A 288358-nucleotide genomic window follows, 5' to 3' on the forward strand; every position below is an offset into this window, starting at 1 on the left:
ATAAAATTCTGTGATAATTCAATCCTTTACGAGATACTTCCGTCATTTATAAGGCTACACTGCTAAAATTTTATATGATCAATTTCGCAAGATTGACTTAAAAACTGTATTTGAGAATCTTGAAAAAAGCGCGTGGTGATGCCTACTAAGGCCCCTCGAATCTTTTAAAAATCTTTACATCGACTTCAAAAACAATTGAAGATAGAATTGCCCTAGAGAAGAATTACAAAATCGGTTGATTACTATGCCCACTTTCTATAAAAATGAAAAATAAACATATAGTACACACATACAAGACACACATGTACACTCTACAGCTTCTTTCCATGTATTTTGCGATGAAAACATGTATATTGTTCATAAATATATATTTACACAGCAATTTCAGATAATAATAAATGGAGTGAGGACGATCGAATTCGCTATTTCCCGAAATATTATCATATCCAGCTCAAAGTTCAAATATTTAAGTATCCATAAAGCTACATGGCTATCATCGCATCGAAAAATACGGCACAAAGTATGAAAAAAATTTAAAATATTTCCGAAAATTCGGCGAAAGACAGACGGTTTCAAACCCAAGTCAAATTTCTGCCAGAACGAAAAAGGTGATCTGGTAACCAATGTTCAGGGAGTGCTCAGACTCTAGTGGGTAGTCGTCTACGTCTTCTTAAACGGAGGCAGCCTTGAAGAACCCAGCGATATTGATAATGTTAAACCCGATCTTCACAATAATTGGTACTGGAGCATTCCACGGTAGGTACGGGACAAATCGAACACATTTTTTTTCATTTTTAGACCTTAACTTAAGGAAAACCATAACTTTTTCAGACAAAGTTTTTAGTGCATTACGATTGTAAATAAAAAGAGAAACCTGCTCTTGAAAAATCTGTAAACATATGTGTGTGAAAAATCGCAAAAAAACATACGTTTGTACGGGACACAAGTCAGTCAGGTGAAACTTCAGCAAAACTATTAATGTTAAAAACAAAAAAAAAACAAAAAATACATTTGGTGGTAGTTGCATCAAGGTTTGTTAAAATAACAAAGACAATTTAAATGCGTTTATTTGAAAAAAAAACAAATTGAAATATATATTGTAACGAATTTACTGCAAATCCTCTTATTTGCAACCTTCTGCTAAGTTCGAATCACTAAACTGTTGAATAAATAACTCCAATATTTAATAATGCAAAATGGCCTTTATTCAAGTGCTTTCAAAATAACACTACTATTTCTCGACAGATAGCGTGCTTAATCGAAACTGATTTTCAAAATAATACTGCTATTGCTCGCTAGATAGCGTCTTAAATCCAACTGATTGTAGCGCCTCTACTGTTGCTGCCTTTTATACTCTCTGATTTCCTCGTTGCATTTTCTAGGCGCCTCCAGAATTTACTTAGTTACTGCTATATAATTATACCCTGCAAAAATCGTTGGATCATGTAGTCCACTGGAGTACTTACCATTATCATGGACCAACTCATGTTTCTACACGAACACATTGTAAGCCGATCATTGCTCGTTTTTAACGATTGTAATCACTACACGATGTTTATTGGACTGTGGGTACTCCATGGATTACTCTGATGTAATGCGAAGCTGGAGTATATGGTCCAGTCCTAGGACATCGCAATGTTAATTGGACCATATTTTTTGCATGAATTGTGGTTAATTTTGGAGTACTCGGTTGGTCCATATGCATGGAGTACTCGCGATTTTTGCGAGTACGTGTAATAGCTCTCATATGCGCGTGTATTTGTGAGCGACACTTTCATAATTATAATTGTATATCTCAGATAAGATATCTGCATGTGTTTGTGCGTTGCTTCTCCGCTGCGTGTACGTACATATGTGTACAAATAATGATTGAATTATTGATGTGCATACAGTCACTGCTTAGCATCGGCTTAGAGGTGACAGTATCCCTTGGTGTTGCTAATATTCGTAACAATATATTGTGTTTACGGGACACGTTGCTGTTTACTTTTCGATTTCCCCTATACTACGATATAAGCGTGCTCCGCCTCCTCCAAAAATCCTGAGTTCAAGCCACGAGCAAAGCAACTTCAAAGTTTGGAAACAAGTTTTCTCAATTAGAAAACTTTTTCTAAGCAGTGTCGCCCCTCTGTAGTGATTTCGAATATATTTCTGCCATGAAAAATTTCGCAGTGAAAATTCATCTCTCTTGCAATTATCGTTCGGAGTCGGCGTAAAACATGTAGGATCAGTCCCACAAATTTGTAGGAAAAATCAAATGGAGCACGACGTAAATTGGAAGAGAAATAGGCTTAAAATCTCTTCTGGAAATTTACTCGAGTTTACACATACATATTCCAGCTTCACCCAGTAGCCCCCCGTGGATCAGCCACTGATTTCATAATAGGGTACAGTTTTAAAGTACTGGCTAAAATTAAACTGTATTTAACATTAGTACTTTCGCCGTTTAAACTACGAAACCTACTTAATTTAAGTTTGCTTATTAATTAATTCGTGGGAAATAAGTCTTTGACTTGCTCTTATTACAGTTTTTGTACATAACAACAAAAAAGAGATTTTCACAAAATCATTAATTACAGCCAAGCTATAATACCTTTCAGCTGAGAGAGAAGTGGGAACATGAGAAAATTTCAATATGAATTCGAAATGCAATTAAAATATTAAAAAAAAAAGAATTGAAAATAAACAATTAAAAGCTGCAATATGCTCCAAAATATTTTCTTATAACAATGCAATTCTTCTTCCGCTCATTTGTTTATTCTAATATTTTTTCAACATAGCTCGGCATATTCTCATAGCGTCGGTTTGACGCGTGGAGTAGATGACGCCGCTGGGTATACAAAGCAATAACAACGCTCAGTGTGTAGTCGTAACTTGAAGCGTTTAACTAGGCAAAAACAACAATTAATATTGTTTTAATTTTGCTTTAATTAATGCTTCAATGGTAAAATTTATATATGGAACATCCACATAAACGCTTTTTTAGTTAGTCAAAATTTGATTTCTCACGTCCTTCTGATCTTTGGATATGTACATAGTTTGACGCAATCGCAAGCGAGGTCAAGTTTTCCCACACCACCCTCGATCGCATCGCAGTTGAACAGCATCCCATCCGGTCTGTCCTTAATCGTGGGAAATTTCGTTTGAAAGATGCGCAAACTTAAACTTGCGGCTTATATGGAGCTACTGAAAAAAAAACGCGCCTTCATCCTTTCCGTCCAACGTCGACCCATCCTTTAACCAGTCCACCGCTCCCAGATAAGTGCCTTTCCCTATAGTCCTTTCTCGAGGGGATCACTGTTCTGCAGCTTTCACCTTCGACAGTTTTTGGCAAGCAATAGCCTGCCTTTTCTGGGATAAAATAAAATTTTGATTATAATTCTGGAATGCCCGAACTGAAAAAGCCTATAGCCCATGTCGCAAATGGGGATGAGCGAACGAACCGCAGGCGCTTTGCCGCAATATCAATAGGATGTATATTCAGCATGACATTCAATGCCATGGTATGTGTTGTTATAAGGGCGCTGGTGATATCAGCGTTGTCCGTTGTCCGTTGTACTAACATTAACATTTTCGAACTACTCTTCGTATTACGTGCGTTCCACCAGATCATTACCTAATAGACAAGAATTGGTTTGACTATCATCTCATAAAGCGAGTTTACTACCCTTGACAAGAGTTCCCAGTTTTTACCGATGGCCCAATCCTGCTAATTTAACCCTAGTAGAAAAAGTCAGCGGTACTCCCCCAATCGAGAGTATACTGAAAGCCGGGAATATCATAAAAAGTTCCGTTTTGCCAGGGTCGATTGCCAATCCTAGTCACCATGAGACAGTCACAGATAGCTCTGCAAAATATAGCGCAGGGTGTCCAGAAATTTACCCTGGCAAGTGCTGTCAGGTTTCCCGTGTTCGCCACCAGTCGCATCCACTGCCTTCAAGCTCTACCAGAAGTTCGTTTAGTGTCACAGCCCAGAGTTGTGAGGATAGAACCATCCCTTCGACGTTTATTCTGCATACCTTTCTCTCAATTTTGGCCACTCTGTTATGACATATTTATGGAGAGAAATTTTTTAATGAATTTAATCAGAGTACCCTCGACTCTTAGGTCAACCAAAGTATTTTGGATGCCAGGGTATTGTTAAATGCTCTTACGATGTGAGGAAAGTAGCTCAGAGCAAATTATATGTGCCCTAGGAGCCCCTAGCTGTACAATCGAGTATACAGCCGTTTACAACGACCAGCCCTTACAATGGGCATTCTCTGATGCCGACAATAACTTTCGAGGAATCCTGTCTCGTATGTACAGATAAGTAACCCACTCCAACCTTTTTGGGAGAAACGACGCAAGAATGATTGCTCTGAAATCGTTAGGTGATACGTGAGAGCTGCTATTGGCTTTTGGAACGAAGATTATATTGACCTTGGTCCAAGACCAAGGGAGGGACTTTTTCATTCTCATATTGACTTATACTGTTAGCGAATAATCAATTTTGTGAATCACGTTATTTCTAATCAATTCTGTGGCTGGCCTTTTTGAGGGCATATGTATAAAGGAAATTTCGTTATGTCCCCTATTTGTAATCGATTTTATATTCAAGTTTTATCGGTATCTGCTTCACAACAAGCCAACGAGTCGTCGATAACAAATCGATAAAACGCCAATGACGAATTGGTAACATGGATAGAAAATCGATAGCAAATTGATAACTTTTTGATAAAAAATCTATAATTTTCGATGAAAAATCTATAACTTTTAGAAATCAGTAACTTTTTGATAAGAGAAAAAATCGTTCTAAAACGAACGAAACAAGTTCAAAATTAAGAACATTCGTTGACAAAAGTCTGTTAAGTACGTTTTTTCTTAACTTGTGACCGATGGGCTTGTTTTAAGAACAGTTTTTCCAAGCACACCGTTCGTATTTTATGACCACTTTGGTATTGATGTGTGAACCTTCTGTGCTCATTTCAAGCACTACTTGGGCTTCATTTAGGATTTTTCGTTCTCACGCTTCGAGAACGATTTGGGGCCGATTTAACATTTTTCGGTCTCAATTTAAGAACGGTTCGTGCTTGATCTTTGGTGGGAGGGAGAGTATTTTTTAAATATATTTATTTAATTTTTATTAATAATAATATTTTTGTCATAAATAAAGAATATTTACAACAAAAAAATTTTTATTAAAATTCAAAAGTTTAAGAAAAAATGCATAATAGTGATGACCCGATATTTCGCTATTGGTGATTGCATCGCCGCTATTGACAAATCGCTAATAGCTATGGCTATTGCAATCCAAATATATCAGTGATTGGCTATTTTCCTTCATTCGATTCTTTTGAATGACAATCACCTCTGGCAGAATATCGCCAATAGCGATTATAGCGATTACAGCGATTGGCGATTTTCCTTCAGCATGAAATTCTAATACTAATAGCAGCGATGCAATCATCGATAGTGAGATATCGTTCATCATTGCTCATCTGTGTGCTTTACTTTCCGAAACAGCGAACGGAACAAAGCAAACTTGTGCAACAACTAGAACGACGACATTGTGAAGTCGGCTAGAAAAGCAGCCACGTGGTTTGGGTAATTTTTACAAACAAGCGAAAGATCGAACTCAAAAATAATCAATGCAAAGATCAAAGAGACCGCAAGGCACAACTCATTCAAGAGCAATTATCGAAGCGCAGAGGTATATAGAAGAAACTGTAATTGCACGAAAAGCTGATCCTTTTTTATGGTGGCAGAAAAACAATTACAAGTATCCCAATCTATCTCCTATAGCTCGCGAAAAGTTGGGGTGTTTAGGAACATCGGTTCCCTGTGAAAGACTTTTTTCTCAAGCCGGCCTTATTTTAAGCGAGAGAAGAATGCGCTTAGATGATGAAAAGGCTAAAATGCTTATCTTTTTAAACGCCAATCATAAAATATAAAATTCGTTATATTTTGATTTTATATTTAAGTATTTATAATAAAATAATTAATATTTGTCAAAATATTAAACAAGCAATATAAGTTAATTTTAAACCTTTAATTTCATGAAATGTATAAAAGAAATGGAATGACTGAATTTTTTTGTTTTTAATTACACTATGTGACGCCAAATAGACACGGGTCTTTAGACTTGGCCTAAGATTGATTGCCTGTGTTATTCATAAGTTCATACTTCTAGGCAGTAGCCGTTAACAGTTTTATAAAATTTGTGTTTTTGATGGTAAAATAAAAAAATTATAGAAACATATATCACTCGTCTTATTGTAAACAGATTAACTCAAAATTTAACGTTTTTGGGAGAATGCAATTCTAGATTTGTCATATGGTTTGTATATGGTTGAATTCTCCGGCTAATTTCTAGGGCACTGCAGTGGGTGGCTAATTTTCTGCTAAAGAATATTTTTGTAATAGTTTGAAGAATTTGCTATATTTTTCCTCTGTATTTTTCATTAAAAATTGATTCACTTTACTGTACAAATTTATGCAGCCAAATACAACTTTCAGAATAAATTCATACGGAGTATTTCTGAATACATCGGTGTAGTATAATATAGTAAATAAATCATGTTTTTATGGTGTTATATATACAGATTTATTTCGGGTTGATTCATCTTACATTTAAAAATCAAAGCATTTTCAATTAACAAAATTTATAAAACAAAGATGCATATACATTTATTTCAGCTAGTTTCATCTCATTGAGTGTAATACGAGTCTGAACATATTGTCGTCAGCCAGTTAATAATATATATCATAACATCTCAGAAAATTAGAATTTCACATTACATTAGTTTACAATTAAAGGTACATACTTTTTTCTTTTTATTCCAATTTTGGTTCATATATTCTAATAAAATTTAATTTAGTATAAATTAATGTATAACATTCAATCTACTCTGGTAAAAAGACTTAAACATTCATTTTTTATATACAAGTATACAAATAATTGCAGATTCGCTTATTAAAGATAAATTAAAGCGATCGCCATAGCTTTAAAAAATAGCCATAGCTGTAAAAAATAGCCATACCTATATTCACTGATAGCTCAAAATCGCTCTTCTGTATGGAATCGCTTGTTGAAATAAAGCGATCGCTATAGCTATAAAAAATAGCCGATATTCAAAAATAGCCATATCTATTTTCACTGATAGTTCAAAATCGCCATATCGTCCATCACTAATGCATAATAAGCATTTTCTCATACATTTCTCTTATTGAGAAATTATTCTTATTTAAAGATGTAATCTGCATATATACTTAAAACATTTCATAACAAGTTTGAGAATTACTTGTGGATATGTGAATGGAACTGAACGAAAAATAAGAGTTAAAAAAATAGAACAAAAAAAAATTGTTTTAAAAAATTCAGAGCTTGGCAGCGATCGAACTTGCGCCACACGATTGCAACCGCAGCATCGTAGCCGCTGGGCCACTACAACTGCTTGATAGCCTGTGTCAAATGTTGTATTTAACATTTTGGTGCACACGAATTATACCGTTTCTTTTTTCTTGAACTTAATTTAAGAAAATTTTTCTTATTAATAGAACATTTGTTCATATTTTAAGACCAGTCGTTCTATTTTCAAGAACATGGTTGTCAGTTCAAGAACAAGGTTGTTGTTTTAAGAACAGGTCGTTCGTTTTTCAAGAACAAAAAAGTAAGAACATGAAAAGCTTGAGTTGAGTCCGGTGGTGCTGGATTTTAGAACGGCGTTTTTCTTTGAGTGTAGGTACTAGTCATCTCACTCCTCATCAATCTAGGGCGCTGAGGCGAACCTGATTAAGGTTCAGTTGGTCTTACTTATAACTATCAATAGAAATTTTACGCGTCCAACGCTTTTATTTAATTGTCTGATCAACGCCCTAGATTGATGAGGAGTGTGATGACTAGTACCTAGGACCTACCTAATTATTTTCTAGCTTTTCGTATTATTATTACTTCATGTAAGTATTGTTTTCAATAAAACCGTTTAACTTAACATTTTTATACTCAGTTGAGCAGAGCTCACAGAGTATATTAACTTTGATTGGATAACGGTTGGTTGTACAGGTATAAAGGAATCGAGATAGATATAGACTTCCATATATCAAAATCATCAGTATCGAAAAAAAATTTGATTGAGCCATGTCCGTCCGTCCGTCTGTCCGTTAACACGATAATTTGAGTAAATTTTGAGGTATCTTGATGAAATTTGGTACGTAGGTTCCTGGGCACTCATCTCAGATCACTATTTTAAATTAACGATATCGGACTATAACCACGCCCCCTTTTTCGATATCGAAAATTTCTAAAAACCGAAAAATGCGTTAATTCATTGCCAAACATGGATTAAGCGATGAAACTTGGTAAGTTAGTTGAACTTATGACGCAGAATAGAAAAATGGTAAAATTTTGGACAATGGGCGTGGCACCGCCCACTTTTAAAAACAGGTAATTTCAAAGTTTTGCAAGCTGTAATTTGGCAGTCATTGAAGATATCATGATGAAATTTGGCAGAAACGTTACTACTATTACTATATATGTGCTAAATAAAAATTAGAAAAATCGGATGAAGAACACGCCCACTTTTAAAAAAAAATTTTTTTAAAGTCAAATTTTAACAAAAAATTTAATATCTTTACAGTATATAAGTAAATTATGTCAACATACAACTCCAGTAATGATATGGTGCAACAAAATGCAAAAATAAAAGAAAATTTCAAAATGGGCGTGGCTCCGCCCTTTTTCATTTAGTTTGTCTAGAATACTTTTAATGCCACAAGTCGAACAAAAATTTACCAATCCTTCTGAAATTTGCTAGGGGCATAGATTCTATGACAGTAACTGTTTTCTGTGAAAATGGGCGAAATCGGTAGAAGCCATGCCCAGTTTTTATACACAGTCGACAGTCTGTCCTTCCCCTCGGCCGTTAACACGATAACTTGAGCAAAACCCGATATATCTTTACTAAACTTAGTTCACGTACTTATCTGAACTCACTTTATCTTGGTACAAAAAATGGCCGAAATCCGACTATAATCGCGTCCACTTTTTCGAAATCCAAAATTACGAAAAATGAAGAAAATGCCATAATTCTATACCAAATACGAAAAAAGGGATGAAACATGGTATTTGGATTGGTTTATTGACGCAAACTATAACTTTAGAAAAAAACTTTGTAAAATGAGTGTGACACCTACCATATTAAGCAGGCATGCTTAACGAACGAAACGATATCATTTCGTTACGATAATCAACGCTAATAAACGAAACGAAGTCACTTCGTTTCGTTTATTAACGTTAAGATCGTCAAATTAACGTTAATTTGACGTTCTTAACGTTAATAAACGAAACGAAATGACTTCGTTTCGTTTATTAACGTTGATTATCGTAACGAAATGATATCGTTTCGTTCGTTAAGCATGCCTGATATTAAGTAGAAGAAAATGAAAAAGTTCTGCAGGGCGAAATAAAAAACCCTTGGAATCTTGGCAGGAATACTGTTCGTGGTATTACATATACAAATAAATTAGTGGTATCCGGCAAATGATGTTCTGGGTCAGCCTGGTCCACATTTTCGTCGATATCTCGAAAACGCCTTCACATATACAACTAAGGCCACTCCCTTTTAAAACCCTCATTAATACTTTTATTTTGATACCCATATCATACACACGCATTCTAGAGTCACCCCTGGTCCACCTGTAGAACTATGGCCCACCCCCTTTTAAAATACTTTTTAATACCTTCCATTTGATGCACATGTCATACAAACACATTCCAGGGTTACCCTAGGTTCATTTTCCTACATGGTGATTTTCCCTTATTTTGTCTCCAAAGCTCTCAGCTGAGTATATAATGTTCGGTTACACCCGAAATTAGCCTTCCTTACTTGTTTTTTATTATTTTATTTTTTTTTTTAATATTTCATTATCATTTTCGCTTTGCTTTAAACAACTAGATGCATACATATGTATGGGTGTATCCATAAGCACGATCACTTCGTTTATATGAACAACAATGAAAAATGGTACTAACCTTAACGAAATCATACATATAGTACTTTTGTGCTATTTTCTCTTCAATTTACGACAATTATTATATGAAAAAAAAAAAAAGAAACTAAAAAGTACAACGAAATTGTCATCACTATTGACTTAACTCTACAAATTTCCTGTCAAATAGTGTCTCATTTATTGTATTAGTGCCAAATTGTATGTTGGTTTGTTCGCACGTTCGTTACTGGGAATTAATATCCAAATAACTAATTGGTTTGCATGAGCTGTACAAAACCTTCATCCTTCATATGAGTTCGTATATATGGAAATAGATATGACAGTGAGTAGGTACCTTAAAGAAAAAAACTATGAAAAGTCAAAAGCAATCTCACTTATATGTATTAAACTTTTTTGAAAGAATTCCGAAAATTAACTCACTTGTCTCTAAAAAAATTTATTTATAAAGAATTATTGCAGAAGTTTTGTATTTCTTCTTAATTTTTTTTGTGTTCAAATAATAAAGGCTTTCCAATTTTACTCAACTGACTTGCGCCGGACTGCTCTAGTCGAACATCGAAGAAGTCTTCTTTTTTTTTTTTTGCGGGGAGGCTGAAAAATGCCTAAAGCACCATAATTGCTGCCGTCGCAGCAACCGTGTGTCCGTAGACTAAAAAAGCCCCGTCCTGGAACCGTCGCCCACCCCGGCACCACTTTCGCATTACTTCAGGGTGGCGTTCCATATTTCTCATTTTTTAAGAGCCTACTGTTGTCCCTGCGTCCAGGTTCCCGCTATTGCTCTGAGTGTCCATTTAAGCGCCACTGCTTCGCATGCGCATTTCTCTGCGCTCCCTCTCAGCATCCATTAGACGTGTCATTACTATAAATGCTCACTACAGTCCAGCACTCTTTCCTGTTGCACATATGTGATACTAAATTTCTCGTGGTAGGTTCCTCCCCAAAGACTCCATGCAAGGTGAGTCTTTCTTCGTGAAAGCGGGTGCAGTGGAACATGACGTTTTCTGCGTTTTCTAACTCCGTGGTACACATTGGGCAATGAGGATCTTCCTCTATCCTACGCTTCCATAAATACTCTTTGAAACCGCCATGTCCACTCATTATCTGCGTGAGATGGTAGTTCAGTTCGCCGTGCTTCTTCTCATTCCATTGAGCTACGTTTCAAGCTAGTGTGAAAATCCAACGCCCTTTACTCGAGGCCTCCCACCGTTCTTGCCACTTAGCTATTGTTTGTGTCCTTGCTCTTTTCTTGTCTTCTTCCGATGGTCGCTCGATATTAGTGTTATACAGATCGGCCATTTCGCTTGCCAGTAATTCCACTGGGATTTTCCGGGTTAGAACTAGGATCGCGTCGTCGGACACCGTCCGATAAGCACTTGCTATTCTTAAAGAAACAAGTCGGTACGCTGCTAATATATATTTTTGATGGGTCTGTTTAGATCCATACCACACTGGTGCTGCGTATAGTATTATTGAGCTGGTTACTGTGGACAATAGCTGACGTATAGCTTCGCTCGGACCACCAATGTTAGGCATTATTCGCATAAGTGATCCATTAACTTTGGTCATTTTCTCCCCCACCGCTCTGAAGTGCTATTTGAAAGTTAACTTAGAGTCAATGTGCACTCCTAAGTATTTTAAGGTATCCTTTGAGGTGATTTGGTGATCCCCGACAGTTAAGACTAACTCGTTCGCCGACCGTTTGGGGCTTACTAATACCACTTCCGTCTTTTGGCTAGCCAACTCCAGTCCTGTATTGGTCAGCCATTCTTTTATTCTTGCTACGGCGTCATTACATAATGCTTGAAGCAGGTCCAGTTTCTTGGCCACTACTACCACTGCAATATCATCAGCATATCCCACAATTTGCGTGTTTTCTGGTAGATCATCGAAGAAGTCTATAACTTCTCTTAAAGGGGATTGAAAGGGTTGATTAGCGCAATACAAAGTTTTATAGCTTCAGAGTTTATGCAACCCAATTGTCAACCTCACCTACGCGAGGCGAATCCTAATATAAATATTGTATTGTATCATACACATATTTAGCAGGCGAGGTCTGGCGACCCCAAGCTCCTCAAAGAACTATGGCGTGGGGGTGATGTTAATGGTTCCCGAGATAGTCGGGCTAGTACCTTAATGGTGCTTTGATAACGGAGCATACCGGATCCTTTGCCGGATCATCAACATCGATAACTCCCCCCAAAACCTTTGGGGAGTGTCTTTATCGTTAGCATAACACAAAAAAAACTTTTCACAAAAGAACGAAAAAAGGGATATAAATTTTGGTACTTTTTCGGTAAATCTTATAAAAGGACTCGAGTTAAAAAAAAGGACCTGAGTACCAAATACTCGTGAAGCTCGATGTGTAAACACTAAAGTGTACGTTGAAAATATAATATTTTTAAATTACTTAATAGGTTTCTATAATAAATGCATAATTTTTCTATAAAAACGATAACTCGTCTATAAAGAACCGATACATTATCGATAGCCTTGTTGTTGATAGCAAATTTATGACATTTCTATAACAAATCGATAACTCGTCTATACCTCGTCGAGCACACACCTAGACAAATATACCTAAAAAAATATAATCATAAATTTTAGAAGGCATATTCACTATTTCTTACTGGGTACCTATATGTATACATATGTATATGTATGTATGTATTTAAATATATCTTAGAACTTACAAATCGATATTTGTAATACAAATGCTCATTTGTACCTTCATAAATTAACAATAAAATCGAAAATAACAAATAGACGTACAATATTTTAGTTTGTGTCGTTTTTTCCGGCCTATTTAGATACAACCAAAGTGGTAATCGCAAGAAAAAACAACAAAAACCTTTATTGTTCACATCCGCTTTATTGTTTCTATATGAAGTTGAGGAACTTTTCGCTTTGTTGAAAAAAAAGCACAAAAAATGTACATAAGTATTTATGTATATAAATAACTAATTTAACTAATTTTATTTGGCTATTGAGAACGCCTTCAGAATGTATAAGTGAAAAATTTGCTTCAATATAGACGCCCGCATCCAGCCGCACCTTAAGATGGTCAGCCACTGCCGATGAAATCTTGCCTTTGAACCGATTATTTCGGAGTGGCCTAGGCAGTTGGTGTCCTTCTCGCATTAGCTCACCACTAAACGGTTGTTCAGTGACTATCCAGAGGATACTTGGCCGCAATCGACCGATAGTAGTGAGCTGCTTCAACTGCATGAAAATAATCGCTTTGGCCATTCCTTGGCTGGCCCTACCTCGAGGGGTCATTTAAGCTCGAGCATTTCAAAAATTCAACTTTATTTCCAAAAACACAACTATGTTTCGATTTTTAATCGTTTTTCGCAAATTAGTCCATGAGATGCGATTAGGGTTGCCAGGAAAAAATTATGCTCGATAAATTTTCGGTAGTAAATCTATTACTTTTTGTTAACTTATTGTTTTTTTCGAAAGAAAATCAATAACTCTTCGATACAAAATCGATAATGTTTGATAGCATTTCGATAAGTTATCGAAAACTTTTCGATAGTGAATCCATAACTTTTCGATAACAAATCGATAACTCGTCCATACCTCGCCGATCAGACACCTAAGCAAAGATTCTTGTTCATAAAAAAAGCAGTAGCATTTCCTAATTATTTCTACTCCGGTGCCTCCATCCTAGAGGTTTACGCCAATCACTTTATCGGCGGCGGCGGCGTATGCGTTGTAGGCGCGCCGACAAAGTGATCGGCGTAAAGCTGTAAATTGAATTGATGGACTTTAGAGTATCACATTGTCCACAACTAATAAATATGAAAACATTATAAAGTTGCGGATGAGTATCTGGGCGGCTTGTAAAGCGAAAATCTGAAAAAATAATATTTGTAAAGGTTGTGTTTATATGTATTTAGGGAAATAGATGTTTTGGCCATTTCGGAGAGATTTGGTGTTTTTACCTCAAAATCTCGCGGAACGTTCAAAAAATGTCAGGAGTAGCTCCTTGCGGAAGGAAGGAAGGGAGGGAGAAATATTTAAAATGCGTAGCGTAGTTTCACCGAAGCAGATGTTCTGAACTAACTCTAATACTCGTCATCGGCACGATTTCTTTAAATCATTTGTGGCTCCATGCTGGTCACGCACAAAGGCGACTTATGGTTGCTATCAATTATCTACTAATAGTCATGACTCTCGTGGCACAGTTTTGACGATTAGCATCAATGCTGGCTTATTATTGATCGCGCCAATGGGCGCCTTCAGTTTTTTGTTTGCTGTTTCTAAGAGCTACAATTCCCGACGTGCGAACAGTAGCAATACCGACCATCAGTCTCCTACCACGCATCCTGAACCTTATATCATATGCCAGCACAGAAGCTATAGGACTGCGACTTCGTACTCATACCTTCGTCGACGTCACTTTCCTAGAAGCTGTAGCTCCGAAGACTTTCTGACGTATGTTTTTGTTGCGCTATGCTGCCGAGTTACACCAAAGAAACACTTTGAAACGTTAGGCAGTAACTATTCGGCCAAGGATGCCGCCCTCGAAATCATAAGCAGTCCAAGTGGATATCATTGCGTAACTCATGGGTGATGATGGACGTCTACATAATTTAAACTTTACAAGGACCGTGGATAAAAGTTTTAAAATGTACATCAAAATTTGCAGACGTTTGTGTTCGAAACATTGAATTCAATAGTCTTTGTTTCCGGCCTTATGATATAAGAGCTCATTACGGATGACCGCCTTCAGTTTTCAGACTAGTTCAACTATCCCCTACTGTTGAAGCCAAACGCCTTCAATAGTTGGCAACCACTGGTGTATCTTCATTTACAGCTGTTCGCCGCAAAGCTACACTGTTGTTGTAAATCCACCGGTGTTTCTCTTTCGAAGTTAGGGTTCGTGAACACTGCGCTCAAATGAAAAGGGGTAGTCTACTTTCACGACGACAGCAGTTGGGACGGCGTTCGAAGGCAGCAATCCAGCTACGGTTAATATTGAACTTTTTTATCTATTATATCTATATAGATTTTTGATCCGCATATATCTTTTATTTTTATATTATCTATATTTTATTAATTCCTGCTGTTTCATTTTCTTCTTTCCGTTTCTTCGAGTTGCCGTGCGTTCGAACCGGCATTCAATTTTGTTTGTGCACACAAACACCTACGTTAGGGTAGTAGAACATCCGCTCGTTTGTTCAACTGTATTGGGAAAGCTTTTGCTTCACCACTTTGAGTGTTCTTGCGAAGGACAAAGCCTAACCTGGTTAAATTATGTGCCTACGTATTCACATTTGGAACAGGATCCGTAACGTGTAGCTGATATTTAAACACGGTTGATTGGTTATGTTCAATGTGATTCACTCCAAGAGACTAGGTGGGGATAGGTCCCCTAAAGTTGGCGGGTTGTTGTCTTGGGTGTTGAATGATGAACTTGGGTGTTGAATGATGAAGTGTGAAAATCAAAATTAACATTTCAGACGCTATTTTGTAGTTTCACAAATAAACATCAGATGTTTGGATATAATGGCCAGGGGCGTAGCCAGAAAATTGCCTTGGGGGTTCAAAAAAAAAAATTTTTTTTTTCAGTTAAATAAATTAAAAAAATTTTTTCTTTAGCTTTAACATTAAATTACGTGTATTTAGAATATGTTATGAAAAAGGTTACATTAAAAACTCAAGCACATGCGTCGGCTTTGCTTTGCCATTTCATCCAAAACTTCATCAACGGTAACAATTTGATCACGGTGGATGCTTAGTGATGTACAGCCATTCAATCGATTTTTACTTATCGCGTTTCTCAAATAGTTTTTAATCAGCCTGAGAGTTGAAAAAGATCTCTCGTTCGTTGCCGTTGTTACTAGAAGCGTACACAATATTTTCAACAACATGTGAACATAAGGAAAAGCCACAGAATTGCATTCCTGTAATATTAATCATAGATAAATTGATAAAAAAAAAGAACCGAAGTACCTCCTTCAGGAATAAGTAGAATTCATGCTTTTTGAGCCTATGCATACGTATATAAAATTCAAAAGAAACTGATCGAATAGAAAAACATTTAATTTAGAAAAGTCATATCTACACGGAAAAAACACTAATGTGTTTTTTACATTTTAAAATGTGAAAAACACATTATTTTTTCATTTATCAAATAACTTGAATTTTACATTTTTGAAATGTGTTTTTGATATGAAAAAAATGTAGATATTACATTATAATAATGTGTTTTCCACATGGAAAATAATGTCAAATTTGCTTTATATTTTGAAAATAGGAAATCTACACTTCGAAAAAATGCTGTAAATTTAACATTATTTAAATGTGGAGAATAAAATCAAAGCACGAGAATTAGTATCGTTTAGTTCGGCAAACAAACAGAACCGTAAGCAATGTTTATATGTATGTTTATATGTAGCTTGTCGCCGTTACGTAAGGGCAGAAGAATCTGCAAATATTCAGACGCATGGAGTTTTCATATTTGCCTTTTCATTGCGATGAATGTAATCGCGGTTGAGGCAAACGAGCAAACGCCTGAATTGATTTTATTCACTCATGCAATAAGTTGGTTGATTTTAAATCAATGTCGATTATGTTCGTTTATGAACACGATCATGTTGCCGAATGTAATCGAACGTTGTTCTTTATGAAATTATAGCAAAAGTTAACATATACATTTGTATATTTAATAAATTACAGAATTATTATGAAACAGAATATGATTAAAATATAAGTGTTCACTTCGTATAAAAATATAATATCACGCAAAGTAAATACGTAGCAGAATTATAAACAAATTTATTAACATAAACATAAAAACATCAAATATTTGAATTGTAACGACGGGGGTTTAAACCCCCAAAACACCCCCGTCGCTACGCCCCTGCTTTCAGCCAATCGGGATATAGAATTTCTGAAAAAAATCGGCACCTTTTTCGGGTAACTTGCTTTTTAACAACTTGAGGACAATTTGAAAACATCTTCGACTTGGTCATTTTATTTAAATTCATTGAATTAAATTATGTGAAGTGAGCATTTAAATTTAATATATAACTTTTCTTTTAGTGTTTTGTTTTAATAGCTTAGTGAATTTGGTGATGCAAAATCCGTGTTAAACTAGCATTGGAAGCGCCTGGTTTCTCAAATAACTTTTGAACGGTTAGAAAGTATTAAATTTCGCAATTGGAGTTTTATAACGGGCAGTGATGCGTATCCGTTGATACCCCTTTTGACCATATCGGACCAATTTTCGAAATGAACAATAAATGGCCTAAACAGTCTTAAAAGGTATTTTTGATATTCGGCGGCGGCGTTTTTCGGCGGCGTATACCACTCCGCGGCCACCGTGGTGTGATGGTAGCGTGCTCCGCCTATCACACCGTATGCCCTGGGTTCAACTCCCGGGCAAAGCAACATCAAAATTTTAGAAATAAGATTTTTCAATTAGAAGAAAATTTTTCTAAGCGGGGTCGCCCCTCGGCAGTGTCTGGCAAGCGCTCCGATTGTATTTCTGCCATGAAAAGCTCTCAGTGAAAACTCATCTGCCTTGCAGATGCCGTTCGGAGTCGGCATAAAACATGTAGGTCCCGTCCGGCCAATTTGTAGGGAAAAATCAAGAGGAGCACGACGCAAATTGGAAGAGAAGCTCGGCCTTAGATCTCTTCGGAGGTTATCGCGCCTTACATTTATTTTTATACCATTCCATGCAAGATTTTTCCTCCTTTAATTTCATCGCTCAGCGGTGTGAACTATGTTTATGTTTGTAGCTGCAAGTTTATAGCCCCCTAAGGAATTTCCTTCAAATGTATTGCAAAATTTCCCCCATTTGTGGGAAAAGGGGCTCGGCCCCAGCTAATAACTATAACAGAGCGATGGCGCCAAAATGGACTCAGTTGTGGGGGCTAGAAGGTTTCGGGAGTGTTATCGATGTTGATGGTCCTTTGACAGATATAGATCCGGTACGTTCCGGTAACAAGCACCATAGAGGTTATCAGCGAAATTGGTAATGCGAAATTCATTGGTAGGTTGAGCTGGCATAGAAAGCGCTATCTATATGTTTCTTATAAGTATGTATCTACAACAGAAATCTTTTTAAACAGCCATTGCGATTTGATTCACTATAATTATATGATGCACATATGTACATACATTCACATATTTAGGTAATAATACAGAAATGGCTAAATACGATAAACTAAAGGCGTGCCAAACTTAATTAGTTACTCTCTACATATTTAAAATACAAATGCAATCACATTACATAAAAGCGAAACAAAATTATTAGTGAATTAAAGCACGAAAAACGAATCATGTCGCGCCCATCGTTAATTGCCAAAAGAAACATATCCCCATCCATACATATGTATGTATATACAGCACAGTCACACACAGCAATATTACATAGGATACATGCGTTGCGAACAAATATGGAGTACATTCAATCAAATTTCCCGATCATATAAAAAAGTAATACAGAAATATGTATCTAACTACCACAATAACACAACGATTCAAAACATTGAACACGCCCCTTTGATGAAGACGACGTTGAATACGAACACTAACAAAAACATTAAAGGGCGTATTTCAATATAAAAATACGAATAAGGTAAATGAGAAATAAATCAAAAACAGCATATGAACGAACACTCAACCACACTTCTATATGTATGCATGGAGATATGTATGTATGTACGTCACACGTTTAATTTGATTGAAACGGCGCTAATGCCGGCCATATAACGACGACTTGGACTCAGACGATAGCACAGACGACGATGCCTAACGCAGCCACATTAAGTTAGAGCAAGATAACGCTAAGCGAATTGTGTTGAGAGTAAATGAAATCGCGCTAACGATATAAATACTGCAATAAATACACCAACACAAATATGTAGTGTATTTGTTTATCGAGTATCGTATGCAGAATAAGTTCGTATCAAGAGAGAAGCAATTTTTATATCGATACGATTGTAATTCCACCACCTGCCAGACGGCACAGTAGCAGAAACAAAACAACCAACCAGCACGTTACCAACTATACTTACGGGCAAACATACATACATACAATTACGAACGATTGCGCGGTACTTTCGGATACACAACAAACAAGTTCAACAACGTTGTGAGAAGTAGGCTGCAGCAGAGCACTCCAATAGCCAAGAAATAAATAATAAGAGAAGGGTCAGCATTAGAGCAACAATAATACAACAAATTTGTGTACTCTATGTATGTGGCGTACAGTTTGTTGTTGTTTAATGGTGGTGGCATAGCGTAACATAGTAGAGTTGATAGTAGAGCAGCAGACAGACGGTGCGCACTGCATGCGGATTGGCTGCGATTCTAAACTATCTGCAACAACAATACAGCAATAAAAAGTCTCATTATGATTGAGCTACATACAGCACGTACATAAATTCATATGGTTTCCATATTTCGATAATATGTGAAAGTGTGTTAGTGTTATAATACTAGTTTATTACTGGCGTTGTTTTTGCTCCGATGTTACACTCTAAGAAATAATTTTAAGACCATCATATCGTAATGCGCATTTGGTGAAGCAATCGAAGTGATACTCTTTAAACGTTGAATGAAAACTATATTCACTTTCATCCTAAAAGCTGTTGGTATGTATCCCTCATCATTATAACCTTTAAGCCGGAGTCATTGGTGCCGTATGTCGTATCGCTGTATCCGTATCCCTAACGTAATCAGCTGTTTATCGTTACGACGGTAAACCAAAACCCAATTGGTTGGCTACGATACGGTTACGACTTTAGCGACACCAATAATCGATTGCATTGATTCTCATAAGGTTGGTCGAATCAGTTGTTAAAAGTTTACCGATACGGTTACCGATAAAGCACCAATGTCTCCAGCTTTAATTGGCGCTTACCACCTAGGAGATTTTGGCCGTTACGAGAAAGTTACGCCACCCTGCAAAAATCGTTGGATCGTTTGGTCCACTGGAGTACTTACCATTATAGTCCACTGTAATGGAGCAATGTACCAACTCATGTTTCTACACGAACATATTGTAAGCCGATCATTGCTCGTTTTTAACGATTGTAATCATAACACGATGTTTATTGGATTTTGGGTACTCCATGGATTACTATGATGTAATGCGAAGCTGGAGTATATGGTCTAGTATTGTAGTTAATTTTGGAGCAGTCGGTTGGTCCATAGCAAGTACTCCATACATGCATGCATGGAGTACTTGCGATTTTTGCAGGGCAGTCATCCCTGCTTCGTGATAATCGACGGGAATAGTTAGAACCAAAACAGATCAAGTCTTCCTTTACATACATTCATATGTACATATCTCTCCCAACTAAGTACACTTAAAAATTTTCAAAAAATTCTTGAAAACGAGGAAAAAATAGGAACGTTTTTTTTAACAAGTAATTTTCTCAAAAACTAATATATATTTTCCTTGGTTGTAAGTAGGAATAATTTTCTTAAAAATTGCGAAAAGTGTATAAACAATTTAAACCTATAATGTAACGTGTAACTGTCACGGCCGTGGATTCCTAGTCGAGGTACGCAACTTTACAGTCGAGTATGTAATATTAGCCGTGTTTTTTTACACGCGTATACGTTTCGTTTGCGCGTGAAAAAAGCGCCTATCCTCGCTTAGATAATGCTTAGGAGACCCATCTAGCGGCAATGGTTAAATAACTAACATAACAGCACAGGGTGTACAGAAAAGCGGAGACACAACCCTCTGATGGCCATAGGGTATAACCTATAGCTGAATCAGTTGCGATGAATTGTGGACACACATAGAATACATAGAATTAGTGTAGAGGGTGAAACATAACCACATATTTCAGTTACATCTGAGTATAATGCGTATTGAAATTTAGTAGGACAAATTTTATGCGCAGCAATTTCAGAGGTATATTTAAAGTTTGTCGCTTAGCAGTTCATATAAAGTTTAAGCGTAAACGTATGTATATAGAAGTAAAAAAAACACGGTAATTCACTGCACTAACTCGTACATGTAAATATTGTGAGAAATACTCAATCAAGTATTCTTGATTGAAAAAATTTAAGAAAAACGTATCCTCAAATGAATGAAAGGTCAATACAAAAATAAAAAATTTCGTAGTTGTTAAAATAAAATCAAAAAGTTTAATTGTATAACTATTACGGCTGTAGATTTCTAGTTGAGGTCGTTAACTTTGCGTCGAGTAATTTTATTTACTGAACTAACTCGTATATGTAAATATTGTGAGAAATATCCAATCAATTATTCCTGATTCAAAATAATAATAATAAAGAAAAACTTTTCCTCAAATTAAATAAAGTTTTATACAAAAATGAGAAATTTTTACTCATTACATTGAAGTTTTCTCAATTTAGTGAAAATTTGTTTAGGAAATATTTTTCTCATTTTAGGTGAGTAGTTTTTTGAGTGATGCAATCAAACACATACAGGTTATCATTGACCACGCGTAAAACTTCGGGAGAAATTATCTCGCGAATTCACTAGAGAACACCTCATCTTCAGATGATTCTGAATCGTACTGAGCTATCCTGAGAGACTTCTAGAACGTGAATTTTTTTCTTTGACGGAAGTCTTGACTTTTCAACTGCATGCTCAGTCCAAAGAGTTTTCAATGCCAGTAGATATTTTTAAGTATATCACAGAGGAAGAGAGTTTAAAATTAATGGTAACTTGAATAAACTGAAAAAAAAAACTGAATATTGTAACGAATTTACTGCAAAAACTCTTATTTGCCTTTTTGCTAAGTTCGAATCACTAAACTGTTGAATAAATAACTCCAATATTGAATAATGGAAAAATGGCCTTTATTAAAGTACTTCACGATAACACTTATACTTTGCTACTCGCTGGCTTAATAACCAAACTGATTGATAACTCAAATGAAACTCTACTATTGGCCGCCAGATCGCGTGCTTAATCAATAACTCATTGATTGCTCAACTCAAACTGAATTACTTTTAACTCGCCTGTGCCGATTTTATAGTTTACGCTGCATACATCTAGGCTCTTCTATTTCCAGAACTTACCAACTATTTCGAGTGTTTATAGTTCTCATATAGTTTCTACTTATTTACAATTTTCTACTTTTCAGCGTCTCTCAGATGTATGTGAGTTTGCAGTTTACAGTCTCTCGCACACACATAGGCGTATAAGTAAATGCATCTGTGTGTGACATCTCTCTGGGCTGCCTTATATATGTGTATACTTGATTTGATTATTGACGTAAATACTGCTTAGCATGGCCTTAGTGATGGTATAGCTTAGTGATGCTAATATCCGTGACAATATTAAACAGATAAAAGCAAAAATTTGTTGTTTATTTCAATAGTATTATTTTCGCTGATGTTTCACACAACTCATTGTAACCAAGAGTTTGGGAGAGTTTTAGCTGTCCCGTACAAAAGCGTTCTTATTTTGAATTTTCCATAATCATAGACGTAAGCCATGGCGGAACTATACTAAGTGGCAGCATGGTGACATACTTACAAACATAAATAAAAGTTCCATGTACTTTGTTTTTGTAAATTCGATGGACTAATGTCAAAACCGTACTGCGCCGGATTTTGATATATCAAATCAAATAAAAAAAAGTACACAATAAGCTGCCCCGTGCTGCGACCTTCCGCCATGCGTAAGCCAAACATCTGTTTTTGTTTGCACATGTACCACACGTCCATAAAACCGTAAACTGAGTATTATTTCTACGGTGTAGGGCGATGGAATGCAAAGTTTTAAATTTATTCCCAGTTCATGTTTCCAATATATTTGTTAGTTAATTTTTAATTCATCGTGTACCCATTGCTACCCCCAGAATCTTTCATATTTTGGATTATTTTATCACCACAAAAATTGCCCAAATGATCGATATGACCAAACCAAATGTGGTTTAAAACTTATATTAGGTACCTACATTAAACTGAAAAAGTCTAAATTTGTATTTAGAAAGAAAAGAAAACTGTGTGGTCGGCTGGCAGGTTATGAACCGACATAAACTATCATGATCAGAGTAAAGTTCCTTAAACACCGAGCTTTGACATCTGTATAACAATATATCTATATCATAGATTGATTTGTATGGGACGGGCAGAGCGCACATCGTGAAAAGTAATTTAATAAATAATTTCGGAAAACTTGCAAGGAATAATGCAATTCGGGAACGTTCCCGAAAAGTTGATTTTGCCACTTTTATGGAAAATGTTATCCTCGGTAGACGTCTAGAAAATATTTAGGTAGGTCCTAGGTCCTAGGTACTATTCATCTAACTCCTCATCAATCTAGGGCGTTGATCAGATAATTAAATAAAAGCGTTGAAAAATCCCAGAAATTTCCTGATGACGTCACGGAGGGGGAATAGGAATTATTTACATACATATGTATGTATATTTATATTTATTTATTGTATATTTATATTTATTCAATACTGTCTATGAAAGAACATTTCTTACAGACTAATAACAATGGTGTAGGTTACAAAATAAAACATACATACTTAAAATAAGAGAGTAAAATATTCAAAAAAGCTTGTTTTCCCATGGAAAAATCAAGGGAAATACTCTGAGATAGAATATTAAATTCGCGCATAGATCTTGCAAGAGGAGCATTACCGGCAAATTTAGTTTCGACTTTTTTCCAGTAAAAAGGATAGGTGACGCGAAGATTTCGCCTTGGAATGTTAAAAGTATTTATATCCAAAGCAGAAAGTTGAAACTGTTTGGTTTTATAGTGAAACCATAAGTATCAGCAAGTCCCTATTTTAAATTTTTCTAGCCCTTTTGCTTTTGTTTTAAAGCTATTTTAGTGATTTTAGACATAATGTACAGCTAGGCTAAACATTTAAAGCGAACAAAACTAATGATGGCAATAGTAGAGCCATGTTTTTCTTACGCGCGTATACGTAAAAAAACGCTTATCCTCGCTTAGATAATGCTTAGGAGACCCATCTAGCGGCAGTGGTTAAATAACTAGCTACAGAACAGGGTGTACCTAAAATCGGAGACACAAGCCTCTGGTGGCCATAATGTATAACATAAAGCTGAATCAGTTGCGATGAATAGTGGGCACGCACCATTTTAAGGGGTGATACAAAGAATTAGTGCAGAGTTGAAACATAGACACATATTTCTTTACATCTGAGTATAATGCGTATTGAAATTTAGTAGTACTAATTTTATGTGCAGCAATTTCAGACCTGTATTTAAAGTTTGACGCTTAGCAGTCCATATAAAGTTTAAGCGTAAACGTCTAAAGATGTAAAAAAAAACACAGCTAATAAGTAGGCCCACAATACAAAGCACCTTACAGACTAACGAACTCTTAAAAATAACAGAATATATGTAACATCAACACAAATGTAGATATGAAAAAAAAATCAACTTAGAGGAAAATAGATGCAAAATTCACAAATTTAGTTGTGAAGCTATCAACGAAAATGAGTTAAAGCTGAAGACATTGGTGCTTTATCGGTAACCGTATCGGTAACCTTTTAACAGCTGATTCGACCAACCGTATGAGAATCAATGCAATCGATTATTGGTGCCGCTAAGGTCGTAACCGTATCGTAGCCAACCAATTGGGTTTTGGTTTACCGTCGTAACGATAAACAGCTGATTACGTTAGGGGTACGGATACAGCGATACGACATACGGCACCAATGACTCCGGCTTAAAAGATAGGGGGGCTTTATAATTATTTCTTGCAGTGTATGACATGTACATACATATGTACATATTTTTACTCTACGTACCTAATAAAATGCTTTGGTGGTGGCGGCACGAGGCACAAATCACAAGACGAGAAAACTAGCTGGGAAATGAGTATTCAAACGGTCAAAGGTTTTGAGAAAAAAATTCAAATAAAATAAAGAGGGTGTCACAACGGCAAAAAAAAAGCGGAAAATCCGAAACGGTAACGAAACACAAGTTCACGTTTGCTTAAGAGCTAGAGAGAGCCGATTAAAATAAAATCTATAGGAATAAGTAGTGTTCCACAGAATAGCACACTAAACCAGTTGGAATTGGCACGTTAAATAGGGTGAAAAATGAAACCTTTTATTTAACATGATTAGAAATGAGCTGCTGCTTATTTCGATTTGTTTTTGGGCCAGTACCTAGCATGTTATTTGTTGCTATAAGTTGTGGCGCTTAAAATGTGTCTATCATACCTCATACCTCTTTATTGCGAGTAAATACGTGAATGCTCTTCATCTTTCTCACTCGCTCTCGTTCCAATTACTTGCGGCAATCAACATTATATATATTTTATTAATTAAATACAGCTGCTGAGCCAAGCCTACAGCAGCCCTCCGCATGCCTCTACCTCTACCCTTGGACAAAAAGGATTTTTACGAATGTTTGCTACATTGTCAAAATTCGGGGTTGTAGTTGTTGTTGACGTTTTTTTGGGTGAAAATGGGTATCATATTTAACATGCATATATCACCCCTCACTTGTTATTTTAGTATTTTTCTTCATATATATGTACGTTTGTATATGAGTCGGATCGCTTTTACGCTCTCAATTCTAATATGAATGCGTGTGTGCGTCGCTGCGCGGTCTCAGCTATTGTCGCTGTTGCCGCCGCGCCGCATCACCGTTGTCGAATCAAATCAAATTGAATCGTATCAACTTCGTTCCTGCATTGCTCGCCATCAACATAGTTGTTTGTCTACTCTGTTCAGTTCGATGCTCTGTAAGTTGTATATATGTATGTACATACCTCGCTCTGTCGTTGTTCCTCAGCTTCGTTATATTGCTGTCCATTCTCATTCGTGTTCGGATCGTTGCTGCTCAAGCAACGGTGTGTATAATTGGTTTTTTCGTTGGCGGGTAATTTACAGTGTTTTGGATGACGAATTCACTTCATGCGTTGATACCAGCGCCGAGTGCTTGTTTTGCGAGGTTTTCAATAACAAAAAATAAAAACAAATGTGCAAATAAATTTTTAAACGAATAATGTGAAATAAGAGTGCGAAGTGAGAAGCATAATAAAATAATATATTGAGTGAAAGAAATATTCAGTAAAACAGCTACATTGCTGAGCACATTTGCTTGAATATAGCGCACAGCCAAGGATTAAAAGGCGAATCTTCGTAGAAAGTGATGTTAATTTACTCTCGAAGAACTAACAGTAATTCATAAAAAAATAATGATAAATTGTTGAAATGATATTAACGGGAAAATTGAAAACAAACAGGTGATCAAACAAACAAAAAACAACAATAATGCAAGTAGCTCCAACAAAATAAACTGATAACAGTGGATTAAGTAACTCAATATATGAAATATATGTATGTATATACATATGTATGTATATGTACATGAATAGGATGATGATGGTCTAATTTCATACTTGTAAGTTGATTTGTTAGAGGGGCTCAGTAAATATACCTATGTACATACATATGTACATTGCTTAAATGTAAACAAGTACCTATAATAAAAAATCATCTCGATTTAAAAAATAGAAAACAAACCACTCTTGTATTACCGTCGCCGCGCCAGACAATTCTAACGCACGCCGCCCCTGTACACGCACCAGCACTGCACTCGATCAACGACGCTGAGCCTGATGTTTACGTCGCCGCGCAGTTTAATAATCATGATCCGTATAATGGATATGTAACGGTTATCATATTGTGCAGTCGTTTAATATTGCATTGTTATTGTAACAAGTGAAGTACATGGCATGTGGCCTATTCGCAAGCGCCTGAACGAACATTTCTTTTTAACTTCATAAAATAAAAGAAATTGACATCAGGTGTTGATAATCTGATATCGTGATATCACCTAGAGGTTTTATTAAATAACCGCAAAAGAAATAGTGGAAAAAATCGCATGAACAAAAAAAAAAATATTTTTAAATTAAAAAGTTGAAATTCCTTAATCAACTTCATACTGGCAATAACTATCGTAATGTGCGTCTATGTTTGTATAACGGCATATTTTGAATGTGTCTTATTATTGTGCAAAAACTAATCGTAGAAAAGTGAAATTTGTTATAATATTCGACAAATAATTTAACGAGAAAAGCAATTCATTTACTAAATGCAATTGTATAATATGGATTGTACTGGCCGTCGTTCAAATCAAACTGAACATGACTCGGATTTAGGTGACGATTTGGTAAGTTGGGTTTTATCTAACCTGTCAGATCGATTTCTGTCGAATAAAAAATTAAATATCTAGTATTTTACTGATGTACTACTTTTATCGAGAAAGTGAAAACCACCCATTTTCGAATTACCAAAGCTAAACGGCCAGCAATTAACCCTATCAAGTAGTACCAAATATTTGGGACTAACAATCGATTTTAAACTCAACTAAAAAGCTTGCATCGAGGAGCGGCCACGGAAGGCCTGTTTCCGCTGTCTACGCTTGTAAGGCGATGTTAGGTAAGAAATTGGGCCTTAGGCCAAAGATGGTGGTACCAGTGCTGACGTATGGCTCTATAGTATGGTGGGCAGCTCTTAATAAGAACTACAATTTCACCAATTTACAGAAATTTTAGCGCACTTCGTGCGTTGATGCCACGGAAGCCTGTCGCACCTGCCCCACGCTTTAGACCTCATCTTAAATCTGATTTCGATAGACATGCTTATTAAGCTGGGTTGATTTGCATGGACAAAAGTTAATCCATATCGCGCCATCGATTTTTCGATAGGTTTTGGGTGGGCGCAGGAAAAAAAGTTCCACTAAGCATACCCAAAAAAATAATTTTCGAGCCAGCAAAATTTGAGTTTTTTGACTTTTTTTTCTTTGATTTTTAAGGTTTTTGAAAATTTTCATGTATACCCTGTCCGACTCAAAATTGTCCGCTAAAAACTTTGGCGATAACAGTTTTTTGAAAAAAAAAAAAATATTTTTTGGGTTTTTAGGAGTGTTTTGGTGAAAAAAATTTATTTTTAGTTATTTAACCACTGCCGCTAGAAGGGTCTCCCGGCCTTAACAGCTGCGAAATTATCCATGATAGTATCAAAATCCAACTGTCTCGCTGTTGTTGCTTCAATACAGAGCATGCCAAGTCCTGTTCTTGACAAGATCGATGGAAGTTCTTTATCCTTGCAAGAACACTGAAGGAACGTTTAGCAGTTACCGTTACAGTAGCTACATGTATGGTGCAAAAAATACGTAGAGCAACACAAATGTTAGGAAAAATTGTAGCTGGATTTAGAGCACAGATAACATTCAACAATTCAAATGGTGACAGATTTTCGTAAAAATTTGCTGAGTAAATGTGCTTCAGGTGGATCATTTCATCTCCTAAACTCTCGGAAACGTCTGAATTGTATTTGCTGACAAATTGAACGACATTTTCTCGTATTGAAACCTCATCCATGTATCCAAATTGCCACAAAAAAGAAAAGGTGTTCTTAAAATTTTTCATGACAGTAAATCGTTCGGTAATACCTGCAATAACCGAATCAACTATCACCAAAAAGGTGTTGTTTTCGAAATCAGCCTTGTCGTTGATCGTCTCGTCCTCTCCACATTCATAAAAATGTCTTTTGCGATTCCTTTTTCGAACGTCAGGAAACTTTGGTTAGATTCCCAATCCAGTGGCGACTGTTTTGTATTCGCATAAAATGTTTTCCCATTGATTTCTGATCAGATTTAAATCAGATATCAAAGTTGCTAAGTTTATAACTTCGATATCGATGGTAGTATCCCTGGCTTGCAAAATAATGTTTTTTTCATTAATAACTGTCAAAATTTTGAGCCAAATGGAGGAAAACAAAATACATCCAAACTTGCTGATGTATTACGCCATTAACATCACAATATCGCACACTAACTACAAAAGAGTCATAACTTAAAATTTTTCAAAATCGGTTTCTTTTCATAAACCAATTCACAGTACACATCTCTAACTGCCCCTTAAATTTCGTTGTCGTTATTTTCTTCTTTAACTGGAAAATTACCGTTATGCCAGTTTTGGTGTTGATTGCATCGCTTGCGCTGTATCAACTAATGAGTACTATTTTTAGTTGTGTCAATGTGCTTAAGAACAAGTGAACAGTTTTTTTACGCATAAAGTGTATTATTTTAAATTGTGACTATCTTGTTGCAAAAAAGTTTTAACTTTGTTGTGTATTAATTAAAATTGTGTCTTTTTATACGTAAAGAGTAAGTAAATTTGCTTGTATTATTGTGAAATGTGCCTTTTTTGGTGAAATAATTGTCATATATAATTGTCATAAATAGTCATAATTCAAAATTGCTATATATTTTTTCCGTAAACAAATAATTACAACAAAATTTCGCCAATTCATTCTATAATGAAGGTGTCCTTGTTTGTAAAACTGGATTTCAGTATAACATTACAGACGTTTTCACGTAAACCGTTTTTCTTCTCTTCTGAACATTTACATTTTTCAAGTTGTGACTCTTTTGTAGTTAGTGCGCGATATGTTTCCGCTGTCAAATTTAGCCGAAGTAACTCGTTTAGTGCCTGTTTAAAACGTTGGTTATGATTTGCAAAAGGCTTAACTGGCTCAACTTATAAAATTTGTTGAAATTTAAAATGATTGCTATCTACGAAAGGTGATTAAAGGTGTGGTTTGTTTATTGTCTGTAGGCAAAAAGCTTGGATAGCATTTTGAGATTCCCGGGTCCCTCCAAAGTTGGTTGAATTGTTCTGTATTCGACTGATTTTACCATTTTTTTCTTTCAATGTATGCCAAACCATTAAACTTTATCCAAGCTCCAATACTATTAGCTTACCAGGAAAAATATAGTTTTTCTAGATCTGTACTTTTTCCGCACTTGTACCACTGTGCGACCCTGTATGTACGTACAGTCAGTGTCAAAAGAAAGTATACATACGTCTAATGTAACAACATTAGCTCTACTTAAGGGTTTTCCGGGCGACACAATGGACAATTTTATATTTTTTGCAAATGATACGTAATTCTATTCAATTTAATGGAAAAGTAAAAACAAAGCTCTAACAACAAAAAGTCTATGGACGAAAAACCGGAAATACTTCATATGTTGTGTCAAAAGAAAGTGTACAAATTGGGGTTCATGTGTTTGCAAGGAAAGAAGCCGTTACAGCCGTAACACAGACGCCGGCTCTACATGGCAGGCGACTTAAATGAACTATTTGAAGTGTTTGGGTAGTCGCGATCTTTAGTTATATTGGAAATGAAAAAAGCCACTATCGAGATTGGCGAACCTGTGATAATATATCGTTAGGAAGGAAAAACCTTGCACCGAATTGGAGAAATTAATATAGAATTCACAACACTGCAAGAAATATGATTGACAATGAAAAAATAAGTAAAATTTGAATATAGTTCCAAATTAGGCAGACCACACCGACTAAGTTTTGCTAAAATATGGTCAGTTGTGCGAGATGTTGTGAAAGATCCTTCGCGTCGGGTATTATATGCAAACGGTCTACATGGGCAAGTTCCATGGAGGTCAGGCCTTTCAAGTCGATAGGCCTCGACGGAAACGCCATGCCAATGCTTAAACACCTTGGTGATGAGGGAATAAAACACCTAACACATGTTTTCAACCTGTCACTGGAATCCTTCGTCATTTCCGATAAATGGAAAATGGCGAGGATAATCCCGCTACTAAAGCCTGGCAAACCAGCTAACGAAGGTGAGTCTTATCGACCGATATCACTCCTTTCGGCAGTAGTTAAGAAATTGGAAACCGTTTTGCTCGCTCATTTCATGGCAAATCTTCGCCTAGCCACGCACCAACATGGCTTCCGTAAAATGCACAGCACCATCACCGCGCTCAATGCCATTAAAAGTCAGATTAATTATGGATTAAATCAGCAAAACACCCATCATAGGACGGTGATCGTTGCACTTGACCTGTCAAAAGCTTTTAACACTGTCAATGATGGCACGCTACTCCAAGACATAGAAGGCTCACACCTTCCTGCTTGTCTAAAAAGATGGACCGCTAATTATTTAAGTGGTCGGCAGGCGTCGTTTGAATTTAGGAACGAAATTTCTAAACCTAGAAAAATTAAACAGGGGGTTCCACAGGGTGTTGTCCTTTCCCGGTTCTGTTTAATTTTTACATATCCAAACTCCCTTCCCCACCAGAAGGATTCACAATCATTTCCTATGCTGACGACTGCACGATTATGGTCACAGGACCTGGCCCTTCAGTTGATGTATTTGTTTCTAAAATAAACAGCTATATCTTCGTTCCTTCCAGTTTCTTCACCTGGCGCAACTTGGCATTATCACCGACAAAATCCACGGCCACCCTGTTTACGACGTGGAAGGAACAGATGTCGCAAATATTGGGCGTACGCGTCGATGGTGTCACACAACCGACTGTCAGTTACCCAAAGATCTTAGGGGTAACGTTCGATAATACTCTAACCTTCAAGGCTCATTCCACCGAAATTGTTTCTAAAGTACAAGTTCGCAACAAAATCCTCAAGTCGCTTGCCGGCAGCACATGGGAAAAAGATAAAGAAACATTGCTAACCACGTACAAAGCAATTCGCCGGCCGCTCATGAGCTATCAGTCTGATCGCCTGGTCTTAAAAATACACACTGGAAAAGGCTGGACAGGCCTGTCAAAATGCTGCGATCAGAACTGCCACCGGATGTCTCCTTATGACTCCCCAATACCATCTACATAGTGAGGCCAAAGAGCTCAATATTAAAGAACACACTGAAATGCTAAACAAACAGTTCTTGCTACGATACGGGCAATCCCCGGTTAACTCATATAAGTTCTTGCTTAATTGTCACAAACCAGGACATCCTAGCAAACAAGGGAACATCTACTAAAGCACTATGACGAGATGTGGCACCTGCCAACACAGCCGTTTGATCCAGGCAAGCATAAGCAGGCCCTTAGCCAAATCTACGCGGAATCGGTAAACGCCTTTGTTAGAACGCGCCCGGTGAACCCCGTTATCAATATGCAATATCCCACCCTTGCAGAAGAAGAAAGCACACTACCAAGGGAAACACGAGTAACCCTGGCCCAACTTCGTTCTGGATACTCTAACAGGTTAAACTCTTACTTGTCCAGAATCAACCCCGGCATACCTAATGTATGTCCTACATGTGATGTGTCCCCACATGACACCAACCATCTTTTCAATTGTAATGTTGAATCCACGCCTCCAACACCCATGTCCCTATGGTCTGCCCTTGTTGAAACAGCCAGTTAGAGGATTTTGATGAGAATTTGATAGTGGTAGTGCCCATTGAAGAGGGCGAAGCACTGTTAAACCAACAACAACAACATGGGCAAGTTCCACTCAAAAACCTCCTTATATCCAAAACGGTTAAACTTTCCTAAAAAATAAGACAAACACACATTCTTTTGTACATTTAGCCTTGGCAGGCAAGAAAAAAAAAAAGCAAGAACAAGTAAGGACGTAACTGTCTTCGGTTGTACCGAAGACTTCATACCTTTCATGAATGGGGTTGAACAGTAATCTTATCCCGTTCGTAATCTCCAAATAATCGTATGTATAAGATAAGAAATATATAGTGAACAGATGTACATACCTAAACGATTTTTAAGATAAATATAAAATAAAAAATGGCAAAAAACCCCCTTATCTGAACGATCGGTTGTATGGGATATATATTATATATAGCTCCAATCAAAGTGATTTTTTCATGAAATCTTCTATGACATATTAGAATAAATATCACCAAGTTCACCGTTTTTATATTGGAAATTAAGGGAGAAATTGCCAAAAATCTTTCCATCTGAACGATCGGTTGTATGGGATATATACTATATATAGCTCCGCTCAAAGTGATTTTTTCAGGATATCTTCTATGATATATCAGAATATATATCACCGAGTTTCACGTTTATACTTTCTAAATTACGGCAGGAATGACCAAAATTGTCTTATCTGAATGATCGGTTGTATGGGAGATATATGTTATAATGGTGCGATCCTACCGTATCCGACAAATGCCTAATATAATACAAAAATACATCCTTGTGGCAAATTTCATTGAGATATCTCAAAATTTGAGGGACTAGTTTGCGTTCAAACAGACAGACGGACGGACGGACAGACGGACATGGCTATATCAACTCAGTTCGTCGCCCTGATCAATTCGGTATACTTAATGGTGAGTCTATCTTCTATATTTCTCAACGTTACAAACATCGAACCAAAATTAATATACCATTTCATGTTCAGGAAAGGTATAATAAATAATATGTTGTTTGAAAAAACTAAAAAACTAGGTAAGCTTTTATGGCGAACCACACTTAAAATTAGAAAATAATTTTTAATCACAAATATCGAATAATTTACTCAAAATGAAATTACCTTTCATAAAATTTAAGTTATTAACGTAATAATCAAATTCAAAGTAAAAAGCGTGGGGTGCTTGATTTATTAAATATTACTATTATTATATTTGCAACTATTATGAAAATATAGTAAATTGACCCCACGCCTTTTACTCGAATTTAATTATTGTGTTAATAACTTAAATTTTTTTATGGGTAATTTCATTTTGAGTAAATTCCACCGTCTATTAATGTAACCTAAAATCTTTGTGATTTAAAATTATTTTCTAATTTTCAGTTCGGTTAGCCATAACAACATTTTTTGTAATATTTGTAAGCATTGTTTGAAATTTGAAGCTACTATCTGTTAAAATGGGGCAGAAATTACGAAAAGTACTAAAAAGTACCATTATACACCCTAACCTAGGAAGTTCAGAATTTTGTGTATTTGGTGTTGGTAACGTTGCTATAGCAAATGATCGTGAACAACTTTTGTTAGGTTTTTAATTTTTTCTTTTCATATTTTGTCTTGTTTTGACAATTGGGAGCTTCCATGAGAAAGAGAACCTCAGACCAAAAATTTGTTTTGTATTAAAACTAGCAAACCCTTGCAATAATGACTTTTTTCACTTTTTAAAGTAAAGTATTTGGCCCGCATGTTTTGTAAGGATGAATAAGGTAGTTTTGAAATAGCTGTCAAATTGTTTGTGGTTCTCAATTCAAGTGAATGATAATTGTAGTGAATACAGGAGCTCGTCTTTATTTAATAAAATTTAGTTTTATCTCATATTGGGTAAGTTATTACTATTTTTTGTACAATAAATAAAACAGTATCGGGGTTGTCCCACCCGTGACAAAAAAAACAAAATTTCTTTTTTTCCTTAATTAGTGATGAACCGTTTTTTTTTTTCGTGTTTATTGCCTAAAACTATAATTATATTGCGAATGTATACCACAATTGGAATTTCGCTTTTACAAAGTTATTTAAGAGATATGCAGTAGTGAAATAAGTCCCACCCGTGACAGGTATGGGTGGGACAGATTTTGCTGAAAACTATAGCGTAATAATGCAAGATGAGATTCAGTCTGCATATTGGGCCATATACAGATTACAGTATTTACTACGTATGTATGACTGGCTGAAGGCAAAAGATATTCTTACGTCATTGTTAGTAACGTTTTATGCCACGACATGTATACTGTGTATGCATGCCTAAACAAGATTATCGTGTCACTAAAAAATGAAATTCCCGGACTAAAAACAATTAAAGTATTCTCTGATGGTGCAGCATCACAATTTAAAAACAAGTATACCGTATCGAATCTTTTTGTATGCCTACAGATTTTAATGTGCAGCTAGATGGACTTGGCGCCGTCGTGAAGAGGTCGGTATGGAGTCAAGTACGGCGACGTAAGGCTGCTATAAATAATGCTGTAGATTTCATGTTGACTGCTAGAAAGGTTGTAAAGAATATTGAGACTATGCATTTATCTGAAGAAGAGGTTGAAGCTAACAGAATCATGCTTGACGGAAGATGGAACGATGTACTCGCTACTAACAAGGTTCATTCACAGCATTTCTTCAAAAGATGGATCTTTCTATGGGACTTACATTCAAGTCAAAACTTACTAATCTTAAAGTATTTAAACTTAACGTAAATAATATTTATTCCAACGATGAGGAAAGTTCATGGAACGCGTCCGACTCTGAACCTTTTGCATCTATAATTATAATTTATGGTAAATCATCGACCGAGTCCGATTCTAAACTTTCAGTTCGAACGTGTCCCACCCGTGACACTACAATTTTTAATTATTATTATAAAAGTAGAAACTGAAAATAAGCTATTTTTATGTTATTATATTCCACATATGTCACTGCAAATGGTGATATTTAAATAAAATGAATTACTTTTATAAATTCGCAGAGTTTAACTAATACTTTATGTGACTAAAGAATAGCTTCTTTTTTCTGTCCCACCCGTGACAATTTTTAAAATTACATTTTTTCTAAATGCGTTTTAATTTTACGGTTCTTTTTTTAATTGGTGCATTAACAATTGACTATATATTTCCAAAATCTATATTTAAACTAGGAATAATTTGTAAAATTTATTAAAATCCTTTAACAAACATGCAATTACGCGTAAAAGTGTGCCACCCGTGACGATGGAATACCCCAATTGTTAATTTGCTATTCAAAATTGAAAAAATAAACTACGGTTTTTGTTGTTGCGTATATGCTATGACGTAGCAAATTCATAGCCGTATAGTTTTTTGACGTTTTGTGAATACTACACCAGTTTGCAAATACAATGATGCTAGACCATTTCTTTTATGCTTCTCCTGTAAAATTTTCAATTTGTTGGTTAGCGGCTTTGTGAATTATGCTAAAGATATGTATGTTTGTATTCTATTAGTTAAAGTATAACACTCAGCTGATGATATCGCTTCTGTAGCTAAGCAGCTTTAAATCTCGACGCTTGACAAGCCGCTACCTATCAGCAACTTGGCAAAAAAAATTAACAGGTTTAGCCCAGTTTCATTGGCCCACTTGAGGGCAGTACGCTGCTCCAACGCCCAAGAAAAGAAACAAATACTTTAAACCCTGTTGAAATTTCATACGATTTTTTTATACCTTTCATGAAAATGAAATGGTATATTAATTTCGTCACGAAACCCAAAATTGAAAGTCCTTAAAGGAAAATAGATAGACCCACCATTAAGTATACCGAAATAATCAGAATGAAGAGCTGAGTTGATTTAGCCATGTCCGTCTGTCTGTCTGTCCGTCTGTCTGTTTGTATGCAAACTAGTCCCTCAATTTTCTAGATATCTTGATAAAATTTGGTGAACAGGTGTATTTGGGTGTCCGATTAGACATTTGTCGGAACCGGCCGGATCGGACCACTATAGCATATATCCTCCATACAACCGATTTTTCAGAAAAAGAGGATTTTTGTAATATCTTACTCAATTTAACAGATTGAAGCTTCAAACTTCACCATATACTTTCGTATATTGCACATATTGTTGCCTGAAAAAATTGATGAGATCGGTCGCATATATAGTATATATCCCCACAACCGATTGTTCAGAAAAGAAACTTTTCGTAATTACTGCCCTATTTTAAGAGCTAGAGGCTTCAAATTTCAACGACTGCTTCGTATATAGCATATATTGCTGTCTGAAAAATCATACAGATCGGTGGTATATATAGTATATATAGTATATATATATATATTTTCGCAATTTTAGCCCCATTTTAACAGCTAGAAGCTTCAAATTTCACCGAACGCTTACGTATATGGCATATATTGTTGTCTGAAAAAATCATTGACATCGGTGGTACATATATTATATACCCCATATAAACTGTATTTTTTTGCCCCTTTTTACGGCTAGAAGCTTCAAAATTCAAAACATTTCATCAAATAGTTACGTTTACGTCATATATTGTTGAAATACGTGATTCGTAGTCATAGTTTTTACACGCAGACCACAAAAAACCTGAAACTTTGCATCCTCACACAAAGTACCTACCTATTTTTTTATTTTATATTTATCTTAAAAATCGTTTAGGTGTGTAGATCTGTTCACTAGATATTTCTTATCTTATACATCCGATTATTCGGAGATTACGAACGGGATAAGATTATTGTTCAGCCCCATTCATGAAAGGTATGAAGTCTTCGGCATAGCCGAAGACAGTCACGTCCTTACTTGTTTTTATTTAAGATGTGGGAAATTAGGGATTTTCTTTTAATTTCTGTAGGTAATGATCTTTGATTTAATCGTCTAATTCATTTATTACATTCGTAAATTTAATGAATTTGAGAAATATTCAATAAATTATTTAATTGTGAATAATTTTACATAGTTTATCTGGTATTTACTTGTATTACATATGATTTAAAAAAAAATTTCGTTGGGCCACCCAGAACGCCCTTATTACCTCTACATATTGTTACTTCCGCGTGTGCACACTTTCTTTTGACAGTGACTGTATATGTATGTATGTATGTTTAACAAAATTTCATAATATGTATTGCATAAGCATTCGATCTACTAAAAAATAATTGCTTAATATACAATAAATTTATTCTCGACAGTTATGTGGTAATTTCATTTAAATATAAATTGAAAGTGTACTGAAATAATAATTGAATTATACATACAGACATACCTACATACATTAATAATAATAATATCAATAAACTATAACGACCTTTTTCAGCAAAAGCGTGAATTATAACGATAAATAAATTCAATTAACTTTTCTCATTAATTTCGCGATTTGTTTGTTGGGCAAGTGTTGCCAATAAAAATAAAAAATAAATAATACAGTAGTCGCTCACAAATTGGAACCTTAAGTATATAGAATTTCTAGAAATTAGTATCAACTCTTGCAATATGTACATTGCACGTTTTGAAATTAGAATCAAATTTCTGAGCATATTTTCTTTTTGTGCCACAAAATAGATATAAATAGCGGAACTCCCAATTTAATCATATTACATTCGGTACTTGTTCATATTTCATGGAATTTTTTGTACAGATTTTGTGAGTTGTCGTGTGAAATATGTTTTGTTTTGTTGGGTCTTTTGCAAAATTTCAGCCGAATTGTATAACTCTTCGAACTGGCAAGTTGTATTTGAAAATTTTTAAAACCATATGCATTCAGGTTACAATAGTTTACATTAAGTAACTGATAACCGTTAATTTATTAAACTCTGAGAATAAGATTAAGAAGGTAAAAATCTGTAAAAGTGTAATGGGTCTGAGATTTTACGAAGATATAGACTTTCGAAAGACAAGAAAGCGCCACTTTCATACAATTTAAAAAGCCTCGAGTTTTTTATGGAACTGCGAAAACGATTTTCACCCCAATAAAGATCTCCTTTCGCCTTAACATTCCACCAAATAATCTTTGACAATCAGGCAAATACCTGAGATGATATTCGTGCATATATGCGGGGAATAGAGCAGAATTAAGATTCGTATAGTGGTATCTTACAAAATATCTCAATAAGTATCAAGAAATTTGCCTTAATTTTGATGTAATATTGAAGTTTAATCAATTCCAGTTCATATTTGCTCAAAAAATCATTGAATCGGTTCAAAAATGGCAAAGTTATTATAGCGTATTTGGTAAAATGTCATAGCTACTTTGAGCATATCGATACTTCTAACTAAGAGTTATCTAATTCGAGTCAAATTTTTCACGGCCTACTTGTATACCATTACTTATTATATTGCGCCCGGTAAACTTAATATTCGCAAAAAAAGCATGTATAAAGAACGGCAATATGTATATTTAATAACATGTGATATGTATTCAGAGTTTGGCAAAATTTATTCTAATTACTAAATAAAAATTAAATAATTGTTTTGTCGGTTATTTACGAACATACATAGCTGCTACAACCGCCACTACATCCTTTTCTTTATAATTTGCGTCAGCATTTCCGTCAGATTTTGTTTTAGATTTTACGCCTTTAGCTTCTTCAGGTTTATCTTCGTTAAATTCAATAATTTCCACCGATTTATTTGCACAATTTTTAGCAGTTTCAACATATGCTCCCTTGTCAATCTCTTCGCCAGCCCCTTTGTCAGTCTCTCTAACAGCTTTGTCGTCTACCGAGTGCTTGGATTTTTCGTCATTGCCATTTGCATTATCTTTTTCTTGGTCAGTCTCTTGGCCAACAGCCTCTTTAATGTGATCGAAATCCATTTTTTTAAATCCCAATAGCTCTGGAATGGTGAATCCTTTCAATGACATTTATTTACAAGTGACGTACTCATTAGATCCCTGTTTTATTAAATTTTTTATAAATGGTTTGGCGGATTCAAATTTATCAGTTGAGGGAAATTTGTTTTTCATCCGTGATCGTATAAGAAGAAGTTGTTTTTGTTCGTTATTATAATAGATAATAATCAAACAAGAAAATAAACACTTTTTTCTTTCAGTTAACATAAATTATATTTTTTTGCTTCATACAAACTATGAGTTTTTGAGACTAATTTTCAATCGGAAAATTATTCAAAAATAGATTATCTATAAAAAATTTATTCAATGATAATTTATTCCAAGATAAATAGTTTTTGAATAACTTTCTTAAGATACATTTTTATTTGAATAAATATCTAAATAGAAATTTATTCGAATAATGCCCAACTCTGTATGTATTGCACTAGATTGTTACCTTGTGTTTGCTAGTTTTTATTAATAAAATCGGATAAGACAAAATTTCATTGTAGTATTTTGATGTGAATATACTTAATTTTTACAGTTTTAGGTGGTTCATTTTTGTGAGCGTTTACTGTAATATGTAATGCGCTATGAAACAAAAAAAAAAAAACACGTCAATCAATTTAAAATACAAAATCATATTTAGAGGTTTTAATATACACCCATATTTATGTATGCTGGTACACTCAGAGAAAAACGCCGTTCTAAAATCCAGCACCACCGGACTCAATTTAAGCTTTTCATGTTCTTACTTTTTGTTCTTGAAAAACGAACGACCTGTTCTTAAAACAATAACCTTGTTCTTGAACTGAGAACCATGTTCTTGAAAAGAGAACGGCTGGTCATAAAATATGAACGAATGTTCTATTAATGAGAACGATGTTCTTAAATTAAGTTCAAGAAGTTGTAGTGGCCCAGCGGCTATAATGTTACGGTTGCGATAGTGTGGTGCGAGTTCGATCACCGTCAAACTCTAAAGTTTTTTAAAACATTTTTTTGTATTCTATTTTTTTAACTCTTATTTTTCGTTTAGTTCCATTCGCATATGTACAGGTAATTCTCAAACTTGTTATGAAATGTTTTAAATATATATTCAGATTAAATAAATAAATGTAAGGCGCGATAACCTCCGAAGAGATCTAAGGCCGAGCTTCTCTTCCAATTTGCGTCGTGCTCCTCTTGATTTTCCCTACAAATTGGCCGGACGGGACCTACATGATTTTATGCCGACTCCGAACGGCATCTGCAAGGCATATGAGTTTTCACTGAGAGCTTTTCATGGCGGAAATACAGCCGGAGCGCTTGCCAAACACTGCCGAGGGGCGACCCCGCTTAGAAAAATTTTCTTCTAATTTAAAAACCTTATTTCTAAAATTTTGATGTTGCTTTGCATCATCAAATAATAAAAATTTCTCGATAAGAGAAATATATGAAAAAATGCATATTATGCGTTTTTTCGAACCTTTTGGCTTTTAATAATAGTTTTTTTGTTATTAATATTTTTTTATTAATAACAAAAAAATTATTTATTAATAAAAAATAAATAAATAATGGGGTAACATATAAAAAATTACCTTCCTCCCACCAATGATCAAGCACAAACCGTTCTTGAATTGAGACCAAAAACTATTAAAACGACCACAAAACGTTCTCGAAGCGTGAGAACGAAAAATCTTAAATCAAGCCCAAGTAGTGCTTGAAATGAGCACAGAAGATTCACACATCGATACCAAACTGGTCATAAAATACGAACGGTGTGCTTGGAAAAACTGTTCTTAAAACAAGCCCATCGGTCACGAGTTAAGAAAAAACGTACTTAACAGACTTTTGTCAACGAATGTTCTTAATTTTGAACTTTTTTCGTTCGTTTTAGAACGATTTTTTCTCTGAGTGTATATGTATGTATATTGTAAACATGTGCAATTTTTTTAAATTTATTTGTATTCAATTAAAGTTTTTCAATGAATAAAAGTGGTCTCGAAGCTCATAAAAAAGCCACACAGGTAACAAAAGGTATATGGCGCGAAATCAAAAACACGTCATATTATTAAGTAAATATCGGCTAACTTGCAAACATATCAACACAATATAACATAGCTATAATGTGTGTATGTATGTACACGTTTCCTGGCCATGTAAATAAACCGTTCAATACAATGAATGCTTTCAATACGATGCCCGCTACAATGAACATGATATTTTTTTCTTTTGCTCATGAGATGATATCAATATATCACATCACGCTGTTAGACTTGAGGGAAGTAAAAAGGGTTAAGAGATGTTGTGTGACAGGTAACTTCTCACAGCTTCGGTTGCTGTGGGATATACTATATACATATATTCATATATATTTAGAGACAATTTGAGTAAACGTTCTTGTCAAAGTAATGCCTTTCCTACAACAATGTATGAGTATGTATAAATTTATTGTATTTGTATTCCTCACCTTGTTTGCATTTCGTCATCGGTCTGTCCAATTTCCAAGATTTCTTTTGATTTAAAATCATACTTGTTCTTTGATCGCATGTGTGAATTAATTGTTTAAATATTTACATTATTTGTTAGTGAGCTAAATGAATATTAAATGGTATATCTTTCTTTATTCATTGCTCAGTGATATGAGTAATGTCTCCAAGAGGATTGGAGATTTAACCGACTTTTGTGTACAAGGTGCGTTAGGTTGTTTTTATTGTAGTTGCCGTTTATTTGCTTTTATATTTGTATGCCTGTACATTTGCATTTGTTTTCAGTGCTGTTATTATTATTATGTTTGCTTTGTTTAGTCTCTTTCATACAGCATCAACGTAGAGTTCTAAACTCACTCATTGCTCAATGATCATTACATGAGCCAAAGTTTAAAAGAGTTAAATTCTTTTCATTCTAGTTTTATCAATCAATGACGCTCTTCTCAGTTGGATACAATTTGTTATCGTACCGCTTGGAAGGATACCGACGAGGAAAGAAAACGGGTACGAGTAACTGGGTACATGTCGCCTCTAGTCTTAAAATCGACAAAAAAGCAATTTGTTGCCGGGATCGAGTTTCCATGTGTGAACAGCGTCAATGGCACCTAATTTAAGATGTACCCCTTGAATTCAGTTCCAGCTTTGTTTAGAGGTTGTCATTATATACTAATTTGACTCGTTTGCTTTTGTTCGATATTGAACAAGCAGTTTTGGTTCATACAAGATTACGTGTTAAAGTGTCAAGTCTGACCGCATAAGCAAGAGACTTTGCCTAACGATGAATTGATTATTTTGAGGTGCCACCATATCTTATTCACGAGCCAACCCGACAGCAATTAGCAACAGATAATTGCATTAGCAAAGCGGTTTCTAAGCCCCTAGTTGTTTGACGAACTTAGAAGAAATTTTACCCGTACAAGAACTTGTCAAAAACTTTGAAAATCAGCTGGGTTAACTGGAAAAGCAAGATTCTGTTGATCGCTACCGTTTTCGCAGTTTCGACTCCAGTCGAAACTTTTTCGATTGGCCCTTTTCTCTATTTTTTTCTCTATCTATTGATCTCAGTTTCGGTTTGATGAATTTTCAAAAGTTGCCCTGCTCTTATGGACTCATTCAGTTTGAGTTAGGTCCTCGCGGACCATCCAGTTCGACCTAGGGTTACCAGAAAATTTTCTAAGTTCATGTACTTTGGTTTTTCTGAAGTACTGAATAGTTTTTATGTTGATTTCTTTTATAATTTTTATTTTGTTCTTCCAAATATACGTACTAACTTCACTATGAGAACAAATAAATAAAAAGATTCAACAAAACGAAATGTTTCGTCGGCTTATAGTAAATACCCTCTATCAGCAAAAACCCAGTTTTTCAGGAGAGCAAAAAACCCTTTTTGGCAGCTATATTGTAATTTGCGTACTTCGTATTATAAGCCAATGGTTGATAAAAAGTCCCATTGTGTATTCAAATCATTTGATTGTTCTAAACTCAGCTCAATTTAGTTTAAAAGTCAGATAGAGATTTTAGAGAGATTTAGAGATTAGAATAAAAATTATTTTCACAAAAAATATTGTTTTTTTTTTTTTATAATATCAATCAAAAATATTGTAAGTTTACAAACGGCGATGGTTACTAGGACATGTTCCTGAATTTCACTTCTTCATCAGCTAGCTTTTCCGGAGCTGAGCGTTGAACTCGAATCTCCAACATTCATATCAGTGCAAAGGTAGATGCCTTTAGCTGCTAAGCCATATGAATGTCCCTTTGTTCGCTGTACAATTGGTCTCTAAGAGTTGCCTTTTTTGTTTATATTCCCTTTTATTCACCATTTAGGCACATACACTCTGTATGTAGTTTATTCCTAATGGTGTGGATATGATTTTTAGGCACGCTTTTGAAAGCTTAGTAACATTTGTTCGGATTTTTACAGTATTTGTTTTTAATACTTCCGCTGTTACTATTATATCAATGTGATCATATGTATTTAATTAGCGAGCTTTGCTCATATTGCTTTATACCATTGATCAAAATGAATATAAACAATAAAATTAAAGAAAAAAAAACTTTTTTAAAAATAAGCTTTTATTATTTTGGTTAATAAAATTAACTAAAAAGTAAACAATAAATTGACTCTAAAGAAATATAACACTTTATAAGTTCATTGTAAGCTTAAACGATAATTAGGCTTTTTCGTCTGCGACAAAAAAATTCTATATTGTACATAATTATATATTTTTAACATTAAAACTTTACACCTAAATTATTAAATCTTACAGTTTATATCACAGTCCTAATTGTTCTAATAAAAGCGTGTTACATTGCGATAGCAAGAAAAGGAGATCCTAAATGTTCTTAATTATACCATCAAAATTTAACACGTTTTTTATTAGAACAATTAGGGCTGTGATATAAACTGTAAGATTTAATAATTTAGGTGTAAAGTTTTAATGTTAAAAATATATAATTATGTACAATATAGAATTTTTTTGTCGCAGACGAAAAAGCCTAATTATCATTTAAGCTTACAATGAACTTATAAAGTGTTATATTTCTTTAGAGTCAATTTATTGTTTACTTTTTAGTTAATTTTATTAACCAAAATAATAAAAGCTTATTTTTAAAAAAGTTTTTTTTTCTTTAATTTTATTTTTTACTTTTTAGTTCGTTTTATTAACAAGTAATAGAAGCTTGTTCTTATAAAAGCTTTAAATATAAGTATAGGGGGTGAAACAAAAACACATATATCAGTTACATCTGCGTATAATGCGTATTGGAATTTATTAGTACACATTTTATGCGCAGCAACTTCAGAGGTGTATTTAAAGTTTAAAGCATTGTAAATATAAGTATTGAAGTCATGAGCCTGGGCATTCGCGAAATTTTAGTGATGTAAATTGCATGGCGCCAGCGCAAATGCGGTGCCAGCTCAATGGTAGCTCATTGACGAAATTACTCCAAGCGAATTTTTGACGCTTCTTAGTAGTGAGTGCGTAGTACATTTTACTTGCGCTATTGAGTGAAACGACTTTTGTGTGTCAGGCACGAGTTTGGTGTTATTGGCGCTACTGGCAGTGATGCCACTGAGCTGTTGACGGTAGCGCCGGTAGTTCAGATTTTGAATCAGAGAAAGAATTGATGACCCGTGTGAATTATTATGGCTTTGGCCGTGTAAATTATTATGGTGTATTTGTATATTTTAGATTTAATGCACAATTAATATTTGTGTGTTTGAGCGGCCAAATAATAACAGTAGTATTGCTAAAGTGCTGCTTAGTTGATGGAATGTCGCTAATTTCTTAGCGATGATCAGCAGATTATCAATATTTCGTTCAACGGACGCGCGAAATTGCCACATCTGCTCAAATTTTCCAAAGATTTTCCATTCTTGATTTAACTTAAGCTGTTATGCCAATATTTTTCAGCCAGCTTTTTTCAAATAGGTAATTTTTCCAAAAGCAAAATAAATTACAGAAAAGATTACAGGGTTAAACAGCCTTAAAAATTCAGCTATGTTGCTTATACACAGAAATACAACAGAGGGTTGTGTCTCCGCTTTTCGCAAGCGATGAGATTCACCACGCGTGACACGTGATTCACCACGTCCAAATATCACAATCCACGGATAGGTACCGGCGTGTTTGTATGGGACTTAGGCTGTTATGCCAAAGTAAATACAAATCTTTACCGATAACTGTGTTATCGATTAATTTATCGAATTCTAACAAAGTAATATTGCATTGTCATCGGAGTTATACATGTGTGCAAAATTTCAGCTCAATCGGACACCGGGAAGTGTATCAAATTTAACTTGCAAGATTCCATTACAGACAACAAAAGTGAAAGTAAATAAAAGCTTATAAAAAAAGGCAACTCTTAGAGACCAATTGTACAGCAAACAACGGGACATTCATATGGCTTAGCAGCTAAAGGCATCTACCTTTGCACTGATATGAATGTTGGAGATTCGAGTTCAACGCTCAGCTCCGGAAAAGCTAGCTGATGAAGAAGTGAAATTCAGAAACATGTCCTAGTAACCATCGCCGTTTGTAAACTTACAATTTTTCTCTAATATCAATTACAAAAACCATTGTATAAAGCAATATGAGCAAAGCTTGCTAATTAAATACATATGATAAAAAATATTGTTGATAGAGGTTTTTGCAGGATAAAGAAAAATTTGGTTTTTTGATGTAAAGTTTATGTTGACCCATGTTTTGAGAACTACGCCTTGTAATAGTGGATAAAGCTAGGCTTCATATCGAAAGCCGTGATGTTGGTTCTTAAGGCAGATATTATCAAAAAAGTTAAACACGGACGGATGAAAGGACGGACCAAACTCAATCAAAATATTTTTCAATGCTTATATTATTGATACATGGAAGTTTATGAATATCCCAACCGTTTTCACCATTGCACACTAACGGTTTCCGATTAAAGCTGTAATACCTACGAATAGGTTTAATTGTGTATAAAATTGTATGCTGATATAGTGTTTTGCTTTTGAAAAAAGAATTTCATTGTTGATAGAGAAATTTTCAAAATGAGAATTAATACCATTTGAGCTAAGTTTTAAAGCTGACATTAATGTCATACATAAAAGGTGATTCAAAGATCATTTTACCATCTAAAACTAATTTTCGTCAAATATTGCACATAAGCCGACTAGCTTTCGAACTGGCAGCTGCCAAATAGTGATGCCCTACTCAGTCATCGAAATGTTGCCAATATTTTTTCCACTCATTTAAAAAATTCTAACTTCTTTTTTCTTTTCTATGATCAAAGAAAAATAATAATAATTGACATTCAAAATCTAGATAGTCCTCCTGACTTTGTTATAATTGTAATATTTGAAGTAACTAGAAGAATACACTAATGCTTGGTTTTCATTAGGCCATCCCATTAGGCAATTGTGGTTTTCGCTTATTGGCTAATTGAATTTAACTAATTGTCATTTTTAGTCAAAACGGTCGACAAACGCATTTGACGTTGTATGACAAGCCGTTTTCATGATGTGGCCAAGTCTGTGGTCAAATTTGACATGGTGAAACCCAAGCATAACAATTTAAGGCCACATCACTGGTCCTAGATATATCATATCACATGTTAAGGCAGGCATGCTTAACGAACGAAACGATATCATTTCGTTACGATAAGCAACGTTAATAAACGAAACGAAGTCATTTCGTTTCGTTTATTAACGTTAAGAACGCCAAATTAACGTTAATTTGACGATCTTAACGTTAATAAACGAAACGAAGTGACTTCGTTTCGTTTATTAACGTTGCTTATCGTAACGAAATGATATCGTTTCGTTCGTTAAGCATGCCTGTGTTAAGGTATATCGCGTCGCGATAACGTTGGTAATTTCTTAAAGTGATCTATAGATCACGCGATAAAATTCTTGAAAACCAGATAGAAAATGTTAATGATTATCAGATCGAAAAACTAAATTCATTTTCAACCGCAGTACCTGTGTCTGAACAACAATTTTTGGCATACAACAAATCACAAAAATAAAGCCGATATTGATACCTATAAACAATTAAACCTATAGTTATTTCCATTAAGGTAAAATGTGATTTTTTCAAAAACGATCCAATGAAATAACCAGATTATTTTTGAAAGCTCTTCAGAAAATCGCCCATATTGTGTTTATTAATATCAATAGACAAACTATACGGCCGTCCTAAAAAAGGGTATCTACATTCTTACTGAAAATTACATTTTGAACCTAACTTATTTGTAACTTTCCAACATTTGTTGTTTTGTAATTGAAAACTAGTGTTTTGAACCAATTTGGATATGATCTTTCTGTCTAAGAAAAAAAGTTCAGCTTTTAAAATCTTATAAGCGCATTTGACGCTTTTGTAAATGACTAATCTTCGAAAGAAAATGCAGATACCCACATTCCTTATTAGAACGGCAGTATACATATATCTGCAATACAGTAGTCGCTCACAAATTAGAACCTTTAGAAATTAGAATGTCCAGAAATTATTTTTCAATACATTAGACGATTTGAAATTAGAATCGAAAATTCTAATGCGTATTTTATTTCTTTGTTGCACAATATACATGAAAAGCGGAATCCCCAATTTATTCATGTTACGCTTGGTAGGCGTTGGATTTTCGTCGCGGTTCTGTACAGTTGTTGTTAGTTTTTGTGTGAAATTCGATACGCGTGCACGTGTTGCCAAATAAACGTAAGAAAAATACTTTTGTCCTTCGAAACCAAAGTTCAGATCTTGAAAAAGCTTGACCTAGGTGTTCAAGGGAAGCGGTTAGCGTAGAATTTGATGTGGCGCCATCTGCAATCAGCTATATAAAATCGAATTAATCGTAAATTTTAAACGCTGTTTGTAATACCAATCATGAGGCTAACAAAAAATCATTGCACATCGCTGAATATTAGTTATGAAGTTTTTGATTAATTTTTGGCTTTTTTAATGTATCTCTATCAATCTTTTACGTATTTTTAATGAAAAAATATATTTATTGTAATTGGAGTTTTTGTTTTTTTGATCTTTTTTTTGATTTAGCGTATATATATATATACATATATGTATAACAAAAAAATGTAAGGCGCGATAACCTCCGAAGAAATTTTAGGGCGAGATTCTCCTGCAATTTGCGTCGTGCTCCTTTTTAATTTTTCCTACAAATTAGCGGAACGTGACGTAATTGTTTTATGCCGACTCCGAACGGCATCTGCAAGGCAGATGAGTTTTCACTGAGAGCTTTTCATGGCAGAAATACACTCGGAGTGCTTGCCAAACACTGCCGAGGGGCGACCCCGCTTTGAAAAACTAATTGAAAAACCTTATTTCTAAAATTTTGATGTTGCTTTGCCCGGGGTGTGAACCCAGGGCATTCGGTGTGGTAGGCGGAGCACGCTACCATCACACCACGGTATATGTATATTTAATAAAAAAACATGTGATATGTATTGTACTGGATTGTTACCTTATGTTTTCTCGTTTTTATGAACAAGATGAATAAAACACAAATTCATTGTAGTTTTTTTAATGCAAATTGACTTAATTTTTAAAGGGTTTTATTTAGCTTGACTTGACAGGCAGGCCGCACTGCCGCATGCACGGCCGTTGTGAACGAATTTTGTAATTGAAGTTTAAGTAACTTCCCGATCAGCTACAAGCTTGAAACCTGGAATATAGTTCAGAACCCGATGACAATGCAATAATAAGAAAATTGCCGCTAGCTGGCGCAAGGATCCAGATATTCACAAAAATCGTATTTGTGGTCCGATTTGGCTCATATTTGGAACACATAATACATACAAGCATGGAAAGCGACCTATGAAAAAAAAAATCGCCGCTAGGTGGCGCAAGGATCGAGATATTCACAAAAATCGTATTTGTGATCCGATTTGGCTCATATTTGAAACCCATAATACATGCAAGAATAGAAAGCGACCTAAGAAAAAAATCGCCGCTAGGTGGCACAAAGATCGAGATATTCAAAAAAATCATATTTGTGGCCCGATTTGGAACAAATATTACATACAGCCGGCAGAAATGACATCAAAATATTTTGGAGTTGGAGGAGGGACAAGCATACGTGGCGCAGAGTCGAGTAAAGTCTTTGGAAGGATTATGTATTAAAAACTTAGATCGTAAATATTGTCAGGAAAGAGTCCTTGTAATAATGGGTCACTAAATGAACTAAATAAAATGAGAAATAATAGGCAATTAAATAAAGACTGAAAACTTGAAACTAAAATAATTAAAAAAAAATTTTAAGTTAAGCGGTTTTATTGAAAACAATACTCACATGAAGTAATAATAATACTAAAAGCTAGCAAATAATCAGGTAGGTCCTAGGTACTAGTCATCACACTCCTCATCAATCTAGGGCGTTGATCAGACAATTAAATAAAAGCGTTGGAAGCTTCAAATATCTATTGATCATATATAAGACCAACTGAACCTTAATCAGGTTATGCTACGCCTCACATTTTTAGAAATTTCACGCGCCCAACGCTTTTATTTAATTATATGATCAACGCCCTAGATTGATGAGGAGTGTGATGACTAGTACCTAGGACCTACCTAATTATTTTATAGCTTTTAGTATTATTATTACTTCATGTAAATATTGTTTTCAATAAAATCGTTTAACTTAAAATTTTTTTTAATCATTTTATTAACTTTTAATTTTTACAAATAAAAAAACGTGCAGCAATTAGAATTTTTCAGAAATTAGAATCACCCTAAAAACAAAGTTGTTCTAATTTGTGCGCGTCTACTGTATTTTGAAAACAAAAATAAAGAACAGTTTTTTAAAACAAATAACTGATTTATTCCAAAACGACAATATAAGAGATTTTTTTGTAAAATGCTGTTAAAATAGCATTGATTCAGGATATGTAAAAAAACTTAAAGTGAGAGAAACTTTCATATAAAAATAGTTCTGGAACACCATGTATTGTATATATACCGGAACATGGCTTTTTATATAGTAAACAGTACAGTTGGAGACGAAATAATATATACACTTATTTACAAATTATTAATGACAACAACAACTGTAAACGCTGCAAAATGTTGTTTAAGGTAAATAACGTCAATTTATTGCTATTGTTAATTGATTTTACTTACATACACACATACATACATATTGCATTATATTATGCACATTAAATAGCAGGGTGTACTTCCCATGTTATGAGTGTTTTCTTTTCTCAATCTTAATCAAACAGTTATCTGCTTTTTAAGTTTTGTTGAAGCTGAGGCTCTTTTGGGATTTTTTTTTGATTCAGGCGTAAAGTAAACAACATAACGATATTGAAATTTGTTTGAAAATCATTGCTGTTATTTGTTAACAAGTTGAGCAGGTGCTAATTTAATCTCTTTGATACTGGTCTGGGAACCAAACAGATTATTTGTGCGTTGGGAATGCTGTAAAAAGTTTAATAAAGAAATATGTATTTAACAAACAAGGAAAACAAACACACAAATAACAAAAAATTTTAGTTATAAAATTAAACTGTTAATTTAACTGTTAAAATTGTTTGTTTTTAACTGTACAGTGGTAATTCCTTCTTTTTTTTTGGTTAATAGGTACGTACAAATGCACATGGGTGCAGCTAGCCTGCGATCAAATGAGGGGACAGGCTGCTAAAATTGGAATTTATTTTACTAATCCACACAACCATAATATCTTATTGGAATTTCGATAACCTTATTTAAATAAAACCTTTTGTGATTGGAAATAGCATACATTTTTTTTTGTGTGCAGAAATGGCAAACTTGGCAGAAGCCCCTTTTCTCCTGTTTTAAAAAGAATGCGAAGGGCGAGTTGGTTTTGTATGTCGTTTTATAAATCGGATAATTTTATCTTAGCAAAGTACAAATTTCAAGTTGTTTTAATTTTTAATATATAGTTAGGTAGTGGTAGGCCTTCAGCGAACAAAAAATTATTAAGAATCAAGGGTTTTATTAGAAACTTGCCCTTTGTTAAAAAAAATTCTCTGATATATAAAACAACATGTTGTAACATAAAGCTATAAAAAAAGTTGGAAAAAAAGTTTTATTATGAAAATTTGTTTTTTTTTTTTTCAAAAATTCATAACATTTTCGTCGAGGGAAATTTCACGATATCAATCTTCAAACAGACCACTTCATCCGAATTCGATTTGAAAAAAAAAAAAAAATTATTGTTGAATACAAAAATTTTTCTAAAGTTTAGTTTTGATACACCAGTTGGAAAGTTACAATAGTTTCGAACATTATTTATGTTTAATCGTTAAAACCAATAAATATTTTTTGATTAAAAATTTTTGTTCAGTAATACCTATATGACACTACTTTATTTTCGTGTATTTTTTCTTATATTTTATCTTCAATTTTTTGTCGCACTACCTCCTAATACGGCTTCAGTACTGGTGTAAGTGTGTAAGCTATATTTGAAAAAACTAACAAAATACAAGGAAAATACAATCTAGTTCATTAAAAACAAACGAGCCAGTCTGTATTTCGATAAGTTTTTTTGACATTCGGCAGTTTTGTCTTTATTTTTTTTCTGACAAATTTTGTTTTTAGTTTGAAAATTTGGTGCATAGAAACACAATTAAAATCAAATTTTTTGTGAAAAAAGTGAACCATTAGAGACCGAAATAATTTTCGCGTGTTATTTGCATTGTTTTTATTGTTAAAAGTGTTAATGTAAAAATAAAATGTAAAACGTAAACAAAAACAAGTCAAACTCACTAATTTTGGGGGAATAATGGTCTCACTTTTTCATGATAGAAATTGTTTTTGCGTTTTGAGGTTCCAATAAGGTTTTGTCAGTTTATTTAGCTTGAAATCCAAGCAAAAATAAAGTACAAAAGAAATGCTAAAAGATTATCATTTTTGTTGCTATTTATGTGCACACTGATTTTTCAATTTTCAATATTTTCTTTAAAGTAGTTTGTAGAACTTAGAATTAATTCGCATTTCCAGCAAATTTGGTGAATTTAAGACTCTTCTTTATTGTTTTAAAATTTTACGACTTAATAAAGAGAATACTTAAAATTAAAAAATAGAAGCAACTTCTTTAGAAATTTTGTTATTTCGCGGAACTTGTTGTTTTTTGTTGTAATTTTTCTTTATTTTAAACGAATCTTAAAGTTATGCTTGTTGTTGTTGTTGTTGCAGTGAAAAGTCACTTCCTCCTGCAGCCGGCTCTATGTACCGGAGCGGCTCCGAAATTTTTCTAACCAAGGGTTGTGTGTAGTACCATTTAAAAAAATTCTTAACTAGCATCTGTTATGCCAAATTTGTATGAAAAAACGAGGAAAACTTCGGCCTAACACTCCGGGGAAATAGTAACGTCAGACAGCACCCTGCTGCAATTGGGAAGGATCACTAACGTATAACCAACGGACGGACCAAAAGTAATCCTTAAAACGATATCTGCTTGACAAAAGGACCACGAGAATGTGGATTTTGAAACTTGAGTTGTCGTGAGAAATCGGTAGCGCCTACTATTAGAACCTAGGATTGTAAAACTTGATTTGGAGATAAACCGATTTCGGCATAGTGCCATCTTCAGTGCTATTATTCTCCACTTTCTCTGTTGGCTTATTTCAAAAGGATGTCATGCTACGAGGAAGACAATACTTTGAGCTTAGATAGTATACTCCGATGGACCTGCTGAATCTCTTTTGTAACCCCACGAAAATTAGAAAATTTTTATCGTTTACTTCATATAAATTTAAAAACCCACAGAACCATAGTTTATTGCGCTTACGTAAGTTCGTGCCCTGATAGACATTATAGTTAAAGTGAACCAGCATAAACCATGTGGGATTTTGACCAACGAAAAGTGATCATGTCATTAGGAGCAACTTTGATCGCACAGAAATGTGCCACCAGAAGGTGTTCAAGCCAGCTCTCGGAGTGGTACTTTTCTGCAGTACCAGAGAGTTAGCTCAAATTATCGTTCCATTAAGATTTCTAGTCTTTTCTTGTTTCATCCTCATAAAATTGTGTAGAATGCAGACTTAGTTGGTTTCGCTGCCCAAATAGTTCTATTTTACACAAACAACAAAGTTAACTAATCTCTTTTCTATTATTTCGCACCAAAACAAAAAAATCTTAAAAAAGAAAGACAACGAGTAGAAACAGCAAGAAGTCAAAAACTTATTTAGAAAAAACTATTTGTATGAGATTTTTGTGGGAACACTTCAAATTTTTAAAAACTCACACACGTATACATACATGCACAGCTCCAAGAATTTATTTTAGTGGACGGACAGACGAACATTTGCTCAATTGTTAGACGACGCACGAAGTTGCTTTCAGACACGCAGCACGTGTTGTTGTTTCCGTTTTACCAAATTGGCCTGGAATCGCTAAAGCGGCGAAGGCAAGCGGCTAACAAAAATCTGGAAATGTTGAAATAATGAATGGAATAGAGAATGTACTACATGCATATGGGGTATTCCATCCCATTTCGACCAATTTTGAACCCGACCCCTTTAGAATTGGCTGAAAGTTTTTCTTCTTTTTCTAGCTTACGAAAGACGTTTTTCAGAAGTTTTTCAAATTTTTTCATCCAACTCAAAAAAGTTTATGAATTTTTAAAAAACACCGTTTTTGTTTTCAAAATGCTATAACTTTTTCAAAAATTGACCGTTTGGGATCTGTTTTTTTCTTTAATTTGTTTTTAAATGTACTTTTCGGAAAAAATTAAAAAAAATTTTTAAAGTTTTTTTTTGTGTAATTTTTCAGTTTTTCGTGATTTTTCAATTTCGCCCTTTTTTTCTCATAAAAAACTTCCATCAATTCTGCAATCATCCCCACTAATCCCGGAGTGGGCCGAGAATTTTCTTTTTTTTTTATTTAATTGAAAAAAAAAAATTTTAAATTTTTTTTGTATTTTTTCCGAAAAGTACATGTAAAAACATATTTAAAAAAAAATTATCCCAAACGGTCAATTTTTGAAAAAGTTATAGCATTTTGAAAACAAAAACGGTGTTTTTTTTAAATTCATAACTTTTTTTGAGTTGGATGAAAAAATTTGAAAAACTTCTGAAAAACGTCTTTCGTAAGCTAGAAAAAGAAGAAAAACTTTCAGCCAATTCTAAAGGGGTCGGGTTCAAAATTGGTCGAAATGGGATGGAATACCCCATATGTATCTAGATGTTTATTAAAAAAAAGAAGCACATTAGAAATACGGGAAGTTGGAGAAATGAACGGGAGCAAGTGACAGTGTAGCAATAATCAAACTAACCAAAAACCAAACAAAAAATATTCATATCATTGCTGAAATTGTAAAACGGCATGTCAAGCATGCGGAATGCCGCATAAGTGCTATTACAAAACTTTCGAAGGGGAGTTGAGTGAACTAAACAACTTATAAAATCGATTTTGAGCAAATTCTCGTGGAGCTCGAATCCTGAAACTTTGAACATACTTCAGAACCAACCCGATTACAATGCAACATGAGGAAGAAACTGTCACTAGGTGTCGCCGCAGCAGCATTGGGACAAAGGTAAAGAAACGCGCCTAGCTACTTATAAAACAATTTGCCAGCCGCTTGCATGATACGCGTGTCTTCCTAGGTTAGGTTAGATAAGATTGGGCTGCAGCTGTCTAGGTCAGGAGCAGCTCAGTTGGCCGATTTTATTTTGGTTCTTTGTTATGCCAGGTATCTATCTACTTTAACACTGAAACTGGCTTCCAATTATTTAGCTACGTGGCAACAAAAAAACTTTAAATTGAGTGCACATTGATCGTGGAAATTTTTTCCATTCCGACAGAGATATTTACTCCTCGTACTCGCAAAGGCAGGACAGTTGAGCATAAAACACTAGATAAGTGACTGTCCAGTATGTTAAGGCGTACCACATGGACTCTCATAACGATGCATTGATTGGCCTTTGTAAGTCCCAAAAACACCCCAAGCGTTCGGAATCAACAACAGGCCTGAATGGCCTCAACACACGGAAAGAGCTGTCTCGAGGCACACCTGTCCAGAAGCGGAGAGCATGTGACCAGCAGAATCCCAAAGTCTCCACTGGGAGACACGTTCAGTTTACCATTGCCTGCCCGCGTCATGAGATCAGCCTTACAATTGCTGGCCTTACTTGTTCCCTGGCACCCTGATAATTTTTATCACTCAGTAGTAAGATGCCACCGCAAGTGAAGTGAAAGCTCCTAATATAACTGTGATAGAGATTTAGAGCTTTGATTGCCGCGTAATTATCTGAGTAGATGTTTAATTTCCAGTTACTGCGGCCTATGACAACCCATCTGCCGCATACTTTATAGCGAAGACCTCCGCCTGAAAGATGCTGCAGAGATCGGGAATCAGGAAGGCCAACACCACATCCAACACTTCGTCCAGCGTGGATCCATCCGTTAACAGGTTAACCAGACTCCTACTTATATATTTAATGGCGCTTAATCGTTCAAACAGTTATGGCGCCCACTAAGGCGCGCCAGTCGGTTTTTCGCTGTGCTTATTACTGTGAATTAGTAACACCAAAGGCATTTAAATAATTTTTCATCTGATCTTTTCAGCGGAGTGAGCGCCGCCCTCTTCCTTCGCTTCCGTAGGCGGGTTCCGATAAGAATACTTCCTTAGCCAGGGTATAATCTTTCATTCGCATAATATTGAATCTGTTTTATTTTTTTTTTAAATGACACACATCACTTCCTCGTCGATTTTAAAACTGCTTTTGGGAGCACGAAAAGGAACTGCCTGTATGCCGCGATGTCTGAATTTGGTTTGGATATGCAAAATGATGTTGAGAAATACAATTCGCTCAGTCAGGGACAGACTTTCTCGAGTCGTTCAAAACTAAACGAGGTTTCATGCAGTGTTTATGGATTTATGACAAAATGAGATTTATACTTCCTGGGGTCGTGGCCCGCCACACTTTTCCGAACCGTTATGTAACCCTAAAAATACTGATGAGTGATCATATTGTGGAAAATGAATGGTCTGTTCATATCTTTGTGTACAATAGAATATACAATAAAGCCAATCTATTGATATTAGAAGTTGTGCACAATCTATAGCTTTCATTTGCTATAGCAAAGCTTCCAACATCAAATACACAAAATTCTGAAGTTCTACTAAAAGTATGAAGAAAATGAAATACGAATAATTAAAATATTTTTTTATTTATTTATGTATAAATATGAATTTAAAACTGCCACAGGCCTGCAGCAGCCACTTATCGAAAACCATAACAACACACACTATTCATTAACGCCAATTTTCCAATATTCACCACGACGACCGCAATGACCTGCCATTCTAGAAACACGCCTCCTAAACTCACTTACCAGCTCATTGTTATTTCTTTTACTGCTGCATTTCAATTCTTTGGGCTCCTTCCCCGCATTTTACACAAATGACTTTCTTAATTGAATTAGCAGCATTCACTGCGCTCATTAATTGACCATGATCGTCCATTATCGCCTCGATCATCTCGATCGTCGATCAGCATTTTAAGTTTGTTCAACATGTAAATCGAATGCGATTAAATCTAAATTATAGAGCACTGCTTAATGTATGTAGGGAGATCTATTTAGTTTACTTTCTATCGAGTCGACAATGTCCCGCATTTCAATTCATACGAACAATCTTTTACGATCGCTTTTGTGTAAAATGCCCCAAAAACTTTTATAATTATTAAAATGGTTTTTTGTAATCATCATCGTGATTTTAATATTTCATATTTTCAAATTTTGGCTGTGATTTGGGGTGATTTGAATATCATTCGTTTAACTGTTTAGCTATGATTAATGAAATCTGTATACAAGGCATTTCCTTACTAAACGAAAATATCATAAATTTAAAGTTGTTTAATAATAACAGCTATCCCTTACAGCACTGTGTAGTAGTATGTGTAAGACCACCAATTTAATTTTAATTATTTTTTTTTGCAAAATATTTAGTCTCGTAGAGTTAAAATTTAATTTATTTAATTCATGATTTCTATCAAACGATTTAAATTTCCGTTTGAGTGAATAATTTAGCTGTGACGTGCAGTCTTTTTGTATGCAGGCCTAGGGGTGACAATATAGAGCCAATCTATATCTATAAATCTTATTAAATAAAGTCGCTAAATGTCATTGAACGCCCATCACTTCAAATAGGGTGCTCCGATTTTTAAACGGTTTTTTGCATTTGAAAACTAAGCTACGTGAGATGGACATTTCTAATATAATCTATAGGTATATATTATAGGGGCGTGGCAAATTTGACAAAATATAGAAAAAATCATACAATATTTGTTTGGCGGCCACCGTGGTGTGATGGTAGTGTGCTCCGCCTACCACACCGTATCCCCTGGGTTCACACCTCGGGCAAAGTAACATCAAAATTTTAGAAATAAGGTTTTTCAATTAGAAGAAAATTTTTCTAAGTGGGGTCGCCCCTCGGCAGTGTTTGGCAAGCGCTCCGGGTGTATTTCTGCCATGAAAAGCTCTGAGTGAAAACTCATCTGCTTTGCAGATGCCGTTCGGAGTCGGCATAAAACATGTAGGTCCCGTCCGACCAATTTGTAGGGAAAATCAAGACGAGCACGACGCAAATTGGAAGAGAAGCTCGGCCTTAGATCTCTTCGGAGGTTAGCGCGCCTTACATTTATTTTTTTTTTATTTGTTTGCAAAGCTATAAATTGAAAACGGATGGATCGATTGGAATATTTCTTCTATGCAGTAAAACTTTGAAATATTTACCTTCGTTCTGCATCAAAAATAACTTGATTCCTTTCTAGTATGAGCAAAATTGTTTAACAAAAGTAACATATTTACCAAAAAATGCAGTGTGTGTGTTTGTTCGCTGTGAACTGTACGAGCAAACTTGCATTGCGTGGGACATAATGCAACACATATGTACATACATAGAATTCGCTATGTTATTTAACTACGGGAGTACATTTCTAAGTGTTGCCAAGTAAATGCAACATAAGTGGTTAAGAATTCATTCATATTTTGAAAAATATGCTTTCGTTAAAAATTTTAAACATTTCGTTGAAATTCTTAAATCAAAAGTTCTATTTTTTGGTATTTTTGTATGTATATTCTAATGTTTGTGCACTAACGAGATTTAATCTATCTATCTATATACATATAAAGAAGGATGCATGTTTGTATGCAGCTTGTGGACTCCGAAACCACTCCCCGATTTTATTCAAATTTGCAGGGTCGATTCATGGCAAACTGAAGAGTTTTCTTTTGAAGTTGCTTCCGAAAAGTGGATCAAGGTCCGATCTATTCAAAAAAAAGTTCTATTCACGTTTCGATTTGCCTGAAATTTGGTGTATAGGTAGTCGTTTGCCTAAGTTAGTATTTACGAGACTTCTTGCGGAAAATGGACTAGGGACTGATGGGACTAGGAGATTAGCTGGGGCTTTGACTGGGACTGGGACTAGGAATACGGGATGGAGAAGAATACGAAACTAGAGAAAAGAGGGGCAGAGGAAGAGTTAGACGAAGATAGAGGGAAAAAGAAGTGACGGAAAAGACGGAGAGGGAGAAAGAAATGTATAGAGGGAGAAAGGTAAAGGCAAAAGTGAATAAAGTGACAAGAAAAGAGGGAGACTAAGAAACTTCTTAACACCTATGCAGATAGACCAAAAATAGGGCAGAACAACGTCTGCCGGGTCTGCAAGTAAAATTTATAAAAATTATAAATTAATATCGTATATTTTTCCATATGTTTATCTGCTGGCATTCTGTCTTGATTGCGACTGTAACACGTGGGTACAAAAGTCTTTGCACTGTTAATACAACGTCAACAACAAAAGTCTTTGCACTGACACCTAGATGGCGTCACTCTGATGAAAGTCATATAATTTGTAGAAAGTATGAACCCATGAACCAATAAGCAGATCACGCATAAATGTTATATTTGGGTGGGGCTGAAAACTAAATAATATCATTTACTACCTAAAGAAGGAGTAAAATATGTGTATCGACGCGACCTGCAACCTGCAAAATCAAAATCACAACCGTGTTTAAGGACACACTTTCTGCTTCGTTTTGATACTTTTTTAAAAAAGAAATGTCAAAAACCTCACCTGCTCCTTTGCCACCCATTCTGGATTCAATCTAGATTAAACGCTTTTTTGTAGGGATGGGACCCTTTTGTCATCACCTTAGACCAGTTTCTAATTTTGATTCTCATTTTGTAGACGTGTCGAGAACTTTGAGTGGTTTAAGCGACCACGAAATACTTCTTGGTTAAAAAATAGCACTGACCAAAAATTCCTTGATCAACTAAGTGGCACGTACATACTTATTTCGCACATTCGCAACAAAGGGCATGTATTTTTTATACTCAGCTGAGCAGATCTCACAGAGTATATTAATTTTGTTCGCATAACGGTACCCAATAACGGCATAAACTAATCGGCATGGATATAGACTTCTACATATCAAAATGATCTAGGCGAAAAAAGAAATTCATTTAGCCATGTCTGTCCGTCCGTCCCTCCGTCTGTCCGTAGACACGATAACTTGGCAGCTGAGTGTGTAATGTTCGGTTATATCCAAACTTAGCCTTCCTTACTTGTTATAAGTATATCTATCTAAAAACAAGTAAGGAAGGCTAAGTTCGGGTGTAACCGAACATTACATACTCAGCTGAGAGCTTTGGAGACAAAATAAGGGAAAATCGCCATTTAGGAAAATGAACCTAGGGTAACCCCGGAATGTATTTATATGACATGTGTGTCAAATGGAAGGTACTAAAGAGTATTTTAAAAGGAAATGGGCCATAGTCCTACAGGTGGACGCCATTTCGGAATATCACCATAAAGGTGGAGCAGGGGTGACTCTAAAATGAGTTTGTACGATATGGGTATGAAATGAAAGGTGTTAATGAGTATTTTAAAAGGGAGTGGGCCTTAGTTCTGTAGGTGGAGGCCTTTTCGAGATATCACCATAAAGGTGGACCAGGGGTGGCTAGAATGCGTTTGTACGATATGGGTATCATATTAAAGGCATTAAAGAGGGTTTTAAAAGCCAGTTGCCTTTAGTTGTATATGTGAAGGCGAATTATGGCATTTTTCATTTTTCGTAATTTTCGATATCGAAAAAGTGGGCATGATCATAGTCCGATTTCGGCCATTTTTATACCAAGATAAAGTGAGATGAGATAAGTACGTGAACTAAGTTTAGTAAAGATATATCGATTTTTGCTCAAGTTATCGTGTTAACGGCCGAGCGGAAGGACAGACGGTCGACTGTGTATAAAAACTGGGCGTGGTTTCAAACGATTTCTCCCATTTTTCCAGAAAACAATTACCGTCATAGAATCTATGCCCCTACCAAATTTCACAAGGATTGGTAAATTTTTGTTCGACTTATGGCATTAAAAGTGTTCTAGACGAATTAAATTAAAAAGGGCGGAGCCACGCCCATTTTGAAATTTTCTTTTATCTTTATATTTTGTTGCACCATATCATTACTGGAGTCGAATGTTGACATAATTTACTTATATACTGTAAATATATAAAATTTTTTGTTAAAATTTGACTTGAAAAAACGAGTGCCAAATTATAGCTTGCAAAACTTTTAAATTACCTTATTTTAAAAGTGGGCGGTGCCACGCCCATTGTCCAAAATTTTACTAATTTTCTATTGTGCGATTTCGTTCATTTTAAAAAGCGATCTGAGATGAGTGCTCAGGAACCTACATACCAAATTTCATCAAGATACCTCAAAATTTACTCAAGTTATCGTGTTTACGGACGGAGTGACGGACGGACGGACATGGCTAAATGAATTTCTTTTTTCGCCCAGATCACTTTGATATATAGAAGTCTATATCTATCTCGATTAGTTTATACCGTTACGGATTGCCCTTATGCGAACAAAGTTAATATACTCTATGAGCTCTGCTCAGCTGAGTATAAAAATTCGCTAACCTATCGATACTCATAAAATACGCATATATATGCATACATACAAATACAAATATAAATATGTATATTACTTTTAGGAAAATTCATGACTAATCCAATGCACATTAAACAAAAAGCAAAAAATAAAATTCATAAAACAACATAAAGAACTCAATCTGTTGTCAATACATCTCACAACACAATACTGCCGGACAAAGGCAATGTGTCGGGCCCAGTTTATGCTATTTTAAATATTTGCCGTCTTTAGTTACTTCACATATGTATGTATGTATGCACAAATATACATGTATGTTTGTCGTATGAATATATGCATATATGTACGATTGAAGTTGTTCCTTGTGGCGGAATACGGAAAACACATTTTTAATACGCTAGTTTTATTATTGTTGCATTTCTTGGAAATGTGCCAGATCCTTAGCAGCGCAATAGTATGCATATCCTTGTAAACACATACACTGACATGTGTTTGTATGTGTTATGCAGACGAAAAGATGTTTTGGGAATATTGGAAAATGTGCATAATCTATATCCTTCAACCATAATGCGATGATCCTGTTTGTCAGTTGCGCCTGCGTGAAGCATCAAAATCGTTTCTTTTCTTTCAGTAATGCAAATATATAAATATATTTAAGGGTACAAAGATATGTATGTATATATGTACATATGCATATGTATGATATGTAGCTGTGAATTTGCATATTTGAATATGTGGCATATATTTTTAATTGCCTTTTATCAAGGGTAGGCAAAACAGCGTTCTGAATAATCAATATGGTAGATTTATTTCAAAATTCAACAATTTTTAGCGCCAGGTAACTTTATAGCACAACAGGGTAACATTTTTTTTCAGAAAAGATGCGTTAATATTTTGGACATAAACATATATATGTACATATCGCAAACCTAGATCAATACGAAGATAAGTCAAACATCTGGAATTTTGAAATTATGCATAGTACCGGGTTCTCCGATTAGAAACCTACCTATTTGTATTAAATATAAGTTCCACTACTCACCCAGACCGGGCTCGATAAAAACTAAAAATTGCATTGGCGGATAATGGAGACTCAATCAGTGCTTGCCTTTCCTGGACATTGTGACTTTTTGAGCTGATCGCTTTTTTGATCTAGGTGTGTGATATATAAAATGCAAAATATAAATGTATGTACATATGTAGGTTAGGGCGGGTCGATTTAAAAATCGCTCATTGCTCTGTGAAAATCGTATTCTAGGGATCAAAATAAGAAACTTTGCCGAAGGAACCATACCCCCAAAACGAATTCTGATGTCCCCCAATTTGGGTGGAACTTTTGGGTAGGGGCAAATTTTGAAAAATCCCACTTTGACCCATTTAGAGTGTTCCAATCGAGTCCAAATGTATGACCGACCCCCACTAACTTTGGAGGCCCAACCCACCGATGCCAGTGGCACACCCCCTGGAACACCCCTGGGGGTTCACCATACAAACATTTCAAAAAATCGCCGGTTTTGCTCTTTACATGAAAAAATCAGCTAAATGGCTATGTTTTTTCTTTATTTATTTATAATAATATCTATTTTTTCTCTTAAGAAATTTATTTAGTCAGAACATATGTAAATGAAAAAATTAATTTAAATGAGTTATAGAAAAGAAACTAAAAAAAATTATTAGAAATTAGCGTTTTTACAACCCGCTTTTAAAACCAAGGCATCACTGTGATGCATTTGCATGTCGTAAAATTGCTTGTGTTGTTTTTTTTTAAGCCACCACAAGATACAGCAGGTAGAATTGAAATTACCATTTCATTCTTATTACCTCGTCTCGTAGACCATATATGTATAACGCATCAGTTTTTGTGAATGCATTAAGTCGTTGTGAAGAACTCAAAGTGTGAAGTGCTAATTTCAGATAAAAAAATATTTCAAAAAAATAATAAGTGACTATTCCAAATCAAAAATTTCTAAAGAAAAAAATAAACTCCAAAAAGAAAAACATAGGCATTTCGCTGATTTTTTCATGTAAAGTGCAAAGCCGGCGATTTTTTAAAATGTTTGTATGGTGAACCCCCAGGGGGGTTCCAGGGGGTGTGCCACTGGCATCGGTGGGTCAGGCCTCCAAAGTTAGTGGGGGTCGGTCATACATTTGGACTCGATTGGAACACTCTAAATGGGTTAAAGTGGGATTTTTCAAAATTTACCCCTACCCAAAAGTTCGACCCAAATTGGGGGACATCATTCGTTTTAGAGGTATGGTTCCTTCGGCAAAGTTTCTTATTTTGATTCCTAGAATATGATTTTCACAGAGCAATGGGCGATTTTTTGCCTCCCAAAAATCGACCCGGCCTAATGTAGGTATATATCGGGTTGCATCCTAAACGGATAGACTGATCACAACCAAATTTAAAACACTCATTATAAACCTTGCAAAGAATGGTCATATGCTAAAAATAATTTCGATGCGTGGCATCTCCCATACAAATGAAATATTTCATACTGCATATCTCTGAATGTAGTAATGGTAGAATAATGAAAGATTGTAGGGAGCTATAGAACTTTAAGTCCTAACACCTCCATTAAAATGTGGAATTGGGAAAAGGAGGCGTGGCACATTGCATATAAATGGCGCTTTTAAGAACTATTGCTGCCGTACTTGCTTAGATTGATTTAACAGCTAAAGCTTCACTGCACTGTTATTACTTTTGGACGTTTAGTAATCTGCCCCCGGTGAAAATCTTTGTTAACTTCTGTCTATCTACATTTTCTGTCTATATACATATGTATATAAAACTCTAACAAATAAACTTAAAGAGCTCGTTCAGCATGCGGAAAAGCTGGCCCGTGACAAAGTGAAATTGTTTACTACCTGTTATGGAATCGTAGTATTGAATCTAAGTATACAAACTATAAACGGCTTCGAGAAAGTGCAGTTTGGGCTTATGAGGATATTAATATCATTAATGCCAAAATCCAAGAAAAGCTACTGGGGACCGAGGCAACTTATCAATCCATTGACACAGTCGTGGAAGAATCCCAAGCTGTGCATTATTCGGTTGAGTTTCTTAGCTCTTTGGAGCCATCAAAATGAGGAGGAGTCATCGATTGCTAATTAGAAAAGGGTCTATAATAATTATGCTTCGTATCTTGGCTCCTCCTCGCTTATATAATTGGACAAAGCTTATCATCACTAAACTTCATTGAAGCGATGATTTTGTCTGGAAATTTCGAAAACAATAAAGTTTTCATACCAAGGATTCCATTGATACTGACAAATATGCCTTTCCGTATTAAACGCCTCCAATTTGCTATTAGGTTGGCTTTCGTAATGTCCATCAATAACGCTCAAGGACAGTCGTTAGCTGCAGCAGGAGTCAATCTTACCAACTCATGCTTCAGCCATGACAAATGTAGCCTGCTCCAGATTTGGATCATCGAAGAATCTTTTTATTTATACTCAAAGTGAAGAACTCCAAAATCAGAGCACAAAAACTACAATCGAACGGGATCGAGAAAATTTAGATAATTTAATCAAAAATTGTAATATCTTAGCACAAATACAATTTTTAATGTGAATTTTGAGGTAGGTTAGACGAATTATCCTTATATTTTTCAGTTGCTATCTTGAAGATATTGGAAAGGAGAATACGAATTTATCAAAATCCTAAAAAATTGTATGTGCACTTATTGAATTTTGATGCTGAACTCCTCGAAAAAATAACATTACAAAAAATATCAACTGTCCTCAAGTGGTTTCGGAATGGCCTTGAAATGATACTGAAGTTGTCCTGAAATTATCCCAAAATAATCCGGTAGCGAACCTGAAATTTTTCCAAATGTTTGAAATGTTCACGAAACGGCGCCGAAGTAGTCCAGAAATGGTCAAAGAATATATGATACAGTTCCATTCCCATCAAAATTTTATCGAAGTCTGCCAATTTATTACGCATGGGCAAAGAAGACACCTCCATATTAGTTGATAGGAACGCACATGTGTGGGAGTAGGAGTGGAAGTGGAAGTGAGAGCAGGGATGGTAGTGACAGTTGGATTGGGTGTGGGAATTGTAATGGGGATGAGAATAAGAGTTGGGATGGGAGTGAGAGTGGAAGTGAGAGCAGGGATGGTAGTGACAATTGGATTGGGTGTGAGAGTTGTAATAGGGATGAGAATAAGAGTTGGAATGGGAGTGAGAGTGGAGGTGAGAATGCTTGTTGAAGTCAGAGAGAGTGAAGTGGAAGTGTGAGAGGAAGTGGAAGCTAGAAACTGAGTGGTAGTGGGAGTGAAAGTGTGAGTGGTAATGGGAGGGAGGAGATAAATGGAATAAGGAATGGACAAGAATAAGAAAAAAATGGAGCATAAGGTAGGCGGCAATGGTAAATAGAGCGAAGAGGTTCCCATCAAGGCACACTCGATTTTTTTTTAAATAAAAAAAAACAGAAGTAATTAAGCTCAAATAAGTTATGCTTTTAATTTTATATTTAATTATTGTTTTGTCTTGAAATTGTTTTGTGTAAAATTTATTAAATCAAAAATTATTCGTCCTTTTTTTTAATTCAAAGATGCAAAAATTTAAGTATCAAGATTGTTTTTGTCTGTAATTGTTTAATAAAAACTCCCAAAAATACTATTTTAGGCCCAATGTGAGGGCATAGTGATGATAAAATGAACCCGACCCTGTTTTTAGTAAAAAAAAATAAATAAAATTTGTGTTCGGGAAAAGTACTTTTAACAATAAAAATAATCAAAGAATATAAAACCTCTAAAAATCCAAGTATTATTTAATTTTTAAATTTAACATAAAACAAAAAAGAGATATCCATATTTTTTCAGAAAATTCATCAAAAAATAGTTAGTTTAAAAAAAAGCATGCAAGTGGGAGAAATTTTCACCAAATTTAAATAAAAATTTTTATTAAAAATAAATTTCCAAATGGCTAAAAGAAAAAATCTTAAAAAATCATAGTGACTGTTTGCAAGTGTAGTAGTAGTAGTAGTAGTAGTAGTAGTAGTAGTAGTAGTAGTAGTAGTAGTAGTAGTAGTAGTAGTAGTAGTAGTAGTAGTAGTAGTAGTAGTAGTAGTAGTAGTAGTAGTAGTAGTAGTAGTAGTAGTAGTAGTAGTAGTAGTAGTGGTAGTAGTAGTAGTAGTAGTAGTAGTAGTAGTAGTAGTAGTAGTAGTAGTAGTAGTGATTTATTTATTTTCGTTCAACTAGTAATTACAACAGTAAAGCCAAATGAATTAAACTATAAATATATAAAAATTAATAAAATTCCAGACAATAACAATAAATGTTGTGTGTCTTAATATCACTTATAACTAAACAATTCATTTATGAAAATTCGTTGACAATAATTTCTCTATACTTAAGGCAATTCCTTATATAAACAAAGAGTGAATTATAGTTGTAATCATTAAGGATATTTACCACCTTCTGCAGATCTAAAACTTTCACACCAAAACAATTAAACCGTATGTCTTTATATATAGCGCATATTCCAATGAAGTGATAGGTGTCTTCAGCTACACATAAATTGCACATAGAACAGTTTTTGGAAAAAAACATTTTTAAAACATCGATCATTAAGATTTAGCAAGCCACCCGTTGCTCGGAAAATCCGACTTATGGCGTATGCAGAATACTCATCGTTAAAATAGGTAGAATACATAGGGAGCAAGTCGGAGTAAAGATCATGTGACGACTGAAAAGAACTATCGGCATTGTCTGCAAACTCTTTTTGAATCAATTGCTCTAGTAAAATTGGTATGCTCATATTAAGAAATGCGGAAGAAAAGTCAGATAGAGGCACCATGTCGACACTTGAATCCGTAGTGTTACCAGAAGTTTGTTTTAACGACCAAACTGAAAAATCCTATCAAAAACGAGGACCTATGTTATAAAATAACTCCGTTCTCTTGGCAAATACTAGAAGCTTCCTAGGACTTAAGCCACTTGCTGCTTCTAGATCTGACAGCTGTATCACTCCTAATAGCTGGAGTCTTAGCTTGGCCAGTGCATGGCAAGAGCACAGAACGTGCTCGATCGTTTCCTCCTCCAACCCGCACTTCCTACATCTGCTATCACTGACCAAACCTAATTTAAAGGCATGTGACGCCAGAAGGCAGTGTCCAGTCAGAATACCCGTCATGAGTCTACAGTCCTCTCTTTTTAATGATAGAAGCAACTTTGTTAGTCTAAGGTTGTAAGACCTACACATAATCTTCGACACTTTGCAGCCCCGCGCTTGAACCCACGCCTTTCCCACTTGGTCGATCATGTGCACCCCTCGCCTTCGCTTAATCTCGCCCAATCTAATTGGGTCGTCTACGGAGCAAGCTTCAAGGGATGCGCTCTTTTTAGCTAGTTCGTCCGCTTTTTCATTCCCATCTATTCCCATATGCCTTGGGACCCAATATAGATGTATGCTTCTGCCTGTCCCGATTCTCTGCAGAGACTGCTTATACTCTAAAACGTATTTAGATGCTATGCTATGCGAGATTATTGCCTTAATTGCTGCTTGACTGTCAATATAAAAGTTAACACGGTTGCAGCTTAAGCTATTCTCTTCCAGGGTTTCTACTGTTTTGGTTACGGCTAATATTTCCGCTTGGAAAACGCTACAGTAATCCCGCAGCCTGTAGGATCTGCTTATTTCCGGATCAGCGCAGTATACCGCAGACCCTACTCCTTCCACTACTTTGGAACCATCGGTGTACACATGTATCGCCTCGTTCGCAATTTGCGCACCCTTGCGCCAACCGTCCACCTCTATTGTGGCCTTAAGATCTCCCTCGAAGCGCAGATAAGGAATCAGGTAGTCTGTTCGTCTTGTGATTGATGACGCTATACTAATATGACCATATGGTCGGCGCTCAAGCTGCCCCGAAGCACCGAGCCTGGTTGCGGTCGTTAATGCTTTGTTCTTTGCTACCAGGTCTACAGGTGGAATGTGCAGAATGGCATACAGTGCAGCCGTCGGGGTTGTTTTCAGGGCTCCCGTAATGCTAAGCATCGATAGTCTGCATACCCCCTCTAATTTTTTGAGGTATGTTGTTTTTTGTGTGGCTTTCCACCAAACAAGAACTCCATAGTATAGAATAGGGCTTACAATCGCTGTAAAAACCCAATGAGAAAGAGAGGGCGATAGGCCCCACGTACATCCCAGCATTCTTTTACATGCATAGAGTGCCGTTGGAAGTGTGTAAAATGAAACAAAAATTTTAACGAAATCGGCGATCCTAAATCTGTCAGCGAGAAAATTTGTCATGGAATGCCCCATATGTATCTACTCGCCGTTGATAACATAAAGAAATGAATTTACAAGAAATTTTAATTTTCATACGTGCCAAAAGCAATTTGATAAAGCGGATATGTTTGTATGTGTGCATGTAGTATTTATGTATATTCATATTTCCCGCCACCTCAATGTGCACGTTAGTAGAATTGCATAAATTCACATGCAAAATGAATAACTTTACAGGTTGGGCCCATTCAACGACATTGCTCGTCATCGCGTGCTTAGTGACTATTAATATTAATGAAAATGTATCTTAAGTTTATCGAGCACTGTGCATTGTCGGTCACATGGAAGACTAAAAGCCCCGGCCAAGTTTACGTATCCATATCCATATAAAACATCTGATCCAACCAACCTTATGGAAATCAATGTAATTGGTCAGTAGTGCCATACCATAACGCCGTAGCCATAACCATACCATAGCCTACCAATTGGTTTTTGGTTTCTCGCCAATATACATAGCCTACAAATATTTGGGTTCGTGAATATATTAATTTTTTGCATATTGTTACGAATATTAGCAAAACTAAGGGGTGCTGCTATTTCTAAGCAGATGCTAAGCAGTGACGCGAATTCATATCAATAATTCAATCATTATGTATCTACATAAATGAAACAATAATTGCGTCTACACCTCTGTACCATGTATGTATACGAGCAGTGGAGAGTCAATGCACAAACACATGCATATATCTGAGATACTCCTATAAGTATGCAATGAGAAAAATTATAAAATTGTGCAATTGTAGTTACAGCTGAGAAGTTTGAGAGCTGCTGGACTAGTAGATTCTGGAAGCGCGTAGAAGATGCGAAGGTTGAAATCAAAGAGTATAAAAGGCGGCAATTGTAGAGGCACTGGAATTCAGTTTGATTTGAGATTTCGATTAAGACGCTATCTAGCGAGCAAGAGCAGTATTATTTTGAATAGTAGAGTTGCATTTGAGCTATCAATCAGTTTGGTTATTAAGCAAGCTATTCGTTGCAAAGGTTGAGTGTTATTGTGAAGTACTTTAATAAAGGCCATTTTGCATTATTAAATATTGGAGTTATTTATTCAACAGTTTAGTGATTCGAACTCAGCAGAAGATTGCAAATAAAGGGAATTGCAAGTAAATTCGTTACAATATTTTATTTATTGTTTTGGATACGTTTTGAGTAAGAGACTTATTATTTGAGGAATCTATTTGAAATTTTTTGCGCTTCCTTCTTTTTTAGGAAAATTTTACAATTTTTAGGTTATGGTACCAATAACTGATGTTAATAGTTACGATTAAGTAAATATATGGTTAGGAATATAGCGTTATGACTATGTCAACTTTGCCAGGCCCTTAACACTTTTCTGTTCTTCGCGTCGAAGACTAGCGCAGCTCGTTGTACGGGCACATCAACGCAAATAACTAACGGTGCGACTTTACCACGCCAACATGACCCGTTTAAGTCTTCTATTGGACTGACAATATGTAGATATGTACATTAAAGCGTATCACGATGTATGGAGAAAAAAATTATTAATAGTAGTAGTAGATAACCACCTTCCCTGAAGAAAAATTGATGATAGTCCAGCAAAGCAACAGTTTCTAACCCCAGGTTTAATGACTACTTTCTACAAGATGCTAATCGGTTTTAAAACGGGACTATTGGTAGCCACACTTATACCACGACGATTTAAGAACCAACTACGACTGAACCAGTTAACAATGTGTTAGAAAGGTTTGTAGAGGGTAGAAATAGACATTTCGTAGGACAGCACAATGTAAAAAGTGCCAGTTGAAAGCACTGCGAGGAAACAGGATTTCTGCGCTAGTTCGGAACTACTGAGATTTTGTTTCAGCGTAGTTGCGGACTTCCATATAATCTAGTAACTCGAAGACAGTAAATAAATCCATCATGGACGTATGTAACTTCCCGCCAAAAAATTCATATCAACGATTGCTAAATGAATGTATTAGATGGCAACGGTGATTGCTCCGATGACAGATTAACCGCATAATAAGGTTCATATATTGACTTTACTTGGCGGCCACCGTAGTGTGATGGTAGCGTGCTCCGCCTACCACACCGTATGCCCTGGGTTCACACCGCGGGCAAGCAACATCAAAATTTTAGAAGACAATTTTTTTAAGCGGGGTCGCCATAAAACATGTAGGTCCCGTTCGGCCAATTTGTAGGGAAAATCGAGAGGAGCACGACGCAAATTGGAAGAGAAGCTCGACCTAAACTCTCTTCGGAGGTTATCACGTCTTACATGTCTGAACTTCGGGTATGTACCCTGTACCAGTTTAAACTTCTAATTACATAAGAATTTCGTTTATATTTGCGGACTCTAGCTCCGCAGCGCACACAAAGAAATGTTTGTGGAGACATAGGTACCTGGTATTCGACAGGGCGGAACAATGGCATAGATAATGCTCTACGCCTTCTTCGTCTTCCTCGTTCCTGCAACTGCGACAGAAGTCATTTGTTTGCAGGCCCACGTGAGCACCATGGGCGCCCGTAAGACAGTGATTTGTTACAATATCCACTAATGGGCTAGTAGAGAGGCGGTTGGGACAGATTTGCCTGGCCACCCTTTATAATGGTTCCATGGCCCATCTTGCTTTAGATTCTTCCGTAAACGGAGATCGCAACCCGTGGATTCACCCAGCCAGCAGAGGTGATTGTTTGCTAGCAGTTTCGCAGTTTCCCGAGATAGCACAAACGATTTTTTCGGCTGCGGAATGAACGCCTCTAGTAACAATTTCTTGAGTGCTCTTTCCTGCGGAAGTTGCTGGTTTTCTCGCTTTTCTATTAAACGATTTTGATGATAATGGCTAGCCATATCTATTGGATGGAGGAAGCACTACTAGAACAACAAAAACTGCACGTAATGTATATCTACAAAATGAGTTCTCATGGAATGTCTCCTATGCATTTATGTATGTATATACGAACCTACATGATGAGTGGGTAAAAATAGTATTTTTTATTTTTTAAAAGAATATTTTTTAAATAAATTAAAATAAAATAATAAACGTTCTCATGCCGTTGAAAATAAATTACTTAAATGAGTATTTTCACTATATGCTTAGATGGCAATGGCGACGTTGACATATTAGTTGTAACTCTAACTCTGGATAGGTGCACATGAAATAAAACGAAATTAATGTAGATATGTATGTGGGGTATTCCATCCCATTTCGACCAATTTTGAACCCGACCCCTTTAGAATTGGCTGAAAGTTTTTCTTCTTTTTCTAGCTTACGTTTGGGATCTTTTTTTTTTTTTATTTAATTTGTTTTTAAATGTACTTTTCGGAAAAAATACAAACAAATTTTTAAAGTTTTTTTTTAATTTTTCAGTTTTTCGAGATTTTTCGAATTTCGCCATTTTTTTTTTTTTTCTCATAAAAAACTTCAATCAATTCTGCAATCATCCCCACTAATCCCGGAATGGCCCGATTAATGACCAGGATTAATGACTGACACAGTAAACATGTAAGTTTTAATCGTAGATTACCAAAATCTATTAAGAAAAGGATACTTAAAAATCATTTTCTTAGATTTTTTTGTTATATAAATAAAATTGATAAAAAAAATTTTATTTTTGAAATTTTTTTTTTTTTCAATTAAATAAAAAAAATATAAAAAAAAAAATCGGCCCACTCCGGGATTAGTGGGGATGATTGCAGAATTGATTGAAGTTTTTTATGAGAAAAAAAAAAATAAAAATGGCGAAATTCGAAAAATCTCGAAAAACTGAAAAATTAAAAAAAAAAACTTTAAAAATTTTTTGTATTTTTTCCGAAAAGTACATTTAAAACCCAAATTTTAAAAAAAAAAGATCCCAAACGGTCAATTTTTGAAAAAGTTATAGCATTTTGAAACAAAAACGGTGTTTTTTTTTAAATTCATAACTTTTTTTGAGTTGGATGAAAAAATTTGAAAAAATTTTGAAAAACGTCTTTCGTAAGCTAGAAAAAGAAGAAAAACTTTCAGCCAATTCTAAAGGGGTCGGGTTCAAAATTGGTCGAAATGGGATGGAATACCCCATATATATATGCATTTAAGTATCTATGTTAAATAAATGTCCATATTTCAGAAGCACGAAGTAAATTGCATAGCATAGCGATAACAAAAAAATACCCACAAATTTCCAATTTTGTGTGTAAGTACAACTCAATGCAATTTTCCGGTTCCAATCATTAAAATTGCCTGATAACTCAACAATTTATTCGTAATACAATTAGGTGCGATAAAAATGTTCGTAATGAACTTTTTCAATTTGATTGCTTGTTTTTATGGAATTTTGTTTAACCGTAAAGATATTTATCAATTTGTAGGACCAATTACACTTGGAAAAGGAAGAAGAAGCATCAAGGTAATGGGGCTTTATTCCATATCAGGTTTGCTTTAGTCAACTTTAATTTATTTGCCATTTCAAGAATACATTCATCTACAACCCGATTCAAAATGGTTTCGATTAATAACACTGGATCACAAATTCAAATTTTTTTTGCACCAGAGACGCCATTATGAAATTCCTATGTAAAATCACCCCCTGATTTCGAAAATCAAAGTTATTTTTAATTCTATGGTAACGTTTTTGAGATATTTACGAATAACGGTTTTTTCCAAAAAAAAAAAAAAAATTATTACGGATCATTTTCATTTTTTTGTAAAAATATAAAAAACCACCTATTTAACTATTTAGATAAAAAAATTTGTACTTTGCGAGGAAGGATGAAGGATCTCGAAAACTTTAAATTTTTTTGCAGATTTGTTTTTTTTTTCTCTAAGCTTTGTTTTATTACAAAAAAAAACAAAAAAAAATAATCTATCAGTCAACAAAATCGATGGACTAATACAAAAGTCATAAGCATTCAAGTAAATATATCCATTTAATACTTAAGTGTTAATAGCAAATTTTATTACCTTTTAAAAGCTTCAGACCGTTTTGGAATTGCTCAATTCGGACTTGAGATATATATGATTAAGTGGACCCAATTTTTTTTTTTTTTTAACCGTTATTCGTAAATATCTCAAAACGTTACCATAGAATTAAAAATAACTTTGATTTTCGAAATCAGGGGGTGATTTTACATAGGAATTTCATAATGGCGTCTCTGGTGTATTTTGGCTGTAAACCAGTGTAATTAATATGCGAGAATGTACCTCATATGCCACGGTGCACTAGGCTGTAGTGCATTAAGATTTCGAGATCAAAATTATTTTCTTTTTTGTTTTGAGAAACATGATTTGCTTATCTGTCTCCTTATGTGTCTCGAGTGGGGGTCTTACGAATCGCAGGTCTCTGTTGGTTTGTGTAATATTATGACTTCCAAAAAGAGAACTCTTACTACCCTGTAACTGTAGGCACTTACTCCTCGCTCTAAGAATCGTGGTCGGTTGATGCAAAGGATAATGTCGCACAACTCAATTAACAGTTCAGAATCACTCCTGCATACGTGATGTTTGTCCTGTATTCTAAGTGTCACATAGAGAAAATGCTATGGTCCAATCCTGTCGAAACGGCCAGTTTCTTTCGACGTGCTTTGCACACAGAGTATATTAACTTTGTTTGGATAACGGTTGGTTGTACAGGTATAAAGGAATCGAGATAGATATAGACTTCCATATATCAAAATCATCAGTATCGAAAAAAAATTTGATTGAGCCATGTCCGTCCGTCCGTCCTTTTTTTTATATATAACATTTTGGAAAACACAAAAACCTGATTATTTAGTAAATAATACACCTAGAATGTTGAAATTTGACATATGGACTGATATTGAGACTCTTGAAAAACATTTTAAAAAATTTTTTAAAATGGGCGTGGCACCCCCCCTTGTGATAATATCAATTTTACAAATATTATTTATCATAAATCAAAAATTGTTAAACCTATCGTAACAAAATACGGCAGAGAGGCTGCCTTTGCTATAAGGAATGCTTTGAAGAAAAATTAACGAAATCGGTTAAGGACCACGCCCACTTTTATATAAAAGATTTTTAAAAGGTTCGTGGACGAATAAAATAAGCTATATGTTTGCAAAAAAGAGCTTTATATCAATGGTATTTCACTCCCCAAGTGGATTTATAACAATAAATAGGAAAAACTTCAAATTAAAAAAAATGGGCGTGGCACCGCCCTTTTATGACTAAGCAATTTTCTATGTTTTGGGAGCCATAACTCGAAAAAAAATTAACGGATCGTAATAAAATTTGGTACACGAATTTTTCCTATAGCACAAAATATTTCTTGTAAAAATGGACGGGATCGTTTAAAGACCACGGCAACTTATATATAAAACAAGTTTAAAGGGTCGTAGACTAGAATAATAAGCTATAACTTAGCAGAAAATAGTTTTGAATCAATGATATTTCACTTATCAAGTGTTACTGTAAAAGGACATGGGGAGACATTTTTCTTTTAAACGGGCGGTGCCACGTGCTATGTAGAAAAGTAATTTATCTGAAATGAAATGTACAATTGAAGCTCACGCTGAGTATATAATGCTCGGTTACACCCGAACTTAGACACCTTTACTTGTGTTTTGCTTTTTTTTTTGTTTTAACGGCAAAGACAACCCCGAAAGCTTTGGAGAGTGTTATCGATGTTGATGGTCCTTTGCCGCATATAAATCCGGTACGTTCCGGTAACAAAGCACCATCAAGGTACTAGCCCGACCATCTCGGGAACGATTAATATGACCACATTAAACGTTCTAGGCCATCTCGCCCTCCCTACCTCCTAGTTCCATGAGTAACTTGGGTCGCCAGAGCCTCGCCTGCGAAATATGTGTATGATACACTCATATTTGTAACGGGATTCCACGCTAGCGTAGGTGAGGTTGACAATTGGGTTGCGGAAGCTTTGTATTGCACTTATCAACCCCTTGAATCCCTAACATGATATAGATACAATTCGTAAGAAGTCGCGTCTATTTTCGATGGGGCGAAGCAATGTGAATGCAATAACAATAACACGACATTCAATAACTGTTCTACGAATACGACAACTATTACACCTCGGTATAAATATCCTGCATTTCGCTCACGTTGGATCACATGGCAAGCAATCAACATCTGTTAGAATAACATATGAAAAGTGACTTCGCGTCGGGGAAAAAAAAATAAAAATTATGCGAAAAACTCTCTCCAGGAAAAAAATATCTCCTAAAAATCTAAAATTGATAGCTGGTCATAGATTTTTAGAGCTACGTTGGCCTTGGGAGGGGACAGTTCTCGAAATTTTCGATTTTATATCGCAGTAATTTGTTATTGGTGTATTTTTATCGAAAAACGATCGACTTAGCATCGAAAAAATGTAAATTAAATATTGAAAAGTTATCAATATGTTGGCATTAATTGTTGAGTTGTTATCGAAAATATATCGATTTGTTATTGAAGTATTGTAGGTTTGTTGTCGGAGTGTTACCAATTTGTATGCGGTGTGTTATCGATTTTTCTTCGAAAAGCTATCGAGTTACTATCGGAAAATTGCTATCGGCATCTTATCGATTTGTTTTTGACGATTCATCGGTTTATTATGCAACATATATAATACCACAACAAAAATTGTTGACACATCTATCGATGATTTCGCTTTCGATAATAAGCCGATAACATAACAATAACTAGGCGAGCCCTAACGACTTTAAAATAATTAAGATTTGACGTGCACGTTTACACTTCGAACTTCGCGAGAACTTGGTACTCATGCGTTCATTCTTCGTTTATTGAACAAAAAAAAAAATGTTATTGTGCTGCTCTGCAAGTGTTGCAGTGATCACATCGTAATCGTTTAGCATCTCTACCTTCCCGTTCGGCTGCATGTAAATCGTTTATATTTACTTTTATATTTATGTAGGAATTCATGTAAAACGTACATAAACTTGTCTGCATTTATGTAACCATATAGAAGTGAGTTAATATGAAAATATATAAAATTGCAAACGAGTTCGGAGATATGTACATTAGGGTGGGTCGATTTGTATGGACGAAAGTTAGCCAAAATCACGCCATCGATTTTTTGATAGGATTTGGCCTAAGGAAATATAAGCTCCACTACGCATACCAAAAAAAATTATTTTGGAGCCTGAGAAATTTCATTTCTTTGATTTTTTTTTCGATTTTGATTTTTAAGGTTTTTTTCTTGACCTACTAAAAAAATTTTCATATGTATACCCTGTCCTACCCAAAAATGTCCGCTAAAAATGTTGGCGATAACATTTTTTTTTCTGTTATTGACAATTTTACAATCAAATGAAATTTTTTTTAGTAGGTCATGAAAAAAACCTTAAAAATCAAAGTCGGAAAAAAGACAAAAAAATGAAATTTCGCACGCTAGAAAATTATTTTTTTGGGTATGCGTAGTGAAACTTTTTTTCCTGAGCCCAAATCCTATCGAAAAATCGATGGCGCGATATGGGTTAATAAATCGATCCAGTCTAATGTACATAGAAACTTTGCGAGCCCAGCAAGCCACTTTCGAATAGGCCAACCACTGATCAGCTGGCCGGAAGGAAAAGTTTCCCAAATATAAACCTAGGCAAAGAGGTATGTTAAGTTAAAGTGGCCGCCTACGCTGCCCAAGCGCAGACTCACGTAGGCCATTTTGGCCCGTTGTGATACCACAAAGGAGCCCTTGTTTTGCTCCTATACAAAGTGCTTCATACACCCATGAAGCTAAATCAGCGCTTTGCCTAATGTAGCGCAGAATTTCATTTATATTTGCAGACTCTAGCTCCGTAAGTCACCCAAAGCAGAGTTTGTGGAGACATCGGTAACTGGCCTTTGACAGGGCGGGTCAATGGCATAGATAATACTCAACGCCTTTTATTTCCTCCTCCTCCCTGCAGTTGCGGTAGAAGTCATTTGTTTGCAGGTCCATATGAGCACCATGTGCGCTCAAAAGACAGTGACCCTTTAATAGGCTAATAGAGGGGCAATTCAGAAGTATGAGCGTTTGCGATCTCTTTTCGACCTGCTTGGGTCCGATTTAGTTGGACACCCTACGTGTTGGTTCCATGGACAATTTCGCGATAGCTTGTTCCGTGAACTGAAATCGCAGCCAGTACTTGCAAGTATTGTAAAACAAAATCGTCCCACTATTACGATTAAGTACAATCGAATTTTCTGAAATAGGTCAGTCCCTGCTCCACTTCCCGGAAAGAAAAGTTTCTCAAATATTATCATGGCAAAGATTGGTCTGTATTGAATTTCAAGCGAGTCGCACCATAAATTTGATTTTTTGGAATAGGTGGGTCCCTGTCCACTTTTCGGACATAATTGTGAACCTTAAGGAAGGCGGCCACCGTGGTGTGATGGTAGCGTGCTCCGCCTGCCACACCGTATGCCCTGGGTTCGCACCCCTAGCAAAAGCAACATCAAAATTTTAGAAATAAGGTTTTTCAATTAGAAGAACATTTTTCTAAGCGGGGTCGCCCCTCGGCAGTGTTTGGCAAGCGCTCCGGGTGTATTTCTGCCATGAAAAGCTCTCAGTGAAAACTCATCTGCCTTGCAGATGCCGTTCGGAGTCGGCATAAAACATGTAGGTCCCGTCCGGCCAATTTGTAGGGAAAATCGAGAGGAGCACGACGCAAATTGGAAGAGAAGCTCGGCCTTAGATCTCTTCGGAGGTTATCGCGCCTTACATTTATTTATTTTTTTAAGGATCCCTAAATCCCCTTGAGCACACACAAAAAATTTCATCAAAATCGGTCTAATCGATAAGGAGGAGTTTAGCCACAAACACACGTATATATTAAGATTGTTACTCCATGTTTTCTTTACATCAACCGCTTTTTCCTCTGTTCTGATACTCCCTTATTTTGAAAGGATCTCAAATGATATTATCGATTAGCTTATTTGATAAAGGTGCCAATGGCTCTCGACTGTTTTGCTTAGTATCGTGCTGATATTTACTATTTTCTCTTCATTTAGGTCCACTTCTTCCTCCACGTTCTTTAGCTTTTTCCTCGAAACAAATTCTTTCCCTTTTTTTTGAAAAACCTTACGTTTACAAGACTTTCGGACTGTAATTGTTATTTATTTTATTTATAATTTTTTATAAAAAAAAATCCTTTTAAAATGTTTATTTAATTATTATTTTATTTAATTTCTATATATTATTTTATATTTATATTCCACAATTCGCCATTATATACTTAATTTTAATTTATTGTTTGCAAGTATTTTTTCTTCATGGTTTACTTGGGTTTTGTTGTTGCACATTGCGAGCTATATATATTTTACGACGTTTGCTCCTTGTTGATCGACAGGTTGGTTGACCAGAGTTGACCAGCCGACATGGTTGCCACTGCTATTGTGCATATTTTTGTTGTCTTTATATTGCTATGTTGCTATTGTTTTTGCTATTTATGCATGAAGTGCAGAGAGGTGCAAATTAAGCGCAACTGTGACTATTGCAAATTGGGAATTTTCAATTTAAATACTAAAAAAATTCAAAAGGAAAAATGAATTTACATAGGCTTATGACAACAACAACAACAAAAAAACCATATTCGCAAGTTAACGTATTAATGGTATTTGGCATTTAGAGCCTACCTGGTCAGATCGACACCGCCTTTTGCACTTGGTCAATATGACAGTTGCCAGCAGTTTACCTTTGTATGCCCAATGTTTCAACTCCATAAGCACCATTATCATTGTCGTCATCATCATCATAGTCATATGCTTATTCAACGTATATTGCTTTTGCATATATGTATGTAGCAAATGAGTTCATATGAAGTAATACAGTCAAATCAATATCTGCATCAACACCTGAGGTGTAAGCATGCATGTATGTACATAAGGGTGGTCCTTATCAATACTGGTTGACATCAAATATAAATTTTCGTTGTTGTTGTTGTTGTAGCGATAAGGACATTCCTTATCGCCTTCTAGGCCATAGGCCATTACCGCCCTCCCACCCCCAGGATCCATGAGGTACTTGAGGTCGCCAGAGTGTCGGCGGTTAAGGAAACAGAATTCGCCGCGGATAGGTTGACAAATGTGTTGGAGAAGATATATATTGTGCTGGTAACCCCTTAAAAGGTTAGCACTACATAACCCCTTCAACCAATTTGGTATTTTAGTCGCCTCTTACGATAGGCATGCTTGCCGAGGGACCTGCTGAAACGGTTTCGGGCTGTCGAGCTGTAGTACAGTCGTTAAAGTTCAGATTTTAGTATATTGATACTTTATAGGGTTATCTTACCTTGAACACTTGTAAGATCCACTTGACAAGGGCCAATCCGAACCAAAAATTCCATATTTGGACTGCTAAATGGAATACAACCCTTCTCGTCTACCTCTTCAAAGACGCCCTATCTCAAAAAGCACTTAGAAAGACCCCTTTCTCAGATTTTTTCATAAACGAATAGTCTGAGCAGAAGTTCTATACATTTTGACGTAAGATAGGACGGCTTAGATAAAAATTCTGAGATAGTCGCTCCTCAGCCGAATTCTGTGTAAGTCTCTTAAAACAAATGCTGAATTAAGGTGTTTTTGAAAAATATTTTGTGATAAGGCGTTTTCGATCTAGTAGTTGAGAGGGGATCATATTCCAGTCAGCAGTCGATGTACGCTCGTCTACAATAGTATAATCCATTTTGCGTATTAGAAACAAAAAAAATAATAATTTCAATTTCTTGATTATCCATAGAAAAATCTTGACTTTTACCCTTGAGCCTTACCCATTAACCGTCTCGTCTCAACAGGGCCTGAAATGTATGTATATGTATGTGATATTTGTAATCTTGCTATTATCATTAAAACGGGTGGTATTGGTAAAAGTTGTTGGTTTTATTCATAAGAACCACCCTAATATGTATATACCTATCTGTGCTTTACCGGCTGTTGCAAGCGCACCTTTGCAGCATTTCAAATAGTTTTTGAATATTCTTGTAAATTCTTTGAAGTTGAGCGCTCAATTGTTGGTAAAACGATTGTTTTCTGTCCGCTCTTGCAGACAATGTATTGGACCGAATCAGAACAGAACCCAGAGCAGTTACGGAACATCATCACCAATACGACTACCAATAACTGCGATCGCATTGAAATAAACGTGAAGGACAAGTGCAACCAAGTGACGAAAGTTGTGATGCTTGAATAGCAGTTTGACTGAGCGGTTGACTGGTTGTACAATTGTACTTGTTGTAATAGTTTGGTCGAACATAGGCCGGCCGCGATATTAGCCTCTTGTTGGTTGTTGACTGTTACATTCTTAGCTCTGCAAGTGTTATTAACAAAACGCGAGCACGAAGAGTCAGTCATGACGTGACGGCAATGGCGAATCGCCCTTAAAAAATTGCAATAAAAGCAACAAAAACGGCAATGAAAGAAAACAGACAAAAAAGTACGCGAATCAAAGCGCTAAAGAGCTAAAGATTGGCAGCGGTGGTTGGATGTCTAACTGATTGGCTGGTTAAAAGCTGATGAGCTGTTGGTAAAAGTGTTTTGCCTTATGTGCGGTCGAGTTGAGATAAAAATGATTGCAACAAAAGCTGAAATATGAAAAGCATGACAAAAATAAAAGAGGGCGCATGCGCGGCGGTCAACCAAGCATGAACGATGTTGCTGTTATGTATAACCGCGATTGTTGTAATATTTAGCACATGTAATCTAATATTTGCGCCCATAGTTCAGTCATTAATAAATGATTTTATCGTATGGGCGTGATTTTTTTTCGGATGAAGTCAAAACGTACTGGACCAAACGAAATAATAATTATGTAGATAATTTTGAAATGAAGTATTTGGTAAAATTCAATGGAATAAATTTTAAGGAAAATCGCAAAGGTAGAAATTATAGCTATAGGTACATATGGGGTATTCCATCCCATTTCGACCAATTTTGAACCCGACCCCTTTAAAATTGGCTGAAAGTTTTTCTTCTTTTTCTAACTTACGAAAGACGATTTTCCAGAAGTTTTTCAAATTTTTTCATCCAACTCAAAAAAGTTATGAATTTAAAAAAAACACCGTTTTTGTTTTCAAAATGCTATAAATTTTTCAAAAACTGACCGTTTGGGATCTTTTTTTTTTTGAAAAATATGTTTTTAAATGTACTTTTCGGAAAAAATTCAAAAAAATTTTTAAAGCTTTTTTTTGTAATTTTTCAGTTTTTCCAGAGTTTTCGAATTTCGCCCTTTTTTTTCTCATAAAAAACTTCAATCAATTCTGCAATCATCCCCACTAATCCCGGAGTGGGCCGAGAAGTTTTTTTTTTTTATTGAATTGAAAAAAAAAAAATTAATTTTAAAATTTATTTTGTATTTTATTCCGAAAAGTACATTTAAAAACATATTTAAAAAAAATAAAATGATCCCAAACGGTCAATTTTTGAAAAAGTTATAGCATTTTAAAACTTTTTTTGAGTTTTCATTTTTTTTTTTAAATATGTTTTTAAATGTATTTTTCGGAAAAAATACAAAAAAAATTTTTAAGTTTTTTTTTTCAGTTAAATAAAAAAAAAAAAAAAATCTCGGCCCACTTCGGGATTGGTGGGGATGATTGCAGAATTGATTGAAGTTTTTTATGAGAAAAAAAGGGCGAAATTCGAAAAATCTCGAAAAACTGATAAATTACAAAAAAAAAAACTTTAAAAATTTTTTTGAATTTTTTCCGAAAAGTACATTTAAAAACAAATTTAAAAAAAAAAGATCCCAAACGGTCAATTTTTGAAAAAGTTATAGCATTTTGAAAACAAAAACGGTGTTTTTTTAAAACTTCATAACTTTTTTTGAGTTGGATGAAAAAATTTGAAAAACTTCTGAAAAACGTCTTTCGTAAGCTAGAAAAAGAAGAAAAACTTTCAGCCAATTCTAAAGGGGTCGGGTTCAAAATTGGTCGAAATGGGATGGAATACCCCATATATATTCGGCATTCGCAATCATCTGTGCTGGTCATAAACAAACTGCTGAGTTTGACATTGGGACCAGTCAAATTCACGGCGTATACCGATGACATGTCAAAAATTATCGCTCAAACGAATCAGGAGCTTCGGGAGGCACAATCCTCGGTATCGTTATGTAGATGAAAGCGAATAAAGGTTGCATGGTACGGTATGCACGCGAGAGAGTGCTAAGTGCGCGTGGGGATTTCGCTCTCACTCTCTCAATGAGTATTTGCGGCGAGCTCATACTTTATTATAGGGTTCGTGTTTGAAACATATCCTCACAAATAAGAACTTACGTCAAATGAAAGGGTTTGCAGATTATCAATCGCAGTAGCCTTAGAACTACCTCGACAGTGATATTGCGCGCCATTCTGCATATCCCGTGTAAGGATTTAGTTGCCAAGAACTTTAGTCGAAGGAGGGTGCAGCAGTCGATACATATACGATAGACGTGTCAATATGCTTGAGAGAGAAATATTAAGAAGATACGAGTTTCCAAAAAAGAAGTGCAATACAGAGAGTGATTCAAAATCTTCAAGATCATTTAAAAATTTTAAGATAGCAAGAGAGGTTTGTGATGAACGTACTTACAAGGCGCTGCCTTCTAGCGTTATGCCTCGCTAGAGAAAACACACTAATCAAATGCAGGGGTGGCTTTCCGTAATTCGATAGTCGACACTCGTTGATTCGATACTTCAAGTCGATATCGAACGCTCGATGATGCCATTTTAGTTCACGTATCTTGGTCTGATCTCTTTCGTTTGCAGGGGTGGCTTTCCGTAATTCGATAGTCGACACTCGTTGATTCGATACTTCAAGTCGATCTTGGTATGATCTCTTTCGTTTGTAGATTTCAAAGGGTGTTTAGAAAGTTTTTGGAGCTATCAGAATATTTTATTTTATAAATAGCGTTTGTTTCTTAACCTCTGAAGAAAAAATCATTCCCTAAATAATCACCAAATCATAAAATTATAACTTTCAAAAAGGCAATTCGACACCTAATTTGGTATCGAACAGTTTGTATCGAACGTTCAATACGACGCGTCGACAATTTGTGTTACGGAAAGCGAAAACGATTATTTTATAGTCGTTCTTAATCGATATCGAATTACGCCACCCCAGTTTGGCGCGCACAACAAAACTAAGACTGCGCCACTTATTTGATTGCAACAAATTTGTATAAACTAAATTTACAATCTTACTTACTTACTTAATTGGCGCTTAACCGTCTAAACGGTTATGGCCGTCCAACAAGGCGCGCCAGTCGCTCCTTCGCTCCGCCAACCGGCGCCAATTGGTCACACCAAGGGAGTTTAAATCGTTTTCCACCTGGTCCTTCCAACGGAGTGGGGGACGCCCTCTACCTCTGCTTCCATAGGCGGGTTCCGATAGAAACACTTTCTTGGCCGGAGCATCATCTTTCATTCGCATAACATGGCCTAGCCAGCGCAGCCGCTGCGTTTTAATTCGCTGGACTATGCCTGATGCCTGCGTATAGCTCGTACAGCTCATCATTAAATCTTCTTCGGTACTCGCCATCGCCAACGCGTAGAGGTCCATAAATCTTTCGAAGAACTTTTCTCTCGAACACTCCCAAAGCCGCTTCATCTGCTGTTGTCATGGTCCATGCTTCTGCCCCATATAGCAGGACGGGTACGATAAGTGACTTGTAGAGTATGATTTTCGTTCGCCGAGAGAGGACTTTACTTTTCAATTGCCTACCTAGTCCAAAGTAGCATTTATTGGCAAGATTGATTCTTCGCTGGATTTCAGTGCTGATGTTGTTGCTAGTGTTGATGCTGGTTCCCAAATAAACGAAGTCTTTTACTATTTCGAAATTATGGCTGCCAACAGTAGCGTGGTTGCCAAGGCGCATATGCGCTGACTCTTTGCTCGATGACAGCAGGTACTTCGTTTTGTCCTCATTCACCATCAAATCCATCTTTACCGCTTCTTTTTTCAGTTTAGAGTAAGCAGAACTAACGGCGCGGGTGTTTAGGCCGATGATATCAATGTCATCAACATATGCCAGTAATTGCACACTTTTATATTATATTGTTCCAGTGCGGTTAAGTTCTGCAGCTAGTATAATTTTCTCCAGCATCAAATTAAAGAAATCGCACGATAGGGGGTCACCCTGTCTGAAACCTCGTTTAGTTTCGAACGGCTCGGACAGGTCCTTCCCAATTCTGACTGAGCTGATGGTGTTGCTCAACGTCATTTTGCACAGCCGTATAAGTTTTGCGGGGAAACCAAATTCAGACATAGCGGCATATAGGCAGCTCCTTTTCGTGCTGTCGAAGGCAGCTGAAGCAAAAACTGGCGGAAATCAATAACTCTGAAGTGTTTGTAGACTTAGAACAACGCGAAATGTTCGTATACCAAATGGGGATTTTCGATAGCACCGCGTCTAGCGCAAAGTATCTCGTGGATCATGCTGGCCTAAGGAAAAGCTAGTGCTTGCTTGTGAATACAGTTATATTTGTGTGACGCTTTAGTAAAGAGCTTTAATTGTAGTATTCTAATCTGTCAGTTTTATAAATATTGATTACTTTGTTAATAAGGCAGAGATCGGCAAATATTAACCCCACTTCTAACACAAATTAGGTTAATGCATCTTTGAACCAAAATTCATAAATAAATTACATAGGGAAGGAGAATTGATGAATGCATCACATAAAACACTATTACAAACTTACATATAACTTCCCAACAAAGAAGCATTTAGTATAAACTAATATTTAGAAAATTAATTTGTAGGTCCAATGAACGACAAATGAATTTGGCACAAGCTCCTTAGCACAAAAACAGCTAGGTGTATACATACATACATACGAACATGAAAGAAATGTGCGGTTTCGAACATTTAAAGATCCAGCTTGGCCGATCCGGGTGTCAAGCTGATCATGCACAAGTCTTTTAAAATTAGACTAAAACACTTAGGCCGGGGTTTTCAGTGCGAGTTTAAACTCCAGTTAATGTTGGCTAGAGTTTAACCCTGCCACTTCGGCCACTTAAGCTGAGATGAGCAGCAAAATTTTATGTTATCGAACAAAGTGAAAGGATTAAACTCTAGTCAACTCTAACTAGAGTGTAAACTCGCACTGAAAAACCAGGCATAAGTCGTACCACTTACAAGATAAGAATGTAGGCGTAGGTTGAGCCTGTAAGTTCTAAATTGGTGACTTTTCGAGCTATTTTTAGCAAAAGAGTTGATGCTTGCTTTCACCAACTCTTAAGTTCTGAATTTGAACAGCTCGGTAGGTAATCCGTCTTTTACCCGGGCTATATTATTGTTTAAACGCCATATTGATATGTTCACTTTGCCATAGTCGACTGGTGTGACGTCTCGAAATTTTCACAAAACTATTCTGAAGTGATCCCAAAGTAGTCCAAAAATTACTTCAATATACGCGCGAAATGTTCACGAAATATACTCAAATGAGCCCGAAATAGTCCCACCATTGCAGAAATGGCCCCGAAGTAGTATTTGATTTGATCCTGAAATTGAGCCGTAACAGTTCCGATTTGAACATGAAATTACACTGAAAGTAATCTCCCTGAAAGTAAGCCCCGCTTCCCTTAACTTATCATATAAACCGTCGCAGGATTTTGGCGCTTTTCCTGATCTGAGTGCACAGGTTTCGGAAGCTGCTTTACATTCATTTTTCAATTCTTCTGAGACCCTGAACAAATTTCTAAAGTACCCGCTCCTGTGAAACCGGTTCTTTGCTTTGCGGAACACTCAAAACAAAATAGATGAGAAACAATGCCTGCAATGACCACCGATAATAAAAATACTGAAGAAAAAGAACCAAAAAAGTGCAAACTCATTAAGCGCCGTTGCCAGCGACAAGAACTTAGCCGTTTCAAAGCAAGCATATCGCACCGATATCGCAAACAAAGTAATAAACACAAATTGCAGACTCAATGCTCGCTGCAAGAAAAAGTCTCTGCTAAAGAGTAGAGAAAAATCGACTAAATATCGATCATAATTCATTAATAGTGTTCGCATAGGCGCATTAATCCCTAAAGCAAGACCAAAGCTACACCAACTCCAACTGAAATCAACGCCAACGTAAAGCAATTCTTACGAGCATTTTATGCGCCCGCTGTTGATGTTGATGAGGCTGTGCGACAATCTCAAATTGTTGGCAATTTATGCAAAAATCACGTTTGAATTCGATTATAGCAGCGTAAATGAATGTGGTTATAAAATAAAAATTTGTTGCAAAAAGCAAAAAAAAAAAGAAAAAAAATATGAAAAAGTTATGAATTTGTTGAGCAAAAATAGAGAGAAATGTTACTTGGTTCTTGTACACTTCATTAATGTACAATAGACCGATTCAAGAAATGAAATTTCTTTCGTCCTCGAAATAATTTCGGACCATTGGAGAAGAAATTCATCTGCTTCTTATCAGCACCAATAGATAGTATTGTTTTATTATAGGCTTACTATCGAAAGCGAAGTAAGCGCCGAGTTATCGGTTTGTTATGGACTTGTTACGTCTGCATCAGTGGATTCTTGTTGGTTTTTTATCGGTTTGTTATAAACCATTAGATGTGTCATCTATATTATATTTTATTTTTTTCGGCATCTGTTTTATATCAAACCGTTGAGCCGTCGTTAACAAATCGGTAGCACGCCGATAACTTTGCGATAGTAAACCGACAACTTTTGATTGCAAATCGAGAACTTTAGATAACATACCGATAACTTTTCGAAAACAAATCGTCAACACGCTGATAACAAACCGATAACTTTTTGATAAAATCGATAACTTTTCGATAATTAATCGAAACATTTTCGATAATAAATCGCTTTCCATAAAAAATCAAGAACTGATCAATAGCCTCTCTTATAGAAAGCAAGTTTATTACACTTCGACATCAAGTCGATAACTCGTCGATAGGAAATACATAGATATAACGCTCATATCTCGCGATAACCAACCTACAATCCATCGATAACCAACCATTGGCACTTCGATAACAAATTGGTAACACGCCTTCGGGATTTTGTTGCAGCATCGTTTTTAACTTCTAAGCTTCGTTTATGCTCCTCTCATATTTTCCCCTTTCATCTCCTCTCCTATCATTTCATTTGCTTTCCTTTCCTTTATATGACGACGAATGATGCGAATAATTTGATCCCCTTACCGACATGTATTTCGACGTGGTGTATCCGAATCTGAGAATTTTTTAGATTAAAATATCGAATTTTGTATCGGTTTTTGTAGCAATTACTTCGAAGTTTTTGGAGTGTAGGAACGTGTCTTAGATTGAGATGCAGCATTTGGAAATACAGGCCGATAGAAGGATTTACTAAAATCTATCCATCAAATGTAAATTTTTGTGTTGTATTGCAATTAGCCATATGCATTTGAACAACGAAACCGAAGCAAAGCAATCCATTTTTAATACCAAAGAAAAATTTTCGGCACTGTTTTGAAGAAAAAGTTTTAATTTTTACTAAATCAGTCTATTGTACATACACATATGTACATACATACCTCATACCATGTCTGTCATTTGTTGCATGTTAAATTTTAGTTAAATTAGTTAAAATTCGCTCTTTATTCTTTTATATTATTACTTATTTGGAATTTGATTAAAGTAGTCGACAAAATTGGAAAAAAGATAGGGCAGAGCTCAGAACCAAAACCGGTCCCATGCAATTTAAAAACGGTCCCGCGAGCAATTCCGAGATTATACGAAGTGGACGTGGACATGTCAAATTTCAACATGATATCTGCAACGGCTTTTGATTTACGGCTTGAAAAAATTTTCTTCTCAATTTGAGCGGTGTCACGCCCATTTTCCAAAAATTTCGAATTCACTATTTTGAGTCATAATGTGGTAGACCTTCATAAGGTGGTAGACCTCATCAAAAGCTTCATCACTTTATCGGTATTTGGTAATGAATTATCGCATTTTTCCAATTTTCGAAATATTCGATGCCGAAAAACCGTGCGTGGTGATCATGCGAGTTTGCCCATTTTCAATGCCAATCTATTCTGGAAAGAGCTCCGCCAGTGTAAAAAATTTAGTAAAGGTATCTCCATTATTTCTCAAGTTTTCTTGTTAACCGAAGGACTGACATGGCTCAATCCAAATATTTGTCGACCCTAAAGCATTGTTAAACGGAAGTCCATATCAATCTCGATTTTTGCCATTACGTACTACCGTTATCCAATTAAAGTTATAATACCATTGTGCGGCCGGCGTCATGTGTGGGTAGCGTGCTCAGCCTACCACACCGAAGATCTTGGGTTCACGCCCCGGGCAATATAAAACTTTTAGAAACAAGTTTTTTCAATTAGAAGAAAATTTTGCGAAGCGATGTCGCCCCTCGAAAGTGTTTGGCAAGCACTCCAAGTGTATTTCTGTCATGAGAAACCATGAGTGATAACTCAAAATGCCGTTCGGAGTTGGCATAAAACAAGTAGGTCCCGTCCCGTTGTAGGAAAAATAAATAGGAGCACGACGCAAATTGGAAGAGAAGCTCGGCCCAAAATCTCTTCGGAGTCTATCGCGCCTTACATTTGTTTTTATTTATGTATTGTTTTAAAGTTTATGATGCTGTTGTTGCTCAGCTACGTCGGTAAAAGTTTTTGAGGGTACAAATTTCGAATGCGTAAGTTTGTACAAATGTGCTAATGATTTGTTGTTCTTGAGTAGCAAAGTACTTCTGGGTGAAGAAAATTTGATCTTGTACTTCCGAAGGAGATATTTGTTGTAATTTTTCTCGGCATCGTTGAGATATGCAACTATTGGTGAGCTCCAGGGTTGCCGGCCCCTCCTTTGCTTATGTGATAACATGCTGAACTAAGTAATCAGTCATGTTTTTTCCCCCTATGTAACGATGGTCAGGCGCCCAATTTAAAGAAAACACTGTCAATACGCCAGATTTATGGCACACTCTCGCTTTGAAAACTCATATGCCTTGCAGATGCCGTTCGGAGTCGGCATAAAACAAGTAGGTCCCGTCCCGCCAATTTGTAGGAAAAATTTAAAAGAGCACGACGCAAATTGGAAGCAAAGATCGGCCTTAATTCTCTTCGGAGGTTATCGTGCCTTACATTTATTTTTTTTTTATATTTATTTTCTCGCTTTGATATTATCGTCGTTGAACTGGGACCCCGAATAGCAGCTTGCCAATTGTGGAAGCTATCTATCCTGTTACCGGTACTACATATTTGTAGCCAGTAATACTTTGCATACCTCCTGGATACCGAAAGTTTCTGAATGAAACACATTTGCGGGCGGTGAAACTTGCAAAGACTCCCATCTCGCAAGCCGTTTTAGAGCCGTCCGTGAACTGATATTTCAAATCTTTGACCGAGCTCCAGCTCACTTCAATCCTTAGATGTACTTATGTGTTAGCAGATGCCATTCGCATATAGCTCCTCCAATTGCGTAAGATCAAATTTCTTTAGCACGCTTGTCCTAAAACAGTGAAAGTATGCTCTCAGTATGGGGGAATCCTATATGTTTTAATCAGAAATATTGAGTGTAAGTGTAGGTGTAGTAAGTGATGTTGGTATGCTATATGAAAGAATACATAATGTAAGCGTAAGCGCAGCAACTACACTGTAGCGGAATCAAAGGGAAAGAATTAAACGGAAAGAAGATAAATGATGTAGAGGAGGAGGAACGAAAAGAGCAGTATAATACAACTCAATAATGATGGGTATGCTTATGGTTATCGGTAAGAAGCAAAGGAAAAAAACGGAAAAATATAGGGGACCGAAGGAGAAAGATTGGAATATGGATTTGTAAAGGGAGTGTTATAAACTTGCTATACATAACAAAGACTATCGAAAAGTTATCGAATTTTTATGGACGAGTTTTCGGTTGGATATCGAAAATTTATCGATTAACTTTCGATTCGTTACCGTTATGTTATAAAAGCACTATCCGTACATTTGCCATGAAAAAGTAGATAAACGATTTATTATATTTTAGATTTAAGTACGCTTTAAAGCTAAACTAATTATACCTTTCATGAACATGAAATGGTATATTAACTTTGCCCCGATGTTTGTAACGTTGAGAAATATAGAAGATAGACTCACCAGTAAGTATACCGAATTGATCAGGGCGACGAACTGAGTTGATATAGCTATGTCCGTCTGTCCGTCCGTCTGTCTGTTTGAACGCAAACTAGTCCCTCAAATTTTGAGATATCTCAATGAAATTTGGCGCAAGGATGTATTTTTGTATTGTATTAGACATTTATTATTATTTCGTATGTGGCCACCGTGGTGTGATGGTAGCATGCTCCGCCTACCACACCGTATGCCCTGGGTTCACACCTCGGGCAAAGCAACATCAAAATTTTAGAAATAAGGTTTTTCAATTAGAAGAAAATTTTTCTAAGCGGGGTCGCCCCTCGGCAGTGTTTGGCAAGCGCTCCGGGTGTATTTCTGCCATGAAAAGCTCTCAGTGAAAACTCATCTGCCTTGCAGATGCCGTTCGGAGTCGGCATAAAACATGTAGGTCCCGTCCGGCCGATTTGTAGGGAAAATCAATAGGAGCACGACGCAAATTGGAAGAGAAGCTCGGCCTTAGATCTCTTCGGAGGTTATCGCGCCTTACATTGATTTATTTATTTATTTATTAGACATTTATCGGATCCAGTAGGATTGGACCACTATAACATATATCTCCCATACAACCGATCGTTCAGATAAGACGATTTTGGCCATTCCTGCCGCAATTTAGAAAGTGTAAACGTGAAACTCGGTGATATATATTCTAATATATCATAGAAGATATCCTGAAAAAATCACTTCGATCGGAGCTATATATAGTATATATCCCATACAACCGATCGTTCAGATAGAATGATTTTTAGCAATTTCTCCCTTAATTTCCAATATAAAAACGTTAAACTTGGTGATATTTATTCTAATATATCATAGAAGATTTCCTGTAAAAATTATTTCTATCTGAGCTATATATAATATATATCCCATACAACCTATCGTTCAGATAAGAGGGTTTTTTTGCCATTTTTTATTTTGTATTTATCTTAAAAATCGTTTAGGTATGTACATCTGTTCACTATATATTTCTTAACTTATACATCCGATTATTTGGAGATTACGAACGGGATAAGATTATTGTTCAGCCCCATTCATGAAAGGTATGAAGTCTTCGGCACAGCCGAAGACAGTCCCGTCCTTACTTGTTATACTCAGTTGAGCAGAGCTCACAGAGTATATTAAGTTCGATTGGATAACGGTTGGTTGTACATATATAAAGGAATCGAGATAGATATAGACTTCCATATATCAAAATAATCAGGATCGAAAAAAAATTTGATTGAGCCATATCCGTCCGTCCGTTAACACGATAACTTGAGTAAATTTTGAGCTATCTTGATGAAATTTGGTATGTAGGTTCCTCAGCACTCATCTCAGATCGCTATTTAAAATGAACGATATCGGACTATAACCACGCCCACTTTTTCGATATCGAAAATTTCGAAAAACAGAAAAATTACGATAATTCATTACAAAACAGAGATAAAGCGACGAAACTTGGTAGATGAGTTGAACTTATGATGCAGAATAGAAAACTAGTAAAATTTTGGACAATGGGCGTGGCACCGCCCACTTTTAAAAGAAGGTAATTTAAAATTTTGCAAGCTGTAATTTAGCAGTCGTTGAAGATATCATGATGAAATTTGGCAGGAACGTTACTCGTATTACGTTATGTACGTTTAATAAAAATTAGCAAAATCGGAGAAGGACCACGCCCACTTAAAAAAAAATTTTTTTTAAAGTAAAATTTTAACAAAAAATTTAATATCTTTACAGTATATAAGTACATTATGTCAACATTTAACTCCAGTAATGATATAGTGCAAAAAAATACAAAAATGAAAGAAAATTTCAAAATAGGTGTGGCTCCGCCCTTTTTCATTTAATTTGTCTAGGATACTTTTAACGCCATAAGTCGAACAAAAATTAACCAATCCTTTTGAAATTTGGTAGTGGCGTAGATTTTATGACGTTAACTCTTTTCTGTGAAAATGGGCGAAATCGGTTGATGCCACGCCCAGTTTTTATACACGGTCGTCCGTCTGTCCTTCCGCATGGCCGTTAACACGATAACTTGAGCAAAAATCGACATATCTTTAACGAACTTAGTTCACGTGCTTACTTGAACTCACTTTATCTTGGTATGAAAAATGAATGAAATCCGACTATGACCACGCCCACTTTTTCGATATCGAAAATTACGAAAAATGAAAAAAATGCCATAATTCTATACCAAATACGAAAAAAGGGATGAAACATGGTAAGGTAATTGGATTGTTTTATTGAAGCGAAATATAACTTTCGAAAAAACTTTATAAAATGGTTGTGACACCTACCATATTAAGTAGAAGGAAATGAAAAAGTTCTGCAAGGCGAAATAAAAAACCCTTAAAATCTTGGCAGATATTACACATATAAATAAATTAGCGGTATACAACAGATGATGTTCTGGGTCACCCTGGTCCACATGTTGGTCGATATCTGGAAAACGCCTTCACATATACAACTACCACCACTCCCTTTTAAAACTCTCATTAATAACTTTAATTTGATACCCATATCGTACAAACATATTCTAAAGTCACCCCTGGTACACCTTTATGGCGATATCTCGAAAAGGCGAACACCTATAGAACGCAGGCCCACTCCCTTTTAAAAATACTCATTAACACCTTTCATTTGATACCCATATCGTACAAACTCATTCTAGAGTCACCCCTGGTCCACCTTTCTGGCGATATCTCGAAAAGGCGTCCACCTATAGAACTAAGGCCCACTCCCTTTTAAAATACTCATTAACACCTTTCGTTTGATACCCATATTGCACAAACAAATTCTAGAGTCACCCCTGGCCCACCTTTATGGCGATATCTCGAAACGGCGTCCACCTATGGAACTATGGATTACTCCCTTTTAAAATGCTCACTATCACCTTTCTTTTGATACCCATATTGCACAAACAAATTCTAGAGTCATCCCTGGTCCACCTTTATGGCGATATTTCGTAAATGCGACCACCTATACAACAACCACCACTCCCTTTTAAAACCCTCATTAATACCTTTAATTTGATACCCATATCGTACAAACATATTCTAAAGTCACCCCTGGTACACCTTTATGGCGATATCTCTAAAAGGCGAACACCTATAGAACGCAGGCCCACTCCCTTTTAAAAATACTCATTAACACCTTTCATTTGATACCCATATCGTACAAACTCATTCTAGAGTCACCCCTGGTCCACCTTTCTGGCGATATCTCGAAAAGGCGTCCACCTATAGAACTAAGGCCCACTCCCTTTTAAAATACTCATTAACACCTTTCGTTTGATACCCATATTGCACAAACAAATTCTAGAGTCACCCCTGGCCCACCTTTATGGCGATATCTCGAAACGGCGTCCACCTATGGAACTATGGATTACTCCCTTTTAAAATGCTCACTATCACCTTTCTTTTGATACCCATATTGCACAAACAAATTCTAGAGTCATCCCTGGTCCACCTTTATGGCGATATTTCGTAAATGCGACCACCTATACAACAACCACCACTCCCTTTTAAAACCCTCATTAATACCTTTAATTTGATACCCATATCGTACAAACATATTCTAAAGTCACCCCTGGTACACCTTTATGGCGATATCTCGAAAAGGCGAACACCTATAGAACGCAGGCCCACTCCCTTTTAAAAATACTCATTAACACCTTTCATTTGATACCCATATCGTACAAACTCATTCTAGAGTCACCCCTGGTCCACCTTTCTGGCGATATCTCGAAAAGGCGTCCACCTATAGAACTAAGGCCCACTCCCTTTTAAAATACTCATTAACACCTTTCGTTTGATACCCATATTGCACAAACAAATTCTAGAGTCACCCCTGGCCCACCTTTATGGCGATATCTCGAAACGGCGTCCACCTATGGAACTATGGATTACTCCCTTTTAAAATGCTCACTATCACCTTTCTTTTGATACCCATATCGTACAAACATATTCTAAAGTCACCCCTGGTACACCTTTATGGCGATATCTCGAAAAGGCGAACACCTATAGAACGCAGGCCCACTCCCTTTTAAAAATACTCATTAACACCTTTCATTTGATACCCATATCGTACAAACTCATTCTAGAGTCACCCCTGGTCCACCTTTCTGGCGATATCTCGAAAAGGCGTCCACCTATAGAACTAAGGCCCACTCCCTTTTAAAATACTCATTAACACCTTTCGTTTGATACCCATATTGCACAAACAAATTCTAGAGTCACCCCTGGCCCACCTTTATGGCGATATCTCGAAACGGCGTCCACCTATGGAACTATGGATTACTCCCTTTTAAAATGCTCACTATCACCTTTCTTTTGATACCCATATTGCACAAACAAATTCTAGAGTCATCCCTGGTCCACCTTTATGGCGATATTTCGTAAATGCGACCACCTATACAACAACCACCACTCCCTTTTAAAACCCTCATTAATACCTTTAATTTGATACCCATATCGTACAAACATATTCTAAAGTCACCCCTGGTACACCTTTATGGCGATATCTCGAAAAGGCGAACACCTATAGAACGCAGGCCCACTCCCTTTTAAAAATACTCATTAACACCTTTCATTTGATACCCATATCGTACAAACTCATTCTAGAGTCACCCCTGGTACACCTTTATGGCGATATCTCGAAAAGGCGAACACCTATAGAACGCAGGCCCACTCCCTTTTAAAATACTCATTATCTCCTTTCGTTTGATACCCATATTGCACAAACGAATTCTAGAGTCACCCCTGGCCTTTATGGCGATATTTCGAAACGGCGTCCACCTATGGAACTATGGATTACTCCCTTTTAAAATACTCACTATCACCTTTCTTTTGATACCCATATTGTACAAACGCATTCTAGAGTCAACCTTGATCCACCTTTATGGCTATATCCCTAAATGGCGTCCACCTATAGAACTATAGCCCACTCCCTTCAAAAATACTCTTTAATACCTTCCATTTGATACCCATGTCATACAAACACATTCCAGGGTTTCCCTCTGTTCATTTTCCTACATGGTTATTTTCCCTTATGTTGTCACCATAGCTCTCAACTGAGTATGTAATGTTCGGTTACACCCGAACTTAACCTTCCTTACTTGTTTTTAATTGGTTTACTCACAACATATTATGATAGTCATGTCCCACTGTGCGATCGCAGTATGCCTTATTTTTCCCCATCGCCATTAATCGATGTATTGCACTTTGGACGTCGTCGTCATCGTCATTTCGCTAGTGTCATTCGATTTGTTTCCTATTCTAAGCAGTCTATTTTTTTTGTCCGAGTTCTTAGCGTACTTTATGAACATTGTTATTTGGCCTTTAATGTGTTTTCATGTTACACCAAATCGTTGCAATAAATTTAATAATAACTTTATGCCATTTGTTCTTTAGCATAATTTTTTATTAGTATACACATTCTATTAGAGTAAGTTTATTAATTTCCTATTTTTTTGTCGTATTTTCCAGTCCGGCGACGCTGCGTCCGATGATGAAATGCGTGATTGCGATTCAATCGATGGTGATCATCATGTAATTCGTGCAACACGCTTAAATGTAGGATCGTTAAAACACAACAACAACAATAATAACAATAACAATAAAAATATAAATAATAACAATACACTTGGTGGTGATATGAGTTTTGGTGGCAATACCGGCACAACTGGTATTGGTGTTGGCGGTGCAATGAGCGTACATAGTCCTGATCATCATAGTGATCTTCAAATGAGGTAAATTTTTTGTTAAGCGCAAAATGCTTATGCTGAAATGAAAACTTTCATAAATATGCTTTTGTATAACAAAATTTTTGTTTTCCTTCGTTTTTCTTCATTTACAGTCATCATCATCAATTTCCTTCAAATCATCCGCTAAATGCGCTCGGCAATTTCATGGGCATTAGCGGTATACATGGCATTCCAAATCTTCAGCACAATGATGTTTTAGAGAAGTTAAAGATGCAAGTTCGTGATATGAAAGTGGGTTTAATGGTAAGCTTAAAATATTTTATGCTTAATTAAATTTTTTAGGGATGAGAGTACTTTTAGATTAGGTTGAGATCAGATTACAATGTTTCATTAAAGGCTAAGTGGTTGTTGAAACGGCAAAAACTGTTTGCGAAAGTTATGACAATTGTTCTCAAGAGGTAGCTGAGTGGATTACTCTATCTCGGCTTTCAGTCACTCATGCCCTACATCAGAAAACTATTGATGAATGATCCGCTGGATATAATAACCGCTATTAAATCCTACCACAGCCGGTTGTCATGAGTTTAATTAAAGACCAGACATTTATACATTCATGGTGAAGTTAATACCTTCATTGAATCTTTTAGCGGATGAGATCGAAATGTTCCAAATGAACCCCAAACCTTATACCTGTTCTAAATTGGCTTAACGTCTTAATAGTATTCTGGTTTGCTCATGAGAAAGGGGTCTTCCAAAAAACATTACAGGCTCACGTTATTGTGCTCCAATTCCATCCATCCTGCCCTAACTCAAGTTAACCAGTGCCAGCTGAATATGGCAACTTGTCTCAGGAATCCTTAGAGATTGTATTTGGTCAGATGGTCATTGGTACTCTATAGCACTGTAATCGCTTACAATTTTATTGATGTTTATATATGTTTGTTCACGGTATGGGAAAATCCAAAATGTAAGCGTAAGATTAGTGTACGCATAGTCTTTGGAAGTGGGATGCTCTATGGGGGAATACAGAATGTAAGCGTAAGATTAGAGACTATACTGCAGCATAATATGGGAAACCGGACGTTGTGTTTTCAATTTGCTGTCGACGGGTAATAGCCGTATTATAGATATATTTGATTTGTTATCGACGAGTTATCGGTTTGTTATCGAAGTGTTATAAATTTGATATCGAGAGCAAAAGTTATCAATGAGTTACCGATGTTTTACTGACGAGTTAGCGTATTTTTATCGAAAAGTTATCGGTTATTTATCGAAGAGTTAATGATATATTATCAAAAAGTTATTAATTTTTAGTCGAAAAGCTTTCTGTTATGTATCGATTTACTACCGAAAAGTTATCGATATTTATAAAAAAGTTATTGAATAGTTATCGAAAATTTATCGATATTATAAAAAAGATATTGATTAGTTCTCGATTTTTATCGGATGAAGACATAGTGACATAGAATTTTACAGATTTCTTAACGGAGTGTTACCAATTCGTTATCGGCGTGTTATCGACGACTAATTTGTTATGAAACTTTAATATAAAAACGATGATAAATGTAAGCCGTCGATAACAAGCCGATTAGAAACCAATAAGAACCCGATGACTCAGCGATAACAAGCAGATAACAAAGTGATAATTCGACGATACTATCTGATATCTGTAATAAGCCTGTAATAATATTATTATAAGCTCACACCTATATTTCTTTCGCTCAACATATGGTGGGAGATGCGATCCTTGATGTTATCTGCAAGGACTGCTTTTGTTGCTGCTAAATCGAAGCTGATCAGCATTGTGATAACTCATCAGCCGTCTCATTTTCCTGTATGTTAAGATGCTCCGGCCCCGAAATCAGACGAATGCTTTGTTCGATTCACAGGATTAGTAGTGTTTTCCATACACTGACCCACCAGAAATGATGTTGTCGTCGCTGACCGGGTAGCCCGAAAGGCCGCTTCGCCATCATAGAAGATTTCTATCCTGTTGCCGGTACTGTTTGGAGCCAGCAATGTATAACACGCATCCTGAATAGCGGAATTTTTATATTGAAGTACACTCCAAGAGTTCGGGAGGCTCATAGACGTGGAATTGGATGAGGGCGTTGCAAAAACAGCCGTCCCCGAAAACTGAGATGTGGAATATCTGATCAAGCTGCCAACTTTACAATCCTTTCTTAGAGGAAAGGGATTCGTACAGTTTACATCGAAGCTTGTCGTGGGATATATGTTGTTGTTGTTGTAGCAGTGTTGTCTTGTTTTGTTGTGATATTGTGTTTTTTTTTTGTCACTTATCTTGGAAAGGTAACATTTTTGTCCGAATTTACGCTCTTTGCAAATACCAACCTTCCGAAGCCTAATGACCCCCAGAATGCCCTTTTCTTGATAAAGTGATCGATAAGCCATGTACATCCACGACTGAGTTTTGGCTGTAGTCCTAACTTTTTCTACCAGATTTTCAACCCCAATGTATCTGTTCAGCCTCCAGTTTAGGTGTCTGAAACACTCCTTTGTTGGTTTAGGTGTTTGCAGCACTTCACATAAATAAGGCCTTAGCTTTTAAGAAAATATAAATCAAAACTAATGCTTTCCTCCTAATGACGAAGAGCTTTTCACTTAAATTTAGGAAATTCTTCGACGTCCTTCATATCAATCCTTTGGAATAAGTACTTCGTACCTAAATAACCAAATTACCAACATCCATTTTTCTTTATTTTACAGGAACAAGATTACGCTGCGGCTCATGCAGCTGCTTTTCCGCCTAATCTTCTACCCACAACCTTAAACCCAGCATTTTCACTACCTCCCACATCAATTGGACAATTCGAGCATCGTGCACAGAGTTTATCTGCGCAGTCTGGTGGTGGTGGCGGCAGCGGTAATGGCAGCGCAGGCGTTGCCAATGGCAATACGCAAAATTCACAACATACTGGCGGTAATAATGTGGCCGTGAGTGGTGCATCGTGTTTGACGAATGGTGGTTCTGGTCTACTTGGTGGTGGTAGCGGTAATGGTGGCGTCGGAATGGGTGGTGGTATCGGTGGCGTTGGTGTTGGCGGCGTTAGTGGAAACGGAGGATTCGCTTTCACTTCACCAACGGCGCCGAATTCAAAGGACGGTGAGTATTTGAGTAGTAAATGTAAATGTTTTGAAATGTTTTTTTATTTGGTTTATCTTGAGGTGATTTTATCTTTATCATATGTTTTATTTTGAAACTTGATAGCGTTTTGCTTATATCTTATTTAGTAAAAAACTTGTTTCTCTCATCTAATTTGTTATTTGTAGTAAATCCCGCATCGAATTCCTCCACATCTAGTGAAGCTTCCAACTCATCTCAACAGAATAACGGTTGGAGTTTCGAGGAGCAATATAAGCAAGTTCGACAGGTGAGTATCCACATAATTTAAGTATATATTAGAACTAAAAAAAATTTTACTTATTAGACTGAGTCGGTACAAAGTAGCAAAAGTTTGCACCAAAATTTTAAGGTTATGTTGAGAAGGACTATTTCTTCTGAGTGGGTTATCTATAAATAGGCAAATGGAAAATTTACGGCCATACTATAACGCTTAGGTCTTACAACTTTAGACTAACAAAGTTGCTTCTATCATTAAAAAGAAAGGACTGTAGATTCATGGCGGCTATTCTGACTGGACACGGTCTTTTGGTGGTGATGGCACATGTAGGAAGTGCGGGTTGGGCGAGGAAACGATCGACCACGATTTGTGCTCGTACCCTGCGCTTACCAGGCTAAGACTGCAGCTATAAGGAGTGATACAGCTATCAGACCTAGAAGCAGCAAGTGGCATAGGTCCTAGAAACTTCTAGCATTTGCCAAAAGGACGGATTTATTTCATAACCGTTTGCAGTTTGGTCGTTAAGTAAACTTCTGGTAACACTACGGACTCATTCAGTCTATGTGAGGTCCTCATGGACCGGCCAGTTTAACCTAACATAACCTAAAGGAAAGAAAGGAGATAAAATGAGAGGAGAGGAGAGGACAGGAGAGGGAGGAGAGGAGAGGAGAGGAGAGGAGAGGAGAGGAGAGGAGAGGAGAGGGGAGGAGAGGGTAGGGGAGGAGAGGAGAGGAGAGGAAAGGAGAGGAGAGGGGAGGGGAGGAGAGGAGGAGAAAGGGGAGGAGAGGTGAGAAGAGGAGAGGAGAGGAGAGGAGAGGAGAGGAGAGGAGAGGAGAGGAGAGGAGAGGAGAGGAGAGGAGAGGAGAGGAGAGGAGAGGAGAGGAGAGGAGAGGAGAGGAGAGGAGGGAAGAGGAGAGGAGAGGAGAGGATAGGAGAGGAGAGGAGAGGAGAGGAGAGGAGAGGAGAGGAGAGGAGAGGAGAGGAGAGGAGAGGAGAGGAGAGGAGAGGAGAGGAGAGGAGAGGAGAGGAGAGGAGAGGAGAGGAGAGGAGAGGAGAGGATAGGAGAGGAGAGGAGATGAAAGGAAAGCAAAGGTATAGTGCCGTCTGTAGTGGCTGAATTTCCACCACTTGGCGAAATTTTAGTATATGAATGTATATGAAATGCGCTATAAATGATGACGCCTTTTACCTAGCGTACTATGACCACCACCAAAATTAGTTAAGGGAAAGAAGTAAATAATAAAATCGCTCCATTTTGAAAACTCTAGCAAATCAAGTAAATGCATACAAACACATTTACGTCGCCTACCTTTGAACAAATTTTCCGGTAGCCTATATTAACCTTTTCAATACAATATGAACGGATTATGTGAAAGGATAATGTCAAGCTGAAACTGATAGCACATACCTAAACGTATATTGTATTCACATTTCGTCTATTGTAACTAGTTAATACCAACCACAGCAATAACAATAGCGCTGGCCAACCGATGTGTGACTGATAATCCATTTAATCCACCTACGAGAACATGACCAACTTATTATCATTGAACAATGCTAAAACCAAAATACAAAAAAAAAAAATTACTCAAATTCTTACACAGGTTGCACACACAGGTTGCACATGCATATGTACATTAGGCTGCCTTCTGAAACAATATGCATTTAAAAATGCTTTGACACAACGAGTTTTTTTTTTTTTTGAATACTCAATCCTATTCTTCTTCAATAGACGGAAAGACGAAATTGACACAATAAGGGTATTCAAGTGACATTTTATATTTTCATTTATATTTTTTATACAATCTACACCCTTGAGCTGAGAAGCAACTAGTAATGCAAGGGGGCCGCTCAGAATCTCACGGAATTTTGAGGTGTCTATTGTGGATCGTACTCTTTGGGAAACAAGAACCCTGACTCAGAGGTCTGGCTGACGGATGGATCAAAATTCGAAATCGATACTAATGGGATGCTACCTCTCTATTTTTCAGTCGGAAATCCATGGAAAAAATATGGTGGGAACTGTCTACGAAGAGGCTTATCCTCATTATATCAGACAGCCAGCCCAGGCCTTACGTGCCTTGTAGTCTTACACAATCATTTTTAAGCTGGTGAAAGAATACATTGAAGTCGTAAATGATCTGGGAGTCAATAACAATGATTTGTTCGAATGGGTTCAGGGCATCAGGGGCATGAAGGTAATGAACAGGCAGTCTACCTAGACAAGCAGGGTGCTATTCTATGAGTCTTTCTATGGACTCACAAAGGCGCGCACTAGAGAAACCTTGAATAACTGGGAAACAAAGCAATTGAGAAAACGCTGGATTGAATGCCCATGGCAAAGACAGGCGAAATTGTTTATTCGGCCTGCAATTAGAGAATCAGCCAAACTTATTAATCTAAGCGGAGAGGATCCACGAACTATCACTGGGTACTATACCATCCGATTCACAAATCTCTTGCTATTGTGAGCTGAAAGCAAAGACTTCACCATCTATCGGTTGTTTAACAATTTGAGGTCGAGATTCCAAACACCATCTTCAGTGAATTAGTCTGAGTCCACATTAACAATGTTGAGAAAATATGAAGTCTACAATATTAACATGGCTGATACTGAAAATTGTCTGGAAAGATTTCTTTTAAACTACACAAATTTTTTTTGGGAAGCAAGAATAAAAAGGAAAAGTCCTACGTGAAGCATATTGAACTGAATGTGGTCACACTTCTAGTAACTTGGTACAAAAGATCATCGAAGTACACTTCCTCCACAGTCATTCGCACCCTCTACTTTAATATCTTGCTGGTTTGACCAATGTTGTCAAACTTAAGTTTGCAATACTTTTATAGTGAGTATCGATTTATCCATAGTTCTTTTAGGTCACCAGGTTGCAGTACTTAAAGAAAGTTCATTAGGACAAAAAAAAAATACATTCTATTGGCTGGTGTTGAACTAGGCAATGATTTAATGGTTGCCGATGGCAAGTTAAACCGACGAGACGAAGTTAATAACTTGTCATAAAGTAGCTCACAAAAATTCGAAGAATGGTTCTATTAGGCAGCGAGGCTGCAGGCGGTGGTTTAAATCCCCAGGAATCCAGAAAGCAGTTGTCAACTTACATAAGAAAATATTTCCATTGAGACCACGAAAGCTGATATATGACGTCAAATAGTTGCTAGTTGACCATACTGCTACTTTGTTTTCTCAAACACAAATCAATATGACTGCCAGCCACTGAGAAATATCTTACAAAGCGGAAGAAAGCAATAACAGAAAAAGTATAAAATTTAACAAAATAAAATCTAACCCAAAAATTTTCTTTTACATAAATAGAGTGCAAAAAACTATCTATAGTTCCTCAAATTATCGACTTCAAACCTTTTATGTGAACCCCGATAAAAAATTCTTAATGGATATTATAATATTTCATGGAACAAAATTGTTCCTTTGTGTAATCATTGTTTATTCCCTTAATACATATATTTTGATTTTCCGAATAGTCGCTTAAGTTGCGGCTGTGTTTTTAAAGTATTGTCACGGATATTAGCATCACTAAGGTATACCATCACTAAGGCGATGCTAAGCGATATTTACGTCAATAATCAAATCATGTATACACATATATAAGGCAGCCGAGAGATGTCACACACAGATGCATTTACTTATACGCCTATGTTTACTCGAGAGACTGTAAACTACAAACATTCACATCAATAATTCAATCTTTATGTATCTACATAAACGAATAAATAATTGCGTCTACACATATGTACCATGTACGAATACGAGCAGCGGAGAGTTAATGCGCAAACACATGTATATAGCTGAGAAGTTCGAGAGCTCATGGACAATGCTAGTAGATTCTGGAAAAATGCGAACGAGGAAACCAAAGGGTATAAAAGGCAACAGATGTAGAGGGGCTGTAATTCAGTTTGAGTTGAGCTATCAATCAGTTTGATTAAGCACGCGATCTGGCGGCCAATAGTAGAGTTTCATTTGAGTTATCAATCAGTTTGGTTATTAAGCCAGCGAGTAGCAAAGTATAAGTGTTATTGTGAAGTACTTTAATAAAGGCCATTTTTCCATTGTTCAATATTGGAGTTATTTATTCAACAGTTTAGTGATTCGAACTTATCGGAGGATTGCAAATAAGAGGATTTGCAAGTAAATTCGTTACAGTATGATTGAGTTGATTATCACTTCTAAAAAATATTTGTATTTGCGTTGGATAGACGCCCACGAATGCCGTCCGAAACCAATGCCAAGTTTTCTGATTTATTTAGTTTCTCCTGGAAACACCGAACTTCTTAAAATGGTGTACAAATACAAAAAGATAATTATAGGGAAACGCACTCTAATGTACCTACATAGTTTCAAACATATCTACGTACAATATTTAAAGATAGACAAACTACCAACTGAGAAAGAGGAGGTGGCGAGGAAAACCCATCAACCCGAGTAAACCAAAACTGGTTAGATCTTTTGCGAAACTCTAATTCTTCGCAGTTTAGTAATAAATGTAGGAAGCTACTGCTTATACAAACCGACGTACATACACGTGTGTAGATATATATGTATAGATATGTACATATAAAGATACCTACTTACTTATATACAAATGCATATAAAATAAATAGTGGGCGCTTCCACTATGGCGACTACGAAAGTGCATCTTCTATAGATCATACAAATTCGACGATGAAAGCGCAAACCCGTACATCAAGTGTTAGCAAAACCGATATATCACCATTCGTGAAGCTAAATTCAAAACGCTGAAGCTCTTCTTAAAGCAAAGCCTGCTAATTGAGGAGGTTTGGGATACTAAGTGGCGATTCCCGACCATATTGTCCTACACCTGTTGTTAATGATTTAATGACTTGAAACATACCGGGTTGTTGAAGCATTTCTGCACATAGACTAAAAAAATACAACAGTTTTTAAGTGAGTATTTAGTTTTAAGGAATGTCTTCGATTTTGAATCCGACATATACTAAAGGAGCTTACAAAAATGCAAAAAGCGCAGGACTGTGAAGTGTCGAAGATCATGTGTAGGTCTTACAACCTTAAACTAACAAAGGAATCCCTATTCTTAAAAAGAGACGACTGTAAACTCATGACGGATATTCTGATTGGACACTGCCTTCTGGCATAACACGCCTTTAAATTGGGCTTGTTCAGTGATATCAGATGTAGGAAGTGCGGATTGGAGAAGGAAACGATTGAGCCCGTGCCCTCCGCTTGCCAGGCTATATCTCCAGATACTAGGAGCGATACAGTTGTGAGATCTAGAAGCAGCAAGTGCCATAAGCACTAGAAAGCTTCTAGTATTTGCCAAGAGAACGGAGTTATTTTATAACATAGTTCCTGGTTTTTGATAGGGGTTTTCAGTTTAGTCGTTAAACAAACTTCTGGTTACACTATGGACTTATTCAGTTTATGTGAATTTCTCGTGAACCGGCCAGTTCAACCTAACTTATCCTACAAAAACGTTTCTTTAAGGTTTTGCAAAGTAAGCTTCTAAAATTTAACCTATTTCTGCAATAAGGCACTTTTGATTCTAACGTCGAAATGTTTTTTTTAAATTTACTTAAGCTCTTTTGCATTTCCATATGACTATAACGTGGTGTTTTTAGTATGTTTTGTATATTTACGGCATGTACAAGATACTGTGTGTTTATTGTTATTTTTGCTGAACGAATCCTAGTTTATGGCAAATAAAATATACTATTCGGGCGCAACGGTAATCAAATGAACTAACAGCAGATGAACTGCAAGCAAGGCAATGCCAAAGAGCTACAAATTAACCTCTTGTAACAACATTAAAATAATGTTATGTTACTAAGAGTGTATCACTAGACTGTGTCGAAAAAAAAAAAAAAATTGAAAATCACATCCCCAAAATTTGAAATTTATGTTGTATAATAGATGGAACAATTGCGCATGTTCTCTCGGATCTATTCATAATATACACATGAGAAAATAACCTAAAATTTTTTCATATTACTTTGATATTTTCACAATAATGAGAAAAAGGAAAAATTGATTTTATTTTTTTCTTTATCTTTCCAAAAACAGCCGAAAGGGTGTTGTTTCATTGCTACTTGGTTATTTGATCTAATTTTTGAGATTAATATTCCGTTATTTTGGCTTTGAAAAGCTCTATAACTCCTTACGAATGTCCTTTACCTATTACTTTTGGCTACTAGACGATTTAAAGTCTGATACTCGTTTAAGCAAACTAAGAAAAGACCGGGAACCCATTTTAAAAGTTATTTTTATTTAATTTTTTTTTTTCAGTGGAAAAAGTCCGGGTCAAGAAATTGTGCTAGGTGGAAATGTATGGAATCTCGGGGATCCCCATAGCACTTTCATGACGAAACATGCATAATTTTTTTCGAATTTAAGAAAAAGTGAGAGATGAAATTAAAATCCGGACTTTTACTTCATAAGTCCGAAAATAAATGTTAAATCCGGACTTTATTTTTTAAGGACGGAGTAAAAGTGCGCCCCATAACTAGGGATCAGCTCATCCATATGAAATGAATTTTTTACCAATCGATTCTCCTTATTCTTTGGATTTGAAACTCATAGCCATACTTTAAAACCTTTGTTATTAATACTAGAATTTTCTCATAAAAAAACCATAGCCTTTATTAACATATATTTTCGGACTTATAAAATAAAAGCACGGATTCAATCATTTCTTTCGGATTAAAAAAATTTAAGAACCCGAAAACACTGTTTTCAATGACTTTTATTATAGAAGGAATAACAGTGTGGGTCCTTGGAAAAAAACGAACTAGTTAACAGGACTGCAAAGTTCGAGAGGACATTGGACGGGATTATAGAGCTTTGCAAGACAAAAAGAATGACAAATCAATATTAAAAATTTGTCAAATTTTCAAGTTACACAAAACATTTCGGTTGTATTTGCAAAGCAAAGAAAAAAATAAAATAAATTTTTTCTTTTTCCCATTATTGTGGAAATTTCAAAGTAATATGAAACAAGTAAGGACGGGACTGTCTTCGGCTGTGCCGAAGGCTTCATACCTTTCATGAATGGGGCTGAACAATAATCTTATCCCGCTCGTAATCTCCAAATAATCGGATGTATAAGATAAGAAATATATAATGAACAGATCTACATACCTAAACGATTTTTAAGATAAATATAAAATAAACTAGATTGCATACAAATAGACAAACGGACATGGCTTAATAACTCAGCTCTTCATCCTGATCATTTCGGTATACTTATTGCTGACGCTATCTATTTTCCTTTACGGACTTACAATTTTGGGATTCGTGACGAAATTAATATACCATTTCATTTTCATGAAAGGTATAAAAATAGGTAGGTACTTTGTAAGAGGATGCAAAGCTTCACGTTTTTTGTGACCTGCATGTAAAAACTATGACTACGAATCACGTATTTCAAAAATATATGACGTAAACGTAACCATTTGATGAAATTTGATGAATTTTGAAGCTTTTAGCCGTAAAAAAGGGGCAAAAATGACAGTTTATATGGGGTATATAATATATATACCACCGATCTCTATGATTTTTTCAGACAACAATATATGCTATACACGTAAGCATTTGGTGAAATTTGAAGCTTCTAGCTGTTAAAATGGGGTAGAAATTGCGAAAAGTTTCTTATCTGAACAATAGGTTGTATGAGATATATACTATATACAACCGATCTCAATGATTTTTTCAGACATCAATATATGCTATACACGTAAGCATTTGGTGAAATTTGAAGCTTATAGCTGTTAAAATGGGGTAGAAATTGCGAAAAGTTTCTTATCTGATCAATCGGTTGTATGAGATATATACTATATATACAACCGATCTCTATGATTTTTTCAGACAACAATATATGCTATATACGTAAGCAATCGGTGAAATTTGAAGCTTATAGCTGTTAAAATGGGATAGAAATTGCGAAAAGTTTCTTATCTGAACAATCGGTTGTATGAGATATATACTATATATACAACCGATCTCTATGATTTTTTCAGACAACAATATACGCTATATACGTAAGCAATCGGTGAAATTTGAAGCTTATAGCTGTGAAAAAGGGGCTAAAATTTGCGAAAATATATATATATATATACTATATATATATACTATATATACCACCATATATATACTATATATACCACCGATCTTTATGATTTTTTCAGACAACAATATATGCTATATACGTAAGCATTAGTTGAAATTTGAAGCCTCTAGCTCTTAAAATAGGGCAGTAATTACGAAAAGTTCCTTATCTGAACAATCGGTTGTGGGGGATATACACTATATATGCGACCGATCTCATCAATTTTTTCAGGCAACAATATGTGTAATATACGAAAGCATATGGTGAAGTTTGAAGCTTCAATCTGTTAAATTGGGTAAGATATTACAAAAATCCTCTTTTTCTGAAAAATCGGTTGTATGGAGGATATATGCTATAGTGGTCCGATCCGGTCGGTTCCGACAAATGTCTAATCGGACACCCAAATACACCCGCTCACCAAATTTTATCAAGATATCTCAAAAATTGAGGGAATAGTTTGCATACAAACAGACAGACGGACAGGCGGACAGACGGACAGACGGACATGGCTAAATCAACTCAGCTCTTCAACCTGATTATTTCGGTATACTTAATGGTGGGTCTATCTATTTTCCTTTAAGGACTTACAATTTTCGGTTTCGTGACGAAATTAATATACCATTTCATTTTCATGAAAGGTATAAAAATGTTAGGTTATTTTCGCATATGTATATTATGAATAGATCCGAGAGACCAATGAGCTTAAGGTTTCGTGGATTTTCACATATCCAAAAAGGGCCAAATGATCCTTGTCATACTTCAGAGACAGGATAAATATCAAAACAGAACATGCGAAATTGTTCCATCTGTTATAAAAGTTTCTAATCATTTGTTTAAATGATTTTAATGTTGAAAATCTGCTTAGCTTCCCACACGTGAATAATTGCGGTTCAATTAAAATCACCCCATAGGCTTTTGTACTCCTCCTCCCACTATTCGATGCACTGTAAAGGTCTCGAAATAAAATTGTGTGCGATAATTGTAACGTAGCTGCTGCTGCTACAAAGACTCTTACATATACTAGTACATATATGTGGTCACAGGAGATAATCTCATAAGTCGACTTATTAAAAGTGCGACATATATTTTTTCTGTTATCTTCAGTATGCAATTTTTCTTTAGTTCTTTGAAATGCTTTAGATGGGTAATAGAGGCTTCACAAAAATTGAAGTTTTATTATTAAAATCGCCAGCAAATGAAGTTGTGTATGCGACTTGTTTTTAAGTCGACTTATATAGTTATCGCTTGTGACGAAGAGTATAATTTATTTAGAATGTGTGGGCGTTTGGCGGTTATGAAACTTAGTGAATTTTCCTAGCATTTCTCTGTAGGAAAAAATAAAACAGTCTCAAAAACTTACAGAATAAATAGCATTTACAGTGGTATCGTGGAACAACTTTGATTTTTTTCTTGAATACAATTCACTTTAGGTGTTTTTGTTATTTTTCAATTTAAAATAAAACCCAATGAACCACAAATACATATCGCACATCATCATGAGTACCTCCGAGATTCCTAATTCATTACCTATCGAACTGTATACTCGACTTACTAATATCTCCACTCTATTTCCACCTCTTTCTGACACATAAATTCTACTTTCAACATCGGGTTTCTTGTGTCAAAAAAACTATAATAAATATGTGTACTCTTCATATATCTCAACACGCTTCTATAATTTCCACACGATCGATACAGAGCTGTCTAAAAAGTGTATAACACAACTTTACACCTTCAATTTATATACTTATAAATAAACTAAATTCTCGTTCCTTGGATTTCGTTCTTGAAGCATTTTGTAACAAAATTAAGGGTCATCAGTGGCGGATGAAGGATTTCACTATACGGCGTGTTTTACTCGGGTTTTCGGTGAGGTATTTATATAGAAAATCAATCCAGTGATGTCAGATAAACTTTGTGAAAATTACCGACAAAAATTAAAAAAAATTCCATAATTCCCCACATCTGAAATAAAAAAAAAAATCCCATGATTTTCCCACAGGGTTTAAAGTGTTTATTTCTTTACTTGGACGTTGAGGCAGCGCACTGCCCTCAAGTGGCCCAATGAAACCAGTCTAATCCTGTTTTTCCCCCGAAATGTTGATGGGCAGCGGTGTGTCAAGTGTCGAGATCTAGAGCTGCTCATCTACAGAATCGATATCGTCAGCTAAGTGTAGTACTTAAATTAATAGAAAATATACATAAATATACTACATATATTGACTATAAAAAGGGGTGAGAACTGTCTTTTTATACTCAGTTGAGCAGAGCTCCCATTTTCATGAAAATTCTAGACCTTAGGAGAAATATGCGAACGAGGCAACAGAGGGTATAAAAGCAGCGCAAGTTGAGGAATAACGAATCAGTTTGATTTAAACACGCTTTTGTGAAGTACGTAATATTGCAGTATAATTGTACTACCCCCAAAGTAGTATAAATAAAGACCATTGTGCAATACTGAGTATTGCAGAAATTTGTTCGACAGTTCAGCGATTCGAACATGCATAATTATCAGAATTCTCCAGAATTAGTTACAACATGTACATTTTAACATGTTTTGCAAATTAAAACTATATTTGACTATTCCCTAAGTATGACAAAAAATTTTGGAGTATTGAAAAATACAAATCCTATCCCCATCAAAAACATTGATATGCTTCAAGCAAAATGCGTATATTTAAAAGTAGTTTACAGCAAAGACTAAGCTAGGCAATTGAAATTATAAGTTTAAGGCAGCAGACATGATTTTTCCGGAAACCGGAAAAAAGCCCTTGTTTTGGAAAAAATACAGTTACTTTTAGTATTTCTGAAACTTATTAAAGACTTTGATACATGAAAGATAATGGGCTATTGAAATCTTGAAATTAGCAATGTTAATTAATTAAACTCAGCCTTTACAAACTTAAAAGCTTATAAAATAATTTCAGTCACTTGTACTTTGTACTTAACGCCATTTCCTACAGGGTTATGTGCACATACATACGAGTACATACATACACAAGCAATTTTGAACTTAAGCACACGTTACATTGATTACTTAATTAAGCTTGGTGCTAATATAAAATACAATTGTGATTAATAGCAACTCATCAATAGACAATTTAATTTAACTCTCTGCTTGCGGGTGTTGGGGTGGGTGGCTATAGACATTAAAATAAGTGTATATGGGGTATTCCATCCCATTTCGACCAATTTTGAACCCGACCCCTTTAGAATTGTTTTTCAAATCTTTTCATCCAACTCAAAAAAAGTTATGAATTTAAAAAAAAAAACACCGTTTTTGTTTTCAAAATGCTATAACTTTTTCAAAAATTGACCGTTTGGGATCTTTTTTTTTTTAAATTTGTTTTTAAATGTACTTTTCGGAAAAAATTCAAAAAAATTTTTAAAGTTTTTCTTTTGTAATTTTTCAGTTTTTCGAGATTTTTCGAATTTCGCCCTTTTTTGAAAAAGATATAGAATTTTGAAAAAAACACCGTTTTTTTTTAAATATTTAAAACTTATTTTGAGTTGGAGAACGGTGTTTTTTCAAAATGCTATAACTTTTTCAAAAATTTACCGTTTGGGATAATTTTTTTTTTAAATGTACTTTTCGGAAAAAATACAAAAAAAATTTTAAAGTTTTTTTTTCAATTAAATAAAAAAAAAACAAAATTCTCGGCCCACTCCGGGATTAGTGGGGATGATTGCAGAATTGATTGAAGTTTTTTATGAGAAAAAAAAATGGCGAAATTCGAAAAATCTCGAAAAACTGAAAAATTGAAAAAGTTATAGCATTTTGAAAACAAAAAAAGTGTTTTTTTTAAAAATTCATAACTTTTTTTGAGTGGGATAAAAAAATTTGAAAAACTTCTGAAAAACGTCTTTCGTAAGCTAGAAAAAGAAGAAAAACTTTCAGCCAATTCTAAAGGGGTCGGGTTCAAAATTGGTCGAAATGGGATGGAATACCCCATATGTATGTATATAGAAGCGGCAATCCCCAAACACTTAATAAGTAAATTGTTGTGAATGTTGAAATCTAACCTCATACGATTTTTCGCATTACATTTATTCACATTGTGGAAAAAACGTCAGCTTGTGAATTTAATTCGACTTTTTTTCGTGTAATTCTACAGCAAAACCTGATTGATTTCCCATCATTAAGAAGCACCAAATATGCACCAATTTTATTGCCAACCAAATGACACCTAAACTAAGATGATCTCTCTAAATAGTCTGTGAAAGGCAATTAACAATGATTTTTGTGTCTTGCGTATATATGTACGTATGAACCCTTCATCCCCCACCCTCCTTTGCTTCATATATAAATGACATGTCCATGACCACTTGAGATTTGCCCTTTGGCGGCGTGAAAGATGTTGACACCACCCGGCGCGCGTATCCGGTCCCACAACAGGGATGCTGTTGGTTTACATTTACGGATTTACATATGTGCGTATGAGCACATTCTACATACCGTTATACATATATATGAAAGTTTGTACTAATGAATGGACATACCAGTGCATTATGTAAGTTTAAGTCTCATTTGAACCGGTTAACTATATTTTCGTGAGATTTTTATAAGATTTTAAGCTATGAAACATTGCAGAGTATTTTGGGTGGAAAATTAAAGTAGTTTTGTAAGAATCTGTGAGAAATGCAAATGAGTTCTGTTTGTTACAACATCAAAATTAACCTGTTTTTAATATCTTTGTTTTTCTCAATGTTTATACACACAATACGATTATTGATGTGTAAAAATCTTTGCTCACGATATGGGAGAATCTAGAATATAAGCGTAAGTTACGAGTAAGTGTAGCCTAATTCTTTGAAGTGGTATACCATACATGCAGTATGGGTTAATACAGAATGTCAGTGTAGGGTAAACGTAGATGTAATGTATGGAAGCTGGTGTGGGAAAATAAAGGAACTAGGCGAAACCAAAACCAGAACCGGAACCGAAAATCGTGTTATCGGTTCGTTATGGAAGTGTTAACAGTTTTTTGTCGATAACAACTGTTATCGACGTGTTACAGGTTTGTTATCCACTTATTATCGCTTTGTGCCAGCTATTAGTAAAACCAGTTATCGATTTATTTTCGTTTTTTCGGCGTTTTATCGATTTGTTAGCGACAAGTTATCGGTTTGTATCCGGCATATTATCTATTTGTTATCGGTTATCGGTACATAGACGTAGTTGGAATTTCTCAAACTGCACTGATATGGTCGGAAAGTTCAGTGACTCTGACACGAACCATGTGGTAGATTGAATACGTTTAGCTGATATCGTTTAGTACCTGTTTCCTATCCAGAGAATAGATGCTAGTTTAATTACCGATATTTGGATTACTGGGGGAGTACTTGTTTTGTAAACAACAATGAAGTGATAAAATTGCAAACAAACATTTTTTTAATGCGAGAAATTTTTATTTCAATTCAGAAATTATTGTTCCCCACCTGATATTTCCTCATAAGGTCAACCCACCTACCAAGTTTCATCGCTTTAATCGTCTTTGGTTATGAATTATCGCACTTTTTCGGTTTTTCAAAATTTTCCATATCGAAAAAGTGGGCGTGGTTATAGTCCGTTTTCATTCATTTTAAATGGCAATCTGAGATGAGTGCCCAGGAACTTACATAACAAATTTCATTAAGATACCTCAAAATTTACTCAAGTTATCGTGTTTACGGACAGACGGACGGACGGACGGACATGGCTAAATGAATTTCTTTTTTCGCTCAGATAATTTTGATATATAGAAGTCCATATCTATATCGATTAGTTTATGCCGTTACGGGGTACCGTTATGCGAACAAAATTAATATACTCTGTGGGATCTGCTCAGCTGAGTATAAAAATCGTAAACGGGCCGAGGGACAAACACTCCGAGGGTGTTTCGAAGCTTCTAAGGGAAATTTGCAGAAACCTTTCGAAGTCGGCATAAAACATGTAGTTCCCGTTCCTGCACCTAAAGCTAAGAAGGAGTACGATACAAATTGGAAGCTCGGCTTACATTTAGTCGAAGTTATAACGTCCTTGTAACTATTTGTTTTAGTTCACTTCCCAGCAAGAAAAAGTATTTTATCCGTTAAACTATGAAAAAAGCTTAATCGTTCCAAAAACAAAGATCTTTTTAATGAATTTTGCACTGGAAAAAACTTTATATCTCCCCGTGGGCTACATTGGAAATTTGAAGAAAATTGGCAGAGTACTAACGTTCGTATCGCTAAATTGTTGAATAAATAACTCTAATATTGAATAATGGCCTTTATTAAAGTACTTCACAATAACACTGATACTTCACAACCAATAGCTTGCTTAAATCAAACTGATTACTCTGCTGTAACTCATTTTATACTCTGTGATGTCTCGTTCGCATACTTCTAGGCGTTTCTATCTTCTAAAATTTACTACTCGTTTACTAGCTAGAAACTCATCAGCTATACCTACAGATGCACGATTGTAGCTTCTCGCATAGCCATATGCGCGTGTATATGTGAGTGATACTTCCACCGATGATTGCTTACTTTTGGGAGTATCTCAGATATATACATGTGTTTGTGCGTTTCTCTCCGCTGCTTGTATGGACATATGTGTAGATATTATGATTTATTTGTTTACGTACATACAAGTGTGGCAGCTTGCTTTATTGTTGTTGTGGCTTTATTTGCTTAGTATCAGATTAGTGATGTGAGAATCACTTATTGTCACTAATATTCATCACAATATGTTGAAGAAGAAAAGATGATACGACATCACAAAGTTTCCGCATTTCCATTTCACATCTGCATAATCCTGCTCGAAGCTATAAGGCCTGCGTCCGCTTTTCCAGCGCTCATCTCTAGTATGACCAGTATTTTAAATACGCTTTAAAATGTAAGTGACCGCAACTAATTCTATGAATTTTTGTTACAAAGCATCTTTGGTATGCAAGTACATTATGAATAAAATTTATATAATGAATTACATATTTTTTCACACCCACGAAATGTTATACAATGTCGTATTAAGGAACCTACATAAAATGCGCCTTATGTTGCACACATGCCAACAATTTCTTTGTTACGTAGGTACACACATACATACATACGTAAGTGGATAGTTGACTTTCTTATTCCGTAGGTGGTCTGGTAAAAAAAGAGCATGACAAATTCGCGTAACACAAATCTTTGATAGACTGTTTGTATACTTAGGGAGTAGTCAGTGTGGCGACAGGGGGGTTTGGGGGTTAACGTAGGTTGGGCCTCCTCTGAGTAAGGATGACGTGATATACTGTCATGCTCCCAATTGGCTTCAGGTACTGCTAAGTGGGGCTGACCGGCGTGTTTTGCTACTCGGCTTATACTGTTAGATAGTTAATTATGACGATGATCATCATGTTAACGCCAAGAATACCAAAAAAATATTGTAAAATATATTAGAGCATTGAGTTTGTTGCTTCTATTTTGCACAATACTGTAAGAAGCGTAATTTTATTGCGCATTGTTTCTTAAATATACATACTTATATATTACTCATCTTCAGAAAGTCATTCGATTTATGCAGCCATAAACGATCACACAAACTTTTACGCGACTCAAATATGATTTGCGCACAAAAATAAAAACATTTTCGCAAAATTTCCGCGCTTCGCAAACATAATTGAGATACCTAATTGCAGTCGTCTACAAGAATTTAATTTTCGTATTGTATGTATTTGTCAGGCATGCTTAACCAACGAACCGATATCATTTCGTTACGATAATTAACGTTAATAAACGAAACAAAGTCATTTCGTTTCGTTTATTAACGTTAAAAACGTCAAATTAGCGAAATGATTTCGTTTCGTTTTCTGCCATATCAAAACGAAATCAAATCGTTTATGTTGATTATTAATTTAAAACTATGCTGGCAAAGCTGATTGATGGCGGAGTCATTAAAGGTGAAAGCATTCGCCAAGCTGATTGCAACTTTTCTCATGAATTTTGACAGTACGAACATTTCTCAGAGTAATTTTGACATTACCACCAACGAATTACACAAACAAATTACATGGAGTTTGTGTGTGTATGTGCCCTCGTTGTTACCACCTTACGGCTTCACCATGGCTATAGCATTGCCAGCACAATTCAAACATAAAGTATCACGTTTTTGTTAACGTTTTTAACGTAAACGAAAGCTTTTCGTTTCGGTTAAAAACGAGATACAATTTATCTTGATAATTTCTTTATCGATAATATTTCGAAGTGTTTCAACGGAAACGGTGGAAATTTTTTGATAAACGATTAGCTTAACGTTAAGGTGCATCCCTGGTATTTGTGTGGATGTGTTTACACATTTGAATAGTTTATGCATTCTGCAAATGCATTCAAAACAATAACAATAATAACTTAGTGTATTAATAACAAATTACTTATCAATCAAACTATTTTTAAGCAAATTAATGTAGGCACTTCCTGTCTTTACCCCAAAAATGTACAACGACTGCCACTCGAATATGCAAATGTGCCGCTTACCAACACATAAAATATTTACATACATACATACATACATATGCAGTTACATGGTTACTTTCATATCTGTCCGATATTGTGTATTCCTTTCGCTTCCAAATATCTATAACGAAATTACCGTTGTCTGCCACATTGTCTGTCTGTTATGTTGTATGCACATAGGCTGTGTGCGTTCGCGGTTCTAATTATGTATGTATGCGAATTTGTGTGGTTGCTTGCACGTACTTATGGCTGTGCTCGATGTTGCTGAACGGCGCTTCAAATTCACTTCATGTTGCCCGCCATATTTGCCACCATTTTTATATTTTTCGTAATTGTTTTTATTTTTCATTTATTTGCAATAGTTTCGTTTGCACTTCCTTTGACGTCTTTTCCGCTTCAGCACACTGGTATACATTTTCTGTAGGTACATACATACATATGTATTAGAGATATACGCCGCCAATAAACGCCGCCGCCAATAAACGCCGCCGCCGATTAGGGTCGTTTTTCGTACGCCGCCGCCGAATGTCAAAAATATCGGCGCGGCGGCGGCGGCGGCGTCCGGCGCGTTAATATATTTTCTACTCGTTTAAGACTGTTTATGCCATTTCGAAAATTGGTCGGATATGGTCGAAAGTGGTATCAACGGATGCGCATCACTGCCAGTTATAAGAAACTAATTGCGAAATTTAACTCTTTCTAACTGTTCAAAAGTTATTTAAAAAAAAAAAACAGACGTTTTCGATGTCACGGACTTTGCATCACCCAATTCACCAAGTTATTAAAACAAAACACTAAAAGAAAAGTTATATAATAAATTTATATGCTCACTTTGCATATTTTTTCCAAAAAATAATGAACAATGAGCTCAAATAAAATTACCCAAGGCATTTCAAATTGTTTTCAAATTGTCCTAACTACCGATTGGCTGAAAGAATAAGCCAAATCAGTGATGCAAAATCCTTTAGTAGGTTCTAGGGGCATAAACACTCCTTTGAAATGATTCTTACCTAACACTTAAGTTGAGGATATATGCACGTTTGAGAAGGATTTGAAAAATTACTCGGGCTTTCATTTAAACACCTGTTGTTTATTTGCGAAACTATACAATAGCGTCTGAATTGTTAATTTTAATTTTCACACTTCATCCTTCAACACCCAAGACTCCCGGTTTGACATAAAGATGGCGGCCCTATCCAAAACTATCAACCAAGTTTAAATATCACCTACACGTTACGGCTCATTTTACAAATGTGAATACGTAGGCACATATATGTATTTACCAGGTGAGGCTTTGACCTTCGCAAGAACACTCAAAGTGGTGAAGCAAAAGCTTTCCCAAGACAGTCGAAATAATGACCGTGTGTGCTACTACCCTAACGTAGTGGACAGTCCAACCAGTCTGAAAACTGAAGCTACGCGGTCATCCATCATGGTCACTCTCTGACGTTTCAAGGTGTTTCTCTGGTGTAGCTCGGCAGCATAGCGCGACAAAAGCATCCGTTGGAAAGTCTTCGGAGCTACACCTAGAGCTTCTAGGAAAATGACGTCGACGAAGGTATGAGTTCGAAGTCGCAGTCCTATAGATTCTATGCTGGCATATCGTGTGAGGGTCAGGAGGCGTGGTAGCGACTGGTTGTCGGGATTGCTACTGTTCGCACATCGGGAATTGTAGCTCTTAAAAACAGCCGAATAAACTGGAGTCGCCCTGTGCCACGAGCGTCATGAGTATTAATAGACTATTAATAGCAACCGTAAGTCGCCGAAGCCTCTCTGGAGTAAGTGAACGAGGGACAATCCCTCCGCAAGGAGCTACTCCTGAAAATTTTTGAACGGTCTGCGAGATCTTGAGGCAAAAACCCCGGATCTTTCCAAAATGGCCAACACGTTGATTTCCCTAAATACATACAAACAAAACCTTTCCTAAATACTATTTTTTTAAATAGAATCGAGCTTTTTAAAGTACGAAAACCGGCGTACGCCGGCGCGCCGCCCACGCCGCCGCCGCCGCCGCCGATAAAGTGATCGGCGTAAACCTCTAATATGTATGCTTGTATGCAGAAAAAAGTGCTGCTGAAGAAGTGCCAGTGCGGAGTTATTTTTGGTTGCCGCCTCTTAATTTTACCGCCAATGCCGGCATAACTTTTTTTTTCATATGGGTGTGCATTTTTTATTTGGTGTGCGGTAAGATAGAGGCGCATGTAATGTTACGGAGTATAAAGGCCCGGTTTTTCAGTACAAGTTCAAATCAGTTAAACTATGCTTAAACTTATTCCGCAGTTTTGTAGTCTACCTTAACTGAAGTTTAAGCTTAACTTAAGCGGTCTATCTGGCAGGTGTTAAACTCTAGTTAACCTATCAGTTATTTGCGTTACTTCGAAATGGCGTCGAATAAACCCAACAAGCATTTTGACTTGAATATCATTAGAACTCATGTGATAACTAGGCATACGTCTAACATCTCAAGAGTTGTTTCGATACAGTGGCTCAACTTGGGAATCATAGCGTACTCAGCAAAATGGGGAATTTTTTATAAAGCAAAAAATTCTATTATGTACTTAAGTTGAAAAAATTTAATTCCTAACTTGTGGTTCTCTAACTGGACTCAAATGTAAGATTCCATACTACAGTATTTTCACGAAAATAAAATAAAATATATATAACTAGAAGACCCGGCATACGTTGTCCTGCCCTAAATTTGGCCTAACTGCATACATTTTAATAAGCTTTTTCCTTCTGAATCTGCCCTCCCCCTCTCTTCACTTTTTCCTAATCCTTTTATTAACTTTTCTTTTTCGCTTCATCTATCCCATCTTCGACTCATTCTATCTCTTTCTCAATCCCCTTCTCCTTCTCTCTTTTCTCTTCTCTCAATTTCTTCTCATTCTTCTGCATCCCTTATTGCCTGTCCCAGAGGATGGTATGTATTTTATTCCAGTCCCAGCCCTAGTCCCACTCCGAGTTTCAGTCCCAGTCCCACTCCGAGTCTCAGTCCCAGTCCTAGTCCTAATTCCAGTCCCAGTCCGTCTCTGGATAATATATTACTCTGTACTAAAGCACTCATCAACAGCTTTCATTTGATATCCATATTGTATAAACACTGTCTAGGCATTCAGTGGCCTACGTTTTGGCCTATATTTCGAGACCCTTGTCACCCAGGGGTATGAAAATTACCCTATACACAACTAAAGGCTCTCCTGAATTAAAAAAAAATGTCATAGTACCTCTAAATCGCGGGCCCCCTCAGAAACCCCCCACCCTCTCGGCGGGCCTGATGATGTGCTATACTTCATATCATTCGCTACAATATTTTTTATTAATAAGCAGGTTGTTTAATTAAACACCAAGCAATTACACGGAAGTATATCCGCACCACCTGAAAATATGAGTGCCACTGCGTATACGTAACATTTTATTATTACGTATAAACAAATAAAAAAAATTGCAATAAAATAATATTGCAACCATAAACTGAGATATAACCTATCCTATCTCTCAAGTTAGATCAAACTACACACCGCGTGCGAAACAAATTCAAAATCGGTTCGGTAGTTTAGGAGTCCATCGCGCCCAAGATTTATTTTTGATTTATTACGCTTTATTACTGCTTTCAACCAGGTGTTTATTTCTCACAATAAATGGCTGTTGGTTTTGGTGGTACCACCTTGGAGTTTTTTTCCAACTTCACCTGAGCTCGATATCCAATATATTGTAACGAATTTTGGGAAATTCCGCTTATTTGAAACCTTCTGCTAACGTTCGAATCGCTAAACTGTTGAATAAATCACTCCAATATTCTGTATTGCAAAAAGGTCTTTATTAGATTACTTTGGGAGTAGTAGAATTATACTTCACTTCGCAACTGATAGCGTGTCTAAATCAAACTGAGTAGTCATCGCTCAGCTTGCGCTGCTTTTGTACTCTCTGTTGCCTCGTCTGCATGTTTATAGTTAGGTCTAAACGTTTCGCCTTCTAGAATAGTTGTATCTCCTACTTGGTAATGTCTATATATATGTATATTTGTAGTTTATGTTTATCTTATAGCCATATGCGGGTGTATGTGTGAGTAAGGCTGATGATTAAATGTGTTTGTTAGTATCTCTTCGTTACCTCGTATGTATGTGTGTAAATAATGATTGATTTGTTTATGTACACAAGAGTGGCAGCTTGCTTTATTGTTATTGTGCCTTTATTTACTAACAGCTTAGTGATGCTAAAATTCGCCACAATATGTAGGATATCAACTTGTGAAACGTGTTGAATATTCATTTGAGAACTGTACATTTCTAAAAATCTCTCAATGGTTGGTTAGTGATTGGAAAATGTAGTTGGATATCAACTTGAGAACTGTCTGATTTAAGAATAACTAGATACCCTAAAGGCGGCCTAAAACAGTGACTGAAAAACTGCTCCGTGGTTTAACTGGACTTTAAATTTGACTAGAGTTTAAGCAAACTTAGTTTAGGCTTAGCTTAATCAACTGCTGAAAACCGGGTCAAAAAACTAAAACTAAACTTATAATAGACATGCACTGCAATAATATAAAAATATTAATTTATGCATTTGTATTTACATTTTTATACATATATACATACTTATTTACAACCCAGGTTTTATAGAAACATAGCACGGTTTATACGGGACCAATCGTACGCAGCTTTGCAGATAAAATATATTTCTTTCCAGAAACTAATGGATAGACATATATATTAGAATGTATATACCGACGTAGATAGTGGTATGGGAATTATGTATGGGAGAGTAGAGAATGTAAGCGTAAATGTACTAACTTCTTACTAACTGTAACGAATATGAGGAAATTCTTGATTATTTTGCGCCTTCTGTCATCGTTCGAATCGCTGAAGTGTCGAATAAATAGCTCAAATATCCAGTAAAGCAAACTATTCTTTATATACAACACGACTACCGCGCTGCTTTTATACTCTCTATTTGCGTCGTTCACCTCTTTCTCTCAGGGTCAAGACTTTTCGTGAACAGCCGTTTCGAATAATTGCTTATTTATTTCTCGTTTCTGTATCTCATATTGCTTTGGCTACATACATGTATACCTGAAGTTAAAGACAGGTCATATGCGGTCTTAGCTGCTGTTTACATACATATATATCTGTGTAATATTGCCTGGGATATTAGCTGCTGTACACAGTGTGTCAAATATTCTTTGCTTGCTTTGTTGTTGTCGTGCAGCATTTATTTACTAGCGGCATAAAACTGTTAATATTTGTCACATTATTTAATTGACTCTTAACCATTGAACCGATTATGGCCGTCCAACAAGGCGCCAGTCGATTTTTCGCTGGGTTAACTGCCGCCAATTGGTCACACCAACGGAATTTAAATCGTTTTTCACCTGTCCCTTCAAACGGATTGGGGCCGCCCTCTTTCTCTGCTTCCATCTGCGGGTTCCGATAAAAATACTTGCTCAGCCGGACCATCATCTTTCATTCGCATAACATGGCCTTCAGAGCTGAAGTTGTTATTTGTGTTAATTCCGGCTCCCAAATAAACAAAATCTTTTCCTATTTCGAAATTATAGCTGTCAACAGTGGTGTGGTTGCCAAGGCACAAACGCGGTGACCTTTTGCTCGATGACAGCAGGTATTTCGTTTTGTCCTCATCAGACCCATCTATTCCAAAATTTTATCCAGTTTTGTGTAAGCAGAACTTACGGCGCGGGTTTTCAGGCCGATGATATCAATGTCGGCAGCATACGCCAGTAATTGAATGCTTTTATAGAATATTGTTCCACAGGGGTTAAGTTCGGCAGTTAGTATAATTTTCTCCAGCATAAAATTAAAGCTGTCGCACGATAGGCGGTCACCCTGTCTAAGACCTCGTTTAGTTTACACACTACACTGTAGCGAAATGTGGGCATAATGTGCGTGGTAGAGTTGATTTGTACGAAATCGACGGGTTACGAACGAACGAAATCAAACAGCAAATTAAGGCAAGAAATATCACGACAAGGCGAGGTAAAGGAAATGAAAGGAAAATAAAGAAAAGGAAATGATGGCAAAGGAAAGGAAAAACGGGCGTGCTATCCATTTCTTAACGACGAGTTATCGGTTTCTTATTGATGTGTTATCGACTTGGTATAGACGAGTCTGAAGTGTTATCAACTTTCCATATTGAAGTGTTGTCAGCTTTCTATTGTCGAAAACAATATACAGGTTTTTTATAGTTTTACTATCAAAAATGTATCGATTATTTGCAGAAAATTTATCGATTTTTTATCAAAAACTTTTTTAATTTTTGGCGAAAACTTATCGATTGTTTATCGAAGGGTTTGTTTTCGGAGTGTTATCGGTTTGTTATGGATGACTTTTTGGTTTGTTAAAACTTCACTAAAATCGATGAGTCATCTGTAACCCGTCGATTGTAAGTCGATAAGAAATCAATAAGCAACCGATAACTCGACGATAATAATTCACTATCGATAATGAAACAATAATTGGGGGTTGGCGAGCTCTATTTAACATAAAAATATTGTTTTCCTGACGTACATCTGTATGTTTACACATCGAACTTCACGAGTACTTGGTACTTACTCACTCCTGACTTAAAGTTTTCAACACATTTACGTGCGGCGAAGTTTGTTTGGATGCCACAATTGTGTTCTTGTTCCGATCTCGTATATCTTTGCCATTGAAAACGCAAACGAGCCAGTGTTTGCCTGCAACAGGACGACGAGCTGTGTTATTTAACTGGTTCTATTCGGTTTGTACAGTGTACCGAAGTAATCCTACCCTAAAGTGTAAATATACATGACAAGATGCCAATGAATCTGAGTCTAGAACAGAGATAGCCACAATGCTTTTGAGGTTGTTGACCTACATTTTCAGGAATTGTTTCTCTTGTCGCTCCAAGCGAGAAATACATTCAGTCTAATACATGTATATCGGGAGACTCTTGCGACAACTTCCAAGAGTTTTGTGGGAGAGAAGTGCCCCTGATATACATAAGAAAGATCGCCGCACTCCGCCTATATTGAAGACTGGGCTACTTCTTTTGATGAATAAGATGGGTTCTAAAACCAAAGTGCTTTCGAGTAGCAAATTTTACCCACAATTGCATTAAAACTAAGACAGCCATTTGTATGCCTGGACAACGACCGATGTTCGGTCTCTTCCACGTACAAATTTGGTTTTTTATACGTATAAACCCCTACTTCAGTTTGAAGATGTTATCAGATTGCTTCCAAAGTTAAGCCCTCGAAGTAAGAGAAGTGTATTATGGAGGGGTCCGTCATAGCGTAACTATTTCGGGAACATGACCATGTCGAACTTTCTTCAATCTATAACACATGGGAATGGTCGACTAAAGATACATTTTACTTAATTAATTTTTTGAGAGATTTCAAAGATATTTATTTCAGCTTAGTCCATGGGATCTAATCTTATGCTTTTGTTGTTACAGCATCAGATAAACTCCCCGAATGTCCTTCTGATACTGGGCCGACTGCCCTCGAAGCTTCAGGTCTATGGACTTTAGTCGCATTATGCGGCAGGCATTTCTACCGCGGGTATATTCTAAGCCCCATAATCCGCTGGAGACATCTATCTAGATATACTACCGTATGTTCTGAGGTAGCATATCTAACACTGGATTAGTGAAGCCTGACGAATCAAATATTAAAAGGGACTATAAAATTTCCAAAAACAATAACAAAGATCTAAAAAATATTCTTGGAATGAAAACAAAAAGGAGAAAATCAATTTAAAAACTAAATTTATACCAGGACACATTGTGATCGTTTGTCCTTTTGTTACTTCGTGCAGCGCGCGTGAATACACATTTGGATAGCATATTTACTACAACAACTAATAGAAGTGATTATTTTTACAGACAAAAATTTGGCGTCAAAGTTATAATACTAAGGTTGCAAAAACAACAACATAGAAATTAAGAAACTATACATGCCACTGAATTGAATTTACAGTAGAATTGCAACAAAAACAAAAAAAAAAACAACAACTGTGAAATCAGAGATTAGTAGTGTCGAAGAAGCGATCCAGGACTTGGTTATGTGCCAAACATAAATACGAACATATGCATCAACAAATGCAACAACAAAAGCCAACAACAACGAATTAAAAGAACCAAAAGCCATATATCGAGGCCTTCAAACCAATCTTTCTAAATCAATACTTGCATAAATACTTACTATATAAATATGTAGGTACATACCCACCAAAAAATTTTACAACTTTCAAATGGCATATTTGATTTGATTAAACGGCGCATGAAATTTTTAGGGAGCGTCTTCGTTCATTCGCATAACATGACCTAGCCAGTGAAGCCTTTGGGTTTTTACTCGCTACACTATTGTCATATCTGCGTGAAGCTCATACAGCTGATCATTATACCTTCTTCGATATAAACAAGTAAGGAAGGCTAAGTTCGGGTGTAACCGAACATTAAATACTCAGCTGAGAGCTTTGGAGACAAAATAAGGGAAAATCACCATTTAGCAAAATGAACCTAGGGTAACCCTGGAATGTGTTTGTATGACATGTGTATCAAATGAAAGGTGTTAATGATTATTTAGAACGTAGTGGGCCTTAGTTCTATAGGTGGACGCCTTTTCGAGATATCGCAATAAGGGTGGACCAGGGGTGACTCTGGAATGTGTTTGTACGATATGGGATCAAATTAAAAGTATTAATGATGGTTTTAAAAGGAAGTAGCCCCTTAGTTGTATATGTGAAGGCGTTTTCGAAATATCAACCAAAATGTGGACTAGGGTGACCCAGAACATCTTCTGTCGGGTACCGTTAATTTATTTATATATGTCATACCATGAACAGTATACCTGCCAAGATTCCAAAGGCTTTTGATTTCGCCCTGCAGAACCTTTTCATTTTCTTCTACTTCATATGGTAGGCGTCACACCCATTTTACAAAGTTTTTTCTAAAGTTATATTTAGCGTCAATAAACCAATCCAATTACCATGTTTCATCTCTTTTTTCATATTTGGTACAGAATTATGGAATTTTTTTCATAGTTCGTAATTTTGAATATCGGAAAAGTGGGCGTGGTCATAGTCGGATTTCGGTCATATTTTATACCAAGATAAAGAGACTTCAGATAAGTACGTGAACTAAGTTTAGTTAAGATATATCGTTTTTTGCGCAAGTTATCGTGTTAACGGCCGAGCGGAAGGACAGACGGTCGACTGTGTATAAAAACTGGGCGTGGCTTCAACCGATTTCGCCCATTTTCACAAAAAACAGTTATCGTCATAGAATCTATGTCCCTACCAAATTTCACAGGGATTGGTAACTTTTTGTTCGACTTATGGCATTAAAAGTATTCTAGACGAATTAAATGAAAAAGGGCGGATTTACGCCCATTTTGAAATTTTCTTTTACCTTTGTATTTTGTTGCACCGTATCATTACTGGAGTCGAATATTTACATAATTTACTTTTATACTGTAAAGATATTAAATTTTTTGTTAAAATTTGACTAAAAAAAAAAATTTTTTAAAAGTGGTCGTGTTCGTCATCCGATTTCGCTAATTTTTATTTAGCACACATATAGTAATAGGAGTAACGTGCCTACCAAATTTCATCATGATATCTTCAACGACTGCCAAATTATAGCTTGCAAAACTTTTAAATTACCTTCTTTTAAAAGTAGGCGGTGCCACGCCCATTGTCCAAAATTTTTATAATTTTATATTTTGCGTCATAAGGTCAACGCAGCTACCAAGTTTCATCGCTTTATCGTCTTTGGTAATTAATTATCGCACTTTTTCGGTTTTTCGAAATTTTCGATATCGAAAAAGTGGGCGTGATTGTATTCCGATTTCGTTCATTTTAAATAGCGCTCTGAGATGAGCGCCCAGGAACCTACATGCCAAATTTCATCAAGATACCTCAAAATTTACTCAAGTTATCGTGTTTAAAGACGGACGGACGGACGGATATGGCTAAATGAATTTCTTTTTTCACCCAGATCATTTTGATATATAGAAGTCTATATCTATCTCCATTAGTTTATGCCGTTACGGATTACCGTTATGCGAACAAAGTTATTATACTCTGTGAGCTCTGCTCAGCTGAGTATAATAAGGTTTATTATTTGGTACAATATTGGCCCGTGTAAAACTTCTGTAAAATTTCTGATATTTTTAAAAAGAAAACTATGGCAGACAAAACAAAACTGTAGTTTTCTTTTTCATCTGCCCAATCTATCGGTAAATATATAAACTTGTCTAACCCGAATTAATGGTGCGTTTAGCTCGAATATCCTAAAAAAGTCGAGTAAATTAGTAAAAACCATTCCCAATTACTAAGAATAAAATGTTTTTAAAATTTATTTGATGTTCGAGCTTAATAGACCTTAGGATTCAGCGCATCTTTAGCATATCACACTTAAATTAAGAATCTCAAAAAATACTAAATGCTAACTTTGTAGAAAAGTTTAATTAATAATTAGCTGTCGCTAATCACTACATCATCCGCATATAAATCTAAGAGTTGTTTTGCGAATATTAATGTTTGGACTCTCCCAATAGGCTATTCAATCATGAGCGGTGATAACTAGAAAATGAGCAATGTGTATCACGGTCGGTAAAAACTGTTCCGCGGGGAGCGGGAAAACCCAATTGTGACCTGTATATAATGTATCACATGATGCTTGTATAGAGGTCTCATCTCTTGCCCTCGGAATCGGCCTCCTAGTGGAAGATTCGATTGCTTTAAAATACAAAAAACCGTTTTCAAATCGGAGCTTTCTGTGCGGCATAATTATATCAAATGAGCATATTAAAAAAATGTCTTCGATATCTCAATGTCCATTCTTTAAATAAAACATATAGGCTGTTTCGGTAACGATGTCTGAAGAACTATAAAGAATTGTTAATGGCCAGGCATTATGAATGGTCGGAAATTGGTCGTGTTTGGATTTTGTTTTTCGAGATTGTGTTACACACTTTCATATTGCTTACATAATTTTTTGTTGGGTATGTACTTACGTGCTTAGTTTCTACATAAATTGATCGTACAACTACATTTAGTTATTGAATGGTATTTTTATTTAGGTGGTGCTGTAGTTGTTGTTGTACAAAAAAGTGATGAAATTGATATTTTTGGTGCACATTGTTTGCACTGTCCGGCTAGCCTTGTAGCCATTGTACTAGAGCCATTGCGCCTTAGGTCAGTAATAAATTAAACTCAAGTTGAATTGTGCAGAGCTCAGCTCGACCTCCGGTTTTCATGCTAAAACCCGAGTAGGTATCTATGTTGTCTATATTTAAGTATAAACGTATAAGTACGAGTATAAGTAGTAAATTGCATACATAAAATTTTAATTTTTGTGCATCTGCATTCAATTATTTTGCGTGTGTATAGGTGGGTGTGTGCGTGTGTGTGTGTATAGAAGTAGTTGAGTTTCCGCCTTGATACAAAATGTGCAGACAATGATTGCCACTTCCAAGAATTAAAATAATTAAATTGCTTACTATTTTCGAAATACATAAAATAAATATGACTGTATAGTAAAGAAAGTGCTTTGCATATGGATGAATTTAGCCGATCTATTGACACAGTTGCCTTCTCACTCACTCTTTCTTTGTTTCTCTATCTTTGTTGGTTATGCAGTTGTAGATATTTAATTTTATTGTTTGCTTCTTGTTTAGGTAGAATGACGAAAGATATAAAATGCATCTTATGATATTCTGGTTTTACGAGGGCTCTTGTCACGAATAAAAATATGGTAATTTTTATTGATTATTTATTTTGGTTGATTATCCCCTATCAAGCTAGTTTTTGTGATCAAAACAGAGTTGTGGAGTTTTAAACGGATTTAAAAAACAAGTAAGGAAGGCTAAGTTCGGGTGTAACCGAACATTACATACTCTTTTTAAATTACTTTCTTTTAAAAGTGGGCGGTGCATTGTCTAAAATTTTACTATTTTATATTTTGCGTCATAAGGTCAACCCACCTACCAAGTTTCATCGCTTTACCCGTCTTTGGTAATGAATTATCACACTTTTTCGGTTTTTAGAAGATTTCGATATCGAAAAAGTGGGCGTGGTTATAGTCCGATTTTGTTAATTTAAACAGCGATCTGAGATGAGTGCCCATGAACTTACATACCAAATTTCATTAAGATACCTCAAAATTTACTCAATTTATCGTGCTTACGCACAGACGGACGGACGGACATGGCTGAATGAATTTCTTTTTTCGATCAGATCATTTTGATATATAGAAGTCTATATCTATCTCGATTAGTTTATGCCGTTACGGGAACAAAATTAATATACTCTGTGAGCTCTGCTCAGCTGAGTATAATAATGCAAATTTCGAGAGAGCTATAACTTGTATTTGTTAGACTAAGAATGACTGAGCTAAAAAACTGCATAGTCAAGAGAATTCAGAGAACTTCAAATGAAAAGTTCGAAGCTATCGTAAAATTTTCTCAAATTTTCGAATTAATGTGAAAACGTTTTAGAGATTGGTTCATATAGATTCGGTTACGAAGTTGAAAGAATCTTTTTTCTTAAAATATCAAAAGTAAAAAGAAGAAGTTAACTGACGAAATTTGATAAAAATTTTCCACTGCTATTTATATGTTCGCTGCTGTATCTGAGTAAGCTCTTACCATCCTTAAAAGCAATAGCGGCTGGATAAGGATGGGCTTACGCACCTACATCAAGGGTTACCACGAGATCGCTTGACAGCTTTTTGGTGTGTTGAAAGCTTACTTGTAGGGCTATCAGCATTATTGAGCTGCATGTAAAAACCCCTGTCTTTAAGTCTTCGTCTTCCTGCTGCCCCTTACAACTGCACTGGTGTCAGCTTGTGTGCAGGCCGCATGGTCATAGCAGTATAGTATCAATTTATGCGAACAGACTACATGGCCCGGCCTTGAGCTTCAAAAGATAATATCGCAGAGTCGGAGGGTTGGCACAAAGATGCGGAAATGACAGTACTAGCTATACACGTGAATGCGGACAATTCTAAATTAACAGAAGGGGTCGGATCAGCTGTGTACTGCGTCGATCCATGAAATAAATAGATCGTACAGGCTGCCAGAAATCTTGGGGGAAGCGTGTTTTAGCTGTGGTCGCGTCAATATATATAGTGATAGTCAGGCGGCCATAAAGGCAATATTACTATATCAAGAAGAGTCCTGGAATGCAAATAAGCATTGGAGAGACTTCACTCAGCCGACCCATACATCAAAGAAGGGTGAACCACTCGACAAATCGACATCCTAATTCGTTTGGAAGCTAGAAGCACGAGGCTATACACTTTCTAAGATTATATGCTAAGCAACGCAAGGCGCGATAGCCTCCGAAGGAATTTTAGGCTGAGCTTCTCTTCCCATTTGCGTCGCGCTGATTCTTTTCCTACAAATTAGCTGGATGGGACCTACATGTTTTACGACAACTCCGTACGGCATATGCAAGGCAGATGATTTTTCACTGAGAAGCTTTTCATGGCAGAAATACATTCGGAGTGCTATCCAAATCACTGCTGAGGCGCGACCCGCGTAGAAAAACTTGTTCCTACATTTTTGATGTTTCTTTGCCCCGGGGCTTTAACCCAGGATCTGCGGTGTGGTAGGTGGAGCCAGCTACCACCACACCACGGCAGTGGCAAGTCATAATATTAAACACACATAGATCCTCATACCTAAAGAGACTCTTATGACTTATGATGGACATACATACTATTTACCATCTGGCGTCACATGCTTATACATTAGGTCTCGTCAGTAATAGCAGATGTCGGAAGTGCGAGTTGCAGGAAGAAACGGTTGAACACATTCCGTGTTCATGTCCGGCGCTGGCGAGGTCAAGTCTTGCCAGATCTCGCGGCAGCAATTAAGCTAGCTCCTATAGTACTCCTAGTATTTGCCAAGAGGATGGAGGTATTCTATAACATATGTACATACGTACGTAAGTATTGGTAGCTAATTGGGGTTTTCCGTTTCATCGCCAAGCGTACTTTGGGAGCACTACGGACATATTCAGTCTATTTACCGGCTAGTTCAACCTAACCAAACCTTCCTACTTCGCCGGCTTCTAGCGTATTCTGATATTCCATCATCACCCCGTTTTATATGCATACATTTGACTTTAGTATCGTGGTGATGGGTTCTCTATCCACCACCTCAAACCTGCCCTCTCGCCTGGGCATTAAGCTCCCAATCTACTGACATCCAGCTTTGGGTATATATCTGCCCACAGACACATCAGTCATCCTTTAAAGGACGGCTGGAGTCTCAGCATTACCTCTATCCACTTCGCTTCCGTGCTTTCTGTTTTTGGCATATAACCACTACCCTTTTGCTGATTGGGAGCTTTCGAGATACATAGTTACTTCCTATCGAACTTATCGCCTTCCGCTCATATCTGCTTCTTTTTTTCGCCCGAAGCTTTTTCCTTTTATACCCTTTGCAGTACTTCTTTTTAATTTCTCAAATATAATGTATTTAAAACTATGGCGCTAAAACCTCCTTTTCGAGCAGGTTTTCCAACCAAGATTAATCACTCAGAATCTTATAATATAGATGAGGAGAATAGAAGTTCGAAGACGTTACTCAGTCGCAAGCTAGGGAAGAAGAAACTCTACAGCTGATGAGTCGTACGTGCGGAGCGAAGTCACAGTCCGCGAAGGAGCGTAAAACGTGTCCAAACGGAAAAGAAGAGAAGAAAAGGGAACGACAAAAAGTGCCCTCTCACAGTACCGGGCGTCATTATGAATTGTCCGGCGCCTAGAAGCCTTGGTTTTGATCCAATCGATCGGGAGAGTGTGTGCTTAACGTGTGCCCGCGAGGCCGTAGAAGTATGTAGAAGGCAGTTCGCTGAAAAGAGATTTGCCATAGAAACTCCCGGTTTAAGCAAATCTAATGGTTTTCCTTAGTAACGTAGATCCAGCTAAGAACGTAAGGATGAATTGATCTAGTACCCCAGCGGGTAAGGGGGTCAGAATATACCCGCGGTAGGTATGCCTGTCGTAAGAGGCGACTAAAATACCAGATTCAAGGGGTGTAGCGCAACCCTTCAGGTTGCCAGCGCAATATATAGCTTCTCCAAACCCAATTGTCAACCTCACCTATTCGCGGCGAATCCTGTTTCACTAACAGACGAGACTCTGGCGTCCCCAAGCTCCTCATGGAACTTGAGGGTGGGGGGGAGGGGATGGCCTGAAGGTTTAATGTGGCCACATAAATCGTTCCCGAGATGGTCGGGCTAGCACCTTAATGGTGCTGTGGTACCGGAGCGTACCGGATCTGTATCCGGCAAAGGACCATCACATCGATAACACTCCCCAAAGCCTTCGGTGAGCAACCTTATAGCTACAACAACAACAACATGAATTGATCTAGCACACGCCAAATTTTCGTAATCTGAAAACTCACTCAGCTGCCCTCGTATATAAAACGAATTTTTGATTGGTCTATTTGCTCAATTTTATTACCCTCAATTTTTGGTATAAGATCGCATGCATCACAACGTGTCTACCGAAAAGTGCATACATGCAAACAAGTCACATAAATGTAATCTTATGCATTTATTTTGAATTGAAGATGAACTCTTCCCCAAATAGCGAGTGAGCCTTCGCATCTCTCATAATCACATGCATATGTATATACATACATATGTATACATGTTGGTGATGCAAACAGGTTTCACGCTATTTACGAGTATATGAATTTTTGATTTCTTTTGTTGTCGCATATCATTTGTCGCTGTGGCTGTTGCTCTGTTCTCAACAAAGCGAACCTTGATCGACAACAATATTGTACCTTTGTCGCCTCAGCTCTCTATATGATCGTACTTTATGTACCCATTTTTATTGCCTGCGCATTATATTATCAGGGGTCATTTTCTCGAAGTGTCTCTCTATATCGCCACTGTTTGCGTTAATTCTTCCATTGAATATTTTTGGTGTTGTCCTCCGTTCGATGAAAAGGTTGGCCGCTTGCTGCCTGCATTCGATCAATCTCGTGCGGCCTACCTTTGCTTTTTAATGTGTGTGTGTGTGTATGGGCTGTATAAACATGCGTGTATTTGTGCATGATTGGTATTTTATTATGTGCATCTTGCAGTGCATTTAGTTGATTGGCGACCTTTGATATCGAAGCATCGTTTGCTACAGACGTGCGTGTTTTGTTGTTTAATATCAAAGAGATCTCATTTATGGATCTTTAATTCGATTTCGTCTTTTTTTCGGTAGCTGAGAGGACTGCAGGTGTAATTAATACGGTTATAAAGAGACCGATTTTTACTTTGTGCGATTAACTCTGTATTATTACTTTAAAGCTGTGATGTTATAATTTTCCACGTGTGAAAAGATTTATAAAGTGGGAACAATAAAAAATAGAAATAAATTCGGCATACATTTTTTTAAGAAAAAAATAAAACAAAATATACATAATTTTGTTTATACTTTTTTTTCGTTCGTTGATTTTGGAAGAGCGCTGATGCAATCATGTTAATCTCAGACGATCAAATACAAGAGGTAAAGTGGAAAATGCAGTGAGAGAATTTTTTTTATTGTAAAGACCAACAACATAAATTAAGAAATATAGAATTATTTACCTCTCGAATTTTTAGGAAGTGGATATTCGTCCGGAAAAAAATGTTTGCCGTCCAGAAAGCACACAACAAAAGAAAAAAAAAGAGAAAAATGTGTATGCTGAATGTTTTATCGAATTTATAGTTAGTGCCGATATTGCCAAATTTTTAAATACCAGATAAGCAAGTTAAAGGTCTAACCTGTGTTAAAGAAATAGCACATAAAATAAATGGAGAATTTATAGTATCCTTTTGAGCTTTGCTGTCCCCTTCACATAGTCGTTTAGTAGGCATACTTTTAGGGGGGGGGGGGGGGCAACAGCTCCTCTAGCAAACAAAGCTACATTTAAGCGAAATTTCATGACTTTTGGATGCCTATCACAATAGTTTTTTTACTAAGATAGATACAATTTAAATAATTAAGCATACTGGCTGTTATAGCGAGTTTGATCCTGCCAATGATTTCTTCAGATAACTTTGTATTGAAAAAAAAAAAAAAGTTTCCAAAGAGGTCTTTGGCATGATCGAAATGGCTATATATAGCCAATATCGGAAAAATCGAGTTACAGGAATATCGGCACTTTCACAGCTCTAGCCTAAACTGTGTCTCGTTATCAGTATTTACTCATTAAAATACTCACCTTTGTGTAATAAAATTTTGTAGCAAAACTCTCTAAACAGTAAGGAAAAAAAACGAAAAAAAAATTATAATTTAGTGAAAACTGTTTTAAAGTGAATAGTGCTTGTGTTTGCTGCAGGATGGTAAGCCACTTTTGAATCGAATCGGCGTCTGAGCAAAGCCGCCGGTTTATCAAAAAATTTGTTTAAATATCCAATGCGAAACCGGTCAAAATGTCAACCCAGGATTGGTTCAAAATAAAAATTTGCTAAAGCTTGATGTGTACATTATCCGTGGTCCGAATCTTGAGGTCTCCCAGTAGCGGCCAATTATCGATTATAATTTCTAAGTCGTTTCGCTGTCGCAGAAAACCCACTTTTAGAGTTTTTTCGATTTTGGAAAAGCTATTTTGTTTACTTGTAGAAGCTGCTAACTTCACTTTTCATTCAAAACGACAGAATCGCTTAAAATTACTAAAAACTAAAAAAAAAACAGCTAATTCCAAAATTTTATGAAAAGCTGCTAGCTCCATATATTTTCAATACATTGTGAAATTTCAACCATTCATTCAATTGTTTTTTCGTTCTACTGTAAAATTTTGCAGCACGTAGTTAGAAGCTTTTATCGCGGCGTCGACGTTAGGTAAATACATACATTTCTGACTTCTACTCTCCTCTTGCCGTTTCTTTTATCCAACACCCTTTATTCTTCTAAATCTATTCTTAAACCGCTCTCCTTTCTTTAACTCTCTATTTTGCTCTCCCTCGTCTCTCGTCGCCTCCCCCTCTCCCCACCGTTCACTCTTTCTTCTCCATTCAATCTGGTTCGCCCGACCATGTCGGAAACGATTTGGTATGACCACATGAAATCTTCTAGGCCATCCCGCCCACATACTTCCTATGAAAATGAGGAACTTGGGGTCGCCAGAGCCTCCACTAGGTGCAGTTCAGTTGGATTGGATAAGCTGTATATTGCGCTGGCAACCCCTTGAAAGGGTTGCGCTATACAACCCCTTGAATCGATTTGGTATTTAAGTCGCCTCTTACGACAGGCATACCTGCCGCGTCTATATTCTTATATAATATATTAAAATAACTATTGAAGAAAAAATAATATACTTGGTATTATGTGACGCTTGTTAATGATGTTCTCTTGCGGTACTCGCTCTGCCAATGTAGAAGTACATATTAAGTACATACATTCATTTGTACGTATGTATATGTAACTGTACTTAAAAATAAATCATAAATTGTCAACACAATTTTGTAATTTAGTAGGTGAATGTACATACATACATAAAACATACAAACATATAATGTACATATGTATATACTCAGCAATAGAAAAATACAAAAACTCGGCGCACAGTTTTGTGATATTACCTGCATGTTTATGTACACCTGTGTGCACAAAAATAGCAGCAAAAAATATTAAAATTTTTAACAATAGCTCATCCTTCCTAAATCCATTTTGAAACCACTTTCAAGCAAAGTTTTTGAAGGTCGTCATGAATATTCCCAATTTATGAAACTTTTTGGGTATGTGGTCCAATGAATTTTAAAACAGCTGTTTGGCACCTTTTACACGCAAAATTCAAAACATTCATTTTTTATAAAAAAAATAGTACTCTTTAAAAACTACGTGCTCAAAACCTTTCTAAAAACTCTAAGTATACATTTTGAAAATTTGCCGAAAATTTTCAAGAACTTCTCTAATTTTTCGCAAAATTTCTGAAAGTAACGACAAAAAAATTAATAAAATAGAAAAATTTACTCAAAATATGTGTTAATAGTCTTGCTGTTATTTTTTTTCACACAAGTGTAGTTGCTTACTTATTTGCAAAATATAATGCTCAGAAATATTTGTTATCGATTTTGCATATTACTATTAATTTCTCAAAGGGTCGTGAAACTTTTTTCCGATGTTTGTTGGCAATTCCGTACCTGCGCTGCGAAGTGGCTCATAGAGACACAATAGAGGTGGATGGTTGGCGCAAGGGTGCTCAAATGTGTACACCGATGGTTCCGTAGTAATGAGAGGAGTTGGGTCTGCGGTAAACTGGGCCGATCCGGCACAAGTTGCCAGATGACTATAGCGTTTTTCCGGGTGGAACTAGTAGCCGAAATAATCCAAGGCGGTAGAAACATAAAATGAAAATAGCTTTAACCGTAGCAGCGTCAACTTTTATATTAATAGCCAAGCAGCAATTAAAGGAAAGAATCGAGATCGGATTTTATAAAATATGTCCTGATTTTTAATAGGGCTTTTCATTTTGATCGTTAAACAAACTTCTGCCAACACTACGGACTCATTCAGTCTATGTAAGGTCCTTACGGACCGGCCAGCTCAACCTAATATATTTGAGAAATGGAAAATTTTTTGTGAAATATTTTTAACCGTTTTTTCAAATACATTTGCCCTTTTCTCAAATTCAAGTGGAAAAAGCTGTAGTTTATGAATAATATTTTTATAGTGAAACCATCATCCCTGTCAAAATTTCACTGCACTGAACTGCACGTACGCATGGATTCATGAGCCAAAAACATTTTTATTTTATTAAATATTTTAATTAAAAATTTAGGGCTTCATTCGCCTCCAAACAATTTCGTCTATCAATGGTACTCTATCATTTTCATTCGGCCCATACGCGTTTCTTACTTTATGCCAATCAGAAAGGCGAAAGCAATTGTCAAATGATATGTTGCCATCGTTTAACATAGTGCAAATACACTAGCGATTCGTCTCTGAGGCGAAACGAACGTTCGTTTCGTAATAGAGAATGAGGCCCTTAAACAACATCAGGACTGAAAAGGCAACAGATTTTTTGAATTTGTATATCTTGCAAATTACTTCAAAGCCCTTTCTCCCGCACTCCTGCTATGATCAATTCAATGCTGATACTATTTTGATCAGAATTTTACTGGACTTATTTAACAAATTTTTCACACATACATATATCATACAATTTTCAATATTCATGTGCCGTCGGCTTCTCAAATGAAAACTAAATCTGAAACTTCTATACATAGCTTTTCTATTTTTGACTTCAATATGATCTAAATTAATTTTTTTTTAATTAACAATTTTTTTTTTTTAGTTTATTGTACATTCAAACTTGGTTTAGTTAATTTTTAAATATTTATATATTTTTTATACTCAGCGTGCTTTGCACACAGAGTATATTAACTTTGATTGGATAACGGTTGGTTGTACAGGTATAAAGGAATCGAGATAGATATAGACTTCCATATATCAAAATCATCAGTAAAAAAACTTGATTGAGCCATGTCCGTCTGTCCGTCCGTCCGTCCATCCATCCGTCTGTACGTCTGTCCGTTAACGCGATAAATTGAGTCAATATTGAGATATCTTCACCAAATTTGGTACACGAGCTTATCTGGACCCAGAATAGATTGGTTTTGAAAATGAGCGAAATCGGATGATAACCACGCCCACTTTTTTATATATATTACATTTGGAAAACACAAAAAACCTGATTATTTAGGAAGTAATACACCTAGAATGTTGAAATTTGGCGTGTGGAATGATATTGAGACTCTTGATAAAAATTAAAAAAAATTTTTTAAAATGGGCGTGGCACCGTTCACTTGTGATAAAATCAATTTTACAAATATTATTAATCATAAATCAAAAATCGTTAAACCTATGGAAACAAACTTGGGCAGAGAGGTTGCCTTTACTATGAGGAATACTTTGAAGAAAAAGTAACGAAATCGGTAAGGGCCACGCCCACTTTTATATAAAAGATTTTTAAAAGGGTCGTAAACGAAAATAAAAAGCTATAACTCTGCGAAAAAAAGCTTTGTATCAATAGAATTTTACTTTTTAAATTGAATTATAACATTAAATTGGAAAACACTAAAATTTTTGAAAATGGGTGTGACACCGCCCCTTTTATGACTAAGCTATTTTCTATGTTTCGGGAGCCATAACTCGAAGGAAAGTTAACGGATCGCAATGAAATTGTGTACATTTATTTTCCTTAAAGCAGAAAATATTTCTAGTAAAACTGGACGGGATCGGTTAAAGACCACGGCAAGTTAGATGTAAAACAAGTTTAAAAGGGTCGTAGACTAGAAAAATAAGCTATAAGTTAGCAAAAAATAGTTTTTAATCAATGATATTTCACTTAACAAGTTTTACTGTAAGAGGAAATGAGGAGACATTTTTCTTTTAAACGTGCGGTGCCATGTGTTATGTAGAAAAGTAATTTATCTGAAACGAAATGTACAATTGAAGCTCACGCTGAGTATATAATGTTCGGTTACACCCGAACTTAAACACCTGTACTTGTTTTGGCATCAATATGAGCTAAATAAACTTTTTTTTTTTAAACAATTTTTGTTGTTATATCGGCCTACTGATTTGTAAGATGGCGGTTTTGAATCGAGCTCAAGGCCTAACAATAATTATTTTATCATTATTATTGTTATGATAGATTTTTTCTTAATTGAAAAAATAATTAAATTAGAATAGAAGAAAGAAAAAATTTAGACAACTGCCAAAGCTCGTTGTATAGATCCATTTCGGGAACTGCTAACTTCCTTCATCGGCAACGTTTAGGCGCCGCTGCTACAACCACCATTCAGCCATCACAGCGGTTTTTTGTTTGTCTTCATTATTCCTACTTCAATTCTGGTTCTTGCCAATTGGTATTCACAGCACTGCGACATCTGTTGCACTCTGGACTTGTTTGATGGCAATGATGGCATAGTATCATAGTTTATTGACACTTTTTCGCGTGCTCTGGGATGCCTAAACGTTGCCGATGAAGGAATTTAAATTAGGCTTGGTCAGTGATAGCAGATGTAGGAAGTGCGGGTTGGAGGAGGAAACGATCGAGCACGTTCTGTGCTCGTACCCTGCACTTGCCAGGCTAAGACTCCAGCTATTAGGAGTGATATAGCTGTCAGATCTAGAAGCAGCAAGTGGCTTAAGTCCTAGGAAGCTTCTACTATTTACCAAGAGGACGGAGTTATTTTATAACATAGGTCCTGGTTTTTGATAGTGTTTTCAGTTTGGTCGTTAAAACAAACTTCTGGTAACACTGCGGACTCAATCAGTCTATGTGAGGTCCTCATGGACCGGCCAGTTCAACCTGACCTAATCTTTACAATTGCTTCCTTTACAAGTCGCTAATAATCGACATAATTTATTGTATGTACATCTCTCTTGTCCCACAAAAATGTCAAGCTAATTGTGATTACAAGATTATCAATGCGTTTGAGTACATAATTATCTAAATGTCTACACGTTCTAATAAAGATAAGCTACTCAAAATATTTACCCTCGAAGAAGTAAGCAATTCAATATGGTACCTTTGGTTAGGAGCGAGAAAATATAAAGCATCAACCACTTCCATCGTTAGATTCATTGAAAGCAATCAACACGCTCTTGTTCATTCACACATTTTTTCATTCCAAACTTCAGCATTGGCATCATCCAGTAAAATTTGTAAATAACACATACTGCAAAACAAACATACATACATAGATACAAAGGTTATTATGAGAGTTGAATATAAGAGCGTTAAGCGCCTATCAACCCCAAAGGACAATGAAACATACACACAATAAAATGAATGAAAAGGTGAGGGGCGCTTGCGTAGACAAAAAACAAGAAAAGCAAAAAATGTGTTCAATCAATTGTAAAGCCTCTCGTATTTGAAGGGATGTTAAGGGCACAGAAGGTTAAAGGCGCATATACAACCAAAATATATATCTCGTTTTGGAATCGTGTCAGCCTGTGTGTGTGTGTGTTTGTGGCAGGCGGGCGGTCTCATTTGATTTCGATGCCATTGCTTACTGCAATATTTTGATGCTGATGTGAACAATTTTTTGTTTACAAATAATTCAGACCTTTTTATTAGTTTTTATTTTTCTTGCTACTGGGGTTGGCTGATTGGTTGTATCTATCGCACATTTTGTTGCATGCTTCTTATACATACATACATACATACAAGTAAATGCTTGCAACACCACAGGTGTGACGACCAAAAAAAAGGTTAGCGTACAATAAAAAAAACCTTTTCTCTTTGTGAATGAAAATGCAATTGTTAGATGTTTGGATTTTCGAGTTGTATAGAGTAGCGTAGTATTTAATAGCGATATCAATAGCGCGCGCCAAAAAAGGCGTGAATTGCAAAGTTGTTGTTAATGTTGTTATGCCGGTTGCTATAAGCGTTTTGAAATAGGGGTTGTATACATACTCATACATAAGCATACCCCCTCTGTTGGAGATCACTACTTACGTATGTATGTATGTATGTATAAGCAACACCATATTTTTTCTTCTAGCTAGTTAGAAATAACTGCTCTCCCTGCCTGTTGTCTAATGAGCGTTATATTGGGTATTGGCTGTGGTTGCATTAACGGCAGCATTAAAATTGAGTTGAGGTGCGAAATTAGGGGTTATAGCTCGTGATGTGCTAATTTTGATCTTTGAGGTCAAGATGCTCTTAACGCTTGTTTCGTTTCGTATGTATTTTCGTTTGTTGATTTGATCATTGTGGTTTTAGGGAAATGATGTTTGCATGTGTTGTTGTTTATGTTGTTGTATGTATTTCATGAAATTTTTTATTTAACACTGCAGCTAATGTGCATTTATCATTATTATTTTTTTACTTTATTTTGCAGCTTTACGAGATCAATGATGATCCCAAAAGGAAGGAATTTCTAGATGAGCTGTTTTCGTTTATGCAAAAAAGAGGTAAGTACAAAATAAAAATCTAGCCATGACTATTATAAATTAAAACATGTGAGAATAGCACACAGTTTTTTTTGAAAATCTTATCAAATAATAAGGTAGACTAGCAAATCTAGCAAATCGCAATACATATACGAATTTAAAAAATAGGTCGGCTCCTGGTCCACTTTCCGAATAAAATGTTTCTGAGATATCAAATCAAGATGTATCCTTGTACCGGATTTAGGACGAATCGCACTTTAAATTCGATTTTTTGGAATAGATCGATCCTTGGTCCAGTTCCTGGAAAGGAAATTAGGAAAACGAACCAAATTGAGGATGTATAGCATTATCAAATCCCCTTGAATATAACACACAATTTTTCTTCAAACTCGGTTCGGTCGTTTAGGTCCAATCACATGCACAGTAGAAATGTATATAATAGGCCGGGTCGATTTGTGGGGAGGCAAAAAAATCGCCCAGTGCTCTGTGAAAATCATATTCTAGGGATCAAAATAAGAAACTTTGCCGAAGGAACTATACCTCTAAAACGAATTCTGATGCCCCCCCCCCCCCCCCTCCCCCTTTGGGTCGTAGAAGCAAATTTTGAAAAATCCCACTTTGAAATGCCTATGTTTTTTCTTTTTGGAGTTTATTTTTCTCTTTAGAAATTTATTTAGTCAGAACATATGTAAATGAAAAAATGAATTTAACTTAGTAGTAGAAAAGAAATTAAAAAAAATTATTAGAAATTAGCGTTTTTACAACCCCCTTTTAAAACCAAGGCATCACTGTGATGCATTTGCATGTCGTAAACATAGTTGTGTGGGTTTTTTATTCAACCGTTTTAAAAAATGAAGGTATCACTATGACACAATTGCGGATCGTAAAATTGCTTATGTTGTTTTTTTTAAGCCACCACAAGACACAGCAGGTAGAATTGAAATTGCCCCTACCCAAAAGTTCGACCCAAAGGGGGGGACATCAGAATTCGTTTTAGATGTATGGTTCCTTCGGCAAAGTTTCTTATTTTGATCCCTACACTCAGAGAAAAACGCCGTTCTAAAATCCAGCACCACCGGACTCAATTCAAGCGTTTCATGTTCTTACTTTTTTGTTCTTGAAAAACGAACGACCTGTTCTTAAAACAGCAACCTTGTTCTTGAACTGACACCATTTTCTTGAAAAGAGAACGGCTGGTCTTAAAATATGAACAAATGTTCTATTAATGAGAACGATGTTCTTAAATTAAGCCCAAGAAAAAAAACCGGTACAATTCGTGTGCACTACAATGTTAAATACAACATTTGGCACCATCTATCGAGCAGTTGTAGTGGCCCAGCGGCTATGATGTTGCGCTTGCGAATTTGTGGCGCGAGTTCAATCGCCGTCAAACTGTGAATTTTTTTTTAAAAAAATTTTGTTCTATTTTTTTTCACTCTTATTTTTCGTTCAGTTCCATTCACATATGCACAGGTAGTTCTCAAACTTGTTATGAAATGTTTTAAGTATATATGCAGATTACATCTTCAAATAAGAATAATTTCTCAATAAGAGAAATGTATGAGAAAATGCTTATTATGCATTTTTTCTTAAAATTTTGACTTTTAATAACAATTTTTTTTTGTTATAAATATTTTTTATTTATGACAAAAAAATTATTTTTAATAAAAAATAAATAAATATATTTTAAAAAATACTTTCCCCTCCCACCAAAGATCAAGCACGAACCGTTCTTAAATTGAGACCGAAAAATGTTAAATCGACCCCAAAGCGTTCTCGAAGCGTGAGAACGAAAAATCCTAAATCAAGCCCAAGTAGTGCTTGAAATGAGCACAGAAGGTTCACATATCAATACCAAAGTGGTCATAAAATACGAACGGTGTGCTTGGAAAAACCGTTCTTAAAACAAGCCCATCGGTCACGAGTTAAGAAAAAACATACTTAACAGACTTTTGTCAACGAATGTTCTTAATTTTGAACTTGTTTCGTTCGTTTTAGAACGATTTTTTCTCTGAGTGTAGAATACGATTTTCACAGAGCAATGAGCGATTTTTAAATCGACCCGCCCTAGTATATAACTATAAAGGTTATATTAAAAAGGGATGGGGGCCACGCCTATTTACAAAAATCTTTGAATCTTGAAATCTTTGGTCGTACTCTGCACACCATTTCACTACTGAGGTGGTATAACAGTATAATTTATTTATATACCGTAAAGATGTTAATTTTTTTTGTTAATATTACACTTACACACATTTTTTTTGAGTGGTGTGGTCGCCCATTTTCCATATTTCTATTTTGCTCCATAAACCCACTGAATGTTTAAATATCCGTGTGTAAAAGTAAACACAGCGTACTAAAATTAAGCTAAAATGTAAGGTAAGACTATATTACAGAAACGGGCTCGAAAATTATCTCTTAATAGTAAAAAAAAAAAATCCTAAGCAGATCAAAATAATCTTAAAATTATCCTGAAAACAATTCCGAAACAGTAAAAAAATGGGCCCCGAAAATTTATTCCGAAATTACATTGGCATTGTGCCGAATTGCTCCCTAAAGATACCCTATGATCCCGAAATGATCACGAAATAATCCTGAATTTATCCTGAACATAATATTGAAATTAATCCCAATTGATCATAAAAAAATCATGAAATGAACCCAATAAGACCCGAAGCAATCCCGAAGCTGTGTCGAAATAATCCGGGAACAATTGAGATGATCCTTAAAATAGATTCTTATCGTTCTGAAAACCATTCGCGAATGGTTCCAAAATGATGTCGAAATAGGATTGATTTATCCAAAGAATATTTCATAGTTTTTTTTTTATAAATTATTATTGGCCTTTAATCTTTAAATTTATTAAACTATTTTATGGGCTCCAGGCCTTATCCACATAAAAACACAGTGTATATATTTTATATTTGTATTTTCATTTTGTATTCCATTCGATATTTCGACTTCAGTCTGAAGTATGTTATATACTCAATTGTTCCTGATGATGACTTCAGACTGAAGTCGAAATATCGAATAGAATACAAAATGAAAATACAAATATAAAATATATACACTGTGTTTTTATTTGGAGAAGACCTCGAGCTCATAAAATAGTGTAATACATTCCATAGTTATTCACATTTTAAAAACAAAATTAAAAAGACCCATAGACCAAAAATAGCAGGTCTCGCTAGGAATAGGAAAATTAATGTGGAAATCGGTTTGTTCACATGTAGATGTTTAGTTTCCACTGAAGGCTATCTAGAAATCGTCTGCTTTAAAATAAATACAAATTTTAATTTATGGGGGAATATTAAATGTAAGCGTAAGTGTATGTAGATACTACGCTGTATCTAATGTGGTATCAATATATAACGGTTTTTATGGCTGTGTTATCGACGAGGCATAAACCAGTTATCGATTTGTTACGAAGTGTAATAGATTTTTATCGATAGCAAGGATTATACATGAGCTAGCGGTTTTTTAGTGACGAGCTATCTATTTGTGTTCGTAAAGTTATTAATTATTTATCGGAGAGTTATCGATATGTTATAAAAACGTCATCGATATGCTACTGATTTCTTAAAGAAAAGCTATCGACCTACTACCAAAACAGTTTTCGTTTTGCTACCAAAAATGTATCGAAAAATTGTCGATTATTTACCGAAAAGTTATCTATATATTATCACAAGCTTATCGAAAAGTTATTGATTTGATATAAAAAATCATACAATTTTTTTTGAAGTGATCGATTCCATACCGAAAAAGTATTACCGATTTGCTATCGGCGCCTCATTGACTTGACAGATAACGGTAAAACTTTAATATAAAATCGATGACAAATCTCTAACCCGTTCTTTAACAAGCTGATAAGAAACCAACAAGCAGCCGATAACACGGTGATAACAAGCCTATAACAAACCGATAATTTGACGTTAATTATTCGCTCTCGTTAATAAGCCGATAATAGAACAATAACTTGGCAGTATCGGTTATAACCGATAACAATCCGACGAAACTCTTCTCAAAAATCCCAAAATTATTTGTTTCTGGTACTCGATCTTTACGAGTACGTAGTACTCACGCATTTTTTCTACCACCGGTTCGGGTGCTGAGGTAATATTTTAGCAGCCATTGTATTGAAAAAATCGATAAATTCATGACTGTTCCCTATTATAATTTATTGATTGACATATTTCAATTAAAAAGCCTCGTTCGTCGCCTCGTTCGTCGCCTCGTTGATATTTCTGAATTTATTATTTCTATTTTTTTTGAATATCAAATTAATTTACTTTTCAACATTTACCAAAGCTAAAGCATAGGCATCAAACATACTTAGTACAAAAGTAGATAGTATCTATGTTCACCACATATGTATGTAATACGCTTGTTTGTTATTTTAGTAAAAATTTTTCTGTGAATTCTTGCGCTCATAATCAATCAACGCAAAATGTGCGACTATGCCAACGCCATATTAGAATGGTCTTTCCGTTGCGGTATTCCGACTGACTGTCTAGCACTCCTTTACTACTTCATATATGTACATATGTACACCTCAAGCCAATTCCTTTAGTTTATTCCCGCATTTGCACACATCTCTCCCTACATAGAAATTTGAATGCAATGCATTTGGGGTGTTCGCGTGTGTGTGCCGGTTTCGAATGGTAGATAATCGGTGGAGTAAAATTTCCACGCCACAAAATTTCAATAACTGAAAAGTATGTCCGATTGTGCGCTAGGCTGGCATGAAGCTTCAAATATTGGTGTAGGCATTTTTTTCTTTTGATTTTCTATTTATTTACATACTACTTTGTTACGGTACCACACATTGTGTGTACTTAGTCACTAAGTTAACGTTTTATTCCTTGATTTTTCATGTGTAGTACGCGCCAGACGTTTGCTGCCATCTCACAATCGTCAAAATAACGTCAAGTTGCCGTCAGTGAACTTTGTGACAGATTAAAATCCATTAAGTTGTCATGTCAAATATGAAAAATTCAATTTCAAATATTAATGTGTAATGAGGAAGGGCCCGTCTGGTGGGTGTAAATATGACTATGTAGAATATGGAGAAAAGGATGTGTGCAGACATTTGGAGGTTGTACGTTTTCTTTGGGGGGAAAACAGGCAAACTGTATCTGGTTGGTTGTGTACGTAGACATAAAAAAATACCGCTAGCTTTTAAAAGGGTGACGATATTGAATGGAAATTACCGATTCGTCAGCCATTTTAAGATTGCTCTAAAAATATCGTGATCGGCTATTCAAGTTTATATTTATTTTAATTTTATGTATTTTAAGAATATATTTTTTAGGTTTATATACCTATTACGCCATGCTATGCTATGTACGTCTTATGTTCTCGTGTTTTTTAATTATTAAATTTAATATTTCGTTTAGGCTCACACGAATATTTAGTAGAAATAAAAAGAAAAATTAATGTTGTAACTGAACCACATGAATTCATGTCGTGTTAATAGCTACATGTGTACTGCGGGTACCTTATTTCATAAGACCTATACTCACTCACACGTGTAGTATGTAAGGTAATACACGCATACAAAAATTTAGTTTAAATAATAAACTTTATTGCTTTTGTTCTCACTTTGCGCAAAAACCTTTAAACAATCATGATATATGCATATCAACGTATGCACATATATTTAGATATAAATATATTTAGGCCTCTGTTAGCGTGTCGAGTTACGCTGTAACCCTACCAAATACCGGTACATGCTAGAGATGTTACGAATGTCAGATTTTTGCTATTGCTTTGAAATAATGTTGAGAAAGATAAAGCAGCATCAGAGGCTAACGCTAATATAACTGGACTAAGTAGTCAAGCTTATTTAACTATAAAACTTTAGTAACAGTTGTTGGCCCCTGCGCGGGCGCCAAATATCATCTTGAAGGTTAAGTTGTCAATAAAAATTTCTTTACGTGGTAAAAAGACTCGTATTCTTCTACTGTAACTTAAAAAGCTAAATTTACCTTCACTCAAGAAAAAAAACAAAACCCATCAGAATATAAACAAGTAAGGACGGGACTGTCTTCGGCTGTGCCGAAGACCTTATACCTTTCATGAATGGGGATGAACAATAATCTTATCCCATTCGTAATCTCCAAATAATGCGCTGTATTAGATAAGAAATATATAGTGAACATATGTACATACCTAAACGATTTCAAGGTAAACATAAAAAATGGCAAATATGGGATATATATTATATATAGTTCCAATCGAAATGATTTTTACAGGAAATCGTCTATGATATATTAGAATATATATCACCAAGTTTCACGTTTTTATATTGGAAACTAAGAGAGAAATGGCCAAACATCTTTCTATCTGAACGATATATACTATATACATATAGCTCCGATCAATGTGATTTACCAGGAAATCTTCTATGATATATTAGAATAAATATCACCAAGTTTAACGTTTTTATATTGGAAATTAAGGGAGAAATTGCGATCGGTTGTATGGGATATATGCTATATATAGCTCCGATCAAAGTGATTTTTTCAGAAAATCTTCTATGATATATTAGAATATATATCACCGAGTTTCCCGTTTATACTTTCTAAATTGCGGCAGGAATGACCAAAATCGTCTTATCTGAACGATCAGTTGTATGGGAGATATATGTTATAGTGGTCCGATCCTACCGGATCCGACAAATGTCTAATATAATACAAGAATACGTCCTTGTGCCCAATTTCATTGCGATATCTCAAAATTTGAGGGACTATTTTGCGTTCAAACAGACAGACGGACGGACGGACGGACATGGTTATATCAACTCAGTTCGTCGCCCTGATCAATTCGGTATACTTAATAGTGAGTCTATCTTCTATATTTCTCAACGTTACAAACATCAGACCAAAGTTAATATACAATTTCACGTTCATGAAAGGTATAAAAACGGCGTTCATAGAAATTCGTTTCTAAATTCAGTATACGACTTTTTTTTATAACAAAGAAAGTGTCCATCCATGTAAATCAGGTTTCTCGTTTTAAGAAAAATTTCAATGTTTTGAAGAAAAAATATCTTTGGTGAAAAATTATTCCCATTTTGGAAAAGTTAATGGTTTGTTATATTTTGTTTTCGGCGTGTTATCGAAGAAGTATATACGAGCTATTTCCGAAGGTTATGGGTTCAAGGGCTGGGCCAGGCAAGTTTGAATATTTTAAAACATTTTTTTTAATGAGAAACAAGTTTTTCCAAACGGGGTCGCCCTTCGCCAGTGGTTTGGTACTCCGAGTGTATTCCTGCCATGAAAAGCTGAAAAGTGAAAATTACCGTCAAGCAAATTTGTAGGGCCCTAACTAACTACCTCGGAGGTAAATCGCGCTAAGTATTTTTTTCAAATAAGAGTTCTCGATTATCAATTTGTTAGCGAAAAACTTAATTGACAGAATTTGATAAAAAACTGCCATTGCTATTTTCATGCTCATCGCTGTTAATTCGTCTGGAATTATATGAGTTTACTGAACTTAAACCAAAAATGCAAGAATTCAAATCACGGCTTCTAGCTTTATTTTGAGTTACATTTATATACGAAAAATATCAACAAATTTTGATGGTGACGGAAATGTCAAATATATATGCGAATGCGAATATTCGCAACATCCCTTATACATACATCTGCTACTTATATTAAAATATAAAAGTTTATGTTTTTTGCATTATTTTTGTGGTTAAGACCGTTTAATATCCGTACGAAAAACATTAAAGTTTTCGATTAATGCCTTTGTACGAGCATATTTTTGCATGATGCAGTTGGGCATGCTTATCTACATTAAAGTACTTATGTACATATGTATGTATGCCACAAGTGATGTAATGATGAAAACTCACTCAATCCATCTACCATATATTCATTCATCCATCCATCCTTCCATCAAGTTACTTAGTTGGTGAAACAACCGGCCGGCCAACTAGCCAACCAGCCGAACTATTCGCCGTCCAGCACGTCACCATAATGTCGAATGCAATTTTTTATCGACTGTGACGGTGTGCAAACACATAAAATTTCGCATTTAAATTCACGACAGACAAACAAACAAACATATTTTTGCAATGTACACTTTTATGTACGTATGTACATTTGTAAAAACATATATGGGCACATAACAGTGGCGTACTATCCTTGAGGGGGTCAAGTGCGGTCGTTATAAGGAATTTGGTTTTATAGTACAACGGGTATATTGTCTTATACGAGAGGCCTGAGCTATATAGAAACGTGAAAAAAATCCAGACCAGAAGTCCCGTTACTATAAACAGGTTAAATTCTTACTTATTCAGATTGGACCGGAACATCGTTCAACAATGTATAGCATGTAGAGAACCGCCCTATCATATAGGTCATAACTTGACATGTCCACACATTAGCTGTGTTCTTTTACATGTATATACATATGGGGCATTCCATCCCATTTCGACCAATTTTGAACCGGACCCCTTTAGAATTGGCTGAAAGTTTTTATTCTTTTTCTAGCTTACGAAAGACGTTTTTCAGAAGTTTTTCAAATTTTTTCATCCAACTCAAAAAAAGTTATGAATTTAAAAAAAACACCGTTTTTGTTTTCAAAATGCTATAACTTTTTCAAAAATTGACCGTTTGGGATTTTTTTTAAATACAAAAAAAAATTTTAATGTTTTTTTTTCAATTAAATAAAAAAAAAAATTCTCGTCCCACTCCGGGATAAGTGGGGATGATTGCATAATTGATTGAAGTTTTTTATGAGAAAAAAAGGGCGAAATTCGAAAAATCTCGAAAAACCGAAAAATTACAAAAAAAAAACTTTAAAAATTTTTTTGATTTTTTTCCGAAAAGTACATTTAAAAGCAAATTTTTAAAAACAAAAAGATCCCAAACGGTCAATTTTTGAAAAAGTTATAGCATTTTGAAAACAAAAACGGTGTTTTTTTTTTTAAATTCATAACTTTTTTTGAGTTGGATGAAAAAATTTGAAAAACTTCTGAAAAACGTCTTTCGTAAGCTAGAAAAAGAAGAAAAGTTTTCAGCCAATTCTAAAGGCGTCGGGTTGAAAATTGGTCGAAATGGGATGGAATACCCCATATGCAGTTATTCGTTATACTCAGTTACAACTGAAATGTGTCTCTTCATTTTATCTCTACACTATTCTCGCAACCGATTCAGCTATAGATTATACACTATGACCAACAGAGATGCGTGTCTCCGCTATTAGGCCCAACCCGTTTTGTAGCGCGTTATTTGACCACTGCCGCGAGTATTCAATAATTGCCGTTAGATGGCTCTCCTAGACATTATCTAAGTCATAAGCGTTTTTTTACCAGCAAATTTTGATTTATATACAATTAGGAATTTTTTTTGTGATATTTTTGGATTTTTTTCTGACTGGGGTTTACGCGTATTTTTAAATGGAAAAAATCCGAAAAAAAATTTTCAAAATTCGAAATTTTGAGAGACCTTTAACTTATTTAGCTATAAAACTGCATATTCCAAAAAAATGCAAAAAACTTCAAGTAGTATTTTTCGAATTTTGGAATTTTCCAGATTCCGTTTTTGAACTATGTTGCCATAGCTTCAGTTTCAAAACTGCATATTCAAAAAATTCAGCGAACTGCAAAGAAAATTCGAAGTTTTCGAATTTTTTTTCCAAATTTTTAAATAATTTCGAAACCGTTTTTGTGAATGGATTCCACAGTTTCAGTTACAAAATTTATGGAAATTTTTTTTAAGTGATTGAATTGAGGAAAATGTATAGAAATTGCCAGTGCTATTTTCCTATTCGCTGCTGTATGTATGGGGTAAACGGCGCCACACAGTGGGAAAAATTAGGAAACTACGTTTAAAAATTCTTTGCATTTTTTTTGTAATATCAGTCTGATTTGTTTAGTTTTTTATTCTTTCAATTAAAACTTTTGAGATTTGTGTAAAAGTGAATTATTGACTCCTATTTTCAAATTTCCTTTTGTATATACAGCATTTTAAGCTTTTTTTGTGTTTAATTTGGAATAACAAAGAAAAAAATAAAATCTAGTTGAAAATAATTCCAAGTCAACACAAAATCTAAAAAATTAAGAAAGAAAAATTTTGAATATACCTAAAAAAAATTTTTTTTATAGTCCAATGAATTTATAATTAATATACAAAATAAGAGATTGTATATTCAAAATTTGCCAAAAATTACAGACAATAAAATTTCAAATGCCTGCGGATTTTTTTGTGTAAAATTTTTCTTACATTTCTGCAATTATTTCCAAGTCAACCCAAAACAAAAATAAAAGTAAAAAAAAAAATTTTGAGATGTTGAACAAATATTAGAAAAAATAAAATAAATAAAGACTCAAATAAAAAATAAAAAAAAAAAATACTAAAAAAATAAAAAATAAATATTGATATTAGAGAAAAATTGTTAAGTTTACAAACGGCGATTTTTACTAGGACATGTTTCTTAATTTCACTTCTTCATCAGCTAGCTTTTCGGAAGTTGAGCATTGAACTCGAGTCTCCAACATTCATATCAGTGCAAAGGCAGATGCCTTTAGCTACTCAGCCATATGAATGTCCCGTTGCTCGCTTTACAGTTGGTCTCTAAGAATTGCCTTTTAGTTTCTATTCCTTTTTATTCACCATTTAGGCACATACACTCTGTATGTAGTTTATTACTAATGGTGTGGATACGATTTAAGGCGCGCTTATGAAAGCTTAGTAAGATTTGTTCGCATTTTTACAGTATTTGGTTTTAATACTTCCGCTGTTACTATTATATCGATATGATCATATGTATTTAATTAGCGAAGTTTGCTAATATTGCTTTATACAATGGTTTTTGTTATTGATATTAGAGAAGCAATATGAGGAAAGCTCGCTAATTAAATACATATAAAAAATAAATAAATAAAAACCATAAAAAAAATAAAGAAAAGTTATCAAAAATACTAAAAACAAAATAAAAAATACAGTTTTTTTAAATATTTAAAATGTATTCCTTGACATTGATTTTAGTTTTGAGTTGGCCCTACAATCATTCTTTTTTCGTAAAATTTATTAAAATAAACGGGATTATATGCTACCTGCCAAATATTCCCGTTCCGTGCACATGTAATTATGTGTGTATGTAAACAAATGAAATTTAAAAAATAATTGTTTTTCCAATCCAAAATTAGTTATCTCTATTGCAAATCTCGAAAGCCTTCATTTAAAAGAAAAATTATTCAAATCGTATGGCAAATGCAGATCTTAGCGCATTTTTAACCCCAACACTAATATTTAACCACCGTCAAACCAATAAAGGTCGCTTCCCATTTCGCTCTTATATAATCCGAGTGCAAATACAAAAACTGACTTAAAATTCCTTTCCAAACATCGAAAACGAAATTATGAATCTATTATTATAACCACAATTTTTGCTTTTAGAACTTTTTTGTAGTTATCACAAGAATTTGGGAGTATATGGTGTAGTTAAGTAGAAATTTGGCACCAGCCTTCTGAAGTACATAAAAGTATATGTGGTTAGGTAAAGTAATGCGGGCTTCCTGAAGAAGGTATTAAAAATGCAGCAAAACGTTTAATTTTTATACCTTTCATGAACATGAAATGGTATATTAACTTTGGTCCGATGTTTGTAACGTTGAGAAATATAGAAGATAGACTCACCATTAAGTATACCGAATTGATCAGGGCGACGAACGGAGTTGATATAGCCATGTCCGTCTGTCCGTCCGTCCGTCTGTCTGTTTGAACGCAAACTAGTCCCTCAAATTTTGAGATACCTCAATGAAATTTGGCACAAGGATGTATTTTTGCATTATATTAGACATTTGTCGGATCCGGTAGGATCGGCCAACTATAACATATATCTCCCATACAACCGATCGTTCAGATAGAAATATTTTTGCCCATTTCTCCCTTAATTTAGGAAGTATAAAGGTAAAACTCGGTGATATATATTCTAATATATCATAGAAGATATCCTGAAAAAATCACTTTGATCGGAGCTATATATTGTTATATCCCATACAACCGATCGTTCAGATAGAAAGATTTTTAGCCATTTCTCCCTTAATTTCTAATATAAAAACGTTAAACTTGGTGATATTTATTCTAATATATCATAGAAGATTTCATAAAAAAAATCCTTTCGATCGGAGCTATATATAATATATATTCCATACAACCGATCGTTCAGATAGAAATATTTTTGCCCATTTCTCCCTTAATTTAGGAAGTATAAAGGTAAAACTCGGTGATATATATTCTAATATATCATAGAAGATATCCTGAAAAAATCACTTTGATCGGAGCTATATATTGTTATATCCCATACAACCGATCGTTCAGATAGAAAGATTTTTAGCCATTTCTCCCTTAATTTCCAATATAAAAACGTTAAACTTGGTGATATATATTCTAATGTATCATAGAAGATTTCATAAAAAAATCGTTTCGATCGGAGCTATATATAATATATATCCCATATAACCGATCGTTCTGATAGAAAGATTTTTGGCCATTTCTCCCTTAATTTAGGAAGTATAAACGTGAAACTCGGTGATATATATTTTAATATATCATAGGAGATTTTCTGAAAAAATCACTTAGATCGGAGCTATATATAGTATATATCCCATATAACCGATCGTTCAGATAAGGGGTTTTTTGCCATTTTTTATTTTATATTTATTTTAAAAATCGTTTAGGTATGTACATCTGTTCACTATATATTTCTTATCTTATACATCCGATTATTTGGAGATTACGAACGGGATAAGATTATTGTTCAGCTCCATTCAGACAGTCCCGTCCTTACTTGTTTTTAATTGCAAAAGAAATCACCATATAGCCACCTTTTTGCCATATTTATGCAATGTTGCAGCAGCAAAATCTTAAATCATTTTATCAGCTAACCGACTCACTATAAGTTGGGTTGTGGAAAAAATATAAATTTTAAAAATAAAGCAAAAAGAATCAAAAAAAAATCTAAAACAACGCGACGACAGCTACAACATTAAATAGCAAACATTAAAATGTTAAACACCGTTGAGTGAAGTTGAACAGTCAAAAGCAAGCCACACGCTCCACCATGACGTACTCACTTACACCTGCACATGTGTACATACATACACATTTGCCCACTATGACCGGAATCTTGAAAATCCTTTAGGGCAGATGGTTTACTGTTGGCCAGCAGGCAGATGGTTAAAAGGTGGGCCAATATATAACTACATCATACATATGTACGTATGGTTGTTATTGTCATCTGGGTTGGCTGCTGCAAGTTCATGTTCGGTGGGCCAATTCGCTGCAACTAACTGATGCCAATGGGCTAGAAGCAAATGACGTAGTCGCTTAAAATGCGGATTACATATAAATACATATGTTTGTATGTATTGTGTATGCATGTGCGTGTAACTAATATGTAAGCATGAAACGTAACCAAATGCCTTTTTACGATATTAATGAAATAGAAGACGGTAATGCCTTGCCGCCCTTTTAGTCCCCCATTCAACATTGGGACAGGCTCAACGCTTTCCGCTATATGTACATATTCACATACTGTTATATTCATATGTATATGTACTCTATAGCTTTATTCGCGTGTTTACATTTATTTGTCGTCACAGCAGGTAAATTCATTTGCAATATATTAAGACCGGATTTATTTTTCGTTTCCATGTTGTACTTGTAGTCTTTTTATTTTTTGTAATTCCCTCTTCGTTCTTCAAGTTGATGAGACACTTGACGTTTTTTCTGTAGAGAATTTGCTAAAATTTTTGTTCTTTTTCTTAGGCAAAAACACAGTAGCACGAATTGCAACTTTTTCGCTGCAATGAAACGAAATTCTTCCAGCGCTGTCTCGCACAGTGTTTCTTAATTTAAATTTAATTTTCGTAATCGTGTATATGTAGTTGAACTATTGGATTTTCAATCCCACGTCACAATATTGTGGAAAAAACCTTAAAATAATGCTCTGATAATTTGAGACCTTAATATTTCAATGCGAGCAAAAGTTAAAGTAAACTTTCAGGTAGGTGGAAATAGCCATAAGGTCAACTGAGTCTATGAGCACTTTAAGAAGTCATAATCATCTTTATGATCTTTTTTTGTTGGTTTTTTGGCCTTTAGTTTGTAAAAATGTTTGTAAATTGTCGAGCTCGAGGCCCTAAAATATTAGATAAATAACACACAAAAAAACTATTCATTTATTTGTATATGTTATACATTGTCGTTTTTCAATTAGAAGTCATCTTCAGGAATCGTTGGAGGTACCAGATCGACAATATATAACATATACAAATAAATAAAAAGTTGTTTGTGTGTTATTTGAAACCATGCTGATCTACAGAGATTAGACGATTTATTGAAAAAATAATTTTTTCTTTTACTATACATTCGAAAAGTTTTGAGACAGTAGATAATTTAGAGATCGGTCTGTAATTAACAATATTGTTTTTATTGCCAGTTTTGAAAATGGGAGTGATAAACGTAATTTTCCATGCATCAATGAACTCCCCTTGCGCGAGGGATTTATTAAAAAGCAGCCATAGAGGGTAGGCGATAGCAGAACTGTTTTTGAAAAGGAGAGACGACAAGCCATCAACATCAGTCTGTGATGTCAATTTTACTTGTTGAATCCCCCTTTCAACATCGTCTAAAGTGAGCTCGAGACCACCAAAATTTAACATAGTGTCACATACTTAAAAATGCAACCCTACTTGACATGAATTATTATTTATTAAATTATTCTTAAATATATCAAAACAACCTGAGACTTCAACAACAACAAAGCATACTCTTAAAATTTGCAACTTTTGTGCTGCAATTTTTTCGCACAACTTTTCCCTGCAATGACTTTTCCTTTTCCAGATGGATTTTCGAGAGGGTACATTTGATTTTAGAATTGTCAATTGGAATTTGGAAAAAAATCGTCATTTGGCTCTTAGAAACTATCAATTGGATAATAGAAAACATTGAAAAGATCAAATTTATTATTTCTGAAATCCAATTCGTGCTTTTTATGACCAATTTGAAAAAGTGAAGAACAGGCACTTGGATTTTAGACAGCGTAGATATAATTTTTTTTTGTACATTTTCTAAAATCTAATCAATATTTTCTAAAATCTAGTAGGATTTAACTAAAATCCAATTTTTGTTTTTAAAATAAAATTCTAAGTTCGAAAATCCAACCGACTATTCCAATTAACTCTTCTAAAATAAAGTAGACACTTTTTAATATCCAACTTGGAATGGTGTCGTTGAACTTACGGCTTTTTGAAACAATTTTAATTGACCTTATGGCCATTTTAGAAAAACTGAATAGCGGTAGTGCCGATATAGTTGAAATTGTAATCATTTGAATTTTGGCGTTGTGACCATTTTATATAGTCATTGCTTTAATTGAACTTGTTCTTCAAATGAAGTGTTCATGAATTGAATTGATTTTGAGGCCGATGACCTTATATTATCCCTCTAAGCTTTGATTATGTTCTTCAAATATTAGTAGTAAGATTTCTTTACAATTTAATGCTCTACAAAAATATCCATAACGGCGTAGTTGTTTCTTAAATCAACTGATGGTAGAGAAAAATTATAATTTGGCCATATCTTAAAGCTTTACTTTGAATAAGGTTGAAGCTGCCACGTGAAAGGCAGCCATTGCTTTGAGCGAAATTCGTCAGTCGTTGGTATAAACAATACGTATATGTAGGCATTGTTATTGAGTTGACTTCCTGACCATTTCAGAAAATCAGAATAGCCGTAGTGCCGATATAGTTGAAATTGTAATCATTTGGATTTTGGTGTTGTGACCATTTTATATAGTCATTGCTTTAATTGAACTTGTTCTTCAAATGAAGTGTTCATGAAGCGAATTGATGTTGGTAGGATTTCTTTATAATTTAATGCTCTACAAAAGTATCCTTAACTGCGTAGTTGTTTCTTAAATCAACTGATGGTAGAGAAAAATTATAATTTGGCCATATCTTAAAACTTAAATTTGAATACGCTTGAACATTGTGAATGATAACTAAGTGTGATATTTTCTGCATAGACGTCAAAATTCCAAAGTGGTTGGATCACCTGATTTGTATTTGATTACCGCTACCTCATTCTGTATCTCTTTCTATCATCCGCTGAAGATAGGCGCCGCCATATAGAACACCCTGTCAAAACGCTAAAAAGTAGCCATATTGAACATCCTGTCAGGCATTTGACAGATAAGATATCACACTTAGTTATCATTCACAATGCGCTTGAAGCTGCCACGCGAAAGGCAGCCATATGCAGCCGTTGCTTTGAGCGAAATTCGTCAGTCGTTGGTATTGTATTTCGGTCCTTATTCACTTAAGTAAGTATTGTTATTGTTGTTTTGTTATTGTCACATTTGTTGTCAACGTTTTTGAGGTTGCAATGTAAACACAAATAAATTAAAAGCATTCTTTAAAATAGCCAACACTTGTACATACACGCAACGCACGTATGCATGTGCATTTGAGATATAACGGCAGTAGGTATACCACAAACCGGAATCGGATTTTACAAATTTGCTCTACTAGAATTGGAACCTATATCGCTATATCTCGGTATTTTTTTCGAAAACACCCTATTTCATAATTCGGTTAAAGAAAGTTGAAGTAGGCCTTCAATTTTCTTGCTCTAAATTCTTCTTTGTTCACTCATTTTCGCCAATATTGTTCCCGAAAAAGTGTTGTACTTTTTCACATAAACTATTTGATGAATATCGATGGACCTTCACTGGATTTAATTACAAAAATTCATCATTTGGATATCGTTGGGGTTGGCTTGCATAAGTAAGGCCGTGCTTAACTATTGCGTCCATATTTTCGATGCTTCCATTTAATGTATATTTAGTTTGTTCTCAAAAATTGAAGCAGGTCTTTGTTAACACAAACTATTTTTATGCACGTAACATCCAACCAAGAATTTTCCCTTATGCGGCGATACTGAAGACTCTTGTGGAATGTTTTTTTCATTCCCACAGCTTATTAAAGTAAAAAATTCTCTTAAACTATGGCGTTCTAAATATATAAAAAAAATTTACTCGCTGCTGCTGTTTTGCCCTAAAAATTACACCACTAAGATGAGAGGAATGTTACAGTTATGAATTCCAATTTAGAATATATGAATCCGGCTCGCTTCGGATACGCATCTTCTTGTTCTAGTCCGACTGCCGCGAGTCTAGTCTATCCCCTGACAAAATTTGGTAAATAATGACTTGGTAAAATTAATAATACATCATGCATTCTGGTCTAAGAATAACACCCTATGAGCTAAAGAATTATCAATGTTTACCACAAGAAATAAAAAGTGTAGTTATGTAGCTGTAGTGACCGTAGAAACGTCGTAACAGGTAAAACACTTGCGTCGGCTTGTTTTTGCCCATAAGTGTAGGTATAGACATCTGTGCTGCAATCTTGATGATCTACTATAGCTATCGCTTTTACTCGTAAATATCCCATAAACTAATCTTTTGGAAAGTATTGTTCCAAAGTGCTCAGAAACAAAGGAATAGAGCACTCTGAGCTGGAGCTCGTCATCCTACCCTACGACAACGCAATAAAAATCGCAGTACTCCATGGTGTTGCCAATCCTTAGTAGGAAGTCTAAGGAACTAGTGAGTTAAGCATGGAGTTGTGGCTTCTTAAAATTAGTTAATAAAGGGAAGTAGTAAAAATTAGACAATACGTGTAAGAAATTCGCAAACATTCATGTCTTATATTATACATTTGCACCATCTCTAAATAGCCATATACCTAGTCATTATCTAAAATATTGAGTCGATTGCATTCAATGACATTTTCAAGCTTTATTTACAACAAACAATATAACATATTTCTCAAAATATTTTGTAATTGTATGCCTTTTTGTTGTTTGACCGCCCCCTTGTACTTTAGTGTGTAAAATAAAGGCACTGTTCGGTCAGGAAATTTTCTAAATAATAAAGGAAAGGAGAGGTACGGAAAGGAAAGCAAAGGAATATAAGGTAAAAGAAAGGAAAGGAACGGGAACGATAGGAAAGGAAAGCAAAAGAGAGGACGGGAAAATAGTGGAAAGGAAGGGTAAGAAAAGAAAGAAACCAGACGATAAAGGAAAGAAAAAAGGTGGGGAGAGGAAAGGAAAGATTAGAAGCAAAACCGAAGCCAAAACGTAGCCGGAACCTAAATCAGACGACGTGTTACCAACTTGCTATCGAAGTGTTAATAGTTTTTAATCGACGGGTTATGGGCGTGTTATCCACTTTTTATCGACGAACTATCGGTGTGTTGTCGACGAAGTAAAGTCGAGTTAACGATTATTTATCGTAGTGGCATAGACTTTCTACCACAAAAAAGCTTATCTATTTTTTTGTCGACGAGCTATCTGGTTGTTATCAAAAAGTTATCGAATGTTATTAATTGTATTTACTGGTCTGTAAATAATTAATTATCAATTCATTTGTTGTCTTCCAGACCGAGTTTGTCTTGAATACAACAAATTAATATGACAAGTTATGGATTAATTATTTTAAATGTGAGTATTTATCGAAAAGTGATCGACATATTATAGAAAAGTTATCTATTTGCTACCGGAGTGCTACCAACTTGTTATCGTTGTGTCATACTTTTATTATCGGAAAGTTATAGGTTTATTAACAAAAAGTAAGTGCCATTGGAGAGGATGGTATCAGTCTTAGATTTTTGAAACTAATCATCCACAACATAGCTTCGTCTCTCACGCACATAATTTCAATTTTTCTATCACAACTTCAACCTTTCCCGATTCTTGGAAAATAGCTAAAGTTATTCCAGTTGCTAAGAAACCGTCGGCAATTTTATCAACTGATTTTCGTCCAATAAGCATTCTGCCGGTTTTATCAAAAGTATGGGAGAAAATGATGGTCGCGCAAATTACGGATTACCTTAATACCTAAAAGCTTATGAACGAAAATCAGTCTGGATACAGAGCCTTCCATAGCTGTAATACTGCCTTGCTTAAAATTATTGAAGACATCCGGCCAGCTGTGACAGAGGTGATCTAACCGTTCCAACGCTTTTGGATTTCTCCAAAGCTTTCGATACGGTGGATCATTCTATCGTTTTGTTGAAGATGGGTAAATATTTTGGATTCTCTAATAATGCTGTGAAATTGCTAGAAAGTTATCTACGAAATCAGTGGCAGAAAGCAGTGGTTGATAATAGCTGTTCTGAGATGAAGCGCCTGGATGCGGTGGTATGCACACGATGCACAGGTATATTTGTCTCGTCCGATTGGCCTGTCAGAGGACCTAGTTTTCAGAATGAATGAAGATCTTGAAAGTATACTTTATGGGCAAATAATAACAAACTTAATTTAAACGCAACAAAGACTAAGGCCATCTGCTTTACCTATTCATGGCAGCTAGTACGATCATTGCCATCTTTATCATTGTATGGCACTACCATTATTTATGAGTCTGTGGTTACTAGCCTTGGGTTACTAAACTCATACCTGGGGTGTAAAGACCATATTAGCTATATTTTATGCAAAATCTATTTCGTATTGAGGAAGTTGTGGTACACAGCCGGTTTCATTCCAATTAATGTGAAATTGAAACTGGTGCGAATTCTCATAGTTCCATTGATATCGTTTGGAGCAGCTGTTCTCGGTAATCTGGTTTGCGAATCACACAATATGCTACAACTTGCTTTAAACAATTACGCAAGATATATATTTTCCAAACGTAAATTTGATCACATATCGGAATTTTCCGCCAAAATACTTAACTGCAGTATTGTGAGCTTTCTAAATTACCGAAACATGGTCTTTCTAAACCAATTAATTCAGAACAGGCAGCCAGAATACCTCTATGCAAAGTTATGCTTTTCAAAAGCAGATAGGACCTGTAATCTTATTGTGCCTCGCTTTAAATATCTTACATCTTCCAGAGCAGTCTTTGTCAGCGCCATCAAACTATGGAACTCTACCTAATCAAATTAAAAATGAACGCAATACTAAGCGCTTTAAATAGGCTTTATTTGAATTTTTCCAATAAAATACAAACATACATTTTAATTGGTTCTTACAACTTCAGTAATACTGTCATTACCTTCTTTTTCTATTCTCTTATTACATCTATTTACATCTATATTGGTTGTTTCCACTTACACTGGCAATTTATTTTGTGGTCAAAATACCAATCAAACCAAACATACATATATATTTATTTATTTACTTATCATTAATATTGTCACGGATATTAGCATCACTAAGCTATAACATCACTAAGGCGATGCTAAGGCCATGCTAAGCGGTATTTACGTCAGTAATCAAATCATGTATACACATATATAAGGCAGCCGAGAGATGTCACACACAGATGCATTTACTTATACGCCTATGTGTGTGCGAGAGACTGTAAACTACAAACTCACATACATCTGGGAGACGCTGAAAAGTAGACAATTGTAAACAAGTAGAAACTATATGAGAACTATAAACACACGAAATAGTTTGTAAGTTCTGGAAATAGAAGAGCCTAGATGTATGCAGCGTAAATTATAAAAGCGGCGCAAGCGAGTAAGAAGTAATTCAGTTTGATTTGAGTTTCGATTAAGACGATATCTAGCGAGCAATAGCAGTACTATTTTGAAAGTTTAGTTCCATTTAAGCTATCAGTCAGTTTGGTTATTAAGCCAACTAGTTGCAAAGTATGTTATTGTGAAGTACTTTAATAAAGCCCATTTTTCCATTATTCAATATTGGAGTTATTTATTCAACAGTTTAGCGATACGAACGTTAGCAGAAGATTGCAAATAAGGGGAATTGCAGTAAATTCGTTACAATATGTATTTATTTCTTAAATTTAAGGCGATAATTAATATTCATCTTAGATGTTAGATTTCCATAAGTTGATGTACTTTAAGAGACAATAGTCTCACATGTGCAAAATTAATGAAATAAACTTAAACCTTGAAACTTATTTATCGAAAACTTTTCGATATATAATTTTTTTGTCACCGGGTTATTATCAGATTGTTATCGAAAGGTTATCGATTACCGGTATTTTATCGGCATATTATAGGTTTGTTATCGACTCATCGGGTTTTTAGGAAACAGGTACCTCAATAAAACATTGATGAGTAATCTGTATTTTCACGATACCTAGAATTATTGCTGTTATACTGCACAATACTGTAATAATACAGGCACACGATTTCCTCCCATTTTGGGTGCATGAAAGAAATTTAAGCCTGCTGCAGTAGCCCTATGCAATTCATACAGCACTTGTATGTATTCATTTAAATAAGCGATTTTATATAGAAACTGTGAATGTCGCAAACTTGTGAAAAATAATATTTTAATATTATTTGCAAGGCTTTGTGATTATAAATACTTACATTTGAGTGCATATGTTGGGGGTGGTGCCGGGGGGGTGCAATAAAAGCAAGCAGGGGTATTCGTAGGCATTATTAAATTAGTTTTCTTGTTGTTCAGATACTACGTGATGACAAGCATTTTTTTTATTGAAAATATATATTTTTGCACTAATTTAATTATATATGGAAATGTAAAGAAATGGCATTGTATAAATGTTATTAAAAAGATATATACATTTATATAAGATATATACATACATATGAACTTAGAAACATAAACTTTTGCACAATATTGATTTGAATTTACTGTATTTAAAAAATGACACTACTCAATATAGCACGATACCATAACAGCTTTGTTTTGATAAGCAATCAATCTTAAGTAGCACTTGAACTATGAATCAAAATGAAATAATGAATTAATTAATTTCTAATTAACATATCTATTTTTAATATCAAATTCGCCTATAACCAAGTGCGTCTCTGACGAAGTGGTTCAATTGGCATAGCAGAAAGGTTACACAGCAAATTGTTTTGCTGCTTGACAGTTGAAGTGATTTTCTAGACTCCTACACTCAGAGAAAAACGCCGTTCTAAAATCCAGCACCACCGGACTCAATTCAAGCTTTTCATGTTCTTACTTTTTTGTTCTTGAAAAACGAACGACCTGTTCTTAAAACAATAACCTTGTTCTTGGACTGAGAACCATGTTCTTGAAAAGAGAACGGCTGGTCATAAAATATGAACGAATGTTCTATTAATGAGAACGATGTTCTTAAATTAAGAACAATGTTCTTAAATTAAGTTCAAGAAAAAAGAAGCGGTACAATTCGTGTGCACTACAATGTTAAGTACAACATTTGGCACGAGCTACCAAGCAGTTGTAGTGGCCCAGCGGCTACGATGTTACGGTTGCGATCGTGTGGCGCGAGTTCGATCACCGTCAAACTCTAAAGTTTTTTAAAACATTTTTTTATATTCTATTTTTTTAACTCTTATTTTTCGTTTAGTTCCATTCACATATGTACAGGTAATTCTCAAACTTGTTATGAAATGTTTTAAATATATATTCAGATTGCATCATCAAATAATAGAAATTTCTCGATAAGATAAATATATGAAAAAATGCATATTATGCGTTTTTTCGAACCTTTTGGCTTTTAATAATAGTTTTTTTGTTATCAATATTTTTTTATTAATATTTTTTATTAATAACAAAAAAATTATTTATTAATAAAAAATAAATAAATAATGGGTAACATATAAAAAATTACTTTCCTCCCACCAATGATCAAGCACAAACCGTTCTTAAATTGAGACCGAAAACTGTTAAAACGACCACAAAACGTTCTCGAAGCATGAGAACGAAAAATCTTAAATCAAGCCCAAGTAGTGCTTGAAATAAGCACAGAAGGTTCACACATCGATACCAAACTGGTCATAAAATACGAACGGTGTGCTTGGAAAAACTGTTCTTAAAACAAGTCCATCGGTCACGAGTTAAGAAAAAACGTACTTAACAGACTTTTGTCAACGAATGTTCTTAATTTTGAACTTGTTTCGTTCGTTTTAGAACGATTTTTTCCTTGAGTACCTTTTGTCGCACTGTAACTGTAGATAGTGTTGTTCCGATACGAGTAGCTACGGGTACATACTTTGCTCGTGTACCGAGTATTTTTCGCAGTCGATTATCTCGTACAAGTACCTTCTTAGGTATCGAGTACGTGGGTATAGTGGAGTATCGATTACTCAATTCAAATAACACCTCCTGTACTCTTGCCAGTTTTGCTCTAACAATTTCGGAAAATTTGTATTTTAAGATTTTCTACCACTTATTAGTTTCCATACAAATTGGCTTCCGGAAAAAGTGGCATATGCGAATTTTTATAAGAATGCTGTTACGTAAAAAGTCAGTTCAAATTTTCTCTAATTCAAAATGCGGGTGCCTATAGGAACATCTTCTGAGTCTTCTTGAGATTTGATTGATATTAGATTTACCATGTCTGAATCCGAACTGATAAGGTGCAATCAGTGCGTTGACTTTTGGCTTCAGTTTTTCTTGTAAAGAAATGCTACCTAAAAAATTATAGATTTTGAGAATAGTGAGTTCCGCTCATAAACTAGTCTTTACATTTAATAAGACTCATATGAAATTTGAAATAAAAGCAGGAAATATAGGGTTTTGTGTAGTTTATGCGGCGGTCTTAAAACTGGGCTTATCTTTTTTTGGTAAGGTATTCGAAGACGCATATTCAGGATAAAGAATAAAAATGATAAAATATTTTGACCGTTCAAAAGCTGTGTGAGTCAATGAACTTTTTTTTACGTTCACCATAATCGAATCTTATATATGATTTCTAATTGCTGTTTTTATGTGCAGGTCCCTTTTTCGCTCTTATGTGGAATTCAAATCTATAAATAAAGTTTGGGTTGTAAATATGGAGATTCTTGCTATTAGCGAGCTTTGGCCATTATTGGTCGTAATGCTTTTGTTTAGCTATATTTTATTAAAATAATTTGTTAAAAATAAACGATTGTGAGCACACAAAGAAATTTATTTGTACTATGGCACTATTGTGAATATTTGGTTAGAACTAACACTGCATTATCGGCAGTTGAGTTTTTTTTGATAGATTATTGATTGAAAGAACAGCTGGTTTCTGTTGATATTTGATATGAGACTTTTGAATTTTGTTGCGCAAGATGCGCACGGGTTAGGGTAGTGTTTTTGTGAAAGGGCAATTTATATGAAGCATTTTTTAATTTGCTAGGTTTCTATGTCTATAAGGCAATTGCGATTTTTAGTGGGTTGCTTTAGTAAGCAACGGATTAATTTTCATAAGTTTTACTGAGGTTTTTAATGAGTACGATGCGAGTAAGTATCGAGTATTTTTCCTTCGATACTGATTTTGGTATCGATTACTCTTCTCGAAAATTTTGTATGAGTACAGGTATCGAGTGCAAGGTTGTATTGGAATAACACTAGTTGTACATACATTTGATAATATTATTATAAGTGCGTTTATTGTGTCATTAATGATAAAGAGCTTGATGAAGGGACAGCAGGCTGTATGGCGCCTACGCAATAAAGCGCATAAATAAATAGATTAATAATAGGGTGATTCACTGAGCCTTGCAAACATTGCAAGGACTTTATAAATCTTAGGAGCTGTGACGTAGCAAACAGTAATAAAATACACACAAAAAGTAAATAAAATTCTTATATGCAAGCATAATTTCATAAATATTTTTAAACATTTTCTTTTATTAAAAAAACTCGAGAAAACTAGCGAAATTTAAGTGTGACGTGAGTTTTTGAAATTTACTACCGATACATATTGCAACCCAATGCCAATTTTAGAATGAGGCTAAATGAAATAATAAGTTAGGTTTTCATTAAAACACCTAATTGAACTCAATCTTCCATATAATATTCAAGTTCTTAATTATCTCATTATTGCCAAAAATAGTCACACTAAAAAAATTTACATAGTTTTTTTGTAGAGCGTACGATTTCACAAATTTGTTCGAAAAGAAAAATAAATGCAAGGAGCCATAACCTCCGAAGAGATTTGAGGCCAATTTTCTCTTTCACTTTGCGTCGTACACCTTTTAGTTTTCCATACAAATTGGCGGGATGGCACCTACATGCTTTATGCCGACTCCGAACGGTATTTGCAAAGCAAATGAATTTTCACTGAAAAGCTTTTCATGGCAGAAATACACTCGGAGTGTTTGCCAAATGACTTCCGTGGGGCGACACAGATTAAAAATTTAGTTTCTAATTGAAAAAACTTATTTTTAAATTTTTGTTATTACTTTGCCCCGGAGTTGAACCCAGGATCATCGGGGGCGGAGCGCGCTACAATCACGCTACGGCAGCCGCAAAAAATCTCGAAATACTTTGACTGAATTGAACGTCGAAAAGCCCGGGAACTTCACGAGTATTCCGAAAATTTCGTGAGAAGCCGAGTTCTCAGTTCTCGAGTCTTGAAATTCTCGCTAGTGTCCACGAAAACAACTAAAATTTTACATGAATACGATACTCTTGTGAATTCCCCAATTTGTTACTTATAATATTGTGGCAACGACTAAAAGATGACAGCAAGTCGCAGAGATAGCCTCAAAGAAATCGCTGCGACTGACTGACGCAGCATATCAGCCTTGTTTGTAGTCACGCTTATCAAAAATCACAATCACACGTCAAATCACAGCTCTCCTGACAGGAACCATTAACTACGACTATACGAACCAATGAACCTGTGATTTGTGATGCGACTAAAAACCTTTGTAAAACCGACTATGTAGCTGTAGCCACTGATACAATTTGCTATTTCAGTTGATAGACTAAAACGATTTAAAAATTCAAATTTCACCACATTCATACATTCATACAATTCAAGCATTCAATGCACATTGGCAAAACTTAGCGAATACCCCTAACACACCTATGCAGGCGCTATACAAATACGAATAGTCATCATTGCCACTTCTTTTGCTACTTCGTTGTTTCCTCTTTGACTGCAGTTGTCGTTATTTTGGATATATTGTTGGCATTTTTTGATGCATTTGTCAGATCTCTTTGCCACTAATTCATGGATTGTGTTTTTGTTTTTGTCTCCTGTCTACTGGCAGTTTTGTATTCAAATTTCGGGGGGCCAGTGCATATCCACATGTATGTTTGTATGTTTGTCTGCATATGACAGCGAATATTTAATGCATTTTCAAATAATTTTTAATGGAAACATTATATGTTTGTATGTATGTATATTTTTTCATCATTATTTTTAGGCCAACACTTTGCCACATTATGCGCCACGCCATGCCATGCTACAGATATCATAATGCAAAACAGTGATGAGCTGCATAGCATGGCATGCATTTGTTATTTAGTTGGCGTCAGCGATCATTAGCTGAAGTGTCAGTGGCGATTGCGCCGGTATCCAGTTGATGGATACAATTTCTTTTGTACGCATTTCAATTATGACAAATGCCTTGCAACTAAACAATTTTTTTACATTTTTTTTCTGCTGCTTATGATCATTAAATTTTTTTTAAATTTTTGGCGCACTTTCCTTGTCACTCGCGCTCTTCCATCACAAACGAGTGTAAATGCCTTACGTGCCATACATTATTTTTTATACTCAGCTGAGCAGAGCTCACAGAGTATATTAACTTTGTTCGCATAACGGTATAAACTAATCGAGATAGATATAGACTTCTATATATCAAAATGATCTGGGGAAAAAAAGAAATTCATTTAGACATGTCCGTCCGTAAACACGATAACTTGAGTAAATTTTGAGGTATCTTAATGAAATTTGGTATGTAGTTCTAAGGCACTCATCTCAGATCGCGATTTAAAATGAACGAAATCGGACTATAACCACGCCCACTTTTTCGATATCGAAAATTTCGAAAAACCGAAAAAGTGCGATAATTCATTACCAAAGACGGATAAACCGATAAAACCTGGTAGGTGGGTTGACCTTATGACGCAGAATAGAAAATTAGTAAAATTTTGGACAATGGGCGTGGCACCGTGCACTTTTAAAAATCGTAATTTAAAAGTTGTGCAAGCTGTAATTTGGCAGTCTTTGAGGATATCATGATGAAATTGGACAGGAACGTTACTCCTAATACTATATGTGTGCTAAATAAAAATTTGCAAAATCGGATGACGAACATGCCTGCTTTTAAAAAAAAATTTTTTAAAGTAAAATTTTAACAAAAAATTGAATTGAATAACAGTACATAAGTAGATTATGTCAACATTCAACTCCAGTAATGATATGGTGCAACAAAATACAAAAATAAAAGAAAGTTTCAAAAAAGTGGCTCCGCCCTTTTTCATTTAATTTGTCTAGAATACTTTTAATGCCATAAGTAGAACAAAAATTACCAATCCTTGTGTAATTTGGTAGGGGCATAAATTCTGTGTCGGTAACTGTTTTCTGTGAAAATGGGCGAAATCGGTTGAAGCCACGCCCAGTTTTTATACACAGTCGACCGTCTGTACTTCCGCTCGGCCGTTAAAACGATAACTTGAGAAAAAATCGATATATCTGTACTAAACTTAGTTCACCTACTTATCTGAACTCACTTTATCTTGGTAATAAAAATGGGCGAAATCCGACTATGACCAAGCCCACTTTTTCGATATCGAAAATTTCGAAAAATGAAAAAAATGCCATAATTCTATACCAAATACGAAAAGAGGGATGAAACATGGTAATTGGATTGGTTTACTGACTCAAAATATAACTTTAGAAAAAACTTTGTAAAATGGGTGTGACACCTACCATATTAAGTAGAAGAAAATGAAAAAAGTTCTGCAGGGCGATATCAACAGCCCTTGGAATCATGGCAGGAATACTGTTCGTGGTATTACATACATAACTAAATTATCGGTACCCGACAGATGATGTTCTGGGTCCCCCTGGTCCACATTTTGGTCGATATCTCGAAAACGCCTTCAGATATACAACTTAGGGCTACTCCCTTTTGAAATACTCATTAACACGTTTCATTTGATACTAGGGCTGTGAACTGCATCCGGATTTTTCAACTATCCGGATAAACCGGATATTTGAATAACCGGATAGCTAAGCAAAAAATCCGGATATCCGGATTCATAAATGGGAGATCCAGATATCCGCTGTTCGGCTATCCGGATACGTAAACGGAAATCCGTATATCCGTATGTCCGGATACTGGAATATAAAAGTTGAATATCTGCATATCAGAATTGAACGAAGCAAACATCGAAAAATTATTCACAAAATATGTTTGTAGATTATTAAATTAACGTCAAAAATTAACAAGCTACAATTTTACAAACAAGTGAAAATAAGAAGAGTGTCATTTGTTTATATTGTGAAAAAACGCTGCTAATTGATTTAAATGCCCCACGAATATATTGTTATTAATGTTAAATAAACATATAGGGTACATCAATTTGTTGCTTTCACTGGATATCGAAAAATACGGTTATTAGCCGGATCTTCATAAATCCGGATATACGGATAGTTTCACAAACGAATATTAACCGGATATCCATGCCGTCCGGATTTTATCCGTGTCAACGGATATCCGTATGGATATCCGGATATTCGAATATGCGGATAGACCCAGCCCTATTTGATACCCTAATCTTACAAACATATTCTAGACTCACCCCTGGGCCACCTTTATGATGATTTATGGAAGAAGCGTCCACCTATAGAACTATGGCCCACTCACTTTTAAAATACTCTTTAATACCTTCCATTTGATACCCATATCGTACAAACAAATTCCAGGATTACCCTAGGTTCATTTTCCTACATAGTTATTTTCCCTTATTTTGTCTCCAAAGCTCACAGCAGAGTATGTAATGTTCGGTTACACCCGAACCTAGCCTTCCTTACTTGTTTTTCGCTGCTTTTTTACTTTCATATCTATAATTATGCAAGTTTGTATGTAAAAATGTTTATATATGAGATTTTTTTCCATATACCACTGTTGTTTCTACAATAAACATCATTAAATTGCATGCGGTCGATTTGTTAATCGTGCATTCAGGGCAAAACGATCATACCATCATTACTTTTGAACTTGCATCGATCATTTCGATCGTTTTACATATGTACCTCCAGCTTCGCTCTCGTTTATTTTTTTCGGACTGCTCGATCATTGCATGCAATGTTCAATCGTTTCATTAATTTCTTACTTTTTATTTAACAACATTTTATCGAATTTTTATTTGAATTTGAAATTCTTCAGCACTGATCCGCGCTGATCGATATGCGAGTGCTTAGCCAGGAGGCGTATTTTTTTTTATTATATTTACGCATTAAAGTAATATGTATGTGCGATATAATACATCAGATAAAAACAACGTTTTCATTCAATCAACATGTCGATCATTTGTAGTTTGATTGATTCCTTTGGGGCGAAAAAAAAAGAAATCGTAAAAAACGATCGTTTGTAAATGTGTAAAAAACATACAAAAACGCGTGCGCAGAAATTAGTTTTTTATTAAACTGATTTTATGATCATTAACTGCTCGTGTTTTTCGTTTGATTTGGTGTTGTGTTTTTCCTAATTTGTTGTTAAGTGATCATGCGTTAATAAGTTTTAGGGATGATATGGACTCAGATTTCGAAAGTCCGCTGGTAGCAATTGATTTGAAACTAAATTTTTGTTTGCTTTGAAACAGAGTTGCAGCGCAGGGAGTTCGTTGGAATTTATAGCGAGTGAACTTGTAGACCGAAAGCAAGAACTCTTAATAGCTCATCTTTTTCCAACTTCAACTTCACTCGTTATGAACTCTAACCAACTTTGAACCATATATAACATATATAACAATATACAGCAGCGAACACGAAAAGAGCAGTGGCAATTTTTGGTTATAAAATTTCGTCAATTAAATGATAATTATACCTTTCATGAACATGAAAAGGTATATTAACTTTGGTTCGATGTTTGTAACGTTGAGAAATATAGAAGATAGACTCACCACTAAGTATACCGAATTGATCAGGGCGAAGAACTGAGTTGATATAGCTATTTCCGTCTGTCCGTCCGTCCGTCTGTCTGTTTGTACGCAAACTAGTCCCTCAAATTTTGAGATATCTCAATGAAATTTGGCACAAGGATGTATTTTTGTATTATATTAGACATTTGTCGGATCCGGTAGGATCGGACCACTATAACATATATCTCCCATACAACCGATCGTTCAGATAAGACGATTTTGGTGATTCCTGCCGCAATTTAGAAAGTATAAACGTGAAACTCGGTGATATATATTCTAATATATCATAGAAGATATCCTGGAAAAATCACTTGGATCGGAGCTATATATAGTTATATCCCATACAACCGATCGTTCAGATAGAAAGATTTTTTGCCTTTTCTCCCTTAATTTAGAAAGTATAAACGTGAAACTCGGTGATATGTATTTTAATATATCATAGAAGATTTTCTGCAAAAATCACTTTGATCGGAGCTATATATGTAGTATATATCCCATACAACCGATCGTTCAGATAGAAATATTTTTGGCAATTTCTCTCTTAATTTCCAATATAAAAACGTTAAACTTGGTGATATTTATTTTATATATCATAGAAGATTTCATGAAAAAATCATTTCGATCGGAGCTATATATAATATATATCCCATACAACCGATCGTTCAGATAGAAATATTTTTGGCAATTTCTCTCTTAATTTCCAATATAAAAACGTTAAACTTGGTGATATTTATTCCAATATATCATAGAAGATTTCATGAAAAAATCATTTCGATCGGTGCTATATATAATATATATCCCATACAACCGATCGTTCAGATAGAAAGATTTTTAGCCATTTCTCCCTTAATTTCCAATATAAAAACGTTAAACTTGGTGATATTTATTCTAATATATCATAGAAGATTTCATGAAAAAATCATTTCGATCGGAGCTATATATAATATATATCCCATACAACCGATCTGGGCGTCACGCTCATTTTCAAAACTTTACTAAGTTTTGTTCTTAGCTCAACCATACCACTACTGAGATAGAATATCGGCCATGTAGTTAAATACCATAGAGTTATTGCAAACTTTGTTAAGGTTAGAACTTTAGGAAAGGTGGGCGTGTGTTTAACGGATTTTGATTATCTTCACTCAGTCTATATAATTTGGCAAGGATAGTGTCTGCCAAATTTCAATGTAATATCTTTAACATCTTATTAAACTTCCAAATTTTCTTCTTCTAAATGTGGGTGGTCCCACGCTCCTATTCCAAAATTGTTTGGAATTTATATTTTGCGTCGTAAAACCAATCCGACTACCAAATTCCATTAGCTTAAGGGTATTCGGTTTTGAATTATATCATTTTTTCCATTTTTATAAATTTTCGATATCGAAAATGTGGGCGTGGTTATCGTCCAATTTTGCTCATTTTCAATATCAATATATTTTATAATAATAATAATATAATATTTATTTAGTCTTGAAACTATTACATTTCTTACAGACTAGTTACAGGTAACGATAGACTACCAACTAATTTAACAGGTCATTTAGTAGCATTTTAAATCTTTTTTCACAGTAGGAGAAGTCCAAAACTGAAGAATTTTGGAGCAAGTTAAACTCTTTTAGAGCTCTGACAACAGGAGCATTGGCCGCATAATTGGTCTTCGCCAGCCAAACGAAAAATGTGGCATGATTCCTTAAACAAATATTAAGAATAAGAAAGAATATACGTTCAAGTAAAAAGGGGCAGTCAACCACCCCAGATATTAAATTAAAAATGAAAGTGAGAGATAGGAAGGTTCTCCTACAATTTAATGTCTTGAGATCAATAAGCATACATCTAGATTCATAAGCCGGAACAGGAAGATCAAAATGCAGGGGGCGCAGAGCGTACTTTATAAAGACTTTCTGAACTATCTCCAAACGACTTATATGACAGGAATAATACGGACGCCAAATAATAACAGCATATGCAAGTCTCGAGCGCACCAGTGGGGTAAAGAGAGTTTTTAAGGTATACGGATCCGAAAAATCTGAGCTGAAACGGCTGACAAAAGCCAGCGTAGAGTAAGACATAGCTATAATATAATTAAAATGGCTTTGAAACGAGAGCTTCGAGTCAAAGACCACCCCAAGATCAGTGATTTTGGAAACAATGCTTAGTTGTGAGCCTGCAATATAATACGAAGTAGGGATAGGGGAGCGGGATTTGGAATAGGAGACATGGGAGCATTTTTTAATATTTAAGGGAAGCATATTTTTCTAGCACCAAGCTACAACATTGTCTAGATCACTCTGAAGTTTCAACGAGTGAGCGGGACACTTAATATTACTCGAAATTTTCATGTCATCAGCATACAAGAGAAATTTTGAAAATTTAAAACAACTAGTAATATCGTTGATGAAAATCACAAAAGGAATTGGACCTAAAATGCTTCCCTGAGGAACGCAATAAGTGCTCAAGTTATTGTGTTAACGGACGAACAAAAGGACGGACATGGCTTAATAAAAATTGTTTTCGATACTGATGATTTTGATATATGGCAGTCAGTCTATATCTATCTCGATTCCTTTATAACTGTACAACCAACCGTTAGCCAATCAAAGTTGTAATACCCTATGCACAAGTACATCTGGGTATAAAAAGGGTACTTGAAGAGTGCTATGTGTTTCAGCTGCATTTTTCCCTAATGTTTGTCTTCAAATCAAAATGCATAAGGAATAACTGGAAATCAGCGCATAATACTTCAAACTCTTATTATGTTGGGAAAACAATTTTTTTAATAATTCAGTTGTTTGATGGGCCAATGTTTATTATGTTTGGGTTATTTTATATAAGAGTAATTTGGCCGGTGGTTTTTAAGCGAAAAACTAAGTTTTCCTTTATCCTCCTACGCGTTTCGGTACATTTTGTACCTTCCTCAGAGAGATCTGTTTTTATTAATGACATTAAACAATTATTTGCAAAATAAAGATTTTACACAACATTGAGGATTTCACTTACATTACATTCAATTAAATTTAAAAAAAATTTTCAAAACTATATACATATATTCGCGCTGCATTCTTTTCGTTGCTCATCTCATAAAACTGTGTGCTTTTTGATTGCTGTGAAGTAAGCAAAGTTGATATTGTCTACGTCTTCTTTGAAGTTCACACATTCTTTTATTCTTTGTTGTATTCGCAAGCCCTCTAGTGTTAGCCTTGTTTTTGTTCTTCTTTCTATGTCCAATATACGCGCATTCGAAAAATCAGCTGAGTGATTGTGTATTGATAGGTGTTGTGTTTTTAATAATTGTTTTTTTGATAGAAATATAAGCTCTGTTTTACGTTAATGCTAACTCACATTTTAAGCGATTTGCCTGCCACACTTTTTTTATTTGCTCGCCACGATCACTATTTGCCAACGCTAAGAAAGCTCAAACTTGCTAACACATTTTTTTTTTTTCAGCAAATGTTACATACATACATTCATATGATACATGCATGTAACAAACATCTATTTATTACATAATTGTGCATTGCAATAATTTTACAGCGTTTTGCCACCATCACACCATTGAACCGGCAAACGATCGCGATCATCTTCGCTTGATCACCGCTTGTTTTCTTCACAACTCCACTAATCATGCAAGCGGGGTTAGGGTCTATTGTTGTTATATTTGGATAAGTGTATTGAATTGATTGTTTAAGGTGGCTTGTTCGTTGGCAGCCAATTTGTGTATCTGGCTGGCTGGCTGGCTTGCTAATTTCGATTGCTACTATAGATACCTTGCTATTGCTATTGTTGTTTTTGCTTCCACCATCATTTTATAGACAAATCTAGTAAATTTTTGTATCATTGCTTTTGTTGTTGGTATTCTGCTTAGTTGAGCATTTAACACTTTCGTTTGCAACATCAATTACTCGCCGATATGTTACGCTACGCTCATACTCATCATTATCATTCACCTACATTTTGATGTATGTATATATAGATGATCGTTTAATAGGGGGACTCATGAAAGCATATAAATTTATAAGGTGTAAAATTATATCCATTTACACACGCTGTTATATGAACGCACCTAGTAATACTTTTGATAAACTTGATTGTTTATTCACCTGTATTATTGCCAAACAAAATTTTTTTGATTGTTATACAAAATAAAAAATGCCAAGATTAAGTGAAGAATCAACACTAAAACGCCTTTACTTGCTGATGTTGGAGATATCTGATGAAAATGCCTGCTGTAATGTCTGCAAGGTTGCATTCCTTTGAGTTTAGCCCGTTTACACAATGAAATGTGCGCGTAAATTTATACAAATTGTGTAAATGATTTTTCATACAAAATTTGACAGCTCGTTTACGCACTGGATAAATTTATACGTTTACACACTTTATATGGCATTTATAAGGTTACATGAGTCCCCCTAATGATCGATACTTGCGATCACATCAATTTGTATTGATGCTTTCAATACTTTTTTGTTGAACTGCAATAAGATGAGGACTGATCGTTTAATGTACTCACTCAGCTAGTTAGCCAGTTCAGCTCAGCTAAGTTGCCTCATCTCGTCCGTCCGTCCGTTTGCCTGCCCATTCAATCGCTCTTTCGTCTATCATTTAATTTCTTCTTGTTCTTCCAATGATTTTATGAGTAGTATGATTCGGAGCATGTTTTCTATTAGTCTTATTTTTGTTGTTCTTTTTGCTTTGTATTATTGATGTTCTTATGATCATTTAATGGTAATTGAACTGTAATTAAATTGATTGCTGGCAATTAAAAATACGTTTTTCATTTGTCTATTTGTAGATATAGCATTGCTGGACTTTCATTGATTTTATTGTTGTTTTTTTTTTATTGTTTTTTTATTTTCAATTCTTCTTCTTTTACTGTTTTTGTTATTATTTTTTTATACAACATTTTAATTGTTTATGATACGCTGTGATTTGTTGTTATTTGTAGTTATGTACCTAAGCTACTTGCACTCCCTACATGTACACATACTTACATACATACACAGGTATCTAAATTCGATGAATTTTACGATTAATGTAGTACATTCATACATATACATATCTACATAACATTTCTAAGCTACTTTGCAATAAAACATTTTTACTGCATTTTTTTTATTGCAGCAACAAAGTCCGCTTTCGATAAATATCAAAATATTTTTATAAATTATTAGCACTTTTATTTTATTCCTGTTTCGCGACAACTGACGCCACTTGGGAGCGCCAAGGGAGGTCAATTCTTCCTCCACCTGCCTCCCCAGCTCAGTGAAAGTCTCCTTCTTTCTCTCTTCCAAACTGCGGTTTCGACTGAAATACTTTTTTGGCCGGAGCGTCTTCGTCCATTCGCATAACATGACCTAACCAACGAAGCCTTTGTATTTTTATAAGCTGCAATATCATCATATCTGCGTAAAGCTTATACAGCTCATCCTTATACCTACTTCGATACTCACCATCGGCATCACGGACAGGACCATAAATCTTCCGGAGGACTTTTCTTTCGAATACTCCAAGAGCCATCTCATCTTCTCTCGACGCCGTCCATGATTCCGAGCCATACATTAGGACAGGTATGATGAGCGACTTGTAGAGCGTGATTTTTTGCTGTCGAAAAAGGACTTTACTTTTCAATTGCTTACTCAGTTCAAAGTAATACTTGTTGGCAAGAGTTATTCTCCGTTTGACTTCTAAGCTGACATTGTTTTTGCTGTTAATACTGGTTCCCAAATAGAAGAGACCCTTCACAATCTCGAATTTATATCTGACAACAGTAACGTGACTTCCAAGACGTGAATGTACCGATTCTTTCATGGAAGTACTTCGTCTTGACCCAATTTTTTGCTTCTTTATCTAATCCAGAAAAGACAGAACTAACACCGCGTTTGTTCAGGTCAGTAAAATAGTTTGGCTTTTGATAATAGATTGTACCACCACGGGTTGGTTCTGCTGCTAGAATTATATTCTTCAGCATTATGTTAATGAAATGGCAGGAAAGGGAGTCGTCTTGTCTGAAGCATCATTTGGTTTCGATTGGCCTGGAGATATCCATCCCAATCCTTATGGCGATGGTGGTGTTGCTTAGTGTGATTTGGCAGAGCGTCATTAACTCGGCAGGGAACTTAACTTCCGACAGTAGCAACAAGCAACTTCTTTTCTTTCTTTTCGCGCTGTCAAAAGCTGCTTTGAAGTCGACAAAAAGAAGTTCTTTGTCGATTCTCTTTTTGTGAGTTTTCTCAAGGATCTGGAGCATAGCGAAGATCTGGTCGATAGTAGATTCATTGTGGGTCTGAAGCCGCACTGATAAAGTCCAATCAGTTTGTCTTTCGCATAATACGCTAGATATAACCATATACGCGATTTCGAGCAGGATGATTGCGCGTAATTGTTACGGTTTTGCTCGATCGCCTTTCTTGTGGATTGAGCAGAGCTCGGCGGGTATTCCGTAATTACCTCATGCCTTGTGACTTTTAAGCTGGGCTATTGCAAAATTTTCTTGTGTCGCTGCGCGCACTTTCGTTGCTGCACAGAAAACGTGTCGTATATTGGCTGCCACAAGGCAGGAGATACCGAAGTTACTTGGTGTATATCTTATGCTAGAACTTGGTACTGTAGATGACCATATTACGAAACGAAGCGAAGTCAATCAGCTTCAACCCATTTGGAGATGCTACATCGTGAAGGCTAAATTTTTCTACTGTAGCACCGAAGATCCTTTCCTTACTCACCCTAGCCTTAAAGTTGCCCAGCAAGATTTTTTATCAGGCATCGTATGTCTTTTCTAGTTTTTCATAGAAGCATCGTACGCATCGTCTATAGCTGTGTAAGCACATATAAACGAGATATTGAAAAACTTCGACTTAATGTAGATCGCGTCAAGACGTGTGCATAACGCTAATCATCAGTTTCTTTCTTTTAAGAAAAATGTGTTCAACCATGTAAGCCCGACCCAAACCTTCAAAACGAAACGAGAAAATTGCTCTTGAGTCTATTCGGGGAAAAAGCATTTCGGAGCACGATACTTCCTTATTATTTGATGTACCTATGGCCACACAGTCTTTTATTCCGACACCATAACCAACGCCCTAAACGTTATAAGGTCAGAGATAAAATCTGCCCGAAAAAGGGGAGGAACTCTCTCACCCATTCAAAAAAGTGCCGATTGCAAGTTATTTAGATTAAAATGCTAATGCATTTTTCCGTAGCTATGGTCCATATGTACATATATGAGAAATATAAAATTGTCAAGCACCTGTATCTTGTCAACCCATTGTTATTAAGTCTTGCTTTTGGCATATAAGCTAAGGTTCAATACTACAACAATTCTACAAAGTTTCATCGTCATTGGAGATATAAAAAATTTTGGGAGGTACAGCTGGGAAATTTTTAAAATAAAAAACGTAATAAATAAATAGTAATTATATAGTTTTACCATGCAATTTTTTTAGATCTATAATTAAGTACATATCTAAATTATGGTATCTCTAATTTGAAGTCGTAAATATAATTCAAAATTCGTTATAAATCATATTTTCAATTTTTCAATCTTTTGCAGGCACACCCATAAATCGTTTACCAATAATGGCAAAATCTGTGTTAGATTTATATGAATTATATAATTTGGTAATAGCACGTGGCGGTCTCGTTGATGTTATCAATAAAAAATTATGGCAAGAAATCATAAAAGGGCTGCATTTACCATCGAGCATAACAAGTGCAGCATTCACACTAAGAACACAGTAAGTCAAATATTGATGTTCAAAAATTCAATAAGTACATACCAAAGTGAACAAAAATATGTCGATTTTATCGAAATGAGTATCCCCATTTGGCACGCACCTACTTTTTAGGCCGATAAACACACACATTTAGAACGCAACGAAAAAATGAAATAAATATAACATGCGATACATTTTACTGATACACAATAAGTGTTAGTGTGTTCCACTGTCAGGACATTTTTTTCATTGGGCTGCCTAAAAATCCGATACATTATCAAAAAATAATTAATCGATATGCATAGTTGATTCAATATTTCGATTTTCATACAAATTATAATAAAAAACTAGATTGTTGGAGACGTTAAATATGTGTGAATAATTGAATGAACTAAGCCTTGCAGACTTCGATTAAATTTAAACGTTAACATTTTTTATAACTTTTTATAATAAGTTTTCATACACAGAGTTGAAGCTTTTCCGCTGGTAACCTCTCCTTTCCCTCCTACGCGTTTCTATGCTTCAACATCTTCTTCCGGGAGACTAATTTTACGCGTTTCCATAATTCCGTAATAAAAATTTGACTCCCTGAAGAAGATGCGGAAGCAATGAAACGCGTAGGAGGGAAAATTAAAATTTTGCCTTATAACTTACGGTCGTAAAACTCCAACTGCGGTCGCCATGGTGTAGTGGTAGGGTATTCCGCCCATAGTACAGGTCTACAAGTAGGATATGAAGCAGCACGCACATACACAGCCACGCTCATCTGATAAAATGCTTGTTCTTGTTCGTTTTTTTTGTGGATGCTATTTGGCACTGTTGTACTTCTTAGGTCCAAGAAAAGTGTAGTAGCTGCTAATGAAAACTGCGCAAAATTTTTATGGTAAAATTACAAAGAAATTTCCTTATTTACTTTCAAAAGATGCACTTATTTACATCTCTCTTTAAAATCCATATGTTTTGAACAATTTTAATTAACAAATTGTGATACTTTATTACCGGGAACGATTGCTAAAACATGACCAAAACCGTTGGGGGAAGTTTTTGCCTCGTTTCCAATTATTCGAATACTTTTTCGCTTTGGACTATTGATAACAGGACAAAATGCGTCTTTTCATTTCTCTTTCCACATTTTTGGACGGGTTATTGCAGTCGACCTCGCTTTCAAACTGTTTTTCGCGGAGAACTTTTGAACGGGTAGAAAAACTTAGCACCCGTGTTTGTATTCTTAATACTGGAACAACTACACGTCCTCAGATACCCCAATTCAAGAGTTTTGCATAATTTTCTGTAGGACCCATATAGGTGCACTATATTTTCATACTAAATTCGTTCGAAAAAATTTACCATTACAGCAACCCATATCTGATATTCCGCTCCTTTTTTTGTTTCTCTGCGTCGCTTTCCACGACAGCAACTCTGGTAATTTTGGGACCTCTTTCAGTGTCAAACGCATGCCCCCGCAGGTTCCACTGAGTTCCACAATAGTTTCACACTGACCGAAGTGTCAAACGGCATTGTGTTAGAAAGTGAAACGAATTGTTTCCTTCTCATACATATCATACTTGTAAACCTGTACTATGATTCCGCCTACCCCACAGAAGATCCTGGGTTCAAGCCCCGGACAAATTAATATCGAGAATTTAGAAATAAGTTTTATCAATTAGAAGAAGGCAGTGATTTGTCAAATGCTGCGACTATATTTTTTCCATGAAAATCTTCTCACTTAAAATTCATCTGCCTCTCAAATGCTGTAAGTACCTTCACACCAATTTCTAGGAAAAATTAAAAGGAACACGACACAAATTAGAAGAGAATCTCGGCTTAAAATCTCTTCGGAGGTTATAGCGCCTTGCCTTTTTTTTAAAACTCCAACTCAGTATAGGTAAAAATGTTTTTTTCTAAAAAGAAACAAATTTTCATGCTAGAAAAATGAAAGAAAAACATAGGCTAAAAACAAGTAAGGAAGGTTAAGTTCGGGTGTAACCGAACATTACATACTCAGTTGAGAGCTATGGTTACAACATAAGGGAAAATAACTATGTAGGAAAATGAACCGAGGGAAACCCTGGAATGTGTTTGTATGACATTTGTATCAAATGAAAGGCATTAAAGAGTATTTTATGAGGGAGTGGGCCATAGTTCTATAGGTGGACGCCATTTAGGGATATAGCCATAAAGGTGGACCAGGGGTGACCCTAGAATGTGTTTGTACGATATGGGTATCAAATTAAAAGTATTAATGAGGGTTTTAAAAGGGAGTGGTGGTTGTTGTATAGGTGGTCGCCTTTTCGAGATATCGCCATAAAGGTGGACCAGGGGTGACTCTAGAATGCGTTTGTACAATATGGGCATCAAACGAAAGGCGTTAATGAGTATTTTAAAAGGGAGTGGGCCTTAGTTCTATAGGTGGACCCCGTTTCGAAATATCGCCATAAAGGTGGACCAGGGGTGACTCTAGAATGTGTTTGTACAATATGGGTATCAAATTAAAGGTATTAATGAGGGTTTTAAAAGGAAGTGGTGGTTGTTGAACAGGTGGTCGCATTTTCGAGATATCGCAATAAAGGTGGACCAGGGGTGACTCTAGACTTTGTTAGTACGATATGGGTATCAAATGAAAGGCATTAAAGAGTATTTTATGAGGGAGTGGGCCATAGTTCTATAGGTGGACGCCATTTAGGATATAGCCATAAAAGTGGATCAGGGTTGACTCTAGAATGCGTTTGTACGATATGGGCATCAAACGAAAGGTGTTAATGAGTATTTTAAAAGGGAGTGGGCCTTGGTTCCATAGGTGGACGCCTTTTCGAGGTATCGCAATAAAGGTGGACCAGGGGTGACTCTAGACTTTGTTTGTACGATTTGGGTATCAAATTAAAGGTATTAATGAGAGTTTTAAAAGGGAGTGGGCTTTAGTTCTATGGGTGGACGCCTTTTCGAAATATCGATATAAAGGTGGACCAGGGGTGACTCTAGAATGTGTTTGTACGATATGGGATCAAATTAAAAGTATTAATGGTGGTTTTAAAAGGGAGTAGCCCTTAGTTCTATATGTGAAGGCGTTTTCCAGATATCGACCAAAATGTGGACCAGGGTGACCCAGAACATTATCTGTTGGATACCGCTAATTTATTTATATATGTAATACCTGCCAAGATTTTAAGGGTTTTTTATTTCGCCCTGCAGAACTTTTTCATTTTCTTCTACTTAATATGGTAGGTGTCACAACCATTTTATAAAGTTTTTTCTAAAGTTATATTTCGCGTCAATAAAACAATTCAATTACCTTACCATGTTTCATCCCTTTTTTCGTATTTGGTATAGAATTATGGCATTTTTTTCATTTTTCGTAATTTTCGATATCGAAAAGGTGGGCGTGGTCATAGTCGGATTTCGTTCATTTTTCATACCAAGATAAAGTGAGTTCAAGTAAGCACGTGAACTAAGTTCATTAAAGATATGTCGATTTATGCTCAAGTTATCGTGCTAACGGCCATGCGGAAGGACAGACGGACGACTGTGTATAAAAACTGGGCGTGGCATTAACCGATTTAGCCCATTTTCACAGAAAACAGTTAACGTCATAAAATCTATGCCCCTACCAAATTTCAAAAGTATTGGTTAATTTTTGTTCGACTTATGGCGTTAAAAGTATCCTAGACAAATTGAATGAAAAAGGGCGGAGCCACGCCCATTTTGAAATTTTCTTTTATTTTTGTATTTTGTTGCACCATATCATTACTGGAGTTGAATGTTGACATAATTTACTTATATACTGTAAAGATATTAAATTTTTTGTTAAAATTTTACTTTAAAAAAATTTTTTTTTTTAAAGTGGGCGTGGTCCTTCTCCGATTTTGCTAATTTTTATTAAGCGTACATATAGTAATAGGAGTAACGTTCCTGCCAAATTTCATCATGATATCTTCAACGACTGCCAAATTACAGCTTGCAAAAGTTTTAAATTTCCTTCTTTTAAAAGTGGGCCGTGCCACGCCCATTGTCCAAAATTTTACTAATTTTCTATTCTGCGTCATAAGTTCAACTCATCTACCAAGTTTCTTCGCTTTATCTGTCTTTTGTAATGAATTATCGCACTTTTTCGATTTTTCGAAATTTTCGATATCGAAAAAGTGGGCGTGGTTATAGTCCGATATCGTTCATTTTAAATAGCGATCTGAGATGTGTGCTCAGGAACCTACATACCAAATTTCATCAAGATACCTCAAAATTTACTCAAGTTATCGTGTTAAGGGACGGACGGACGGACGGACATGGCTCAATCAAATTTTTTTTCGATCCTGATTATTTTGATATATGGAAGTCTATATCTATCTCGATTCCTTTATATATGTACAACCAACCGTTATCCAATCAAACTTAATATACTCTGTGAGCTCTGCTCAACTGAGTATAATGAAACACCCTAATAAAATGTGTTGGTTGCATGCGTGTAATATTCATATGTAGAGCAATTTCTGATACTGAAGAAACTTGATGGGTAAAAAAAAAGTTAAAAAGGTAGTGGAATGAAATGAACAAAAAAACAGAATATACAAAAAGACGTCAGAAAAAATTAATAAGAAAATTTGTACTTATGACTAAATTAAGTGAGTATCAATCAAGCCGTAAGGACTGAAAAAATTGACTTCGAAAAAAGTAGGTAATTTTTTTTTAAATATATATTTGTGTAATATAAATACATATGTACGTCATCAATAGGGTAACCCAAAATATGCAAAAAATACTGCTTTTATGCCTTTAAAATCTAAATTTAGGTTTGAAAATATGCATTAAAAAAATGTTCTTAAATATTTCTAAAGTACCGGCTGGGCCAAAAGTAAATACATTCTTGAAAATAGCTATAACTTTTGCAAAATGGCGCCAAATTTCACTTCGGGTTAAAGTAATATTTTTGAAGTAAACAAACTCAAAGTACAAATATGCATAGACTGGTTTCTTTTCCAAGAACATGAAATATTTCGAAGGAAGCATATGCGCGTCGCTTAGTCTCTTGCTTTGATGGTTTGCACTGGCTGGCCAGATTACTCCATCTTAACCGACCCAGACTTCATTTATGGTTTTGTTTTTTGAAGTCAGGGCTTCAGATAATTATTCGACAGGGATGGTAAGACCTGTTGCCTAAATTCGAGCAAGAGTGACCATAAAACGGGTCATCAACTCTGGTGGCGACCACTTGGCCGATGTAATTTTATTTGCTTATATAACAGAAAAAAGTCATCGGCTGAGTCCTGTATATGCCAATTCGTGTCGAATTCAACGAATACAAATTTAATTTTAATAATTTGCATACACCTTTACACCTTTAAGCTCTTTCTATACCTTTCCTCGTTTTTAACCCACAAATTTACCTGCATATTCATATTTTAGCTCCGACTGCTGGAAATAAGCAGGATATACAATTTTTTGTGTGCAAAATTTGCAGAAATATGCTCTCTGAGGTATAGTTGTTGAAACTTCATATCTTTTGGTGAAATGTACGCATATTTGATTGGTTTAATGGTTCGAGTCTTATACAAAATATCTGTTGCACACTTTGGGTTGCCCTGATCATCAATTAAGCTCCTACCTACCGTATTGCTACGTTAAGAGTTTCCTAAGGTCATTGCACAGCAAAAATGTTTATGCGTGCCAAACACTTAACAAATTCTTGATGCATTCACATGCAAGATTGTTTTATATGAATCAAAAACATGAAATGGTATATTACCATCTGATCTGAAAGCTTTATGTAATAGAAGAAGAGAGAAAGAATCTTGAAGTTAACCTATGTACATACGTATACATATGATCATGGCGTCATTGTTGTTATAGCGCATCCCTTTGTAGGGAAATGTTTACAAGGCAAATATCTAGCAGCCATGGAAATATGACCTTTATGGTCACCTTAAGTTGGACGTAGTGGACGGAAAACATATTTGTCAAAACTGTCATAAGATGCTTCCTGATGATGCTAGAACCTCATGTACAAACTGAGACGCAAACGCCTAAAGCTGACGAGCACAGTAATATATTTAACATACTGTATCTGACAGATTATCATGTAATAATGTCGCCTCTCAGCCTATTAAGGTTTTTTCGAGCGAAGTATTTGAGGAGCCGAGACTGACAAATCTTGTTAAAACTTAATCCGGATTAATACGACAGTGTTTGCCAAGCACTCCGTGTGTATTTCTGCCATGAAAAGCTCTCAGTGGAAACTCATCTGCCTTGCAGATGCCATTCAGTGTCGCCATAGAACAAGTAGATCCCGTTCCGCCAATTTGTACAAAAACTTAAAAAGAAGCACGATTGGAAGAGAAGCTCGGCCTATTATCTCATCGGAGGTAATGTTTGAAGGACTGCTTATAAATCAGTTCTATGTTCCACCCTGTTTTGTTCTCGTGCTTCGTTATTCTCACATCGGAGTTCCGGCTTTTGGTTACTTAAAGACCTTACTGTGCTGCGGTTTCGGCCTGAGTCAGGGAGTCATACTAGAAATTGAATTTATTTGGCACTTTTTAACCGTAAAATGCAGTTATCCTATGCTCTAACATACCCAACTCTGCTTATTCAGATTGAAGTCTTACATAGTCATTGTAGTTTTTGTATGTGTGCTGATGATTTTTTTGCAGTCTACTAATTAGATGACTCAGAGAAAAGCGAAAAAATAGTCCCTGTTATTGTTGTTGCTCCGCCCCATCCAATAGCCGCGACCGATCACAAATTGTCATCAATATTCTCTAACGGAAGCCCAAGGAAACTTGCAGTTTTTAGCTGGGGTGGACCATACTGAGAGGGGTGTTAGAGGCGTTGGTTCCATAAGAGATGGTTGGTGTCATGTGGGCACACATTGCAAGCAGGACATACATTTTGTATGTCGGGGTTGATTCGGGATAGGTAAGAGTTTGACCTGTTACAGTATCCAGATCGAAGTTGAGCTAGAGTGACGCACGCCTTGCTAGGGAGAAAGCGTTCCTCTTCTGCGAGTTCTGGGTATTTTTCTTTAAGAACTAGATTCGCCGGGCAATTCCTGGCATAGAAGTCCGACACCTGTTTGTGGATTTAACTGAGGACCTACTTGTATTTTTTTGCTTCATACGGCTGTGTTCTCATGTGCCATATTTCCTCATAATGCTTACTGAGATGACCTTTCCCTGAGGAATAGGTGAAAGGTCGCCAAAACGCGTAGGAGTAATAAATACAAATACTCCCTGAGGAAGGTACAGTAATTCGATAAAAAAGTAAGATCACAGAAGAAACTTTTTTAAATATACAAGTAACGGCTTCATAAATAACAATAATATTATAACTATATATTGAGCTCCTAAAATGTCATTTTGGACCGCGTCAAAATATGTTCAATGTTGCTACAGAATACACGGGAGCCTTGGATTGTAGCAGGCAGAGCTTTTATCTAACAGATGTTGACAGGATCATGTGGGCGATTTGGAGCCAGTATTCGGGTGGTACAAAATCTGGTGGTCCACCATTTTTAGTCTTTATCACCACTTCTTCGTCTGGTTCGTGATTCTTTCTGGCATACGCCTTGTGTTGGAGGTAGCGTGCTTGCCTACCATATCGAAGGTCCTCCGTTCAAGTCACGAGAAAAGCAATACCCAAACACTTTCGAACAAATTATCCGAGTATATTTCTGCAATGGAAAGTTTGTCAGCTAAAACTAATGTTCATTTTAGAAGCTCTTTGGAATCGGCATAAGGCGTCTAGGTCCCGTTGGAGCTGCAAAACTATCGGTTGTACTTGCTATAGTATCAATAGTTTTATTTAGGGCGATAGACGATAGTTTTGATAGTGAGCTTTTATGCAGAGCTTTCAAAGTTTACATTGGGCATACATACATCGGGATGGTATGCGATTGTATCGAAACTATCGATAGTATTTTTTAAAGAGTCGAAAATATCCAATGATGCTACTATCGATAGTTTTGCAGATCTAGGTCCCATCCCCATATATTGTATTAAAACTTTATGAGCTACTAGTTCGCACCACCACTTTTTTCTGAAAAGTTCCGGAAAAACTACATACTACATACATACAAAAATACTTTCTAGTAAATATGAAAGGATTTACTCAGCAACTGTCATTAGGTATTAAGAAATTACACCACAACTATTTATTTCAGTGAACCATTTTTATGTACTGCAATAATTTAAGTAAAAATTGAAATTTAATTAAAACCTTTCAAGAGTTTGGTCGTCAAAAATGCCACACTAAAAACCGCAGAACAGCAACCATAAATGCATATTATTGCTTACATAAAAATAAATACTTATTGTTCATACATATTTGAAGGCGTAGCCAACCAAATATAAAAGAAAAAGAAGAGTAATATGAATAATATAGACAACTACTAAGAAAAAGGAAATACCCAGCAGGAAAGTCAATACCTACAGACAAAAGCTTTTATTGCAGTATGACTACCATAACTTAAAACTAGTTATAAGCCAGTGCGCTGACCTTTACCTCCAGCGCGAATACTCCAATGAAACAATCGCCATACTCAGTGACAGTCAGGCCGGACTCAAGGCAATCTCGGCATTCGAAATAAAGTCAGCACTGGTCCTTGAGTGCGTTGAAAAGCTAAACCAACTAGGAGCACAAAACGTAGTACTGTTGGCCTGGATTCCAGACCACAGGGGAGTTGAGAGTAATCAGCAGGTGCACAGCCTGGCCATAGAGGCAGCAACGACACGACCCATCGCTCCCGAGCCGTTCCTGCCAGTAGGCCTACAGGAATTTAGGGTGCATCTATTAGGCGAACAGAGGGACAAGAGGTAAGAACACTGGCGCAATACGCCAGGACTACAATCTAAGTTACTGTTAGCGGGTTATAGCACAACTCGATGTAGGGCATTATTAGGCATCTCGAAAGATGACCTAAGAATCCTAACAGCTATTACAAGACATTGTAGACTGAACAGCCACATACAGAAACTGGGCATACTTTCGAACAACACATGCCGATTTTGTGATCGATCAGCGGAAACTGCGACCATATCCTCATGGAACGTGACGCAATCTCAAGACGCAGGGCTAAGTTTATGGGCTCACCACGGCCAGAGCATTCTCACATTAAATCCCTCAAGCCAAGTGAACTACATGGTACATAGGTACATATAGTTATAAGCGGCGCAATCTAAGATATCAAACAATCTTACTTACATATTTAATTGGCGCTTAACCATTTAAACGGTTATGGCCGTCCAACAAGGAGCGCCAGTCGCTTCTTTGCTCTGCCAACTGGCGCCAATTGGTCACACCAAGGGAATTTAAATCGTTTTCCACCTGGTCCTTCCTGCGGAGTGAGAGCCTCCTCTGCTTCCATAGGCGGGTTCCGATAAATATACTTTTTAGCCGGAGCGTAATCTTTCATTCGCATAACATGGCCTACCCACGTAGCCGCTGGGCTTTAATTCGCTGGACTATATTGATGTCTGCGTAAAGCACGTACAGCTCGTCATTAAATCTTCTTCGGTACTCGTCGTCGGCAATGCGTCTCGAACACTTCCAGAGCCGCTTCATCTGATGTTGCAGGACGGGTAAGATAAGTGATTTGTAGAGTATGATTTTCGTTTGCCGAGTGATAACTTTACTTTTCAATTGCCTACCTGGTTCAAAGTAGAAATTATTGGCAAGAGTGATTCCTCACTGAATTTAAGAGCTGATCTTTTTGTTTGTGTCAATGCTGGTTCCAAAATAAACGAAGTCCTATACTATTCCGAAATTATGGCTGCCAACAGTAGCTTGGTTGCTCGATGACAGCAGGACTCCGTTTTGTCCTCATTCAACATCAAACTCATATTTTCAGTTTATCAGTAATAAATGAAGTACGCGAATATATTAAATTGTGAAGTTTTGATATCTCTTTTGTGGCCAAAAAAAGATCATTTTAATGTACGGAATATTGGAATTTATTTATTTGTTACAATATCTAAACTCTAGAATAAAGAAAGCGGTCTACGAACTTCCTATAGAAAAGGGTATACCTTAACCCTCCCAGAATGCTACCGTATTACATTCCCGAGTAATTTGCATAGGAGGGAAAAATATATTTAAATAGCACAGGTTCAAAATGTAACTGAAGTACATTTGCTTATAACTTTCCCTACAGGGGTTGTATGTGAAATATTATTGAATGTATGTATATACACTGAAAGAAATGGTGCTAGTAAAATCAACAAATCTGTTCTGTTGTTCTTGACTTAACGGAGATTTATTGAAATTGATCGAATTATGGTTAATTCGACCGAGTTCTTTCTCAAGCGAACAAATTGGTTTAGTCATTTCAACAGAAGAGAAATTATCGCTCCTAAGTTAACAAAATTTTATAAAATTGACAGATTCCTAATCAATCTAACTGATTTTTCTGTTAACACAACTGATCTTACAGGTCATTTCAACGGCGATCAACTATCAATACATGAGCAAATTTCAAAGAGAATTTTACGCGCACTGCGCTCTCTACTTTGTACTTATGACGATGGTGCCACTTGTTAAAAAAAAAACACCAAAATAAGAAAACCATCAAATCGAAAAACACACAAAATGGGAAAACAATAAAAAACTATTTTTTCAGTTATCAATACAAAACAAAAAAACCCTTTTTTGAATTTAATGTGCATAACACTGCAAAAAATTTTGAGATACCGGGGCACCTATTTATCGGGTACAATTTTGCAACTTCTCGTCCAAGCGAAATGCAAAATTGCGCCCTCTTGTTGCAAAAGTTTTGCTTGAACGAACAGGATTTTTCCAAAGGTAGTAACATTTTGTTCAAGTTTTTATGAATTTTCACTCACGAGAACGAATCTAATAAGATAATAAAAAAGCATCCTTTTTGAATAAAATCAACATAAAAGTTTGAGCTGTTTTGGAATCGTTTCAACTTAAATTGTTACGAAAATTAAACTTGCCGAATTACATGTAAAGTTACTCCAGTGGTGAATTACATTCCTGCGATTTGATCCTTTACTTTTCTATAACTTACAATTTCTCTTTTTAAAATGTTACGTCAAACATTTATACTAAAAGTTTTGTTCGAAACCATCAAGTGTGGCAACTACATGCGTGAGAAGAAATTGAGAATTAGCTGAGATGCAACTGAAAGAATTGAGAATCAGTTTTGTGACTACTATTTTCAAGTATATGTATCAAGCATGTGTAATGTATTCACATATTTACGTATTTATATGGCGGCCGCTGTGGTGTGATGGTAGCGTGCTCCGCCCACCACACCGAAGACCCTGGGTTCACACCCCGGGAAAAGCAACATCAAAATTTTAGAAACAAGCTTTTTCAATTAGAAGAAAATTTTTCTACGCGGAGTCGCCCCTCGGCAAGCACTCCGAATGTTTTTCTGCCATGAAATTCTTTCACTGAAAACTCATATGTCTTGCAGATGCCGTTCGGAGTCGGCATCAAACAAGTAGGTCGAGCCACGCCAATTTGTAAGAAAAATTAAAAAGGAGCACGACGCAAATTGGAAGAGAAGTTCGGCCTAAAATCTCTTCGGAGGTTATCGCGCATTACATTTATTTATTTATATGGCAACATAGGTACTTTCATACAAAGCTGTCGCAACAACTTTTTTGTTCATTTGACTACTAAAACGGTCAATTAGGAATCAACGATTTGTGCGCAGTTGATTCAACATCTTGTTGCGATAGATAAAAATTGACAGAAACTTCGGTTGAGTTGACCCGTATTTCGGTTGATTTTAGCAGTATTTTTCTTTCAGTGTAGTTAAGCTAAAGTAGTGATAATATTTTAGCTAATTTTCGTATGCCTTTCATGTTCTACTGGGTGCTTTATGGCTGTCAAAAGTTAACACATACATATAAATATACGAGTTTTGTGGCAGGTATGTATGTATTTATGTCTATTAAAGAAAGCGTTTTGTTTTGCTTACACTTTATAGATACTAATATGTATGTATGTATGTGGTGGTATATGTAAATTCGCAATTTTTAGATACTTATAGATATATATTTGCACCGATGGCAGACATAAATGCGAATAGCAACAAATAAAGCCAACATTTTTATGAACAGTTATTAGCAATTGTAAACTATTGCCAGAGCACTAAAAATTGCAAACAATTGTCCGCAATTGGTGTTGCTGCTAGTAGATAACGCACTGGTGCAAAAAAAATTCGTAGTGCAACAAATTACATATACACATACATTAACAAGTTGTTGTGGAAGTAGAAATATGTAACTGTATAATAAGTACTCACAAGGTAAGACAATCGCACTGTCAGGTAGCATGCCCTATTAGAGAAGGCGATAGCAGGCGGCGACTCTTGCTGATACTTATGTAAACCAATAGCTTTAGTTTAGGGAAGGTGGCAGCTCGTAGGGACATGGTAACTGCAACATAAGCGTGGAATAAGCTAGCGAATTATTCTAAATAATTAATAAAACCGACCTCTAATTGATAACCAAAGTACTTTCACAGCTCAGTACTTCCATGAGCTCAGTGAAAGTCCTTCATTTCTTTCGCTTCCAAATACCGATGCTGATAGGAATACTTTCTGAACCGGACCGGCGTCAGTCTTTTGCATAACATGCCTAGATAGCGTATGTAGTCTCTGGGCTTTTAATGACTTCATACCCTAGGGAGAATAAAGGGATGGATGAAGATTATGAGGCTGGAGATGGCTAGGCATAAGAAAAGGTGACATTCAACCGATATGTACACGAATTAGGGCTACACGTTGGTTCTACAGAGAATGCGACAATACTCCGGTAAAAAACCGATAATTTTCCGATAACACACCAATACCTTTTCGATAGCACCCGAAAATTCATGGATAAGAAATCGATTGCACGCCGATAGAGGTGAGTTATAAATTTGTAACCCATTACCGGCTTATACTCCAATATAACTCCATATTTTTTCGATAACAGCTATTAAAACTGATAACTCATCCTTAACTTTTGTCATCGATGACAAATTTATAAAGCTTCAATACTAAATCGATAAATTGTCTATACAACGATAATTCGTCGATAATACGCCGAATGCAAACATATGAATCGTCTATACTCCTGCAACATTCCGATGAAAAACTGATAACTTTTCAATAAAATATAGATATTTTTTCTATCTATAAAGAATCGATAAGACGCTGATAACAAACCGCCTATACTCCAATAAAATCCAATAAAAGGTCGATTTTTTCTATAACAGCTATAAAGAATCGATAAATAATAGATAACAAACCGATAACTCATCGAAAAGGAAAGGATAACACACATATAACCAGTCGATACAAATGCGATAACTCGTCGATAACGTTTTTTGTCGATAACAAATCGATCGGCCGATCGGCTTCTGATCATCTTCTTTCGTGCCCCTCCCATCTTTTTAGTTTTTCCTTGCCTTTAATTTCCTGCCACCATTGTCACTCTGTCACGACCCTACGTTTACATTCGGTTGCCCACCTACCGTGAGCAAAGATGTTGACACATCAACAGGAAAGTAAAAAGTACTCAACCGATACATCCTCCAGATCGGTTTGCAATGATTTCTTAAATGTTTTGCTGCCATTTTGTGCTTTTGCCTTTTTACGCCCTCAAACATTATTTTGTTTTTTATTGCCATGATCGTTCAATTACTTATGCTGGCACTCTTGGTTGCTAGAAGGGCGTGCAGCTAAATGTGCTGGTGGAACAGTGGAAATTAAGTCGGGTTTTGCTGTAATTTATGACCGCAAACTCGCTGGATCTAGAGATATGAGCTTTAACCTTTCAGGGCAATACATTGAAAAACGTACAAGAAACAAGTAAGGAAGGCTAAGTTCGGGTGTAACCGAACATTACATACTCAGCTGAGAGCTTTGGAGACAAAATAAGGGAAAATCACCATTTAGCAAAATGAACCTAGGGTAACCCTGGAATGTGTTTGTATGACATGGGTTTCAAATGGAAGGTGTTAATGATTATTTAAAATGAGATATCGCAATAAGGGTGGACCAGGGGTGACTCTAGAATGTGTTTGTACGATATGGGTATCAAACTAAAGGTATTAATGAGGGTTTTAAAAGGGAGTGGCCCTTAGTTGCATATGTGAAAGCGTTTTCGAGATATCGAACAAAATGTCGAACAAAAGGGTGACCCAGAACATCTTCTGTCGGGTACCGCTAATTTATTTATATATGTAATACCACGAACAGTATTCCTTTTTTCTATAGTTATATTTTGCGTCAATAAACCAGTCCAATTACCATGTTTCATCTCTTTTTTTATATTTGGTACAGTATTATGGAATTTTTTTCATTTTTCGTAATTTTCGATATCGAAAAAGTGGGCGTGGTCATAGTCGGATTTCGGCCATATTTTATAACAAGATAAAGTGACTTCAAATAAGTACGTGAACTAAGTTTAGTTAAGATATATCGTTTTTTGCGCAAGTTATCGTGTTAACGGCCGAGCGGAAGGACAGACGGTCGACTGTGTATAAAAACTGGGCGTGGCTTCAACCGATTTCGCCCATTTTCACATAAAACAGTTAACGTCATAATATCTATGCCCGTACCAAATTTCATAAGGATTGGTAGATTTTTGTTCGACTTATGGCATTAAAAGTATTCTAGGCGAATTAAATGAAAAAGGGCGGAGTTACGCCCATTTTGAAATTTTCTTTTATCTTTGTATTTTGTTGCACCATATCATTACTGGAGTCGAATGTTGACATAATTTACTTTTATACTGTAAAGATATTAAATTTTTTGTTAAAATTTGCTTAAAAAATAATTTTTTTTTTAAAAGTCGGCGTGTTCGCCATCCGATTTCGCTAGTTTTTATTTAGCACATATATAGTAATAGGAGTAACGTGTCTACCAAATTTCATCATGATATCTTTAACGACTGCCAAATTACAGCCTGCAAAACTTTTAAATTACTTTCTTTTAAAAGTGAGCGGTGCCACGCCCATTGTCCGAAATTTTTCTAATTTTCTATTTTGCGTCATAAGGTCAACGCACCTACCAAGTTTCATCGCTTTATCCGTCTTTGGTAATGAATTATCGGACTTTTTCGGTTTTTCGAAATTTTCGATATCGAAAAAGTGGGCGTAGTTGTAGTCCGATTTCGTTCATTTTAAATAGCGATCTGAGATGAGCGTCCAGGAACCTACATACCAAATTTCATCAAGATACCTCAAAATTTACTCAAGTTATCGTGTTTACAGACGGACGGACAGACGGACGGACGGACGAACATGGCTAAATGAATTTCTTTTTTCACCCAGAATATTTTGATATATAGAAGTCTATATATATCTCGATTAGTTTATGCCGTTACGCATTACCGTTATGCGAACAAAGTTAATATACTCTGTGAGCTCTGCTCAGCTGGGTATAAAAAGGGAAAGAGTTACAGTTACGTATTGTAACGAATTTAGTGCAACTCCGCTTATTATACACCTTCTACTAACGTTCGTATCGCTGAACTGTTTAATAAATAACTCTAATATTCAGTAATGCAAAATGGCCTTTATCAAAGTACAATAACACTCATACTTCACTACCAATAGCTCGCTTAAATCAAACTGATTACTGCTTACTCAGCTTTAACTCCTTTTATACTCTGTGATATCTCGTTCGCATACTTCCAGGCGTTTCTTCTTCTAGAATTTACTACTTGTTTACCAGCTATAAACTACAGGTGCACGTTTATAGCTTCTTATATGGGCGTGTATATGTGAGTGATACTTCGACCGATGCATAATTTTGGGAGTATCTCAGATATATGCATCTGTTTGTGCATATCTCTCCGCTTCTTGTATGTACATATGTGTAGACATAATGATTGATTTGTTTATGTAGATACAAGTGACTGCTTAGTATCGGCTTAGAGATGGTAGTATGCCTTAGTGTTGCTAATATTCGTCACAGTATCCAATTGCGGCTGCGGTTGCGGTCAGGATGTGTTCATAAAGCTGCAGTCGAGGTAAAGGTTATGGTTACGATCAAGTCTAGGGTTAAGATATATCTAAGTTCTATCCTTCTACATGGGACTTAGGCGCTTATTGTTTATGACCACAGATATGTAGGTTCGCTGCTGTTACAATAACGGTATGGATCTTGTTACCATTAGGCTAACGGATATGGTTGCGGCTCTCGCACTGTTTCGGCAAATGTTCTTGTGGAGCTTACGGTTAGGGTTTCAGTTACATTCATGATAGTAACACCGGTAAAAGTTTTCGAAGCGCACATCATACAACACGAATATGTGTAAGGCACACTAATTTTAACGCTCCAACAGTCACACCCTGTACATATATATGCATGTAAGAATGTTTTTGTGAGCAACAATATAATGTCGGTTATGCGATAAATTAGCAGCGAAGAGGTTTCACCATTTTGTTTCACACACACAATGATATGTAATTCAATACATACATATAATGTAACAGCATTGATAAATTTCTAACGCAAAACACAAAAACAAAATGTTGCCGTTAAATGTGCGCCATAAACATTCAATGCAAATCATGCGCGTAAAAATTAACTTAAATGATAAAAAAAAAAAAGAAATTTAGAAAAACCACAACATAATACCAACTAACTGTTATTTAAGGGCGTTGGCAACCACACAGACCCATTCGACACACGCATATAAACATATGCATACTAAAGTACTCAATATAGCGCGACCACCATGGCGTATACGCAAAAATTATTTTATATATGGGGTATTCCATCCCATTTCGACCAATTTTGAACCCGACCCCTTTAGAATTGGCTGAAAGTTTTTCTTCTTTTTCTAGCTTACGAAAGACGTTTTTCAAAATTTTTTCAAATTTTTTCATCCAACTCAAAAAAAGTTATGAATTAAAAAAAAAAAACAACGTTTTTCTTTTCAAAATGCTATAAATTTTTCAAAAATTAACCGTTTGGGATATTGTTTTTTTTTTTTTTTAATTTGTTTTTAAATGTACTTTTCGAAAGTACAAAAACAATTTTAAAGTTTTTTTTTTTTTTGAATTAAATAAAAAAAAAATATAAAAAAATATCGGCCCACTCCGGGATTAGTGGGAATGATTGCAGAATTGATGAAGTTTTTTATGAGAAAAAAAAAAATGGCGAAATTCGAAAAATTTCGAAAATTTGAAAAATTACAAAGAAAAAAACTTTAAAAATTTTTTTGTATTTTTTTCGAAAAGTACATTTAAAAACAAATTAAAAAAAAAAAAAATATCCCAAACGGTAAATTTTTGAAAAATTTATAGCATTTTGAAAAGAAAAACGTTGTTTTTTTTAAATTCATAACTTTTTTTGAGTTGGATGAAAAAATTTGAAAAAATTTTGAAAAACGTCTTTCGTAAGCTAGAAAAAGAAGAAAAACTTTCAGCCAATTCTAAAGGGGTCGGGTTCAAAATTGGTCGAAATGGGATGGAATACCCCATATACAGTTAAAGGAAAAGTTTTGCAAAAATTTTAATTATAAACATTTCATGCCACATTGTTACATACATACATGCAATACATTTACATGGCTTTATGTGTTTTGTTTTTGCTTCTTTGTGTGTGTTGTATGTGTTAATAGTTTCAACCGAAACATAACTTATTTTATAATTTGTTGCTGCTGCTGCTGATGCTGCTGTTGGTATTTTGACTTTTCAACGCTAGACAGTTAGTTATAGCCAGTTAGTAAGCCACAAGACAAAATGAGCAAATTACTAAAATGTCTAAAATAAAATGAAATACAATAAAAATCTTTGCTGCGAATACATTTGCGGTCACAAGCATTACATTTACATATTTGCATGCATACATACAAACATTTGTGGCATGCAGCTGCATAATTTAGTGTTTATTAGTTAGTTATTTTGTTAGACTTTACAGGCTGTCTGACTAGATGGCTGGTTGGTTGGTTGGTTTGAACTATCAACATTCAAATATTGGTTGGTTGGCAGCGTGTGCAGCGAAAAGGGCGCGGTCAACGTCTCTGTCATATTAAAATGTGTCATCAACTTAACAATAAAATGCAGCAGCAACAAGAGTCAACAAGATGGCATTCTTCATTGCTGTCAACATACCATTATTAACTATGTATTGCGAATAGTTCGTTAAGGGTTTTTTGTGGGTTTTCCTCTTTCTTCTATAAAGTACGAACTGATAATTACATGTTCATGCATAAATTCAGTGACATGCGCATACATTTGCCAACAAGTAATAAAGTGAACTTTTTATTATTCGCACTTCCTCATACAAGCAGCATCATCATGTATGTAACTCTAGCTCCGAAGCGACTGTAACGGTCTCGTAACAAAGTACGCCAGTCACTCTTTCTGAGCGATAACTTCCTTCTCCTGTGTTTTCTAACTTAATGGAAGGTTTCCAATTCTTATGCCGCTGAATGCGAGTGCCGATACAAACACTTTCTGGACAGAAGGATCTTTATCCCTACGCAAGGCATAAATTAGCCATAGGAACCTTTGGGCTCTTATTGATTGCACTATGTTTATATTTGCGTGTTGCCCAGACATCATTCATCAACCTTCAATACACTCCATTAGTATCATGAAAACGACCATACATTTTTCGTAGAACTCGAACCCGAACACTCCGAACGCCCATTCCAACTTTTTAGATAGCACTCATAACACCGAGCCATGTAATTAGTATAGCTTTGGTGTCAGAATTGTCGTTTCCAGCCTTATTTGTAAAGAATCTTATGAAAGGGAACCACCTTGTCTATAACCTCGTTGAGTTTCGAATGTTTTGAAGATGTTCTTTCCAAACTTTACTTAGCTAATGAGGTTGCTTAATGTAAGCCGTATGTGCCTTGCAGGTAAAGTAGAATACTGGCAACTCCTTCTCGTGGGTCTCCTCTAGAACTTAATGTATTGGAAAAAATCTAGGACCGTATCGTCACTTACAATCATGGATTGAAAACTAATTTCACTCAAGCGATAAAAATGAGGCTTTCAAACTATTTAAAATAATAATAATATATTAAAGATCTAGTGAGTACGCGTTGTCCACAATTCACATATTTCATAGATCCGACTCACCATTTCGGAGCTATTGTGATTTAGATAATGGCATTCGATCACGGAACGTATGATGCGATACGGCCCCTGCTCGATAGTTGATTTATCAGTTCTAAAGCCGCACTGATCATATCATTATGTCGACCTTAAGCAGGCTGATTCCGCGGCAATTGATACGTTTTGGATATCTCATTTCATGTGGATTACGAAGAGCACATTTACATTTAAATCTGGAGGGTATGAGCTCCGAGTGCTATTTACCAACCCTTGACAGCGCGGTCGGTAGTTCGTCGCTTCCCGAACTAAGTTTTTTCCCCTTGATATCGCCACTCCATTCTCGTCATAGTTAGATGGCGTAACGAATATTCCATCACAAATGATTGGGTATTGAAGTCCTTATCCTCCTCACTATCTAACAGTCAATAGAAGTGTTGCTTTCACAACTTAAGCACGTTATGAGCGTTGGTTACGAGGTTGTTATTATCATTCTTACAGGAATTTGCCCTGGTCTTGCAATCTTCCATCATCCATTGGCTTTTCTTTTAGAATAACGTTTCGGAATAAAGTACCTTATCTCACGTTTCTGCTCCCATATAATGGTTGGCTCATCTCATCAGCTGATTTTATGTCTTTCATTTCACTGCAGTAGGGATTGTCAAAAGAAGATGGCAAACTCAAAATGAAACCAAAACATTGAACACATTTTCTTACAACACACAAAAATTTCAAACTTTTATGTTTTCATTCCATTTCATTCGCCTAATACCAACACGCACATTTTGACAGTCTGAACAAAAGTATGTTCTTGCTGTAGAGATGAGCCAACCAGCTATCAAATTACTATTGTGTAAGCTAAATCGAGTTGTATGAACAGCACTCAATTCAAATCGAAATTTCCTCAATTTATTTTTCTGTTTGAACATAGTATAAGAAAAAGTCAAATTTAATCAAGATTGTGATATTTTTTATAGTGCACTGTGTGATCAAATTAAAAAGCGTTTTGATTTTAAAAATGTTGTACTACCAAACTTAAGTTTCATGGATCCCAAAGAAGTTGTTCTTTGCATATGATCTTGCAACATTTTTCGCACACAATCGATCAGCAAATTGTGCAGGAAATTGTTAGCGAGTATAGGTAATTGAAGTTTTTAGAATTTAAGACATATTTTGAAGACATTTCTAAGGTTCCTTTAGAAGTTTTTTGGAAAACTATTTCTACTATCAAAAGAGCTGATTCTACATACGCTGCATTCGTTGCAGATGTATTGTGTTTGTCATAGTCATCAGCGAATGTAGAAAGAGTTTTCCTTAAATAATTTGAAACAAAATAAAAATCAGAAACCGTCTGGAAACTGATGCATTAAAAAGAATATTGCTGGCTCAAGATTACAGTTTTTGTTGTTATATCGACCTAATGACTTTTAAGATCGCTTGTTCGGATCGAGCTCAAGGCCTTAAAATAATTATTTTATCTTGTTGTTGAAAGAAAAAAATATATTTTTCATCTATTCTAATTTAAAAAAATTTTTCATTTAAGAAAAAATGTATCACAACAGGAATAAGATAAAATTATTATTAGCGAAAATTAGCTAAGAAATGAAATTGACTGAAAACAAGTACCTTTTATATGTAATACAAACTTTATCTTTCAAAACGTTTTTGTTATTTATAAAATAAAACGAAATTAATTAAAAAGGATTTTATATGTTATATGTGGCAACAAGAAATACCAATCAAAGACAATTTTCAGGAAAGCGCTTTTAAAGATAATTTTGTTGATTATTTTTTCATCATTTTGGTTCTCGGCGAATGGCCCCTGGCAATAACCCAATTTCGTCCTAACTCGATTTTGGTTGTTTCCATAGAAATTACGTTTTGGGAGGCGTTGGAAAAAAAATATGTGGCAACGCTGCCTGGGAGGACTGAATTGCAAAATGCAAATTCACTCCTTTTATACGGTTTGCGCCGCAAAATGCTGCAGAAATACACCACGAATGTAGTGGATGTCTTGTTGGAGGAAAATTACACCACTGGCCTGTCATCAGCTGCATATGGTCAGTTACCATATGATGGTTGTTGGCTATGCTATAGTGGTACAGGGCGGCTCAGGCGTTAGTGAAAAGAAAGAAGTACAGGGGATCTCAAGCGTAAGTGAAAAAGAGTACAGGGGGGTTATGTTATTGTAACGCTACGAGTTACACATTTTACATTAGAAAATCATTAAACTCAAGTCGATCATGACATAGACTAAGAGGGCGAAAAACGAGGGAGGTAGTACAACAGTGCCCGTACCAAGCAGCTCTTAAAATTTTTTGTTGCTAGTTTTTGTTGTATTCCGTGTTTTATTTCACGCTTTCTTTTAAGAGGAATTTGCAAATATAAAGGGGAATAGAATACACAAAAGGAAATGCCAGCAGAATTGAATTCAAGAATTCTGTATTGTAGTTCAATAATTAGAAGTCGGAGATAAGAAGTTGTTCTTTTATTGATAGATATTCACAAAAAACCTAATAATTACCTTCAAACGGCTGCGAAACGCCTTTTTAGTTAACACTTTTGTGTATAACAGTATCACCAATAATCTTAAACTTTTTTTTGCAAAAATATCTTGACAGAGTAAAATTATTACTTTGCCGCCTTCGGATTATTGATCCCGAAATTTTTGGGCATGTATTAAAAATCGACGCCTGTGGTACATAATTTCTTCCATTGAATATATATTTCTAAATTTAATTCCAAAATCAGTATAGGATGCTACTTTTTCCTCAAAAGATACTAAAATATCAAAACTCACAAATATCTCTGAATGCGGAATAGTCTTAATTAAAGATTTCGCATATGTGGAACCAAATAACCATCGCACATTTTAAAATTGTGTAATTTTCGTCACAAACATATTAATACGCATTATAGGTATAATAAATTAATTCCTGACGTATACTTGCTTGTCGTGGAAGCCTTTTTTCACTTCTATTTAAGTTTATCGCGTTTATATAGCAAATTGTTTAATTTCTCTTAGCTTTTGACAGCAGACCAACAATTTAAAACCTAATTTGAAAAATTAAAACCGCGCTCATGTCATTTTAAATTTCAAATACTGTTTTTAGAGATAAAATAGTGTTTAAGTGGACTATAACAGACTTGAAATTATACTTAATTTAGACCCATGTTGAAACCAATAAAACTCTTTTTTATTTCGACTATGACTACGGGCCACTGTGTTCAGCATCGTTCTAGCCCACAAATGCATTTGCCCACAGTTGGGAGCCGGGTATTGGTGCAGATGGGGTGATTTCCGCCATTGGCGTCCTTTTGCTTTTAATCGGTACTGCGATGTTTGCCATCAGCTTGCTTGGCAACCATTCCTTCTTAGATCAGTTTTATATCGCATGCAGAATTTGTTTTCACTATGTAAGATACTCCTGAATTATGCCTGAGTAGTTAACTAATTACTTTGTATGGGGGTCCCCCATATCTTCAGAAAGCCAAAACTCAGAAGTCAAAACTCAGAAATAAAAATCACGGGCAAAGCAACATATGTATAATTTTAGAAACAAGTTTTTTCAATTATACAGCGCGTTCCTGTAGGTAATGTAGGTAACGTCTGGAATCTTATGATGTTCGGTGCTTCGTTCGTTAGGTAGTGAGTGAGAAACATGTGCCCATTTCTTCGTTACATCGTTAGGACGCAATTGCTCTCTAATGAACAGGTGTGAGAACAAATGAAGAAATCATGTTCCAATGAGCCAGAAGCTTGTTGACAGGAAACTTTCTTTGTGTCACCAAGCGCACTTTCGGTACCACATATAGTCGTGTACTTACCTCCAATTTATTTGCCTGATTTGATTTTTGGACATAATAGTGTACTCACTACCATGACCCTGGTGATATGTCTCATGTTAATTACTTAGTGGTCCTTTTTTTGTCGCAGTCTTTGAACAGAATACGGCCAAGTAGCTTGGCGTATCATTTGGTTTCTGGTATTTTAGATGACTATATGACAAACTGCGGTGAAGTGTGTCCCTGCCTAGTTTGGCGTTATTATCGCCAAACATGACTTTGTCCCCATATCGAGAACAGTCCCTTCTATCTAACAATAGTAGTTGGTAGAAAAGTTTATTTACCGCAACAAATCTAGCACCAAGTCTGTGTCGGATACTTTACCTTTTTCTAGTCACTACCTTTCCCAATTGTTGTTGTTGTTTTTGTAGCGTTAAAGACACTTCCCGAAGGTTTTGGGGAGTGTTATCGACGTTGGTAGTCCTTTGCCGTATATAGATCCGGTATGTTCCGGTAACAAAGCACTACAAAGTTACAAGGCCGATCATCTCAGGAACGATTTAATATGAGCACATTAAACCTTCTAGGCCGTCCCGCCAGTACCCCGCGTTCTTTGGGTTTTGCGGTCGCTAGAACCTGCGCTGCTAAAGAAACACGATTCGCCAGGGGAAGTTGAAGTTGAGTTTTGGGTCGGAGAAGTTATAAATTGCACTGACAGCCCCTTGAAAGGGTTGCGCTACACAACCCTTTTGAACCATTTGGGTATTTTAGTAGCCATTTGCGACAGGCATACCTGCCACGGGTATATTCTAAGCCCCCTAACCCGCACTTGTGTATGCCAGTAAAGTCACCGTTTCCATGCATCAATCAGCCGAGTATCGGAATATTCTTTTAAAAGGTTCCAGTCATTTCACGTACATGCCCCTAAATTATAGTCGTTAGAACCCTTTGTCGTAGAAGTCATCAAAATACTTTTTTCAGCTTTGTAAATATTCCTGTAAAATATGGTATTTTCTGAACTGAACTCTTAAATTCGAAACAAATATAAGGCGCGATAACCTCCGAAGAGATTTTAATGGAGCTTCTCTTCCAATTTGCGTTGTGCTTCTTCTAATTTTTCCTACAAATTGGCAGAACGGGACATGTTTTATGCCGACTCCGATCGGCATCTGAAGGGCAGATGAGTTTCCACTGAGAACTTGCCATGGCAGTAATACACTCGGAGTGCTTGCCAAACACTGCCGAGGGGCGACCCCGCTTAGACAAATTTTCTTCTAATTGAAAAAACTTGTTTCAAAAATTTTGATGTTGCTTTGCCCGGGGCGTGAACCCAGGATCTTCGGTGTCTTAGAAGGAGCACGCTACCATTACACCACGGCGGCCGCACATGCCTCTTAGTTCTGTGAATATTCTCATCCCTACTCCTTCAAGTTCTCGACAGCAGTATAGTTTGGGTTGTTGCAGGGCTCAGACCCGACAGTTGTGGAACTGATAACCTCATATACGTATTCATACTATTTCTATCCACATATCCTCTTTAAAGTCACATCACTCTGTCAATGCGTTGCATTTATTTTCTTTACTTTTCCCATCAAATAAACTCAGTCACTTTGCCAATTAACATTTCGACCATGTCGCATATTCTCATGATGCCTGAGTGTTCCGGTAAGTGAATGCCATATTTTGCATTTAATTAATAAACACTACAAAAATCAGTCAACAATAAACAAAAACTGAATATGGCAAATTGTAAACACATACAGATGCATACAGACCACAGACTCATTTGAGAAGTATCTGTTGGTTGGTAAAGAGTGTTACAAAAAAAATCAAAAAAGAAACCGAAAAAAGCGTAAGAAATATGTTAAAGCGAAAAAAACGAGCCCAGAAACTAAAAGCAAAGTGCAATGAGATTAAAAAAAAAACAAGAAGCAATAATACAAATACTTACAAAATATGAAGCCAAAAGGCAAATGGACATTGAGCGCGAATAAGCCAACAATTATTAGCCATGAATGCGGAACAACTATTTAGATCCCTTTAGCCAGTTATTGAGAGATTGGCTAGCTCATATGTTGATCATCACCGCTTGATTCTGGTATTGCTTGACTTTTGTGTGTGTGTATGTGTGTTTATGTAAGCAAGATGCTGAAACATCCTTGTGCCTGTTGTGGTTAGTTGCGTTCCGATTTCTTGTTTTTGTTATGATGGATACTTCACTCGAATTGCCATGTAAATATTAAATAGAAATGCTTATGGAGTAGGAGAAAGGGTAACAGACGAGTGTTTTATAGCTAAATATGTTTGTATGTGTGCGTACAGGGTGCGTCAGGAGCACCGGAACAGGTCAAGTTTATATTGCCAAATTAGATCGAGCTTGTGCAGACTAGAAATGATTTCGAACTTTTACCGAAATGATACCTGAATAATCCCGAAGTGATCTTGAAATTCTTACCAATTACTCGCGAAATAGTCTCGCAATGATTCCTGAAATAATCTCAAATTGATCTTGTAATAGTCCAAAATTAATTTCGAAATAGTCTCGAACTGATCCAGAAGTTGTCACAAGGGACATCTAAAAAAAAATCCCGAAATGCTCCTAAAATTATTCCAAATTCGTTACGAATGCATTCTGAAATACCCTCGAAAAAATTACGAAAATAGTCCCAAGTTGATTATGTCTCAGTGCTAAAGTGGTTTTTGAAATAAAAAAATTAAAAAAAAAAATTGAAATACTCTCGAAGTTATTCAGAATTTGTCCCAAAATGATAACTAAAATAATTTTGAAATTGTTCCAAATTGTTTCCGAAATATTATCGAAATGATTCCTAAAATAATCACGAAGTAAACCCGAAGCGATAAAAAAACTGTAAAAAAATTCTGCCGAGCAGTCTGGAAGTGTTTCGGATGTTTTTCCTAAATGATACCTAAAATAATCCCGAATTGAACTGTAACAGTTCTAAAATGATTCCGAAAGTGTCGAAATGTTCCTAAAGCCATTCCAAATTGGTCCGGAAATATTTTCGAAGTTTCTCCGAAAATAATCCAAAAGTAATCCTGAAACTTCTCTAGAATCGCACCGAAATAGCTTCGAAATGATCCATAAAATAATTCCGAAGTCATCCCGAAATGTTCATGAAGCAGTGCTAAAATATTCCCCAAATGGCAGTTGAATATATTATAGAATTACACCCCCTTTAAAATTCGAGGTTCATCAATTCGTTATTCATAGACAAAGGCGGCACTTAGCTCCATATTATTTAATATGCATGCGCATGGGATCGCTTTTCCTTAATACCATGATGTGCCCATCTTTGAATGATTTGCTATACCGTTTTCTTAAAAAAAACGACGTGACCCTGTTTTATTGTATGTTTCGATATGTCCTAGTTTGGATGAAGAAACAACGATAACTTCCATACAGTCTTAGTGGCTTCTAAAGGCAAGCTTGTATGCTCTTTCCGATTCGGAAATCAGAAACTGGTATATCATTTGAAATAGAAAACTTAACCTTTAAATGTCCTTGAAGGTCGCTGAAAGATTGTCATTGGAAATTTTTCGTTTAAAAATACTTAAGGAAAATCATTACCTTTCTTGAAAAATATATATTTTCGAAAATATTGGTGGAAGTATAGCATCCTCCAAAATTAAGAAGACAAAAAAATCAACGCTGGTTAGGGTAGTGGGGCAAAAGTTTCTTGATAAGCTTAGGCGATTGTGAGCTGAAGGAATTTGATCAACGGAGCCAAACGACAGCAACGTCGAGAGTGTTTATCGTCCGAAATCGATTTGGTTGTTGTTGTGAGCCAGCTGGAGCCAAATCGATGTTGTTGGGAGAGAGGCATAGGGAGCCAAATCGATATTGTTGGGAGGGAGGCATAGGGAGCCAAGTAGGCATCTTTGATATTTACAACTAGCTATGGTAATTATCTAAAATTGTTTTTCCTCCAGCCTACTTAAAAATAATAATAATGACAAAAATATTATTGTTCAGGCTTTGAGCTCGTTTCGAACCCATGATATTCTGAGGAAAGTGTTTGTACTTTTAGCTGCTCCTGTATGCATATGCAAAAGAAAACATGTACATAGGCCCACAAGCAAAAAAGGGTTAAAGTGCTAAGTACACATCCACATCCCAGCCGAGACGACATTGAGTAGACTGGAAGATTTCATATATAAACATTGGCTAGAAGGACGACAGATGCATTTTTACAATTCACTTACATACATAAATAAGTCTGCGTTGTTGTAGTAAAATATGTATATGTGTGTCTGTTAATCATAACTTGTGCTAGAGCTCTTCATTAGCTGCGAGGCGCAACTTAAGTCTTCCAGAATTATTGTGGTAATTATTATGGCCTTTAACGCTAATGTTATTTTTTGTTGTTGTTATTATTATTTTTGTTGTTGTTTGCTGTTGATGCTGCTAGCCGCATTGCTGTTGCAGCTAGTACATAGTTGCTTAAAACAATAATAAGAACTAGAAAACGAACGAACTTCAACATTTTGATCGGCTTCAGTCAATTCGACCACAAACGTTCGGTATGGCTTCGGTAAAAGAAACGAGCTTTGGCTAAACATTCCTCAGAAAGAAATTTTCATATTTTCAGTAATTTTACAAACGTTCTTAATTTATTGTTCATTGCGTTCTTTAAGACGCTCAAATGGCCCGAAAGAGTTCCTTTATTGATTAACGGATTAATAGGCGCTCTTTTAAAAAGGTCTTGTGTCTTTCTCTGGCTGCCAAAAAAACAGCTATTTTTAGAGCGTTTAAACAAATCGACCAAACTTTCTTTCTGTTCGTCTCTAAAAATCGATATTTGGTCACTTGCAGATAACAACAATTATGCAGAGGTCATGCAATCGGTATCAGGGATGATAAATGGTTTTTTTCATTTTGTACCAAACGAGAAAAAAAATGTACCAAATCATCCAAAAAAGTACCAAAAGCCGTCAGATGTGAATTTGAACCAAACTAGAGCTATATTCTGCTTCTTTATCCAAAAACTGTTTTTAGTCAGGAAACTTTCTAACACAAATTAAAGGTAGTATAACAGGGAAATATGATTAATGAAGAAATACTTTTCCAGTAAAAATAACAAAAGAAGTTTATCGATTGAAGCGTACAATTATGTACATAAGTATATAAAAACATTTCTTTATTGAGTACCAGTAAGGAACTTAAAATTAATATTAAAAAAAAAAAAAAATAACAGCTGCATTCAATGCATAAAAATTTCATAAAAATATTTTAGGTACAAAAGACTTAGATTCAGGTATAAAAGTTGACAAATTGTCGCCTACATCTATACTAATAACTCATGCATGTTTCAATCACTACATTAACAGTTCTTCTTCTGTGAGTTCTTTAAATATCTCAGTTGACAAAAAGCTTTTTTTCGTATCTATATTATGACAACTATTGTGAGTTCATTTCATCAAGTCGTTAGTTTTTATTAAATTTGTAACTGTGTTTGTTTGAATTCTATTTCTACACTTAGTTTTAATTAAATTTTGTATTGAAAATATCCTTTCTATGTTTGTGGATGAATTTGGAATCGATAATATGCCTTGAACTATTCTATAAATATTGTAAAACATTTGCGCATTCAATTTATTTTTAACTGATCTTAGTTCTTCACAAATGCTATATATATTTATATTCTTGAATTTTTTAAGGCTCTCATGCTCTGCTAAAGCTCTAAGTTCAGAATTAATTTTCCCTATTTTATCAAATGCAGTTTTCGGAAACAAGTCCATAACTAAAGGCACAATACTATTTGTTTCATCGCTTAAAATACTTTCTGGTGAAAGCTTTGCAGCCCAAAACAAAGTTCTATCATTCAAATTTACTTTCTTTAGTAAAGTACTACAAAATTGTATATAAAATTGTTTAGTACAGTTCTTAAATATGTGTACGTCATCTTTTTCGAAAAGGTCGTTTGATAGAATAATATCCACATTAACTACATCCGGGGTTAAGTAATTTTCGTCTGAATCAATATTTGACATCCAAATAGGACTAGAGTCTAAATAAGATTTTTTTTATAAAATTTTTAATTTGGCAATAAGTAAGTAAATGTATGCGAATATCTTCAGACTGCATTTCTATATTCACATTATTTATTTCATTTAAAATATAAGAAAGAAATGTAAAATATACTTTATAAATAGGACTTTGAAAAATTTCAGATACAGTATTAATATTTTGATTACTGCTTTTATTTTCAAATACGTAAATATTAAAATAATAATTGAGAGCATCCCATTACTCAAGAATTCTATTTATGACTGCTTGTCTAGAAAGCCACCTTGTGGTGGCGTACTTTAGTATAATATGCATTTCTGAACCGAAATGTTCTTGAAAACTCTGAAAGTCTGCTCTCTTAAAGGGGCTGTTACAAAAATGATAGTTTACGTTTTATAAAAATGTATCAATTTTGTTGGGAAATACAACACAAGTTGCTATTGAAGCTAAATTTTAAATGTGACAAACACATCCATTAACATGCAGATTTGGAACAACTTGCTTGCACTCCGCTTTTTGCTTCCATCATAACCGAGCAATTGTGGGCAGTGAAACCAATAAATTTTTCAAGTGGTATTGAATGATCTTTCCAAAGATTTAATAATGGCATTAAAAATACCCTCCGTGCTACTATCGGTCAAAAGTATCAAATCTAAAAATCTATCAATGCACTTATTAAGTATTCTACTGATTCCTTGTGTGAATTTTATCAAAAATTCAAATCGAGACTGCCAAATTTTTTGATATACATATATCAGTCGTTTTATATATTATTATTAGAGAGTAATTATTCTTCTGACAAAACGCAATTATGGATTTATAATTTTTGGGCCCTGTTATTTGAGTTATTATTTTCTGTGTTTAATTCTATTGATGCAAAATTTGTTCACAATTTTAGAATCAGTCATGCTATTTTTCTTAAGCATATTTAAATGATCCATAATTGCAAATGGCAAATTGTGCTCGGCAACAAAACAACCTAACTATATATTTTCTGCAAAGAATTAAAAATTTTGTTGTACATTCAGAGCTGCTTTGCAAATGACTTGAAGTGTAGTGCTGTATTTTACAAAAATGTACCAAATATGTCAACGTAGTACCAACGTACTTTCGGAAAGCGAAATGTACCAAAAAAAGTACAAATGTACCATGATTATCATCACTGATCCGTATACGTTGTGGTTGTTGTTGTTGATTTCTTTGTGTGTATGATGCACGTGCACTCAGTTGATGAACACACACATTTGTTGTGGATAAACACCTGAATCTTTAATGGTGCAATTACCATCAGCACCAGCAGTCGATTTCGGCTTACAAAAAAGGCTGAATGCTTTCATAACTGAGCTAAGACTTACTCAGGATGTCGACGACAAAATAAAATAGGCAGACAAAAGATTAAGCAGAGGCGTTTCTATGTTCCAAGTTAAACTTTATTGCTTCCGCAAGAAATCGCTCCAATTTAAATCCTTGGATCTTCCAACCGCAATCACCATTTTACTTTACGTATTTCTGCTGTCTATTGTCTATTATTTTCTGTGGACGCCGCGATGTGGTGGTAGCGTACTCCGCTTACCACAAAGATCCTGGGTTAAAGTTCCGGGCAAAGTAACAACAAAAATATAGATACAAGTTGTTTCAATTAGAGCGGGGTCGCCCCTAGGCAGTGATTTGGCAAGCACTCCGAGTGTATGTGTTCCATGAAAAGCTTCTCAGTGAAAACTCATATGTATTGGAGATGTCGTTCGGAGTCGCTGTAGAACATGTAGATCCCGACCTTGAAATTTGTAGGAAAAAATTAAAAGTAGCGCAACGCAAATTAGAAGAGAAGCTCGACCTAAATTTTCTTCGGAGGTATATTGCGCCTAGTTTTTTTTTTTACTATTTTTTCAGTTCTGTATCTGTTTTCAGCGGTTATTCGGGGCTCTTCCTTTCTATAAAAGCAAGGCTAACTTGCCTTTGCAATAAAATTTTCTGATGGAAAATGCATTTCGCAATAGCTGGGTTAGGTTGGGTTGAAAGATTAAGCAAGTGCAAATTCTTAAGAAAGTCGTCTTAAAATAGAGCAGTTACACCCGTTTCCAAATCTAATTGCTTTAAAGAGCCTAGAAGCTAGCTGTGAGCGCAGCTTCGAAACTTTTAAAGTGAAATCTCTTGTAGTTTTCATGTTGAAGCTGACTAACAGCTTTATAGAAAATTTCCTTCAGCATAGGACATGAACAGCCTGTAGGGCTCTTGGAGTGAGTCGCAGCTTAATTAAAAATTCGAAAAATTACTTTGAACAGAATGCCAGCAAATTTTCCTTTAATCAAATTTGGAGAGCGTGAGGAAGCGGAAGACCTCCACTGAGTTGGGAGAGGCAGGTGAAGGAAGACTGAACCTCCCTTGGTGGTGCTTGGTAAAAAACTTACGTATATAGTAGTTCATCCAGTCCGAGACGAAAAAGCTCTAGCGAAACGAAAAAGGTGTCATACCACAACTCTGATGTGACAGTCCTTTTTTGAATATGAATTTGATACGTTCCGGTAAGACTTAGGACCTCGTGGTACTAGCCCGTTGTTGTTGTTGTAGCGATAAGGAGACTCCCCGAAGGCCTTGGGGAGTGTTATCGATGTTGATGGTCCTCTACCGGGTGCAGATCCGGTACGTTCCGGTAACAAGCGCTATAAAGGTACTAGCCCGACCATCTCGGGAACGATTTGGTATGACCACATGAAACCTTCTAGGCCATTATTGCCCTCCCAACGTCTAGATCAATCAGGTGTTCGGGGTCACCAAAGCATCGACTGTTAATGAAACGCCACGGGTAGGTGGGGTTGACAATTGGGTTGGAGAAGCGCTGGTAACCCCTTGAGAGGGTTGCGCCACACAACCCCTTGAATCATGTCGTACTAGTGATTTAATATGACCTTAACGAGTTTTCTAGTATATCACGCCTACTCCTTTCTCTTGTAACTTAATATCCTTACGAATTTTTAAAATTTTTCTAATATGACTCTCCTAACCAGGGTTATATTGACGCTTATATTGAGCTAGATCGATATTGCGCTCTATAGCCCCCTAACTTTCTAAACTCCTTTTATAGCCAGTTGCTTGTGTCGCATGTTGCTTAAACGTCGACTAATTCAACTCGTTGCTCCCCATTGAACTCTACAGCACTGTGCCTTATGCAAACACCTGTCTGCCATCGTTTTGCTAATGCATGCATTCCTTTTTGTCTTGAATATTTATTTCATTTGCATATTGCAATTCACAACACTATAACTCACTAACAGAGGAGATCGCTCCTTTCTTCATCTGCAGTCACCTCCTTCCAATATTCCTCGCGCCTCTACTCATGAGACAAAGAAGCAAATAATAGTTTCTCCATTGCCTATTTTTGCTGTCTTCGCTGTTTATGTTGGTATCCATTAGCATTCTTTTAATTTAATTAACACAATCAAACTCTGCATACATCGACATCCCTCCCTCCTATATCGAGGCTTCCATCAACAACAGCATCAGCGGCTGCATCATTTAGACCTGTTGATGCAAACTGCCAACGTCAGCGATCGCTGGTGATCAACGATCAACAACCACATCAAATGAATATTTAGGTATGTTCGACTCTGTGTGTTTTCCTTCATTTGTTGTTGCTGTCATTCAAATACGTTAGTACTCTATTATTTAAATATTTAACAAACATTTATTTCCTTACTTTATGCCGTGGATCATCCAACTTCTATGGCATAGACGGGCAATATGCTTTAGCCAGTACACTGAAAGAAATGGTGCTAGTAAAATCAACAAATCGGTTCTGTTGTTCTTCACTTAACGGAGATTCGGTGAAATTAATCGAATTATGGTTAATTCGACCGACTTCTTTGTCAAGCGAACAAATTCGTTTAGTCATTTCAACAGAAGAGAAATTGTGGCTCTTAAGTTAACAAAATTCTGTAAAATTTACAGATTCCGAATCAATCTAACTGATTTTTTTGTTAACACAACTGATCTCACTGGTCATTTCAACAGCGATCAACAGTCAATACATGAACAAATTTCAAAGAGAATTTTACGCTCACTGCGCTCTCTACTTTGTACTTATGTATGCTGTGTACTATATGTATGCACATATTTACGTATGTATATGGCGGCCCACGTGGTGTGATGGTAGCGTGCTCCGCCTACCACACGGTATGCCCTGGGTTCACACCCCGTGAAAAGTAACATCAAAATTATAGAAATAAGGTTTTTCAATTAGAAGAAAATTTTCCTAAGCGGGGTCGCCCCTCGGCACTGTTCGGCAAGCACTCCGAGTGTATTTCTGCCATGAAAAGATCTCCGTGAAAACTCATCTGAAATTGAAATGACCCATATTTCGGTTGATTTTACCAGTCTTTTTCTTTCAGTGTAGATACAATTTAAATGCAATTCTACATGCATACAGAAGATTGTCTCCAGTTCTGCATGTAAACGGATTTTTTATAAAAATTAAATTTTAGTGCATTTATAATTGTAGTGCAATTTGCCCATCTATGTTCTATGATGACTCAGGTTATAAGGCTGCATCTACGCATTGTACTCTTTGCATTTGCATTTTGTCATGTCATGAGAGTTAATCGAATTGTTTCTTATTACCTTGACTCCTTCTTTGTTTTCGTTTTTTCTCTCTTCCACCTTTTTCTCTGCAAACTTAAGGTGCAAGTATTGAAAAATTTTTGTTGATTTAGGCCTAACGCTCGCTGTTGGTGCGATATTTGTCTTGGTATTTCTAGTTAGCAGGATGACATCGATTGCGCATCAAAAAGGAAAAATGTCTTCTATTTGCATTTCTCAGTTAATCGACAAGCGCTAAGGAAAGGGTTAAGGAAAGAACTTGATTAAACTTGCGGCTTAAATGAAAGCAATGTAAACTTGGTCGTTTTCTTTTTTGAAATCATTTTTGTTTGGCCAATTACCTGCAATAAATATTAAGACTGTGTTGAATTGCGAGAGCCTTCGATTAGTGCAAAGGCTACAATGAGTACTTTATCAATGGTAACTCGCAACCGCCGCGCACCCCGGGCTCTTATTACATTTTATGATCGGTGACTGCAAAATATTTTCACTCAAACGATAACTATGCAAATGTCAAATTATTTCTAAAAATTATAATAACGTATGGATCTAAGAAGTACTTTTTGTCACTATGTCACCTGTGTCATTAATTCGATCCACCATTTCAGAGCTGTTGTGATTAAAAACAAGTAAGGAAGGCTAAGTTCGGGTGTAACCTTAACCGGTGTAAATTGTCCAAAATTTTACTAATTTTTCTATTCTGCGTCATAAGATCAATCCACCTACCAAGTTTCATCGCTTTATCCGTTTTTGGTAATGAATTATCGCACTTTTTCGGTTTTTCGAAATTTCTATCGAAAAAGTGGGCGTGGTTATAGTCCGATTTCATACATTTTAAATGGCGATCTGAGATGAGTGCCCAGGAACTTACATACCAAATTTCATTAAGATCTCTCAAAATTTACTCAAGTTATCGTGTTTTCGAACAGACGGACGGAAAAGAATTTCTTTTTTAGCCCAGATCATTTTGATATAAAGAAGTCTATATCTATCTCGATGAGTTTATGTCGTTACGTGGTGGCGTTATGCCAACAAAATTATTATACTCTGTGAGCACTACTCAGCTGAATATAAAAAGAGTTTCGATCACGAATGGTAAAACTTAAGACGAGCCCTGAACCGTGTGCATATATCTTCTTTTAAATTTGATAAGTCAAAGTGGGTTTGCAGTGGCTTCTTCTCCTTCAGCACATTAAAGTTTCATACACCAAACAAGTTTTTATCGTCTACCATGCAAGAGTAAGGACACGAAACTCAGCACAAGAGGTTTTCATTTTGGTACCTTTGGCAATCGATATTGATACTTAAGTCAATGGGTCTTCAATAATTTTAAGTAATTGCCCGTTTGCATATGCAATGACAGCACAACTGTGCTACGGAATGCAGACACCAGCTTTAGTCTGAAGATCTTGCGCTCGAGTCCTACTATTGTATCGAGGTGGAGGTAAACATAATATGACAATATCTACTCAATATTGCAAGCTCATTAAATATATCAAGAAACATTTCATAATGTTGGACTCTCTTGTTGTTGGACTTCCAAAGTCCAGAAAATTGTACGTACGAATATTGCCAACAAACCGGTTTCGGTATTATGCCGCCTTCAGTACTACATATTTTTCAATCGGAAGATTTACTAGTGACTCGGAAGCTAGGACTACCTCACCAGTTTCTACAGGCCGATAACTATTTTTTCCGGCAATTGAGCTAAGGCATGAATACTTCACAATTGGCAGATTGTCTCGAAATTCTTATTCTTGCGTATAAAACTATGTTCATCGCTCACGTTTTCCATTATGAAAGTTGCTTTAACAAACTGGCTAGTTATTGCAGAAATCTCTGCAAGTATCGGCGTAGGTGGGACCAAACCCTCTTCAATGGCAGTTGACCTCTGACTAGTCAATTCTGTTGGTAAACAAAAACTACTTGGCAGGCATAAATAAAAACTTCTCCTACGCTTCTTACATTTAAAATGAAATTGCCCATAATTTGAACCCAAACATTTACCTGAACTCTTCACCAGTGAACTAGGTTCTTCACTACCAGCAGATACCATTTATGCGACGAAATGATTAGGATTAATATACTAACGTTGAAAGTTGACCTGCCTGCTTTGGACACACTTGTTATCCCTATCTATTGTAGCGAATGTTAGCAATTTCAATGCGTCACTGTGTTGCTAGTAAATAAACGCACAACAACAGCAAAGTAAACAACCACACATACATGTGATCAGGGAAGCTAAGAGCGAAGAGATTATTTCACATACACATATGTAGTCATTACCTAAGAGCATACACACGCATATATTTAGAAGACAAAAGTAAATACCAGATACATAAAGGAGAAATAAATAAGCAGCTGTTAGAGAAGGTTGGTCGTGAAAAATCTATGCCTTAGGAGAAATAAGAGAACAAGGCAACAGAGGGTATAAAAGCAGCGCAAGCTGAGGAAGAGCCAATCAGTTTGATTTTGTCACGCTATTAGTGAAGTACGATAGTATTGTGAAGTACCTACTACTGCCACAGTAGAGTTGTAAATAAAGAACATTTTGCCATACTGAATATTTGAGTTATTTATTCGACAGTTCAGCGATTCGAACGTTCTCTTAATGCTGCAAAATAATCAGGAATTGCCCAAAATTCGTAATACTATCTTTATCGCTATTTCTACCCTCTCCACCTCTCTCTTCCCATCTTCATACCTAGTCCTATCCCTATGCCAATTCCTATTCCTATCCCTCTCCCTATCCCTATCCCTATCCATAACCCCACCCCTATCTCTTTAGCTTAGCTATAGGAATTGCGATACCATCTTGATATTTTTGTCTCTAAAAGCAAATAATTTTAGAAGGCAATTTTAAAAAGACACCGACAGCAGCGTCTCCCCTCCCATTGCTAGTTACAGTAATATGCGTTGAGAGCCAAATCTCAGGATGACAGTATCGGTTGCGGCATGTGCAGCTCTACGTGAACGACTTGAAACATTTTTTACTTTTTCTTTTATGTTTTCATTAGACTAAAGCATATTAAATTCGAAAGCCTATCTAAATTCGCAACGTTCTCTTTTTTCAGGTACATGAAATATCTCTATCCCTACGAGTGCGACAAGAAGAACCTCAGTACACCCGCTGAGCTGCAAGCGGCTATTGATGGCAATCGACGTGAGGGTCGACGCTCAAGTTATGGACAATATGAAGCCATGCATAATCAAATGCAAATGGTAAGTAAAACAACTCGAAACCAAAAAAAATCAAACTGATATTTCTTTGTTCTCGCCTTAGCCACAAATTGGTCGCCAATCACTGCCAGGAGGCATGCAACAAATGTCCCCCCTAGCACTTGTCACACACGCTGCCAACAATCAACAAGCGCAAGCAGCAGCAGCCGCTGCCGCTGCAGCACACCACAGACTGATGGCGCCCACCTTTGGGCAAATGCCCAATTTAGTGACACACGAATTTGAGCAAAGAATGATGGAATATTTGAAGTTGATACAAGTAAAAAAGGAGCAACAGAATAATGCAGCCGCGGCGGCTGGTGGTGGTAATGCAGGCGTAGCTGATGCTGCGGGACGTTTAAGCGCTTCAAGTCAAGGAGGTGGTGGAGCTGGTGGAGTCAGTGGTGGTTTACACATTAAACAGCAGCGTCAACGTTCACAAAGTCCAGAAATGAGCACGCGTGAGGCGATGAATGCTTTGGAAATGTCACGCGTTGCCTTTTGGCAAATGTATCACAATAATACCAGCCCGCCACGGTCAATGAATCCATCGCCGCTCGGTAGTGCGGGTGGTGGTGGTGTAGGTAGCACAGGCGTCGTTGCTGGCAATAGTACCGGTAATGGAACGCATGGATTGGCTGGTTTAAGCGAACAGTGAGTATATATAAAAAATAAATCTAAGCTTTGGGTTAAACGGAATATTATATACCCAGCTGGCGGTTTGACAATAGCACCACAGCACCACGCCTATTTAAAACGTGTTCAGCGTATACGTTTCCCTTGTGGAAATCGTACTTATTTTTAGGAAGGTATCTTAAAAGCTGTCCTAATCCCGACCTAAACATTCCTAAGTGAGCAGACCGGATCCTTTACGAAATTCTGAAATGACATGTAGATAGCACTTGTGGTGGTTACATCCATCTCCCCCTCCAGCGCTTGGGTTAATAGCGTTAGCATAAAGTCTTGTGAAGCATTGTAGACAATGGGTATTTAGGCTAAGAGCATGTTGTTGTTGTTGTAGCAGTGGGGCTAGGAGCATATTGTTATTTGCTGTATCAGAGCGCCGTAACATACAAGGCATCGAAAGTGCAGTTAATCTAGCTCAAGTCGAATGACGCTACTGACTTTTATCAAGTTTCTCATTTAATACTGTCTTCAATCCGATAGTCAATTCCACTTCCATAGTTTGACGGCCGAAAACCACACAATGAATAGTAAGCACGAAATAAAGCAAACTACATCGACTGGTTTGTGTCGAACTAACCGCCAGATAGTCTTGCGTGCTTTGCAATTCTATGCCAATTTATGAATGCATTGGAATCTTCAATAACTTGGAAATGAAAACCAATGTTTGGTTAGCAAGGGTTCCTTGGCATGAGGGACATGAAGGTGACGAAACATTTTGCCAAGAGCAGCATTTTAAGATCCAGTGTCTTTTTACGGGCTGAACAAAGCGCACAATAGATCGAACTTAGGGTCGCAGTGCACTAAGGCTTAGTAACAATATTATTATTATTATATATTGGAAAAGGAAGTGATGATTCACTGCTTTACACTGGATAGGAGCACTAGTTTTGCCACAACGGGTCTCTGGTTGTTATTAGTAACAATAATCTTTCAGCTTTCGTATGTGTTGTCTTCATGCCTGGACGACTTTCTTGAGCCAATAATAAGACCGTATTCAACTTCCTCTTAGCACCATTAACGTAGTTCCCCGAACATTTGAAGAACGATTTGATGTGACCACACTGGTACGTGAAAATTATCCAACCCCCTTTCGTGAGGACCTTTGGGTTGCCAGAGCATCGCCTGCTTAATAAACAGGGCTCGTCACAGGTAGGCTAAGTTGCAAATTGGTTTGGAGAAGCTATGAATTGCTCTGGCAACCCCTTTATGTGGGTTCCGCTATAAAACTCCTTGAATCTCTCATATGAAGATTGGCATCAAGGTTTACAGACGTGTTCACTGTTCTTTGACCTGCGGAATATCTCATGCAACTGCTACAGTCTTCCGGGAGCATAACAAACTACATTGCCGTATCAAATTCCTTTGAAACTCTTAAAAACAAATGCTAATTCAAAAATAGAAGATCTGTGGAACATCTCCGGTATTTGTAATCAGCGGGGTGGACATAGTGGGGCAATATTTAATATACTGTCCACAGCGCCGGCCACCGTGGTGTGATGGTAGCGTGCTCCGCCTACCACACCTTATGCGCTGGGTTCACACCCCGGGCACAACAACATCAAAATTTTAGAAATAAGGTTTTTCAATTAGAAGCAAATTTTTCTAAGCGGGTTCGCCCCTCGGCAGTGTTTGGCAAGCGCTCCAGGTGTATTTCTGCCATGAAAAGCTCTCAGTGAAAATTTATCTGCCTTCCAGATGCCGTTCGGAGTCGGCATAAAACATGTAGGTCCCGTCCGGCCAATTTGTAGGGGAAATCAAGAGGAGCACGACGCAAATTGGAAGAGAAGCTCGGCCTTAGATCTCTTCGGCGGTTATCGCGCCTTACATTTTATTTTGTGTACAGGACTTAGGGGAATCATTACAAACTGATCTCAATAAAGATGATATGAACAAAATTTTTCTGGGTATTCCAACAGGCAACTTGAGACCAACTGACTCCTCAAGTATAAGACGCCAATAATACTTCCCCAGACTAGGCTAAGACGTTCCCAAATAATTTTCAGCGTTTAGTCTGGAACGTTAATAACAATGTCTCCACATAAATTCTCAAAGCTAATAGTCTTATCCCACTATCTATGGTATATCCCTCTAAAGGATAACACCACTTTCTATCAAAGGTAGCATAGGCGGTTTTTCGAAATTGGGCGTAGTTATTATTCGATCCCGACAGTTTTAGATACTGAAGTACTTTGGGTGTCATTAAAGTTTATCGTCAGCAAGCTATCTCAATTTTTTATTGTTTTATCTCGTGTGCTAGTGGACGGACGGATAATTTCGTTTATGAATATAGGGTACGCCCTTTTTCGAAAATATTACGAAAATTTTCCGAAGTCAACTAACACTCTAGATTTTAGCATATTGGCTATTAGAAGTGACACGGCTGTCAGATCTAGAAGGAACAAATGGTATAGGTCGGCGTTATTTTATAACATAGGTCCTGATTTTCGGTAGGATTTTTCAGTTTGATCGTTAAGCAAACTTCTGGTAACACTACGGACTCATTCAGTCTATGTGAACTCGTCATGTATCGGCCAGTTCAACCTAACCTGGCTGTATTTCTTACAAAGTGTTTCTTTTAGAGAAATTTCTATGTCGAAAAAGTGGGCGTTCGCTGCTGAATATTTTAAATAGTAAGGTGTTCTGCGCGTCAGTATAGATTAATTTAAAATTTTTGTCGTGTTAGCTCGTGTTATAGATAATTTGGGCGATGCCACGCCCACGTTCCATAAGCAACCCAATATTCCTAATAGCCGTGCCAAATAACTTCAAATCAAATTTGTATACAGCTGGGTATATAATAATTTATGCTTATTAACTTCATGCTGCATCTTTGTTCCTCTGTCAAAACACAAGAATTCTGTTATTCCTCTGCCAAAACACAGAATTCTGTTATTAACTGCAACGCGCACTGCCACATCTGTGTTTGAATTCTGTAATGGTTCATTGCGGCGACGCCTACAACCCCATCTGCTGGTGAAGGTGAGTTTGAATTTGAAATAACTCACCTTTTTGCAAACCAGCATTGGTTGTGTCATTGCTATATCATATATTTGTTTTTACCACAGGCATTTGGTGAACTTGGCACACACGTAAAATACTGTGCGGTGTGTGGTAAACTTCTCTAATTTGTTCTTCTGGACTCAACACGCCAAAAAAAACTTGTATACTGGCGATTTCAACCTTCTTATAATATATAAATTCTTTGTTTGCAGAAATTTCAGAATTTCATACAAACACAAAAGTCAAACCGAAGACAAAATCTAAAATTTTATTTCGTTTTGATTCTTCTTACTACTACATACAAACTTTTCGTCTGGCCTCGTACATACATATAGGTCAAAACTAATACAGTCTTATAATTTAGGAGAGGAAAACTTCCATTCCCTCGTACGTCTCGTTCACAAAGCAAACTACTCGAATTTATTTTGTTGTCCAGAAAAGAAATCCACCCTATCCTGTATTTGTTTCCACATTTAAGAGAGATTATAATTGCCTTTTTGTTTTTAATTATTTTCCAGTAGCGAGGCTTTGAATCTGTCCGAATCACCACCGAATCTCAACAACATTAAACGTGAGCGTGAACGCGAGCCATCACCCGATGCCTGTGACCGCAAAGATTTCCATCATCAACCACCACCGGCAAAACGTGGCGCCTCTACTGGCCCACTCAACTTTCCTTCGAATTTCTATTTACCAACCAGCGTAGCGGCAGCAGCAGCAGCAGCCGCAGCAAATTTTCACCAACACAGCCAGAATAACAACAACATGTCGATGGTGTCACAAGATTCAGATGGTGAGGATGTTGGTGAAGATGGCAATGCGCGGCAAAATACACCCAATTCATTATCGCACCTTGGCGATGTGAATGATAGACCCATTACGCTAAATGGTCATGATCATCATCGTCATCATCAGCATCATAATCGTCATCAACTTCAGCACCTGCCACATCATCAACATCTCAGCAATAATAGCACGAGTGGTAATCATGATAAGTCTGATGATTCGGCCATAGAAAATTCACCCTCGACTAGTGCAGCTTCAGCAGTGGGCGGTGGTAGTAGCGGCGGTAGCGGTCATGATGGTGGTGCGAACGGTGGTCACATATCACCAGTGTCTACAAAAAAAATACACCTGTCGAAGCAGCAAAATATGAGTGGCGTATCAGCAATGGACAGTGGTGTTGGTGGTGGTGGTACTTTACGTACGCACTCGAGTAGTCCGTGTATGATGGGTGGCGTAGAAGATGCGTTGCATCTTTTATCGGGCATGCAATTCCGTGTAATGCGAAATGGTAAGTACGAATATGAATTTTGTATATGTGACAATATCGGTGTGGATACTCAAATGGGCTAAATTCTTACTTGCTTATCTCACAAAGCTCAGGTGGGTTTAAAATTTAATCAGAGATAACTCGCTACCTCTCATTTCGCGTTCTCGGCCCAAACGTAGCCTTAGGAAGGTCCGTCATATGTCTAAGACGTGTGTATAAAAGATACGCAATCGTTACATAACGAGTCATGCATGAAAGTTGCGAAGATTCCTTCACGTCCCCCTTCATTCTATGTCAAATGGAGAGGGATTTCCAGGACATATGAACACCTATTGAATGGTGACCCGCCATTACCCATGATAACAGAGCTTTATTGAACCTAATGACTTTGACAGACCGCTTGCCACTTACTTCAGACCAGAAGGATCTCGCCATCCTTTCTGATGTATTGTCCACTCAGTATTTTATCAGTTGATTCGTTCATCTGTGCCAGGGCAGGCCACAGATAGCTAAGGAAATCTAGGTCAATATAATCCCCTTATGTTTAACTACTACTAGATAATGAGTGCAATGGCCCCTCCCTCCCTCCCTATATAAGGCAGTTACCTTATACGTTTTAGCACACGTCATCGTTTTTTGCCTTCGAATCTGCTGAGCGGGTTTTCAATAGATAATTATCAAATCTTGACAGCTAAGTTGTGCCTTTTTGTCAGATCCCTTTAGGCGAGAGCGGAGGCGATGAAGACCAAAATTGAATGTCCTCTCCCTACTCCGTAGAGAAAGAAATCATATATTGTCAGGGGTCGTACCTCAACCTGCTACGAATCTAGGCGATGTAGCAAAGCTCATTACGCATATTGGTGTAAACCAAGAAAGTGCGCAAAAACACTTAACCGTCTTATGCTCGCTTTAACCCAGAGGAAGCACGACTTTGTTGGCACGTATTCTAATTTCAATGATGTGTTCATACCCTTTAAAGTGACATGTCGGTAATCTCATATATTACATGCTGCCGGCTCTAACTTTGTGACAGCATATACCTAGACCCTTTAACATTACTCAAGCGGGTTTTGGGCTTAAAATATAACCGCAGTAGGTATGTCTGTCGTAAGAGGCGACTGATATACCAAACTTATTCAAGGGATTGCCAGCGCAATATATAGCTTCTCCAACACAATTCTCAACCTCACCTACCCGTGGCGAATCCTGTTTCATTGACAGCCGATGCTCTGGCGACCCTAAGTTCCTCATGGAACTAGGTGGTGTGGAGGACAGGATGACCTAGAAGGTTTAATGTGGTCATATAAATCGTTCCCGAGATGGTCGGGCTAGTACCTTAATGGTGCTTTGTTACCGGATCGTATCGGATATATATCCGGCAAAGGACCATCAACATCGATAACAGTCCCCAAAGCCTTCGGGGAGTGTCTTTATCGTTAATATAACAACAACAACACCCTTTGAGATTGACAGAAATCTGAGTGTAGTTTACATAAAGCAGCTCAAGAAAAAGTCATATGCCTTTACAGGTGAAACTCAGATTCGCCATTTTTAGGAAAAACTAACAACTAGTTTGCCCAGTTTGGCAATCCTCATTGGAATCGGTGAATCTATACATATATTGTATGCGAACAATGGGCTGCTCTACGATGATGTTTTGAAATTTGGGTCAAGAGCTAGTGGCTGTGACCACGGATGGTACGATGTGGGAATAGTAGGTAGTAGAGCAGTTGTTCTGCCAAACCACTCTAAGTACTTACACAACTATTGGGCAGCCTCCTCATTGCAATGCATTTCCGGCAATAGTAGCTATGTATCTGTCCATTTTATGGTTCATTCTGATGTTAGTTTTACGGTTTTGATAGGCACATATAGTTGCATCTTATAAACCCTGAGTTCCAGATTAGCATGAACTTAACATTATTCTCTTTTTCTTTCAAATAGGCACCAACGAAAATGGGGAGCAACAGTTGGTTGTAAATCTCGAACTAAATGGTGTGAAATACTCGGGTGTGCTGATAGCTAATACCAATAGTGTTGCGAGCACTATCTCAAACACGGACCTTAACCAGAATAAAGAAAATCTAATGAATAAAAATAACGATGCAACAGATGCTGTGACAGAAGAGGAACCGAAGGATGTGAGCGGAGGTAATAGTGGTGTTGATGGCGATATTGAGGATGAAGACATGGCCGATGCTGCGAGTCCGAACAGTACCGAGGACACGACACTAATAAAAGTAGCGACGACTTTGTCATAATATGGGATATTTCTTAAGTACTTAGAACTTGGCGGTCAAGAGTAATATGCAGACCATGACTTAGAATAAAGAGTTTAAAAATTCGGGAACACAGGGATAGATAGATAAAATAAAAAATAAAAATGAAATAAAGTTGAATTGAATAAAAAAAAAAATAAAATAAAATAAAATAAGATAAAATACAAATGAAATTTTAAAAAAGAACATAATATAAACAAATGAAATAAAAAAATAATAAAATAAACCAAAACAAAATAAATTTAAAGAAAATAAAATAAAACAAAAACATGCAATAAAATAAAGTAAAACATAATAAAATAAACAAAAGTAAAATATCATACAAAATAGAATAAACAAGATAAAATAAAGAAACTAAATTAAGTAAATCAAACAAAATAACACATAGTAAAATAAAATAAAAAAAATTAAATGGACAAATAAAATTTAATTTACTTTAAATAAAATAAAATAAAATAAAATAAAATAAAATAGAAAAATTTGATAGAAGAAATTAAACTAAAATGAGTAAAAATGAAATAAAATAAAGAGAAAATAAAACAAACGAAAGGGATGAAGTTGAAAATAAGTTCAAAGACAACCATAGAGATAACAAAAAAGACGAAGATAAAAAGTAAAACGATACACATAAAAGATAAAAACAATGAGAAAAGTAAAGATAAAAATCAAGACATAGATAAAGCTAATGTCAAGTAATAAAGAAATGTTAAAGAAAAACATACGAAAATTAAGATAAAGATAGAGAAGAAAATGAAGATGAAGAAAATTATTAAAAGAAAGATAGAGTTAAAGATAAAGAAGAAGATAAAACTAAAGTGGATGATATACCTATATAAAGATAATGATAAAGATAAAGATAATGGTAAAGATAAAGAAAAATAAAAATAATGGCAATGGTATAATAAATGCATACATTCATACATATCTACATATGTATGGCTATGTACATACTTGAAAATATTGCGTTGAAAACGTTTCCGAGGATCTTGTCATGCCAACAAGATGACACCGCCTGCGTATTTGATAAAAAAAACAATACAAGCAACATAAATTGTATGGCAACACTGCATTCATTACACTTCACACACAAGTAAAACAACAAACAAACAAGAAAAATCCTGGCAGGCAACGAAGAGAAAGCAAAACGTTTCAACGTTGGGTTTGCCTCTCTACTTAAAGCGTTTCAAGGCTTCTGATTCGATTAAAGCGAACTGAAGTGACTTAATAGAATTTGAAGAGCTGACTACATACATACATACACACACACTAGGCGGAGCAGTTGTGCTGATACAATTTTTTTTTTATATAAAATTGATATTAAATTAACGCCAGTTTAAACTAAATTTTATTATCTTAAAATTGCAGTGAATTTGATTTTATTTACTTTGATATTAATGCAAAAACTATTTTTTAAAATAAATCTTGCATTTCAAAGCAATGCTGATAATTTTGAAAAATTAAACAGTAGATACTGTCATGCGAAAAAAATAAAAAATACTGAAAATACCAAAGGACATTGTTTAAAAATTACATATGTACATAGATCTATACAGAAATAGACAAACTTGATTTTAAGTGTATTTTATTTTCTGTAAGAAAATCAAGGCGGAGCTAAGCTAAGTTTAAAATGAAATTTACTGTAAGCAAGCAATTTGCGTTTGTCATAGAAAATATAATAGATATACAGACATGCAAACGTATGTGCATACATATGTAAGTATAAACTAAATAAATTTAAAAACTATAATATGTATGTATAGGTATGTAAGTGACGAAAAAGAGATACTAGAATTTAGCGTTTAAAAAATAATTAAAACTACTTCTTTAAACTAAACGTAAATTATATACAAACATACATACTTACCTACAGAAATAGCTTAAGTATATTTAAAGTTATTAAAAAAATGTAACAATTAATGCACACATGCATAAATATGTGCATACAACCACGAACTTTGTGAATACCTTTAAATTAACTTCAAACGCTTTTATTTTATATTAAAAAAATGTGGCATTTTTTATATAAATATTTTTAAAATGTAATATTTTGTGCCGCTTTTAAGTACTATTTAAGCTTTCACGTCGATTTACTTACATATGTAGGTATATATATACATTTATAAATGTGTAAGTCTATTAAAAATGTAGCTTAAGTCACTACCCTACTACCTTATTTAACTTGATTAAAGCTCAGCAAAATTAATAACAAATAATTAATATATATATATATATATATATATATTTGTAGTAAGAAAATGTTCCATAACTACTTATTTAATTTTATCACATATCTAGTACATATGTACATACATACATACATGCCTACATTCATACATACATCCATAGCATATGTAATTGAACTTTAAAAATATATATATAAAATAACTTAATTAAATAAGCAATAAAAAAATTTCTGTTCTTCAAACACACCAAGCTTTAATTATTTGCACTTGAAATTCGCCAATTTTTTTGCTGGCTTGAACTGACGGTCAATAGAGACCTTATGAGGTGGGTTTTGTCGAAGGCTGAGGTAGCACTCAGTCAATCCAGGGTCAAGTAGAGGTCCCACAAACCCCCACTTAATAAGAACACAGTAGTTATGTGTTAATGACGAATACACACACACACACGGCTTGAAGGGTAGTGAGGGTAGCAGCTTTCTGTACAAAGATGGCAGGGGCGGGAGGCGAGCAGCGGCTAACAGTCTTAGTAATAGCGGAGGGGTCGGTACGGCGGTTGAACGGCGGTGCAGTAGCGGGCGGGATGGTACGGTGGTCCGGAGGTAGCGGCGGAATCAGCGCGGCGCCGGACGGCGGACAGTATTAGCGGACGAATTGGCGCAGTGGCGGGAGTAGCACGGCGGCTGGACGGCGGACAGTATTAGCGGACGGATTGGCGCAGTGGCGGGATTAGCACGGCGGCTGGACGGCGGACAGTATTAACGGACGAATAGATGTAGCGGTATGGACGCAATGACGGCACCAGCGAGCTGGCTGGACGGTGATAAGGTAGCGGCGGCTAAAGGTCGTCGTAGCAGCGGCGCAACGGCGGTAGGATAACGGGCGGCTGACGGTCGTCGTAGCAGCGGCGCAACGGCGGTAGGATAGCGGGCGACCAACGGTCGTCGGAGCAGCGGCGCAACGGCGGTAGGATAGCGAGCGGCGCAACGGCGTAGGATAGCGACGAAAACAATAGGGCAACGGAGCGCGTACCTGTGGCGTGGCGAAGCCGAGGTGTCGGTGCAAACTTTCTGGCTGATTACCTTTTAGGGGGGGGGGGGGGGGGGTGACCAGGAGCGGCGGCTGCGGGTGGCGGCTTCCTGCGAGGACGCTGTCTCAGTGGCGGCGGCAGAGGGACCTGCGAGGAATGAATAGAATTGTGGTTAGTGCCGGTCCGCTAGCTGGACACCACCGCCTCCATGCCCACACGATGGCAGGGCTGGACGCGGAGTTGTACCAGCCGCAACTCCGTAGGCCGATCCGTGTGCTGAGGGGAAGTGCGCCTTACGACACAGCTGCTGGACCGGTCTACGGCCGGAGCCGGGGCGGAGGGGAAAAGGGCCGGATGGTCATAAGGCGGCGAAACCTCACCCCCCCCCCCCCCCACTTAGCTGGGACACGGGCGAGAAAACCATAAAGGCGACAACCCGTTGTCTCCGCAAGCAGGAGTGACCCGTTCCCTGACAGCGCCACTTTCCACTCCGTGCTTAATAAAGCAACCACTTCCTCTGACTAACCTGCGAGGAATGAAGTGACAACAGCAAATTCATTCTCTTTTATACTGCTTCTGCTATGATGCGAGTGAGAAATGAACCGCTAATTTTGTACTTCAATTTGCCATTTACTGTGAGTTGGCGTACTGTGTACATATTGTTATCGCCAAATGCTATTCGCATGCATTGATATGTAGCTGCTGCTGTTGGCTACCTGTTAATGTACTATGCATGTATACTCTCAGGCGTAGGTGAAAGAGGGTTAGAGTGGGGGTCTCAGGCGTAGGAGAAAAAGGGTTACAGTGGGGGTCGTACTATTGTAACGCTACGTTACAACCTCACATACACTGAGTGTTAACAGATTTTGTTTGAGGACCAGACAGAGCAACTAAAATTAGTACCAGGAATTACATATATTTTACATATATATACAGGAAGTATTCTAGGAACTAGATATCTGGCACCTCTGCCACTCCTGGTAGCTAGAACCTTGATCTCGCGCGTGCGTGATACGAACGTAGAATGTGATCAACCTCATACACCTGCTGTGACTAACGGGGCTGAATTTATAAACATGTGACGCCATCATCAGCCTTGACCCTTTCGGGTAGCAGTTTTATCTCTATTCTCCTAACATTTTTTTGGTATATGGGCAAATCCCAAAAACATTAACTTTTTTGGATACTCGGGGTTTTACACATGGGCAAAAAACTTAAGGCCAGAAAAAAGCACAAGGGCATTAAGTTTGACCTTTTGACTATCCGATCTGATGATTTTAAAAATCAAGAAAGTTGATAGTAAGTTTTTGCAGAAATTCGAAACGTAAAAACGTTGATTTTAACACTTTTTCAAGCGATGCTCTTGATTTTTTTTTTTGGAATTTTTTCGATAAAATTTTGAGGCATCGCTGAAACGCTATAGAATTTAAACAGAATGTTGTTTTCGAGACGGAGATTCTAAAAGTATGAGCAAAATTAATGTGCCCCTCCAATACTCAAAACTATCAACAATCAAAGTAGCGATACTTTTTTTGTCATTTTCAATATTGACAGTTTTTTTGCTTGTAGCTTTTTGAGGCAACTGAGTATTGAAATTTGGATTATGCACGATAATAGCCTATCAGGGACTAAAAATACCTAGAGCTTCAAATTCAATGTGCCCCTTTCAGTTTTGAAGATAGAGGCAGAAAAGTGGAAGCGCTTGGTTGCGTAAATTTTTTTCAGGAGAATGTTTTTTTGTGGGCACAGCTACAATTTTACTTTCATCACTCCATACCCGTTTGTTAATTTTGTTCTCAGTAGTATACCATCAATTGCCTTATCTTGGAATATTCACGCAAAGAAAGTTATTGATGTTTGCAATGCAATCGTCAAAAAGTGTAGACATTTTTTTTTTAAAGCAGGTTTTATTTAAAAGTAAATGAAAAGAAACACCAATTTGGTACAAAAATAAAAAAAGAAACATCAATTAACTTTGATCTGTGTACAATATTAATCAGCCCTATTCTGTACTTCGACTTGGATTGGAATTTTTTCGATTTGGCAATTTTGGTATTCTGTGTTCCAATCTCTTTCGATCCAACTTCGAATCGTTCGATTTTGCGTATTCTGCATTTCGATCGTAGTTCCGTTTTTCTAAGTTGCAAATTAGTTGGCGGAAAAATATTTTCTTTTTATTTTTTTATTAATTTATAACAGAATTTTAACAAAAATCTAAGCAAAACTTGTTAAGAAACGTAGAAGGCGTGATGATGATTGTTTTTTTTATATGTTTACAGGTCAAAAACAACATATCGATGTCGAAGTCCTTGGTCGTATTTGCCCCGCAAAAGTATCTAACACATACTTGAAAGCATCCTTGTTAAGTCGAGTGTTTTTTTTGAACCTAAATAAGAGAATAAGTCTTTAAACTTTACCACTTTTAAGTTCAATTTCTTACAATTCGTCACTCATCTCAAATAGATTACACAAATGTCGCAATATTTGCCTTTCCATTCTCGTCTGGCCATTTTCGTATGCGTTGCTTTCCAATTCCACAAATATGCCGCGGCTATTGATTCCATTATAATATACAGCTATAAGTTGTGTCTGTTCGTTGGGTCCAGTTATATGCCAAAGCAAGCTGCCGGCGTAGAGGAAGGTGAAGCGAAAACGTAAACAATCCTTGCGGAAGGAATAAATAAACCTTTATAAAGTATTTAAGGCCAGTGCAATGAAATAAGCATCCTTAAAATTCAGAAAATGTCAACTATATTCGTGCAGGAATCCGTTTTAACAAAACTTGGTGGCCACGGCAGGGAATTGGCCAAAAGAACGACAAAAACACACTTACAATTATGAAAGCACTTCACTCAAAAAAATATAACACTGCGGCAATATATTCTATTGCTTTTTTTTGTACAAAATGGCGTGGATAATAAAATATAAACGTTTTTCAGTGTTTTTTACAAATTTGCTTTAATTTATTTTGTTCCAATGTTCACACATTCCGTACCAACAGATGACTTCGAAAAATAATTTGCTCTCCCTCTTCTTTTTACGATTCCGTCGTAATCAGAATACCAAACTTCGATTAAAGCGGAGCGGAGAACGGGAACGTAATCGAAATGCAGAATAGGGGTGAACATATCGATGTCGAAGTCCTTGGACGTATTTGCCCCGCAAAAGTATCTAAGGCATACTTGAAAGCATCCTTATTAAGTCGAAAGTTTTCTTTGAACCTAAATAAGAAAATAAGTCATTAAACTTTACCACTTTTAAGTTCAATTTCTTGCAATTCGTCTCTCATCTCAAATGGATTACACAAATCTCGCAATATTTGCCTTTCCATTCTCGCCTGGCCATTTTCGTATGCGTTGCTTTCCAACTCCACAAATAATGCCGTGGCTATTGATTCCATTATAATAGACAGCTACAATTTGTGTCTCTTCGTTGGGTTCAGTTATATGTCAAAGCAAGCTGCCGGAGTAGAGGAAGGTGAAGCGAAAACGTAAACAACCCTTGCGGAAAGAATAAATAAACCTTAATAAAGTATTTTAGGCCAGTGTAATGAAATTAGCATCCATAAAATACAGAATATGTCAACTATATTCGTGCAGGAATCCGTTTTAACAAAACTTGGTGGCCACGGCAGGGAATTGGCCAAAAGAACGACAAAAACACACTTACAATTATGAAAACACTTCACTCAAAAAAATATAACACTGCGGCAATATGTTCTATTGCTTTTTTTTGTACAAAATGGCGTGGATAATAAAATATAAACGTTCAAACACATTTTCTTTAATTTATTTTATTCCAATTTTCACACATTCCGTACAAACAGCTGATTTCGAAAAATCATTTGCTCTTCCTCTTCTCGTTACGATTCCGTCGTAATGCAGAATACCCAACTTCGATTAAAGCGGATCGTAGAACGGGAACGTAATCGAAATGCAGAATAGGGGTGAATGTTTTAATGAAGCTCTGTGCTTACATTACTTTTTTCATGTAATAGCCTTAAGATGTGGGAATATGGATATGACAACTGCAGTAAGTTAAATGTCTTTAAAATACCTTTTGTTTGATATCTATAATACAGGTACAAAAATATTTGACAGTTACCCGGTTTCATACTTTTGCCGATATCTCTAAAACCGGGTTTCGGGTATCAACAAAGTACATCCTGATAAAATTTCAACACATTCGGTTAAGAAGTATTTAAATAAGTAAAAAAAATGTTTGCTTTACCGGGTTTATATTTTTATCAATATCTCCAAAACCGGATCTCGGGTATTAAAACTTTTTTTCCTAAACATACTTCGTTCACATATTTATATGTTTAAAAGTTTCAAAGGAATCGGCAGAAAGGTGTTAAAATAAATGTGTTGCAAACTTTGCAGTAGAAAATATTTGGCGGTTATTCGGTTTTATATTTTTACCGATATCTACAAAACCGGGTCTCGTGTATCAAAAAAATTTTACATAGCTAACAGCTGCATATATCTCCATATTTTATTAAAATTTCGGTATATTTTTTTAAATAATCGGTACAGAAGTGTTGAAATAAATGTATATTTAATATTGCGACCTGAATTTATATATATTTTGCTCGATCTTTTGACTATATCTTTTTAAGACATTATGTAAGACGAGTAACGTTGATGTAATCTAGCTCCAATTTAACCCTCCATGTTCCTAGCAAAAAGATATTTGCGTGTTACCATGTTACAAAAAAAAAATGTTTTTCTCCAAAAAAACCAAAGTTGGCGGATTTCCCCATATATCGTCGCCCGCTTGCCCGAAGCATGAATGTGCTAAAATGAAAATGATGGGAAATCTCCTCAAATTAGAATTATTATTATTATTAGAATTAGTTTCTAGTGTAAAAATGTACTTAAATAGTATACTCACACCATGCTCTTTCAACTGAGATAATTGTTCAGCTCGCATCCCTTCTACTCACCGAGATTTAGCATATTCATTTTTCTGGCACAACAAAAATTTAAAAAGCTGATCTAATTTTTTGTTAACACATCTACACACACACACTACACAGCTACACAGTAGCCGGATCAGGTAAATCGGTTGATGCTTTCTATGTATTTTGATGTGCTGACTCCGAATACGCTATAAGAATAGTCCCAACTGGTCATGGTATGGCCTTAACCTCAAAAGACGTAAAAAATTCACAGCAGATTGATTTTCAAATTACGTTAGGACCAAGCCAAGGCCAGCTGGGCCAATTCCGTTGGCGGATTGGGATTCGGAGCATCACAGTATTTGGGAAAACATCCAAGGCTTTGGCTTATCGAAAGTATGTATGTAAATGAAAAAAGTTACACTAGACATTCAATTCAAATTCATATACACTAATGTTTTTTAATTTAATATATTATTGCAAACTTAGAACTAGTTCTTATTCTCATCAGATTCAGAATCTTCTGAAATGTTGGGTTCGGGAAAAGCGTTGCCCTCAAGATTTTTATAAAAAGAATAATATTATTTTGGTATAACCAGTTTTTCACACAATTTTTCCACGTATTTTAGTTTTGATTCGAGAAGATGCAACGGCGTCAAATAAACCGGTTCGTGTTCAATTAAAAAACTATCTTTATTTTGGATATTCAGCTATTAGAAATTCTTTATCGGTATATTTTTTATGAAGACTACTTTGTACAGGTCATCTTTTGTGTATCTCAACTAGCATATATATCGCATGGGTAGTTTTATAGCTCCCTGAGTAAAATAATTATAAATCAAACAAGTAAGGACGGGACTGTCTTCGGCTGCGCCGAAGATTTCATACCTTTCCTGAATGGGACCGAACAATAATCTTATCCCGTTTGTAATCTCAAAATAATCGGATGTATAAGATAAGAAATATATAGTGAACAGATGTACATACCTAAACGATTCTTAAGATAAATATAAAATAAAAAATGGCAAAAAACCCCTTATCTGAACGATCGGTTGTATGGGATATATATTATATATAGCTCCGATCAAAGTGATTTTTTCAGGATATCTTCAATGATATATTAGAATATATATCACCGAGTTTCACGTTTTTACTTTCTAAATTAAGGGAGAAATGGCCACAAATCTTTCTATCTGAACGATCGGTTGTATGGGATATAACTATATATAGCTCCGATCAAAGTGATTTTTTCAGGATATCTTCAATGATATATTAGAATATATATCACCGAGTTTCACGTTTATACTTTCTAAATTGCGGCAGGAATGACCAAAATCTTCTTATCTGAATGACCGGTTGTATGGGAGATATATGTTATAGTGGCCCGATCCTACAGGATCCGACAAATGTCTAATATAATACAAAAATACATCGTTGTGCCAAATTTCATTGAGATATCTCAAAATTTGAGGGACTAGTTTGCTTTCGAACAGACAGACGGACGGACGGACAGACGGACATGGCTATATCAACTCAGTTCGTCGCCCTGATCAATTCGGTATACTTAATGGTGAGTCTATCTTCTATATTTCTCAACGTTACAAACATCGGACCAAAGTTAATATACCATTTCATGTTCATTAAAGGTATAAAAATCGTCATATAATTGTGTGTGAACCTCGAAAAGTTTTGGTGAGTTACGAGTTGGTGCCCAAAATTCAGGCATCCGAACATTCGAACATACGAATGTGTGCTGTTCTTACTTTTTTTCAAAAATTGTTGAGCCATATCAACGAATATGTCATACAAACAGGAACAGCATTACTTTGTTTTTGTGTGATTGAATTTCGTGAAAATGGCTTTGCAAATTATTGGGGTTTCCATGTACGTAGGAAGCTCTAGATTTAAGTAGAACTTGGAGAATCTAAAGGGTAATCCAAAGAGGCATCTAGCAGAAATTCGGAAAAATTGCACATTCATGCTTCTGGCTAGCGGGCGACGATATGTGGACATTTTTTTTTTTTGTGATTATTTATTTGATAAACCGACACATGACAGAGCAACCATGGTTTAGAGTACTAATGAAACAAAGAATTATTACTGGCCAACTCAAATAGACGTTTTCATAAATAGCAAAAATATTTTGAATACAGGTCGGATATACAGTCACAGTAGTCGCGAAAGGGTTAAGTATTCTCAATTTAGATGTATGAGTAACTCAAATTTTCACCTATGCACCACGTTCTATTAACGCCATGCCTGCTTGGTTGATCAAGTGCAGCTTTGGCCTGACACTTCTACGGTTCAAGCTTTAAGGGATGCGCCCTATTTAGCTAGCTCAACCGCTTTTTCATTTACATCTATTTCCATTTGCCCGGAGACCCAATAAAGATGTATATTTATCCCTATTATTTTTACGATTGCTTACACACTAACACACTTTCAGAAGTTGTGTTATGCGCAGCTTTATTTGTGGTCACGGCTACTACTTCCCCCAGAAAAATACTTAAATGACCTGCACTTTGTAGGATATGTATGTTTCGGGACCTCACATACAGCATACCACAGACCCTCCACCTTCCCTTAATTTCAAACAATCTGTGTACACGTGTATTGCCTCGTCCACTCTTTTGTGGTTCTTAGAGCCCCATCAAGAGTCCAATACAGAAGTATACGGTGCTGGAGCTATCTCCAACAATGTAAAATTGCTCGAATACGCCAATTATGGCAAGGTCATTCATTATCAAACGCAACATAAACTCTGCCTTCTTAGGTCTGAAGGAGGTGAACACAATTGGGACTGGCGAAGAAAGTTAGGCCGAAGTTACGTACTTCGTCATCAAAGAAAGAATCGGCGAACTCCCTCTAGCATTCACGTCGTTGCTAATAGATACGGAGTTGCCTCCTCTACTCTTGCAGGCAAGTACTACTTTCGACATGCGAACTGTTTTTGTTGTTGTTGCTGTAGCGATAAGGACACTCCCGGAGAGTTTCGGATAGTGTTGTCGATGTTATTGTTCCTTTGCTGGATATAGATACGGTACGTTCCAGTAACAAGCACAGTTAAGGTACTAGCACGACCATCTCGGGAACGATTTAATATGACCACATTGAACCTTCCAGGCCATACCGCCCCCGCCTCCTAGTTCCATGAGAAACTAGGGATGGCCAGAGCCTCTTCTATTAAATATTTGTATGATAGATGCATATTAATAACAGGATTCCCCTCGCGCAGGTCAGGTTGACAATTGGTTTGCGAAAGCCATGTATTGCGTTTATCAACCCCTTGAATCTCTGACATGGGAAGTCATTACCTCCGCTGTAATGGCAAACCATTGCGACGAGTGTAATAAGGTTGAAAGACTAAACTTACCTAGCATTCGATGGCGAGCCTATAACAGATAAGCCATATCACAAGTTCATAAATTTGTATGACATGAAATTTAGTTTGCATTGAAGAGGAAGAACCTCAGAATAACAACCCATTTCTCTTAACATCGCCCCTTCAATATTTTTCTTCTTCGTTTTTTGCAAATACTTATTTTGCTTACCTTTTCACAAACTCAAATACTTAAGTACTTTGCCACTTTGGACCACAACAAACTTAAAAATAGTAACAAACTGTGTCCTTCGAACCCATCATAGCCTTAACATACAAATTTAGTTTTTATAGCTGCATTTAGTTCTTAGCATCCTGTTGCAGTCAGAGTTTATCAAGTCATATCACAGACGGCATGTTGCCTTTTGGCCTTGTTGCACTTATACACCTGCAATACATATGTACATACATACATATGGGGTATTCCATCCCATTTCGACCAATTTTGAACCCGACCCCTTTAGAATTGGCCAACTTAAAAAAAGTTATGAATTTTTAAAAAAACACCGTTTTTGTTTTCAAATTGCTATAACTTTTTCAAAAATTGACCGTTTGGGATCTTTTTTTGGTACTTTTCGGAAAAAATACAAAAAAATTTTTAAAGTTTTTTTTTAATTTTTCAGTTTTTCGAGAAAAAAAATTTTTTTTCAATTAAATAAAAAAAAAATATAAAAAAAAAATCGGCCCACTCTGGGATTAGTGGGGATGATTGCAGAATTGATTGAAGTTTTTTATGAGAAAAAAAAAAATGGCGAAATTCGAAAAATCTCGAAAAACTGAAAAATTAAAAAAAAAAAACTTTAAAATTTTTTTGTATTTTTTCCGAAAATTACATTTAAAAACAATTTAAGAAAAAAAGATCCCAAACGGTCAGTTTTTGAAAAAGTTATAGCATTTTGAAAACAAAAACGGTGTTTTTTTTAAAATTCATAACTTTTTTTGGGTTGGATGAAAAAATTTGGAAAAATTCTGAAAAACGTATTTCGTAAGCTAGAAAAAGAAGAAAAACTTTCAACCAATTCTAAAGGGGTCGGGTTCAAAATTGGTCGAAATGGGATGGAATATCCCATATACACCTCATTTGTACTTGTGTAATTTACCGGCTTCTGTGGGATGTCATAACAACCGAGCCATCTGACAGTCGCCATACCCACCAGACACGTAGAGTTATTCAGCCAGTCAAGCCAGACAATTCAGTTAGTACGCCTGGCGCATCTGCTGTGCGTCATTTGACCGGTGAACTTTTGTTGTTGCATCATTTCATATCTTTCTTGCATCTCTGTTGACATCTCTACGCTTCCTTTCCACTTTCTTCTTGTGACAGTTCAGCTCAATGCAGTTGTGGCGGACAACAAATTGTTGCAATTTACAGTTAACTTATTGGCTCTGACAGCACCTGAAGTACGAGCAAAATATTATCGCATTAAGTTTGTTGCAATGACAGTTTTACGCTATTCATCTGTTATCTATGAGCATCTGTTTAAAGACGAAGAAAGTTGTTGAAGGGTAGGTAGGGAAAGGAACAAGGTTGATGTGATGATTAAAACGGTAGTGTGAGCAAAGGAATGAGGAATTCAAAATTCTCATTATTTATCTGGTAAAGGGTGTTTCTTTTTGAATTGCAATTTGTCAATATTGGCTGAGGTAACTCAAGTTCGGATATTGCGGCGCCTACAGTTTCTAATATATTCACGTTCAGCTACCTGAATAGAGGCCAGCTATTTTACTAAAATACTTGGTTCCATTCTTTGAAAAGGTATACGCCTAAAGGTGAGATCTCAATGAATTTCCGGTATTCTAACCTTCGTTCACCATGTGGAATATCTGTTGGTATATGAATGTTGAGTCATCATGCACTGGTTATACTTATGTATATAGGCTACATATCGGCTTACCAGTTACTGATCTGCCCCGGTGTAATGCTGGCCCCAATCAACCACACGCTGCTTCACCACTGACCGTCCACAATGCACCATTTATCAACAATCGGTCAATCCTCGACCAGTTCCTATTAACCGTTTATAGTCAAATCATACATCGGCAGACCATCCACTATTAAGCACCTTTCGGTCAACGCATCATCTTCAACACCCAAAGTTCGATTGCTTAATCTCAACCAACTCCTCTGATCCTCCTGGTTATCAGCCAACTGTTCACTGATTCGCCGACCGACTAGTTATTGGGTCTCGCATAAGCCATACGTTCTACTGACTGATTTGGCATGGACTTCCCCGTTAGCCACCCGCTTCCCCTTGACATAGTTATCTATCACTCATCTCTCCATAATCATAACAACTCTCTGTGACGATCTGGGTGTGTGCTGGACTCAAATAACATCGGTAAATTAATGTATATTCATAAGTAAAGAAAGTGGGACCTCTACTCGACTTTGGATCGGTTGAGTACTTACTAGCGAAAAATAACTAACCTCCGCTGCTCTACTAGTTTCGTCGGCCAGTCTCACCAACAATTCCGATTCCCTTCACGGTAGTTTGTCGCCTCCCTCAATTTAAAGAAGTGTTGTGTCTACGTTGTTGTAATAGGTGGACTCTCAGCCTGCAGGACATTCAGTAAACTTGTGTTGATCTCTTCTGGATGGGCAAGATTTTGAACATTATCTATGCACATAGAAATTTTGCCAGGGTAAGTTTATATAGTGTGATAATTTGGTTTCTATTTTGGCATTCATCAGACGAAAGCTGACCAAAATGTTAGAAGATTCCTTGTGAATGTTGTTTTATCATACTGCCCATATGAGTGGGTCACCTTATATGCCGTCAAGGCGTTCTGTGCCATTTCGCAATGTTATGCTTTGTTTATAGACAGTCTCAGGTCTAAAGCCTATTTGTCTTGATGTGGAATAAATATCATGGGCCATGGTTACATTTCGGGCATCCGGGGATCACTTGCTTTCAATAGATTCACGAGTAAAGACTGACGGCAGTTCGGAGCACCCTTGACCATTTACAGTCCGCCCTTGGGCATCGAGTCCATGGTGCGGAAGGACTTAGTTTACTGGTAAACCCATTTCGGTGTAGCGGTCTCTTTCATGAGTTGAAAATCATCAAGTAAATTTAGGCTTCTGTCCGGATTTTGTTTGGAATAGGCAAAAATACCTCGGTCTCGGCTTCCGTGCATCATCGGGGTCAGCCTTATCCGAAACTATATATATCGTCGCAAGAAGAGCGACTTTCTAAGTACTGAGTGTGACGTCACTGTTATTTGATGTTATGCCACTACAGACCTACATATTGAATAAAAGGGACAGATGCCATTAACCTTACCCAGTATTTGCTTGGGCAAACTACTCACGCCACATATCCATACACTACCTTCAAAGTCGAAACTTGGGCTGCTTGCCGTGGTGCGAACTGCTTTTGTCCAATACTGCAAAAGTGGTTTTCTCCACTGGCCCCCTATATTAGTCCACTGTGGTACCCTCCGAGGAAATTAAGGAAGGGCTTTCATTTTTCTTTTTTGCCGGCTCCCAGTGGCATCTTCCAAGGTAGATGAGTCTTTATTGAAGAAATATATTTACAGAACTTGGAAACCCACTAATAAGTATTTTAATATTATTTGTCCTTGTACTTGTTGTTGTAGTGGAAGTAAAAACACTTACCGAAGTTTTATGGGGCTGTCGTTTGTTAGATATGAGCTCGGATCGCCTCACCCCAGCGGTTTAGGTGGCTAAGAATATACCCGCGGCAGGTCCGCCTGTCGTAAGAAATAAAATACCAAGTAATGTGGAGCAGAGCTGTGTGGAGCATTGGCGCTACTGATAGAGATGGTGCTAGGAAGTTTTAAGCTGTGAGAAATGGTACTTGTGGCAGACGGCGCTCATGGATTAAGAAAACTACTAAGCGTATTAGTATATACCAAGTGTCGCTGCTGATTTATGAATGAATGATCAATAAAACAACTGATCCTGTGAATGTGCCCTTCATTGGGTAGTACTTTCTGCGCTAGTGAAGGCAGCGTTTGGTGATAAAGTTTTATAATGAATTCAAATCTGTATCGTACAAACATTAGAACGCGAATTGTTGTTCTCAAAATTGTATCTTGCCTTTTACGCATGGTATCCTCCTCAAAAAATTTGCCTTCAAGGTCTCATTTTCAAGTTCTGATGGTGTATCCAAAAATACGTCGTCACTTTCCCTTCAGCTTAAAATCAACCCGCCCTCTGGTGGATACCAGACAATACATAGTTCACATTTTCCAAAAAAAGTTACCCTCTTAAACTTAACTTCACATGTATCACTTTTACAAGAAGCTCGCAATGCTCAATTTATGTGGCGCATGCGGTGTGATGGTATCATGCTCCGCCTACCACACCCAAGATTCTGGGTTTACGCCCCGGGCAAAGCAACACAAAAATTATAGAAACCAGTTTTTTCAATTAGAAAAAAAATTGTCTAACGGGTTCGCCCCTCGACAGTGTTTGGCAAGCACTCCGAGTGTATTTCTGCCATGAAAAGCTCTCAGCGAATACTCATATGCCTTGTAGATGCCGTTCGGAGTCGGCATAAAACAACTAGGTCCCGTTTCGCTAATTTGTAAGAAAAATTAAAAGAGGCACGACGCTAATTGGAAAAGAAGCTCGGCCTAAAATCTCTTCGGAGTTTATCGCTCTTTCCATTTATTCATGTAATGCATTTGTACGCATTGCAGGTGGCTTGGAACTCGTATATTTCTGTCATCATGTTGCCATTTTAGTTTTATTTTAATGTCAGTAGCCTTTTGATTGCCTTGTCATTTTGCTTTCCTTAGAACGACTATATAAATTAAGTGCCATTACGGGGAAATGGTTGTTACGAGTATAGTTATTACATCTTTTATGAGAGGTCATTAAAATTCATACGACTGATTGGTTTAATGACATTATTTTCTAATCTGTTTTACCTAGAAAATTGTCTTGAGATCTTTTCACAGCTGTGAACAAAGAGATGACTTTACGTTTCATTGCTGTGGGTTGGGCATCTGCCATGGTAGGTGGTGTTGAGTTACGATATAGGCAGAGTGAGATTATGCTTTTATAAAAACAAAGTTATACTTGGCACCATTTACATCCGAGGAGTCATTGGCCGAGCTTCTCTTCCAATTTGCTTAAATACATGTTTTATCCTGACCCTGAACGGCAGCTGCAAGGCAGAAAGCTTTTCATAGCAAAAAAACACTCAGAGTGTTTGCCAAACCACTGCCAAGGGACGACCCGTCTAAGAAAACCTTTTTGGCTCCTTATGTTTTGCTAATTTTCCGACAGGGTGGATAATTGATGTATTCTGGAATAATTTTCCGTCATCGCTTGTCCAATTTTGTTAAGAAACAAACCAGTTCCGGCGTTGCGCCATCATCAGTGTCATTTTTCGTTTTCGAATGAGAAAATCGTTCAAATATACAATAAAAAACTCTTTTTATTTGAAAAAAGTTTTTGTAAATTTTTGATACCGCTTTGCCTCTTGAGCCCAACAGCACGGCGGTGTTGCTTTACAATCTAGTACTATTCGATCCCCAGGATAGCGTACGTCCATAAGTGTTATAGTAACAGGGGTTTTAAAACAGGATGAAACTTTGTAATATTTGGGAACGAATTTTCGGTTTGGGGATACGACATCTTCAGTATACTTTTTCGAACAGAACCCCGTTAAGAAAAAGTCGTTTCTACCGATACGTATATCGACTTGTGAATAAGAATACTCAACGGCAGGCTCGATCTTGTGAGTGAGCTGGAGCACATTACAAATATAGGAATGGACGTATGTACATTTAGCAGGCGAGGCTCCCACGCTTCGAAGTCCTTACGGAAGATGGTTGTTGGATGACCTTGATTTAAAATTCTTCCCGAGACAGTTGGGCTAGTAAGTTTAGTTACCGGAGGATAGAAACCTTAGGGAAGTTTTTATTGCTACTACAAAAACAAACAACCTTTGGCCGGGCAATCGACAAAATATGTTTCGACAAACCAAATGACTACCTACATCCGCAACACTCTCCTATTCCTTCGAGAAGTATTTTTACGGTTTCAACAATAAAAACAATATCAGGGTAGGTAGCTTACTGTGGGTCAGAAAGCGTTGGACATGTTTCTTCACATGCACTAAGTGCTTAAACTTTCCTTGGCGTTGTACAGTTTGGAGAAGCGGCGTGACTTTATTATCCTAGTACTAGTTTTTCCCTTAGACACTGGTGTTCAATATGTATCTCAACCAGGGTTCCTAGGCGAGGACTAATAATACTGATTGAGCATTTAGTTTTGTTCTTGCTAAACTAAGGCCAAATTTTTTCATTTGCTTCGACAGCGAATGCAAATCGAAGCCAGTTCTGGCTTGCAGCAAGTGGTGTAACGATGTCCTTCAACGATCTCTTCTCGATCGTCAGCACCGCAAGATACATAAACATGTCTGCCGTAAGTTGCTTGAACGACCAAGAGTTTAAAACTGTTTGCTGGTTGCCATTAAGTCATAAGCAATGTCGTGATAATAGGTTCTATATCTTGACATATGCCGCCCTACCAAGCTCTTCGCCTTAGAAGTTGCTTCAAGAGGGCTACGTGTGGGGAATCAAACCTTATACATGTATAGTACTGATGGATAGATAGACATTGCTAAACGCACTGTCGAGAAAATTTAACCGGTTAAAGTTAATAAAGATAGCATTATTAATATTTGTGATGACAGCAAGTCATCTCCGAAGCCATTCCAAGAATTTGAGGAGAAAACACTTAAAGCTGAAGCCAATCCCCCTCTTGATATAAAAACTAGCCCTGTACAGAATTGCGCGATCAGTTAAGAGAGTGGACCGCGATTAAGCTCTTTTATCTACAGTGGCCTATAAATGATGCACACTAGTCCCTTATGGGTATAGTTGCGATCAGTCATCCCTCAATTTATGTAGCCCATTTTAAGAAATAATAAAACTTGATTGCATTGACACTAAAACCAGGGGAACAAAGATACCTCTCTAAAACTATCTGTAGGGAAACAAAGGGTATCTGTATGGCAGTACCTATAGGGGTAGAAAGATGTCCCGTGCGGCAATACCAGAAAGGATACAAAGAGTAGTAGAAAGAGGCATCTTTGTAAGCTTGTCAAGATATGCTCACTTTTTATACTGAGCTGAGCAGAGCTCACAGAGTATATTAATTTTGTTCGCATAACTGTACCCCGTAACGACATAAACTAATCGAGATAGATATAGATAGATATATCCTAATGATCTGGGCGAAAAAACAAATTCATTTAGCCATGTCCGTCCGCCTGTCCGTGAACACGATAACTTGAGTAAATTTTGAGGTATCTTAATGAAATTAGGTATGTAAGTTCCTGGGCACTCATCTCAGATTGCTTTTAAAATGAACGAAATCGGACTATAACCACGCCCACTTTTTCGATATCGAAAATTTCGAAAAACCGAAAAAGTGATCGCACATTCATTACCAAAGACGGATAAAGCGATGAAACTTAGTAGTTGGGGTGACCTTATGACGCAGAAAAGAAAATTAGTGACACCGCCCACTTTAAAAAGAAGGTAATTTAAAATATTTGCAAGCTGTAATTTGGCAGCTGGGTATGTAATGTTCGGTTACACCCGAACTTAGCTTTCCTTGCTTGTTCTCTATTTAAAGTTCCTACTGTTTTTTTGAGTAAGAAACTTTCAGGATTTCATAACTGTGTTTTTTCATACTTAACCCGGAGACTCTTTTCTCCCTTTCAACAGCTGAAGGATAAAGTGATGAGTGAGTCATCTTTTAAACGATTGCACAGCACAAATTTCTATCCAAAGTATAAAGTACTACGAATGATTTATAATGAATGTCTAGTCACTAAATCGGTGGTCCTTCTTAGAGTTTGGAAAACTATTCGGCTTTCACCTACATGTCGTGTTAGCGCGGCGAAAAAGATTCAGTAAAGTAAGCAGTCAATCAGTTTAATTTGTACTTCAAGCAGCAAACATTTCATGCGTGAATTCTATTGTAACGAATATTAGCAGCACTAAGGGATACTATCATCTCTAAGCCGATGCTAAGCAGTGACTTGTATGCAGATCAATAATTAAATCATTATGTCTACACATATGTACGTACACGCAGCGGAGAAGTAACGCACATGCATAAATCTGAGATACTCCCGAAAGTATGCAATGGTTGTCAAGTGTCGCTCACATATACAAGCGCATGTGGTTTGAGAGAAGCTATAAAAGCATGCATCTGTAGTTACAGCTGAGTAATTTTATAGCTGATAACTAACTAGTAAATTCTAGAATAGAAAAGCCTAGAAGTATGCTACGAGGAATCACAGAGTATAAAAGGCGGCAACAGTAGAGGCACGACTATCAGTTTGATTTAAGACGCTATCTGGCGAGCAATAGTAGTGTTATTGTGAAGAACTTTAATAAAGGCCATTTTGCATTATTGAATAGTGGAGTTATTTATTCAACAGTTTAGTGATTCGAACTTAGCAGAAGGTTGCAAATAAGAGGATTTGCAGTAATTTCGTTACACTATACTCAAACTTTCTCCATGTAAACCCACACTACTACAAAAAAAGGTACGTTTGTATTCGTAGCTCTGCCGACATTATGCACACCACTGTACTAAACACATACATACACTCGAATTCACGCACATACGTACGGATATTAGCTTGAATAAAATATATAAATGTTCCAGCTAAGTTGCAGATAACTTCCTTCGGTGCTTATAGAATCCTACATATATTTGTGTGGTTGGACAAAAGTGTGAAGTCAAGGTGAAAAGTGTTATTGAACATAACAATAGATTTTTATTTACGTCAGTCAAACGACACCCACACGGCATCTGGCACTAAGAAGTATTAGCATATCATGAAATATTTTCAGTGAGGGGGATATCAATTTCATCGAAGAGCCAAATTTCGGGACAGCAATCGTAGCGGCCACCGTGGTGTCATGATAGCGTGCTCCGCCTACCACACCGAATATCCTGAGTTCACGCCCCGGTGCCCCGGGAAAAGCAACATCAAAATTTTAGAAATAATGTTTTTCAATTAGAAGAAATTTTTCTAAGCGGGGTCCCCCTCGGCAGTGTTTGGCAAGCACTCCGAGTGTATTTCTGCCATGGAAAGCTCTCAGTGCAAGGCAGATGCCGTTCGGATTCGGCATAAAACAATTAAGTCCCGTTCCGCCAATTTGTAAGAAAAATTAAAAAATGAGCACGACGCAAATAGGAAGAGAAGCTTGGCTTAAAATTTCTTCGGAAGTTATCGCGCCTTACATTTATTTATTTTTTTAATCGTAGCAGTGATAAATCTATAAGGTGAGAGGAAGCAGTAGAACTTCGTGGTAAAAGCGTACAGGATACTTTTTTATTTGCCATTTCGGACTGCTTCCAGAGCACCAAAAGCTTCAAAAGTCAGTATGACAAAACAAAGGCTGATTCATAACAATCCCTCCACTCATCAAAAGAAAATACTCCGAGACCGAGTGAAATTATTCCCAAAGATGATAAGTTGTCGAGGGAAACTTTCTAAGCCGTCGCACGCCAAAAAGAGAATCTCTTTGTATGGGCTTCATTCTTTGGAAGAGCTATTCGAGTCAAAAAAAGCGAAGGATAAGAAAAGTTTCGCAACTAACAGACTCTTTCCTATAAAACAACAGCTATACATACTGCACTTATGGAGGGTGGGAGTAGAAATTCGAGTTGGAGAGGGATTGGAATTGCGACCGAAACCGAGACTGGCAAAACTTATTAAATGTTGTGCAGCTAGACAAAAGCAGAACAACGTCTATCGGATATGCTAGTATTTCTATGTAGGTTTCGATAAGTTTTTTGGCCGTGGCTACACTAGTTACAGTATTCAAATATATTTCCTCGTTTTCTTATACAGATTTAACGCTCTTACATTATCTATATATATAAAAATGAATTGATGTTCGTTCCTGTCCATGTTTTGGGGCCGATACGAGGCCAATTTTATTCGTCCTTTTTTCATATTATAGGGATCAAATAGGGGAAGGTTTTTAGATATAGGTCAAACCGTGGACCCGGATAACCCTACGATGTGTTTGTATAATATGGGTTTCAAATGGAAGCTTCTGATGAGTACTTTAATATGGGGTATTTTCGTACCCTTAGGTGACTAGGGTCTGGAGATACATATATGCCAAAGTGTGGACCAGGGTACCCCTAGAATGTGTTTATACAATATGGATATCAAATGAAAGCTCTTGATGAGTTTTTTAGCAGATGGTAATTTTTATACATCCGGGTGACTAGGGCCTCGAAATATTGTCCAAAACGTGGATCTCATTTCACCTTCTAATGAAATCGTAAATTTTTTGCTTTCACACAGAAGTAGCTGCTCGATTAGTATGAAGGATGAAATGTCAAGCGAATAAAATGACAATGCTATATGACAGACAATCATGGCGGAACGATACAAGGTGGCAGCATGGTGACATACCCACAAACATAAAAAAAAACCATGTACTTGTAAATTCGATGGACAAATGTCAAAATCGTACTGCGCCAGTAGTTAATGTATCAAATCAAATAAAAAAGGTTATAATCAGCTGTTCGATGCGGCCACCTTGTATCGTTCCGCCATGCAGACAATGACATTTGCTTTGACAAATGATATTTTTAAGCACAGAACACACCAAAAACTAAGAAGCGGAACGCTGCCAACAGAGTTGCATTGTGCTTTTGACTTCATTAGGCATTCGATTAGCTACTAATGAAATAATTATAGATTCGAATTTTGTAGGGAAGATTGAGCTCAATAAGCGTCTTAATGTAGAAAACTGCCTTTATTATTCAATAAGCCGTCTGTGTGAAAACAGTATTAGGATGTGTTTCTACATTAGGGGTATCAAATGGAAACTGTTAATGAGCACTTCAATATGAGTATCAAAAGAAAGCTGTGCTGATGAGTGGTAATTTTTCTCTGGGTGACGAGCGTCTAGAGATCATTTCATGTGTACAACATTTTTTGAATAAATATACGAATTTTTTTATTTGTGTCGTGTTGTTAAGTTGCACATTTTTTTCGAAGGAGAGTAAACATAAACACCGAGGGTGTACACTGTTTATGAGAGATGTTTCAGCACACATACACAAACGTATGTCACATTTCGTTGCTGGCTGAACATTTCTACTGCTTTGTATTTGTCATACAAACGACGCTTATGTTCCGTTAATTTGTATGCAGTTCAACTGTGAGCAGTGTTCGGAGTTCTACCACTAAAGTGGTAGATCTACCACCTTTTTTCCTGAAATATACGTTCTACCACTTCTACCACGCAAACTTAAAAATAGCTGGTAGTTTTTTATAGAAGTTTTCTTAAGAAACCTTATTTTTCCACAATTATTCGGGAAGAAAATCAATGCAGTGGAACGGTTTTATAAAACTCAAAATAACGTCTAGCTTAGCTCTGATCACCCTATTACCTCTTTTCCTTCAGGTCTTTAGTACAAAACTGCAACGTACACCTATCTATATATGTAGAAAAAAGTGGTTATTATTCATTATATCAAGATATTTAAAATATAACCGAAATCTAAAGGGGACGTGGCACCTTCCATACGAATGGAATATATCATACTGCATATCTCTAGATGTAGTAATGGTAGGATAATGAAAATTGGTAAGGAGCTATATGACGTTAAGTCCTAACACCTCCAGTAAAACGTGGAATTTGGAAAAAGGGGCGTGGCACCTTCCCTACAAATGGGATTTTTCAGAACTATGGCTGCCGTACAAACTTAGGTTATTTTAAGACCTAAAGTTTGACTGCATTGTTGAGTTTGGTTGTTATTCCTTTTGGACGTTTATTAATCTGCCGCCGTTTAAGAAAATTTGTTAGCTTCAGTCTATCTACATCTTCTATAAAAATCTAATTCTGTGTGTGTGTTCTCTATGGAAACGTATTTCCCACATTTCAATCATCACCAAATTTTGGGTATAGGTTCCTTCGATCAAGATGGAGGTTTTTCGGAATTTAGACTCAAAAAAATTGTGCAATGGAACCAGACTTTGCGTTAAGAAATTAATGCCGAATGTAATCGAAGCAACAATCATCAGCAGTAAAAGCAAAGGTGAAGACGTGCTCATACCACGGATCCCAATGATTCCTACAGATTTGTCATTCAATTTTAAGCTCTTACAATTACAATAAACAAAGCACAAGGAAAATCGCTTACTGTTGCAGGATTAAATTTAGAGAGTCAATGATTTTCCGATGGCCAGCTATATGTTGCTTGCTCTAGAGTTGGAACACCAAAAAATTTGTTTATCTTTGCATCGAACGAAAAAACCAAAAATATTGTGTACCCATATGAATTACAATAAGATGCAATAATAAAATGTTTTAAACGAAAATTTCACCAAATATGCGTACAAAATTCAATTCAATTTACAGAACAATAAACTAAATTATCAACAAACAAAATAGAAAAAATAACGTAACACTCATTCTATCTCGGGCGTTACAACGTACGCCGGGTATAGCTAGTCAGTATTATAAAAACGAACATATTTTCTGGATTCGCCACCGGCGTTGATTTTTATGGAGTGGTTTGGAACTATCGAAAAAAGGGATAAAATCGTTTTGGAAGCACATGTAGAATTTCGGTCTGGTTTGGAACTCAAGATATAGTACCAACGGATGAAGAAGATCTCAACTGTAAATTTGTGTACTAGCTCGGAACTATCGAGACAACAAACCAACTAGCTCTAAGTGGACTTTTTGGACTTTCGAAACTACAGAAAAGGTAATGCAGCGAGAACAATGTCCACCGCCTAGGACATCGCTATGTAAATTAAATAAATTCGCCAAATGAAAGCATTTAAAAGATACGAGGCGCACCCGTGCGCTACAAATATGTATAAAAGTCTCATATCAAATATCAACAGAAATCAGCTGTTCTCTCAATCAAACAGTTATAAACTTACATGCGCTTGCGCTGCCATCTGGCGAATGTTAGCAACTGCCGGTAATGCAGTGTTAGTTCTAATCAAATATTCACAATAGTGCCATAGTACAAATAGATTTTCTTGTGTGCTCACAATCGTTTATTATACTCAGTTGAGCAGAGCTCACAGAGTATATTAAGTTTGATTGGATAAGGGTTGGTTGTACATATATAAAGGAATCGAGATAGATATAGACTTCCATATATCAAAATAATCAGGATCGAAAAAAAATTTGATTGAGCCATGTCCGTCCGTCCGTCCGTCCGTCCGTCCGTTAACACGATAACTTGAGTAAATTTTGAGGTATCTTGATGAAATTTGGTATGTAGGTTCCTGAGCACTCATCTCAGATCGCTATTTAAAATGAACGATATCGGACTATAACCACGCCCACTTTTTCGATATCGAAAATTTCGAAAAACCGAAAAAGTGCGATAATTCATTACAAAAGACAGCTAAAGCGACGAAACTTGGTAGATGAGTTGAACTTATGACGCAGAATAGAAAATTAGTAAAATTGTGGACAATGGGCGTGGCACCGCCCACTTTTAAAAGAAGGTAATTTAAAAGTTTTGTAAGCTGTAATTTGGCAGTCGTTGAAGATGTCATGATGAAATTTGGCAGGAACGTTACTCCTATTACTATATATACGCTTAATAAAAATTAGCAAAATCGGAGAAGGACCACGCCCACTTTTAAAAAAAAATTTGTTTAAAGTAAAATTTTAACAAAAAATTTAATATCTTTACAGTATATAAGTAAATTATGTTAACATTCAACCGCAGTAATGATATGGTGCAACAAAATACAAAAATAAAAGACAATTCCAAAATGGGTGTGGCTCCGCCCTTTTTCATTTAATTTGTCTAGGATACTTTTAACGCCATAAGTCGAACAAAAATTAACCAATCCTTTTGAAATTTGGTAGGGGCATAGATTTTATGACGTTAACTGTTTTCTGTGAAAATGGGCGAAATCGGTTGATGCCACGCCCAGTTTTTATACACAGTCGTCCGTCTGTCCTTCCGCATGGCCGTTAACACGATAACTTGAGCAAAAATCGACATATCTTTAATGAACTTAGTTCACGTGCTTACTTGAACTCACTTTATCTTGGTATGAAAAATGAACGAAATCCGACTATGACCACGCCCACTTTTTCGACATCGAAAATTACGAAAAATGAAAAAAATGCCATAATTTTATACCAAATACGAAAAAAGGGATGAAAAAACTTTATAAAATGGTTGTGACACCTACCATATTAAGTAGAAGAAAATGAAAAAGTTCTATAGGGCGAAATAAAAAACCCTTAAAATCTTGGCAGGTATTACATATATAAATAAATTAGCGGTATCCAACAGATGATGTTCTGGGTCACCCTGGTCCACATTTTGGTCGATATCTGGAAAACGCCTTCACACCACTCCCTTTTAAAACTCTCATTAATACATTTAATTTGATACCCATATCGTACAAACTCATTCTAGAGTCACCACTGGTCCACCTTTATGGCGATATCTCGAAAAGGCGTCCACCTATAGCACTAAGCCACACGCCCTTTTCAAATACTTATTAACACCTTTCATTTGATACCCATATCGTACAAACATATTCTAAAGTCACCCCTGGTCCACCTTTATGGCGATATCTCGAAAAGGCGAACACCTATAGAACGAAGGCCCACTCCCTTTTAAAAATACTCATTAGCACCTATCATTTGATACCCCTATCGTACAAACAAAGTCTAGAGTCCCCCTGGTCCACCTTTATTGCGATACCTCGAAAAGGCGTCCACCTATAGAACTAAGGCCCACTCCCTTTTAAAATACTCATTAACTCCTTTCGTTTGATACCCATATTGCACAAACTAATTCTAGAGTCAGCCCTGGCCCACCTTTATGGCGATATCTCGAAACGGCGTCCACCTGTGGAACTAAGGATTACTCCCTTTTAAAATACTCATTAACACCTTTATTTTGATACTCATATTGTACAAACAAATTCTAGGGCCACCCCTGCTCCACCTTTATGGCGATATCTCGAAAAGGCGTCCACCTATAGCACTAAGCCACACGCCCTTTTCAAATACTTATTAACACCTTTCATTTGATACCCATATCGTACAAACATATTCTAAAGTCACCCCTGGTCCACCTTTATGGCAATATCTCGAAAAGGCGAACACCTATAGAACGAAGGCCCACTCCCTTTTAAAAATACTCATTAGCACCTTTCATTTGATACCCATATCGTACAAACAAAGTCTAGAGTCCCCCTGGTCCACCTTTATTGCGATACCTCTAAAAGGCGTCCACCTATAGAACTAAGGCCCACTCCCTTTTAAAATACTCATTAACTCCTTTCGTTTGATACCCATATTGCACAAACCAATTCTATAGTCACCCCTGCCCCACCTTTATGGCGATATCTCGAAACGGCGTCCACCTGTGGAACTAAGGATTACTCCCTTTTAAAATACTCATTAACACCTTTATTTTGATACTCATATTGTACAAACAAATTCTAGGGTCACCCCTGGTCCACATTTATGGCGATATCTCGAAAATACGACCACCTATACAACAACCACCAATGTTTCTGCAGGGCGAAATAAATAACCCTTGAAATCTTGGCAGGAATACTGTTCGTACTATTATATATATAAATAAATTAGCGGTATCCAACAGATGATGTTCTGGGTCACCCTGGTCCTCATTTTGGTCGATATCTGGAAAACGCCTTCACTACCACCACTCCCTTTTAAAATCCTCATTAATACCTTTAATTTGATACCCATATTGTACAAACGCATTCTAGAGTCACCCCTGGTCCACCTTTATGGCGATATCTCGAAAAGGCTTTCACCTATAGAACTAAGGCCTACTCCTTTTTAAAATGCTCATTAACCCCTTTCATTTGATACCCATATCGTACAAAAAAATTCTAGGGTCACCCCTGGTCCACCTTTATGGCGATATCTCGAAACGGCGTCCACCTATGGAACTAAGGATCACTCCCTTTTAAAATACTCATCAACACCTTTCATTTGATATACATGTCATACAAACACATTCGTACCCTCGGTTCATTTCCCTACATGGTTATTTTCCCTTATGTTGCCACCATAGCTCTCAACTGAGTATGTAATGTTCGGTTACACCCGAACTTAACCTTCCTTACTTGTTAACAAATTATTTTAATAAAATAAAGCTAAACAAAAGCACTACGATTAATAATGCCCAAAGCTGGCTAATAGCACGAATCTCCATCTTTACAAGCCAAACTTTATTTATAGATTTGAATTCCAAATAAGAGTGAAAAAGGGACCTGTACATAAAAACAGCAATTAGAAATAATATATAAGATAGTGGGCGAAGTAGTATAGGTTCCGAACACGCTAGAAGCGCAGTAGTTTTGAACCAGAGATTTTCCCTACAGAGTAGGTTCATACAACTTGAATAAATAACAACGTACCTCTTTCAGCAAATTTTAGTATCCATTATGGTCAATGTCATACGTTGATTGGGTTGTTTGCTACATCAGGAAATATTCTTGTTAGCTCCCACAAAGAATGTCACAATAAACATTGGTATTTATGCAGAAGGAAGCCAGAAATTCGACAAATATGTATCTGCTGGCTTCTCCAACTCGCATTTCTTTACCTCCATACAATCTGCAGTCAGCTTATCGCTTGGCAACCTTCTTACCCGCAAACAAAGTGCGCCACACTTTGGTGGTATTCCATACAACCAATAAGCCATAATGAGGTTGACTTTGATGATGCAGATGGAATTTCATTATGTGTATATTTAAATGAAAATGACAAGAATGAGGGGTCGTAAATGGTATGCAGTATTAAGCTTAGAAAATAAGCAACATCTACTCGTATAATACGAAGACTAATAATCATAGCAACTTACTGTTGGAAGGACATATATAAGTAAAGATATTTAGATGAAACCATATGGAAATGAATCTGAGTGGTAACATAGAAATAATATGCACTTAAGGGTAGGCGGAAAATTTATATAAAACTAGCAGACCCGGCAGACGTTGTTCTGCCTTAAATTTGGCCTATCTGCATACATTTTAATAAGCTTTTTCCGTCTAACTCTGCCCTACCCCTCTACACTTTTTCCTAATCTTTTTATTCACTCCTCCCTCCGTATTTTTCGCTTCATCTCCATCTTCGTCTCATTCTATCTTTCTCAGTCTTTTCTCTTCTCTCAAGTTTTTCTCCTTCCTCTTCATCTCTTATTGCCAGTCCCAGTGGGTGGTATGAATTTTGTTCCAGTCCCATTCCGAGTCTCAGTCCCAGTCCCACTCCGAGTCTCAGTCTCAGTCCCAGTCCTAGTCCTAATCCCAGTCCCAATCCGTCTCTGGTATACTTCCCGGAAAAAAGCATCGTAAATATTAATATAGGCAAATTTATATACGAAATTTCAGGCAAATCGAATGGGACGTATGTAAATAGGTATGTGGGCATTATTAATTCTTGTCTTTATTTCGGCTTCGCATGCATATTTATCAGTTTTGCCAGGTTGATGCGACTAAATCGAATATCACAATGAATTTTAGAGCTCTCAGCAACAGCTTTCATTAGATATCCATAATACACACACATTCTAGGGGTATCCGGGTCCATGTTTTGGCCTATATTTCGAGACCCTAGTCACTCAGCGGTGTAAAACTTACTCTGTATTATAGCACACATCAACAGCTTGAATTTGATACCCATAATATAAAAACACATTCTAGGTGTATCCGGGTCCATGTTTTGGCCTATATTTCGAGACCCTAGTCACTCAGCGGTGTAAAACTTACTCTGTATTATAGCACACATCAACAGCTTGAATTTGATACCCATAATATAAAAACACATTCTAGGGGTATCCGGGTCCATGTTTTGGCCTATATCTCGAGACCGTAGTCACCCAGCGGTGTAAAACTTACTCTGTACTAAAGCACTCATCAACAGCTCCAATTTGATACCCACAATGTAAAAACATTGTCTAGGCGTTCAGGGGCCCACGTCTGGCCTATATCTCCAGACCGTAGTCACCCAGGGGTATGAAAATTATCCTCTACTAAATCACTCAACAACAGCTTTCATTTGTTATCCATATTGTATAAACACATTCTAGGGGTACCCGGGTCCACGTTTTGGCCTATATATCGAGACCCTAGTTACCGAGGGGTATGAAAATTATCCCGTAGTAAAGCATTCATCAACAGCTTTCATTTGATATCCATACTGTATAAACACATTCTAGAGGTACCCGGGTCCACGTTTTGGGCTATGTCTCGAGACCCTAGCCTCCCAGTTGTATGAAAATTATCCTCTACTAAATCACTCATCAGCAGCTTTCATTTGTTATCCATATTGTATAAACACATTCTAGGGGTACCCGGGTCCACGTTTTGGGCTATATCTCGAGACCTAGCCTCCCAGTTTTATGAAGATTATCCTCTACTAAATCACTCATCAACAGCTTTCATTTGTTATCCATATTGTATAAACACAAACACATTCTAAGGGTACCCGGGTCCACGTTTTGGGCTATATCTCGAGACCCTACCCTCCCAATTGTATGAAAATTATCCTCTACTAAATCACTCATCAACAGCGTTCATTTGTTATCCATATTGTATAAACACATTCTACGGGTACCCGGGTCCACGTTTTGGGCTATATCTCGAGACCCTAGCCTCCCAGTTGTATGAAAATTATCCTCTACTAAATCACTCATCAGCAGCTTTCATTTGTTATCCATATTGTATAAACACATTCTAGGGGTACCCGGGTCCACGTTTTGGGCTATATCTCGAGACCCTACCCTCCCAGTTGTATGAAAATTATCCTCTACTAAATCACTCGTTCATTTGTTATCCATATTGTATAAACACATTCTAGGGGTATCCGGGTCCACGTTTTAGGCTATATCTCGAGACCCTAGCCTCCCAGTTTTATGAAAATTATCCTCTACTAAATCACTCATCAACAGCTTTCATTTGTTATCCATATTGTATAAACACATTCTAAGGGTACCCGGGTCCACGTTTTGATCTCAAGACCCTAGGCATGTAGCGAAAAAAAGGTAGACGTTGGCCGATTCTCAGACCTACCCAATATGCTCACAAAATTTCATGAGAATCGGTTCAGTCGTTTCGGAGGAGTTAAGCCTCTAACACCGTGACAGAAGAATTTAAATATTAGAAGATTATTTTTTTGCAGAAAAATATGTGCGCGGAAAAATGTCTTCATTGCCATTATTTAAACCTTGAAGGTACAATCGATTTTGTCCGTATGTATAGCAAAGTACTCAAGTAGATTGGAGGCATACGTGCCTAAGATAAGCGCCCTTCGTACTTTAAGTCATTTAACGCGCATTTAGTCTTAAGTGCGTATCGGCCTTAATGCGGCAGTTACCCACCGACGTGTGCCGTACGTACGGACGTTTGTCGTACGAAGCATGTTTGACCGAATTCTCAAGCCCGTAGGAATCAATGTATGCGTCTGTGTACATGTACATAACATATTTGTGTGTGTATTGTTTACAACAAAGCACTGTTGCCATTCGCCAGTTTGCATGCATGCTTATGGAAACATCAACTTTTTCCAATTTAATTTTTGATATTAGCCGTGTTTTTTAACACGCGTATATCCGTTTACGCTTAAACTTTATATTGACTGCTAAGAGACAAACTATAAATACACCTCTGAAATTGCTGCGCATAAATTTTGTCCTACTAAATTTCAATACGCATTATACTCAGATGTAACTGAAATATGTGTTTATGTTTCACCCTCTATACTAATTCTATTTATTCTATGTGTGTCCACAATTCATCGCAACTGATTCAGATATACGTTATACCCTATGGCCATCAGAGCGTTGTGTCTCCGCTTTTCGGTACACCCTGTTGCTGTAGCTAGTTGTTTTACCACAGCCGCTAGATGGGTCTCCTAAGCATTATCTAAGCGAAGATAGGCGTTTTTTAACACGTGCAAACGAAACGTATACGCGCGTGTTAAAAAACACGGCTATTGTAAAAGGCCGGAATAAATATTAAATAAGTATAAATAAATTACATATTTATAATCTGCACTTTTACATAATTATTTCGAATTATTTTCACAATTTTTCAAACTTTAATTAGGTGTTTTGCATAAAAGTGCAAACGGTCAAAAATTAGCGCACGAAATTTTACTAGGCAACTCTGTCTAGTGAGAGAGCGATCAGCTGACACGTTCTTACGGAAAAAATCAAAATTGTTTTGATTTCTACGTTCCGCCCTACGTACGTACGGGCGTTGCACGTCGGTGAGTTTTCGTTTACATTGCACACTCATAAGATAGATCGTGTCAGCTGACACGTTTTTTCTACGTACGTTCGTGGGTAACTGCCGCATTAGCCTTTTAATTAGTACTGGTACGGCAACTGTGTTACTCGCAAAGATTAGTTATAAGGATAACAACCCTGTGGACACCACTTTGTAACATACAACGAAGAAAATAAAAGAGATCATTCGATATTGACGCACAAAGTGTAAAGACTTAAGCACCAAATACACGACACGAACATTTCCGCGAACATTCCCGTTATGTCATGTTTCTGCGACCTTTTCTGTCGTGTATGGCGAAATAGCTCATAATCGTAGTAATTTCTGAACGGAACAGACGTGCGCGGAAAAGTAAAATGGACAATAAAAAATTTCTGAGTGAATTTATTGAAATGTTTATCTTCTCTCTCTTTTTTTACGCTTAATTGCCACAGCGAGCAATATTACTGCAGCACAATTGTTGTCCGTATTCATCGCTGTCTGAAAGAGAACTAATGTTCGGCCAAAAGTTCGTATGGTGTATGGCCAAAGCTGCGAACAAGATTGCGGAATGTTCGCGGAAATGTTCGTGTCGTGTATTTGGCGCTTTATTGGCGCGTAGTCATAGCCAACAGTGTTGCCAGGTTATGCAAAAAAGAAGCTAGATTGGTAAAAAAAAGGTTAGAAAAGGCTAAATTTAGAAAAAAAGAAGCTAAAAAAAGGCCAGAAATTTTTTGGTTAATTCATTAATTTTTTCTTATATTTTAGTTTAGACATTTGTAACTAAAAACTTATAAACATAACTTAAGCATAACTTCCTGTTTCAAAACATATCAGGCACATTTTCTTTGACTAGCACATGGAATTACTTTAAATGATTGCATATGTGTATATACATAAAAAAAATATTACAAACTAATTATTTATATAAAATATTCCCCATCTGAAGAATCAGAAGAGCTTATGTCTGGGTATAAAGTTTCGCTATTTACCATAGATATGAGATCATTGGTAATTTCAAAGTCATTACAACATTTAGATAAGCGTTTTAACGAGCATCTAATATTAAGCAGCGCATTAAGCATTTTAACTTTTAGTTTGTTCCTTAATTTAGTTTTCAGAATTTTCATGCCACTAAAAACTCTTTCAACCTCCGCGTTACTGAGTGGTAATACTAAAAAACTAAATATGAATTCGACAAGTTCTAAAAAAGGAGGTTCGTTTAATGCATTTTTATGTTCTCGGACTTCTGACCAAAATTCCATGACGGAGTGTACATTTTTCCATTGTATAGTTATAAGGTTTCGCCACTGCAGCTCTACTAATGCTATTTGGCTTGAAGAATAACTACTTATACTTCTCTTTTTCAAAGTAAGAAAATACATCTGGCTTTGAAATTTTCAACGAATTTTCGGCAGAGAAAGAATTAATCTTTTGCAGAGAACTCATATTATTAGGTATTAGGTGTTCACAGGAACTATTGAAATTATTTTATTTTAGAAATTTTTAAAAATACATTCGGAGTAAAAAAGGCTAGAAAAAAGTCACGAAGATAAACACAAAATTTCGAGGCTAAAGGCAAAAAAAAAGGCTAAATCTAGCCTCGAAAAGGCTAACCTGGCAACACTGATAGCCAAAATAAAATAGTTTTTAAATTTAGTTGCAGCTTTTTTGAGAGATAGCTCATAGAAAATTATGTCAAAAAGCTGCACCTAAATTGAAAATCTATTTTATTATACTCAGCTGAGCAGAACTCACACAGTATATCAAAATGATCTGGACGAAAAAAGAAATTTATTTAGCCATCTCCGTCCGTCCGTCTGTCCGTAAACACGATAACTTGAGTAAATTTTGAGGTAGCTTGTTGAATTTTGGTATGTAGGTTCCTGGGCATTCATCTCAGATCGCTATTTAAAATGAACGAAATCGAACTATAACCACACCCACTTTTTCGATATCGAAAATTTCGAAAAATTCCAAAAGTGCGATAATTCATTACCAAAAACGAATAAAGTGATGAAGCTTGGTAGGTGGGTTCACTTTATGACGTAGAATAGAAAATTAGTAAAGTTTTGGACAATGGGCGTGCCACCGCCCACTTCTGAAAGAGGATAATTTGAAAGTTTTGCAAGCCGTAATTTGACAGTCGTTGAAGAGAGCATGACGAAATTTGGCAAGAACGTTACTACTATTACTATATACATGCTAAATGAAAATTAGCTAAATCGGATGAAGAACACGCCCACTTAAAAAAAAAAAAAAATCAAAGTAAAATTTTAACAAAAAAATTATTATCTTTACAGTATATAAGTAAATTATGTCGACATTCAACTCCAGCAATTGGTGCAACAAAATACAAAAATAATAGAAAATTTCAAAATGGGCCTGGCTCCGCCCTTTTTCATTTAATTTGTCTAGAATACGTTTAATGTCATAAGTCGAACAAAAATTAACCAATCCTTGTGGGGGAGCATGGATTCTATGACGATAATTGTTTCCTGTGAAAATGGGCGAAATCGGTTGAAGCCACACCCAGTTTTTATACACAGCCGACCGTCTGTCCTTCCGCTCGGCCGTTAACACGATTACTTGAGCAAAAATCGACATATCTTTATTAAACTTAGTTCACGTACTTATCTGAACTCACTTTATCTTGGCACAAAGAATGGCCGAAATCTGACTATGACCACGCCCACTTTTTCGATATCGAAAATTACAAAAAATTAAAAGTTTTCCATAATTCTATACCAGATATGAAATGGGGATGAAACATTGTAATTCGATTGGTTTATTGACGCAAAATATAACTTTAGAACAACTTTGTAAAATGGGTGTGGCACCTCCCATATTAAGTAGAATAAAATGAAAAAGTTTTGCAGGGCGAAATCAAGCGCCTTTGGAATCTTTTCAGGAATACTGTTCGTGGTATGATATATATATAAATGAATTAGCGGTACCCGGCAGAAGATGTTCTGGGTCACCCTGGTCCACATTTTGGTCGATATCTCGAAAACGCCTTCACATGTACAACTAAGGATCACTCCCTTTTAAAACCCTCATGAATACCTTTAATTTGCTACCCATATCATACAAACACATTCTAGAGTCACCTCTGGTACACCTTTATAGCGATATCTCCAAAAGGCGTCGACCTATAGAACTGAGGTCCACTACCTTTTAAAATACTCATTAACGCCTTTCATTTGATCCCCATATCGTAAAAGCATATTCTAGAGTCACCCCTGTTCCACCTTTATGGCGATATCCCGAAATGGCGTCCACCTATAGAACTATAGCCCACTCCCTTTTAAAATACTCTTTAATACTTTACATTTGATACCAATGTCATACAAACACATTCCAGGGTTACCCTAGAATTATTTTCCTACATGGTGATTTTCCCTTATTTTGTCTTCAAAGCTCTCAGCTGAGTATGTAATGTTCGGTTACACCCGAACTTATCCTTCCTTACTTGTTTTGACTGTGACTAAGCGCCATTATTTTTCACGCCTGCTGAAAGGCCATTTTTGTGCAAGATATATGTACATACATTGTAATTGGTCATGCCAATGGGTATAACTACCATAGTAACTAATAGGATATATGGCTAATGTAAGATAAATGAAATAATGAGTAGTGTCTAAGTATGAAAATTATGTTGACAAAAGCAACGGGAACACATGTGCACATTTTAACAATATCTGTCAAATTTATTTCAAGAAAAGTGGAACAATGTGAGGAGACTGTCGTTGTCTGACGCATATGAACATTTTTTTAACTTAAATAACAAATAAATTGTAGACTCGTTTTAAACGGCACCGGATTTTATGAGAGGCCATTACTTAAGCACCTTACCAAAAATAGAGGTGAACTCATTAACTAGGGCTCGTTTTTGTTGAAATGTGATTACATATGGCGCCTAGAGTTGCCACATTATCTGAATTTGGCTGGTTGGTTGTTTGGTTGCTGTGTTGCCCGGCTATGGAGCCGGGCCCAAGCAGTGCTCTAAGCGCCATTTTGATGCACTTCCTCCTGGAAGCAATTACGTTTTGGTTGCGTATAGTTTTACTCAAACCACTTGGTTAGATCAATAAACCTACTAATGTCCTTGATTGGGCAGTTTGACACCGCCCTTAAGTTCGGAAGCACATAACTGCCTAGAGTTCGGGACCGAAAATTCGCCAGGACTGGGCACTCGCAGAGAAAGTGAGTAACCAATTCCTCGGCACCCTCCTGTCTACAGCTCTTACACCTCTCATTGTAGGGGATACCCATTCTATTCGCGTGTGTGCCAAACGGCCAGTGCCCTGTAATAGTGGCCGTGATTCTGTATATTTCCTTCCTAGACCTATTTAGTAGGTCATCGGTTCTTTTCTGGTTGTAGTTTGGACATATTAATTTGGTGATTCTACAGGTGTCCGTAGAGTACCCATCGCGGATTGCTATTTTCCTTAGATAGGTGAGAATGTCTCTTTGAAGTGATGTGAGTGGTCGATGCACCGCGACTGCTTCCGTGATGTCTAACGATGCTCCTATAATATTTCATGCGCTTTTTCGTTGCCGTCAATGTTCCTGTGCTGCCTGGTTGGCTGTTTCACGTAGCACCCTCTTACAGTTATCGACGGCTTTAGAGGATTAGGAATTTGGCTGTACTGTCCAGATATTTTGCTTTATGTGAAGATTCCAGATTTTCAAAATCATGTTAAGTTGAAATCAGTGTACATAAGCCGGCTAAATACATGTAAAAATAGCCAAAAGAATTACAAGTCATGTTGTTGTTGTAGCGATAAAACACTCCCCGAAGGTTTTGGGGAGTGTAATCGATGTTGATGGTCCTTTGCCTGATATACATAGATCCGGCACGTTCCGACAACAATCACCATTAAGGTACAAGTTCGACCATCTCGGAAACGAATTAATATGACTACATTAAACTTTCCAGGACATCACGCCCCCACCCCCTAGTTCCATGAGGAACTTGGGGCCGCCAGTACCTCGGCTGCTTAGGAAACATATTCGCAACGGGTAGATGAGGTTGACAATTGGACGGGAGCAGTTTTTATTGCTTAATGTATGAAAATATTTCAAAGCAATTTTTAAATTACAATTAGTAAATGTTTTAGGAAAAATTGATATAACGCGACCTCAGATAGGACAAGGTGACAGCTGTTTCGATTATACCTTGTTAATCTCTTCCTGCGATGATCGCACTGAGATATTCCGTTTAGTATTGAATCCTCACAAAGTTTTATATATAGCAAATATTTGATATACTTAGAAAAAGTGGGCCTGGTCCCATGCTCATTACACCCCTTTTAGTGGCAGTCGTATGGCGTTTTCTTTTCTGAAAATAATTTTGCACTGTTGGTTGTTCTCAAATCTCATGAGTTTGTGTATTCCTTTCACAAAATATTTTCCAATAGATATGAAAATTAGTATTATTACCTACAAAACTAAGAACTTAGGAGTGCAACATGAGGGTAACATTTTTTCCAGAAAAGAAAACACCATTAGTCGCGGTCAGAAAGTTGAACTTTAACAGTATTTTTGTCCGTTGACACTACCGATTTTTGGTTGACATAAATCGAAGGCTATAAACTAATACTTGTGCATTAAAATTAAATGTAAATATTTTTCATACACTTCCAAGCTTTATCTATACCTTTCCTTGCTTTTTGCGCATATCCTTACTTTCATATACATATTTCAGCTCCGACTGCTAGAAACAAGCTGGAAATAATTTTTTTTTGCAAAATATGCAAAACGAGCAAACACCTGATCTTCTCGGTCGGTTGGACCCATAATTACTCTCAAGCTTTAATTGTTTCATTCCCTCTCCGTTATGTACATCCACACGTTTTGCTTTGAACGCTATTGTGCTGCATGGCTTGTGACACTATTCTACTCCTCTTTTCAAACTGTTAAAACGAGGAAAAAAGTCCGATTTTTTAGTAGACCCTCTCAATCACGCTGATCACCACATCAAAGACACTGGGTTCAAGCTCCGGGGAAAGCAACATCAAAAATTTACAAACAAGTTTTTTCAATTAGGAAAAAGTGGGGTCGCCCCTCCGCGTTGATTTGGTAAACACTCCGAGTGATTATCTGCCATGAAAAGGTTCTTAGTGAAAACTCATCTTTCCTGCAGATATCATTCGGAGTCGGCATAAAACCTGTAGATCCCGTCCCAGCGATTTGTAGGAAAAATTAAAAAGGAGCACGGTGGAAATTTTAAGAGAATCTCGGCCTAAAATCTCTTCGGAAGCTATCGCGCCTTACATTTATTTTTTATTTTTATTCTCCTTGGCTGCAAATCCTTCAAATAGTTCTTGGTCACCGAGTTGCCTTTGCTCTCGCACATCTACACCAATCAGTAATACTCGTGCGCTATGGAGTGCCCTTCGAACAAGTACCAGGTACCAGATAACGTGAGTTTGGGCATTAGAGAATATCACCCTGTTTAAGATTATAATTTATATATTGTGACGAATATTAGCAACACTAAGGGATACTATCATCTCTAAGCCGATGCTAAGCAGTGACTTGTATGCACATCAATATATCAATCGTTATGTCTACACATATATGCGTACACGCAACGGAGAAGAGACGCACAAATACATGCAGATATCTTATCTGAGATGCTCCCAAAAGTATGCAATTATAATTGCTGAAGTGTCGCTCACAAATACACGCGCATATGAGAAGCTATACACGTGCATCTGTAGTTATAATTATATAGCAGTAACTAAGTAAATTCTGGAAGAGCCTAGAAGTATGCAAACGAGAAATCACAGAGTATAAAAGGCCGCAACAATAGAGGCACATCAATCAGTTTGGTTTAAGCCAGTTAGTTGCGAAGTGTAAGTGTTGTTGTGAAGTACTTTAATAAAGGCCATTTTTGCATTATTCAATATTGGAGTTATTTATTCAACAGTTTAGCAATTCGAACGTTAGTAGAAGATTTGGAATAAGCGGAATTTCAGTAAATTCGTTACAATATTTTTCACAGTAAAAATTCATATTTTGAGCTGAACCACTTTATATTTAAAACATACATCCTTAAAACAGTTTTTTTTAAATAACGAAAAGGGATGTATAACATTACCCCGTAATACATAATTCAAGCATTAGCAAAAAATCTTGCCAACACATAATTTAACTCCACAAGTTTCCGAAAATATACAACAATTTTTTTATAAGATCATTTAAATGCTTGCTCTTCTTGTTCTTATCTCTATTTCTCTTCCTCTCTGTCCTCTTCACTTTCCATTTCCTTACTTCATTTTCATTTTCTTTCTATTTCTGTCTCCGTATTACTGTTCATTTTCCTTTTCTGCTTTCACTCTCTCCCTCTCTGGTCCGACACACGATATCGGAACTATTTTTTTTAAACACACTTTAATGTGCACACACATTCATATGAATATATGGTTATTATTAAATGATAACTTGCAGCATCTTCCCTTTTTATCCCACGCATTTGCTTTCGCATAATATATCCTTGATATCACATCCTCGAACTGGCCTAACAAACAAGGTTAAACTCAAAGTTGCAGTACAATAACTACACATAAATACAAGTACGTACTTATGTTCATACGTGCCATACAACATACACATAAAATATCCTGGATTATAGAAAACAAACCTCATATGCTCTAATAACAGCCACAAGTGCATGGAAGCGCGAAATATGCCTCCTGGGCACCAGTAATATACTTAGTACTTAGTTGTCGTTTTGCTTGTTTATTTTGTTGCTGTTAAACCTAACTCCTTTTATAGCCCATTTGCAGAAGCAACAGTTGGCGGCTGTGTTACATGTGCCTGAGTTAAGTGCACATATGTGTGTGTTTGTATAAGTTTTCGAGGACCATACTTGCTCATGCTAACGTTTTGTTGTACAATGAACTTGAAATATTTTATGTGTTACATGGATTTCACCCCTTCTTTAAATGTTGTCATAAAGCTTTATTGATTTGTTGGTTATCGACAGGATGCAATGTTGCTACAGCACATGGTATATGAAACATATTAGTAATGTCTGCAACATGAGTATGCATGTTAAGTTGCAAAAAATATCAAATTATATCATGGTGAGCGAACACCAGTTGGAGCGCTCTCACCCTCACTTTGGACTGTGGTGGTGCGTTAAACGCTTAACAATCAGTGTTGCCAGGTTAGCCTTTTCGAGGCTAGATTTAGCCTTTTGTTTTTTCCTTTAGCCTCGAAATTTTGGGTTTAGCTTCGTGACTTTTTCTAGCCTTTTTTAATCCGAATGTATTTTTAATAGTTTCTAAAATAAAATAATTTCAATAGTTCCTGTGAACACCTAATACCTAATAATATGAGTTCTCTACAAAAGATTAATTCTTTTTCTGCTGAAAATTCGTTGAAAGTTTCAAAGCCAGATGTATCTTCTTACTTTGAAAAAGAGAAGCATAGTTATGTTCTTGTTTATGTTATTGTTTTCCAAATGTTAATAACTGGCCTCCTTAAAAAGTTAAGCGCCCAAGAAAGGCATTGCGTCAACAGGCTTTTTTCCAAAGAGGTTATAGTAGTTTGTTTGATCTGTAAACATCTTTGTCTACAGTATAGGGAGATCTAGAATGCAAGCGTAAGGAAAAAGTAAGCGTATGTGTAGGCTTTAGAAGTGGTATGCTATATGGGGGAATACAGAATGTAAGCGTAAGTGTAGCTACGTTTTGTGGGAACAAAGTATGTGGTAGAGTTGGTATGAGCAAATTAAGCAAGAACAGGAAAACAAAAGGAACAGAAGAGAAAGATGAGGAACTGAAAGAAAACGAAAAAATAAAATAAAGGGTGGGGGAAGGAAAGAATAGAAGTCAAAACCGAAGCCAGTGAAACTAGACAGCGTGTTATCAATTTGTTATCGAAGTGTTTACGTTTTTTGACCAGTGAGTTATCGGTTTCTTATCGTTATAAGTTTGATTATCAGCAAGGTATAGTCGAGTTATAAATTTTTATCGAAAAATAATCGATAAGCTATCGAAATGTTATCAATCCATTATAGTAATACTAGCGATTATTTATTGAAATGTTAATGTTGTTTTATCGGTTTGTTATGGAAAAAATTGCGATATGTTATGCATGTTTTTCATAAATTGATCGATATGTCGAAGATTTTTCGATTTGTTCTTGATAAAATATCAGTTTGTTATTGGTGTGTCATCAATTTGATATCGATTTGCTATCGAAAAGTTATCGATTTTTTATCGAAATGTTATCGATTTGTTATCAAAAGTTGTTGATATGTTACCGAATATTTATCGAAAATGATAGATATGTTTTTGCAAAGTTAGCGATTTGATAACGAGAAGTTACCGATTTCTTATGGGAGTGTTAACAATTTGGGATCGGCGTGTCGTTTTCGATGACAAACCTGTAACCTGTCGATAACAAGCCGATAAGAAACAAATAATAAGACGGTGACTCGCTGATAACAAACCGATAACTCGACGATAAAGATATAAACACTTGTCGTTATCGGCTATTACGGAAGCCGACGAATCTCTTCTTAAATGTTCGAAGTTAGTGCTCTCTCGCATAAAGTTACTTCTTGTGGTTCAACCCCAACCCCTGGGCGAGCTCTAGTTACCTTAAAAACATTAGTTTTTAGACGTATACCTAAGCACAATATACATCCAACTTAACGTGTAGTTATATAACTAAATATCAAGTATTATTTACAAATAGAACTTTTTTATAAATCCTTTTAGATTCGTATTCAGCGACCTTGATATCACCCAAACACGTCGTCCAAATTCATCCACCATTTTTGATCCACTTTTAAACTTTTTTGAATTGGTTTCAAATTCGTAATCAGTGGCCTTGAAAATTAAGTGAAAGCTCCTTACAAATATATTCAAAATTTACTTACACATTAGCATAACAGGAGCCCTAAATCCAGCTCGACATTAGCATTTCGCTTAAGCAACTGCAACAAGGCTTAAGACCTCTGCGCAACTTGAGTGTAGGCCGCACGGTCATAGCAGTATATTGCCATCTAATATCAGAACGCTGAATCGACAATAGACACCCCAATCCGCTTGGGAGAAATCAAGAGGAGATCCATCAAGCAGGAAAGGCGTGGACAGAAGCGCATGCTGCAAATTTCTAAGATCATGAGCAAAGCCTACGATATCAGACACATAAAGTAGCTCATATATCTGAAGAGAGACGACTTAAGGTTCACTATGAGCATACTGACTGGACACTGCCTTCTAGCGTCACATGCTTATAAGTGCGGTCTCGTCAGTAACAGCAGATGTGGGAAGTGCAAGCTGCAGGAGGAAACGGTTGAGCACGTTCTTTGTTCGTGTATTGCACTTGCCAAGTCAATGTTTCAGCTATTAGGGGCGGCAGAGTTGCCAGATCTCGAAGCAGGAGTTAAGCTAGGTCCTAGAAAACTTCTAGTATTTGCCAAGAGGACGAAGTTATTCTGTAACATTAGTGCTGGCACCTGATTGGGGTTGTTCCGTTTGATCGTCAAACAAATTCTGGTAACATTTTGGACACATTCAGTCTATGTGAGTTCTTTACTGACCGCCCAGTTAAACCTAACCTAACCTACTTATGCGTCAAGTTTTTACGCGCCTCAATGTAACCTATTGTAGCGAATTTACTGCAATTCCCCTTATTTGCAATCTTCTGCTAACGTTCGAATCACTAAACAGTTGAATAAATAACACCACTATTCAATAGTGCAAAATGGCCTTTATTAAAGTACTTTCAAAAATAACACTGCTACTGCTCGACAGATGGAATGCTTGAATCAAACTGATTGTCGCGCCTCCACTGTTGCTGCCTTTTTATACTCTGTGATTTCTCGTTCGCATCTGCTAGGCGCTTGCATTTCCAGAATGTACTAGTTGGCCATCAGCTATAAAATTACTACGTTTTTAGCTTCTCATATGCGCGTGTATGTGTGAACACAATTATAATTGCATACTTTTGGGAGCATCTCAGATAAGATATCTGCATGTGTTTATGTGTGAGCGGCACTTGCACAACCATCGCATACTTTCGGGAGTATCTCAGATTTATGCATGGGGTTGTGCGTTGCTTCTCCGCTGCGTGTATGTACATATTTGTAGACATAATTATTGAATAATTGATGTGCATACAAGTCACTGCTTAGCATCGGCTTAGAGATGATAGTATCCCTTAGTGCTGCTAATATACGTTACACTATTTTATGGTCCGAAGTCCTTCCCGAAAATTGGTTTGCCTACATTCAAGAAGTGGTCCTTCCTTTACCTCTCTATCTCATCTTTGTCTACTTTTTCATCTGTGTCTCCTTCTTATTCTTGTTCCTCCTTTAATATCTTTATCTCCATTGTCCTTTTATTATACTTCAGCCTTCCACCCACACCCTTGAAGCTTATGACTTTGACTTTGAAATAATGATTAATGAACTCTTCACTCTTTGTTTTTAGTCAAATTTCGGTCCCAGTCTTATTCGCAACCTGGCCATACCTACTTAGGTTGGTAAAAGCGAGATTTTCACAATTTCTCTTAAAACGAAATTTCATTTTCTATTTTTACATTAGTAAATTTCGAAAAAATTTGCGCACATTTCTAATTACTGCATAAAAATATTTTAGTGAACAGCTCTCCGAGGTAAAATTTTATTTACTTTTTTACCAATGTTAAAATCATTAAATTCCACAAACAAAAATTAACAAAAAATACGTAAACAAGGACACAAATGAAAATATATACTTACATTTGTGTGTACATTTGTATCTTTAAACTAAATTTATTTCTATTAAGGCGCGTGTGGAAATTTTATAAATTAGGATGTATATATTTGGGTCTGTACAAAATTAAGTTTGCGTTTGAATTTTATATACATACATACATAGGGTAAATGCACTTGTATCCTGACAGTTTGAGTAATAATAGAATAACACATATAAATGGCCTCATATCAAAACAAAATCGCAATCGGGGATAAAAAATAAAGCATAAACATATCGTAATAAAATGTGTTACATACATTTTATAAGTAAAAAAATTTAATAATTACACTTTACTTTGCGTAAAATTTGTGGGTTTTATCGCAATTTATGTGCTCCTTTGTTATTAGATTCAAGAACTAGATATATAGACCCTGACTCATTGCTAAGGGAACCAACGACATGTTTACATCACCGATTTTTTTCGATTTATTGACCGGTTTCTGTTCCCTCATAGTTCGCTCTCACTGGTACTATGAAAAAATACTCGACCACATACCTAAGTCCTACTAGAGAGCATAGAAGTTGGGAGAGAACTGTGTTACAAAGAGCATAGTTTGCGGAGAGGTAACTTCACTTTATTTGAATAACTTCACAATACATACCATGGCATAAGAAATAGATACCGTAAAGAAGCCTTGACAGCGAATTATCAGTAAAAACCGATATCCTTAGTGATCACACTGGAGATAAAAATTGTTTAAATCAGCCAGGTGGAATGACATGATTCAGGCCCTGGAAAGACCTTTCAGGCTATAGATTTATTTGCTTGATATCTGAAGGGACTAACTGGGAGACCGGTATCAAAGAAAAGTAAATAAAATAGCTTCTTCGTTAAGACATGTCAGAAAGCATCTTTCACCTCGCTTTCGTAAACGTTGTGGTTGCTTCGATCCGTAACTGCAAGCTGACACAGTTTAGTTAAAACTAGAGCTAGTATTTAGCTAGCAACATCAAACACAAGAATAACCATTATCGTGAAAAGGTGAATCATCACTATCGTTAATATGCTGTTTATGGACCAACAAACAGAAACACGCAGCTCAACGAAAATAGACATCAAGCTCCACTTATAGCATCACAAATTAACAGTCCGGGCACGGCAAACAAAAGCAAAACTGAGCCGATTAATGGCAAACATAGGTTTTCCAAAGGCAGATATACGGCAGTCTTCGACCTCAATTACGCAGGACAAATCTTCTTAGAACAACGGAGGCCTTAAGTTCATGATGGAAAGAGGGAGGAGTGATGATCTGGAAGGTTCGATGTAATCATATCTAGTCGTTCCCACCATGGGCGCATAATCGGCATACTGTAAGGTTTCCGCAAAAGCTTTTCTGGTCCTCACGGAAACTATACCAATATATCTTATGCCTTCTGAAAGAAAGGAAATGGCATGTACGCGGAAGCGATGCATATTTGCTATCTCAGATTTGGTTCGGAAAACACCCTAATTCAAATTTTTATTTAAAATAGTCTCATCTCTGAATTAAATCTAATAATCACATAATATCGTCGCCCACTAAGCAGAAACATGAGTTTGCAATTATTTCGATTTTGTGTTATAGGCCTCGTTATATTACTCTTTAGATTCTCTAGATTCTACTTAAATCTAGAGCTTCCTACGCACATAGAAACCCCAATAATTTGCCGTGCCATTTTCATGAATGTACAATTCAATCACACAAAGTTGAGCCAGAGAAATGAACGTAGCACATTCATGTTTCTGGCTGGCAACAAGGTAATGATTTTTCTGTTTTTATGACACATTCGTTGATATGGCTAAACAATTTTTGAAAAAAGTAAGAACAGCACACATTCGTATGTTCGGGTATATGTGCCTGAATTTTGGGCACCAACTCATAACTCTCCAAAACTTTTCGAGGTTCACACACAATTGTATGACGATTTATTTATTTATAATTATTTTACTCAGGGAGCTATAAAACTACCCATGCGATATATATGATAGTTGAGATACACAAAAGATGAGCAGTACAAAGTATTCTTCATAAAAAATTATACCGATGAAGAATTTTTAATAGCTGAATATCCGAAATAAAGATAGTTGTTTAATTGAAGACAACCCGATTTATTCGAAGCCGTTGCCTCTTCTCGAATCCAAACTAAAATTCTTGAAAAATTGTGTGAAAAACTGGTTATATCAAAAGAATATCGACCTTTTTATAAAAATCTTGAGCTTTACCCAAACCCAATATTTCAGAAGATTCTGATTCTGATGAGAATAAAAACTAGTTCTAAGTTTGCAATAATATATTAAATTAAAAAACATTATTGTACATGAAATTGAATTGAATGTGTAACTTTTTCATTTACATACATACTTTCGATAAGTCAAAGCCGTGGATGTTTTCCCAAGTACTGCGATGCTCCGAATCCCAATCTGACAACAGAATTGGCCTAGCAGGTATTGGCTTGGCCCTAACATTATTTAAATATCAATCTGCAGTGCTTTTTTTACGTGTTTTGAGGTTAGTCCACACCATGACCACTTGGGCCAATTTTTATAGCGTATTTGGATTCAGCGCATCAGTTGATATAGCATAGTGTGAATATAATATATAGATACATTTTTACACTATAAACTAATTCCTCTAATTTTGAGGGAGCAATAAACTTTGAAACTCGATTTCCCAACATTTTCATTTTGGCACTTTCATGCTTCTGGCAAGCGGGCGACGATATGTTTTAATAAGCCCTTCAAATAAATATACTAAGTAAAAATAAAAACTTAAAATACTTCTGTAAATATAAAAGTAATATAAAATTTATAATCAATATTTTATAAAACCTAAAATATCTAATTAATATATTAATAAAAATATAGTACAATAATTCGCGTCCGGATACTAAAACAAAAGCGTCCGAAAACTAATTATTACTGTCCGGATACTAATAAAAATCACCTTTTTGCAAATGTATTTTTTTAAATTTAACAAGACTGTTTATAAAAATTATGAGTACGCTACAGTATTAAAAAAAAATTCCCACCAATGCAAGCAATTGAGGTATTCTCAAAGTTAAGGAAGGCGCTATGTGTCCGGATACTAGTGCATTTGCCCTACGTTAGCATTTTTGTTGTAAGCATGGCGCAAATACACTGTGAGTCAGCTAATTTATAGCTCTGCTTGTCCGAATGCGGTTCTAAAAATTTTTATACATATATACGTAGATTGTTTTTACGGCATGTTCGTATGAATTCACCTCTCAAACGTGAAGGTGTTTGTTTGAAGGACAATAAAATTTGTACATACATACATATAAACCAGTGGTGGCCAAAGCCATGTGTTTCTTTTAATAACTGGTTTTGCTAAGCAAGCAAGTTATTATTAATTTTATCGCTTAACGGTTTGTCGTAATGGCATAATTAAGCAGAGAAGTTGTTAATACCATACCATAAACATATTGACAAATACATTTCCATTTCTACCACCATAGTTATAGACGCTACCCAAATCCATAGCCCGTAATGCACTGACATGATGATGAAAGTGTAAACAACTTTGCTCACGGTATGGGCGAGTCCATAATGTAAGCTTGTGGTAAGAGTAAGCGTAAGAGTAGTGCTTGGAAAGGGTATGCTGTAAGGAGGAATACAGAATGTAAGCGGAAGTGTAGTCAATGCACTGTAGCGTATTGGAAAAAATGTACATAGTATACTTGATATGAGCGAAATCAGACAGCAAATCAGTAAATAGAAATTAACGACGGCTGAGACACAAATCGTTGGTAGTTTAGGTTAGGTTAAACTGACCGGTCCATGAGGATCTCACATGGACTGAATCAGTGCGTAGTGTTACCAGAAGTTTGTGAAAAGTAGCAGTATGTGGACTCATGACGGGTTTTCTGACTAGACACTGTCTCCTGGCGTCACACGGCTTTAAAGTAGGGGTTTAGGTGACTTAAACTATGAACATTTTTTGTTCGTTTGTTTCATTAGTCATTGAGTGTGCTTGTAATTCTCAACTAGTTAGTGAAATATTCTGAAGACATAGTTTAAATTTTTTATCCCAAAGCGGGGGTTTTTCAAAGCAAAACAAGGTGGCTCAACCCGCAGCCATTACCTTGGATCCCCCAGTGCTCGCCCCCAATGAATACATACAAGGTGTAACAGGCGCATAGCGACCTCTCTCTAAATAAAATAATATACAGTTCACTTAAATAACAAATAATATAATAACAAAACAAGTAAGGAAGGCTAAGTTCGGGTGTAACCGTGAGTGACGTGTGAGAGCTATGGAGACAAAATAAGGGAAATCACCATGTAGGAAAATGAACCTAGGGTAACCCTGGAATGTGGTTGTATGACATGTGTATCAAATGGAAGGTATTAAAGAGTATTTTAAGAGAGAGTAGGTCATAGTTCTATGGATGGACGCCATTTAGGGATATCGCCATAAAGGTGGACCAGGGCTGACTCTAGAATGTGTTTGTACGATATGGGTATCAAATGAAGGGTGATAATGAGTATTTTAAAAGGGAATGTGCTTTAGTTCTATAGGTGAACGCCTTTTTGAGAAATCCCCATAAAGGTGGACCAGGGGTGACTCTAGAATATGTTTGTACGATATGGGTATCAAATGAAAGCTGTTAATGAGTATTTTGAAAAGGAGTGATGCTTAGTTCCCTAGGTGGACGCCGTTTCGAGATATCGCCATAAAGGTGGACCAGGGGTGTCTCTAGTTGTACGATATGGGAATCAAATGAAAGGTGTTACTGAGCATTTTAGGAGGGAGTGGGCATTAGGTCTATAGGTGGACGCCTTTTCGAAATGTTCCCATTAGGGTGTGCCAGGGGTGACTCTAGAATGTTTGTACGATATGGGTATCAAACGAAAGGTGTTACTGAGCATTTTAAGAGGGAGTGGGCATTAGGTCTATAGGTGGACGCCTTTTCGAGATATCGCCATTAGGGTGGGCCAGGGGTGACTCTAGAATGTTTGTACGATATGGGTATCAAACGAAAGGTGTTACTGAGCATTTTAAGAGGGAGTGGACATTAGGTCTATAGGTGGACGCCTTTTCGAGATATCGCCATTAGGGTGAGCCAGGGGTGACTCTAGAATGTTTTTACGATATGGGTATCAAACGAAAGGTGTTACTGAGCATTTTAAGAGGGAGTAGGCATTATGTCTATAGGTGCACGCCTTTTCGAGATATCGCCATTAGGGTGGGCCAGGGGTGACTCTAGAATGTGTTTGTACGATATGGATATCAAATTAAAGGCATTAATGAGGGTTTTAAAAGCGAGTGGCCCCTAGATGTATATGTGAAGGCGTTCTCGCGATATCGACCAAATGTGGACCAGGTGATCCAGAAAATCATCTGTCGGGTACTGCTAATTTCTTTATATTGTCACGGATATTAGCATCACTAAATTATCCCATCACTAAGGCGATGCTAAGGCCATGCCAAGCAGTATTTACGTTAATAATCAAATCAAGTATACACATATATAAGGCAGCCCAGAGAGATGTCACACACAGATGCATTTACTTATATGCCTATGTGCGCGCGAGAGACTGTAAACTACAAACATTCACATCAATAATTCAATCTTTATGTATCTACATAAACGAATAAATAATGCGTCTACACATATGTACGTATACGAGCAGCGGAGCGGCAATGCACAAACACATGCATATATCTTATCTGAGTTGTCACAAGAGAGAGCAATAATTTGTGCACGTAGTTGTGGCTGGCGATTTTGTAGCCGAAACAACTAGTAAGTTCTGGAAATCGAAGAGCCTAGAAGTATGCAGCGTAAACTATAAAAGCGAGGCAAGCGAGTAAGAAGGAATTCAGTTTGATTTGAGTTGTCAAGCAGTTCCGATTAAGACAATATCTAGCGAGCAATAGCAGTATTATTTTGAATAGCAGAGTTTCATTGAGCTATCAATCAGTGTGGTTATTAAGCAAGCTATTCGTTTCACAGTTTGAGTGTTATTGTGAAGTACTTTAATAAAGACCATTTTGCATTACTACCAATTGGAGTTATTTATTCAACAGTTTAGTGATTCGAACTTAGCAGAGGATTGCAAATAAGAGGATTTGCAAGTAAATTCGTTACAATTGGTGTCAGAAGAGGAATTGTTGAATAAATTCCAGAGGACAACAAGGACATGGCAAAGTTCAGTGAATTGAAGATCCAGCAACTAAAGAAGGAGTTGGAGAGCCGTGGATTGAATACAAGCGGCGTTAAACTTGAACTTCAGGCACGGCTACGAGAGGCAATGGAAGCAGAAGGAATTGATGTGGAAGAGCATGTCTTTCATCTTGATGGCGAGGAGACAACAAAAATTGAAGAGAAAAACGAAACATCGCAAACGGTTACCAGCACAGACTTGAACGTGATATTGGCTGCAATATCTGCACAAACGTCGACAGTAACATCGAAAATTGAAGCACAAGAAACACGTATTTCAGAAATGTCGACACAAATTTCTTCACAACTAGAATCGCAGGAGACACTTTTAACATCCAAGATGGAAGCACAAGAGGCACGTATAACAGAAATGTCATCACAAATATCCACAAGTATGTCATCACAGCTGGAAGAACAAAAGACATATATGGCAACCCAACTGAAAGAACAAGAGACACGCATAACAGTACAACTAGAAGCACAAGAGGCGCGTATATCATCAAAACTCGAAGCGCGCATGGACGAAAAAATAATGCAGTTTGAAGAAAAATTCGAGGTAGAGGTGGATGCGTTGAGAGGTCGTATACAGGAATTGCAACTTAATCGGCCGGCTGCTTCAGCGAGTAATACAAAGGTAAAAACTCCATCTTTTGACGGTTCTGTTCCTTTCCAGGTCTTCAAGCTTCAGTTTGAGAAGACCGCAGCAGTGAACAACTGGAATGCGGAAGATAAAGTTGCTGCATTGTTCGTGGCATTGAAGGGGCCAGCAGCGGAAATCCTACAGACGATTCCCGAAGGAGAGCGGAACAATTATGAAGCATTGATGGCTGCTGTAGAACGACGTTATGGAAGCGAGCATAGAAAACAGATATTCCAAATTGAGTTGCAAAACCGCTACCAAAAAGCAAATGAGACATTGCAGGAGTTTGCTTCAGATGTTGAAAGGTTGGCTCATCTCGCAAATGCGGACGCACCCGTGGAATACACCGAGAGGGTAAAAATCCAGAGTTTTATAAATGGCATACGAGACGTGGAAACGAAGCGAGCTACATACGCGAACCCAAAACTGACATTTGCTGAAACAGTATCACATGCATTGACTCAGGAAACTGCCTCCCTATTAAGTAAACCAGCATATAAGGCTCATCGTGTAGAAGTAGAAAGGCCAGAATGGGTAGACACAATTTTGGAAGCACTGAAGGGATCACAACAGAAAAATGCCGGAGTTATTAAATGTTTCAAGTGCGGCAACCCAGGTCATATTGCACGACATTGCAGCACCGGTCCCAACAGCTCCAACAATGTGGGTGGCCGTAAACGCAGAGCTGAAGAAGATGAGCAAATCTCCAAGTCCACTCAATCGTTAAACTAAAGCGAGTCAGCCGCAAGGGGCGACAGCTGGCTCCCTCAATTGAATGCCCCATAATCTCTATCTCACAAATTGGAAGAAGGTCAAACAATCTTACTGTCGGAGGACATGTGGATGGAAAGGAACGTTTACTGACTGTAGATACGGGTGCATCTCATTCCATAATTCGAGCGGATTTAGTCAACAAGAAGATAACACCATTGCATGGAGCAAGATTGCGTACAGCCACTGGAGAAGACAGCACGGTTCTAGGAGAAGTATCATGTGAAGTCGCAATTGGGAACGTCACGGTAGTACACAATTTTATAGTGGCAGAGATTGTTGATGAAATCATAATTGGAGTGGACTTCTTAATCGACCAGGGCATCAAGATCGACATGCAAAGCAAGACGATGCGATATAAGAACATGGATGTACCACTTAATTTCGGCTACGAGAGAGGCTACAGCAGTAAACGAGTGCTGGTTGAAGAGAGTCAGCGAATACCACCAAAATCCGAAGCAGTCATCTGGGCAAAGGTTGATGGAGATTGTAGGACAAACAAATTGTGGGTTGTCGAAGCAGCAAACAAATCAGCACTGAACATACTTGTAGGAAAAACCCTGGCTATGACAAAACAAGATGGACGTGTTCCGGTAAGAGTACTCAATGAGTTCAATTCACCACTCAAACTGACTAAAGGAGCTATTTTGGGAAGATGCCAAGAGGCTGAAGTAGTTATTAACTGTGAACAGCTCCAGGAACACGTTTCAGCTAGTAATACTAATCTTTCAAATGACATCACGGCATGGACGCAGGGGCTAGAGGAAGCATATCAGAGTAAGGCAAAACAACTGCTCCTAAAGTACGCGAACATATTTGACCAGGATGGTTCTAAACCAGGCCGCACTAACGTTGTGAAACATCAAATTGACACTGGAGATGCGAGGCCGATCCGTCAAGCTCCACGTAGTGTTCCACTGGCGAAGTGAGAAGTTGTGAGTCAAATTATACAAGAAATGAGCGACAGCGGCGTCATCGAACCATCAGCTAGTCCCTGGAGCTCACCGGTAGTACTTGTAAAAAAGAAGGATGGAAAAATGAGGTTTTGCGTGGACTACCGGAAGTTGAATGACGTTACGAAAAAGGATAGCTACCCATTGCCAAGAATTGACGACACTCTGGACTCGCTCTCTGGTACGAAATGGTTTTCCACACTGGACTTGAAAAGCGGCTACTGGCAAGTGGAGGTAAAGGAGGAAGACAAAGAGAAAACAGCCTTCAGCGTCGGAGATGGTCTTTGGCAATTTACAGTAATGCCCTTTGGACTATGTAATGCACCAGCTACTTTCGAGAGACTCATGGATCAGGTATTGAAAGGACTACATTGGAAAACATGCTTGGTGTACCTGGACGACATCATCGTATTGGGCAAGAATTTCGATGAACATCTTAAGAACTTGGAGGAAGTTTTCCAAAGAATAGCTGGCGCTGGTCTGAAGTTAAGTCCCAAAAAGTGTGCGCTGTTTAAACAGGAAGTAAATTATTTGGGTCACAAGGTAACGACAGAGGGCATCTGCACTGCGAACGAAAAGATAGAGGCTGTAAAGGATTGGCCAAGACCACAGAACCTACATGAATTAAGAAGTTTCCTTGGGCTGTGCACATATTACCGCCGATTTGTACAAAATTTTTCCAGCGTAGCCCATAGCCTCCATGAGCTTACAAGAAAAAATAAAGCTTTTGAATGGAAGAAGGAGCAAGAAGTGGCTTTCCAAACATTGAAGGGGCGTTTGTGCACTGCCCCAATGTTAGCATATCCGATTCCAGGAGCAACATTTATGCTAGATACAGATGCGAGTGGATATGCTATAGGAGGCGTTTTATCACAACTGGTCGATGGACAGGAGAAGGTAGTTGCATATTACAGCCGTTCCATTCGAAAATCAGAGAGGAACTACTGCGTTACGCGGAGAGAGCTGTTGGCATTGGTAGAGTGCGTTAAACATTTTCACAAATACCTCTACGGCCAGCGATTCCGTGTCAGGACAGATCACGCGGCTTTAAAATGGCTACTGCAGTTCCGTAATCCGGAAGGACAATTGGCACGGTAGATCGAGCGACTACAAAGCTATGACTTTTCCATTGAGCATCGAAAAGGTAGTACCCATGGAAATGCCGATGCAATGTCACGAAGACCATGTAGTTTGGAATGCAAGCACTGTTCAAAAGCCGAGGCTAAAGAAGACATTATAGATGTCCGGCTAATGACTATAACATGTACAGATGAATGGGACAAGGAACAGCTAAGAAAGTGCCAGCTAGAAGATGCAGATCTGTCACGTGTTATGCAAGGGCTCGAACGAAATGAAAGACCAAACAGAGAAGAGATGTCAGCAGAGAGTCCCATTGCGAAGTCATATTGGGCGCAGTGGAACAGTTTAGAATTGATATCCGGTTGCCTTCATCGAGTATGGGAGAGTGAGGATGGTAAATACAAGAATAAACTGATAGTTGTTCCCAGAAAGAGGATTCATGATGTGCTCAGCGAGCTGCATAATGGTCCAAGCGGAGGGCATCTTGGAATCACGAAGACGCTCGAGAAGATTAAACAGAGATTCTATTGGGTTGGTTGCCGTCAGTCGGTCACTGAGTAGATTGCGAACTGCGAGGTTTGCAGCAGAGCGAAAGGGCCCAGAACACGAAGTCATGGCCAGATGAAGCAATATAACTCAGGTGCGCCATTTGAAAGGATCGCTATGGATGTCGCCGGTCCATTTCCTACTAGCAACGGCGGAAACAAATATGTACTGGTAGTTATGGATTATTTCAGCAAATGGCCAGAGGTATACCCAATCCCAAATCAGGAAGCGGAAACGGTAGCAGAAGTGTTTATAAACAATTGGGTTGCAAGGTATGGTGTACCAATGGAGTTACATTCTGACCAAGGCAGGAATTTCGAATCAGCTGTGTTCCAGGAAATGTGTAAGTCATTGGGCATTCGAAAAACACGGACAACTGCATTGCATCCTCAATCCGATGGTATGGTAGAACGATTCAATAGAACATTGGAGGAGCACTTAAGGAAAGTAGTGGACAAGTACCATAAAGAATGGGATACCCGCATACCATTATTCTTGATGGCTTACCGATCAGCAGTGCATGAGACAACGGGCCAAACCCCTGCAAAAGTAATTTTTGGCAATGACCTTAGACTGCCAGCTGATTTGAAGTTTGGGATAGATGCCAATGCGGAGAGAAATGTCAGGAAATCCACTAGTGATTTGGAAGAAGAGCTAAGAGAAATACATGATCTGATAAGGCAACGAACAAAGATTATGAGTGACAAGATGAAAGCCAGATATGATAAAGCAATTAATTCAGAAGGTTTTGAGGAAGGAGATTTGGTGCTGTTATACAACCCACAACGAAAAAAAGGTTTGTCCCCGAAATTGCAGTGTAATTGGGAAGGCCCATACAAAGTTGTAAAACGGATCAACGATGTAGTGTACCGCATACAAACCATCGGTAAACCACGAACCAAAATGAAGGTGGTCCATTTGGAAAGGCTAGCAACGTTTAGATCGAGAGATTTGTCTGATCGGGACGATCAGACTTAGGTGGAGGGCATTGTCACGGATATTAGCATCACTAAATTATCCCATCATTAAGACGATGCTAAGGCCATGCCAAGCAGTATTTACGTTAATAATCAAATCAAGTATACACATATATAAGGCAGCCCAGAGAGATGTCACACACAGATGCATTTACTTATATGCCTATGTGCGCGCGAGAGACTGTAAACTACAAACATTCACATCAATAATTCAATCTTTATGTATCTACATAAACGAATAAATAATGCGTCTACACATATGTACGTATACGAGCAGCGGAGCGGCAATGCACAAACACATGCATATATCTTATCTGAGTTGTCACAAGAGAGAGCAATAATTTGTGCACGTAGTTGTGGCTGGCGATTTTGTAGCCGAAACAACTAGTAAGTTCTGGAAATCGAAGAGCCTAGAAGTATGCAGCGTAAACTATAAAAGCGAGGCAAGCGAGTAAGAAGGAATTCAGTTTGATTTGAGTTGTCAAGCAGTTCCGATTAAGACAATATCTAGCGAGCAATAGCAGTATTATTTTGAATAGCAGAGTTTCATTGAGCTATCAATCAGTGTGGTTATTAAGCAAGCTATTCGTTTCACAGTTTGAGTGTTATTGTGAAGTACTTTAATAAAGGCCATTTTGCATTACTACCAATTGGAGTTATTTATTCAACAGTTTAGTGATTCGAACTTAGCAGAGGATTGCAAATAAGAGGATTTGCAAGTAAATTCGTTACAATATATTCAATACCACTAACAGTATTCCTGCCAAGATTCCAAGGGCTGTTGATTACGCCTTGTAGAACTTTTTCATTTTCTTCTACTTAATATGGTAGATGTCACACCCATTTTACAAAGTTTTTTCCAAAGTTATATTTTGCGTCAATAAACCAATCCAGTTACCATGTTTCATCCCTTTTTTCGTATTTGGTATAGAATTATGGCATTTTTTTCATTTTTCGTAATTTTCGATATCGATAAAGTGGGCGTGGTTATGGTCGGATTTCGGCCATTTTTTATACCAAGATAAAGTGAGTTCAGATAAGTACGTGGGCTAAGTTTAGTAAAGATATATCGGTTTTTGCTCAAGTTATTGTGTTAACGGCCGAGCGGAAGGACAGACGGTGGACTGTGTATAAAAACTGGGCGTGGCTTCCACCGATTTTGCCCATTTTCATAGAGAACAGTTACCGTCATAGAATCTATGCTCCTACCAAATTTCAAAAGGATTGGTAAATTTTTGTTCGACTTATGGCATTAAAAGTATTCTAGACAAACTAAATGAAAATGGGCGGAGCCACGCCCATTTTGAAATTTTCTTTTACTTTTGTATTTTGTTGCATCATATCATTACTGGAGTTGAATTTTGACTTAATTTACTTATATACAGTAAAGATATTAAATTTTTTGTTAAAATTTGAATTAAAAAAAAATTTTTTTTAAAAAGTGGGCGTGTTCTTCATCCAATTTTGCTAATTTTTATTTAGCACATATATAGTAATAGTAGTAACGTTCTTGCCAAATTTCATCATGATATCTTGAACGACTGCCAAATTACAGCTTGCAAAACTTTTAAATTACCTTCTTGTAAAAGTGGGCGGTGCCACGCCCATTGTCCAAAATCTTACTAGTTTTCTATTCTGCGTCATAACGTCAACCCATCTACCAAGTTTCATCGCTTTAACCGCCTTTGGCAATGAATTATCGCATTTTTTCGGTTTTTCGAAATTTTCGATATCGAAAAAGTGGGCGTGGTTATAGTCCGATATCGTTCATTTTAAATAGCGATCTGAGATGAGTGCTCAGAAACCTACATACCAAATTTCATCAAGATACCTCAAAATTTACTCAAGTTATCGTGTTAACGGACGGACGGACATGGCTCAATCAAAATTTGGATCCTGATTATTTTGATATATGGAAGTCTATATCTATCTCGATTCCTTTATATATGTACAACCAACCGTTATCCAATCAAACTTAATATACTCTGTGAGCTCTGCTCAACTGAGTATAAAAAATATTTGCAAGTCGAATCCCCAAATCTTAAGCACTAGGCTTAGTCGGTGGTAGCAGATGCAGGAAGTGTGGGTTGGAGGAGGAAACGATCGAGCACGTTCTGTGCTCATGCCCTGCATTTGCCAGGCTAAGACTCCAGCTATTAAGAGTGATAAAGCTGTCAGATCTAGAAGCAGCAAGTGGCTTAAGTCCTAGGAAGCTACTAGTATTTGCCAAGAGGTCGGAGTTATTTTATAACATAGGTCCTGGCTTTTGATAGGGTTTTTCAGTTTGGTCGTTAAACAAACTTCTGGTAATACTACGGACTCAATCAGTCGATGTGAGGTCCTCATGGACCGGCCAGTTCAACCTAACCTAACCTCACGTACATATCGTGTTGGCGCAGCGATAGAGACTCGGTACTTTAAGCAATAACCATCTCTACGCTCACACTTTCTCATTGTTAAAAGTTGCGTTTGTATCAGTGCTGCCATAAGTTTTTCAGAAAAAAAGGCTAAACTGATAAAAATAAAAATTTAAAAAAGGCTAAACAAAAACCTTTAAAATTAAGAAAAAAAGCTAACATTTTGAGGCAACTTTCTATGCGTTTTATTAATTTTTTTCATAAAAGACATAACAGAATAAAAAATTTAAATTAATTTCTACCTCAATTTCATAAAAAATAAATAAAAAATAAAATAGTTTACAAATGCTATATGTGTTTTAACTTAAAAGAGATAGATGATAAATAAAACCCAACTATAGTCTATAAGTTTTCCTTATATGTTTGCGTTAACTATTTTTTTTAGTTGCAAAATAAGAACGCCGACGAAACTATGTCCAATAAGGAAATCTCCTTTTTGTCCTTTCCGTTAAATATGTGAATTCTACAATCCACACTGCCTGGGGACCTCTTCTACAAGTTTTTGGTATGTATTTTACATCGTCTCCAAACGATATCTGGGAAATGATATCTGGCAAATGAATTTTTGGATTGAACGCTTTCATGACACTTTATGGGCTGTACGAACCACTGCCGATGAGTGACCCCCGGTTAAATAAAGTTTTGAAATAGGTTATTATGAATATAAGTAAACGAATTTGAAGTTATATAAACCTTATACATTAGGTCCTAAAACCACATATAGTTTTTAAGCTAGCTTTATTTTTGTTGGTCCGTAAGCCTTGTTAGCCAACGGCCACCAACACAATAATACATAATACCTCAAATCACCCCCAAAAGCATAAAAATGCAGCATTAAGGCATTTGGTACACAAACTTGAAAGAACACCTCTTACACAAGAAGCATAGGAGAGACAGCTTGAAGTAATATATAACATTGCTGGAAACAACGGATATAAAAAAGCACTAGTAGATAAGCTCAGAAGGACGCATGGAGAACCAAAAAGAAATAATGAAAAGGAAAATAATAACACCTGGACGAATGTGGCATATACTGGAAAAGCAACATATAAATTGGCAAACGTCTTTAAATAATACAACATTAACACAGCGTTCAAAACTTCGAACAATCTAGGGCAAAAACTAACAACTAACACTTACTCAGAGAATCCCTTTAGGAGCCACGGCATATACAAGCTTACCTGCGGATGCCAACACAGTTACATAGGACAAAAAGGACGGCCGATAAGAACGAGGTTCAGTAAACGCATTAGAGATTACAAAAAAAATACGGAATCCAAACATTATACCAGAGTCTAACTTCGCGAATCACATGATAGAAAATGAATGTTCCCCAGCAAACATCAATAAAACAGTTAGGGTCCTTCACATACAAGCAAAAGGCCGCCGTCTCAACGTACTCGAAAACATTGAAATCTACAAACAGGAAGCATTCGGCGGTAGAATAACAAACGAACAGATAAACACAATTTCTGACACAATATTGGAACCTTTAAAACTTGTTTACAAGAAACAAAGTAATCACACAGGTACAACAGACAAACACACAACATCAAATAAACACAAAACAATAAATGCACCAAAGCAACAAACCCACAAAGAAGGTCAAACGACTAGAATTACTTACTTTTACCTGCCTCAGTCAGCCACACAAATCGATTAGTAAAACCACCTTTGGTTCTGAATGAACACACAGCACACAAGCATAAATTTCTACAATATCTGCTCATGTACCTACGTTCTATAAGTGCAAGACAAACGACAACAACAGATCAGAACGATCATCGACACTGATGATGGCACAACGCCGAAACCGGTTTGTCTTGAAACCAAATTTGACAAGGGTTTGACGGAAAATCGTTGCAATATAATCATTTATCCACCTTGTCGGAAAATCAACAAAAGAAAATAAGTTGTTATATTCTACCTTATGGCTTATAATAATTCCTTTCTTAGGTTTTATTTGATATAGTCAATAGACCTTACACACAAGGATATCCTTCAAATAAATCTTATGCCTGTTGACATAAGTACAGAAAAACAAGGAGTTATCCCATTCGTGTGAATGCGATTTGGAACGGGTCGAGTCCATCGTTTACCGCAGCATATATGTACCATTTCATAGCTATTTTGTCTACATGTGGACTTAGAAAACCAGTTAAATGTTTCTAAAATCAAAAATTCAATTTCGCTCAGAAGCAGTTTCAAAGCAGATAAAGCGGCCAACCGAATCGAGAAGCAAAAACACGGAACGAAAGTGATATTATGTTGATGTTGCCTTAATAAAGCTACTACGTCTCGATTTCTGTCTACCATATACTGAAAGAAAAAGACTGGTAAGATTAACCGAAATACGGATCAAATCAACCGAAATTTCTGTAAATTTTTATCCATCGCAGCAAGATGTTGAATCAACTGCGCACAAATCGTTGATTCGTAATTGACCCTTTTAGTAGTCAAATGAACAAAAAAAGTTGTTGCGACAGCTTTGCACGAAAGTACCTATGTTGCGGCATTTGCAAGGCAGATAAGTTGTCACCGAGATCTTTTCATGGCAGAAAAACACTCGGAGTGCTTGCCGAACAGTGCGGAGGGGCGACGCCGCTTAGGAAAATTGTCTTCTAATTGAAAAGCCTTATTTCTAAAATTTTTTTCTTGCTTTGCCCGGGGTGTGAACCCAGGGTCTTCGGTGTGGTAGGTGGAGCACGCTACCATCACACCACGGAGGCCGCCATATACATACGTAAATATGTGCATACATATAAAACACAGCATACATAAGTACAAAGAAGAGAGCGCAGTGTGCGTAAAATTCTCTTTGAAAGTTGCTCATGTAGTGACTGTTGATCGCTGTTGAAATGACCAGTGAGATCAGTTGTGTTAACAAAAAAATCAGTTGGATTGATTAGGAATCTGTCAATTTTACAGAATTTTGTTAACTTAGAGCCACAATTTCTCTTCTGTTGAAATGACTAAACTAATTTGTTCGATCAATTTCACCGAATCTCCGTTAAGTCAAGAACAACAAAACCGATTTGTTGATTTTACTAGCACCATTTATTTCAGTGTAATGCCAGCATTATCTGATCCTTGGTCCCTCATATTTTTAACATCTAGCCCAAATTCATTCAATGCTCTTAAAATTGAGTCTACACCAAACTGTTTATCTAGATTTTATAAAATTTTGAAAAAAGTTAAGAAATTTCACTTAAGATTTTTATGAATTGAATTGAATTAATGAGCTTAACACCGACAAATGATATTTGTTATTCAATTCAGCAGTTTGACCGCGGTTCGATTCCTGGTAAAACCTGTTGAAATAAGTAAATATTACGAAATTGCCTAACGATGACGACGTGGCGGTTTTCGAAATGGTACCATCGCAAAATGCCAGTAAATGTTTCCTTCTTTTCCAAAAAAACTAAAAATAATAATTGAATAACAATTAACTTTTATCGGTGTTAAGCTCATTAATTCTTAAATATCTTAAGTAAAATTGAACACACCATTAAACATACAAACATATAGTTAAGAAGTTTCTGAAAAAAAGCTGAAAAAAGCTTAAACCTAATCCCAAATTTTCAAGCAAAACGAAAGAAAAAAGCAAAATCTAGCTTGAAAACAACTAAGATGGCAGTACTTGTTTGTATCCGAAGCTCTGCGTCGTAGTGCATCACTGAAGTATGTATAGAAAACAAGGCTTTCATATGAATGTGACGATGTGACAAAAATTTCCATATTTTATTATTGTCGTCGAGAGAATACCAAATTAAGTAGCGATATTATTTTGCAACATACATACATAAGGGGGTGTTTATGTATGTATCTAAATGTGTATTACTTGGGCAACCATCTAACCTTTATTCACGCATGCACATGAATCTTAATGCAAATATACGCACAAAATATTTATCATTTATAACTTTTTTTATGGATTATTTGTTTTTCAAAGTCAAAGAAGAGTGAAATAAAACCTATAAACACTGCCTTTTTGCTTTTGTTGGAATTGAGTTAAAAACGTGGGTAGATTTGCATTTATGTATAACAAAGTGAAAAAGTTAAAAGTTGGAGCTGGCAAAAGGAAAATAAACATTATATACCCAGTAGTGCAGCTTCATAACATTTTACATATAGGTATACATACATTTATTTTTATTTTTTTTTTCTTATACATACATATGTAAGGAGATGAAGTAGGCGTGAATCTTCGCTTCATGAATGCGTGTTGCTTCTGTCTGCTCTAAAGGAATGAATATTCTTCTTTTCGGTAGGTCCTTGTGATTGTTTCTTTAAATATCACTTATACGCTCCGGTGGGCCAAAATTACTTGTTAAAACTATTTGCTTATATGCAAGAGGAAACACTATTAATGCGACAGGCAAGAGTATAAATGCAAAGCAGTACAGGGTCAAAACTATATACAGATAAAATAAGTACTTGGCCTTATTTACTGTCGAGGAGATTAATCAGCCCTATTCTGCATTTCGACTTGAATTGGAATTTTTTCGATTTGGCAATTTTGGTATTCTGTGTTCCAATCTCTTTCGATCCAACTTCGAATCGTTCGATTTTGTGTATTCTGGATTTCGATCGTAGTTCCGTTTTTCTAAGTTGCAAATTAGTTGGCGGAAAAATATTTTCTTTTAATTTTTTTGTTAATTTATAACAGAATTTTAACAAAAATGTAAGTAAAACTTGTTAAAAAACGTAGAAGGCTTGATGGTGATAGTTTTTTATATGTTTCCAAGTCAAAAACAACATGTCGTTGTCGAAGTCCTTGGACGTATTTGCCCCGCAAAAGTATCTAAGGCATACTTGAAAGCATCCTTATTAAGTCGAAAGTTTTCTTTGAACCTAAATAAGAAAATAAGTCATTAAACTTTACCACTTTTAAGTTCAATTTCTTGCAATTCGTCACTCATCTCAAATGGATTACACAAATCTCGCAATATTTGCCTTTCCATTCTCGCCTGGCCATTTTCGTATGCGTTGCTTACCAACTCCACAAATAATGCCGCAGCTATTGACTCCATTATAATGGACAGCTATAATTCGTGTCTGTTCGTTGGATCCAGTTATATGCCAAAGCAAGCTGCCGGAGTAGAGGAAGGTGAAGCGAAAACGTAAACAATCCTTGCGGAAAGAATAAATTAACCTTTATAAAGTATTTTAGGCCAGTGCAATGAAATTAGCATCCATAAAATTCAGAAAATGTCAACTATATTCGTGCAGGAATCCGTTTTAACAAAACCTGGTGGACACGGCAGGGAATTGACCAAAAGAACGACAAAAACACACTTACAATTATGAAAGCACTTCACTCAAAAAAATATAAAACTGCGGCAATATGTTCTATTGCTTTTGGCGTGGATAATAAAATATAAACGTTTTTCAGTATTTTTAAAAAATTTTCTTTAATTTATATTGTTCCAATATTCACACATTCCGTACAAACAGCTGATTTCGAAAAATCATTTGCTCTTCCTCTTCTCGTTACGATTCCGTCGTAATGCAGAATACCCAACTTCGATTAAAGCGGAGCGTAGAACGGGAACGTAATCGAAATGCAGAATAGGGGTGAATAAATATAGTTTAAACGTGAGTACCTGCCGCTTAGGCTCAACTTTACGGTGTCAAAACGTTTAGCCAGAGCTGGCATAGGCGTTTATTCCTGTCATAGCTTTGCCGCCTAGTGATTAGAAACAGGATTTACTTTGAGGGGTTGTATCTTGTGTGCAGTAGCACATCAGTACTACTATAGGCGTTCTCTCCGATTTGATTTTATGAGTATTATCGTTAGTAGTTGCTTGACGAATACCATGAGTGGCCAACCCATCTCCCACATGGAGTAAGAGCTCGATGGCGGCTTGCTCGTAAACGTTGTTGAACAAAGACAGAGACGTATTTTTTCTGCTTGTACGTTGGGGCAACGCACTGCCCTCAAGTGGCCGAATGAAATCAGGCTAATTATGTTTCCACACCCCTTGGGACCCCCGGTAGGTATAGTCCGTTTAGCAGGCATCAATCGCGTCATAACTAGAAATACCATTTTGTTCACAGCAGTTCAATAACCTACTTGTCTATAGATTAGAGGAACTAAATTGTTTATGAAAGGTTCCTCTCCAAAAACTCTGCGTACAGAGAGTTTTTCATTGATAAAATGAGCACAATGAAACATTACGTGTTTTGGCTTTCCGGCGTTTTCTGTTGGGAGGATAGTGTGGACAGTACATATATAAGCATTCCTTAAAACCGCGTTACCTACTCAATATCTGCGTGAGGTGTTTCTGCTCATACCATTGCTCTATACTCCGGACTAATGTGAAAGTCCAACGCCCATTCTTCGATTCTTGCCACCTTTTTTGCCACCCAACTATTTTTGAGCTTGTGCTTTTCTTGGCATGTTCAGATGGTCGCTCTATTCCAATGCCATTTCAGTTGACAGCAGGTCTACTAGGATTCTCCGAGATAAAACAAGGATCGCGTCGTCGGAAACCATCTAAAAAGCACTTGCTGGCTAGGACAATAACTAACGGTTAGCTTCGCGCGGGCCACCGATGTTGGGCATTATTCGCTCTAGCTTCAGAAACTTTCTCTTCCGCCACCCTAACGTGCTCCTTAAAAGTGAGTCTAAGGTCAATGTTTATTCGTTAATATTTCAAGAAAGGCCTTGAACTTGAATTTCATAATATCCTGTGGGTAGAAGAAACTCATCCACAGTTCATTGCAAACTCAAAAAGACCAACTCTGTCTTATTGCTATCCATCTCCAGCCCCATATTCATCGGCCATTAATTTATTCTCCCTATGGCGTCTTTACATAAAGCTGGGAGTCGATCCACATTCTTGGGCAGTGCTACGACGACAATATCATCTCCGTAGCCGACAATTTGCGTGCCTCCGGGAAGATCAATTTGTAGTAAACAGTCAAGCATCACATTCTATAGCGTTAGCCCATGAACAGATCAATGTGCTCTATCGGTCCTTCATTCAAGTCAAAGCAGCTGTACCAAAGTTTCGCCGCCATTATCTGCATCCAGTTCGTAGTGTTAAAATCATTTCTAATATACAATTACTATATAGCAGTGCACAGAGCTCTCTTTGACGTCCGGTTATGACTTCACGGGCTATATTGACAACTGGTTGTATTATATCTATCGTAGATATTGATTTTCGAAATCCATACTGACTATTTGATAAGCTACCTAGGATTGCCAGGGTCTGCTGTAAATGCTCACTAATAGTACGCTAGAAATTTCAATCAGGTTCTTCAACCCTTCTGTAATTTCAGACTTCTAATGAAAACTAATGAAAAAAAACTAATGATAAAGAAACCCCAGCGGGTTAGGGGGTCAGAATATACCCGCGGTAGGTATACCTGTCGTAAGAGGCGACTAAAATACAAGATTCAAGGAGCTGTGTAGCGCAACACTTCAGGTTGCCAGCGCAATATATAGCTTCTCCAAACCCAATTGTCAACCTCACCTATCCGCGGCGAATCCTGTTTCACTAACAGACGAGGCTCTGGAAGGGAGGGAGGGGATGGCCTGAAGGTTTAATGTGGCCACATAAATCGTTCCGGAGATGGTCGGGCTAGCACCTTAATGGTGCTTTGGTACCGGAGCGTACCGGATCTGTATCCGGCAAAGGCCATCACATCGATAACACTCCCCAAAGCCTTCAGGGAGCCACCTTATCGCAACAACAACAACAACAACAAGTACGCTAGAAAATATTTCCTATCGAATGCAAATACAAAGTGGCCTGTACGAGGAGGGCTGATAGGGTATCTTACCAGGTTTTATCAAAAGGACCTGTCCATTGACGTTTCCATGAGCGGGAGAAGACGCCTTTCTGGATACAATCATTAAGAGATCCATAAAAACTGATGTTCTAGACCTAATAGCTGCTCAAGCGGCTTTATTTGGCACTCCATCAGGATCGAGGGGCTTTTCATTTCCACTGGCTTGCCTTTGAAGAATGCGCATTTTTGGCATTGTTTTGCTTATTCAGACAATGTTCCATAAGGCTCACCCTAATATACGCACGTAGGGTTATAAAAATGCATGTACATACCCTGCAAAACCTGCGATTAGACTAGGATGAGTACGGTATGAGTCGCAAAGGAGTATGCGACCAATGCCAGTTTTGATCTTTTGACATGAATTGAACTGTTCCCTTTTGTTTGAGCATGTCCTATGAAGAGACAATTGTACCCATTTATGCCCGAACGGGAACGATAGGACCAATCCGCATTGTACCTATAAGGGAACGAATGACGACGAGTCTCTTTTCTCGTCAAAAAGTGTTAGTTTTCGTATGGTACGATTGTTAGATACATTTATGTAAAAAAAGTTATTAAGTCGCCAACTCATTCTAAGAGATATTGGTCGACGATAATGGAACATATTGTAACGAATTTAGAGCAATTACTCTTATTTGGAACCTTCTACTAAGGTTCGCATCACTAAACTGTTGAATAAATAACTCCACTATTCAATAATGCAAAATGGCCTTTATTCAAGTACTTCACAATACTACTACTTCTCGACAGATAGCATGTTTAAATCAAACTAATTCCTGATTCTCAGCTTTACCTCCTTTTATACTCTGTGATTTGTCGTTCGCATACTTCTAGGCGTTTCTATTTCTAGAGTTTACTTCTCGTTTACAAGCTATAAATTTCTCAGCTATAACTACAGATGCGCGATTTTATAGCTTCTCGCATAGCCTATGCGCGTGTATATGTGAGTGATACTTGCACAAATGATTGCATACTTTTGGGAGTATCTCAGATATATGCATGTGTTTGTGCGTTACTTTCCTCTGCTTGTATGGACATATGGGTAGACATAATGATTGATTTGTTGATGTGCATACAAGTCACTGCTTAGTATCGGCTTAGAGATGAAAGTATCCCTTAGTGTTGCTAATATTCGTCACAATATGGTCCAAAACATTTAGGTTCGGTTTCAGTTAATTCGAATCAATCACATATAATCTTTCTTTATTTAACTCACTTACTTGCCCCTTTTTTATGTTTCTCATACAGCTACATAAATTTCAATCTGACTATTCCCAAATGTACCCAAAAGGGACTAGAGGGGATCAATTATGCCCCAGTGTAGACAAAAGAGATCAATCGGAGACCGCTCTCTTTGGGGACTAGTCGCACTACTTTGCGCAGTGTATTTATATTCATACATACATAGAGACATAGACATATACAAATTGAAATTGAAATGATGATGTTGCATGCATGGCCAATTAGTTAAGTAGTACGTGCAAAGTATCTCATCAAAAAAAATTACAATATTACTCGCAGTTAAGTAGCTCAGTGCGAGATTTAGCGATGAGTTAAAAAGTTCTGCATTTATAGAGGCCATTACCAGAGTTGGGAAAAATGCATTACAAAGCTTTTACTCCTTTAAATTACTTGTATAGTGTCGAAAGGTGATGATGCCAAGCAGTTTGATATTTTTTGACCGAAAAAGATAACGCAAATTTTCAAAAAGAAATGTCTTAATCAGGAAAGAAGCAATATATTGAGCTTTTCCCGCGGAGCCGAAAAGTGGTCAAAAGCTTTAAGTTGAGCAGTCACACGTGTATTACATTATCGTGACTTCTTTTGGTGGGGCGAAAGTTTCGAAGTTCAAAAGTAAAATAAAACTTACTCTTATATGATATGGTCCCAGGCAAAGCAACACCTCGGGAAAATGCACTGCTATTGAGCTAGCACGAGAGGACAAAATCTTGCAAACAATTACTTCTGCTGGGTGAATCCTTCTCTATATACTTGCAAGCACAGGCTGTGATCTCATTTCACGGAACAAAATAACGCGACATGCGACATAAAACCAACATGTACGGTGTCCAGGCAAAAAGTGATCGCATTCGGCTCGCTATTAGCACCTTAGCGGGTCTTTTGAAAGGTCTTATTGGCGCCCATGGTACTCATATGGGCCTGCAAACAAATGACTTGTGCCGCAGCTGCAGGGACGAGGAAGAGATAGAAAGCGTAGAGCATTATTTATTTATTTATTTATTAATACAGTCTACAGAATTTAATCCTTACAGACTAGTTGGCATGAGAAAAAACTTTGTCAGCTAATTATTAATTAAATAACAAAAATATAGTTTGGGTTATTTTATATAAGAGCTATTTGGCCGGTGGGTTTTAAGCGAAAAACTAAGTTTTCCTTTGTCCTCCTACGCGTTTC

The 288358-nt window shown here is 36.3% G+C and overlaps 1 protein-coding gene across 2 annotated transcripts; it reads left to right on the forward strand.

Moving 5' to 3' along the window:
* Positions 1 to 25736: 25736 nt before the first annotated feature.
* On the forward strand, positions 25737 to 222560 carry retn (retained). 2 transcript variants are annotated; one of them, XM_067776303.1, is made up of 11 exons: positions 25737 to 27108; positions 95566 to 95828; positions 95936 to 96086; positions 98511 to 98907; positions 99075 to 99175; positions 139551 to 139623; positions 177016 to 177199; positions 213680 to 213827; positions 213889 to 214478; positions 218033 to 218805; positions 220729 to 222560. In XM_067776303.1, the coding sequence occupies exons 1-11, from the start codon at positions 27031 to 27033 to the stop codon at positions 221043 to 221045; spliced, it is 3075 nt and encodes a 1024-aa protein (XP_067632404.1). In that variant the 5' UTR covers positions 25737 to 27030; the 3' UTR covers positions 221046 to 222560. The 2 variants fall into 2 exon arrangements, with proteins under 2 accessions (XP_067632404.1, XP_067632403.1); XM_067776302.1 differs by having other exon boundaries at positions 25738 to 27108; positions 218030 to 218805.
* Positions 222561 to 288358: the final 65798 nt, after the last annotated feature.

The sequence above is a fragment of the Eurosta solidaginis genome, chromosome 3 (assembly GCF_040869045.1).
Source record: "Eurosta solidaginis isolate ZX-2024a chromosome 3, ASM4086904v1, whole genome shotgun sequence".
Taxonomy (NCBI): domain Eukaryota; kingdom Metazoa; phylum Arthropoda; class Insecta; order Diptera; family Tephritidae; genus Eurosta; species Eurosta solidaginis.

Bases quoted from the DNA above. Each gene is read 5' to 3' on its own strand.
- retn (XM_067776302.1), top strand. From the start codon at position 27,031: ATGCAATTGTATAATATGGATTGTACTGGCCGTCGTTCAAATCAAACT. The intron at 98,908-99,074 runs GTGAGTATTTGA...TGTTATTTGTAG, and splicing joins GGCGCCGAATTCAAAGGACG to TAAATCCCGCATCGAATTCC. The intron at 213,828-213,888 runs GTAAGTAAAACA...TTCTCGCCTTAG, and splicing joins TGCATAATCAAATGCAAATG to CCACAAATTGGTCGCCAATC.